Here is a 288,358-nt window from a genome sequence, read left to right as displayed (position 1 = left end):
ATTCTATGGTTATGGATAACAAATAATGATTGGAAACCGGGTTGCAAGACATACTAGTGAAACTTCACAGTAAGTAAAAGTATCTGTTCTTTCAAAATGTCTCATTCTACTAAGTCTTTGCTTGTACAAACAAAATAAATAATGCTGTAATTTTTTGGTTTATTCCTGAGTAATGTTGCCTTGGAATTTTTTTATTTTTTAATTTTTAGATTTTAGAAGTAGCTGTGTTCATTGTATCCCTCACCCTTTAGCACAGTAGTTACATATACTCAACCCTATTACCCCATTTCATACCAATTCCCCCTAAATTCCGGTAGCATATTTAGTCTCTTTTTCAAGGTAGGCCTTCATTCTGTTTAAGAACATCTGCACCCTGGCCTGGACAACAAGATATCACCCAGGCAAAGCAACCTTCAAACCCAGAACTTTGGAAAGCCTCCAAGGCCGAGGAAGATGAAGATGAGGAAGAGGGGATCCCAAAACTCCCCCAGACTCAATTCCCAAGGGGCAGATCGGGGGGTGGAATGGGGCAAAGGCCGGGGGGGTGGGTGAACAGGGATTGGATGGACATCATTATAAAAATTGTAACACCTGGGTCAGGGGGTGCGTGCGTGTTTTGTATTCTCAGAGCCTGAGAGGCTTCGTTAAAACCTTCCCTAATCTTACCTCCTACTTAAATTGCCCTGGAGCTTTTTTCTCCCTAAATCTTTTAGGCAACAGTAAGAATAAATAATGCATGTCTGTGTTTCCTATGATTTCACTAGATGCCTAGATTTTGTTTCTCTCTTGGTAATTTTTAAAAAATTCCACGATATTAAAAAATTTTATCTTCCCTTTGCTCAGCATGAAATGATTTCGGAGCTCCAGCTTTCATTTGTGTAAAAAAAAAAAAAAGAGAGAAGGGTTGGAGTTTTGGTTTTTAAGGTAGTAGAGCACATGAGATTTAAGACTATAATTTTTACTAATTTCATTATTTTTGTCTCAATAAGATGTACTTACTGAATACTTTTTAGATGGCATTTTTCTAGGTCAATTTAACAGGTATGTTCTTCTCTTAGTCTCAAAACTTGTTCCTGATAAGGAGACAAAACATTTCTGATGATTGTTTTCCCTGTGTTTATTAACATACTAATCTAAAATTCCAAAATACCTTTATTGTCTCTCAACAGAATGAGCAATTCTGTTCAGCTAATGGCAAAGAAAGAGAGATTTCCTTCACCTGAATCTCTTTATCTTGCCAATTACCCTTAAGTACCAGATTTGCTTGCTAATAATTACAGGAGTACAGTTCCATGAAGCGGGCTGCTGTTATGGCTCTTTTAGCTAAACAGACTTTATTTTATTATGAAGGGGAAAAAAAAATCACAAAATCATAAAGCATAAAAAAATTTCTAACCTTAGGCTGGGATTTACATCTTACCTACAAAACACCTTTAATGTATATGCTCCTGTTTACAGCATTCAACACATGTTGAGTTTGTGACTGTCCCTCTCTGTGTTTCAATTTAGTGGTTAGAGATGTAATCTAGACAATCTCTCAGATGGTTCATAAGATGGGTAGATAGACCAACTACATTAGGATGACTAGCTCTGCAATATTGCCTTTTTTTTCTGTGTATACATGCGAAGTCTTTCTTATATTCCTTCATGGCATGCAAATGAGATGAAAAATATGAAATAAAAAGTAGCATTAAAGATCTGATGATGTCAGATTTCACAGACTTGGTGAACACAATATTGCAAATCTTTCATCCTTGATCCATCCACATTCTAATTAGTGAAGGATTAGAATATTCTTTGAGCTGACAAGATACATACTTTTTTTTTGTAGTTCAATATTCAGATATGCCAAAAGAGAGACACTGGTTGAATATTTCTTCTTGGACTGTCTTTTTATCCTGTATATCTGTAACTTTAATATCAAAATCTGGAAGATGCATAAGGGGTTTGGTGTTTGGTTTTGGCTTTTGGTTTTGTCTATATTCGAAAATTTCTTAGGAGTATGTAGCACTAAAGCCCACTTCCATGAGAAATGAGTTTAACTTAGAGTTTAAGAATGATCTGAACCTAAAGCAATAGGAATTATTCTTACAATAAAAAATGACAGTGCTAAAGTTGCCTTTTAAGACCCCATTTCAATAAACCAGTGCAATTTGCCTGTAGGAACTAGATCTTCATTAAGTCAGCTTACTCCCTGGTAGTTCTGGATTAGAGTGTTCTTTAATAATTATAATTCCCTATTATTTCTTAAGTATGTTTAAGTCCTAAGAAGATTTCCAAATACAGTTATAATTTTATCTGAAAAATGAAAGCCAAAGCTCTTGTTGACAAGTAGAACTCTTTCCTACTCCCTTCAAAACATCAATATTTCTAATCTCTGTGTCCAAATGTCCCATAGCAGGCCCTGGTTTGGAGGGCTAGATGGAATGCTGAGGCCATCCAGCAGTTTATAAATGAACATTTAATGTATAATAGTGTTTGCTTTTATCTTGAATTTCTGGAATTTCCTATGCCTCCAATTGGAAGCACTTCAATCCCCTAGTGAACTAATACAGTTTGTAAATGCAGAGAGATTGTCACCATCTATATACAGTGAAGGAGACAATGTTGAGTGTTAAGTTATGTTGAAAATAAACTTGCACAATGGGAACTTCTTGTATCTATTTGTAACATTCCACTCTTTCACAGTAAAGGAACTGATAAAATCCATAGCAATCCTGTGCTTCAGGATTCTCAGCTGTTTCTCGATATAGACAATTTTATTATCAGCCCTAAAATAGAAAAAGTCTTTAATTATGCCCCTGTAAGAAACAGCTTTTGTATGCCTCTGACCTGTTGTACATCATTTCATTAGAGCAGTCATGGTTCTGTCTGTAATAACTTTGTGCTCCGAATGATTCTATCCTCCTGTAAGAACAGTATCTGCACTCCTCAGATGAAGTGCACAGCCTGTGTCAGTTCATCTTTCAGCACTCTTCTTATTCTTGTATAGATGCCTTGAACTTGTCATCATTAGTGAAATAAATCCACATTCTTTGGCTCTTAACTGAAGTTTTGAGAAGGAATTTCTACTCCTGTGCCTTTGAAAAACTTCCTAGCTAGCTGCATGGTTTTGGTATTATCGAGGTTTTCTGTATTCCTGAATTCCAGTTCATGACTTCCATTGATATATTTAGTTAGTTTGTACCTTCCACCTTTTTTTTAGAAATTAATTCAGTGTCTGGCAATGTCAGGATGAATTTTTCTGTTGTATTCATTAGGCACTTCACTGGGACCTTTCTAACATTCATGGTGTAAGCAGTCTGCCATGGCATTTTGTGTCAGTGTAGTACTCTCAGAGTGTTTGACTATTTTCTTCTAAGTCCTCCAGATTAAAGGAAAAGCATGGATAAAGCATAGCTAGAGTTTAAAAGGTATTCAATCATGTTTTCCTCCTTTTAGTATGGGTAAGTAGTTTGTATGACAACGAAATATATCCACCAAAGAAACTAAGAGTCTAAGGCTTAGAATCCTTGTTTGCATCTGTGTATGCAGTTCAAAAGGGAGGGAATGTGTCAAGTTAGGGAATGGGTCATGGCACAATTTATATATATATTATACATATATATAATATATATATATTATATCCGTATAGCTAATTGTTCTTTTTCCATCTGTGTATGCAGTTCAAAAGGGAGGGAATGTGTCAAGTTAGGGAATGGGTCATGGCACAATTTATATATATATTATACATATATATAATATATATATATTATATCCGTATAGCTAATTGTTCTTTTTCCTGTACCCTACGCTATCCCCAAACCGTTCTCAGATGTTGTCTGAGAGAATGTTCTTTGGCATGAAAAAAGTTGCCAGGAAACTTTCTGGTAAATAAACAATGTGAAGAGTTGTATATTCTGTCCATAGTACCAGCTTTTAGGCAAAGAAGGTAAATTAATTAAATCATAGAATATCCTGAATTGGAAGGAACATACAAGGATTATTGAGTCCAAATCCAGGCCCAGCACAGGACAGCCACAAGGATCACAGGATTGTGGTAAATGACATCCAGAACCAACATGCATCCTCATATGAGGCATTGGAGAATTTAGAAGTTCTAAAGGATTGTCAAGAAATCTTGGGTTTTGAGGAGCCATTGATTTGTAGAACTTGTACAGATTTTTATAAGAACGTGTATTTTGCCCATTTAGAAACCAGAAAGTGAAGTTATATCCTGAGGTTATACATCTGTTTTTGACAGAACAAACTAGTCCTTTATTGTAAAACAAACAGTAGAGGTTTGTTTCCTGGCTTATATGTAATACTAAAGCAGTTAGACTTCTTGCTGGAACAGGGGAGTCTTACAGTCAATAAACTTTTCCATCCTCTTAGGATTGAAATCCACAGGAATATGCCCAGGTTCTCAGACAATGACAACATGAGTGGGTGAATAACATCACCCACTGAATCACAGAATCATAGAACAACTTACGGCATTAGGGACCTCCAGCAGTCATACGGTCGAATCCCTTGCTCAGAGCAGTTCTACTTAGACCAGGTTGCTAAGGGCTGTATTCAGAACATCTCTGAGGATGGAGACAACCTCTCTGAGTGATCTTTTCCTATATTTAACAGAAAACCAAGTTTTCTAATACCTAATCAAAATTTTTTATGTTCCTGACTTATCCTTGACTCTCTTTCTGTGGCTGTGCATTTGCAAGAGTCTGTCTCTGCCGCCTTCATAGCTTTTATCCTCTACTTGTGTAGTTGAAGAAAGCAGTAAGGTCTTCCTGTAACCTTATTTTCTTGAGGCTGAACAGGTTCAGTCTTCTCAGCCTCTCCTCCTCAGTTATGGTCAGCCTATTGGCTGTCTTAATGCCCTCTCTGGATTTGCTCCTGTGTTAGTATCTTTCTTGTACTGAGGAGCCTCACACCAGACACAGTATTCCAGATATGTTCTCACAACTATTGGACAGTTGATAAAGACATGAACTTTAGTCTGTGTTCAGGTGTGAAGATTCCATTTCAGAAGGCCCAATATTTAGAGACTTTACAAATCAGTGGGATTTTCTCTCCTATGAAGCGTGAATTTCTACAAACTTACATCTGAGAGTCACCATTATCACATCTGTTTTATTTCCTGAGAATCAGAAGAGTAACGTTGTTAGATGGCTTTAATCTGTTTTTTTAGTATCTCTGAGGCACACCTAGAAACTGGTTGCCTCTGTCTTAATCTTGGAAGATGGAGAAGAGGCTGCCTTCTCATTTGTAAAATGATTGAAAATATAGATCAGCTAGGATAATGATTCTAACATTTAAGGATTCTGATGTGTCAGAAATAGATGCACTTTTAAGTATTCTTGAAATAATCTGTGACCTGCCTTACACAATAAAAACATGACCAAATCCACTTTGAATGGTTATGAAGATGTACATAGAGTTGTTGTGAAGAGTTTGACCCTGTATCATACTTTAGTCTTGTTACTGATTGCTACTCTGTCAGTTTGGGGAAAATTGTCTAAAGTAATTGTTTTCTTATCTATTTGATAGACTTAAAGAATATTTACTGCGTTATTTGAGAGGTCAGAATCAGTCAGTCTAGAAATAATATTAAATAAGTCACTTATTTACACCTTTTCCTTTTAAATAAAAACTGCAGATACTACCACTTCCAATGAACAGTAACTTCTCTATATTCCAAGATCTGTCTATATTTCATCTTTTTGTAAGTGACAGGGACAATTCAGACAGGATTTAACCATGTTGGAATTTTCTTAGTCTACTAGTGTGTAAATATGGCAATGCACTTTCTGAGCCCTTTCTAATAATGAATGGTGTGAAACAAGGCTGCGTTCTTGCACCAACCCTATTCACAGTCTTTATCAGCATGATGCTCCAAAGGGCCATGGCAGACCTCGATGATCAGGATGGTATCTACATTCGATACCGTACTGATGGAAGCCTTTTCAACCTAAGGTGATTGAAGGCCCACACTAAGACCTTAAACCATCTTGTCCGGGAGCTGCTTTATGCTGATGACGCCGCCCTTGTCGCCCATACAGAAGCAGCTCTGCAGCGTTTAACATCCTGCTTTGCAGAGGCTGCTGAGCTCTTTGGGCTGGAAGTCAGCTTAAAGAAGACAGAAGTTCTCTATCAACCTGCACCTCAGGAAGCCTTCCATCATCCCCATATCACCATTGACCAGTCAGAGCTCAAATCAGTCCAGCAGTTTAACTACCTAGGCAGCCTCATCTCCTCAGATGGTAAGATTGACAGAGAGATAGACAACAGGTTAGCAAAGGCATATAGTGCCTTTGGAAAGCTTCATAAAAGAGTTTAGCGAAATAAACACTTGAAGAAAAGTACAAAGTTCAGTGTTTACAGAGCCATAGTGCTGTCTACTCTCTTATATGGATCTGAATCATGGGTCATCTACCCCCACCACCTCTGACTCCCAGAACGCTTCCATCAACGCTGTCTCCCTACAATCCTAAACATTCACTGGTCAGATTATGTGACTAATACATCTGTTCTAGAACAAGCAGCAGTCACAAGTATTGAGGCCAAGTATTGAGCTGCTGAGAACACAGCTGTGTTGGGCAGGACACATCTTCATGATGAAGGACCACCGCCTCCCTAAGATCCTGCTTTGTGGTGAACTTACCACTGGCTGCCGCAAGAGAGGAGCCCCAAAGAGAAGATACAAGGACTCCCTGAAACAACATCTCAGCCTTGGCCATATTGATCATCATAACCGGTTTACTCTGGCCTCCAATCGGGAGGCCTGGAGACACACCATCTATAACGCTGCGGATGCTTTTGAGAAAGCACGCAGGATCACTCTCGAGGAGAAAAGACAACGCAGAAAGAATCGTGCTTTGCAGAATATACCACCTAAGGAGTCTTTCTGCTGTGCCTTTTGCAACCAGATGTGCATATCTCGTATTGGCCTTTTTAGCCACCAATGCGCTTGCAACAAATGTGGGTAGAGCCCTCCCCAAATCTTCGTTCGCGAAGCCTAGCTGTGATGATGAGTGTGTAAATGAAAAAAATGTTCACTTCTGTACTGTGACTCAAACAATCTGGCTGTAGCTACTTACTCCTCTGAGTTTGCCATGATACAGAAACGAACTGTGTTGACGAGTCCTGGATCCCAGTGTTACATATGTCAGACTTTTACATTTGCTTTTTAAATAAATCAAATGATAAAACACAAAAAGCTTCCATGCGCCCTTCCTTTTCAGTCTGTCAGCAAATAAAGATGGGTGAACTTCTCATTTCAGAAAGGCAGCCTTTTGAAGATGTTTAAAAAAGAAATTGGGAGGCTAGGATCAAAGGAGCCCAGAACCTGTTCTGCGTAGTCAATGAGTATCATTCTTGCACATCTGGGTCAGTTCAGAGTGTTTTTTTAGAGGCAGAAAATCTCCCTAAAGGCAATGAGACCTCTCGACGTACTACATTCTCTTGAATTTATGATGTGACTTCAATGTTATATCGAAGTTAATCGGTAGTGACCTTAAACATACACAGTCTTAGACAAAAACTATGCTAAGCTAAGTTAAGGTCACAAGATGTAGCTATAATTTGGAGTAATAAAGATATCCAAAGGGCATGCAGAACAAATACAAGTAAAAAGGCTGTGTAAGAAACCTAAATGAGTCTGATGAACACACACAAGAGAGACATTCAAGCCTCCTCCTGGCCTTATATTATAATCTTTAGTGATGCCATGTGGCAATAATTTGATTTCTTTCATGGCAGCCCAAATATAATTAAACTCTTTTAAGGAAACATGTTTCCTTTAGTGGTTCCATCCAGCAGACCTGAATCACCCAAAATCACCCAGAGTTTTTTCCCCGCAGTGCTTCATTGCCAATGAACACTAAATCTTCTCGTTACCTTCTTGCTAAATAAAAAATAACTTTTGACAGTTTTATATTTTCATGATGGAAAGAAACAAACAATATAATCAGCAAATCAGTATGCCCATATAAAGCACACAAAACAAACAGCATTGCATTTTCCTGTGGCCATTGTTGAATATGAAACCTCCATCATTTGGGACCTTCTTCACCTGACCAGAAGAGAGACACTGTAGAATGTTCTGAAGGTCCCTAGTCACTGTGCTGGGCCAACAAATGCGTCTATCCCATGTCTGACAGCCACTGCCAAACAATGGACCTACCCACCCTCCTGTTACATTTAAACCAAGCACATCCAGACTCTCTCTTCATTTTGGACAAAATTAATTTTGATTTGCCCTTGCTCACAGTGTTAAATATCAGTTGATTCTTTGGGCAAGCAGAAAATCTCTCTGATAAATCACTGAACTTTGCTGAGGCTCAAGAAGCACCTGGGTTCACTTTGGTTCAATTATTTAGGTATCACAGCCCCCAGATTTTCCAAATTGATATATTATACCAAATTATAGTACATTTATAAAGTAGATGTAAAAGAAGTCAGTGTTTCTTGCCACATTCCCAGGTCAAATACTTCAAACCAGGAATTTCAGCTGAGTGTTCAAACTTCTGAGATTTGTGGCATTGACTTTGATGGGAAATTGTGTTACAACTGCAGGATTTTTTTCCCTATAGCTGATAGTTCTCCAGAAAAAGGAAAAGTTTTGTAATCACGTAGAAATCAAGCTACATTTCTTACTTTGTACATTTTCTCCTTCACGAACTCTTCAGAGGGTATCTACTTCTCTGGCATTACTTTTTAGAACTATAAAAATGCAAATCCTCTGTGCAAGTCTATTATTTTGCTATTCTAGTCCCAGATCTATCTCCCTCCCCCAAACTCTGCTTTTTACAGCTCTGTAAAACGTGCCTTGTCTTTTTAACCTTAAACAGCAGAGGGCAACCTGAGAATGACTATCCTAACTGTTCCTACATCTTGAGATGATGAAAATCCAGCAGTTTAAAGGTTGCTACAAACTACTGGGACATTAAATACATGTCAAATAATTACAATATTCAATATTGACTGTGAATATGCCAAACTTGTTATATATCTCAAGGCAAACTGAAATTTAGTTCTAAGTCAGTTGACTACGTGGTCTCAACAAAAGAGCTACATTATGCTCAGCATTAGTTTGTCATTTGCAGAACAAAATTTTCAAACTGGTGGAAGAACTGTGTAAAAGGGATGGGGAAATGGCACCATGGAAAGAACATAACCTTACTCAAATATCCTAAAATTAAAAAAGGATAAACCAGTATAATTAATAAAACTATTATAGATTTTTATAGACCTTTACTTACCATGGCTTATAATTCTCTGTTTACCTCTATGGACTTGTGTAAAAATCCTGTATTTCTTTCTACTGTAAAGTTCTTGAAATAATGTACTCAGCTTAGGGGAATTGCACAACCTTTGTCTAAACTTACTGGAAAATATTACTATGCTATGTTAAATTTAGTGGAAGAGGTAAGAACATAATTTAGAGACAGTGAGACACCAGAAGACATGAAACAAGAGCCCAAGAGAAAAGAACCTATGTGATATTAAATATCATGAGTGTTTGACAGCAGTGATTGCCTTGTTGCTCTTAGCCTGATCCAAATACTGCAGCAACTTTATTTAAGAGCCATCCTTTAGATCTTGGAAATCATCTTCCTGTTGCCATATAATATCTTATTTACATTCAACTGTGTTTCACTGCACTTCTTTAAACAAAAGTTCAACTTTTCAAACATGTTACAACATTATGTGCAAAGAATATTTGCTGCTATTTTTTCCCTGAGGGCCCTGCATGCCTTCCTCCCAAGCTTCTCTGAGGTTTCACAGGACTCATCCCTTAATCCTACCTTTATTTTCCCCTTCCGTGGATATTTGCAAGCACAACTCCAGCTGTCAGATGATGCCAGTGACTCACAGGTTGAGTCCTCCACTCCAAGTTAAATTCAAATTCTTTTCCAGTATTCTCAGTGCTACTTAATACCAGGGCAAGGTCAGAATGCCCAGAACAATTTCTAATCATTCCCCTTCAGTTTTCTTTATTTTATTTGCATGGTATCACTGCTGTCCTTCCTGCACCTGATGCCTATAAGATGGGGATTGTATGAACCTCAACCTTCTTTCTAGAGCTTCAGGTTCCACCTCTGGGAAGAATCTTTCCTTTTCATTCAGGTAGAAACAAATCTTAAGTTTTAACTCTCACAGCTTTGGAACATTTAATTTACATCAATGGAAGATGGTGTTGTTATGCAGAACTTGGTCCCTAATACTTTTCATACCTTCATATTGCAGAGCTTCCCCCTTCTTCTGGCAACAAAAGACAAACTGCCTGTCTTCTATTGCAGGGAACTTTCTTGCAATCCTTACTGTCTCTTCAGTGATGCTGAGCTTGTGAATGCATGTCTGTTCTGCCAGTGTCTCCCCTCATCAACTCATTGTTACATTTTTTTCAGCCAAGGATTTTTATGCCATTTGCTCTAAATATTAGAAGCTAATAAAAATTTTGGAGGAAGTATTAAACCTTAAACTTCATATTGTAACCCTATTTTTTCCCATTTTTTTCCAAAGCATGAGCTTTGGTAAGACAAAATTAATTTTGATCAGAACTGGCTTCTTCATAAAAATAAAGGCACTATGCCTAGGTAATCTATTCTGAGTGAGGATCTGGTAGAACATGATCAAGAGCAGGATGAAGCCCCTCCATTTCTTTGCCTTGCTTTAGAAGCTGAGCATTTACAGTTTCAAGGGATCTGTATCTCCCAAGCATTGCCATTCAACTAGACTCACAAACCAAGCTCCATTTTTTTCCATGGAGAAACTGGAATTCTGGGATTCACTCTGCATCAGAATTGCCCTACATTTTGGTTCTTTGCTGCGTTGCATTCCCTCTCTCTGCATATTTCTGAAAACATTATAACTGTTTATGTGTAACTGTCTCTGTTTCTCTGGGAAAACATTTAAGAACATACTAACTTTCAACCAGTTCTGAATTATTACATGGTCATGCAACAAACAAGACAGTAAAGGGAAGGAAAAAGTGATGAACTCACTAGATGCGCTTACTGACCTGGCTAGTCTCACTGAACTCAGTATCATAGCCCTTTTTTTTTTCTTCCTTTTATTCTCCTTTTCTGTATGTTCATGTTTCTTTATTGTTGTCTTGCAGACTGCTAAGGCTTCATGATAAGGATAGTGTGAGATTCTGGGGGCACATTCGGGTGACTAAAAGCAAATAATGATAATTTATATTCATTTTTTCATAGAACAAAAAAAGAGTCTCTAAAATACGAAATCTGAATGTATTTTAGAGGTCTAGTTCTTGGTTTGTTTTCTTTTTTATCCAGTGGTATGAGATACTGGACAGACATCACTTTTCATAAAAGTCTACTAAATGTTTGCATTTTTTAGATGTCCTTCTTAATATAATATTGGCAATTTTTGTGAAAATATTGGCAAGGCTTCCATTGGCACAAGTGTTAAAACAATATTACTAAGACAGAAAGCAAAACTTAGTGAGGGATTAACATGAGAGATTAAAATAACTTTTTGCTTCCATTTGTTGAAGGTGCAGTCATTATGACCACCAAGAATTTTTCCACTCACTTTAAAACTGTGTTTAAAATGAGCTATTCCAGAGCTTTTGGCATAGAGCTACAAAGCATCATGGATTTTGAATTGCTGTAAACCAGCAAAACTGATCTGACCACAGCTAATCTGTCGTTGTGTCACTGTGTATATTCTTGTGGTGGCTCTGGCACTCTTGTCTATATCGTGTACCACTGTCACCGGTTTTCTGATGGAAGTTACTAGCTAGTGTGTTCAGTTGACTTTGGTACAACTTGTCTGACTTCAACCTGTCTCACCTGCTGTCAGATGCAGATGCAGGTCTCGTTTCTACACATGTAAACACTTTTTGTTCTCAGCTGCTGAGCTGCATGTCTTAGTGTGACTGTCTTGAACTGCCATCCACTGTGGTGTGAAGAAGCACCACACTGCGTAATAACTGTTTGCAAAATCAGTTTCTGCTCCTTACTTCTAACCCCAGTGTCAACAGGGATCTGACAGGCTGTGTTTTTCCCCAGAAAACACAGTTTCTCCATCTATCTTGCCTTGAATATTCACGAGGGCTGCACCGGCTGCCCTGAGAACCATGACAGATTTTGGTGGTGCCTCGCTAGTTTGTGATTGAGCTGGATCCCAGGGCTTCTCAAACCGCGCAGTTCTGCTTGCACTGAAGTTACGTCCTTTCCTTCTAAAACTCCTGTCTTCAGGCTTAGTATTTGTAACCCTGCAGTTATTAAGTAGCTATTTTGAAATTAAGTCTCATTATTCTATAAGATGTGTTTTGAAAGAAATGGTCAAAGTATTTTCAGTACATGTTTTTTGTTTTACAGGCATTTAAGAGTGGACATTTTCAAAAGCAGTGACTGTAGCCTTATGTCAGACAGACAAAGCTATTGTTAAAGAGAGACTTGGGTGGATGATGAATTGCACCCTTATTCAGAATGACCATATTTTGGCCAGTTGAAGAAAAGTTTATTTATTTTTATAGGACAGGAAAAACACAAAGATTTTTAATGAAAGTCTGTGTGGAGTCTTAATTCACTGGCAGCTTCTTATAAATATTTAGTTTTCTAAGAATATTACAATATAAAAATTTAATAAAATACAATAATAGAAACAGACTAATGCCAAAACTGGAGTTGAATAACTTCTTTCTGAACTTCTAGTAGTTTAGAATATATTAAAGATACTGTTTCCTTCTATATTTATACATTCATATAGTAAAATGCTCAAATAGGGTTTTTTCTTAGTATACATATATATATATAAATGTGTTCAGGACCCACATGCAATGTGGGTGGGCATAATGTCTTATTGCTTGCTACTTGAAAATGTGCCTTGCTTGCAGCTTGGGAGGCTAGACTCCTATGGACTCAAAGGACAATTTGGGTGTTATGCTTATTTAGTCCCATGTCTTTTACTAGGTAGAACTATTTATCAGAGTGTATTGTGCATCCACTTGTTCAATAGAAGCTGAGCTAACAACACTGATTTATGGTGTTGGGTCAAACCTGGCTGCAGAGAGAGGGGCAAGTGGTGAGTGTAGAGCAATCAATACCAACCAGCCAGATGAACACAAGGCAATAAGAGTGGAAGTGAACCATAAAGCAACCCTTTGTACCATCAGCTTGCAATGACAGAAGAGAAGTTGGTATGTTGTAGCACACATTTACGGTGATGAAGAGAAAGTCTATAAGTACATTTCTTTGTGCTTACTATGTCTCCTGTTTTGTAGCTTTTCCAGAGTTAAAGATTTCAGTTTGTATGTTGGCTATGGACTATGAGAGGCAATCACATTTCACTCGATCTAAGCCTCAAGGTGTTGAAACACTTTCATATACTGCACTTTTGTTGGACCCAGGTGTGTGCTGTACACCTTCTCTGCCCCCATACACCCTTTTTTCTGTAACAAAAATCTCAGGTTGCTCATTGGAAAGAAGATGCAATTTGCTCTGACCAGATCCTTGGTACAAATGTTTAAGAATCCACACCCTTATCTGACTGTTTTCTAGTCCAGCCATACTTTTCATAACTTTAACTAGTCACAGTCCACATAGAGGCAACAGCTTACCTTTACTAACTACTGGAGGATCAGTGATACTCACCCCACCACAGTATTCACAAAAAACTTTGGATGGTCCTTCACCAAGAACTGTTATTCATGGTATGGAAGTCTGTCAACAGATAATAGTCCAATCCAGCATATATATTCTGCATGCATGAATGACTATTTATGATATCCACTACCCATCTCAGGATCTTTGGTTATATTTCATGGGATGTGTTTGGAACTGAAAAATTTATTAGATCAGTGCATTGCTTAACCCTGCTTTTTTCAGGTCCTTGGAGTTCTACAGGTTTCATTACTTCTGAGAGCTTTGCTGTGAACAAATAGACAGTAGGATGATTCTCTAGTTAAAGTGTACACATCTCCACTGAAAATTTTTCATGTGGTGTGCCAAATAAAATAATAATAAAATAGGTTAAACTCCATTGGACTAGATAAGAATGTATGCTCTGCACTCTTCTCTTACTTCCACATAGCAGAGTAACATCAACACATTGCTGTGTGTTGTCAAAATTATGTACAAAATTGGGCAAATGCCTGATTTGTGCATGTGTGTCATCTGGCTCCATACATGTTGCAAACACTCCTCCAGCTTAAGAAACCAGCTGTATAAGTGACCTCTTCTCTGGAGAACAAAACACTGCAGGTCTAACTTGCCTACCTCAGTGGCACTGATGAAGTCTTCACACTGGCATCAATGCATTCACCGGCAGGAAAATGGGGATGTTGAACAAGAGAAAACATTAACAATGTCAGTGGAACCATCTTGCACTTCCCCACTTGCCTGAAACAGTGGGGAGCATTTCTGATGATTTCAAAGGGTATGGAAACAGAACTGCAGTGGCTTATAATCTTCAATTTAGCAAAATAAATTTAAATAGAAGCCAGATCTGATATCTCTGTATATGAAACACGGTAAAACCATGAGACACTAAAGTCAGAGTGTGATCAAATTCTGTTAGAAAGAAAATGATATTGATTTCATTGTCTCTGAATGAAGTTTTTCTACCCAATCATTTTCATAGTCTATGTAATGTGAAATCGTGGAAGAATAGAAACAATTCTTTTAATTAGCAGTGTTCCTACTGATCAGCTCCAGATGATGGTGATGACGATGATGATTATTATTTTTACAAATTTTTTTTTTTTATTTTAGCTAGCTGGATTTCTTGCATTACACTTTGAGATAAAAGCTGTAAACGTATCGCTGTACATAATAAGGACATAATTTCAGGTTGAAGTGGCACAGTGGGCTCTGTGCTGGTCTTTGATGTCTGGAGAGTTGAACTCACATTCTGCCTTTGATCTCAAGTGAAAATAAGTTTGGTGAGTCTCATTTTAGCCTCTTCTCCACAGTGTAAGTGCTCCCACAGTTCAGTACAATTGGCATTCTCTGTGTAAGAGAGGCCCTGGGCATGTGGTGTTGTGGGGTCAGTGCTGACACTTGCTGGCAAAGCTGAATGGGGGTGCTTGCATAACAGCTTGTGTGATGCCTGGTTTATATTTAGTGCTGCAGTACAAAATACATTTCCATTGTTAATACAAAACAATCCAGTTCCAAAGCAGCTTGCAAATAGACATCTTAGTTCATCCGTATATAATATTTTATTATATTATCTTATTTAAAAAATTTCTTTCTCTTCACTTAACATGCAGATTTTTAAATGCATGCTTGAAACCTCTCTATCATATGCTCCATCTAACAGTAACCCTCTGATAAACCCTCAAAGCCTGCCAAGACCACACACACTCCATAGTTCTACCTAAAAACAAATGCAGTGAATCATGATTAATTCTGAAAATTCAGTAATTTTTTAAGCTTTGCTTTTACCTCATTTTTTTCCCCAATAAATTTTTCACAAGTCCTGCACTGCCACAGTCTAGTTTCTAAAATTAGGTATTCTTCAGCTGGTCACTGAAGATGTGGTACATATCCAAGCAGTATCTCCCCAGATTTAGGAATGGAGAATCTTATTTTATTGTTCATCTTTATAACAGCACCTGGTATAATTTGACCTCTTTTTAGGAGCTATTGTGGTACATAATACAAAAACAAATATTTAACAATTAGATATCTAAGTGCAATACAGCACAGTTAAAAAGTAGCAATACCTTGAGACTCTCATTGTAGAGCTTACTTGGCAATGCAGAAACTTAAATACGGGGAGGAGTTTTGTGTGTGCATATTTCACAGTTCATCTTGCTATTAACTGTGATCCAAAAGAATTTGAGAAAATGAAAGTAAAAAAACAATAACGAAGACCTGCACCCCCTTATTTATTGCTTATCAGGCCAAAATCCATCTTGATTCCAAATTGCGATTGGTCTGTATGACTTCCCTCTCATAAAAGAAAGTCTGTGTGTCACTATTACCTCTGTAACACTTTTATTGTTCAAAAAAACATGGAATGTGGAATACTTCATCATGTGATGTGAAATTAAGTCATTAACCACAACTCCCAACTGTGTCTCCTCCAATGAACTGCTGAGATTCTTGTGATGCCATTTTCTCTTTTTAAAAAAAAAACAACAACTGAGTAAGTAGATAAAAATGAGGAACTTCCAGAAAAAAACTGAAGTTCATCTTCGCCAGTTTCCTATTTTTAATACTTGCTTGGTAGTGGATGCTTACTCAGGTTAAGAACTGGGGAGATAGGATGATGACTATGTTCAGGCAACCAGCAGCTGGAGACTTCCTGAGCTAGAGATCATGTGGGTCATGTTGGTCATGTTGGTCACACTGGTAGGTACTTAAAGACTCTTCTTGAGCTCTGCCTGAACTCATGGCTCGCAGCTTCATGCTCATGAGCCACTTTGAAGGAGAAAATATTGAATGCTTTTTGTAACTTTGATGATATTGTTTCTGCTATGGACTCAACAGGATTCCAAGAACAGGGAAATGGTGTTTTACTAACCTCACAAAGTCAGGAAGATGCTCCCAGCTAGCTTTCTCAGGACCATGATACCAGAACATTGGTGTCTGATACCTTTTTCTCCCATTCTCACTAGGGATTTCTTACTTTTGTTGATACTTAGATACTCACTGAAGAACATCCAATGATACTTCCAAACTCACCCATCCCTCACATTACTTGAGCTTTTCTTTTAGGGGGGTGGCACCTAAGTTTTTCATCTCTCAGGTTTCAGGTGGCACCACAGCTGCTCCTCCCAAGGACAGATGAAATGCAAACGAAAATCAGCAATTTTATTAATGATATTCAATGAATTTTAACCCAAACTTGTGCTATTGGGAACAGTGTATTTGCCACTTGTGGCTAAAAAATTATTTCTATGCATGTAGTAAAGCAGAGACCTGGCAGAAAGCAGGAAAAGAAACAGCCATGCCTCATCCCTTTGTCTTTAACACACAAGCAGCAGGTCAAACGAAGACAGAAATCTGAGGGATTAACTCTGTCAATAACAGTTTCTGTAAAACTCTTTCCAGGCAAGAACTTTTCCATTCATTGTAAACAATGTTGAGGAAACCGCACTCATTTCCTAAGGAAAAAGATGTGCAAACATTCACCTTTTACACTTACTAATGTATACATAACTTTCAGCCAAAAGGCTATTTATATTCATAAAAGGTTTTTTTAAAATTAATCATAAAACCAGGTATCATGCTAATTTTGTAACACATGATTAGAGCTATGTAAATGTTTAAGTAATTTAATTAAATCTATTAGACCTTTCCACATCATGTATCTATCTATTAGCAGTTAATTATAAAACACTGCTTTTATAATGTCATTAAAATTAATTTCAAGGAGTTATTCTCGTAGAACAGGGAGGACATCCATCAAGGTTGAAAAGTTAATCAGCTGTTTGGTGTATTTTATGACAGGAAGGATAGTCCTTTTAGAAATACAGGTAGTCTCTTTCTCTGGATATCTAGAACAGGAAAAGTATCAACAATACTCACCAAACCAACACTTGGGCTCCAAATAATTGCTTATGCTTCAAACGAGTTCAAACTTTTATGATCTTTGCTGTGTAGACATGCCTGAAGTCTGTACACATTGTGGTTGACATGGAGTTTCTGGATCCTGTTATTTATTTCTTTCTGAGCAACTAAAGCTTCACTTGTCCACATAGAGGAGTGTGAGACAGTTTGATAGATCCTTTGACTCTCATGAGCTACTGGCTTTATGAATCCCAGTGTGAGCACCAGGAAGTATGGCTGAGCCTTCTCTTCCTGTCAGTTTTTGGGAAGCGCAACAGATCTGTTGAACCCGAACCCTCTGCAGGACACCACATGGTTGGACTATCACAAAGGGGTGACTAGCCCATGGAAAGATGTAAGGTGTTACTGGTGGGTATGGGTAAACACAGGAAAGTTTTATCCATCATGCCAAATCATACAGAAACCAGCTGTTTTGGTGTATATGAAGCTGTACTAGTGTTACACTACATTTTGGAGCTAAGAAGCTCCAATCAGAAGATGGACATATTTATTTGTGGCACTATCAGATCTATTCAGCTTCTAAACCAGAGCTGTCTCATCTGATGGACTGTTTGCATCAGTCTTGGAACATGAGGAGACCTGAGGGCTATGGTTAGTCCTCAATTCCCTGCTTGTGCTTCACAGAAGATAACAGGCTGGTAATAGGATATGAGTGAGAGGTTTGGGAACAGTTAATTTATTTATCAGTTGCATCTCTTTTAAAACTGAACAAGTTTGTTTTTGTTTTTGTTTTTGTTTTAAATAAATTTGTGAATTTGGCCCACTTTAAAATTTACCTGAATGCCTTCTGTCTTGAGGTTTATAGCTATGGAGTTGACATCCCATCATATTGATGAGTGCTGATACTTCTAGACTGTCTGAATTCAGCAAGGAGGATTATGGTGCCAGGGAAGAAAAGACTAGGAAACAAAGGAGAACCTGTTAGCCTGCTGGAAGGAGATTCTGCTAGTCCTCTTTGGGGATATCCATGCTGCTTTTTAAATAACTTGTTTGTGGTAAGAGTGATTTCGTTAAAGATAATATATAAAGCAATTTCTCATAAGCAGTGAGTCTACTGAGACATGGAGATACGGGAACTAGCCAAATAAACATTAAGGAAGAAGCACTAGCTAGACAAAGCTGAGAGATAGTGTAGGGGACAGATGACCTGGTAGCTTTAGTGTTGATATAAACTAACAAAAGTCACTTCCCTGCTCTGTCAAATATTTCCTGTGTGACCACATGCAAACTGCCGAAGCCAGGTATTACAAGGAGATTATGGTTTACAGCTTAACCTTAGGTAAACACAGTCTGTCTGCGAATTTCACAAGAAATTAGATACCTAATTAGGAACAGTTGTCTAAATACCTTTGTGAACATTGCCTCCAGCATATTTGTGCTCTACTGCTGAATGTATTCTACTCTTCTCAGAGGTATTATAGGAATGAAGACCTTAAACAGTAGGCTGATGGGGAAACATGTTTTGGGCACACCTGTCTCAAGATGAAATGATGTACTAGATGTGTTTATTTTTCTCTGTGGACTATAATGTCAGAATGTAGATGTCCTTCTTCCATGTCTATAGAACATGTGCCAATATTAGGGCACATAAATCCTGTTTTACCTGGTTAAATAACTCCTAGAGGTTAGTATTATAATAATACTTTCTGAAAATAGGTAGTGAATAAAATGGCATATACCCACTGAAACAACCTCTGTGGAGTCCATAAATATAGCTCAAGAAAGTCACACAAAAGCTTGTAGAACACCCATATTTTAATAGGATTTCCTCCTCTCTTTTTGTTTGAGCATTAACCCTGAGTGAATGCAATTATTTCAGGAGAATCCTACCTGTCTTTTTTGCTTTTTTTCTGTCATCTTAATTTGGATCCTTTTCATTGCCTGTCCTTGCAAGCAGTGGGTGGCAAAATGCACGGGCTACATCTCAATCCAAGTGATGCTGTGACTGAGCTGGCTCTTTACTCCATTCTTTTGTCAGCTTCTTATGTGCGATTGGTCTTATTTTCTATATGCTGTACCCTAACTTTATTTATAAAGTGCACGCAGTTCTCTTCATGATGAGCCTGACAAGCGAAATTAAGATGGGAATATGTGGCTGTGCTAAGGCTGTTATTAGAACATTTGTGTTGCCAGAGTATAATCTTGTTCAAATTTAATACTCAGCAGACCTATCTCTGACAGACTCATTTTTACTAGTGTTTTAGGTTGGTTTGCACAGTTGTGCATCAGACTGGGTCATAGTTCATTGAGGCAGATGTACACAAAGCTTTCAGGAAAAAAATCACTCATTTTCTATGAAGCCAGAGCAATGGAATAAACACTATTTAAAATAAAACAATATTTAAAAATATTTTTTGTATCTACATGTTTTTAAGCTACCTGGTGGACATACACTCTTCCATTACTCATGGGTAATTGCGCTCTGACAGGCACATATCTAGGTTGTGTGCGTTCATCTATATGAAAAATGGTAGATTTAATTTGCACACTTCCTGTTTCTCACTTCAAAGGGCCACTTATAAATTTCCTAGAACAGTGAACTCCTTGTTAGCTGATAGCCAGGCTTGTAAATTCAGCCTGTGCTTCGGTAATGAAAGTAAGCTTTGCCTTGTCCACATTGTTGGGTTCTATATTTCAGATTGCCAATAATTCCTTGGAGTTGCATCAAATACAGAAGATCTGTTAGTGGCTCTGACATTAGAATTACCTACACCTCCAGGGCTTACAGACTTATGTCTGCTAAAAATAAGCATATGGAAAGGCCTAATTCAGAAAGGGAAAAGATTTGATGGGAAATTAGATGCTGCTTAAGTCCAAACCATAATGACACTTCTAAATTAACAGTTTATTTGGTAGTTTGAGCTCAAAATCCTAGAGCCTCAAGGTGTTTTGACTACCCCAAGAATGGTTTATCTTTCTATATTTTGTTCTGAACATTACAGTATAATAAATATTAAGATTTGGATACCAAAGCCATTGCTTAGGCATGTTTGTGCTAATGGTTGGAGTGTATCAAATTTGTCTCATTCATATAACTTAAAATGTCATTTGGGACAGTCAGTTGACCATTCTCTGCTGGTTCTAAGAAATGACCAGCTACAGTAACATCTTGAAATTTTCACATTCTTACATGTAAGACTGAGCATGGAGTCAGTCAACTGCTAAAAGATTTTGGAGAGCAGTAAAATTGAAGATGAGAAAGGTATGGAAAGGCAAGGATAAAGACTGAACTTGCTTAAATAAAAGGTACAAAGAATTGTACATTAGTACAACCAAAGTTATCATCCAGTTTTTCTACATTTTATAACCACAGTATAGCATAAATTTCAGATAAGCATTAACTAACATTAAGGTACTCTACAAATCAACTTGATCACTTAGCATCAGGGGCAAAAGTAAAATATCTGCATTGTAATGATTCCTTCTTATTTTTTAGCCATGTTTGTGTTTTCTTTTTATGAAGTAAGTCCTTCTGCTGCTAGACAAAAAAAGAAAGAAGTGTACCTTATACTGAGAACCAGGACATATTGACAAAAAACTCAGGTCTATGAGGCATAAACAGTTATGAGAGAATTCATACCTTCTTTTTCCTTGTAAACCTTTGTGGTAAGAGAGGATCTTTGTAGGAACCAGAGGAATTTTACAAAAAACAGACACTTCTATTTCCTGGTGTCCCACTCTTAAACATGCCAAGAGGTTTTAAAAACATGTATATATTCTTTGCTTAAAATAACACTGTTTATTTCACCCTGACAAAAACGTGCCAACTGTTTTATCCTCTAAAAAGATTAGTGAAATCTGTAAGTTAGAATCAATAGAGAGATGTGCAGCAACTTGCTTAGGTGAAATAGTGTGTAGTTTTCCTTTTATTTTCTTCTTCTCTCCCCACTTTTTCTCTCCTGATACATTGTAGTAACATCATATACACATACATACAAAATACGTGTACATGTATATGTTCTCGTATATATGCACACTGAAATGAGGACCAGGGCTCATACGTCCTGTAAGGCCTGTGTACAGGTCATAAATCAACTTATTATGGGGCTTTCTCCTTCAATGTTATGAAATGGAGCCAAAAGATTTTTAACATAATACGATGTGACTTAAGCCAAACATGAAAAAGCATAAAAAGAATGTTCAGCTGGGAGAGAATTCACGAGGACCAAACAGGAAGTGCTTTCATAAATCTGCTTGCATATGTTATGATGAAGGTAGCCAATTAAAGGTCTGTTGAAGTGTAAGAAGGCAATATTTTGCACATGTAAACATGGCATAGCTTCATTGTTAAATTATGATATTAAGGGGAAGAAGTAAACAGTACCAAAAATAAACATATACCAGAGATGATGAATGCTGTCACAGTTGGCTAGACAACACAATAATGCATGTCTGCTGACCTCTACCATGAAGTGTATGGTGCTTGCTTCAGTCAGCTGAAGGAAGCTGGAAGAGTTCATGAAGGCTCTGCAATAAGCAGAGTGAGAGGAAGAGCAGTAGCAGTGAGGTGGTAAGTGTGAGCATAACAAGGCACCCTTTCCTGCAATACCAAAACCATTCACCTCAAAGAAGGGACCATGATAGATAAGCACTTTAAACCTTCAATGAAAAAAAAAGAAGCTTAAAGAACTGAAATGATTTCCTCAAGTCTGACAGTAAATCAAGTGGGACAATCTGGAACTCCTTACTGCTAAACTTACATTTATACTTCTCAAAAATAGTACAGAAAACACCTGGAAACTTACATTTAAAGTGACTCCAAAACTCAGGTTATTCAATGAATTACTTGCATGTTATGTTTGAAGTTAGACGTATAAAATTGGTTCATAAAGTGATTAATTCTTTCCTTCTTTGCATTTATTCACCTTCAAACACAGATAATATTTTCATCGACTTTCAGAGAAAAATTTCTAATATGTAGAAAGCAGATTAAAATATATATTCAGTAAGAGCAGTAGATAGAAAATACTGTGTTGTGAAATGTTGAAAATTTCTTGGCAAATAATCTGAATAGGCAAATAGCTGTAGAATATTTTCCAGAAATGCTTTTTCATGGTGTGAAATACAAAAAGTTTCTGAAATCTATTTATTAATCTATTTATTTTACTGAAGAGTTTATGACTTGAAGGAAAATGACAGTAATGAAAAATAACAAGTCTGTTTAGAGACAACAGTGAGTGGAAGATCATGGTGCTTAAGGAGGAAAGACTGTCTTTAGATCAGTGCCCTCTCTTGCCTTTTGAGTATCAACATCCATTCTGAAACTCTCTGTAAGGTGCAGAAGGATCTTTCTGCATCTTTTTTACCTGCTGTAGTATGTGCAGCCTGCTTTTGTCTGCTGTCACAGTGCAGACAGAGGAGGAACAGTAGCTGGAGTGGGGTACGTACCCGTGTAGTGAAATGTGTTAGAGCCACCACTGCTTCAGGCCATCCTGGCTACCAGGCTGCTGTTTCAAGACATAATGGAGAATTTTAGAAATGCTTGTAGGGAAAGACATCTAACTGACAAAGTAATGATAATGAAGAATAGTGATAGGACAAGGGACAATGACTTTAAACAGAAAGGGAGTAGATTTAGTTTGGATACTAGGAGAAATTCTTTGCTGTGAAGGAGGTGAGGCACAGGAACAGGTTGCCCAGACAAGTCGTGGATGCCACATCCCTGGAAGTGTTCAAGGCCATGTTGGATGGAGCTTTGAGCCACCTGGTCTGATGGAAACGTCACTGTCCATGGCAGGGGAGTTAGAACTAGATGATCTTTAGGGTCCCTTCCAACCCAAACCATTCTATGATTTTATGATAAGAACAGGGGCAGCAACTTACATGAAATCTTTTAAGAGTACATTGAAAGGTTAGGTCCAAAAATGGGTTGTTATAACAACTAGAAGTTTAAGAATATTTGACTGACTTGAATTGCGTAGATTATATTTTGCCTATCAGACTCTTAATGTTTACTTTAGGCTAAAAAAAAGCATTAAATAGATTGCCATTGTTTAGTGATTGAGAGTTTACTGATTGCAATAAATTAAAAACACTGGTTTTAGGATAAACATACATAGCATGCCTCATTTATGGGTGGAAGTCTACAACATTTTAAAATGGCTTCATTCACACTTAAAGAGAAGCTGCAAAATTATTTCTAAGTATCTGGTTTAAAAGGCAAATAGTGTCTTTTTATGAGTGTGCTTATGTTAAGTCCTCACAGCTTATTTTCTCAGTTCTCAAGGTAGATCTGTCTGCAGAGTAAATGAAAGGATAGTTCTGTAAAAAGACAAAAGAGCATTTATGAATTTTTATGTTTCAAAGTAGTATCTGTAATGGATGCTGGCAGCTTTTTGGGGTTGTGTGCAATAGGAACAGGATTCATTTACAAAATAAGAAGACCTTGTGATGGATTTGGTCAACATTTCTTCAAGTCATAGTCTTTCCAGTGTTCTAAGTTTAGTTGTGGTAATACAGATTTTTAAAAAGTCATATTTACCACAGCAAAATGGAGGAGAGTACAAATAATCAATACGATGCCCCTTCTGGCTCTAGAACAGAAGTTTTAGAAATGAGTAAAAATATACTCCCTGTCTACTCTACTTCCGTGTTCAACACTCCTATCTACATTCTCACACATGTTATCAATCACTCCACATCCATCTTAATAGAGTCAAACTTCACTCTCTTGCCTTTCAGCACCATGCATACTCTACATATTCCTGTAGGTCATCAACTTTCCTAACTATCTTGCAACTTAAACCTTCAGCTGAAATCCACTTAATTGAACAATGGCCCTAACAACCAAAACCAGGTACAATCTGTTAATGTCTTTCTCTTTTTAGTAGAAAACAATAAATGATGTCAGGGTAGCACGTATTTTTTGTAATGATCTGCAGATACAATGCCTTCCCAGGTACAGAGGAGCTTTTTAACAGTAGTTTTCTTACCCCCTTCTTCAATATGTCTGAACAGATTTAAATATAACATTGTTCCTGAAATATTTCAGAAACCTAAGGCCTCTTGTGTGTAAACTGCTCTTCCTTTTGTTGCATTGTTCACATCATGCCATTACAAGGAACACTGACAGATGCCATACTTGAAGGCAAACATTTTTAAAAAGAGATTTGAGAGAGACAGAACAACTGAAAATTTACTTTTTTTTTGTTTGTTTTTAATTGTGAGTTACCATCTGAATATCCCCATGATCCTGTAAATCCTCTGCTGTTTAGGCTACAGGAGGAAATGCATCCTCTAGAGCTTCTTTTTTGATACTATTCCTTGGATGAACTATTCCAGACAGACTTGGTTTCAGATGAGGGAAGCCTCCTTTAAACAAATAGTATCAGATGTGAGATGTGCAGGCACCAGCTTGATCCCAAGATCTTACTTGTTGTAATCCCAAGATTCCACTTGTCTCAAAAATAAAACCTAAGATTCAGAACAATTTCTTTGCCTTATAAATGCAGGAGCTGTCTGTCACACCTTTCATAGGCTGTTTGGGCCACCCAGATGAAACAGTCACAAATCAAACTGGAACTCCCATCATGCTGTTAAACACTCCCCAAAGATAAGAGCAACAGGCCTGTAACATCGATTATCTCACCAGTAAAAGACAGCAATGAGGTTTCACAGTATCTTGTTCTTCTGACAGTTTGTGTTAAAATAAAGCAGATTACAGGACAAAGAAGTTCAAATGTTAAAGAACAGTCAAATCTGCGTGGCTGTTGTTCATAAAACCAGAAGTGTATATGTGACCACAGAAAACTCAAACTGAACTGGTTTTAAGACTGGCAAATGACATGGCAAATGGATTTAGCTTTGGTGATGGGCTTCTGCTTCAGTAGTAGGGAAATCACTGAACTGTTTTAGGGGAGACTTGGGCTACACGTGAATTTGTTTTGTGTTCCTATGATTGCCTTTGGAAAATAGAAAATACTCTTTCGCCTGAGTTAGAAGTACTTCTCCCAGCCCTTTTCTTTGGAATGTTGTAAGTTAAATCAATCAATTTAATTTGCTTTAGGGCCAAGAAGAAATGTCAAGAAAAGAGCTTAAACGGGTGGGTGAACTAGCACAAGTTGCTCATCCTTTAATTTAGGTCAAGGATGGGATTCTTAAGTCTCTAATACACCTGAAAAATCCTTCCTGCATCACCTCCAAAAAGGATCCATTTAGCCTTTATCCCTGCCATCTACCTACTTCTCTTGCTATGCATCACAACCAGTGTTCCAGAAGTATCCTTCAGCTTTATTTAAAAGCATTTAATGACAGAAAGAACACCAAAGTAAGGGAATACTCTGTGGGTTTACTTTTTTGTTTTTTTCCCCCATCATATATAGTGCATACATTGACATATGTGCTGAGAACTGACGTATTCACTGTGTTGGTAGTAATAGACCACATTGTTATCGTAGGACAGGATGAGTAAATTTCAGATCATTTGACAGTAATATTACTAAACTCACTGCTTTGAGTATGCATTTACACACACAATGGTATCAATGTTATTTTTCATTTCCTGTGAAAATCAGCCAATAAAATAGTGCATATTGCTACTTTTATACTATGTTTTACGTCTTTATTTCAGTACCAATATTGCTATTCAGTAGTAACACAAGTAACCAACAGTAACCAAGCTGTAGTGTACAGCAGGGGTAGTAAGAGCTAATACTGGGTATGAAAGAATTAATAAATTTACCAGAAAGAAAAATAGGTAAGAGGCTAATAATTTCCTTTCTGTTTTTTCCAAATGAGCATGAACTCATGATGAAGAAAGATTAGAAATTCAGTATTTCCTGTTCTATTTTAGTTTTCTTTAACAAAAAACAAAGTCCAAACAAATGAAGAAGCAATTTCTAGCATTTATCACGAGTATTTTCAATGTGGCTAGGATTCAAAAAACAGAAAGCAAATAAAAAGAAACTAGATATTTTCATTAGAGAAAGGATTCTCGACTGGGAATTTTTTGAATACTCAACATTGCTAGTGATTCTTCAGAATAGTAATTGACACCAAAACACTCCTTTTAACTGCAATTTGAAGAATTTATTGTATGTGACCTAATGCCTAAATTGCAAGGTTCTGCGATACCTGGAATAGTTTTTTTCTGTCTTCAGTTTATTAGGGTAAAAGGTCCTTTGTGTGATAATATCATATAATGAGTTAATCTATTAATAAAATAATAACAGTTATGCCAAATGGAATGTGACGTTTCTTAGAAACACTGTTCGTTCTTTGCGTTTTCTTCATTAACGTTTGAAAGATTTTAATCTCAACTAGTTATTTGTTGTCAGTCGTGACTGTGGCTTGAAGTGACAACTTTAGCTGGTCCCTACCCTCATTCAGTCTTTTCTAACTGGTGCGCTTTCCCTTTCCACTCTTGTGTAGCACCAGTAACATTTCTTTTAAAAGAAGACAACTTGACACTGCAGATCTGGCGAGAGGCCTGCTGCACAGCCTCTCTATGCATTTGTTCTCACTTGTCAGAATGATTTTTACCATCCACATTCAAAGTCTGCAAACTACATGGCCTCCCATGTCACAGGTTGGTGTTCCCAGGCATGATTATAAGAATCATACATAAAGAACAACCTTCCCTAGTTTTTATTAAATAGTATGATAGCAGCACAATCCTACTTCTTTTTTTTTTTTTTCCCTGGGGAGGATTTCATAAGCTTCCTATCAGTGTTTCTAAGTCTGTATAACACTAGACAGCCGTGTGTCTCTCCACTTTCAATGTGATTTTGAAGGCAGGCTCTGGAAAGTTGATAACATGTTTCACGACCTTCGTGTCTGGAAGCAGTTTCACTTGATTGAAGTCATACAAGTTCAGCTAAGTTGGAGTGTGTTGTAAATATTTATCTGGCAGTCTGACATATAAAGTTGTTCTGAAATTACAAAGTACATTCCTGTCTTTCATGTATTATTGCCACTTTTTTCAATACACTTGTGAGTGATATTATTTAGAGAACCTTCTATAAGTGACTTATCATTGCTTGTTAAAGTTCTCACACTCTGTTGTACGGTCATTTTTTTAGGATGATAGCTCTTGAGTTGTATTACTTCACTATCTTTTAAAACATAAATGTGTGATTACTCCAGAAGTACAACAAGAATTTATGCAATGAGGTAATCATGGCTGGCATATTTAATTTTAAAATCTGGGTTTGTGGCATTTATTTCCACGTAGGGATCCAGATGTTTTCTATCACTGGTAAATGTATGGTGATGACAACTTCCTAATCATTAGGTCATTTGTCATTACCTGTCAAATAATTATACATAAAGTAATGCTTCTGGGTAGAAATTCTTTCCCAGAATAAGAATTAATTACACTCCAACTTCTGTATTTCCTTGGTTTTGTTCACTTATATTCTAAAATGTATTTTGTGCTCTACAAGGTAATGCATCTGAAATGTACATTTTCTTCTTACAGAGGTATAGGACAGGTTCAATAATGTTAGGATGAACAGCTTTAAGATGGACAGTGCACTGCTGCTGAGCTCTCGTTTGGAGTCCTTTCAAGTCCAAACATGGTTTTGTTGCTGAGCATATTTTGCAAGGCTTCTTAGTGGGCTTAAATATGAGCTGTTTCTCTGAGTTTGTGAAGAGCTTTCATGGGAAGGGGAAAGGAACTGAGGTGACAAATCAGCTATTTTTAGCAAACATTTCTAATTTATACCTGTTTCAGTTGAAACAAGGAGTGATAAACTGAAATAGCTGCAGAACAGCTTCCCTAACATCTGGTTTTCCCAGACTAGAAGCCGCTACAGTCCCTCAAAACTCCTCATTCCAAAAGCCTTGTCACTGAGAGCTATTAGGATTTGCTTACTGACTGTGACATGCAGTTCCCCTGAATGTTATAATGGGATAGTTTACCCTTTTATTAATTGTCAGGAGCAAAAACTTGGCTTACATATATAGGAAAAGTTTTGGTTTATAATACAGGGATAAGGTTTGTTCTAGTTTGATGTTGTGGGTTTTTTTTTTTATTAAATTATTTAAATGACATAAAAGGCAGTAATTATTCTTAGAAGCCTGCCTCAGGCTGAATTGAAAACATTGCTTCTTTTTCAATCCTGGCTGGTAGCAAAATAAAAACTCTGGAAACATTAGGCTAGAGTACTAACATGTGAAATACCCCTCACTAGCTTCAAAACATTAAATTTGGTCATTAAGGCAGATGCACACTCAAGATGCACAAGGAAAAATATTGTTACTAATTTGCAAAAAAGTCTGGATCAAACAATAATTCTGTGTAACTAGAGCATAAATTCTCACACTACATGTTAAATCTAGTTTAAATGTGGTCAAATATATCTGAAAATTTAAAACTTTTGTTCCTGAAGAAAACATACAAGTAGTTGTGTGGTAACTCTGTGTGCAGAAAAATGAGGACTTTCTTATGATCCTTTGTTTTTTTGGCTGAGAGGGAGCTGAATAGCTGCAGAAATAAACTAGTTTGTTAACAATTATTCTGACCAACCAAAGAGAAGATTGCTTTCTCCAGCTTGCAATAGTTGGTCAGAGACATGACTGATCCCAAAACCTACAGAAACTATGAAAAAAATAGTGGAGGGAAAAAGAGTTAAATTCTTTTCCTGTTCTATTAAACAAAAGCAAAATAGGCAGAGATAGTATAATGCTATTCAATATTCTAGACTGATCTATAATAGTGTAATTTGATGTTTTATACTCTATACCACAGGGTTTGAATGGATCCATAGCATGCAAAAATTACCCCTTAAAGACACCACCTACTGATACATACGTAAATAGATAAGTTTTGACCATTTACAAGAGATTGCCTTTGAGAAAATACAAATTTCAATAAAGAATCTGGTGTCTCCCTAGCTGACTGTAGCCTTTGGAAATTTACAAGAAAATAATTTTGATTTTAAAAATATTTAATTATAACTATTTCTGCATTTAATTTCTGCATTTAGTTTCTAAAATGAAAATTGCTGCTTTTCCAATGTTTGCAATTCTTTTAAATTTTTATTTATTTGTTTGTTTATTTTTATTTTGGACCTGAGTTCAGTAGAGCATTTGAATCTTTATAAAAGCAGGTCTTCAGCAATATTACTGCTAAAAACCTTAAATTCTTAAACAGAGAACGATATGTGCAATTTTCTGCTGCTATGGCTTTATAAAAACTTGTGCACTGTCAGGCTGGTAACTCACTGATGTACTGATGTCTGATTCTGCAAAGGGAATCCCTACTGCGACATGTTTCTCCATCCAGGGTTTTTTTTCCTTCTGTTGGGCAAAACATACTTAATAACTTATTTGCACTGGAAGAAACTGTGTGTGTGTGTGTGTGTGTGTGTGTGTGTGTGTGTGTGTGCGCTATTTGATCCAAATCACCAGTATGACCCAGCTAAACATGTGGTCTCATATGAGTAAGAGCTGAAAATTTATCCTCCAACATATATCTTACAGGAATTCAACAAGATATTGATTCAGTATGTTGTGGTAGTTTCGCTTTCCATGAAGGTATCTCTCAATGACCTGAATATAATCACATTAGCAAGACCACAAAATGCTTAAAGTGGAATGAATCATATTGACTTTATACCCAACAGAGATATGATACAGCCAAAGGTATGTGTAAGAAAGACTTCTCAGAAAGTAATTAAATATTAAAACTGAAAAATTTAAAACTAGGAGCTTGGTGTTTTGTTATACAAATACACTGTCAGAGTATTTGTATATGGGGTTGTTTGGGTAGTTATTAAACCTCTCTGTGCTTTTGCACACCTTTCGTTACTAAGTTAGACTGAGGCTTTTTTTCTTACTGTGTTTATGAAGTATTTTTCAACTCTCAAGAGGGAAAAATGAGCATTGCAAGTATAAATTTAAAAGGTTATTACTGTATTTATGTAATGATACCAATTTATTTCAATCAATGAAAAGCTTTACAGGGTAGCAATGTATTTTTTTTTAGCTGAGCTAGTAGATACAGTATGAGAGGCAGAGTATGCTTGTTACTGTGGTTCATATCTATTTCACTGAAAATATCTGATCCTGTTTTTTGTCAAATGATAATTATGGAAAAGATAGAGCCAGTTTAATCCAAATGGTTGGTTTCTGTGTTCCAAAACCTAAGCTTTTCACACAGTGGTGGGGAAGACCAATGCAATAGATGGCTTTGTTGGTGGCTGTTTTGCCACCACTACAGTATTCACAGTATCCCAGTTCAATCACTTTGAAGGGTAACACAGAAGGTACGTCCAAAAATATACACTTTGTTTGCACGAGGATGTATTGACACTACTATGAAATTATTTTATTTACTTCAAGTAGTCATTGAAGTACAAATATTTTTCTAGGTAGAGTAAGATTTATGTGTGATTCTTTACAGGATGTGATTCTTTTAACAGTAAAAATCTTTGTTTCAGTCACTTAGGTCTCTGCACTTTGTCTGGTGCTAAGATCTCAAGACTTTGGGATCTTCTTTGATGTAAGGGCAATCCTTCCTGAATTACTCTCCTACGAAAATTAGGTAATGCTCTGGTTTATATGTGTATTTTATTGTTTAAAGCAAAATTTTATAATTTTTGCTCCTGCTAGTCTCATAGTTAAGTAATTATACTGCTAAACCTCAGGTTACAGAAATCACTTAAGCAAAAGCATTGGGTTGAGTGCTCAAGAAAGAACCAAGTCAATGTTTTATCTACATTTCACGTGTGATAAATACTTGGATACCTGTCTCTCTATTCCAAGAGAGTTTGAGTTCTTGTAAGATTACAGACATATAGAAATACATGTTTTCTTAATGTGTGCTTCTCCTCTTTTGCTGTTTTCTATTCCTGCTTTTACTCTTGTAGTTATTACATTAGCATGCCATGGTTTAACACTCTTGTCACACATCAGTGATGGTGATGTATACCATTCCTGTTATGTGCAGCAGAGAATTGCTTTATTCTTAAAGGGGAAAAGAAAGGAGAAAAGAAGAAAGAAACAAACTCAATAATTTATTAAGTTTAAATGGAAAAACATCTTTACATCTTTACATTAGTTACAGGAGAGGTCAAAACTTACCTCAGAGGTTGGGCCACTGTTTTTAAATGTGCGATCTAGTGATTCCTTACAGCAGTAGTACTCTGTCAACTACAGGCTCCACTTGCCCCGAGCAAACTTCTTTCATCTTGCACAATGAATTCAGCCAGCATTAAATACAGCAATGTGTTTATATTGCTAAAATAAAAAACTTCCTGATATAAAATGTTCTTCAGAGAGATTTAGTAAAATTAATTTTACACCTTTAAGATTTTATGTAAATTCAGTAATATTTTGTTCATGTCTCTGGTCCTCAGCACTAGAGGGTTAGGTACTAAATTAAGAGGGACTCTATGGTTCTCTTCAGTTCTCTTAGCTCTTTCAAAACATATTCCACCTTAAAATCAAGTCTTGTTACAATTTGAAATGTCACAGAACTGAGATTTGAAGCAATGTAGGTATGGGACTTAATTTCAATAGAAGAAAATATAATGGGCCTCTGTATTTTCTGAGAACCAGTCCCTGCTGGATCTTGGCAGCACTAAAGATATCCATCACTACTAACTATGCTTGTCTAGAAGCAACACACTGATCTGCCTATTTTAGAAGCCCTGATTTAAACATTTCCACTTCATCACCACATATGAGTCTCCATACATGAAGTCACACGTACTCCCAGAGATGCACTTTGTAATCTCATTAGCGCTGCAAGCTGATGGAGGTGGACACGGCTGTGTGCCTCTCTGTGAGCATCTCTGGGGGGCTGGCCTGAGCAGGTTTTGCCAGACACAAGGAATGTTGTTGGGAACTTCACAATTATTACCCCAAAAAATTACAGACTCTGGCTGTCACCCAAAATACAGCAATTTACTTCTGATGACTAATGTTCTGGTAGCAAACTGCACATAATCTATTTTGATTTACTGTGATTATGGTATGCCTCCTCCAATGGCTTTTTCCTCGTTCTCAAGGAGCTTACAGGTATGCTTCTCCCTAGACCTCAGAGGTGCAGCTGTGAGCTGGAGAGACATATGCATGTGATTAATCAGTGGATGATGAGAAATCAGTACCCTGCTTTCATTATTTTATGGTGATTAAAATTTCCTAGTTATTCAGGCAAAGAATTACTTTGAGGTGTGTGGAAATTTAACATCTGGATAGCAATGGGGATAGCTGAGTGCGGATGAGGTTTTCTAGGGGAAATTTTTGCTTAAGTCTTCTTTGCACAGAAAATGAAAATTGGGGCTATCATTTACAACAATAGTGGGCTGTGGGATCAGACTTTGTCACAATGGTTGGTTCTATTGGTTCAACCAAAAATAACTTTGAGGAATAAAAGAATTAAAATGTTAACTTACCCAGAGAAAGAAAAATAGTCTGCTGTTTCTACAAACAGCCTTTCACTGTCTCTCTGCAGTTGTCTCAGCAATACTCAATAGGATAAGTAATAGGTTTTAGTTTCTATTAATGACTAGATGAAAATATATGCAGAAGTATCCTCTGAAATAGAGGGCTGATTGATTTTAATTTGCTTTACAAACAGAGATGAATTATGTGTTACTGCACAGCTTCTGAAGGATGTAATGAGGCTCCTTACAGATATTTAGAGTTATCTGACAAACACGAGATGCATAAAGAATTTTTTCTTTTGAATTATTTAAAGCTGGAGATGAAGATCTAGGTGCTAAATTCTTCTTGTCTATAAGAATTATATCTGTAATGATCTATGTGTTTTAGTGCTAGTGTGACTGGGATATTTGAACAAGAATAAAAATATGGGTTCCTTTGTGTGAGATACATGTTTTTTCGTTTTCAGCTTGTGTCTTTACATATACACTTAGAGGTATGAATGAATGGGACTTGGAGCCTGACATGAAGTAAGGAAGATATATAGCACCAGCTAAACCCGCAATTAGCAGTGTTTATTGTTTCTGTCTACTGCTTCTCTCCTATAATAAGATAGGTAATGGTTGGGTGAAATGCGTGGACATGATTAACCTGTTTTCAGCTAGAGAGTAATAAGATTGCTGGAATTTAGCAAATGTTACTTCAAATGGTTGTTATGTTTTATTTCTTAAAGTTAACCGTCTTTCGGAAATAAATATATGATACACTGTGACACTCCATCTGTGAATCTGTCTGTGTCTGGAGTCTTTCCCAGGACCTCCTTGAGAGAAGATTTTTTTATGTCAGGGGATTCTTTCTCATTACATAGCTTTAAATATTGGAAGCATATTCACCAAATGTCTATATGTCATGATATCCCATCGCTATTATCTAAGAGATGGTTTAGTAAAAATTGGGCTCATTTCTTTCCATCAAATCAAGCTATAAGCAACAGTTAATGAAAATTAAGTCTTGAGAGGTCTCAGGAGCATATGATTTTCTAATTAGATTGATGTTTAGATAAATTTAATACTGAAGTGGCCAAGCATTTTTATGGGTAGGAGGAAGATGGGAGGGGCTACATAACTGCTGCACCAAAGTTTGGAGCTTACTTCTCTCCCTTGATCTCTTACTGGAGCAGTGGAACCTCTTTAACCCACACTGGTGACAGAGCAATTTGTATGACCATATTTTTCATTATTTAGAAAATATTGCAGACTAAAAACCTCCCAAGATTGCTGCATTACAGAAACAGCGTTGAACTGAAACGAAGGACCAAGATCTGCAGAGCAGTAAGAGCAGGAAAAAAGGGGAACGCTGATGCTTTTTGCCTAGTAAGAAAAACAAGGTGCAGGCATAAAAGATGGCACAGTACAAGATGTCATCTCCACACAGCCCAGTTCTATCACGGCAGTAGACTCTGCATTGCTGTAAATAATAATCTAGACCTGGCATGAGAATCTTCTACAAACATACAAGGATATTTTAATAATTCTGCACTCCCTGATCTGTGAGCAAGGTTGCACTGATCTCTCTCCTTGTGGATCAGAGTTTGTTGCAGTCTGATATAGTTTTACTGTCTTGTTCAAAGTATTACAGAATCTGCATTTTCTTCCCATGAACATCTGAAATACCTGTTCAATTGTTGCATGCACAAAAATCACCAGTGCATGGTATCTATGTAAGCAGCTTCTATACCACAGGGAATCTGGAGACTGGAGGAGGCACAGCAACATTTCTGCACTGCTGTTAAACACTATTTTTAGATATCTTTAGTGTTTTAAACTCTGCATTTAGACCCCCATCATACTTGAGTTATTCCTGCTCTTTAAAAAAAAGTTCTGTAGACTGGACCATCTTGGAAGGGTTTAACCTGTTAAACGTGTCTGGCTTACGGGAAATTACGGCAAGGCATGCTTTAGAGCGTGAAAAATGTCTTCAGAGGTGGAAATAAATGCTCCAAGGGGAAAAGAGTGTCACTAGGCTGTAAAGGAGTCATCACTCTTTTTCAGACTTTCTAAGGGACTCTGGAAAACAAGCTATTGTTTCTAGACTGCTGCACTCAGAATCGGCACAATTTGCAGCAGAGTTTATGGCACCAGAGAGGCAAGGAGGGCTTCCTTCAAACCATGACACCAGGTTTAAACGATTCTTCTCATGACTTTGATGTAGTAAATAAATGAAAAAATGTACATCTTTATGAGCACAAGAAAGAAAGAATGAAATAAAAAGCACTCCAACTTTATAGGCATAAAGGGAAAAAGAGGTATTGGGAGCTGGTGCAGCTCACCAACCTTACCTTCAAAGTCATGATCGTTACTCTAGTGACCACATGCCTAGAGTTCAGTGTTTCTGCTACAGGTGAGCATGCAGTCAGCTCTGAGAATATGTTTCCCAAAGATCCTCACACTCTAAGGCAATTTATGCAAGCCAGCATTTCAGGTATAATTTAAAAAAATATAATAATAGAGCAGGCTACTTTAAGTCAAAATTGTTTTGCAAACTCAGAACCTGTACTGTAGTTGAACTTTATCTCATGAGGTCTGCAGGTGGAAAATATTTTCCTAAATGTGTGTAAAAATCAAAACTTGGTTAAGTGCTTCAAATGAAAGACTATTTTAATTTTCTAAAAAAGTCACTTTCATACTTATTTCCATTGAAGTTTTCTGAATATTATTACATATTTTATTAAAATATTAGAATAGTTATCTAAATGTTAAACCTCAAATTTCTAGAAAAGTGATTTCCCAATAATGCAAGACTTTTCTTTTAAAAATGTTCAGTTTAAAATGAAATATATATTTTTTCTATTCTTAAAATAAAACCAACACTAATTAGATTTTTTCCCTATTTAATTTCTATTTTTTAACAAGGAGATTGAGTAATCCAAGAAGTCAGTCAGATCATAAAGCTATTGGACTGAAAATGCCATTACGTACTTCAAACTCATAACTGCATCTCCAGCTATCTGAATTTTAAAGAAACATAATTAATTCTTCGCATATGCTGAAGAATGGGATTTGTACTTTTCTAATCAGGGTAGGCAGGAAATATTTCTGAGGACAGATGGGATGTCAGACCTTGGTAGTTTGCATTTTCTGTCTGTAGCTGCACCTGTATAGAAATTTCATGACAGATGCTTAATGCTCATATGGAAAAAAAAAATCTTCACAATTAACTACGTGAGAAGTTTTCAATTAACATGCACAATGTTCCTGTGAAGGCCTTCAGTTTATAAAATATTATTGTTAATTTAGAGTGTGTTCTCAATGATTTGGCTAATATATCCAGTGTTTCAGAGTTGGTTCCTTTCACTCTCATTCAATCTGCTTCTTATGTGCTTCTTTCTAAAGGTGCTTTGCAAATATAACAATAAATCCCAAAGCAATGATATATATTAAACTGGCATCTTGGTAAGCAGACATATGTTTGAAATACACTGTAAATTGAAATAGAAGGCATATTTATTTCTACAAAGACTATCTCTCTTTTGTTATGAGACTGCCAAAGAAAACACATTCTCACAGTGTCAGAAATGTAAAAAGGCAGGAAAATCCATTGCTAGGGGGTTTGACATTTGCTTCTATTTGAATTTGAAATGAAAACTAAAAATTACAAAGGTCTCTGTGGCAAAAAGATTCCATTATGAATTAAATTTCAGAATAACTACAATATTTAGTTTAAGAAACTGTAAATTAAAGTTGGAATTTCTGTAAAATTCAAATTTTTGTAATTTTGAAATATTTTATTTTAATATTTTGTGGTTTTATTTTTATGTTATTTTTATTACACAGTCACATTGTGATTTTATATTAGCTTTTATTTAAAATTTATTTTCCTAATTATACCAATTTTTTCAGCTTTTTGAATCTTACTGTAAGAACAACTACTTCTGACACAGAGCTTATGTTTTTTTTCTCTTCAGAGTGCCTTTTGTTTAGAGGTTTCACAGAAGGCTCTAGAACTTTTAACTAGAAAATTAGATGAGTCTTCACAGTTTAAATAGACATCTGTTTTTAATATCTGCATGGCAGTTTGGTTGCATTTTGCTGCAGTAATAAAACAGCTGCTACTCTAACTTGTATTGAAGGAGGACCTTACTTTCTAAGTACTTCTTTCCTTATTTGATGTTAAAATGGAGCGGTTTTACATGTTGATTCAAGGTGTCAAAATTTATTACAACAGATGAGATATTTCAAAGTAGAAATTAAAATGGAACATTTAAAATATTGTTCAGAGTTTCTATTTAGACTTTTCAAGATACATTTTAAAATGTAAAAAAATAAATGTATGGGGGCTGTGATTTAGAAACTGTTGAAACCCACAGGCACTTGTTCCTGGAGCAGTATGAACTATATTAAGGGCTATGAACTGTGAAGGCCCAGCTGTGTTGGGGAGCTGGGGTTTCTGTGGAGCCCAGTTTCCCAAGGTGGTGGTTTATGATTCCTCAATGTCAGGCAGCCCAGCTGGTTCAGGAGCTGGGGCAATTGCAGGGAAGGCCTATAAGCTGTCACAAAACAGGGTTTCTCTCCTTTCCAGCGGTCAGATAATGAAAGAGATTTATTCCTACAGCACATGTCGTTCTTCCAACAATTCAGTATTTTTTCATGGGAAGATGCTGCATTCCCTAACCAGCTCTCCTAGGGAGGTAGCTGTCTAATCTCTCTGTAACACGCAACAAACCCGTTTCTCTAATCACTGAAGTGTAAAGCTCACTTGTAACGTCTATTGTTCATGCTATGATTTAATGTGCCTCTCCGTTTGCGGCTCATTGCTGTGGACCATCACTAAGACTCAAGTTCACACCACTGGTTATCCCACATCACAACAAGACTGATTCTAAAAAAAAAAAAAAAAGCATTCCTGTTTAAACCAGGTTTCTAAATTATTTTCTCCAGAGTGAAGCTATATTGTTATTCCTTTGTAAAAAATTAGAATATTTGCTGTGCGACATAGTCTAAGTTTTTGGCTTGCAGAAATCATAATAACTCTGTGGTGCTCACTGAATAAAGATTTCTGATAAGCAATGTAAAATATCTACTTTTCAACTGAAATTTAATAACAAGCTTCAATACCTTGCTCTCAAACTCCAGTGAGTTCAACTGTTTCCTTTAAGATGCAGATCAGTTACAGTTCTGACTTTCAGAGTTCAGTTCTTTAGGTCAGGAGTACACTATTCTAAATCTGGAGATCACTTTGGGTTCTCACTGTCAACTGACATTTCAATTGTCACATAGATATTAACATGAACTTCAGTTTCAGTATACTTAGTTTTAGAACTTAGCATTAACTTTTCCTAAATATAGCTATTGTGGTTTCCACCTCTCAGAAAAATTGGTATTATAATATAAGACAGCATTAATAGGTAGCCAAAAGGCTAGTCTTTGTAGGCAAAAGACATTGCTGGTTCTATCACTACATTTGCAAATAACAAACTACTGATTATCAGTGTGGCAACAAAAATAATAAAAAATGAATTACCCAAAGCCTCATATTGCTGATTTCTTGGTGCCCCAATTCTTCAAAACAAGAAAGTTCTTTAAGGTGTGACTAGGATGACAGTCTCCCAAAACATAACCTTCTTAGGAGAAAATAAATGGTAGACCCTAAAAATTTGGAGGAGGAGGATAGAATAACTTAATTGACGAGAATGACTGCCTATAAAAGAAGTTTTACTCGTAAATTACCTTTAACGAGAGGCTGAGAGAGCAATGAAATCACAAAAGAATATCTACATTAAAATCTTCATTGTTGTGGCACTTCAGGGAAATGTACAACATACTTTCTTCACAGCAGTCAGCCAGTTCTCCAGGGAATCGTATATAATGCAGCAGAACTCAGCTAAGACAAGAGAAAAGTAATATAATTTCATTAAAAATTAGTGAATGAGTCAGGTTATGTCCCCATAAATAAAGATACTCTTTAAAACGTCACATATGTACATAGGAATAGAAAAAAATCACTGTACGTATTATTTATAGAGTGTCACACTAGTACTGTGAAGCTGACCTGAACTTGTCTGGGGACTACCTTGTACTGGACAGTGGGTCAAAATATTGTGATATCCTGTGAACTATCAATAGTGTTTTAAACCTTCTGTGTTTGAAGATCTGCCCCTTTTCAGTTGGAGAGGTCTGGCAGGCACTGCTGGTTTGCTTCAGATGCAAAACATTGACAATTTTCGTGACAGCGTTGAACTATTACCCTATACTGGGCTGGACCCAGTATTCACTCCTGGGGTACAATTACTTGTGTAAACTAGACTTTGTGCTACTCATCATCTTCTTCTGAGCATGGACAGTTTCCAGTCCACCTCACTCTCTCCCCATCCTGTCCATTCTTCTCTATGAGCCTGTTGTTCTTCTTCTTCCTCTTCTTGATGATATGAGTAATGCTTGTTTCCCTCCAGTCCTCAGGTGCCTCTACTCATGACTGAAGATTATTGAGTGGCCTTACAATATGCCAGCTCCCTCATTACTTGTGAATGTATCCCATCAGAGTCCCATCTGCTTAAGTATTCCCTGTCCTGATCCTCTTCTGCCATGGGTACCTTTTCCTTGCTCCAGGCTTTTCCTTACCAGATTCAATTCCATTTGGGCTTTGGTTCTTCTCATTCCTGCATGCTCAGACAGCGTGTCTACATTCTTCCCAAGCACTGTATTCCTCACAAAACCTGTATTTATGTTGCTAAATGCATAACAGTGAGACAGACAAATGAACTGCCAGCTATCTGTAGATCTTCTTGTCTTGCTTCTACATACTGCCCAGTCACTAATTGTGACTAATTTTCTCTGAGACAAAGCCTAGGCATGGTTTTATGGATAAAGCATGAGCCCAGGACCGTCTCCAACAGGCAGCATGGTCAAGATTGCAGCAGATGTTGAATTTTACCTGTATTTTCTTGTTTATTCTAACAGCTTCTTGATCTAAAATACACTCATATACCATCCCATCTTACCCGTTGGCATTAATATACACTTGCAATATTGTGCTATGAAACCCCTCACACTGTAATAAGCTTCAACATTGCATTTTGAATGAAAAAAACAAGTAAAACATAACAACACTTGCTATGCAGAAACAACACAGGGTTGAGAAGAGACATAGGGGCAAGTGCTAGGAGATGTGGATGTGGGAGGTCTGTGCTACTTGGCCTCAAATCTGGAAAAAAAAAAAATCGTAGATTGGAGGTATTTAACTGTGTAAGTGTAGCCTAACAGATCTCAGGTCCTTTTATGACATATTTTGGTGAGCAGACAAGACTGAAAAGAAATTCCTTCTGTAAAAAGACATAGATTGCCTGACAAGTCATTTTCCATTTGGTCTTCACACCTTCTTGCCTCAAGGGTCTGTAAACCCCTCAGTTTTTCTACTGTCAGAACATTTTACAAGATCGTCTTCTATTTAGTTGGTCAGAAAACCATTTTTGCTTATGTTAGGCAGTGTACAGTATTACTCTGATGAAGACCATATGGAAAGGTAGGTTATATTTCATTAAATTTATTCTGATGTAATCTGGAATTGTGGTAGATGTATTTACCATTAATGTTACATAAAAATATCTCTGTTCTGTTTTAACCAACCATTCAAAAGATGTCTAATGGCATTGAAATCTCCCAAAGACCGTAATGAATTATTTGATATATTTGGAGATATTTTGGCATATCTTGCCAATAAAAGAGTTGTATCAGGTAGAGATTTCATTTTTTATCATGAATAACTTCTTTGAAGGTTGGCAATGTAAAAATATTGTTGTGAATTTCTCCCCTTTTTTTTTTCTTTCTATGTGTCACATAAAAGATGTTTCTTCTTCCCTAAAGAAAAGCTCCCAGCCCTGAACACACAGCACTAGGTCAGAGAATAGACCTCAGTTCTACACATCTCATCTTCCTATTTTAACAGCTAGTAGAGTCAAATCTCAGTGTCCCCCGCTGCTTCTGATAACGGCACGTGTCAAAAGCTCCATGAAGAAGACTGAGCACCAGTTGTCAGTTGAGCACCAATTATGTACATTAATGCACATAATTAAGAAGTACATTATGACTGATATTGCTGACTGCATTTACTAGTAATCAATAGAAGGAAGGAAATTATGAGGTTACATCAGCTGATGGACTCTGACTTCCCTGCTTTTGGATGGTCAGTATGCCAAAAGTCATTTCCCACTGGTCAGGCTGAACCCAGGAAATAGTGAAAGAATATTGACCAGAAAAAGGATTTCCTTTGAATATCTGGTAAAAAAAATTGCTTCTGCCTTCTATTGAAGAAATACAACTGTCATTCATAAAAATGGTGCAAAGCCCTAGAGCTCTGCTTGACTCCTTGCTGACACTGGACAAACAGGTAACATCAGTTCCCAGAAATGTCTTTTTTCCTCTCCAGCTGGCTGGGAAAATTATTTCCCTTCTCTCTGATGAGACTTTTACCTCAGTAGTCTGCAGTTTTTCCTTACTCTCTTAAAAACAAACTTAAACTTTACTGTCACAAAAGTGACACAAAATGTGGCTTTCTATCTTCTGTCTGGTTCTGGTCACTGAACAAAAATGAACTTCGTACAGATGCCCATCATGGTAAATCACTTCCTCTTCAAGTCTTCTTTCTGATCTTGAAGATCTTGAAGGCAATTATCAAACAGGACAGGATTTGGCTTGGCCAATTCTACAACCACCCAAAAAATATCAAGTTAAAGTGGAGGATGAGTTATTTACCAAAGAAAACAGTGTCAAAGTGAGGCTCTGAAGACATGAAGTGGGTGTGAAGTCCATCTATTCTGGCTAACAATTTTCCTTTTCTAGACACCTTCTCCAGTATAAGTAACCTTAAAAAATAATTTCGTTTCCAGACTTCTTACCATCACTTTATTTTTTTACTATTTCCCAACTCAAATCTTATTTGAAGAGACTTTTGCTTCCCAAAGGAGGAGGTATTAAAGTCTTTTAGAAGTTCACTAATATCTGCATTATTGTAATTGGTTTTATGGAGAGGTGAACAAATGCTGAGATAAATGAAAGTAGAAAGTATTTGGTAGAAATAAATACAAGTGTAGATGAGAGGGATTTTGGTAAGCCAGGCACAGGGCTGCAAAAATTTCAGAGATAGATAAAGCAATGAAATAAATGAAATCAGTGCTATTGCAGTTGGATTTCAATGTTGATAAATATATAACAATACTATAAGGAAAAACTGAAGTACTTTACAAGAGTCTAAAATTAACAGCACCAGAAATGTTTAGTGAATCTGATGTCACTGCAGATATGTCAGTGAGGACCTATGTTCAAGAGAGTTGCATAGGAATCAGATAAAAGATAACCTAACTCACTAGGGTTTGCAAGAACTGGAAAATTTTAAAAAATATTATTACCATTACACAATTCATTGATGTGTTTGTTTGGGATGCTTTATGCAAAATTGGCCATCCTATCTTTAAAGCAAAAATAGATGATGCAGAACAGAGAGCGAACCAGAATTGCATGATGAAATGATCAAACCGATGACTATAAAAATGTTTATATTAAGAGGATTTCAAAGGCTATTTTGCTTATCATAGAAGACAGCCTGCCATAGCACTAGAGAAAAGAATCTAAAGAATGAAACAGAAACTGTAGCTTCTGTTCTCTTAGCTCTTAAAAATGTGAAGCGTAAAGAAATTGAAATGTAAGGAATTTAAAATTCATGAAAGGTAATACTTTCCCTACATAGTGCATTGCAAAATTTTCTATCATATGATGCCCCCTCAGAGGAAAAGAGAAAGATGAGAGAAGAAAATAGGACATTTGAATTAGAATGATTCATTGGCTTCGAAGTAACAGCTTCAGAATAGGTAATAAACATTGTATCTCAGTGGTTATGGTGGTTTCTTCTACTAGACTCATGTTTACTCATATGTTTTCTTATAATATTAATGTGAAGTGTCTGAGATGGTCATTATTGGAAATATAGCTGTTATAATGTTGAAATGTCTATCTTGTATATCCTTGATTGGATATCAACAAATAATTATTGCTACAGATGTCAGAAAGAAATAAAAATAAGACCTTGCTTTGACACTGATGATGGATCAAATGTTCCTGAATACAAATCCATCTGCTAGATGCATCTTAATGATGATGCAGTTGAAAAAGAAAAGTGGAGAAATTTGACATAGTAATTTAATTTGATTGTTTGGTAAAGTATTCATAATCTTACCACTTTTTTATATTTTATACATCAATTTTATCCTGCCTTAAATAAGATGGTAGATACAGTGGGATGTCTTCATACATCTCCTAGCACAATAATTGATTCTGATTGTCAAAATATAAACAAGCATAGTGAATTACTTTAGTTCTTCTTGGAGAACTGCACATATCTGAATAACAATATTGACTTTGTCTCATGTTATTGCATGTTCAAAGCAAACTTGAACTTCATCTATTATGAATACTATGATCAGATAAGGAATCTCCCCAGGTCCCTCAGCCATATCTGCAGATCCCATTGAGAGGGCAAGAAGAAAAATACTGCTAAACTATTTCTCACTGTTTAATAAAACTGTGATCCAAATCTACTCATGTAGGTTTCCAGGGGATACAAAGCTGCCAAATCTTTTTACTTAAGTAAATGATTCTGAAATGGTAGGTCTGTAAATAATCAAAGAGATGCTATATTCTTGTCAGTCACCCTCAGTGAAACAATCAGGGCATTTTAATTACTACACATAACATTTCTGTAACAGCAAATCCCCTCATCCCTGCCTGCTCAGAGTTCTTTTCAGAGCAGTTCAAATGAAAAATGAGATTTCCTACAGTACTTTATTTTAAAGAAATAAGGGGCATCAATGCAATAAACCCTTTATGCTGCATTCCAGATGTGTAGCATTTAAGATACAATGGGATTATGTAAAGCAATTAAGGGAATTTGATCAAGAGACCAGACAAACAAAACATTCAGTGGCAATGACTTGATAATGTCCTCCTCCCTCCAAGTCCTGTGAAATTCCTTCCCTTATAGGAGCCAGGATAGCTGTCTCAGAAATGCAGTGCTAAGAAGCCCAAAACCTTTCTTGCTCGGGATAAGAGAGCTCCTCTAGAATTTTGGGGGAGAGTTGGGGTGTGTTTGCTCCAGAATTAAAGAAAAAAAAAAAGAAGGATAAAAAGAAAAAAACCACCTATATCCAGGAAATATTTTGAAGAAAACTAAGAAGCATCGCTTAGTGTTTATATGCAAGAAGTTGTTTCAATGTTCATCCTGTTACGACAGGAAAAGAACCTGCATCTAATTAGTGAAAATACCTTATCTTGTTTCTCAGTGCAGTGTTTAAATTTTTAATTTCTTAGTTTGCTGAACTTTTCTTAGAATACAAGAGATGATGTGAGCATAGAGAATAGAGTTTCTTGAAGTTCTTCTATATTTTGGTCAAAAGTGAACTGACAAATAAAATTTAGTCTTTGCACAAAAACATATTTCCACTTAATGTTTATAAAAATGACCAGTATGCCATCGGGGCCAAATTCCATTTGAATTGCTCAGACCATTAACTTTTTTGAAGTCACTTGAACAAACAGTGTAGGTAAGGTAGCCGGGGTTTGTTGTCTTTATTAGCTCAATGATGTCGTCAATTATGACTTTGAAGAAGAGAGAGAACATAGCTATTTTAAACTCCCATGAGTAGATATAAAAACCATTATTTATTGTTGGAGACGCTAATGACTTTTCATGGGCCAATTAATCTTCTTTATGGAAGGATAACACTAAAGTCAAACTACTCACAAGACCTATCCATAATGTAATTCCTTAAGACCATTCAAAATGGTTCTTAAGAACTGAGGAGACAGTTTGAAATCAGCAAAGCACAATACAGTAAAAAATGTTTTAGGTGTTTGAAAAAAAAACATGATACATAACAAGTTATTTCTTATGACAGAAATTGGTCTATTAAAATGGATGACAAACTGAACACTGTGTAAGTTTAGGAGACTACAAAAGGAATTGAACAAGTCTCATTCCTGGATGAAGACTGTGTCTTTCATTCAGGAAACTAGCAGGTTGTTTTTTTTTCAGGAAATGTAAGGTTTCATCTGGATGGCTGTGCCCAGCTACATGCCATACTTCTAGGAAGGTCAACAAGAATGAATTGAGAGGAGAGAAGCAAGCATGAAAAGAAGTTTTGAAATAATGAACTGATAGAGAAGTTTGAAAGAGTTGAGTTTGTTTAATCTAGGAAACAAAACATTTAGGGAGGGGAACAGGAGCAACTTCCAGTACGTCACAAGAACTGGGCAAATAGAAATAGATATTCAATTCTAGTAAAGGAGATTTAGAATAAAATACTGTGTGATCTTTTATTGGAGGGTTGCAGAATCAGGTCATGAAAACACCTATTGAGAATGGTATAGGTATTTGTGAGTTTTTCCAAGTCACAGGGTGATAGATACTTTTTAATGTCTTCTCTTTTTACTTTATAATTTACAATGACACTATATAATAAAAACTACTATTGATACTGTGTTATATGTTAGAACGTGCGGAAAAACACGAAATTTAAATTTTAAAACTCAAACCACTGCACATTTCTGCAATGCAAGTAAGTGTTTGGGGTTTTGTTCTTTTCTATCTCATTTAAATGTTTAAGTGGAAAAATTTAATCACTTGCCTACTGATTGTTGTTATGTAAATGAAAATGAATTTTGCTTTCAACTGGTATAGGTGCACTCTTTTTGAGTTCATATTTTTCATAATTTCTTCAACTGTATTTTTGAATATCTGTTTTTCAACTTTACTGAGAGTAATGAAAGCTATATGATCTAATATATTTATCCAAGAGTCTTTAGAAGCTTCATTTTCATAGCTCTATAGTAAGGGAAAGCCTACAAATCTTTCAGTTTTCCCAAGAAGGTATGCAAACATAGGTCATCTAGAAGTTGTAAAACCAGCTGTTTGATTGAATATATAATCATATAATGGTTTGGTTGGAAGGGGTCTTAAAGATCATCTAGTAATCTTCCGAACTTATGTTTGTTGAATTCACTTACTGTAAATATTTTATACGTATTTATCATCATCCATAATTGTTATAGGGTGTTGTATCCCAAACATCTTAAAGGTATGTGAAGCTGACAATATATTCTATGTTAATCATGTCTTTTGATAATCTTCTGCGTGATTCTGTTTTGAATCTTTTTAGTGTTTTTATTTCTGAATGAAAGTTTAAAGGAGATGTAACATTCTGCTGAAAATGGATGTTTACTGTCTGTGTAGGAAGATTTGGAATACTGAGAGCTGCAAGCTGGTCTATTACCTTCGGCAAAAAGCTCAGTCTTTTAGTATAAAATTCCTTCTTTTAATTTCAGTGTTACAATGTTTTATATTAATTAATAATTTTAAAAAGAGAATGCAAGTGTTTTTCATTTCATAGTAAGAATATTTTTTTTACAATTTCTATTTCTTGAGAATAATTATCACATTTGTTTAGTTGGATTAATTTTGATTTATTATAAAATTCTGAAAATGTAGGGATTTGTGTTTGGGAGTGTTTGAACGATACTAATGAAAATTAATTTTGATTTTTGCTCACAGTTAAGTTTTCTATATTGTGATAAAACTGATTCTTCATACTTTGAAATAATCAGTCTCTTTGTTAGTGTGTAGCTGATAGTTGACCTTAGTAAATTTTTGCGTTTGCTAAACACTAATGCAACTCTGCTGTAGGAGAAATTAATCGCCACCAGAGGAATAATACTGCATTGTGAGAGGAAAATGAGCTTTACAGCTGAAAGTTCCTCCTGTGACTGGGGTGGGAACATGGAAGAACACAAAGTCTCATGAATCGCTGCATTCAGGTGGGGAACATGGAAGCAGCACAGACACAACTATGCAAAAGGCAGTGTCTCTTCACAACAGTCTCTCCACTGACTCCACATCCAGTATTGCAGTGAGTTTTTAGTGGCTTTAGTTTTTCAAAACTAGTAGCTGACTAAGACCCTATTTAAAATAGGGATTGAACATTCGCATGCGACTCAACAATACATTTGTATTCTCCTTGTATACTTCAACTGTAAAATGCAGGGGACTACATGAAAGCTGCAGAACATTTGGGCAAAGGAGCACGGCTGTGTAATGAGCTCCCCAAGGAAAACCAGACTCATTCATGCAGCAAGAGCTCATTGAGAGAATTTTTGCATTAGGAAAATGTTTTCATAGCTATCAGTGACCAGGAAGAGGAGGGAAAAAGACTAAAAACAGATGGCTAAATCTCAGATCCTAGAATTGATGGTGTTCTACCACATATAACATCACATTTAGTACTAGTGAAGTTCTACCTCCATAGTATGAAAATCTCTTTCTATATATCCCTGTACTTCCGCACCACAGAAAGCAGAGTAGCAATGAAGTTCAGTGTAAAGGACCAGAAAACAGGATGTATTTTCATTTGTGACAATGAAAACTAACATGTTGTTTATAATTTTGTCTTTATTTGCTGATTTATTTTCACTTTGTTTTCACCAGTCAATTTTTAAGTTAACACAACTTTTCAGAGTCAATTTCAGTATTAAAACCAGGGTTTTTACAGGGAAATTGTCTGCTAAATGATGGACATTTTATTAGAAATAGAGCAATATTAGTATCAGCAGAGGCGATTCGTAATTAGCTAGCAGTGATCCCTGGATAGATCAACACTGAGAAAAGCAATGATATGTACTTTAGTTATTGATTCTCTTCCATTTCCAGTAAGAATTTAAAATTCCATCATGGACTTAAAGACAGGGAGGACTTTAAATTGTTAGGAAAAATTATTTAAATAAAAGTGCCAAATTTTTGAATGTTTGTTGGAAGCTTCTTTGGCCTGTTCCATTTTGAGAAATCGCAGTGGTAATGTTGCAACTACAGGTATTGTCCTGGGACTCTTGATTGTGGCAGTGAATCTGATGAGAAACTTGTTTAAACATGTCTTAAAATGGCTCTTTGTGGTCCCTGTGCAAACACGTGTTTCTTCTTCCCAGCACCCCCCCCACAGCAACTGTTATCTCCCATGCAGCAATGTCCTGGGAAAGGTGTCCTGAGGTGTCCCATTGGTCCTTTGTTAAACCCCTTCCTATTGGCTGTTGACCCCTTACCTGATGGTTTCTTTTGTGTGACCCTGAACTCGTGATTGGTTCCCCTTTGACCCTCCTAAAAGCCTTATAAACCCCTTCCCAACAATAAACTCTCTCTTGCCTCCTCTCCACGCCCGGTGTGCCGTCTCTGTGCCTGCCATGGAGCCACGTGGGTGGTGGGGGGAGGGGAGGGCACCTCTCCCCTCCAGGCTCAGGGCCTGAAAAACCCTGTGTATGGAGTTCCCCTTCCCCGTCCCACAAGACGTCGGAAATGGTTCTTCAGACGGAGAAGGAACTAGAGCTGGGCTCCCTCACGTCGAGGATGGGGAAAGGGAAACCCATACTTGATTAAGCCAGAAACAGTTTGTCTTTGTTTCTCTGGCTCTTCAGCTTCTAATCCCAAATAGAAATGAAGAGAGGCAACATAAGTCTTTTTCAGTTCAGCTGTGTGAGGACACTAGAGTCAGATCTGTCCTTTGTCTTCAGTTGTCACCTGTTTTCACCTTTCTGGGACATAGAAAGGATTTCTTTTGTGGTAAGCTTATGGCCGCTGAAGTGGGTAAAAAAAAGCTCTTTAAAAGGCAATGAACTGTTGCTATTTTAGACAGGTCCCAACTAGGATCCCTTTCTCTCTTTCTTTTGACAGTGCTTGCATTGTCTGTCATATCAATAAAGGCTGTTCGAATCAATCTGAACTGTTGCCAAGGAAAGCTGTTGCAAAATAATGTGAAGACTCCACGAGGACAAGCCTAAACAAGCTGCTTCCCAAAGTGGACTAGGCTGAACTGCACAAAGGAGTTCTTGTGAGGAGCAAGATTTTCCATGTTCTTTAATTCCCAGCTATTTCCCTGAAGTCTGCCTGGTTGGCCTGCCCTCACTGCTTTCACTATCACAGGGCTGAATCATCCCTGTCTGTATCTGACCGTCTCTCATAGCTACCCTGACAACCTTTGCAGATGTATGTAAAGATGTGTCTCTATTCCAGTCAAATATAAAAACATTAATGGATTCTGCCCACCATTACTAAGCTGCCCTGAGAATTTTAAGGTGAATTGCTAAAATAACTCCTTGAGATATCCTTCAAATGTACATGTACATTGAGCAATAGTTAATTAGGCTTATTCTTCCAATGGCTGTAATTTGCCCACAGAGCTCCAAATTACTGTGGTGTAAAACTGATCTCACAGAGTTCCTCTTAGATTTTCTAATAATTCACTGAAAGACTACAATTTTTATGTGACAACTGACAAACTTTTTTGCATTCCTGGATTGTTCAAGTAGGAGAGAAAAACCATTTTTAGCAACTACATCTTTGAGGCCCAACTGGCTGGAAAGAAACTTGGCAGAAAAGGACCTCAGTGACCTGGTGGACATCAATGGTGGATAGCTACCAATGTGCCATTACAGCAAAGAAGGTTAAAGGTATCCTGAGCTGCATAACGAGAAATGTTTTCAGCAGGTTGAGGGAGGTGAATTTTTCCTTCAGCACTACTAAGACCACATCTGGAGTCCTGTGTCCTGTTCTATGATCCCCAGGACAAGAGAGACATGAAGCCACTGGAGACAGCCCAGTGAAGTGCCACAAGGATGGTTAAGGGTCTGGAACTTCTATGAGGAAAGGCAGAGAGAGCTGGGACTGTTCTGTCTGGAGCAGAGAAAGCTCTGGGGACATCCCATTGATGTCTGCAAATACCTGAAGGGAAAGCATAAAGAAAACGGAACAAGGATGTTTTCAGTGGTGCACAGTGACAGAACCAGAGGCAATGGGCACATGCTGAGGTACAAGATTTTCTGAAAATTCTGAAAATTTCAGAAAATTCCTCTGAAAATCAGGAAACACTTTCTACTGTGAAGGTGACTGAGCACTGACACAAGTTGCCCAGAAACCAGTGGAATCTTCCTCCTTGGAGATATTCAAAAGCTGTCTGGATATTATCCCTGGTAACTTTATCTAGATGTACCAGCTTGAAACCTAGAGGTGTTGCACCAGATGACCACCAGAGTTTCCTTCCAACCTCAACCATTCTGTTAATCTGTTATACATATGAGGACTGTCACTTGGAATGGAGTTATGTAGGTTTATATAGGTCATGATGCAGAGCTTGAGCTTCATTTAGAGAAGTAGAATTTAGTGTTTTGAGTATCTTGAGTATTGCCAATGTGGTTTATATATATATATATATATGACTAGATACCTTATAAAATTTTATTTGAACCAATAATGTGATAAGAACCTTTTCTTCACACAGTTTGTTACAATTCCTTTCTGAAAAATATGAGCTAGATACCTCAAAAGGGAACAAAATGAAATTTATAGTTGTTGGCTTAGCTTTTAATGATTGAAATGATTTGGGCTCAGTTTAGTTTTAGAAGGTTCAGATTTACTCGGAAACTCACTCTATGGCCTGTCCATGCTTCACAGCATATGAAAACGATAACAAACCATATGGTAGAACTTTATTTTATAACTATTGTTGACCTTTCTTTCAACTCCCAATGTTTGCTGCAGGACAATTCCACCACTCTTCATCAAGAGAGCAAGAACTGCAAATTGGACCTGCATGCTGCACTACGGACATTTCACCTTAGCGTGTATAAACTATTTACTGTGTGTTTATGTAGAGATTATAGAAGCTCTGTGATATAGACCATTCACACGTTATGAGCAGATTCCGATGTGTTTCAACCCCAGTAGTTACTCAGTAGAAACAATCTCACTGAAATCAGTGGGATTGCTCTTGGAGTGGTTGTGACTCAAGATGAGGAAAGGCATTGGGAGCTGACCTTGTGTTTTTCACACTGATGCTAATAATTATATTTACAGATTCTTTTGCTTATTTTTTGGAATTGATAGTGATCTCAGTAAAACGACAACTGCAGTATAGTACACAAGTACTGTAAGTACTACAACTAAAGCAAAGGTCATTTTCTTCCTGACACTGTCCTTCTACTACCTCCTGCACAGAGTTAGTGGCTCCTATTTATTTCCGTGGAAAAAATGCCATCATTTTAACAGAAACAGATAATGCTTTGCGGGATCAAAATCTTAGGCAATTCACAGCTATATATATTGTACTTAGTTGAAAGTTTTAACAATAATCACATAATTTCATTTCCCCTCTATATCAGCATCTTAGAAAATTATTTTTCTTCCTTTCAAATTAAATTCTGAACAAAGCAGTTAATGCTTTAATACATCAGAACTATTTAATGCTGTGTCTTTCTTTCTGAATATTTATTTCCTTAACCCTTTTGCTGAAAAGTGATTACTATTGACACCTACAACTACAGAATATCTATGATGTGCTCTCACTCTTCATAGGGATTTGAAGAAGCATATAACCTGGAGGGCTTCCCACTCTAAAGCATGCTCATTTATCATTCTGCTGTCTTACTCAGACAGAGATTTTGCACATTATCCAATTTAAACATCCATTTAGAAGCAATCTAAGTTTTATTCCTTACATCAGTACAGAAACTGTGGTTAACTCCAGTAAGATGGCTGAAACTAAGAAAGAATATTCAGCGTAAGAGAGGCAAAAATTTAACTAGATACCACTGTCGAAATTACCATAGCAAATTTCAAACACAAATTTCCTGCTTTTTGTTGCCACGACACAAAGTTTTGTTGTAATGTGTTAAGGATGTCAATTTTGCCTTTTCATGTGGTTTTGGGAATTCAAAACAAAATGAAAGACTAAGGTTATTTTGCAATTTTAATTTGCCAATAAGAATAACAATTTGGCAAACAATTGTATTATAAAATGAATAATAGTCATATTAGGACAAATTCCACATTACAGTTCTGACCAATGTTGTTTTGCCATAAAATTAGGAAAAATACTGCACTTCAGTGTCTAACTAACATTTTGTCTCTTGCTGTAACTAAACTTTGATGGGAAAGTAACATGTTGTTCTCATCGAGGAAAAGCGCAATATTGTCAAGGTCATACTGAATTTTTTGTAGGAATAGAGCTAGAATGACTATTAAATATGGTGTGTCTTTAAAACACATAACTCTCTTGAAAGGATGTGTTTTATTCTGGTATATAACTTTATGGTAACTATTATAGAGACATTAAGTATCAAGGTACCTTTTGTATCAGTTTGGGACTTTTTGTTTCTCTGATTTTTTTTGGGGGGGTGGGTGGGGATTGGACTTTAGTGATTAATGTTTTACCATTTAATATGCTGAATAACACGGTCAGAAAAGTTGTTGGCAAAAAGACTAAAGACACTTTTAGGCGTCATTTATGAATCTTGGCATTCTGACCTCAACAGGTCTAGACAACACAGTTTTAAATTTCATTCAGTAACTCAAATTCTCCATATATCCAAAATCTGGATTTCATAGAACTTTTCATAATTATTTTTTTAATGAAAAAGAATTTGTGAGAATTTTTTAACTGATTCTTTTTTATTATTATTATATTCTGTATTTTAAAGCTGACACTCCCCCTCAGCCCCTGCTCCCCACACCCAATTACTGGAAGAGTGCTTCAGACTTATTTTGTTTCCTCAGTTTAGTCTGTTTTCAGTTACTGAAGTTCTCTCTAGAGAAACCTGAAATTTTCAGAAGGTTTCTGTTCCACTGAGACAAGCCTGCAATAACTTACATCCATGCTCAAACATGCACACTATGAGGCACTACATTTATGAATCACATTGATTTTGAAGGCACTAATCCTAACACACAGAGCTCAGAACGAGTGCAGCTCTCTGCAGGACTGTGATCACAACAGTTCTCCATAGTGATTTCCTATTCATTATGTGTCTTATATTTGTTTATGAGAAATTTATACCAGTGTTGATTATTGAGAAAATGTAAACTGTTATATGCCATCCCATCTTCCACAAGCATTTCTAGTTAAGGGCAAAGACATAGCAAACAGAAACAGATGTGTCCACACAATAAGAGATAGTGCCATAAATAGGAATTCAAAATATTGGTGGAGCAACTCTGAATTCCTCTTGCTCTTTTCTGAAATATCCATAGCAGATACTTGAAGAGTGATCATCTCAGCTCTTTTTTTGAAAGATAGATATAATGTTTAAACAATAGTCTGTGTTGCAAAGATTTATGTTTTTCTTGGTCATTAGTGTAGTGCAAGATGATAGAAATTGGGTATTGAAAATGAAGCAGTTTAGGCCCTTTATTAGGATTTTATTGTCCTACTTTCAGATGCAAAAACATTTTTAATGGGTGCCTCATTTACCTAGTCTATGAGTATATATAGACACAGATGGCTTTATATTTGAAAAGTGATCAAAAATTTGTTCAAAGCATAAAAAGTACTGATAAGTGTGACATAACTGGTAAAACCACAATTATAAGTCTCTATGGACAATAAAACAATAAAACACATAAAAATGCATATATGTGTATACTTTTTTAAATTTTGTGTTTATAAATAACACATTATGTTAAGGAAAATAGAATAACTTGGCAAATTTTGCTATTTTACAGAACCTGTGTTTTATAATGTTCAGGAGTTTTAACACACTGAATATTAGTTTTCTGGTTTTTTTGTTGTTGGTTTTTTGTTTTCTTTTCTTTTTCTTCTTTTTTTTTAAATATGCAGTCATTAACACGAAAAAAAATTACATATACATACACAGAGCAAGACTAGAGCAGCTTCACCTTAAGGGTATACTAGAGTTTCCACAGTTGTATGAATTGTATATGTTAATGACATTTTTAGACAGGGTTATACATTAAGTAATAGTGAACTGTATCTCTTCAGAGTTAAGTGGAATTTAATCACACAACCTCTGCATTTTGGGGGAGTTGAGCAATTAAATTCTATGAAGCTCTGAAAATTTAGGGTTAGAAGGGTCTGGCAAACATAAAAATAAGGAAATTCATAATGATGGGTGACCCCCAAAGACTTGGAATTTGGGTAAGCCATGAACAAGTGTCTAAAAGTTCAGATGTTTATCTGAATCTCTGGAGCCTACACAGTTGGGCTACAAGGCTTGCAGGAGAATGATTACTATTAAGATTTCTAGCACTTCTGCTTCTGGTCATAGGTGAATATAAACCCTAAAAAAGCTTTGTTTCTTGGTATATTCTTTTTATTTTCTTCTGGAAATGTGATTTGAAGGGAATGCATTTTACAGTAATAGTAATTTTTCTAATTTAATCAGTCATTTCTCATGTAAAACTGCAGAAAGCAGACTTTAATGTATAATCTAAAGTCATTAATAAATCTGAGGAAAATGAGAAATAGCATAAAATTAGTACAATGTGTTCTGTCTTGCCAAAGAGCAGGCTTCAGGGTATCACACTGAATGGGGACTTTGGTTGAGCTCTTGAAGGACTAACTTGTTAAATATTTCAGATATTGACCTGATCACAGTGTGTAGAAGTTTTGTAGTGAAAATTGCTCATGTCACAGAACTGACATTACTAGTTTGATATAGAATGAAAGGAGAAAATTTCTCTGTGATATGAAGTAACAGGTTAAGAGGAATATATATCCACAAATCCAATGGGCTATTTGAACTAAAGGACAATGCAGAAACAGCGAAAAATTAGTATATGGATATATACAGGAAGGAAATGAGAGGGGAGTTCTTAATGTTAGAACAACAAAATCTTGTAACAATGATCCTGCAGAAACAGTGGAGGCAAGAAATATAACTGCTTTCAAGATGGAGCTACAATAAATATTATAGGGAATTATGAACTGCAATAGCTTGTGATTACAAACAGGAATCAATGACCCAGAAAATGGAGGTTTTCTCAACTTTTCAAAAGTATTCCTGTCAATTTATATAATATACTCATATGTTTTAATATTTGAAAAATGTTCCTAGAGTTTGATGTAGTGGAGAGTTGGAAGTGGACAATTAGGCAAATAATTTAAACACATTGACTTTGTCTCCCTGATGTTTGTCATAACAAGGAAAGAAAATACTACCGACATCAGCTGTAATATATCATTGTACCGAAAATTCATTAATAATTAAATAAAACAGAAATATAATCTGCCTCATCTTACATGTCCTCTGCTTTTCTCATTTGACAATTGCTAAAACTTTTCAAATGTCTTGTAGGACTTGATTTGTCTCCTCAGAGGCCCAGGCCTAGGAAATGCAGATATAATCTAAGAGAACATTTAAACTCAATTTTCAAAACATGATTTAATCCCCAGAAACTACACTGAATCTGGAATGAAGCCTCTGCATTTAGGCGTATATGTTAATCAGAACTATACATTTATATGGTATGGGGCAATTTAGGTTGTGATCTTTTTTTTGTTCAAACTTTGACTTGCAAAATTTAGAACATTAAGGTAGAATAAAGTACTTGGCAAATTTTAAAACAATATCCAAAGTAAGGCACTTCAGAAACATAGCAAAATTTAAGAAGTTAGGAGGAGAAAGAGAGAGAGAGAGAGAGAGAGAAAGGAAAAAGGAGAGGGAAAGGTTCATAGTCACCACCTTTGGACCCCACAATGAGACTTGAATGTTGCAATTTTGATGTCTGTTGGCCAAAGTGATGGTTGCAGCCTTGTCAAAGTGTTGGTTGAAGTCTGGATCTGTTGGGGGTGGGGGGAAGCCCACAGAACACGAAGTCCTTTGGGTTAATCTACACTCAGATGAGGTGGGAATGCCTAGGTACCTCCCCTGGGATGGGGAGTTTTACACTGGATGACGTAATACTTTGGATCATGGGAAATTTTGAGAGTCTTTGATGGTTTATGACACCTTCTAAGATGTTACAGCTGCCTCTTACATCAATCATAAGTCAATTATCGCCCATGAGCAAGGATGAATACCTTCAGGCTACATGTGAATGTCCCAGTACTTTCCCAGAGGGCAATTTTCACAATTCAGTCACTTTTGTAAGGACTTTGACACTATCTGACCTCACAGGATTTCCCTTCTCCCTCATCCTGTTCAACACCCGGCTTGCAGCCTCCAGTGGTGTGCGTGCATCCCTTCTGCACCTGGGTGGTTACTCTGTGCAACATCAGCAAAGAACCCTGATTGTTTGAACCATTAACCATTAATAGTCCAGTCTCTCACAACTACTCCGAGGAATGGAAAATAAGATGGAAAATGTGTTATTGAAGTAGAAATTTTATGTTACAAGAACCAAATTGGAATATTTTCCTGATTATCTGCACAATACAGTTTTTTGACATAGTTCAAGCATCTGATCTAACAGGTTTTATGTTAAAATATAAATTAGTTTTATGCAACAGTTACATTGCTGACACACATAACATTACCTAGACTTTGACTACATCCCTCCCTACAAGAAGTGAATGTAGTTAAAGTTGTATTTGAAATAATGTTTAAAACTGAAAAGTATTATTTTGTGGAGAATTATAGGGTAATATTTATTTAACATTTTTAATTGCATAAACAGCTATTCATGAACAGATGAATATTGAAAATAGTAGTAACTTTCATTAGAGGCAAAATAATACCTAACTTTTAATACATCATTTCTGATAGAAAGTAAATGTCATTTTATCACAAATGCATGTTAAAGTTTTCAAAAGTATGTAACATAATTTAGAGTCACTAAGACTAATGATTGGCAGTCTTAACTAAGAATATCAGTTATAAGCTAGATGTCAAGACAAAGATACTGCTTAGAGGAATACTTTGATTTATTATTTTTTTAGATGGTCATTTATTATTGCTGTTATTGTAATTGGTGTTAGTCTCTTTCTCGATTTTTAACATCTGTGGCAGAAATACCATTATTTTTCATCTCAGTTAGGAATGGCTGATTGTAGATTCAAATCTCACCTTGTAGATTTGAATATTTGTTTTAAATGTTTTTAAAATTTGTTTAAAATTGCTTTCATTTTTTTCAGCAACAAATAGCACAATTAAAAAAAAGGCATGTGTCTCCTTTTACTCTTTTTATCTCTGTATGCAGCCTTATCTATATGATTTACAAATGGTAGGAAGGCTGAGTATTGTGATTTTATCTGAAAACTGTACTAGTATTAGAAAACTCAAAAGAAAAACCAGCTTGCTCTCATCAGAGTCTTAAGGGTCACCAGCAACCAGATGAACCTTACAAACACAAACTCTTTACCTTCACGTACCTCTGGAATAATTTTTGCATTTCATTTGTGAATAACCTGTACAAGAGACTGTGGAATGCAGCTTTTGTGGTTGACAGAACCCAAGTGAATAGGGTTCATTTTTGAGGATGTCAGAAATCTGCCTTATCCGCTTGGACTGTACATTCTGGAAGATGAGAAAACAGAATCTCTTGGCAATCTTTTGTTGTATTTGTGCCAGACATACCATATTTACATTAAGTTGATGTTTATGTGTCCTTGTACAGGAAAACTCCTTCTTTTGTATTATAGCATTTGGTCTCAGACAACAATCAGGAGAGGTTTAAATACATGATTAAATAATGCATTTTTGCATTAATTCAAAATTAATTCACATTGAATCAATGGCATAACTTGCTGCTTGCAAGTTATTACATCTTAACATAGAGTCTTTACAATTTTGTGGCCTTAAGTATTTTATATAGTTTTAGTGGTTCTATGTATCAAAATATTTCAATTTTACGAGGAAAACAGCAACAAAACCAAAATTCTGCTCAGAAACATCATGAAAAAGTACTTTTATGTGCTAATGAATATCTTATGTATCAGCAAGTTGTATGAAATTAATCTCAAATGATCAAGATGATCAAATACAATGTTTTATTCAGACTTTTCCCTTATAAACTGAAACAGAATGAATTAAAAGACAAGTGTTCTCTACCCCATTGGATGTTTATATTGTTAATTTTGTCTGCATTCAGCATTTGAATTTAAACAAAATTCTTTCAATGTTTAGTGAAAAAATAAGAATTTAGATTATGTGCTTTTTCATCAGATGTACAATTTTTATTATCTCTTTAATTCTGTTTGAAAAAAACAGTGTACTCCAGACTTCAGAAATATTTCTATCAAATACTATCAAAAGTGATGTAATTTAACAAAATATTTCAGTTTTGGCAAAACCCCCATATTTTAGAAAAGCACATTTTGTCATGTTTGCTCATCAGCTCTGCTATTGAAAAACATCTGTTTAAAAATAATTTCTTCAAATCATATCTTTCCAAAGTTTTTTTTTTCCAGTTTTATGTGCTCTGCCCTTCCATTTGCAACTAGAATGATGTAGAAATAAATAGCTTGCATTACAAAGAAGGCCCTTGTTGCGGTATATCAGTCTTGGAGCAGGAAGTACCAGAATTATTGTGAGATAGACGATTCTTGAGATTGCCAGCTTGGTTTTGCAGGCCCAAGGGGGATCTCATTGTTTAGATAAACCATTTAGGGTTAGTCCAAAACCAGTCTTAGGTCACTTAAGAGTTCAGGAAAAAACTTTTGTTACATGAGCAATTATTGTTGTACTCCTGCAATCTTATCTTCCACACAGAGATTTAGCCAAACTTCTCAAAGGTTTAAAATAAAAAATTCTAATGATAAAATTTGTACCATGGCTCTACACAGTCTCTACTCTAGAGTTACTGTCCCCGTTTATAAACCTTGCGAGTCTACAGGACAGGAAGGGGCTACAACTTGCTGGGATATGACAGATAAACAAACTCAGTCATTACAAAAGCCTAGCTGTTAATTTGCTTTCAGACATATCTGTACAACGCCTGATATATCCTCTTATTTATGCAGATACTTATTTTTTCTGCTGCTGGCTTTAGGGCAATGTGGCTGACCCTTTAAGGCAGAAAGTGGGCATCAGTGAAATGCACTTTCTTTATCTTTTGGGAAGCACAGAGGGAAGATTAGGAAATACCTCTGGAATGGCTTATATTTTGATCAGGTGCATTTGCAGACACATCTCTTATCCCTCCCTAAAATTACAGAAGGATTTACAAGTCTTACTGTGGAAGTGGTGTCAAAGACATCTCTAAGTCAAGAAAGACATTCTTCAGAGTTTCAATCCATCTGTTGAGAGCTTTCTTGGCAGGCAGCTCTCATCACAACAAGGTGTTCAAAGAGAGGGATTTGCTCTGAACTGGCAAGTTGTAATGATGTTTCACAGGCATCAAATGCATTGTACTTAAGTGACTTGGGATTTAAATGAAACTACATTGCCCTTCCATGTAACAGTCAAATTTAGGGAATATGCTGTTGAAATACATCAATACAAATGTCCACAGAAGACACTTTTGTGCATAACAGTGAATATAATAAATTTTTAATGAACTCAAGCTTATTAAAGAACATCTAATTTTAACCTACCTGTTTGTTTTATTTTATTATGAAGAATTAGTTTCATTATGTCAAGTTATTCATGGTTAGAAAATGTAAATAACAGCTTCTTCTGCTGCTCTTAGTGCTCCTTAGTGCTATGTAATGGTGAAGTGTCAGAACTAGAATTGGATTAGTCAGGGATATATTCACCCCAGTGCTTTCTTGTGGTGGTGGGTATTGAAGGGGAAATGTCTGCGAGATTTATAATGGGAATTGTAACAGTGATCCACATCATCAGAGAATAATCCAAAATGCAGGAATCCTGCTGTCATATGATCCTGACTTTTGACAGAGGTGGAAAAAAAAGGTTAGATCTGGGTAAAACTACTTCCCTTGTAGTTTCAGCAGATGATTTAGTCTTAAACCTTCACAGTCCTCTATTCTGAAAGAATTATTGAGATGAAAAAGTAAAGGATACTCAAAAGTTATACTAGTCAGGAGTCACCATGAATAATGTATATCTTCAATGAGTCAGAATTGTCCAGGTTTGATATTATCCTTAGGTTATTGCAATTAGTTCCCAGGACAGAATAGAGAGCACACATGCTCTCAAAGGGCACTGCCATTCCTAGCACAGTGGTGAGGGTATTTGCACTGATGGCAAGGAAATGGGGTTGGCCTGCCAGCAGAAAATAGATCCAGATTTTGATGAGGACTACAAAAAAGTGGCATTAATTGAAGGCAAACAGCAGTAACAGATGCTTTGAATTATTGCTGCTGCTCCCTAGACTTTTCAAGATATGTTTGTATAATTCAGGAGCACTGTATTTTACCACCCACACCTATTGCATATGTTCAGAGATATTTGCTTCAGCAGTGAACTATATACGTGGTGAATTTTGCTGACATAGCTCATCCCACTGACTTCGTGGCTGTTTTTCACTAGTGTAACATACAGCAGGAATAATTTTGTCATACACTTGATGGTCTAGAGGTATAAGGAAATAAAAAATGATGTTGGGAGTATGCTAGCTGGAAACATAGTTTAATTTTCAGACCCACTTTGTTCCTTGATCTATTAAGTTCGACATATACACTGAAGTTCTGCAGAGATAGGGTAGGATTCATAGAAATTTTGAAAATCTCAAGGATTATATCATTTAGGTGATTTTCAGAATTTTTCTGAGAGGGAAATATTTTCCAGAAATTTTAGAAATGCTTTTGATATTTTAACATCTAGAGCTGACTTAAACAGCTTATTGATTAACTATGGATTAAAGAAGTAGATTTTTAATTGAACTAGTTAAAACGTCACATGTAATTATTTTTATTCTCAGTTCAAAACACTTTTTAATAGTGCTTCTCAGTTATAGTTATGTGTTTCATTTGAATTTATTTAGGTTGTATTTTGACTAACATTTTATGGCTGGAACACATCAGAATTTATTCTTTACAGATGAAAATCATGGAGGTAGTCCAATTACTCAAAGGTACATTTTCATATAATTTACATAATAAAATTTCTTATCTCACCCCTCTCAAAACAGTCCTTTCCCCTCTGCTGGCATGCCATGACAAAGTGTTCATCAAAGTAAAAATGTTTTACAGTAAAATACCATGTCTGGTTCCAATGAACCAAAAACCCAAATCCCTGTACAGAGATGAGGCTGTGTCTCTTCTTTTTAGCTTAATTGTTGATGGAAAGGTCTTGGGAAGGATGAATTAATCAGAAAATCTCTAGGAAAACTTTTTTTTTCATTAAAAAAAGCTATGCTATTGAATCCAAAACACATTGAAGAATGTATTAGTTTAAAAAATTTCAATACGGATAGATCTTTAGGTCCAGCTTTTTTTTCTGGAAACATTAAAGTTTAAAAATACTAATTTATGTACTAAGTCACTGTTTGCCAACGTGTCTGACAGGCTTTGTTTTTACATAAGTCCAAAGCAAAAACATATTTCATGGGCTTGAAGTTTATCATAAAAGGCTTAATATTCTGTCCATCTGTGAAGGAAAGCTTACTTTATGAGTATATGCAAAGAGGATTGGATCAAAATTCCTTATCTCTTTCTTGAAAATACTGGAATTCCTCACTTTTTGAGTAAATATTTTATTAGTGGTGAAGAAACAAATAAAGGCTTGGACCTATCTTAGGAGAATAATTGTTCAGATGGGTGACAAATGACATGAAGAGTAGGAGCGTAGTTCAAAACCCACAGCTACTCTGTTGTTGAAGAACACTGATACATTTTTCTCTACATTTCCCCTAAAAACTGTACAGCCAATATAAGCTTTCTCTTATAGTTACAGTTCTGCAATATGTACCGTAATTATACATTGCTATAATATGCACTGTAATTATAGTGCTATGGTAAATCCCTCTCTTTTGCATAACATGTAAGGAGTTTTTTTATAGCTTTTTGAATTTCTATGCTGATTACCCAACTAGGTTTCAATTTTTTTCTTTGTAAACTGCAGTATATCAATATTTTAAGACTACAGGTATGCTTCTGTACTGAGAGGTACATTCCAGTTAACAGTTTTTCACATCCTTGAGAAAATTGTAAAAGTTATGGTATTTTGCTTTTCTGCTCCTTTTCCAGTAAAATTCCTTGATATATTCCATCGTAGGTCATTACTCTTTTCCATAGCTCCCTGTCTTGGTTCAGCATCATTTTTAATAGTTTTAATCTGAATTTAGGGGGTTTACACTTATTTTCTTTCCAAGCAGTCTGTTTACTTAAGGAAGGGGAGAAGTAGAATCCTGTTTTTAGCTTTAAAAATGAAAAGAAACCTACAAGTCCAGTGGAGGTCTAAAGTCACACAAACTAAGTTACAAAGAACTTTCTCCCAGTTGGGGAATCTGTTTTCTCCATTCTTAATTTTCACCACACCTGTAAGCTGACATCTTGGTACTATTACAAGACACAGTATCTATCTATCAATCACTGTTTGCTTTTGTTAATTAAGAGCAGATGGCAAGTGCTAAAAAAAAAAATATGTGGCTGTTGATGAAGTGGAAAGAAAAACATCCCATCTTGAACGAGTTACGTACTTCATGTACACACAAATGTATGGACTAGAGCTTTTGGAAAATGCCCAGTTTTATTTACTAAGAGTTAATGAAATTGCTGTGTTTACAGAACATTTGTCTTTGTGTAGAAAAAGGCAAAAAAATATGTCATTTGTGGTTGAAAATGAAAAGACTTCATTAAGTCAACTGAAAATATTTTGCTTTTGGTTAAACCTGAATTGGTCTCTGTAAGGTGAATCAGCCCAGGTTAACACACAGGAATCCACCTGTACCAAGTCAGGCTTCCTGGTCAAATAAGACCTATCACATTCTCTGTTTGCTCTGCTGACTGTAGCATGCAAGTCAGGGATTTGTGGTGCATTTGATTAATAATGTCTGACCTTTCAGATATTAGGGAATTTTCTGCAATAATTTTCAGATGACCTTGGACACAATCAGTATAAAATATTCAAATTGCATCTTTCTTCGCTTTGGTCAAAACTCTGGATCAGGAGTTCCTTCAACTGCAGTGGCATTGCTTCTACAAGCAAGGATGCATGTTCCCGATTGCTTTGGACATGACATGTTTTGTTTTCATATAAAATGAACACCCTTCCGCACTAGGAGTCAAGTTAGAGTCATCCCTGCTCAAAGCAGGAATCTGCATTGACATCCAAAGCTACGCAAAATTACTTTGCTCAAACTAGACTCACAACCACCCGGATCAAACATTATCTTAACTTTCAGATCATGTTTGCCTTCTTTTCTGCTCCTTGGAATGCCTTTGGAAGCAACTGGAAATTCTGGTTTTCAGTTGGAATCAGTTGAGTCATCCACATTTTAAAAAGCCTACTCTCAAGAGAGTTTCTCCAAATTTTGGAGTTAAAAGTAATTCAGATTGTTTGCATGAAAGATTAGAAATTAACTAAAACCTTTAGCTGATTCTCTTACTTGAATACAAAACCTAAAAACATATTAACATATATTATGCAAATGTTACTGAACAATATCAACTTAGTTTTTGATAGTTTTTTTCGAGAAGGTGTTTTCACATTTTTGTGTACTGTACTCTTTTGTTATCCTCATTTAAAAATAAAAGTTTATAACGATAATCTATCCTATAGGAAGCCAGAAGACTTTTCTAGGAATGTCATTATAGTATTTTTAAACCACAACTAATTTAATCTTGAAAAGAAAAGATCATGAAGACTAAGGAATACAGGATAGAATTTCATCAAAAGGAGGGAAGGTAGGAAGAACAGTCTCTTTGCCTCATCTTATTTCATACTATTTCTGAGTGAAATTTAAAAAAGTATGTTGGTATCATTTAAACTGCTTTAAAGGGATGAGAAAATGTCTTAAATGAACATGTCATGCATTAGACGGTCTTAACATTGTCATCACATTTTAAATATGACTGGTAAACCTGGGACACTGCAATAATTTCTTTTATCTTCTGCCTAATGCAGAAAACATACATGAACATATACTTAAAAAAATACAGAACTCACTCTCCTTTGGGAGTAGCATCTCCTACTGGAAATGTCAGCCACCTAGAAAAATTCAGATATCTCATTCACATAAATTGTTATCCCTACTATAGTTCTTATAAGGTTAAAAGTAAAATAAAATCAAAAAAATCCATCAGTTTGTCTTTCTCTAAGCAGTTACTTTGAGCACAGAGGAAATGCAGATGATTCTGCTTGCTGCCCAGCTGTGAAGTGGCAGTTCCAGTCTGATTTGCTAATTCAAAACCAAAGGGTCCAAGTGCCCATTTTGTTTCTCTTTTGCACACTCACATAGGCATAGCACATATACTTTATTCATCTGTTTGTTACTTGTCTTTTTAAAAGAAATAAATCACCAGATTGAAAAATTTCTCTTCTTCTCTTAGTGTGGGAAAACTGAAAAAACCCTTGCAAAATATTTTTGAAATGCTGGCACCATGGATATAAGCCAGAATAGGCAGCTGGGCTTTATTTTTGCTTTGAAGGGCCCAAAGATGTGTACAGACTCTTGCACTCCCTCTTTCTCATGCATGCACTGAGTCCCATGGAGGTCTGGGCAGCACCTGAATTGTCTTGCTGACCCTTACCCCCAGTCCCCAGACTGTTCTTCTGAGTAACGCTTTGACTATAGCACTTGATATTGATTACTTTCCAAAGAGGGAGTGGGAGTATAGCCGAATTTTGAAGCAAGCTTTTTTCCTTCCAAATCTTGATGTACAGATACCAGAGAACTTTCTGGGAAAAAGTACATCAGCTCTGATAGCAAGTGCTCAAGATGAGGTTGGAATTTTCCCCTGTGCAAGTTGGTCCTGCATCCAGGCATCACAGTTCAGAGCCTGTGTCTGAAGCCACCACATATATACAGGCAAACAACAGGAACATTGGGATCAGCAGCTCTTTGTTTTTCTCCCTGATACTGTTGCAAATTTCCAGGGATTCTTCCCAATGGAAAGTGAAAAGTGAAATCTCAGAGTGCTGTGGGATGAGGAAAGTGCTTCCTACCATATTGCAGGCTGAGGTCTTCATGTTGCTTCTTAAAGCATATCTAAGGAACTGTATACTTTGAGGCTTGGGTTTGGAGTCATGAATTTAGTGTTGCAGGCAACCAGTGGCTCAGATTTTCTCCAGATATTTGGTGATTGTGTGTGTGTAAAAATGGATCATAGTAACAGAATGTTAAATAGTAATTTTAAAAACATTTAGTATAACCAATAAGTAGAAAGTACTTAAGGACAAAGTTGTTTTATTTCCCATGCAATATGTATTTTCCATGTGAATATATGATATGAGACGAATGTTCTATTATGTGTGCAAAACTCAAAGCTTGCCTCTGAGTCAAAAAAAGTTCTTTAAGATATCCTACGTCTACAAGGGGAAAAAAATCTAGTTTTCTTTCAACATGAATTTCATGCTTCAGTGCATACTTTATGGGAATACATACTCAACATTTCTTATCCAAATTTCCCAAATCCGCAACTGAACAGGAATGAAAAAAGTATCTATAACACAAATGTTAATTAGATTTTGTTCACATGAAAGGTAATCAGTTAAAAAGCTACTGTTTTCCAGTTTCTTAAAACCTGTGTGTTATGGTGCTTGTGAAGAACACTTTTTTTGTTATAAAACCCCTGTAAACTGAAATCACTCAGGGTCATCAGGGAACAAAAGTTTCTGCACATAATGTGATTTCACACTGCATTAATCCATGTACAACACATTTTTCCTTAGGAATTGCTCTTCTGCATATGCTTGTTCACTTCTACTTTCAAAAGACTATCAGGAAGACTTGTCTTCAATCTCCTATAGAGGCACAAAGGGTAAGGAATTGGATTATTAACTTTAGGCTGTCATATAGCACCCTTGCAGGCTTATTGGCAAAAAAAATGTATGGTTAAAAAAGTGGTATGGTCTCTTATCTCCAAGATAAAGCTCAAAATTTTAAGGCTGGGCCATATAGACATGACCTGAGATTGACAACTTTGAGAATTATCTCTTATAAGGAAGAAAAAAGGAACATATTTTTATCACTTTTGTAGAAACATGAAACTGTGGATTGATGTGAAAACCTCAGGCACTGGGGAAGAATATATGAAAATCTGCTTCTTATTATGAATATATGTTAAACTGAGCACTAATTTTATTTCAGAGGTGACAGTTTTTTATTCTACTTGCAGGAAAAATTTATGTGGGATTTATTGCAAATTTATCCTGAATTTTACTCTTCATATATATTGCTTTCAACAAACCAAGCATATAAAAATGAACAGTAATTTCTGGAAGTGTAAGGTGTTGTTTTCTATTAGGTGTTCTTTTTACACTGTTAGATCACTTTTTTACTCCTTTTATTACTGTACTTAACCGAAAACTTCTTTTGCTATGGAAAACACCATTTCTTCAGTCATTTGGTTGAAAGATGCATCTGTGTAAGACTGTTTCGTTAAGGCCCATGACTCTGAGTAGTACATAACTCTGTAAGATTGACTGAAGAAAATGAACTGAGATGCCAGCTCCTAATTTCTCTCTACAGTTGAGAGTAGATGTTTTCAGAAATAAATTCTTCATAGCAGAGTTGTTTCATAATAGACAAATGTACATTGGATGACTGAAATGTGGCTCAGAGACCACAAGTCTATCAGACACTTGGGCTCTTGAAATGGTAAGCAAACACCTCAGCCTCCTGGGGTTCAGTGCTAGGTGGGCTCGGCTCAAATCCTCTTCCTGATTTCACTGCACAGTGGGAGCTGCTGTGGGAGACATTGGCTGTGATCCTTGTCAGCAGCACAGAGGTACCTGCCAAATTCACAACATTGTTCACTTCACTGGGCTGCAGGCAACTGTATGCTTTTTATCAGGCTAACATGTACACCCTGCTGGTGGTGACACTTAATGTCTTCAGTGCTTTAGAAGTTTTGTGTAGTTTGCAATGCACATGGCTTTTTAGGAGAGGAGATCTTCGATTATTTTCCACTGCCCATGAACCAAGGCATACCCACACTCCTGTTTATAATTATGCCTTTAGTAAGACCTGTTCGCTTCTGGCAACATATACCTATGCAGGAGTACATTTTGCTGACTGTAGGCTGTGCAGTTTTTAATAGCAAATGTGAACCCTTTGTGCCAGGATATTCCATGGCTCACATTATACTAACATTTGTCAAATACTTCTGGATTTACTGTGAATTAAATACTATTCCTGGTGGAAGGTATTTCACATACGTATGACACTTCAGAGTGATTTATCTGTACAGGAGAGAGTGGGAGGCTTGGAATTGGAGAGATATTCAATATGTAACATCTTTATTAGCATTAGATATGACAAGCAAGTTTCTAGCTGTAGCTGCACACATTTTATCAGAATTTTGGGAAGCCATCTTCATGGTGGATAATACTGCTGTGTACGAGACTGAATGTGGTGGCACAATAATGGCCCTTCATTTAATTTGAACATCAAGAAGCAGATGAGCTCTTGTTTCAGGAAAAAGGAGCTGAAATAACAGGAGCCACTTGGAAGATACAAGCCATATTGCTGGATTAGAGCTTGTCAGTGAGTATTGAAAAGGATCTCCAGAAGGTGCAAGAGAAAAGCAGAGGTTGCTCAACCAGGACACAGAATGTCTCCAGGAGCCAGGCTGGGCCTCTTCAGGCTCAGGAGGAAGGAGAATAAAATAAGGAGCAGATGAAGTATGGCTTCAGGATCCTTCCTTTCCTCCCTCTCTCCCTCCCTCTCTTCCTCCCTCCTTTCCAAAATGAGGTTGTTGACAAAAAATAAAAGAATGCAATATTACTCATTTTTAGGCTGCAAATAAGTGTTTATTATTTTTTCCCTTTTAGGTTCTCAAATGTGTTTTCTTTGTCATTGGTAAGACAAACAAAGTTAAATCTATTTAAATTCATTCTCCACTGATCCATCAGTCATTTTAGTTCTGTTTTGAGTTCATTCCAATCCTATCTGTGCCTCGATTTCGTGTGTCTACATGTACGTGCATGTTCACAGGTGGAAACCAGCATATCAAGAAGACCAGTCCTGACTTCTTTCCTTGGGTTAGGACAAGCACCTGAGAGTATGGGCCTGAAAACAAGACTGACTAGACCAGCACATGGTTTTAGTAAACTTTACAAGACATGTCTAGAGAAGAAAAACCTGAAGTATCACATTACTGCAGCTCTCAGCACTTAATTTCTCTGTACTATTTTGATTCATCTGTTCCAGACACCTTTGCCTGAAATTCAACTCTTTCTACTATATATATCCCAGGCACTTTATTTCTAACACTTGAAATACATGTTGTTCAGGATATTAAAAATAAATATTATTTTAGAAATCGTAAAGATTTCCAATATCTCATTGCAAACCTCAGTCATTTGTGACTATGTACAGTTTGGATGATTGATTATACTTGTCTTGCAGTTTTGTGTGTTTGATTCAAGGTAGCCTTGGCTGCATGGAACAGTCTATAAGGAAGGATTTTGTCCAGACACATTCTGCTGTGTAAGTCACAGCTTTTCAAGAGTTGAGACCAAGAGGACAATTACAGTATTTTCTGGCCTAGAAATACCGATGTCCTTTCCTTGTGGAGAGAGGTGCAGGGAGAGGGGAGGGAAGAAGCAGCCCTAAGTGGGAATTCACAGTGAGGTTTCCAGGGCTGGACTGAAGTCAAAGCAGAAGTGGCTGTGGCTGGTGATGCAATGGAGCCAAGATCCATGAGCTGGCAGTTATCCCATTTGCTACACCCAGCTCCTGCAGAGATGTTACCATTATTTCCAAAACACTATAGCCAAAGTTAATGATCTCTGAGTTATGATGTAGTGACAGGCTGAGGCATCTACAATTCTTGTGTTCTTAGGACAGACATTGGGTGTATGTTTCAAGTTCTTTGCAATGTGATTGATTGCATGATGACAGCATGCACAAAATGTGTTGCTTTCATTGCAGTTCTTTGCAAAAGTTTAGAAAAATCTGAAGACAAGAAAGTGAGAAAAGAGAAGAGCATGTGAGAAGTGTAGTATAACTCAGTAGTGTATTTGTTCAGGCATATTCATTTTAGTAGTATCTGAATCAAATTCTGGTTTTACCAGAAAGATAGAAATTCAAAATAGTCTTTTATGTTTTTAACAGATTGAGATGCACTCGACAGAAGTGCCCATTTTGAAAACACAAGACCTCATTATCTTCATTCAAGGAAGTATTTAATACTTCAATACAAAAAAGTACCCTGGAGGATAGGAAGGAAAGGAGAATGAAACATATTGGAAAAACTTCTGCTTTGGGTTTAAGTCAGACCTAGAGTAGAAATTGGCTGAGACAGTTACCCAGTTGCTGCCACTTAGAGCTGCCACAGCAAAGTGTATTACACTGACTGCCAGGACAATGAATGAATCCCTGCAAGCAAACAGTGCCAATGTAGGCATCTAAAATCAGTTCAGCACTTCAGAGACAGTCTGTGTTAAGAACACATGCTTTCATGAAAGAAGATAATGATGGGAGACAATGGCCATTTAAGGGCTTGCAACTCTCTGTGTACCTTTAAATATGTGGAGTCCTGTCTAACATATCTTTGTAGGAATTAGTTAAAATTGCAGTGAAGACTGTTTCACATTTCTGTTCTTCTTCTAGATTGGAATCAAACTTGTCTAATAAAATTAAAACAATAGAATTTTACATTGGATAAAGAATATATGACAAGAATAACATAATAGTAATAAAAATAGTAGATTCATGCTGCATGCAAATCTGTCTAGAGGACAAACACTGTTTTTCAGCAAGTTTCAAGGTTTGAAAATTTGACTGCATTTTGGGAAAAATACCAAATCTTCTGAAAACTTTACAAAATAAACTGATGAAGAAATATTGGGTTTTGAGTCAAAACCAAAAATGGTTTTATATGAGAGGGTTCTTTTCACTTCACTGTGTGTTTGTACTTGCTTCTTTCTCTTGTAATCTAGAGTAGATATTTTTCTGTCTGAGTCAGACTAAGAACTTGAACGTGCATCTTTGACATCACAACATCGGAACCAATGTAATGTAAGGATTGATTTTGCTCTTTCTCCTGTTTGCTGGCTGGAATAGTCAGAAAGCCTTGGAAGTTCAAAAATGTTGTTGAAACAGATACATTTCTGGAAGACATCTGCTTCAACAAAATTTCACTGCTTCAAAAACATTTGTTCAGCTTTAATCATTGTCTCTTTTTCTTCTTCTGTTACTATGGCTATCTGTCATTTTTTAGGAGATCTAAAGGAATTAGTTATTCAAATGTCATTACAATGCAGTGGTAGCTAATTGTCTAATTCCTGCAGAGTTTAAAATACATCAGACATTCTTTCTTTATCAACAGAGTTTTTAGAATGGTCTCCAACTTATTGTTTCCTACTATTTGCCTACATATTTATCATGTGTATATGCATGTCGTAATCATACTATTATTGAATTATTATGCACATAAAGAATTAGTTGATAGAGCCTAATTCCTTCAGGAAAAGCTGTGCTCAGAGAAAGAAAGGCTTGATTTCAAACTGTGCCTTATATTTTCACCTATTCCTGATGATTATGGTTCTTCATTCTTTATATATGACACTTATTGCTATAACCACTAACTATATAGAACAGAACACAACAGAACTGAATAGAGCAGAACAGAACAGCATAGCAGAAACTAGACTAGATTAGACTAGACTAGGCTAGTTCAGTTAGAAGGACCTAGAATTATCATCTAATCCAACTGCATGACCAATTCAGGACTGACCAAAAGTTTAAACACATTCGTAAGGGCATTGTTCAAATGCCTCTAACACACTGACAGGCTTGGGACATCAAACATCTCTCTAGAAAGCCTGTTCCAGTGTTTGACCACCCTCTTGGTAGAGAAATATTTCCTAATGTCAAGTTTGAACTTCCCTTGATGCAGTTCTGAACCATTTCCACATGTCCTGTCACCGGATCCCAGGGAGAAGAGATCGGCACCTGCTTCTTACCTCCCTAAGTGAGGTATGTTGCAAAGAAGATTACCTTTATCAGAAATATTACAGAAAACTATTTTCTGAAACAGAGGATGTTGACATCACAGGAGGAAAAGAGTAGTAAAATATAAAAGAATAATCTGAGGAAAGAAAGACCATTTCTGAGAGATGGGATCCGAAAGTTAAGGTCCCCTACTCACCTCCCCATGTGTTCAAAGTCTTTGAAAGGACTGGACTTTATTAGGATTGGTTTAGTGTCTTCTCATAACATCTTCTGTTAGATTTCTTACAGAGACTTTAACTGAAAAAATCACAAGGTTAAAATGGAGGTGACTCTGTCAGGGTAGGTTTTCCTTTTTTCTGGGGTAAAAGTGCAGAGGGACATGTCATTCCCGAATTTGGTTGGCATTTCACTCTCAACAAAAGTCAAACGTGTGAAAACAATTAGGCATTTCAGAAAACAAAATTCAAATGACCATGGAAGACTAAAGAATAGTATTTGAAAGCCAGTGACAAAGACTTTAACTTGGCCTGTTAAATAGGAGGAGCACAGGACAAGACTCTCATCCAAGGGCAACAGGTCAAGATTGACTTTGGTCTTTGGGCCATTTGGTGGCTTTCTTCAGTATAAGAAAGAGCTGTATTTGTCCAGAGAGAGGTTTATGTTGAAATGAAATTTGAAAGAAAACCTTTGCTTTGGGTAAGTTACTTGAAAACAAATGGCTTAGGTCTTTGTAAGGCTTCTTTATGGAAACGTTCACATGGCTTTCCTTACATACAGTTAGAGTCACATAATATGTCATGACATAACTCTGTAGCTGTACCTCTGCTTCTGAAAGGTCCCCAATATGCTAAGCATGATGTACAGTGTGACCTCTGAACTCACAGTTTTGCATAAAAATAGCTTAGAGAGAACTACGAGAAGCATAATGAATTGTCATGTATGTGAGGTTGTGACCAGTATTTTTTGAAGTCCTAGTGGGAGTTATTTTTCAGATGGGAGTAGCTGTATGGTTTTGTCCCCACAGAGTTGGAAAAAATAACTTTTCTTCCCTTTATTGATATTAGTGGTATCACAAGAGTTGTCAACATTAAGGTTAAAATTTTGTTTCCTTTATAAATCTTGTTTGTAGAGGTTTTCACATCTGGCTTATTTCAAATTACATCGAGCTTCAAGAAATTTGGTGTCTAAACTGTCAACATGAGTGTGATTTTTTTTTAAAGTAAAAATGTTTAAATCCATTAAAATATTAGAGCTATGGAGTGGGAAAGTATAGCATGTGTTCCCATGGGATCAATGAGAGTTTTGCCTTTGACTTCAGTGGAAACAGGAAGAGGGCTATAACACGTAATCAGTCTCAGAATTCCCCAGCACAATCCAGTACTTCAAACTTTAAAAGAGGATCCTGAGGTGTGTATGTGATGTATCTTTTCCCTTTGCCAACCTTTTAACAGGATTTTTGTGGTGTTTTAACCTATATTCACATCTGGTTACAGGGTCAATACACCTCTACTGAAAGAAAGCCTTACTCTCAGAGCAATGGCAAACAAGCCACACATAAATCTCTAGTGCCCTCAGTGTGAAAGTCTGGTATCTTGTTTCGAGTCCCCTGAAATGTGAAATCACAGAGCAAGAGTAACTGGAGATGGAAAGTTGAGTATTAGGTCGCATGTTACTCTCCCCTGCCAGTCTAAAATTGTTCCCTGTAGTTTGCAATCTAGTCATAAATGACCTGAGTATTAAGGGGCATCTCTCTCTTTTCTCAGGAGTATATACCAGTTTAACAGACCTTGCTTTAGGAAACATATCCAGATAGCCACTAGATACTCCCAGAACTCAGTCTAAGGGTAACCTCTTTGACCACACAAAATAATCACGTCGACTTTGACTCCCCACTCTTTCAGTTCTTGCAGATGATGAGGTCTGTTACTTCCCGCCTCCTTCTGTTATTACTTTCCATAGCTATTCACATAGGGATCTTTTCATAGTGCCTTATATCCTTGACTTAATTTTATTTTGATCGTGAAGTTATTTTATTTTGATTCCACTGTATTTTTGGCAACTGTAGATAGAACAGGTATTTCAAAATGTGTGTGTGCGCTGCAGATCATGGTACAGCAGAAATATCCACAGCCACTCTTTCTGAAATTGGTAACATTTCACAGTCCAAAAGTAGCTGTCTTCTGTTCTCTATTTTTTCTTGCACAAATGCTGTCTATAAAATTTACTATCCAAAAATATACCTGGCAGCTGAAATAACATTCAGCTTTTCCCGTATTTGGGAATGTTGCATTATATCATTTCAGGCTATATCATGCAGTATCTGATATATGCTACCTGAAATAACGCAGCTCAAACAACAACAAAAAAAATCAGGAATTTGTGCTGCCTTTCATCTTCAGTATAAGAGAGTCTCAACTGATTATAGGATAAAATGATTTATCAGAAACGTGGTTTTGAGTAAGGTTGTTGCGCATGACAGTTGGTCTTGATAATAAATCACATACCCATGATGTACATCCCAGCTCATGCATTTACACACTGTGACACATCCAACACTTTATCTAGGAGTCAGTGAAGACTGGTAACAAAACATAATGTGGTAAAGTGAACAATCCAGATTGATGTAATGCAAGGGAACTTTTTTGGATATTTCCTGTATTATAGAATAGAGTATTTCAGTTGGAAGTGACTTACAATTATCATCTAGTGCAACTCCCTGACCAATTAAGGGTTGACACAAAGTTAAGGCATGTTAGTAAGGGCATTATCCAAATACTTCTTAAACACTGACATCCTTGAGGCATCGACCTCTCGAGGAAGGCCGTTCCATTTTTTGAGCACCCTCTCAGTAAGAAATGCTTCCTAATTTCCAGTCTGAAGTGCCTCTGTTGCAACTTCTAACCATTCCCATGAGTCCTGACAGGTTACGAGGGAGAAGAAATCAACAATAAATCAGAGAGAGCTGGGTGAAACCATGGCCCCATCCTGATCAGTGAAATTTCTCCCTTGATGACAAGGAAATCAGGATTTTAAAATTTCATTACTGAACTTGTATTTAGTCATTATTGGGAAAGATCAAAATAGATCCAAGGCACATAAACTTATTTACATTAAAGACAATGGCTAAACTCAAACTGATTATAAAGGAACAGTTTCCAACAATTCCCTCAAAAGCAATACAGAAAACATGCAATTTCTTGGTCCATGCAATATGAAATCATTCAGACTTGTTTACAGTTTTTCTCATTCCTATTGGATTGATTGGCAGGTCAGAGATTACCCTATGAACATCTTTATTTCCACAGCTCTCGTCCAAACTTATTTGTTCTTTCAGCCCTCAGCATTCCACGCCTGTCACCAGTAAAGAGAGTAAAGGAATATTAAATTAAAATGGGAGCTATGCTTTATCATCTTTGCCTCTGTCATAAAGAGGTCTGATCTGGCACCTCTGGAAGCCTCCTTTTTTTATGTTGTGAAAGCTGAAGTGGTCCACATAACACACAGCCAAATTCTCAGTCTTTTAGTTACTTTTAAAGTAAGTTTTAACAGGACTGTCAAGCGCTGCATGCAGTATGTCAGTTCACACTGTGGAGTAAAATTGACAAAGAGCACTTTATGTACCTTCAGAGCAAGTATATCTTTACCAACACTTTTGAGTTATTTTAGGTTTGTAAGCTGCAAGTATCTCCCGCTCTCAGATTTGATAACAGTCAAACCAAGACTAGAGATGAGTAGCACCTGGCAATTAATAATCTGGCCAGTCTGCAGTCTTTAATAAGCAGAATGATAAAAGTTTAAATTGTCCTGACTCTGGCAACCCCTTCTACAAATACTGAGAAGTATTTGTTTCACAGCCACAGTTAGGCTTGCTTCCCTCCTTATTTCCATGTAAACATCTATTAGAAACATGTGAAAAATCAGAGAAGGGCTATTCCTGAGATGAAATACATAAAAGTAAAGAATTCTTTGTGCCAGTTGCCAAAATTGAAAATCCTCTCATAATTTTGTGAAAGTAAATGACTTTCAGAATACTTTAATTGATCCTTTCAACATTGCTTTCCTCTCATCATGTTCTGGAACAGCAAAGCCCCTGCATATGCTGTGGTTAGCTTTTAAGAACCAGTCACTGAAATAAAAGTGAAATGAGAAAAGGGGCATTTTAAGAATTTTCTAGCTTTTCTTCTAATGTTTCCATTTAATAACATCTGCTACTCACAAATCATGAAAGAAACCTCTAACAGCCTATAATACCAATACATGTTAGAAACCAAGAGTCTTTCACCTCTTGCAGGTAGGCAAATATTTTCATCTGAAAGTAATAAAAGCGGAATATCAATCTCTTCCTTCCCATTTACCAGTGTAGTCTGCCCTCAGTGTTCCTGTCACCAGGGACTGCCAGGTGGCCCACCCTGACTGTGGTGACACTGACCTGCAGTCAGCACCACGTCTACGCTCAGTCTGCTGCACTTCATGTACCAAACCTAATCTGCGCTCGCCTTGCTGTGCCAACAGCATGCAGACAAGCAGCTGGTGCCAGGACTGGTCCTCTTGCATTGGGTGCTGGGCTGAGACTTCTCCTCAATTGCTTTCCACAGTGAATAAAAAAATAAAAAGTGCCCTTTTTTGAAAGCAGCACATAGGAAAGTTCTGCTCATTTCGCTAACCAACATGGTGATTTCAGCAGATCTTTATATATATATTTATAAATATATATATATATATATAAATAAAGCCGAACAATAAGAGAGTTGTCAATTTTAGAGCCTACTATAACCTTACAGAGACCCTAATAATATATTAAAGAATACATTAAGATGTAGACAGCCAGGACTGTGTATCATCTCAAAAATACTATTAGACTTTGGCACAGAAAAAAGGTTTAAGAGAGGTTATAAAACAAGGGAAATTGTGTCCATGACCATCAAGTTATGACAAATTGTGACTGATTAAAGAAAAGATTAATAGGTGTTACTATGCATGAATATAGACAAGATTATAATAATGACTTGACTTTCCATTGTAGCCTCCTGGATAATTTTCCTGAGATCTTTTTTTCACCAAAGCACTGATTTTCTCATTCATTTCATTCAGATTTGATACATAAATTCAGGAGGAACATTATTGAAAGTTCTGTGACAAATATAGCAGCAGTAGATAAACCAGTTCCAGTGTCGTGTGTAGGCAGGTTGTGTGGCAGCAGCTCAAGCACCGCTGTTTTCCAGCATGGTTTGCACTCCTGGACTGATGTGTGGGCTTACCCCATCTTGGGTGCAAAACTGCCAGAGTGCAGCATGGGCCAGGCACTCCCTGGGGGCCAGGGACTGTAGGGATCTGCAGTGATGGCAGGGCAGAGTCTGGCAGTCTGAGACTGTCCCAGCCGCTGGCAGAAGCAGCATAGCCAGGGGGCATGGGAACAACCTGACCATCAGGCATCTCTCTGGGGACATGGGCAGGCAAAATCTGGGACAGAACATCAGCCCACAGTTACAGGTCAGTGTAAAAGCCTTGTGTTTGTCTGTCTTGAACTTCATATAATTTCTGTTCATCTAGTCCTCAAGTTCTCAATAAGTGTGAATTGAAGCTCTATTGATTGACATGTCATTCTGTTCCCTTACTTTAATTAAGTCCACAACATCGATGAGGATGTACTTTGACTCCTCATCCCAATGGTGAAGATACTGAACAACTTTAGCGTAGGCATCAGCTGCTGGAATAAGGAGGAGGGGGTGCTCCTGACCAGCCACAAAGTGGATGTTAAGATTGCTGTCTTCTGAGCCCAATAGCTTCACACACTTTTCAGCACCTCCAACACTGTATCCATCCAGTCCCTAACTCCTCAACTTCCAAATGAGAAAGTTACAGGAGATGGTGTCAAAGGCCATATTAAAGTTATGGTACATCCATATACATATAATGACTTTATGCTTTCCCTCTGTTTTCATATATGGTCATTTTATCACAGAAGGTTATCAAGCTGATCAAACATTATTTATACCTGATGGATGCACAATGACTGGTCCTAACCACTTTGTCTCCATGTTGACATTAAATTAGTAGGGTCTTGTTCCACTATCTTTCCAGGAACAGAGACAAAGCTGACAGACACATTCATCCCGAGTTCACTCTATGGTCTTAAGACAGACATTAGTCTTTTCCCAGATAGTAGTAATTTTTCTGCGCATCATAAATTTCACTGTTGATTCAAAACAGACTTAAAATTGCATCAGCCAACTCATTCAGTATCTGGATGAATCCAACTCATTTTAGGCTGACTGTATCTGCACCATATGACATTACTAGTAAAACTTTTGAGTCTCAGAGATTGGTATCAGCCAGGCCAGAGCACTGTGTAGAGTTTCATTTTGAATGGAGATACCTGTATTCATCATTTGGAGGCACATTTGGACTTTGCTGCCTTTTATTTAAAGGTCACTGAGGCCACTGGACCTTTTTTTTAACTCTTGCAATGGAATTCTGTTCTGACAGTAGTTTTGTTTCAGTATTTCCACTATGATTTTTCTTATTCTTTACTACTTGTCTATATGTTTTCCTTCCCCTGAAATTTCATTTGTTGAAATGAAGTCTCTAGAATAGTAGAGATTTTTGTACTGTAAGATATGTCTTTATTTAGACCCAGTAGCCTTGGAAATAACAAAACTCTGCAAGATCAGTTTTCAGAAGGGCATGAAGTTCCCATTGCTAGGATCCACAAATGTTAATTTATTCTAAGATATTAAGATTCCTAAGCATGATGATCAACTTCATGTTTTTATTAGCAATCTGATTGGCCAAGGTCCATACTAAAAGCTCTGACTTCTTGTAATAGTTGTTTTATCAATTACACACAAAGGGTTTCATTAAAGAGAAACTAGTTGATTTTATTGAAATTCTGTTTTCAGTAAAGTTCTAGTCTTTCAAAAGTGTTCCTGAAGATTATTCTTCTGGTTTTTACAGGGAGATAACTGCTGTTTCTTTGCTCTAATAGTAGCATGAGGCACAAAAGAATGTCTGAAAAGTGTTTATTCAGCAAGAAAAATGAAAAAGATCAAAGGTTATCCTTGTTCTCATGCCATGAATAAATTTAAATGAATGCTTGCAGAAACCTTTAGCCAAAATACTTGTGAAATACTCTGTTGATGGAAAAATAATTGATTTTTTATATCTTATGCAACTTTTTTTTCTTTGAGACTGAAATCTCAGTCCTATTCTACCTACATTCCTATAACACAATTCCCCTCTTTAATCTGCAAGTGTTAGCAAATCATGTGCTGAGGTTTTCAATTCCACAGGAATACATATAATACTATGTGATATGATGCCAAAGGACATTGTAATACTGAAAATATTGGATGCAGAGATGAGGCCTTCACAGGTTTTGGAGACAGAGTGGATTGACTTGGTTTCATTGACCATGGGGCCATACACTGCTGGGTGATATGAGCTGTAACCTTGCAACTTCCTATCTTAGCAGCCAAGACTATAATAATATAGAAGTGCTCTAAAAGTTTTAAATTTAATTTTCAAATAAGTATTCTTTCTGTGCTAGCTGCACAAGAAATTTCTCTACTAGTAAAATAAAGGTGGTCAACGTGTGGACTTAGGCAGAGGTGTGGGGTTGTTTATGCTGTTTAGATGTTGGCAATTGGTAACTTGCCTGGCCCTGGGTCTGATAACACCCTCTCAAAAAACCCTTGACTTTGACCTCTAAGACAGGTCAAAGACTATTCCAGGGAGGAAATTTGGATGCAATCACTTTGTTTTAAGGGGTAAGAGAGTTTGGCTGTAAATACATAAACTCCCATGTGAAATGGCTTGGGGTGTTAGCTGATTGTCTTTACTAGCATATGATCTTTCTTAACCATTTTATTCAAAATAGGTTTAATGGAAAAATCTCCACCATGAAGATATTCCTAGTTAGAGCTCTCACTGATGTCCATACTAAAGGTCACTGGCACAATACAGCACCTCCATAACATGCCAGTCACTGCTGCTGAGAACACATTCGCGTACTCCGCTTATCTCACAAAGTTATGAACATATGACTAACAAGTCTCCTAGATGCAACTTGTCTGCAGCCCAACTCAACCAGACATGCTCCTTAGCTGTCCTTACCGGTAGAGTTTATCAGCAAGTAGCAAAAGTTTGGTATTTGTAATATTCAAGAACAATGGACTGACTGTACTTTCGAGACTGAACCATTTTTCATTATTGCCAACTTGATGAAAGGCTGCAATAGTCCAACATGTCTTATCACGTATCACAGCCATTGATAGGATCAAATTGCCCTCTAGATGAGGGTGATTAGCTACCTGATGCTAAGAGAGCAACTCAAACTTTCAGGATTACATTGGGATTTCTTACGAATTAGAAGTGATTTTTTTATGTGTGGATAGGAGCAAATCATCAGTGGAAGTGAATGTGCTTAACTTGATGAGGCTGTGTCAAATTACACTAGCAAAGATTATGGCACCAGGATAGGCAGAATAATATGGCAAACTCCACAGTTACAATTTGTTTGTTTTAAAGAGGAAAACATTTTGTATTTGGTAGGGATCATTTATAGTTTAGGACATTATTAAATTTTAACAGCAATGTTTTTCATTGTGACAAGCAGAGATAATTAGAACTATCTTAAATACTGAGCTTGAAATGTCTTCTTGTTTTCCTTCTATGGGAAAAAAATATCCTTTTAGAAGAGGAGTAGATAAACAGCTCTAATCCTTTAGAGGGAAATAGAATGAAATAACCTTGTAAATAAATTAGTTAGATAATCTTTTAGAGCTTAATGGGAATATGGAAGCAACTATTATTCTTACAAGCCAAGTAATGTAAAACATATGACTTCCCTAATTAAAAACATAGAGCAGTAGAGCTATGACTAAAAAAATTCAAGATGGAAAACTCAGAAATTATTTTTGTGGAACTTTAGATGAAAGCACTGTGTTAACTCACATAAAAAGAGTTCTACAAATAATAAAATGTAACATATAATAAAAATAATGTTATAAGACCATTATAAATGCTTCAATTCATTATTTATAAATACCAAATTATAAAATATAAAACTGTGATTTTTATTTGATTTTGTAAATAGAGTTTGCAGTTTCTTAAGCACTACTGCTTTATCCCATTTTTGTCTCTATTATTTTTAAGCCAAAGTATTTCTTGTGCTTTGAAAACTAAGCAGGCCACCAGTGTGGTCTGTGAGCCTACAGAGAATCTCTATTTGAAAAAAAAAGCACAGTAGATAATCTATTATCTACTAGAGGCAGAATTGCATTGTCAATTCACTAGACCTCAAAACTGCCTAAGAATACAAGAATAACCACATCAGTTCTCACTAAAGCTCCATCTAGGCCAGTATTCTGCCACCAGCAATGTTCATAAGTGGACATCAGGGAAAAAGAAGATACATGCAAGCATAAATACTTCACACTAAAATTTTTCAGCCTCTTCCTACTTCACATTAAGAGAGTTTTTTGGCTTGTATATTTAGTTTATTTCTACATTAACTGTTTTGCTTCACCATGGAGCAGTCAAAGCTATACTTCGAGTAAGCATATTTAAAACACATATGTCTATTTGATACTTCTGACTACGAATCTTCTGCATAAGTTTGCCTGCTAAATTCCTGTCATGTAGCATCAGCTACAGCAAACTTGTCAGTATCCTCGAGTAGTGTGATCCATAAATAAGTCACTCTTGAAACTCAGATTGTTCTTTGAGAATGGAAGTGGATAAGATAATATGATAATAATATGATAAAAGTGATATTATTTCCAAATTTTATTTATTTCTATGCTGTTGCATATCTCATTACACAGTAATATAATTGTAATCATAATTATATAATATCATATCTCCCCTTGGTTGCTTGTGCATTACAGTTGTGGTGAAGAAGATAGGACTTTCAAAGTCATGATAAGAAATATCATCCCCAAGAGATTAAAAAAAAATACAGAATCTGTTACTGTGTTTTTTTGTAATTTTACTTTTCAGGGTATTTCACAGAATAAAACTGAATAAAAACCTGATTGATAATCTCAGGGAGGGGGAGAAAAATATGCTGACATTAGAGCACTTCAGATCTAGAAGAATGTTATACAACTTAATTTTTATCATAAACTCCCTATTAACCTGCCCCTCTTGTTCTTTATATTTCATTTCCATGAGCTGAAGTATTGTTACACTCAAAGGCGGTGCATGAGGGTAAAGGTGGGTTATGGATTGCACGAGTCTGCAGAACTAACAACATGCCTTAGGAGAATTTAAGTATAAGATTCAAAACATCTCTTTAAGGCACTCAGCCTGCAAGAAACAGCAAATTTTATGGCTAGGCAACAGGAAATACTGAACAGCTCCCAAACTCTGTTAAAACCTTTTCATTTGTGATCCAGAACCCAGAATCCCTCTAATGAGCATAAGCCCTTGACAGAAGAAGAATGGAAGAGTTTTTGGGGAGAACTTGGAAGGGATGGTGACTTGAAGCCAAGGTGGAGTCTTGTCCTCACTCTCCTGACTCTCCTTGATCTGAGTTGTGCAGATCCAAGCTGACTGCCTGGAACAGGCTCCATAGTCACTACTGCAGAACAACACACAGATGGAGGAGTGGCCTCTTGTTTAGCCCCTACAGGCTGGATTTGCCCTGTGGGCTGTAACTAATGCCCTACAAGTATCAATCAAGAGTGTTCTTGCCAGGATTTTGTCAGTAATGGAGGGCAGAGTCGCCGCAAGAGAGGAGCCCCGAAGAGAAGATACAAGGACTCCCTGAAACAACATCTCAGCCTTGGCCATATTGATCAACATCACTGGTCTACTTGGCCTCCAGTCGGGAGGTCTGGAGACACACCATCTATAACACTGCTGTTTCCTTTGAGAATGCACGCAGAATCACTCTTGAGGAGAAAAGACAACACAGAAAGAATCGTGTCTTGGTGAATATACCATCTAAGGAGTCTTTCTGCTGTGTCTTTTGCAATCGGACATGTCTGTCTTGTATTGGCCTCATAAGTCACCAGCGTGCTTGTAACAAACGTGGATAGAGCCTTCCTAAATCTTCGTTCGCAAAGCCTAGCCATGATGACAAATAGGTATCAATACCAACTCCTAAATGAAATTAAAAGAGATGAGTAGTAACAAAACTATGGAATCCATGGACAGGAATGGTCAGTTATTTCAAATTGATTGGACAGCAATATAAAATACAGATGCTTTTTTATTTATATTGCTAAAGCTGTCTTAAACATTTACAAACTATTTTTACTATTTTTCTCAGACACTGAACTGTCATTTTCACCAGAGCTTGGTAAGATGATAAATTAAAATTAAATTCTACAGAAAGGCCATTTGCTGAATTCTAGAATATATCAGGATTGAAAAGGAATTTTCAAAAAGTGTTTCTCATCCGACTGAATCTGAAGTAATGTCATGAAGCAGATTTCATCTGGGTATTGACTACAAGGAAACATGAGAGTGAAATAAATTATAGATTTGTTGATTTTCATCTGGACTAGCTCATTTACCTAAAGTGGAGCTAGATATAATTAGATAGGTCTAAGGAAAAAGCTGGTTAAAAAAAGGAGGCATCTTTCATGAGAAAGTGCTGACAGCAGAGTTTTTTCCATGAATGCTGGGAAAATTTTACTTTGTATGAGTTTTCTAACCTTGATTAACAAAAATGCTGGCCCAGCCTCTTCAAATATTCCTAGATGCTACTCTATGTTTTTGCTGTCAAAACTCTTCAGGATGATAAAAGGAAGAGGAGGCAGGCATTCACCTTCTTTCACCCCAGTTCAGACAGAAGTATTATTAAGACAGTAAAACTGTGCTTAGCAATGAACTGCACAACTGCACACTTTGTTGAAGGCAACAATAATGAAGAATAAGAGAGGCATTCTTAACACTGACCAGATCTTTGCTCTTTTTTCTTCTTCCTCTTGTCCCACCTTCTACCCACAGTAGTAACCTATTTTCCACTGAAATGTTGCCCTTTATTGAAACTAGAAGCGGCTCTAAAGGGTGGAGAAAGTCTGATATGGTCTGGTTTTCTCAGTCATATATAGTAAAGACATTTAAACAAATATTTTAAATTTTAGTTCATATTAAAAATTTCAGCTAGACTCTTGGCATATTTCTATACAAAAATTATACTCAGTTCCTTCTTTGACTTATGCAGAAATATTCCAGATTTACACTCAGCAGATATGAAAAGAGAATCTGGCAGAGTATGTCAACACATCAGGGAAAAGAAACATCTGGATCCAAAGCTGATCTATAAGATCTTTTTCACAGTGCCCAAGAAAGCAAGGAAACACTAGTAGCAGACACCCCCCTGCCTGCCAACATTCTGCAAAAAATGATGGAGTATTTGTTTCTCAGTAAAAAAGATTATGCAGTGGCTATAGTGCAAAGTATATGTTTTGTTATCTAAATATACATTTTCGCATTTTTAAAAAAAAGGAGCATGTGAAAACTGGGATGCTTTATCTTGCAGAGGAACAGATTGCTGTTTTGCCTGACTGCAAACTTAACATTACAAATTACAATAAAAGCATATTCATTATCACTTGATTAATGTACATAAAAACGAGAGCACCCATACTTTGTTGTAGGCATTTCTTACAACTTCTGAGCTAGAAGCAACCATGGATATGGCTGCATAACTTCATTTTCTGCATTGAAATTTATAACTGCAATAACTTTTCTACCTGTAAGACAAAACAGGAGACCACTTGCAGCTCTCTTTTTGATAAAAGACAGAACGGCAATTTGTCTGGATAAAGTATTCAGACATCTGTAAAATTGGAGGTGACTGAAAATTTTCACTCAATAATTACTAAAAGAACATTGAGTTCTTGAAGATGTTCCTTGCAGAACCGAGTTAGCTGCTATTCAGAGAAGTCAGACTAAAAAAGGAGAGAAATTCGTAGACAAAATGCTGGCAGTAGAATTTTTCCTGAGTGCTGGTGAAATACTTCATACCATGTATGAAATTGCTAACCTTGGTTAGCATTCATGTCAAATACCTGCGTCATATTCTCCTAGGACTTTATGTAGCCAAATCAAATGTTTTCTATCAAATTTGTTTTTAGCAGAAAATTGAATTTTATAAGAAACATTTTCATACTGCAAGTGTCTGCTTCCCATGGAAAACCTGACGTTTTGCCACAACCCCCAAACCAAAACCTTTGTGGACAACTCCCAATACTTTTCAGCTGGTGGCTTTTTAAGTTTTGTCAAAAAGCTGACATTTTCCAGACATGTGGTTTGCTTTCTGTTATGAGACTGAGAATATATTACATTAATTACATTTCATGTTTTTATCATGTCTCATCTTATCTGCCTCTTTTCTAAGAAATAAAATTTTCAGTCTCCCTGCAAGGAAGTTTTTCACAGCCCCAGTCTTAGAAATGTGCACTTCTTCAATCTCTTCATGAGCTGTACAGTGCACCTCATTGGCAAGGTAAACCAGCCAACTGCTGAAAGTTAGAGTAACTTTTCTTTAGCATTCTCCAATGTTGCCTTTTTAAGATTTTATCATCTCAGTTGTCTGTATAATTTCTCTTCCACATTGACAGAGGTAGCTCCTAAATACCTAGGTTCATCTCCTCAATTAACATTAGTTCCATAACCTAAACTTAGTTCAAGTGATTTTTCTTCAGTATGCATTGTTGCACCTGTCAGCACTGAATTGTCATAGATGTCAACATGTGCTCATTCGTAAAGAATTACCAAGACACAAGGAGAGTCAAGATTTGTGCTTGGTCTCAGTTTAATTAACTCCTGCCCCAACATTTTAACATGTGGCTGTATGTATTCAATGCAAAAGTAATTTAGGTTAGTTTTCTTCTCTAAGCTTGGGTTTCTTGCCTGTCTTTCCAGACTGAAGTCTCTTTATCTAAGGATTATACCTGCATAACACTTTCAATATAAAAGAAGCAGTCATAATAAAAGTATATTTTCAGAAATATGGAAAGAAATACATGAAGCAGCAGCAGGAATGGTGCAGAATAAAAAACAAGGTTTTAAGAATGGGCAGCCACAAAAGACTGAATAGTGAATTTTTTTTTCAGAAGCTCTAAATAATGAACAACCATTACTGTATATGTAGTACTTAATCCCTGAATTTAATTGCTATTTATTTATTAATTATTTCTACTTCACAAATAAAACTTATTTAAATCTAGGAATTAAATAAAAAGAAATAACAGAAATGGGTTTTGGATAAAAGAAATAAATTACAAAAATAAGCGTTTTTTGAGGCCAGGAGAGCAAGTAAAGCTCTTGGTAATTCCTCTAATGAACCTGATAATTCTTGCAGTATTATTTAATCAAATACTTAAAATTACAGAGAATAGTTTTAGCATTTTAATTTATACGAAGATAAAAAGAAATCCTATCTTATTTCCACGTATCAAAATGTAAGGTGTTTTGTGATAGTTTTGGTGTTTTAAAGAAGTCGTTCTGTTCTATTGTCAGCACTCATTATTGTTTTTTTTTTAATATTGGGATGTAAAGTTTCACCTTTCAGTTGCAGATTTTGTATGAACAAATTAGGATGAATTGTTGTTGTAATAGAAATATGAATCTTCATTTCTTTTCTTCCTTTCTGTTGCACGGATAATATTTTATCCAGCACCCCTCTGCTGTTCATGACACAACAGTTATGCCAAAGTCTTATTTTCCCTTTTCGACTTCTGAAAGAGAAAGCTCTTTTGGTCCAGTTGTTGTTGAATAAGATTGACCATGGCCATGACTGTGTGCTGATGGCTGGTGTCTGTCAAAAAGAAAAGCTATAAAGCAGAAAGAGTTATCAAAAATATTGGATTCCAGAATGATCTGGATTATTCAATTTTGTGCTAGCAACATTAAGTTTACCAGATTAATTCTAGAATCATACATGTATACTTTCGTATTTAAAGATATAAAATGTGATGACTATCAGAGATGTTGCCAACGTACATTTCAGTTCAATGGAAATTACAGGCTTTTGGGTTAAATTCATAGAATACTGCAACCTTGTGATCAGGATACATCTGTACTGCACATTGCAGCTTGGCCACCATAAGCAATCCAGCTGCTGAAGAGCTGGGCAAATAAGCCTGTGTGGAACACCACACTAACACAGCTATCATGTGTCTGATAATCCGTAACATACTGCAGTGTGAGATGCAATGTTTATGTTCCCTGGCACTGCAGTGTACAGGTTTTAGGCTCCTGCTATCTCTTGGGATATCACAACACACAAATTAGATATAGACTGTCAATAGACCTTATGGGAAGAGATGAGTGCCAGCACTCTGACCAGATAATAAATAACTTAGGCCAGCCAACAGGAAACATTATACATAATCCCTTGGTAAGATTTAGGCATTTTAGCTTTGCTGCAGGGAGATATTTCACTTTATATATGATTCATAGCCATTCCTTCTATTGAGACCCTTTGCTTAAGGAATGAGTGGGGGATCAAGATCAAAGGAGGAGTGTAGTTGTAGCTTACTGTTTCCATATATTATTATTCCATATTTCATATGATAACATTCATGTAACATCAGGAGACTTGACTACAGGTTCATGTTCTCCCTAAACTGATTTTAAGCCACATCACATGCATTATGGGAAAGGGTCTTTATCCTATAGCTAAAAGATACACAGGATGGGAAGGGTCTGTTCGTGCCTTGCCAGGATTTATAAACACTAGCAATGACACTGGGCCCATCTGGTTCAGTAGCAGATGAAAGTTGAAAGTAGATATCCAGATAAGAATTATAAAAATATTTCTCAAAAAACCATCCCAGTTTTCAACTTCTTGCTGCTCAGGACATTTGTGAGCACAGAAGGTATCTATAGAAGCTATTTCTCTTTCAGGGAGTAATTAAGCCCTCATCAGAGAGGGTCAGAAAAAATGCACATATTTTCAGGGCTCTCTTAACCCACATTTCATTTTTCTCAGTAAAGTCAGACTGCAGTGTATGAAAGAGCGAGTTTCTCGTATAGCTGCTAGTGTGAAAGGAATAAGTCCTTGTTCCCTGGGAGCAAATTAATTTGTTTGCTTATCTGTTGAGTAATGGTTTGTTTGATTGCAGTTTGTCAGATTTGTGGTTTGGCTGTAAGTTTGTGTTTGCATAGTCTGTTTGGGACTGTGTGTTTCAAGCAGGAAAAACATCTTGCAGCTTGAGGGGTGAAAAGGCCTTTCTGCTTTTAATCATTGCCAACAGTGTTAACAGTTTGTTAGCTGCCAAAGCTGTGTGACCAATGGTAAGGTTGACTCAGGTAGATGTTTCAGAAGCCCAAGCTGTGAAGAACCAGCAGCAACGAAGGATAACTTGCACTAACGAAGGATAACTTGCACTAAAAGAGCATTACTCTGTCTTAAAGATGAGGGGGAAAGCAAAGGAAGCGAGACTGAAAGCCAGCACAGGAACCAAGAATGTGAATAAAGTTTATATTTTTGCACATAGATTTTAAAAATCAAAAGTCTGTAACTTTGTTTTTTCCCTTGTTTACAAAATTGTCATGGTGTGTATGGGGTCACATAATGGAATAGCCTGTTCACTCCAACAGGCTATTGTGTGTTTTCAGAATGCAAGTGGTTTGCTTGTACAATAGTATGTTTTGGAACACAAATGTGATCCAGTTGAAGACACAACAATACAAGTATCATTTAGGGAGCCCACACAACAATGATTCTGCACCAATAAGAGATCAGTTAGATGCCTGAGGATCACAACATTTAATGCATCCACCCACCCATTTTATGAGCTGTGGGCTGTCAACCTCAGTAGAATGTGATAAATTCTTGGGCAATTTTTTGGGGTAACTCAGCTTCTGTTTGCAAAATCAGTCACCATTTCTGGGATGATTTCACTTGACGGTCTGGCTGAACAAGGCTGCATTTATACCTCTCCTTGCAAGATTAAAGTAACGTCTCAGTCACCTTCCTGGGCAACTGAACACATGCCTCAGTCTTGTTCTGGCAGATGTAGAACCTTCCAGTACCCTTTCCATTGGATATGTGATGGTCATCCATTCTGTGTACACACCAATTCATTCCTGAGTGGACTTTTGGGATGAACTCGCTAGACCCTCTGTGGTTTGGCTCTGAGGAAAAATCACTTCAGAAACTTATTCTAATAAGTGGTATAAAAGATACAATATCAGGTTTGCTTCTGTACACACCCCTTCAGCCTTATACTTGCAAGATTTTTTTTCACGTATCTCCGTGCTCTCAAGTAGCAGCTCAGTTTGATGACACAGAAAGAGCCCCACAGCTGCCTCTCAATAATAAGACACAATGAAACAACGTCATTTTTCCTTTTTTATTTTTTTGTCTCTTTTGTTTTTTCCTACAGTCCCTTTTGTCCTGCGGATTCTACCAGCATAGTTCTTACTACCATCTTTTCAATCCCAGATGAATGGGCTTTTCCATCCCAACCCTGGAGGCTATGGGATTCTAACTTTAGAAATAACAATACAGTTCAGAGTTTGTCAAGGGTAACAGTAGAAAGACTTGAAAACAAAGGATTTTGGAAAACAGATGCTAGAAAAGAACATAAGAGAAACTGTGCAAAATTTAGAGTATAGCTCCAAGGATGACAGAACCAGACAATCCCAGTAGGCATCGCTTGCAGCCTGTTTTTATTCTACTGGGTTTTGATCTTTGGAAGTTAGTAGAAATTAAGTGGACTGTTTGCTTAGGAAAGTTTATGAGGGAAACTGTGTTCATGAAGTAGGTGACTTCAGTACTGAGAGTGTGCGAGGTGTTTGAGTAAGAACCAGATATCAGTAAAGATCTTCCCACACATTGTGCCAGGTCTCTCATAACCTACCACTGCTGTCTTCTGTCTTTTGTCCTGTTCAGAGCTAGTATGCAAGTAGTTGAGTGCAGCTGCAGCTGTCATTTGGCTCTGGCCCAGGACAATAGCAGAAGAGTATGCCTCCTCTGGGACAAACTATGGTTGCTTGAGTACTCTCTTTGCTGCTCCCATACTTTTAATTTCATGGATTACCTGTCCACTTGGCTAAAGATAAGGCTCATGTGCCCAGGCAGCTGACTTTGACTACAGATGCCCAAACTGCTTAAACAGAAAACAAAAATGGTCATTGTACATACCGCAGCCAAATAAGCAACCTTTGCTCTAGGCTATCATAGATGCCAGCTATGTCCTCTGCATCAGCTCTGGTAATGATAGGTTTTGTTCGTGCAACACTGTGTCTGGCTGGTGTCCCAGAGAGAATGGAGGAGGGAAGAGTTTGTAAGTGCTGCACGCTCTCTCCAGACTCTTCCATGACTGTGTCCAGTACATGGAGGACAAAGACTTTGACAGACCCATAATGAATCATGGGGACCATCAGATGCAGATGTTACCTCTGGCAAACAATTCTCTCTGCTTCACGTAACTGCAGGGCTATGCAAATACTTTTTCAACAGCATGCAACCTTCCTATATAGTACAAAATGCTCCAAAATACTGAATGTATTGGGCAGAAAAAAATGTCCTTCATGGAGAAGCCTATTATCCCAGGAAATATCTCGGTATACTACTACCTATCTCAAGTCGAGGTATAGCTGTTTAACTACTAGCACATCAGCTGCAGTGAGAATATTAAGTAATGATAATGATGGGCAGAAGTCCAACCTCTTTTCCCTTTCCAAGTACTCTTTATGAGCTGGAAAATTCATCATTCTTGCTCTTTAGGTACATGTGTATCGACTTTTTAAATTTAATATTGTTTACTATGCAACTCCAATAAAATAAGCCAGAGAAGGCTTTTTACGGAAAGAAAAAGTTACGGAGCTGTGATTCACAACTTGCCAGAGTGAAACAAGTATAGCAAGAAGTCAAAGCCTTCAGATGTGACATACACTAGGTCTTGGAGTGGGAGAGGTTTTTTTGAGAGTGAAGGGTTTAGGTAGCATAAGGCCAGTTCCCAGTCACTGACAAAAGAGCAGGGACAGAATTGCCAGCAACATTAGATGGCTCTATTGGAAAACTGCCTAGGACCAAGCTGCATGCTTAGAAAATGATAAGAAAAAAGAAATTGTTCTCAAAGGCCTTCAAAAATGATCCAGCGTTTGTCCTCAAATGCTCCCTTGTTTCCTCAAAGAGGGCAACAAACAGGAGGCTCAAAATCTCAAACTTCTGCATCTGACTACATTGCATTCAGGCAGTTGCCAAGCTTTTCCTAGTACCTGCAGAACGTCTTCCCATCATTTATGTGGCCATTATTATCCTCAGTCCATATTAACCCTTCTTCAGGGCCTTCAGCTCTAGTCAAAGAGTCTGGTCCTTTTAGTCCTATACCAATAAACAAAACAAAGCTGTAGCCTATCCTATGGCCTTGACCATAGGAGGTTTGGATGGCTAAAATTTTCCCTCCTCTATAGGTGAAAAAGGAAGGCCTCAATTGTGATTCCTGAGCCAGTCCCTGGCCCATGGTATTTTCCAAACCAGTGTGAGAAGTTCAGCCGGCTGAGACCAAATCCATGTAAAGGAGAGTGCTAACTGTTAAACAGCAGGGCAGGACTCTGAAACACTATGGTCCTGTGGGAGGCAAAGTAAACATAATGCACAGCCATAACAGCACTCAGATCCTTTGCACATGCTGGCAAGAGCAGACCTGAGAAGAGTCTCTCTCAAGAGCCCTAGCAGCTGTTTTAGATCTACCTACCTTCATTCTGGCTTGGGATAAACACAGTAGGATCTGGGCTAGTGCAAATGAGGCACACATGGCCTTGATCTGGCTCAAATCCTGCCCCTGTCTTTGTGACAGTAACCATGGTGCTGTAACTAACATTCAATCATGTGGCAGTGGCAAAGTCTGAGGCAGTGGGCCAACACAGAGACGCAATGCATGGCAGATCCACAGCTAGGCCCATGACTATAGATGGAAACCAAAGACAGAGGGAATTAAAAGGCCCTGTTCCTGCATATAAAAGATGCAAGGCTGCTTCCAAGGACAATGACTCTGGGCAAGCAGGCAGAAACGAAGCAAGAAGGGGCTATGAGAGGGCTCCCAGCCCATCTGTAGGAGGTTCACTAGCTGTGGGAGATCTGGCATGGTCACACAGTCCTTACTTAGCATAAAGTTAGCTGGCACAAAGTCATCTCATCAACATTTTTGGAGCACTGTAAACTTACTTCGCTGGCTCAAGTGTAAGTTTATCAGCACTCTGCATCATGTAGTGGGAGTGTTCCTATTCCAGCAGAATCTGGATTTAATCTACAGCCAAACCATAGACATAGCCAGTGAGAGCTGTAACTGAACAAGAAAATGGATATGTGCACTAATGGTAAAAATTGAAAAAAAGAAGTCATTACAACATGGGGGAGCAAACTGGCAAATAGAAGAGAGCAGAGAAATGAAAAGTATCCAAAACACCAAGGGATTATAGGGGCATGATGCTGTACACAGCATATACAGTTCCTATGGATATCAAGTGCAGAGCATACTGTGACAAATGTTTTGCAAATGGCCCAGTGGAAGTTGAAATACACAGCCTTCACAGTAGGAGAGACAAGTAAAAAACACAGCAAATGAGCTTGTAACATGCTCCCTCTGATCTGTAATGTTCATGTATCACACCAATAATTTCCTGCAGGCCAAGGAAACTTCAGTGTTTCTAATTTTATTGGAATTTTCTCCTGCTTTCCTTCAGTGTCGCTTCCTTATTACTGGGTCATACAGCTAAGCAGAGGACCCACTCTGAGAGTCCTTAGCTGCTTTGGAAACTGAATGTTTCCAAAGACATTCTGGACGTGAAAGTGCATGGAAAATTGTCCCATTCCCCAGTTAATAGGTCCAATTTTTCCTGTAGGTAAGAAATATTTTATTGTTATTTGGATGTCTTAGACCACACTGAAATCAAAACAGGTAAAGGCAAGTAGAAATTACCAGTATTCATAACATCCCAGACAGACAATGCAGTTGTCAGTGTTTATAAAGTTTTATGCAAAAAAAACCCCGAACAAAACAAAACAAAACAAAACAAAACAAAACAAACAAACAAACAAAAATCCAGCAAACTATTTAATCTACTCTTATTACATTTATGTCAGAAAGGTCTCTGCTTTATGCAGGTGACTCCTATTTCTGAGAATGTGCCAGTTCCAGCCCTTGGATACCAGTTGCACATCACTTGGAGAGGCAATTTCAGGAGGTTCCCTACAGAAACATCCATCGCATCCTGAATTCAGCCCCACCCTGCAGGATTTATCTTCAGATAATCTCTGACTGCACCATGATTTTTGCTGTGTGGAGAATGTAAATGCTTGCAGACAAACTGCCTTTGAATTCCTACAGGGACTCAGACGAATATTTCACCATAATATTCATTGTGTTCCTTTCTCAGTTATGAGATAGTTTGATTGTGTCTGTCTGCTAAACAGAGCATTGTTTCATCTTCTTGGATTATGAGACTACCTATAATCTGGAAAGTAAAGTGTTCCACATTTTCATTGTGGTAGAACTTCTTGTTTGGTGACTCCCTTCCAGGTTTCAGTGTGAAATGGGCCTTACACTGTAAGGCCCATTCTGTATTAATTTCCATGTTTTAGAAAGGATACATACCATAAACATCTAATTGATGTAAAGGCATGTTAAAAGCTATTGGCTTGAATGGGATATTGGTACTTAGGTAAGATAGATGAAAACAAAGAGTTAGTGACAAAGCACATCATATTACACTTTTTCAGTAAAGAAAGAACAAATAGAAATTCATAATCTTTGCAATCCTTTGGTACTGACTGACCTTCCTTCATATCTTAGACAATTCCTCTACAAGTAGACCAGCTGGCACAAAAAGTTCAGATCATCTGAGAAAAATGAATCTATTAAATTTCTTTGGAAAACATTGACTCAAAGGATTTGTAAGTTGTAGTCTCAAACTTGGTCATGGTGCAGAGGACACAGTTGTATATGGAGAAGGTTTCCACCTTCCAGGTACTGAAAGTGCCGATGACACAAAGTCAATGAGTCTGGAGAAGCATATTGTACAGGAAAAATAACTGAGCTCAAGGACTAGAGTAACTGAATTGCATTAAGATCTATAACACTATGTGCAAAAATCAACACCAATTTAAAAAAAAGTTGAAAATAAAATTTCAATGGGATGACAAATTTTGAATTTATCCTGAAAAAATCAGTTAAAAATCTCTTAAAAAATTAGATACACTCATATAGAAGACTACAGTAGTAATATCAGTGATTCATGTCTAGTTGTTAGATAATAACTAATTTAAGTTTTTAGATTCTTCAAAGCAATATATTTTGTTGTGGCTTTATGTTTTTTATTTTTTTCTAGGATATAATGTTATCTGAAATAGTACTATTTTGGATACTCTAATGAAGACATATTAGATATTAGTGTTATAGTTGTCATGATTTAAAGACATAAGTAAGGCAAAGTTTGGAAAGAGTTGTAATACTTACTGCCAGATCAACCAGCAAAGCTGAAAAAGGCAAGTAAATCTTTAGACAGACTGCTTTTATTCAGTCATAAGAAACATTTGTGTATCTGAAAACCCGTGAATTTTCTATCCTATATAAGTTTGTTTAAGGCATATAGTTGAATGATTGATAAATAAGCCAAAATAAAATACTAAACATAGAATACCAGATAAATTACTGAGTATTTGAAAAGAAAGAGGAAATAATCAAGGTAAAAATAAGGAATACTTGTAGAAACATGGTACTTTCTTCGAGGGGGGGGGTGTTGTACATATGAAATATAAACCTGCAAACAAGCATTTTTAATTGGATTGTTTCATGATATTCCATGTGAAAATATCCATGCTAAGCCACATTGTTGTATAATGTGACTTATGCAAAATGTTTTAAATAATTATTTGAAGACAAAAGTGTTTTGGATTAGGAAAGGGAATCAAGAGTTGTTAAGTTCACTAGAGAAATTTGATTCAGATTTCATTACATAAAACAGTAAAAGGGTAAGACTAGGCACTGGAAAAACATTAATTACTTTTTCCTGTCATAGAAACAGCTATGAAAATCACCTGCTGTTACAGGACTAAATGAGCTAATAGATGAAACTTTTCACAATTATTTTCAATTGTGATGTCAATCCTCAAGAGTACACTGACATTTTCCTGATGAAATTGCCTCACAAACAGTACCAAATTTAATTGAGTTATTGGTATGTTTATTGACACAAGCATCAAATGACTTAGTCTACATGAATTACTGGCTGGTCCAAACATCTCCAACCTATCTGTTTCCCTGAGTGTAAATCAGATACAATTTGTGTCTAACCTCTACAGTGTCAGATAAAAGTGACAGGAGCCATGATGCTTACAATAATATGCAGATGGCAACTGTATGATTGCAGTGGTTTAGTTAGTTTTCAACTCCTGACTACAAAGCCACCTACCTGGGTGCTCCGGCAGGAGTGCAGCAGGCAGGGCAGGCTTGCTGTGCTGCACTGGCTTGTAGGTGACCAGTGTTAACACTTGGGAGACTAACAGTGCCTGCTTGTTCCACCAAATAATTTAAAATCTTGAGTGGGTTTTCTGGGAGGATGGTAGGGATAAGATGAACACCACTCATCACTGTTGGAGAGACTGAGGTGTGCTCTGTAAGCCTGTCCAGTCAACATCACAACTGCTTCCAGACTGGTAAACGCATATAAAAAATATTATCATAATATAACTATTTAATGTTTGTGGCTTAAACTACCTGTAGATGTATGCTGAAGTTAAAACTGGCTGGAACAGCCTTGGGCTCTGACTTTACCTCCAGATAAAGTCAATGATATCTATGTCAATGCTGAGGTGTGAGAAAGAGTGAAAAAAAGCCTCCAATGTCCAGGGCTAAATAAGAGCCATCATCCTTTCCTGTAACTTACTAAATGACCTCATCTCTGGCAGCTCATCCTTTTTGCTTAAGTTACGTGGGGAAGATCTTGGGAAATGTTCCTTAGGAAGAAACTCAGAGGTATCCCTGTACTCAGCTGTTAGAGAACTATGTAGGTGAGCTGCAAATCCACTTATAATACAATTTAAAACCAGTATCATTTACTAATTAGTGAGAAACACCTATCTTCTAATTACTCACTAATTATTATTTGATCCCCAACTTGCTTGGTATTTATTATTCCAAAGACAACGCCCACAAATACACTTTTAAGATAAAAAGAAAAGTTACTACCTAAAAAAGGGTGTATTACCACAGGATAATTAAGGGATTTTTTATTATTATTATTTTGCATCCATACTAGCCAGTACATTAATTTTGAGCATACGCTGACAGTTGAGTTATCTCACTGTAAACTGAAGTTGATGCCTAAAAGTCTTTAGGCATCAAGGTCATACAGGGGAAGGAGAGGCCCTTTGTCTTCAGAATACAGGTAATATATAACTGCTAATATTATGACAGATGTATGCACATGCAGTTGTACATTTATGCATTCATTCCAGTTTGTACACAGAATCAGGGTTCATTGTATTTAATTTCCCTCTGTACTTGAACTTGTCTGAAATCATAAATATGTCCTCAAGCACAATGCAAACTCTATGTACCCCTTCAGCAGAGAAGGGATATTATTTATATATATATATAATTTATATTATATATACCATTTATATTATTTATAATATATAGGTGTTATTTAAACATTTTCAAATAGATTCTTTTTTAACAGAAATATTGCTAGCTAGTGTGTTTTCCTAATGTGTTGCAAGGTAATGGAAAATTAGTTCATTCTAAAGACTTCATAATAGCTACTTTTCTGCTGGGAAATTAGTTCTTTGTTCCTTTGACTTTCCTAAAAGAAATGGAGGCACAAAGCCATAGACAATAACCAAATTTCTAAACATTTTCAATTTCTAAGCTTTACATTACCATAAAGCCATTTGATCCATCTATATTTCAAACACTTATAATTAGAGAGATTTATATATACATCTGGCACTATGACAGAATTGTAACTAGCCTCTTTTGAATCCCACTGCCCAGACCCTATCACATCTGACACTGCACTGGTGAGGTAGAGGGCTAGAGAATGCTATTAGTGAACCATACTCCAGAGACAGATAGCTATAAATGGTACTTAGTATCAGAGTTAAGAAAATACTTGTGTTATGTATTTAACAGATTTCTTGGGATTGTGTGGAAAGGAAAGATATACATCTGTTGCAGAAAGAAGACATTAAATAAGGTTTTCCATTAGGAAAGGTCTATTCTGTGTGTATAGTTCCCACACTGTGTGTCAGAACAGAGTTTGAAACAGGGTAGAAATATTTTTGCATTATAACAATGCAAAATATATAAAGGTTATCTGAGTTTACTAGAGTTCTAAACTCATAAAATTATACTTTTAATTTTATGTATCATAGCTGCAGGCCCCCTGGTGGTCTAGTGGTTAGGATGCGGCGCTCTCACCGCTGCGGCCCGGGTTCGATTCCCGGTCAGGGAAACTGCCCCGGGCAGATGGAGCTCGTCAGCCCTGTAAGGCCATCCATCTAAGAGAAGGTCACTCTAAACAAACCTACGTCCTGAGGACCTCGCTGCCACCGTCCAAGCTCGCTCGGCCCCGGCAGATGAACCTCAGGATTAAAGGGTGGGCTCAGTTCAGTGCACACTGTGTCTCACCTAAAAAACCCATTGCGCAGGCTCGAAGGGTAAAGACCTTTCCCAAATCTTTGCTCGCGAAGACTGGCCATACATCATAGCTGCAGTCAAAAATGTTAGGAATCAGTCCTCCCTGAATCTTGAGGTGCACCTGTGTGTTTCCTGAACTGCACTTGGGCAGGGGAGAACAGGTGGTGGTCAGCCTGTGGCCTTGGTACACCTGCTAAAGTATGCATTTTTGTTCTTTCTGCTGAAGAGGACAGCCAACTAAAAAAAAAAATTTTTTTTTTTCCCAAAAAAAGATGACTATGTCAGACTGCAGTGATTTTTCTGTTTTCTTGATGTTCTTTTGAAAGACTGAAGGAAGATGCATGGGAGTGACCAGTAAAGAACTGAATTGAAGAGAAGCCTAGAAGGGCTGAAGAAGGAAATATCCAAGACTGGTTGATATGAGACAATTGGAACAAGGTGTTGTATTTTATACTTCAAATCTCTGTGTGATGGTGATCAGTTAAAATTCTGACACTGATTGAAGCAGGTATTTATTAGCTTCTGTGCTTTTGAGTACTTACTGAACAATAACTGATGTTGCAATAAATTATCTAAGACAAATGAGGTCTTCAGCTTATACTAAAGATTCATCCAAATGAAGGGTCCAAAAATTGTACAAATGCAGATGGTGAGTGGAGAAAACACTGCTTTGTTCTGGGGACAAAAGCAGTATTGCAGGCAAAAAGGGTTTTCTCTAACAAATGCTTTGTTCTCATCCACTTGATCTTGATAGTTTTTGGCTGCTGTCAGCAGAGAAAGGTAGCTGTAAAATTGCATTACAAAAATTCTGAAGATGTTGCACTCCACATAACTTTTACTATGGAAAAAACCCAAATTTTAAAGGGTAGGATGAATGGGCTGTCAGTCTGAAATCACAAGGAAAGCTAAATTTAAAAGTTGGACATAGTTGTGCAAGACAGTATTATGCCAAATACTGTAATATTAGCACTGAAAGGAGAGCCACAGGCAGCAGAGGGTAAGCTGGTAAACTTCAGCTTTATGATAGAGAACTTATCCCCACTAAGGGAGTTTGTGAACTAAATTCATAGGGGAACAACCGACTGGAAAGGATTCAATTTGTAATTGGACCAGAGGAAAAAGTATCCATTATAGGATTAGAGAGAGGTCATGCTATGCTGTTGCTTTGCTGGTTCTCTCACTCTTCTGCTCTGGGTCCATCTTAGAATATCCTCAGAGGCTGGGGAACATTGCAGGGATGGAGAACTGTGCTGTTCTCTCATGTAGGATGGTTCTTTACCTGGGGTTGAGGCTAAATGAAGAGGATAGGATTTGGGGGGGGTGGGGGGGTGGAAATAGCACTTCCTAAATGTCTGTTGCTCTGCACATGTGAGTACTGATTCAAGATATCTCTGAATGTGAGCTGTTTATCTCTGAATGTGAGCTGCCTTCTTAGAGTCTGTAGGGAATGAGAACGTACAAGCATGCATATAAAGAGGGGTAATGTGCACTTTGACAATTATCACACTGTAGGGCTTTTCTGTCTTTGTTGTCATATAATCTAACACAAGTAAATATATAAACAGCAGATACTGCTTGTGATTACCTTTCCTAGTTTACCAGCAATTGAATAGTGCAAGGCTTCTCTTCCTGGTAAATCTACATTGGATTTGAAGTTGCTTGTGGTGTCCAGCCGGTGAGAAGTCTTCTCTTTATTCATGCTGATACAGTACTTCTGGTCCTTAAAAAAGCATTCCTATCTGAAACTGCTGCATAGACAAATTTTTCTATTCAGTACAGCCTCCCAAATACTCCTCTCTGGAGTACTGAAGTAACACCTGATTTGAGAAGGACACAAATTGAAACTGTGAATTTCTATGAACAAGTTAAAAATAAACTTAAAATTACTTCAAACTTGTCATGACCTATCTTTGTTTTAAGACCAAAAGCCTTTAAGCAAAGTATGGCCATTCCATGGTGTGCGTATAGCTATTATGTCCTGCTGAAGTTCCTGCTATGGTTTATGTCTGCTATTAGCTGCACAGTAACAGCAAAGTTTGTTTCTGAAAATATGTATGTTACCTATTCTAAATATTTCTACTGGGTTTATTAGAGAGTTTATTGTTTTCTTCTAATAAGGAACAATTATAAATGAAGAAAAAGCCTCTTGATTATTTACTTTCTTGAGGCTCCGGCAGAAAAGGTATAGGGAACCTCATCGCTGCTATTATTGTAGAATGGCCACAAGATCATAATAATGTGTCACGAGAAAACGTTTTCAGTGAGATATTAGGCAGAGGTCTGGTACATTTCTAAACTATATGTCAGACCTTGAAAGTTTTCAATTGATTTGTCTCCCGGTTTAGTAAAGTGAAAATCTCTGTGGTAAAGGGTTATCACAAATATACCAAGGCTGTGTAACTCAGAGGAGCAATACTCATACTGAGCACTTATATGCAGACCTCAAAGAGCTTTTAATCACTAAATGCTTAACCAATTTGCAGCAGATATCTTAGCTAACAATTACAGCCTTCCTTTAACTCCAAAGTATTTGTGGGCAGACTGTAATTCTCTCAAACAGTTCAATCACTCAAAGCTTTAACAGAAGTATCTCTTTAAGGAATACTTTCAACTGCTACATATCACTCCTTAAAAATAATTCACACATCAATTTCTGCATGTACTTTGATATAAAATAATCTAGTAAGCATTTAGAACTTATTGTGTTATTTAAAAATGGAATGTATGTGCATGATAATATAACCTTATTGGAAAATCTGTTTATTATACACTGTGCTGTTCACTAAAATAATGTGTTGTTAATTGAGTAGAAAAAGTTAAAATTTTAATGCAATTATTTGAGATAATGCTATAGGTCTTTGAAATTATGTATTAAGATGTTATTGCTACTGCTCTTGTTAGCAACGGAAAGTGAGATATATCTTCATTGACTGTATATACATTATATCTACAACAATTTGAACAAATTAAAATACTAAAATAAATTTTTCTTTATGTGAATAAAATGCATCTGTCCTCAGGGTATTAAACACTAGTTCTGCAATTCCAACAGCAGGAGTGTCCCTCTTTTACCAAAAGCCTCAATAAAGACAGAAAACAAGAGAAACCTGAACTGTTGGATTCCAATGGAACTACACAAATAAAAAACAGTATTTGCTGGTGTTTCCAAAATGAAGGAATCTAAATGCCTAAAACTGGCTGCTATCTCATTTAGGATGTACCATCTATAATGTGTTATTGGGTCAATTGAGGAGAGCAGGAGGTGGGGATGGGGGACAAAGGGTTCTGAAGGACCATTTGGGATTTAAATCTTCACTGAAGGCTACTTTTTAAATGCATGTGAAAGGCGTACCCTGTCTCCTGAGCGAGGTGTTATAAAAAGAGTTGCAAATCACAGAAACCACAAGCAACAAGCTATGCCTTCTCAGAGATGCAAAGCCAAAGCACTTATATCTATACCTTCATTATACATAGGTGTTTAACTATATGCATAAAATACTATTATATATCTTATCCTATTTTATTTATATACATGTTTGTATAAGTATGTGTATATTTTTATATATATTTGTGTGCATAAATGACAGACAGACATTTATATAGAGAGATATATATAAACAGATTGTTTATTAGTAACTTCTCAGACAAAATCTGTTTGAAAGAATGTATTTGAGAAGACAGTTTTGATGTTTCATTTTGGATATTTTAAAAAATACATATGGTACTTTCTTCCCTTCCTTTCAAATAAAGAAATTTCTGTGCTGATTGAGGTGATCCCTTCTACCTTCGTAACAGAGAAACAAAAAACCAAAGTAACTACAGTCACATGCAAATAATCAAAACTTTTTCCTGAGTAATTCAAGCATTCATTATACAAAATGTCACTGATTTAAACATAAATGTGGCAGTTAAAGCAAAATTATCACTGAATTTTTTTTGTTCAATAGTTTCTCAGGAGTACTCTATAAGTTAATAGACCTATCTCATAATAGTCTATTTGTCTGTGGTCTTCTGTCAGAGTGCTGCATGTAAACATTATAACTGTTAGAAAAGTACATGAAAACCAGAAATTTACAATTTAAATCTTCAAATACTGAACAACTTCTTTCATTTAAAAAAAAGAAACCCCAAAACCAAAAACTCCCCCAATTTTATAGAGGTTAGGTACTCATAATTCCATTTTCCTATAAATATTCTTCATATAGCACCATTAGAGATTCAATTTTTTAAGTATCTTAGTATGTTAAACATGTTGCCCATATTTAATGTAGTCTGGCCATCACAAATATATAAATAGGTAGATTGAATGTGAAATCAAAGTAGTAAATACAGATATTGGTGATTTTCAAGGCTTACAGTTCATGAGAAGAAAGATTTTTAAAACCTCTCCATAATTTCGTTTGGTTACACACAAAACTACCATGAAGGAATCAGTTCTTGCTTCTATGTGTAATAGAGCTATTTGACACAATGTAAACATGGTAATATTGAGGATTCATAAGACCTTATAAAAATTAGGTGGAATTGAACAAGTATTTAATAAATAATTCCTTGTCTCCTTTGCACTTTTTCTCTCTGCATTTCAGATTTATGTTTTTTGTTTGGTTGGTTTTTTAATAGCTTCCATTATTACTTGAACTTCTAAAAAGTAGATTTGTTCATGTTTCTCACATATGGAGGACTGTACTGTTTTAGACTGCAAGATGTAAACAGAAATTTAAATTATAATTATCTTCTATTTCTGCTTTTTAGACTCTCTATATGCTGATTTTATCACTAAAGTTGAGTAAATGCACTGCTGCAGCCTCACCTTGAGTACTGTGTGCAGTTTTGGGAACCACAGTATAAAAAAAGCATTAAGCTGTTGGAGAGCATCCAAAGGAGGACCACGAGGATGGTGAAGGGTCTGGAGCGGTGAGTGAGGTCACTTGGTCTGTTCAGCCTGGAGAAGAGGAGATTGAGGGGAGACCTCATTGCGATCTTCAATATCCTCAAGAGGGGAAGCAGAGGGGCAGGTACCAATCTCTTCACTCTGGTGGCCAGTGACAGGACTTGAAAAAATGGCATGAGGCTGAGTCAGGGGAGCTTTAGGCTGGATATCAGGAAAATGTTTTTCACCTAAAGGATATTTGAGCACTGGAATAGGCTTCCCACGGTCACAGCACCAAGACTGTCTGAGTTCAAGAAGTGTTTGGAAAATACTCTCGCGCATCTGGTGTGATTCTTGGGGTGATCTGTGCAGGGTCAGGAGTTGGACTCGATGATCCTGATGGGTCCCTTCCAACTCAGCCTATTCTATGAGAAATGCACAGAACTAAGTGTCAGAAGTACTGTCGCCTACACTGTAGAAGTAGAATTTCATGCTTCTTTATGAGTCCTTCACACAAGCAAATTGTTGTTTACTTGCTCTTCTAAATTAGCATGAAAAATTTGAAAGCACATATTATGCAAGTGGACCTTTCATGGGTCATAGGTCCTGTTTCCCTACACTATTAAGAAACAGTTATTTTGGAACTTGGAATGCTTTGTATAGAAAATCATACTGGCATAGGCTGGTTCACAATCATACCCTTCAGTCACACACTTTCCTTCTTGCTCTACTTGTGTTTGTAAAGTTTTTGGTGGTGCAAATTTACATTGGCACTAGCACCATTGCTTACTCTAGCATTTCAGCTAGTATTAAAGCTACCAGGTCATAACTATCTAAATATAATTCACCCTGTTTCTACTTTTGCTCTCAGTGACTATTTTTGTTTCATTTTGCACCTGGTATGAAATATAAACCATTGCAGTTAAAGGATTTTTGGATCTTTATGCAAGTTACAAGAATAAAGTCACAGAGGAATCCTGTACAAATGTGCATGAATGCTGCCATTCTAAAACTGTAAGGATGTTAAGAGTTCTCTGCTGTTGCTCAACAACTTTCAGCCAGTCTGAAGGAATCAGTCTGTTTAGCCCAGTTGCTCTTGTTCGCAAACATCCTGCACCTCGTGTCTCTTTATTTGTGACTTGTGTAGGCTTATGGTGTTGCAGAACTGGAGCTTCAGAGCTTTCTTTCTTTCTTTAGGAAGAAGATGACTGCTTGTGTTTGTCACACACCACACACACAGTAATGTGGGCTCTGAGTTTTGAGCACGCTAAAATGCTAATGTCGCTACATAGAGTTTAAGATTACATATAGGTCAGCCTTTTGTGTAAAGGGGAGAATGACATTTCTCCAAGGACAGATAATATTATTTATAACAGATTTCTTGTACTTTTCAGTGATGGTATCAATTATTTACAGCTGACAGAAACAAGAAGTAGAGTTGTTCTGATAAGGGGCTGAGGCTTGGGTTCAAGCCTGGATTCTTTTACCAAGGCTGCAGTAGAGAATGTTCTAAGACTGTGCAGCCAGTGAGTTACTGAAAAATCAGCATAAATATTTTTAGGTAAAAATGTAGTTCCATGGCAAATTTTTCATTAACATAAATGACTTCAAGATTTCCCCCCTACTGTGAGGCTGATTTATCATTTGTACAGGGCATTTTTAACAAAAAAGCCTTTGCTAATGCCAGAAATATGATATTGCCTGGACTGAGAAGCTTAATTTTATTTCTATTTATGAAGAATATGTCTGTTAAGACAACCTGTAATGGTGAAATCGCATTCTGGTATAATGATTATGTTGATATTTTAGAATATTTTCTGCTTTGAACATTGTGGCAGGAACAGTAGCTCAAATACTTTTAACAATGAAATATGCAGTAGTATGAAAATAATTGAAGTTGGAAACCTTACTTTTACAGAATTTCACAAATCATAGAATGGGTTGAGAGAAAGGGACCTTAAAGGTCTTCTAGATCCAACCCCCCTTCCCCATGCAATGACACCTTCCACTAGACCAGGTTGCTCAAAGCCCCATCCAGGCTGGTCTTAAACACTTTCAGCTTTGGGGCACCCACAGCTTCTCTGGGCATCTTGTTCCAGTGTAATCAGCTCAATCAATGGTATTTCTTAGCTGACAGTTACATATAGAAAACATCAATAAGCTGGGAGCCAACATTTAAGTTTCACTGGCAACCTGAATATAAATCTCTATTCGTTTTTTAACTTTGGTTAGAAAATGACAGCAAATTTGGAAAAATATCTAGAAAAAAAAAAAAAGGATCAATTTCTTATGTAGTCTGTGGGTCAATATAAGGATATATTTTTACTAGTGATCTACTAGTAGTAGCTATTCAGGAATTGGCCTCATGAACCCTAGGAATACATTCAGTGCATTTACTTAAGGGAGGGGTAAGCACAGGACAGGACCTCTGCCTTCTCGCCCCGTGCCCAAGCTGCCCTGCGCCCCGCGTTCTACTCTTTTGCTATTGCAGCTGCATTTACAGCCGGCGGTCGCGGTTAGCCGGACTACAAAAACTGTGGATTCTGTGGAAGCATCTCAAAACACCGTCAACTAAAAAAAAATTGGTTTAAAACTTCGGGGTTTTGCCACACCAGTGATGTAAATTTCCCGCTCGCTGGCCTCTAACTTGCCCGGGTCCTCGTTCACCGCTCGCACGGACGGGAACAGATCCCTTTTTCCTTTTCCTTTCCGCCCTTGGGAGCGGCGGGCGCTGTCCGGCAGGGGGCGCTCGCGCCCCGCGCGCTGCCCGGGCGGGGCCGTTCGGGAGCGGATCTGCCCCGAGCCGGGCTGGGAACGACTCGCCCGGCGGGAAGGGATGGGGGGAGGAATTGATTGGGGTTTTTTTTTTTTGGTTGGTTGGTTTGGGTTTTTTTTTTTTTTGGGGAGGGGGGGGGAGTTTTTTTGTTTGTTTGTTTGTTTTTTAAGATAATGTTTTTGTGCTTCTTCATGTTTTAGGTTCCACCTGTCTTCTTAGGTCCTGCACTTTAGCAGTCATATACTTCATAGGACCTCATTCTGGTGGAGTGAAGGGTGAATGATAAGGCAAAAAGATTGTGAAAGGCTGATGAGAAGAAGTTTAAACACTCAGGGTGCTGCAGAAACAGAGAGAATGGGGTAATCTAAACATTTTAATGGAAAATAATAACTATGCTGATGTTCTGCTTCCTTCATATTTTATTAATACAGTGATTGCCTTGCTTTAGAGCACTTAGTATCACTTCTGCTCTGTGTTACATTTGGTTATGGTCCCATAAGTGTTCAGGAGTTTTCCTATGCTTTTGCAAAAGAAAAAATTCTCACTTTTCATGGATAGTATGTAAACAGCATGGCACAAAGCAGCTTTAAAAACATATATTTTTGATAGTGCCTGCTGCAGAAATTTTGGTTCGTCTTCTTGTTTTGACCTAGTCCTAGTGAAATCATGGAACTATGATATGATTTTTTTCCTCTCATGAACAGCACAAGGTGAAACAAGTGGCACCTGTTATGTCCTCATGCTTATACCTGGCACATTGACAAGCCCCAACAAAACAATAAATAGTATATATAATTTATTTCAAAAAGCATGAAAAACAGTTTGTTGGCAACATACTAATGACATTACAAGTTCCCCAGCATTGCTCAGTCCCTGTAGACCTCTCTGCCTGTTTCTACTGTACTAGACAAAGCCTGACACCCTTCCTGTTTTCTACAACAGTGAGTGTCTTAAGATGTACAGCCTTGCTTTGCATGTCCAACTACCTTAACGTGTATTTTAGGAAGGGTGAGTTTATACTTCCTTATTGCCTATGGCAATAGAGTGATAGTTCCATATTTATCAAAGCATTTATTTAAAAATACCGGATGAGCAATCGAGAACTTGCAGAAGCAGATTAACTAAGGGTGGAGAAAGCAGAGCCACATCAGATGTCACTGCGTGTTGCACTTCATCCCTTAAGGGTCATCTATCAAAGAGTCCCGACTGTGTTTGGTCTTGTTATGTTACTGATGGTTTTTTCGGTCCCCAATTCTAACATGCACATATGGTTGAGAGGACTTGTGTCACTGCACAAGCCCCCAGCATTTCCAGCCAAGTGGGGTGGTCCCAGTCACTTATAAAGTGTCATGTGGGGTAGGGAATGAAGGCAACTGGAGTTCACAGCACTTCAGACTTGGATGTGCATGAAGCAAGGGGTCTCGAAAAAGCTGTGTACAGGACATTTCTTTTATACACTTCAGAATCTAAGGAGCAATATTATATTGTGCAACAAAATTCCGCAGAGCTTGGCTTGCTTGGATGTGTTTTACATTCTTGAAAGCTGTACTTAGAATTTTGATAGTTAAACTTGTGATTGTTTTGCCACTTGTTTTAAAATAATGCTTTTCTATATAAAACATATTATTGTCCAGATGGTACTTTTTATAAAGTAAAATAACAGTGTTTTAAAAACTACTACAAATCACTGGCTGAATAAATGACATTAAATAAACACCTAGGTTTTTTTTACTGTTTATACAAGAGATGTAAAGTACTTTACTAACAGTAATACTTGTATACAGGCCTACCTACTCTTCTACTTTCTATATTTCTTCTCTATCTCCTGCTCTCCTGTTCCAGCAGTTACAGCTCAAATTTACTCAGTGCCACAAACCTGGCTCTTGCTCTGTGACCTACCTGGGCATGTCTGGCTGATAACTGTTCAGGGGGCATCCGCTGAGCACAGTCTCCAAACAGGACAGGGACACTGGTCCTTTTAGAAGGAAGAATGTAAATTTTCACAAGCCTTGTCCCACCCAATCTTCAACATTACACCAAGATTATCCTCACCTGATCCAAAGGATGGGGTTTGGTTGTTTCATAGGATACATGCAGAGAAAGTTGCAGTTAGAAAATACTTTATCTCCACATTCTGATTTAGATGGTTACATCAAAGATGCTAAAAACAAAATAGTGGTTTTTACACTTTTTTTCCCCTATGAACTGTACAACATCTCAGTGGCAGATCAGGGGATAAAGCCCTAAACTACCAAGAGTAATCCCTTCCCAGGTCATAAGCCCAACACTTCCCAAGAGCCAAGGTTAATATTTATCTATGCCCTGTGGCAATAATTTCAAAGGTGTTGATCTTGGGGATTAATTACTGCTTTAAACAGGCAGTTAACAGTTTAAACAACATTTTTTATTGGCATACAGAAGTTAAATGTCTAGTAAGTGTGCTGATGGGTTTATGATGATCAAAGTGAATTTAGAGTCTGTCTTTGAGTTACATGCAATTAGAGGCACTGGGTTATTTGAATACCCTGGATTAATGTATGTGATATGTACAGTAGCTGCTGTACACAGAGAAGAAAATGTTCTTTTTTTTTTAAATATTGTACTTCAGACCATTTTCTGTCATATTTATATTCAGAAATAAAGCTCTCAGGCTACTGGTTCTCCAGTGACCTGGTGCCTGAGCACACGTGCTCCTGAGGACACAGTCCAGCCTCCGGTACTAATTTTTCAGTGCTGGTTTTCCAAGGGATACAGCAGCAGAAGTACTACCAGGCTGTCACAGGTCCTACATTGCACTGTGTTTATTGAATTGGCTGCAAATATCATTACACCTATAAACATATTGTTTGGATTCAATACAGTTGCTACAGCATTTATATGACCACTGGCATTAGGGGAAACCAAACATATTTGTAATTCCATTTATTATCTCCATTTTTATGGATTATTGATTAGGCATTTTGAAATGTATAGTGTGATTAGAAGCCTGAGACCTACATTTGGCTGCTTGCTATAGATGCAAATCTCAAACAGTGTGGCTATCCCTGCTCTCTGTAAGGAACCACAACCTGGCAGCATCCTCTGAAATGGGTTTTGCACACAACTTTGGGCATCTATGCCAGAGCAGGTGGTACAAAAGTGCTGGAGGGAATCTTTGAGGGGAAGGTAATATGCCTTTTCTGTGACTGCAGCGTGACATGGAGACGACTGAGTTATGGGGCTAGTTAGAGCTATGTGGTACAATGCCTGAGCCTCAATACTAGGCATACCCTAGTCCCCAGGACATGGATTCATATCTCTATTTTCCAACTCTGTTGGAAAAGGCAGGCCAATTAATCAGAGCCAACTTGTGATAAATGTTTTCTCCCACATAAAATTATGACAGCTTCATGTCTAATTATAGGATGAGTGCCTTCTATATTTCATCCAAGAAGTGGACGTGTCAATATAGTGAGGCTATTTATCACAGTGCAGCTGGCATGCCTTGCTGGTGTGATTCTGCAGGAAGCTGCTCCCAAACCATAGCTAGCCTCTTGCATCACTGCTATTTATTTGTGTTGTCTGGCTTCTGGTTTCCCAATTAAAAATTATATGTACAGTTGGGAAGAAGCTGATTGGTCTCTTAAAATAATTTTGAGCAGTTGACTGAGGTTTCTAATTAGTTAATGATGAATTTTGGTATTATGGGGATGCTGCCAGAATGGTGCACAGAAAGCCAAGTCTCTGCCTCATATACACATAAGGAATGTGAAACCAGAAGCTGTTTGCAAAAATAAATAATAGGAGTGGGGAGAAAAGTACACTATAAAATATAAGAGATATTTTATTTATAAACCACCTTCTTAAATAAGAAATACTTGCAATTCTTAATTCCAGACTGTCTCTCTGTGCTTCTCCCTTTCAATGACTACACTGCTGTTTACTTACCTCTGATACCTCAGGTTCCCTGTAGCTTATTCCTGCCGGCTTATTCCTGCCTTTTTCTCTGCTATATCTGTCACCTGGAACCTAACTCTTAGCTGCTGGGAATGATTTAATTAACAGACTGAGAGTAAGGAAGCTGCCATGGCCGTAGGGACTGCAAAGTTTCAGATAGACCAATATACCAGTCTTGCTATCAAAGTATCAATTCGTATTTGACTTGATTCCTTAAAATGCATGTTGTAATATGGATATATAATCTATTAATAATGTTGGAGAAAGAACTTGAAATTCTGACTCTTTAAGAGAAAACAAGTAAGATTTTAAGGACTTTTCGGCAAAAATTGAGCTTGTTAGACCTATGATACGTTCACATAGTAATGGCGAGCTTGTATTTCCTGTAGTTTGAATTTAAATGCAAATTTATGTTGTTTTTCACGAGGTTCTAGAAGAACATTGCCAATGTTTTTGCTTGTTTCCCCATTTACTGCATTTTGTTTAAGTGTTTCCATTCAGCTGGAATTCTGTACCTTCCAAGACAGGTTGCCTATGCTATTAATCTTGGTATTGTCAATGTCAAAAATATCTATATGCTTCACGTTCTGCTCTCTGCTTCCTTTCTTACTATTTATCCTTTCCAGAACAAGCACCGGCAAGGTGATCCGAATGCTGGAAGACTGGGCTGCTTGTGTTGTGTAATATCATTACTGTTGGCTTCTCCTGCTCCTGCTAGAGTTGAACTCTAGCCAAAAACTTAAACTAAGTTGGATGAACAGTGAGAGAACACATGGAATTGAGTGTTCCCATTCATGAAAACACAACAAGAGTGTGAATACAGAAAGCTGAAATATTGATGTTACTCACTCTTAGGACTCAGTTTCTCATTTGGAATGAAACACATTTCGGTAATATCATTGCATTTGTCACATACTCCTTTTAGCCAGACATCTAAAATGATTAAACTGTGGTTTTGAAATAGAACTCAAACATGAATAGCAATCCAAACTATTAATCCCATGTTTTCCCAGTTTACAGCTACATCAAAAATAGGTATTTCACCCACATAATTAAGTATTAGCTTATTGAAGGATGGGTTTCATCCCTCTTTTGACTGAAAGCAGAAGGTATGTTATGATTGGTCTAGAAAAGTGATAATACAAGATTTTTCACAGAAACTTGTAAAATGAAGATTTGGTATACATTCTCTCCTTTTTCTCCTTTGCCTCTTGGTGTATAGGTTATACCTCTTCGAGACTGTTTTTTCTAGTCCCTTTAATTTGCAGTTTTATTTTTCAAAAGACATTGATCAGAGATCCACAGACACTCAAGGGAAAAATTTGATGTTCATAACTTCTATCACAGTATTATGTCTAATAAAGTTTATTTCCCATGTATTATTTTATCTAAGCCTATTCTAGGGAAAAATTTTGCTAGGCAAATAAGTCTTATTTAGAAAAAGTATCTACTTTTCAAGAAGCAAAGCTATATTCTTTCTATGTATATTTTAGCCATATACTTGAGTTCTTGTAAAACATAAATACTGAGAACTGACCTGGATTTACATCCTTTTCTATGTGGAGAAAATGAAGGAGAATGTTTTATATTTTAATTTTCAATTATATCATAGATCAGCAAAGACTGTCTTTCGCAGTCATTGGTTTAGAGTGTCATTCAGGTTGATGGGGAGTCTGCCTGACGTGACTCAACCAGGAGAAGAAACATGTCTTGCAATTCTTGCCTTGCTATGAATATATATGCTCAAAAAGACAAAAGTCTGATTCTTGCCTCTTTTCATATTAGGCAGTAGAAGGATTTATATCTGGGGCTCACCTACAAATGCTCTGACCATCCTTGGCAGGGGCATCACTTCCCTCTTTGCTGCTCCTGAATTGATTGTCTGAACTACAGAGAGGTCTATGAGGAAAAGACTTTCTGATAGGACAGAAAGACTGAGCTCGCTGGAGCATCGCGCCTCGGAAGGATGGATAGGTCTTATATTTCTTCTATGGATATTGTAAGGGATTTTGTCACTGATATTTTGTCCTCTGTGTCTCTAACAATTATGTATCTAGTGCTCCTATGAACAAGGCTTTTTAAGCACCTGATTCAAGATATTTGTTTCCTTTAGGGAAGAAGGCTGTAATCTTGCATGACTTATGGGTTAAGACTCCAAAGGAAAGATGTTAACTTGCCACTCCATAGAGTCTGAAGAAAGGTCTTTTTTTTATTGCTAAGTATTCAACTTTTACCAGTATTTGGAATAATCTTTTTTATTCACACTTGACTAGGGGACTGCAAATATTCCTTTCATAGGTAAATCACACTGTTGTGGTTCCTGCCTTTGTGACCTCAGGAACAGATGTACACATAGCATTGTATTTGGAGATATATGTTAAATTAAGTCGGAAACTGAAGGTAACGTGCCAATAGGTTGTTGTTTCTCTCCTGCATTTTTCCCCGGTGAACATTAAGACCCAGAGATAATCCGTAGAATGATTAAACCATTCAAACAAAAATCGCTGCTATAAATAATTTCCACAAAATTTCACTTTCAATGTAATTTGGAAAAGAAGGCACATTCACATGATAGGGCTGAAATGCTTGTAGCTGTATGATCTTTCTTTTAAAATCAGGCAGTTGTCTGGTTTCGTCTAGGATTTACAGCACAAGATCACTGTTGGTCTTCTCATCAGGTATTTTAGATTAGGACATCTGTTTTTTATCATCATGCCCACTGTGTTCCATTACTGTGTATCTCTCCTGTTTGATAGGGTTGGAGATTGGTTTTTGAAAATAAATCAAGTTAAGGACAAAAATTACTCTAGACAGATAACAAGAAGATGCTGGGGGTATCCCCTCCTTCCCTAGGGAATGGGAGCAAATTTAATGGAATTAATCTACATGCTTTGTCTCTACATGTGTAAGCTCAAAGATTTGTTATGAATATAAGAAAAACCTTGATTTTCCCACAGCACAAAAAAAAGTTTTCAAAAAACACCTCACTCTCTCAGCTGCCAACATATTTGGAAAAAATACGATAAAGCCTCTGTGTGAGACAAAATTTAGACACATACAGCACAACAAGGAGCTCAGATGTTTCTGTGATAAACCACCATGTTCTTCTAAGAGCTGCTGCTTTAGCAGCTTCTACAAGCTCTGTTAATGCTCCCAGCTGTTTACTTGTTCTCAGGTGTGAAATCAAATGCTGAGAGGGTTGGGCTGGGCTGTGGCGTGACTGAGTATTCATCACTGTGTTCTTTTCAAGGAAGGATCTGGCAAGCGACACCATGTAGGTCATACCTTAAATATGCGCATGTGAATATAAAAACTTCAGTCCTGAGGAGTAATTTATATGAAATGACTATTTGCTTATTCCCAGGAGAGTAAGAAAAGAAAGCATACAGGTAGTAGGAGAAAGTGTTATTGCATGGTAAGTAAGTCTTCCCCTTCATCTGCTCTCAATACCATCTGGATTCTGTAGGGTCAGTCAATATCTTTCATCCTGCTCTGGTCTGAGCAGCATGATTAAATGGGACCATTTCCACTAAAATAACTTAGAAGCCTTAGCACATAACCAGTCAGAGGTTAAGTGATCTTAAGTCAGGACTTAAGATCCATTTTATTCTCTAGAATTTATATATATAGAATGAAGTTCTTTGGAATATGCCTGATTAAGATTATTTTGTATTCTAATATAGCATTGGTTTACCTATAGAGGAAAGCTTGTTTCTTCTACCTATGGTCAGGAGCCATTCTTCAGTGACTTCCCTTATAAACGGAGGAAACTGAGTTGGAATAACTCCAGGTACAGTGTGTGACATGATGCAACATTGTTGCAACTCATCTGCAACAATAACACACATTGCAGCAGAAACGTAAAGAAGCAGAAAGAGATTTTGGTTTCCTAGAATTTATATTTGAACTCTAAGCACGCATATGATTCTGTAACAAAAGCCACTAAAATACATTAATGTGAGATATGTAGGAACCAATATCATGTGAATGTAACCTTTATCTGGATGTTGAATTTCCACTTATTTTACCTTGTAGGATTGATTACATAGTGAGCTACAGTATTTTGTATAGCTACTAAATAAAGAATGAGTACGAGACTTTTCATGGTCTGGGAAGGAAACCTCTAGATCCATCCCTACACTGTTACACAGAAGAAAAAGTTCAGGGAATACAAAACTAGTCACTGTGATGGAGGAAGTGGTCTTAGGAAAATAAAGAACCTTTTAAACACATCTATGCCCCGATTTGCGGTTGAGCCACTGTGCAATCCTGGGCAAATCACTTAGATTTTATCTGTAGTATATAAAGTAAGATGCTGCAGAAATACCAAAAGTGACTTTGACTGAACTGTGAGAACTACTTTTTTTTCCTCACCTCACTGAAATTTTAAGGTTGTGAAAAGCTGGAACATGTCGCATAGATCATGTGGTACTTGGATAATAAACTGTACATTTGTCAAATTGGGTAAAAGATGTCAAGCCATTGAAACTCTTGGGTAAGTTTGTTTGTTTGTTTGATTGGTTTGTTTTTGAAAAAGAAGAAAGCCAAATACCTTAATAGGATTAGGGAATTTTAGTAAATAAAAACTCTTATTATTTCTGAACCCGTTTTCCTTAGGTAAAATGGAATTTCTTATAAAATTGCACTGTGGAATTAAGTGGAATAATCCTTAGATCTGGAAATAAGATTTTTTCTGTATTGGTTGTTGCACTTCTGCCTGTGTATGCAAGGGTACCATAAGGGTCTCAGGGAGGAGTGTAAACTGAACCTAGCCCGGTTGGTTCAGTGTGCTTATCAAAATGACTTTGCTGTGCATTTGGGGAAACAGCAAGCTGACCTTGTTGGTCCCTGTGTTAGGTTTGGGAATGTCTGTGATTCTAGTTAGGGACCCTGGTGACTAGCTCTGACTCTTGAGTTGTCAAGAACAACCCCAGAGCTTGCTGAGTTTTTAGGTAGCCAACAGAGCTGGTGCCATTTCAGCAGTCACTCAAAGCCTTGAAAATATTGGAAAATGCATTCCATCACAATTCATGATGGCATTTCTGTGCCTCCCTGTGGGCTTGAAAGGCTGCAAATTCAGAATAACAGACTGGCTCTTGGGCTTCTACCAGGCTTCTGTCATCCGTTTCTTGCCTCTGCGTGAGACTCTATGAGTTTGGGAACACAAGATGTCTCAGATGTGCTACTCCTACAACACAGATATGAACATTACAGGGGTGAGGGGACTTGGTTCTTTTTAGTAAGGAAGAGTTTAGTGCAGTGTGTTGGTGGGAGATGCTCTGACTGCTGCATGGCTGTACCACATCTCCCTCCCTGCTGTGCCACCTGACCATTATGTTTTGCCTGTGATCCATTAGTTTGGGGCCTGGGGTTGGGGGGCTGGCTTTGAGAGGCAGGTGCTGTGGTAGGGAACTAAGCTGGAGACAAATGAGCAAATGCCAAAGATGCCTGACAACTCGATGCTTCTTGAAGGTCTTAAGGGCTGATACCCTTCAGGAAGAAGGGGACGGAAGGGATGGGATAAGTCACCTCAAACTGGGGAAAGGGACCATGTAATAGCAACAAAGTGAGCCAGCTCTTCTGTGAAGTTTTTTCTCATCTGAAAAACATCAATTGTAAGTTTGCAATCTCACTTTTCCTTATTTGCATGTGAATAAATCTGTTGCTTAAATACTCTGCAGAAAATGAATGAGGCATTTGTGTGTGTACTCATATTTGAAAATATGAACTAAAAATCTAGGAAGCCTTTGTACACCAACCTTTGCTATCCCCCATTTAAGTTTCTCTGAGGCCCTTTCATAAAGTACTCTTTTTACTTATAAGAAAAGCATGTATTCTTGCCATGTTTGTGCTCTGGTATTTGTGCTTTGCCTCAGAGGGAATAGCTGTTTTTGTGCTAACCCTTCAGCTCAGTGTCTGATCCTACAATTTTCTTCTCTTTTCATCTCTGATCTTAGATGAGCAAATATCTTGCAAATACTTTCACAATAATTGCAAAGACAGTGTAATAAACCACAGAACTAGTTCTGGTGATGGTGGTGAGTTATGGGAAGTGTTGTATGCAAGCAAGAAAGCAAACTGCAAGAAGTTGGTTTTCAGAAGCAGAAAAAGTAAAAACAGAGTACTAAGGTGGACTGAACAGTTCAGAGGTGGAAGGATATTCTTATTTTGGTCAAAGCAACACTAGCATTGATGTTTTGCTTTTTGCTTTGTATTCTTTCCTTTTTTCTCTCTCTCTCTAGAATATATAAACATTTTAGAGCAAGATAAGAATCTCTCATTTCTCTATTTTATTGTAGGGCATATTACTTATTGGTTCAAATGCAGTAGTTTCTTTCCAGATGCAAGATGAAAAACCTCTACTCCCAGTTATGAGCCGGAATAGGTTCCCTTGGAGCAGGTCGGATGCCTGGGTGAAATATTCCAGGCAGTTCTTTTACAATGACATTGTAGTTGTGATACAGGTGGCAATTGTATTAGTACTGAGAGTGCTTGCACTCAGAAATTTTGCAGGTAGGTTTCTTTGAGGGTAAAAACCTTGCAGATTGTTTTTTTAGTGATGCACTATTGCTATTTAGAAGACTACTTACTTCCATGGGAAAAAGATGTGCAAAGTTCTCTGCATTAGTGTTGGCTGATATTTATGGAACAACAACAAATACTAGTACAGGAACTCAGATCCAAATTCCTCTAAATTTCATGAATATTCTAATCCTGTTTATAATCTCTGCATTTTTTATTTGTCTCTAACAAATACCAAAGGCATTATTTAAGTATAAGATAGCTTCTTAAGCAGTTAGGACAATCTTTTTCTGAGGAAGTTGCCCCAGAGAAAGTTACCACATATAATGAGGGGTGCCTTTTAGCCCATACAGACTTGCAAATTGGAAGAAGTGTTATGCATGTGATAACTACGCAGGAGTACAGAAGACAATCTAGACTAGTTCAGCTGCCATCCCTCACTGTTTTTTAATTAGTTACCTTAGTTTAGACACCATAATCAGAAAATTATTATCTTTCTAACTGCCTTTTCCCATTACTATTTGGCAGCCCTAAATTCAATTTATGCTGTAAAAAAATTCTCTGGAAACTCTTTTAAAGAAACACATTTATCTTAGAAAAGTAGCTAAAGCATGTGAGGGTTAAATGTAACTTTTTTTCCCTTAAGTGTCATTTGCCTGATTTAGAATTCTTTAATAGATACAGAGCAGTGCAGAACTGAAAGTATTTTTAATTTCAGTGCTTTGTATATTTACAGAGGGATTACAACAAACTTCTACACTTTATCTACATTTTAATAGGTCAGTGTGAACATATGAAGAGTATTAAGGTGGACTGCCTTACTTATTAAACTTACGTGAATTCGTCAAAAGCCCTCAGCAGTTGTATGCAGTAGGGGCTGGAAAGACATGCATGATTGAGGTCATGCATCCAGCCGGTTTGTAAGATGATCCCTCTGTACTGAGCCATCAGCCATCCTTAGCATAGGGGCGCACTCATACACGCATTCCTGTCAAGTCATCTTGTGAAAGGCTGCTTGCTTCCAGCTTGGCTTGAAAGTGCAACCTTAATAAAACTCACTGAAGCCTGAGAGAAAATAGCAGTTCTGCAGCAGATAGTGTAGGGGAAAGAGACTGGGATATGCATATGCAGCTGCCTAAAGCAGGCTACATGCTGGACTGTAACAGAGAGGAAACAATAAATCTTAACTACTATGCAATAAATATTCCCAATTTTAACTAAGGAAGCTATCCTCACAGTGAAATTAAAAAAAACTAACAGTTTATCCAAGCCTGATTTTTAAAGTGCACTGCTCCAGTCCTTTTTCCAAAGACTTTAAGGGAAATTAAGAACAATTTTAAACAAAGAGGAAGAAAAAGTTTTTCTTAAAGCGGGAAAAGAAAGTAATAATAACATGTCAGTTTTCCTTTCCTTTGCTTTCCTGGCAGCGATTCTTGCTCATATAGGCTGTAATAACCAGCGTCGGGGTCCAGAAGCCAGTGGGAGAAGATTTAACCGGATTCAGCATGGGCAGTGCACCTATACTTTCATCCTGCCAGAACAGGACGGGAACTGTCGTGAAAGCACGACAGACCAGTACAACACAAATGCTCTTCAGAGAGATGCTCCTCACGTGGAACAGGATTTCTCTTCCCAGAAACTGCAACATCTGGAACATGTGATGGAAAATTACACTCAGTGGCTGCAAAAAGTAAGTGTTTCTTTTTTTCATTTCTCACTAAATGATTTTTTGGGGGCATGTTTATGCTGCTAAAAGTTTTCATTAGTTTCTATGAAAACAGAGGTAATAAGGACTGACCTAGTTCATGGCTGTGTAGGAGAGAAATGTTCCAGCCAGAGTGCACCCCTCTTAGTGACATTGCTCTTGGGAGCAGAATTTTCTTCACTTTACTGAAAGATGCAACTTTAAAAAAACTTTTTCTCAAGAGGTTATGCATGTGAGCCAAAGAACACAAAAATCCTCCAGAGACTCTACTGACAGAATTTACTAAGTATTCTTATAAGCTCTACTTATAGTTCACAGATTCAGATCAGATGTCATGCAGGATACCTGCTACTCTGACAGCAAAAGGGAGCATTTTTAAAAAATCAGCATTTAAGGGCACTGGATTAAGAATATAATTGCTCCTTCATAAATAACTCCTGTAATACCATTCTACCCAGCTAATTGCTAAAAAGAAAGAAGAATGTATATAGGCATTCTCACTTCAAAACATCACAGTAAACCTTTTTAACTGTGTAGATTACAGTGGTCTTGAAACAGCCTGTTTCAATTTGTGTGTGTATATGTGCATTATTTCCAAAAAGGGGAAAATGGGTTACAAGGTGTTGCAGTACCTTAGTAGAAGTAATTATTTTTAAGAACTTGTGCAATAGCTCTAAACCTCTAATGAACTTTTCAGTGTTTTATGTGTGCAGTGGAGTTTGAGTCTGAAAAGACTTAAATATGTGAATAATTTCACTCATATGAGCAGCCCCACTCAGCTTAACAGGATTACTCACTTGTGTAAGACTACATACCTTGCAGGATCTTGTCCATGCCTTGATAATGAAAATGCTTTGGGATAGCTGACCAGTAAAACTAAATAAACAAACAGTCCATGTGTAGTTATCTGTGATATTTCCATTCATGTGCTGCCATTTTGACCTGGCAAAACTTAGAAAATTGCACCACTGAGTGATGCAACTAGTTGTGTGATATGGCATAAGAAAATTGCTGTATGTACCCATTTGAGAGACATATGATTTAACTCCAAAACAAGTTCATATTAAGAAGGAATATCAATAAAACTCTGATGAAGACTCTACTAGGTGGGCTGAAACTTCATATTAGCACAGTTACTGTTACCTATCTCATTTACAAGTTTTGTTTCATCCTGACAGTGTACAAGACAGAAATATGTTAAAAAGCACATACAGTCACCCCAATTCCCCTAACTCTACAAAAATCTTTACAGAGGATTTCTTGATTACTTGGTAAATTAATTGTGCTCTTGAATATCTGGATTTAGCAAGAGAGAGAAGATTCTGTGCAGTAAGCATATGACTATAAAAGAAAATATAACCAAGCATTTAATTTTTAGACTACTTCCCTCTTTTTTTGTAATATTTTGGTCTGCTTTGGGGAGTATAAGGCTGGAAATGAGGGGATGTCTTCTTTAGAAGAAAACATTTCTTAAGAAATTATTTTACTGTGCTTTGAGAGGCTGAGACAAGCACTAAAGAGAAGAAAGATGTTTTCTGTGTTTATGCACACATGATTTTACTTGAGCAAATTGCCTGCTGAATCATGCTTCTAAGATTTTACTTATTCTGTGTTTGTCCACTAGAGACTGAACTAAGATCACTGTTTCACTGTGAACTGAACATGAGGAAATATGAGTCTCTGGAGTGTGAATGTCTGAGGGTTAGTCCTTTCACACTTTGGAGGGAAGTGATTAAACAGGTAGGAAGCCCAGTGAAAGGGGTTTATATTTGAGGACTGTTTTCTCCTGCAATGATTGTAAAACTGGCTACAGGAAGAACTATCCCCCTCCTTCTTTCCCTCCCAGCCCCCAACCCTCTGCTCCCAGGGGTTTGCATAAAACTGGGTTTGTGCACGTATCCCCATGTGTCAGTTTTCCTTGGAATGAAAGGACCTGTTTCTCTGTGTGATGGAGTATGGCTCACTCTGAACAAATGAGGCTGATGCAGATCCTTTATAGCATCTCTGAATACTGAATTTGCTTTGTTGCTGTTGCCATTACAAAGCATCTCAGCCATAACTCATTTCCTTTCAAAACATACATAATGCCTAAGTGTAATGAATATATTATGTAGATATCTCGCATCTCATTTTCATACTCTGCATTTATTTTTCCCCCTAAATTAGCTACACTAAACAGCTACAATGCACCTGCTGTGAATGAAGTAAAGAATATTTAATGGTTATAGGTCTAGGACTTGAATAGTTATAATCAGAAATAAAGTTTAAGAATTTGAGATATAATCTAAGTTACACAAAGGAAATATGTTTATTACTTCAGGTAGTAAATTTCAATAAAACTTCCATAACTTTCAATAAAACTGTATGTAGACAATGTTTGGCAAAGTAAATTATTTTGAATTGTTATCCTGTGATATTAGAAAAATATTTATTACGAAAGTTTGTAAGAATCATGGTTTGATTAAATCTCTAGTATTTTAATTTAATTTTTTTCCCTTCCATATCTAAACTCTCAGATTTCTAGAAGGAAAACAAATATTTCTTTGTAAAACAGGCAATATTTTTTTTATGCTTAAAACCAAATTGCTTCTTTGATGACCTACAAGCTTGACTGTAGATAAAAGTACCCTTGCTTGGGGTGCCAATTATAGGCAATTAAAGCCCAGCCTTGTCCATTAGTATTTGCATATCTATAGTCAGTGTGACTGGGGTTGGTTGAGAAACCAGGGACATGGCAAAATGCTCTGTGCAGAAACTACGCGGAAGAAGATGACTTGGTAAACATTTTTAGAGATTTTCCTAGAACTGTTTATTTTAATACCGGATAACTTTCCCCATTGTTTAAGCTTGGGTTTCATTTCTGCAATGTGTTTATACTGTTAGTTCAAAACAAACAGTTCATCACGTATTCTTTCTTGCAGTAACTGACTGGCACATGTGACCCTGTTTGGTATTCAGTTGCAGTGTCTAAGTATTGCCAAAGAGGAGTTACATGAAATGTTATCATCATGTCTTGCTTAGGAGCTTGCTTTTGGCTTGCTGAACTTACAGTATCAATGGGACATAACGTACATTCCAGATAGCTGTATAGATGAGTGTTTCATATACTTATCCTGCACTCCAAATGGTATTAATAATTGTTATTACACTAATAAGTGAGTTTTACACGATCCAATCTTTCTTTTTTTCCTGATTGTTACCTAAGCAGAATACATAAAAATTTAAAATTAATGCTTAATGATAGTATAGTATAAAAAGTTAACTCAGACATCCAAGTTTGAGCTGAAAGTGAACCACAATCATTCCGATCAGTCAGTATTCAAACTTAGACATATTTTTTTTCTTTGCAAATATCGATGGCACCACTACACTTAAACCAAAAATAAAAGAAGTTTCCTTTCCCTTTAAAGTGCCTGTTCTGCCACCAGCTGCAACAGAACAAGCATAGAATTACAATCTGGATTCAGTCATTAAAGAAAGAAATTAAGAACATTTTTTCTGGGATATCTACAACCATTTGATAGTTTACTTTAAAGTTTATTCTTATGATGGTTTTGATAAATTAAGTGTCTATGCCATTCTCTGTGACCTTTACTGAATTCCTTATTTTGCAGCAGTAACAATGCAAATGCTCACTTATTTTTAAACATGTAAGGAATCTAGGTTTTGAGGGGGCCAGTCATTATATAGAAGAAAGTGGCTTTTGGAAAGACTGGTGTCTGTCATTGAGTGCTGTGGCTCCACTGAAAGTCTGCCCCTTTCTTCTGTCTTTACCAGCAGGACTTATGTCCCGTTTTCTGCAATGAAATATGCTTACATGTGTGGAGTGGCTGGATTTTACCTTGGATTTTATATGGTTTGTTGAAGATGGGAAAATTCCTTACCTGCTACTCTTGCTGTGAAGCTGAGTGAAAAGTTCCATTTTATTTATGATTATGTTTCGCTGGGCATTTTGCAATATAACATGTGACCTTAAAGTCCACATAATATTCAGATGTTAAATGCAACTGGGAGATCCATGATGAACTTTGGTTAATTCTTACAATAAAAGCAGGTCATCAGATTTGGAATCTGCTATTCTGCTTCTATGAACATTACTAACATGGCTGTGTAAAGACTGGCTTCCTGGTAAATCTTTCCTCTTTCAAGGTAGACCAGAGCTAAAAGGAAACAGTGAGAAAATTTATTCCAAAACTGGGCACTAGTCTTCTATTTGGCATCCAGCTTGAACCTGTATTTATTTTCTAGACACAGAGGTTATGTTTACTACTCTAGGTGCTTCTTTTTGCTTGGGAGTCAATGAATTCTCATATCCAAAGTAGAGTCTCACCCTAGTGACATTTGAAGTGTAGTTCCCACAAACATGTTGTATAACAAAGGGTGAAATTCAAATTAGTGGGATTTCCTATATAATGTGTTCTATTCAATGGGTAAGTATATATATAAAAGAAAAATTTAAGGAGCAAATATAACTTCACAGAAACAAACCGATTCAAAGAAAATACATGTTTGAGTGTAAAACCAAAATTGCTTATTTACTCCCAAAAATCTCTTGGCCAATAATATGCCTGCATATTAAAACTTCATTAATAAAATTGCTGAAGTCCTTGGGATATTCTGATGTACCCTCAAGAAAGAGGTGAGACTTCAAATGTGGAAATATCTGAAAGCTTTATATTATTGGGGGATAACCTATTTGGCAATTTTTTTATGAAGCAGAAGACTCAGAGAAGTAGAGTGAAGGACGGTTTCACATGTTGCTACATTTGGCAGCAAATTACTAAAAAAAAAATATTTCCCATGTTTGGACAGAAGACTTTATCATAATGTTCAGGAGGTCCTGAATGTGTTTATTTTCAGTGATGACAGCCACAATTAGGAACTTTCTGGTAACAATAAAATATTACATTTATTAGTCATCAGAACTGTTCAACCAACATGCCCAGTGGGAGATCTCACTTGGAGCACTGAGAGCTTTTCTAAATGAAACTGATATACAGTAAAATGGCATGTCATTTTGAGGGTGCTGAGAACTCATAGCTCCCATTCCCTTCTGTGGTTTGGAAGCAAGCTACAGTGCTGTGTGCCCTGGAACAAAAAAAACCAAAAAAAACCAAAACAAACAAAAAAACAACAAAAAAACCAGCCAGTGTGGGAAAAGAAAGAGGGTTGGATATGTTAGGCCTGCATTAGCCCTCTCAAACTTATAATCATAAGATCATTAAGGTTAGAAAAGACCTCCAAGATTACTGAATTCCAACCTTTGACCAAGCATCACTGTGTCAACTAAATCATAGCAGTAAGTGCTACATTCAGTTGTTTCTTCAACACCTCCACAGACGGTGAATCCACCAGACCCCTGGGCATCCTGTTCCAGTGATTAACCACCCTTTCAGTGAAGAAATTTTTCCTGATGCCCAACCTGAACTTCCCATAGCACAGCTTTAGGTCATTTCCTCTTGTCTTTTCTCTAGTTTCTTCAGAGAATAGACCAACCCACTCTTGCTGCAACCTCCTTTCAGGTAACTGTAGAGAGTGACAAGGTCCCTCCTCAGCCTCCTTTTCTCCAGACTAAACATCCCCAGCTCCTTCAGCAGCTCCTTATACAACTTACACTTTAGATCTTTCACCGGCTCCGTTGCCCTCCTCTGGACCTGCTGCAGCACCTCAATGTCTTTCTGGTATTGAAGGGCCCAAAACTGAACACAGGATTCAAGGTGTGTCCAGTACAGAGGGACAATCACTTCCCTAATTCTGCTGGCCACACTGTTTCTAACACAGGCCAGGATGCCATTGGCCTTCTTGGCTACCTGGGCACACTGCTGGCTCGTGTTCAACTGTCCATTGACCAGCACCCCCAGGGCCTTTTTCGCTGGGCCACTTTCCAGATACTCTACCCCAAGCCTGTAGCACTGCATGAGGTTGTTGTGATCCAAATGCAGGAGCCGGCACTTGGCCTTGTTGAACCTCATACTGTTGGCCTCAGGATTCAGCCTGTCCAGATCCCTCTGCAGAGCCTTCCTACCCTCCAGCAGATCAACACTCCTGCCCAACTTTGTGTTGTCTGTGAACTTACTGATGGTGCACTTGTTCCCCTTGTCCAGATCATTGGTAAAGATATTAAACAGGCCTGGCTCCAGTACTGAGCCTTGGGGAACCTCTCTAGTGACCAGATGCCAATTGGATGCAGCACCATTCACCACCACTGTCTGGGCCCAGCCATCCAGACAGTTTTTAACCCAGCAAAGAATGCACCTGTCTCAGCCATGATCTGCCAACTTCTTCAGGAGAATGCTGTGGCCAAAACCCAGTGTTACACAAGATAGTTTTTTTTTGCTATGGGAAATCTCTTAGTGCTGCACGGTGAGACAGTAGCAAGCCCAGAGTTCAGCCACCTGAACTGCCTTGTAGAAGTGTAGAAGTCCCTGCTTCTCTTCATTGTCCCCAGGGAAATCCTGAGCAGCTCACATCCTGATTTAGATGCTTCAGTTAAGTGGGATGGATTTAAGCTTTACTTCTCTTCATGTCTGTAGCACAGACTTCACTTGTGACTGCAAGGAAATTGTAAAGTATTCCTTTTTTCCCTTTCTTAACATAGATGTAGCACTACTACTCAATTTCACAAAGCTGTTGGGAGGCTTAATATGTTATTTTTTGTGTTGCTTTTAGAGTTTTTCTGGTGGAAGGTATTTTGTGCTCTTAACAGTTTATGTATTATAATAATGTTTTCAATATGTACAAAAAACAATGGGAAATTAAAAAATCTTTTGGAAAGAAAATTGCTTTTAATATATATATATTGCACTTAATATAAAATAAGCAGATAAATACAATTAATATGCATCTATAATGCTAAGAATTATCTTAGCATTTGGGTTGGGTAAAGGATTATATGTGTCCTGCTCACATTAAGAATGGTCCTCATACTTGCAGTGTTCCTAAAACCCATCCAACAGCTTCTGCTTCAACCTGTATTCATCTAGAATGAAAAGGAGTGTGTCTTAGTCTTGTATGGATTCTCATGAAGACCAGTGAGGTATATCTAGTTTTTCAGAGCCATCATTACGAACATTTTGAATAAACCTGTTGTTATCAAAATTGGGCTCATTCATATTGCAAGCACAACCTGAAAGGCGAAGATACGGTTTGCTTGTATTCATCTCTATTTACAGTTCAGCTTAGTTCAGTCTTCTACTCTGTATCTGCAATAAGCTGCAAACAAGGAAGAGCTAGTAAATGAGGACCTTCTAGAACCAGTATCAGCATTTAACTGTGCTGTGAAGTCATCTTTAACACCAGCAGCTCAAGTATCTTGAATAAACAGCCCTGGTGTAAAAGTCTTCCCAGTAGCAGAAGAATTTCCTCTCTTGTTAAGAGGTTGAAGTTTGATCAGGAAAAGGAAATTGAAATAGTTTCATATTTCATAGGAAGAGTTCTTTTTCTTATGAAACAAGCTGTACTTTAACACAAGGTTATTCTTGTGTAACCACATGTGCATATTTTAGACAGTGTTATGAAACACCACAGTGGTGAATATTTGATTGGAAGGATAACTTAAAAATGCCATAAGTTGTTGCACATTTGCACTACATTCTCATTAATGTTTCTGCGCAAATATCAAGATTCACTTTTCATTGCCTCAGTCAGGAACCAGATTAACCTAAAACAGCATAAGTCACCCTCCAACTGGAATAAGAATTCTAACCAGTTTAATTATCCATGTTTAAAACTGATGTGAATCAAACTAGTGCACTAAACAAGACCTAGCAGTGAGGCTACAGTTGACATTGAACAAGCATATGGTACAGATGGTCAAAGCAAGACAGGTACAGGGTCAGCTGGAAAGGTGCCCAAGTTGCACTATAAAAAAAGTTTGCTTTTAGGCTTAAAACAAAGCAACCAACCAAAAAAATGATTTAAGAAAATGTTATAATCCCTCAGAGGAAGTCATATGGAAAATCAGTATTCTAGGCCATGGAGCTACATGATTGAAAGAAATTTCTTATACTCACTTGACTAACTTCTAGGAGCAGAAATTTAAAAAAAAAATCAACCAGTAATAAAAGGGTAATAGTAAGAGAACTATGCTAATTTCATGGTGGAACAGGTTGTCTTTAGCAAAGGTACTTTAAAGATCTGTTATATGGTAATACAAGGTCAGTCATGATGTGTTACTATTCCTTTCTTAAAGAGGAGAGAAGGAGGCTGAAAATCCATGTAAAATCTTGAAGCTGGAAAATCTGTATAGAAGATCCATGGCTAAAAAGCAGTTGATGAAAAATTCTCTAACAAATCTGTAGAATTCCTCTGCCTTTGACACCTCACTCTGGTGCATGTATGTGCACACATATGTGCATGCACATTTCGATCTTCGGAGTTTTGGCATTAAGGTACATGGAAATGTGTTTCTAAGTGTTATGTCTTAAATCCATTCTCATGTTTTATACCAAGGTACCAGCTGCCAATCTGTTATTCTCCTCAAACTGACCTGTTGGCTCAAAAAAACCTAGAAAAGTTGGTAGCAAGATGAAACCTTGTGTATTGTACATGCATTAACTCTCAGTGAACCATTCCCTATCCTGTGTTGCTGATAAATTATAAGTGCACATTTGCTTGTGTTCTTTCCAGAATGTATCTGAAGCAAGAATTTTCATATATTCTGAAAAAAATATGAGAGCTTTGTACTTCCCATCCCAGGCATGTTTCTGTCCTTACATGTGCATATGTTGCAAGACAAACCTGATTGTACTTTGTGCATGCATGCCATCTGCTTCTTTAATAGGACTTTGCATAACTATATAGTTATATTTTTCATAATTTCTTCAGGGAATTTTTGTTTGTTGGAGTAAATTCTTGCCATTTGTCATGTTTTCTGTAGTTGTCTTTTTGCAAATAAGATACAGGGCATTCCTTCTGCAATAGGAATGTATGGAACCAACCAAAATCCACTTGTTCCAGTTATCAGAATTCCCTTCTGATTCTACTCTGCCTGAGAATTTGGGTCCTGGTATTCTTTCTCCTCCCTTTGTACCAAGGAGGCAAATAGGCTTGAGAGATTCATTTAGAGATAGGATAAGCTCTGAGCATCCCTACCAGGAAGAAATTAAGGCAAGAGTAGAGAACTGTGGGAGAAAATTGGGAGTATGACCTTAGAAGGTAATTTGTCTCTTTTTACCAGCATGGCTTCTTTCACACTAGAACAGAGATAATCAGATTGATGTTAATCAATTTTTAATCTAAAACCTACTGCTGCTGCAGGCTGAGATGTCATTTATAGACTGATTATGTCTTCTTTCATATCTAAACTTCCCTTAAAAGCTTTCTGTATGCAAGAAGGTTTTCTTGAAAGATACTATTTAAGCTACAAAACTTTAGTATTAGGCATAACATTGTTTAGCAGATCAGACTTTTAGTTTTCTCATCTGTGGTCCACACCAACCTAGAACTGCAAAGGGAACTTGCAGGGTTTCAAAGAGAAAAGCACTGGTGGCATTTGAGTGCCCACTGTTATAAATATTACAGCAAACATTCAGTCATTATCAAAGATTCTTCATGATTCAAAGTGGAGTTTTTACATCCTGACTGTAGATTTAAAACATCTGATTCTCAATGTGTAAATTTACTATTTTGACATCTATTTTAATATTTCAAATTTAATATACTCCAAATCTACAGAACATATTTTAAATACTCACAAAATCAAAGGAGCAGTCCTAGTACAATCTCAAGAGATACTTTTACATTTATCTTCAGGGTTGTGGTGGACTTGCCTACATTTTGGATCATATTATTTATTAATGTTTTAAAATTGTCAACCTATGTTTATAAAAGTGTATTTTTCTTTCTAATCTCTTGCCTGCAAAAATGGTCTTGCACAATGGAGATTTAAGAAAAAAATAACATAGTTGTTAAATTATATTTTGGGGTTTGTTTTGTTTGTTTGATTTTTTATTTTGTTTGGTTTTGGTTTTTGGGAGTTTTGGTTGGTTGGTTGGGTGGTTTTTTTGTTTTTTGGGTTTTTGTCTAGGCAATGTATTGAAAGAAGTTTTGAATTTGGATTAAACCACTTATGGTTCTATTTAAATGTGTAGATTTTTCATTTTCTTGTGTTCACCTTTGAATAGCTTTATCGATAATTATCTTCTGGGAGTTTTGCAGAAAGGAGAATTGTATTATATAAATATTTTTTTTAAAACTCTCCCATCAGCTCAGTGTGTGGGTAACACTAAGGGTGAATAATAGGGCCATTTACATGCCTTTCTATTTTCACTTCTGAGCCATCCATTTGTGTCCCAAAAAGACAAGGGTCTTCAGATAATTATCTCACTATCAGTACCAGAGCACTAGTTCTCCTAACTCTGTTCTTTTAATTGAAAAACCTGTACAGAAGCTACACGGTATGTCTGAAATCTCAGAGAAACACTTCATATACAACATATTTCTCTGAAGTCTCCTCCAATATCAAAGAACTCAAGGAATACTATTACAGCCTTTGAAAGCTGACCATTCACATGCAGATAAAAGCATCTGAATTGAGGATTTCGGATCACTGCTTTTATATTTAGGTATATTTATTTGTGTCATAGTTAAATATTTACCCTCCACAGTTTTAATTCATCAGGAAATTCCTGTGACCTTCTAGGCCGCATCAGCAAGTCTACGCAATAATGGGAAGTCCCCAAATCATGATGCCCTTGGTGCTGTGCCTGGAATTTTGAGGATTTGCTTGGAGGGAAATTGCTCAAAGAGATGACCTAATCTCTTCCTGAATGAACTATTCCCCTTTGTTCCTTGGCTAAAACTTCATACTTCGCTCTGCGTGTGATTTACCATAGTAGAGATAAATGGTCAAGGGCCACCTATCTTTCCTGCGTCACTTCTATCCTGTTAATGGGAAAGGCCATCAATGCTCTGCTAGAAAGTTTTCTGTGTTACTATTTTTGTGTGGAGGAGATATGGACTGCAAATTTCTTTATCACTTTAGCCTGTTAACTACAGAGGTGATGATTAAGGTTGTTTCTCTTCACATTTTTCTTGAATGATCCAGTTTGATCTCTTGGCTTTTCCAAGAATTCTGGCTGATGCAATAAATATCCTTTTGTATATTCCTCTGACATTGTTGACCTCCATGACATGGCACAGCTCAACCATTAGGGCCTCTGCCTTCATGTCAGTGAAGAACTATTAGAAGAACTATTTGTACCTATTATAGTCCCAAAGTTTTATGCGGGGAAGCATAAGGAAGACAACTGTATTTGCAGAGGCAGACAAAACAAAATGAGTTTACCAAGCACCACAGAGTTATCATTAAAGGTGACCATTAAAGGATGATTAGAGCAGAATTAATTGAATAATCATTGGTAAAAGATAAAATTTTATGGTTTGATCTGCTTGATGACCTGTTTTGTCAGTCACTGCACAAAGATGTAATATGTGGCTCTGCAACCGAGAAGCATCATGTTGAATGCATGGTTTCAAATCCTTTTAGATGAGTTTTGCTGAGAAAGCTGGCTTTGTTTCATACTTTCTGACATACTGACTTCCCTGAAACCAGAGTGTTGAGTTTCTTCATCTCCCCACACTGGCAAAATGCTTGCACCTCATTACATTCTTACGAACACTGGTTTAGAGACACAGTGTAATGCTTGGGTAAATTATGTCAAATATCTGTGATGAGTCTGTAGACTGGATGTACTGTAAGTGCAGTAAGAATATATGTAACTTTTTCCAGGTTTTTTTTAGGATTTTGGACTCTCTTTTATAGTTATGGGACATGACTCCCAAGGAAACTGAAGATGGGTTTGTAACTACAGACTATTGCCTCTTGGAAAGGATTAGCTCAGAGAAAGTGTAAGGGACCTGGAGAAAGACTGGAAAGGCTAAATATAAGGTGGAAGGTGGGAGTGGTTCTTCAGAGCAAGGAGTCTTTCAGTTTGATGTTGATAAAAGATTAGCTTTAAAACTCTGACAGGAAGGGTAAAGGTTGATGTAATCCATAAATTTGAAACTGCCTAAGGTACCAACATGGCACTAAAATATACACAATAAGATACCTTGTTCTGAGGTGACAGAAAAGTCTGAAAAATTACTTTGGGATACAGCACTGTTCAGTAAAATGCTCTGAAACAATTTAGCTGTAAAGTGTTTACTGGTGTGCGGCCATCCAAAGATCATAATACTGTGTATTTCAGTAGTATTGCAGTTCGATGAAGAAAAAACTCATCATAGGCGAGGAAACTTTTATTTAAAATAAGACTTTTTTTTTAAAGAACAGAAAATTTATTTTTTTTTAAATTAAGACAAATATAGGAGTGAATCAAAGAAGGTGCTCAGCAGCATGTTTTAATGAAGAAATTGGGAGTTCTCTAAATTCTGCTGGCTATCAAAGTAACTGAAATGCTGAGTGGAACTAGAATGCCATGTACAGCAGTGCAGGTGGTGACCAACATGTCACTCACTCACCAGGAATGTGCTTGCAGCTGTCAATGATAACCTCAAAAGTAGTGTTTATGTTTGCTGCTTATGACCATTAAGTGAAGAAACAATTTACTAGCAACAAACAAGCACCATGGAGAGTCAGTGATGAGCTAGAGGTCAGGAATACTAGAACAGAATTTGCCCAAACTTGCCAACTTTAAATTTGCAAGATCTGAGAACTTGACCCCAAATGTGCGAGGTGCTCTGTTTTGAGTTGATGGCATTCTGAATTTTCCAGGAAGTAAGCTTTACAATAAATTGTTTTTATTTCACCACTGGAGTGTTAGCACAAGGACATAGCTACTTTTCGGTAGACTTCAACAGGAGAAATGAGCTGGAATTCCTCTGTTACTCTAAACAAACATATGTATATTTTATTCTTTTGGAGAAATGGATGAGAAAAAGAAGTCCTGAGACTTCCTATAGAGAACAATGTCACAAAAAATTCAAAGCATCAAAAGAAAAGAAAAGACAAAAAAAAGGTGAATTCTTTGCACATTTTATCTGGAAAATTAGATATGTTTTTTTTGCCAATCCCTGATAACCACTATGACACATGCTGTACTAGCAACTATACAGTGAGGGAACAATTTCTGTATTTAACTGTTTATTCAAGGTATTTGTATATTGAGTTTCAAAGTGAAATGGATATATGAACATTAAAAATATTATAAAATTAAACACAGACTGAAAAAAAGAATTTGTCTGGAATTCAGATTCTTAAAGCTAGGAATATTGATTGTATTTCTTTAATACTGAACCAGTAATTAAAAAAAACCAGCATTTGTTATCTCCTGCCTTAATGCCTCCCACAGAAAACCTGAATTATAAACCCCAAAAATGAAAAAAAAAAAGGGGAACAAATTTCCTTGACCTAAGGTTTAGCACTCCTGCACATCTTGGAAACATCTAGTAATTTGACCACTGATCCCCCGGGGTATTTCCTAGAAGCAGAATTGAGCAAGACTGAAAACATTTCTGTTGAACTGTTATGGGCAAGAAGATAAGACATGAATTCTTGATGCATAAAATATGTACCAAATGTGACATCCTTTTCCATGTACATTTTTAAAGACTACTTCATCATTTTTATTAATTATTTTGCAACCAAAATCGTGCAGAGCTCCTGACCAAATTTCCTACAGAACTCCTGACCAAAATTCTAGTCCTTGGTCACTAGAATTAGTCCTGCTTTTTTGTTTGTTTGTTTCTCTAGCCTGTAACTCTCCATGATGGAAGACTGAAAACGTGTTTTAAAGTAAATTTCCCATTTTTGTTATGCTTAAGTTTCAAGATGACATCTTAGTGTTAGTTATATCAGTGTGGTTTTGAATGCTGCCATGTTTCCACTTCCATGGTAAAATCCTTCAGAAAGGCCATTAGCAAGCTGCAGCAAGATTATTTTTAAAATACTACTCATAATGCAATACAAGCTTTATATTGTGAGACAGTTTCACATCCTAAGTCAGTGTTGTTCCTTGTTTTTTCCATCAGAGTGGATATTGTTTTGGGGTTTGCTTCTCTTAGGCTCAGCTTGGTATTGCTGTTACATGTTCCAGGTGCTGTTATCATGAGCCCTTACCAAAAAACACAACTAGAAACATCAGTAATTTCCTATAGGAATATGAACCCAAAGGAGGTTTTCAACACATTCCACAAACTCAAACTGTTATCATTAAATAGTCCTGAGAGGATTAGAAACTAAAAAAAAAGTCTCTTGACTCTCACCTGGAGTGTAATGTTAATGAATTTTTGTGGAGTTTGGCCCAATGCTGCTCGCAGTGAATCAGTGGGAAAAAACTAAGCTCAGTTTCTCTTCAGGGAAGAGCATTTCCCAGCCTCAGGCCCAGCCAGCTGAAGCTGACCCCTTCTTCCCTCCTTCCCCTGTCGCTTTCAGAAGTCGCAGAAATTCCAAGTCTACCTTTTGATACCGGCTCTCTGGGTTCACCTACATTAAAATGTTTCTACCCTAGCATGAAGAGATTTCTTAACAGTAAGAGACAGACAGACCTCAACTCTGTCCAGGCAAACTTATTTGGCAGAACAGAAAATTCCCAGATGGTCAGGAGGAATTTTAAAGGGCTGGAGTGTTTTGTTGCAAAACGCTAGCCTGGCACCCAGAGAGACTGAAATCTGTTATTTATAGCAAAGGAGAGGCAGAAAACAGATGGTGTGCTTCCTCACAATGTGCTCTACAATTGCCGCATTGTGTCAGCATGAATTTGTGAGGTACCACATCAAGAACTGAAATGACAGTACGGCCTTACGCCCAGCCAGTCCTTTCCTCCACATGCCTAGAAAGATACCAACTAGAACTGTGTGCAGCGGTGATTTTAAAATACAAAAAAAAAAGAAGAAAAACCCCAAAACCCCCAAAAAATCCCAACCATTTTTAGAAAGCCCTGGAACAAAAGTATAAGTCAGAAATCATGTCACTGGCATCTGTGGAACAATGCCAGTGTCAATCTGCTGCAGCTTAAAGAAGAAGACTCAAACCCAGCCTGTGAGAAGAGACAAACTCAGATTTTTTTGTTTATTAGCCGATAGGATTCTGTGTACAATTTTAATTGTGCTCACAGCCTTCTCCCAGCACTCCCCGGGCCTTACAGGGGAACATGCATCTCAGGAGAACAATTTTATAGACACATTTTCAGTATTTTCATTTTTTTTTGTGTTAAAAAGAACATAATTGTAACAGCCTATTATTTTTTTTCACTATTCCTCTTTCCAGTCCCTTAAAACACTGAAGAAGAACTGAGATACTTGTTAAAACAGAAACACTTAAGCTAATCAGGCAGGTTATCTTAACTTAAAACTAGTCTTGGATTCTATCTGACATCTATTTTTCAGTGGACATTTGAGTTGGATTTTGTGTTTCTTTTGCTGAAGCCAGTCAGGAAATATTTTTGGGAGTTTCTTTGAAATGTTTTAAAATAGAAAAATCTTTTTTTGTTGACATTTTCTGAAGTGAATTTATACATTTACATGAGCTCTTTTTGTGGTAGAACTGCTATGTAGATGGAACCCTGTTAGAGACCTTTGAATCCAAGGGCTTGAGACCTCAGGTAAAAGTAACCTCATGGCAGAGAGCAATCAAATAACAAACCAAAATGCTGTGATTCTTAGCCAAAAAGGTTAGAATTCTTAGTTAAATAAAGTAATCTATTTATATATTTATTTATAAATTATTCTTCCTTTAAAAAAAATAGGTTTTTTATGAAATGAAAGAAATGTCATTGGAAAACATTTTTCTGCTGATAAAATCAGCAGATTGATTTTTTTTCCTTTAGCATGAACTAAATTAGCCAACTAAAAGATATTTTTCTTAATTAAACCAAAAACCAGGGCATTGGAAGAAAAGTTACAAATAGTTCTCTTTGAACTCAGATGCCTCTAGTTCAGTGGGGACAGTTTGCATGATCTTTTCTACATCAACAACATTCCACATGCATATTCTTTCTATCTTTTTCAAGAAAAAAAGGAACTGTAGAAGCAACTGTTTCCAGATAAACAGGAGGACACCAATACAGTGCATCCCTTTTCTTGTTAGAAAACGTACTTGTTAGAAAATGTAAGAAATGTACTGTGCCTGTACACCAATATTACACTTAGGCTTCTCCTTCCTATCCCAAGACAATACCTGAACTTAATTCTACTTTCACTCAAGTCAGCCCTAAGACAGTCATTTTGTAGAAGTCTGCTGATTTTATCAATTGGACACAAGATAATATTTCATTGTTTTGTTCAGTGATAAACTAGAAATGCATATTTGGATGTTAGAATCAAAATGGTTTGGGTTGGAAGGGACCTTAGGGACCTAGGCCATCTAGTTCCAACCCCACAGCCATGGGCAGGAACACCTTCCACTAGAACAGGTTGCTCAAAGCCCCATCCAGGCTGGCCTTGAACACTGCCAGGGATGGAGTAGCTACAACTTCTCTGGACAGAGATGTTCTGAAAACCAGGAGCTTTTTTTCCTGAACTTGATGGAGCCTGCATGTCTTGGTTGATAGTTATGTGTCACCCCTCTGGTATCTTATGACAACGATGCCTTTTAATATTGTATGCCAGTCATCAATCCCATGTGCATTTTACTTTTGTGTTTCTACACTGCAGCATATTAAGGAAAAAATTGTACTGCGAAGGTCATTGGATAAAATTTACAAAAATTATAAGGGCTGCTTGAGTGTCCCTCCCCATAAATGATCTCTCTGCTTGAATTTTTAACCTGTTCATATTTTTCAGCTTCTGCTATCTTTGCTAACAACTGAGGAAATTAATGTCTGTGATTCTTTTGTTTATTAAAGCTGTAGTTCCCAAACAAAATTTGACCGTTATTGGCGTTTTTTGGGATATATTTTGTGTATGGAACAAAGTAGTTTGCCCAGTTCTTAAATCCAGAAGTTATTCTACAGTATTACTACATGGAAGCCAGTTATGAAGGTTTTCAATATTTCTTTTAATTACAGAGCATATATAAAAAGATCAGAAGTAAATCACTTGTCTTTCACAATTCATAACAGATGGATAATGTACATTACATACAACATGTAGTGGACCAGGAACACCTCTGTTTTTAGTAGAAGTGAAATACAATAGCAATAAACACTTAGAGGCTATTTAGCTTGGAGCAAAGTTTACAAATTTACTGACAAACTTGAAAAGAAAATGTTATAGTGATTATGTTTCAGATTACAGACAACAGTTTACTTGCATCTCCTGATATAAGTAAATCACCTAGGTATAGAAATCCTAGCTATTGTGATGTCAAAGGACAGAACTTAAGTAATTTCAGTGCAGTCAAGACTGCATATCTAACTCTGCTTGTTAAATTTCTGGCCCTATGAAAGAAGTAGTGTCCATGCCATAAGTTCCATGCATATAGCTCTTATAGCTCTCTTTAATAGTGACAGAGGCTCCATGCTTGCTCTACAGTCTTGCATTCATTTTTTAAGGAATGGCAACAATTGATATACTTCTATAACCTTTTGTGTTCAGGATCTTGAAACATTTTACAAACATCAGTGAATAAAGCTTCATAGCACTCAGAAGGCTTGGAAATGGTGTTAATTTGGTTCTCATTATCCAGTGGAAAACCCGAGTTATACAAGGTACAAGCTGATGTACCTTTAGGCACTTCAGAAATCTAAGTACAGTCAACAATAGCACCAAGACCTGAGGCACCTTCAGTTTTTATATGATAGCTATCAAAATACTTCACACTAATACAGATAGGTAATTATCCAACTGCCTCTCAGGCTACTCATCTCACTGCTGTCCAAGAAACTTAATTTTTATGGACTAATTTCATGGCTGGTGCAAATTGTCACTGCTCAGCCTAGGTTAGTGGAATGGTGTTGGTTTAAATCAGCTAGGCATCTGGATGCTCATGCTTGCATTAAAACCTCAGTCTTAATGCATCTTGGTGCCTCCTTGATGAATCTGACCACTTCATGGGAATGAAAACTAAACTGGTCAGAACTCCTGCACACACCCATGCTATTTCCTTTTCTCACTTTCTAAAATGGCCACTTTCTGTATTTCTGAAGGGACCAACCCTGGTCACACAACCTGATGTGCAGAGAGACAGCGTTGTGGTGCAGCAGCTAATCTTCAGCACCACCCATGCATGGAAACACAGAACCATTTAACACCTACTTCTGTTTGTCAAATGACTGTTCCCCACATCTGGAAAAGTGAACCAGCAGAGAAGACCAACATGGCTCAACAGAGAGATTTTTCTGGAAACAAGGAAGAAAAGGAGATATTTTGACCTTTGGAAGAAGAGACAGGCCACTCAGAAGGGCTACAAGGATGCCATGAGGTTCTGCAGGGAGAAAATTAGCAGGGTAGAAGTCCAACCAGAACTTAATCTGGTTACTGCTGTAAAAGACAATAAAATATTTCTATTAATACAACCATTATTGGATGTGGAGGAAAAATAGTGACAAAGGGTGAGGAAAAGGCTGAGGTACTTAAACACTTACTTTGCCTCAGTCTTTAGTAGTAAGACCAGTTCTTGGGAAGTGGTTAAGTCTCCATCTCTGGAGGTACTTCAAAAATGTAGACGTGGTTCTTAGGGACATGGTTAGTATTGGACTTGGCAGTACTGGGTTAGTGATTGAACTTGACCATCTTAAAGGTCTTTTCCAACCTAAATGATACCATGATTCTATTACTATGAATAAAAGAGATGAGTTTATTGTAAAATGTTTACAAAATATGAACATTTTCAAAGGGATTTGTCTCCACACAGAGTTTTGGACTAAATTTCTCACCACTCTTCTTGTGTTGTTGGTGCGTATTTTTTATCACAGGCAAAGTATGATTCACTGCAGAACTATGCAAATGAATAACTATGAAAATATGGATATTTAATTGATTTTTTTAATGAGTGAATCTGATGTTGCCACATATTTGCCTAAACTCACATTGTGTGAATTTTCAGATACTTCAAGGAAAGCAGTGCATTTTATAGATTGCTATTATGTGCATATTTCCAAATTTAACACATTTACTATTCTGTGTACAATTTTAGCTGACTCTTCATATGTGCCCATATGTCTTCATTGAAGATTTTAGAAAAGCTGTGTTCATATAAATATTTAGAATAACATACTTGGGCTTGATTTACAATTTTTTCAAATGTCTTCTAGTTTAGAAGTTCTCGCTTGTTAGGTCAAGTCACTGTTATCTATGTTACATAGCATGTAAAGGAATGAACTATTAAAATACATAAGCACAAGCAAATTTGGCAAAAATGCAAGGAACATCAGCAGTGAAGACACTGCTGAACTGCTGAGTAGAAAACACACCAAGTTTTTGGTAGGAAGAAGGAATGATAAGAAAATTCAAGGAACAGTGTTATTATATCTGAAAAATTGTAAATTACTTTTCAACTAAAGGCAAATGATAAGGTCTATTATCAATACCTCAAATACTCCTTGCAACGGAAAGAGCAGCTTTTGTGTGGATTTGTGGGATTATCTATATTTTTATATCCTTCTTTATGTTATCAGGGCTATGGAATGTTAATACTAATTTGATTTTCATAGTTTTCAGTCGGTGACATAAGATATTCTCTCTTTCTTATTACACTTGCTGGAATATCCACTGCCTTTCCTTCTGTTTCTGTTTATGTTGACTGTAGATTAGTACAGCATCTCTGAGTTAAACAAAATGTAACTAGAGGTAGAACATCATATGTATCTGCACACATAATTTTGAACATATGGTTCCAAGCATATTCTTGACTTAAATTGTCACTAACTTGAACACATGTTTGTGTTTAATTTTTTTTTGTACTTTTATGTCTTGCATTTGTTACCCAAGAGATTCATAGCCAGCTGCAAGGCCCCTTCTTTGGGCAACACCCTAAAGGACTTAAAAGAAGGCAGCCAGAAAACTCCACTAATTAAAGCATCCAAAAATAATTAAGTTCCCTGGTACAAAGGACTGTGATGAGAAGTGAATGTGGGAGTGGTACATACAGGTTGAATTAGCAATCGCTACTAGCATGGGAGATTTTGAAAGTTACTACAGATCAGCTTTCATCTGGAGGTAGTCTTAACTTCTCATGATGCCACCTTTTCTTTCAGATACTTACCATGCTAGGAAGAGGAGAAAAATTTATATTTACTCTTATTTCAATGTATGATCCAAAGAAAATCTGACAGCCTTTAGTATCCCTTTGGCACAAGAGAACTTTTTACATGTATACAATCTTTTTCACCTTCCAGTTATGATCCAGAAATATCTAAATTGAGTTAGTTGAGCATATTTTCTTGAAGAATACAATGCAAAAAGGATTATGTCCCATCAAGGAATTCATAATTGCTGTGAAAGAAGGATGTTGAATGAAACTGAAAACATCTGAAATTTTGAAAGACCTAATACATATTATAATAATTTTATCACATTTTCTTTATTATTTACTGTCACAGAATCTATTTATACCGACTTCAGAAATAACATTAGTTGACTGCATTCCAAATGTAAAAGAAAATGTCTCTTCAGCGCAAGATGGTTTGGTTGAATGTTAGTATGATGTCAAAGTAATTAGAAATAATACAACAGAGTATACTGTTTAACTATCCTTTTAGAAAATAGGTATTTTTTTTTGCTAGTGATAGTGAAAATTGAAACACAACACTTCTGATGTAAGCAGTGACACTTTACATGTATTCACCTTACTAATACTAATCTCTGTTGCTTTGAGGGCAAAGTATAGCTCTTGGTAACAAATTTTACTTTAACATAGTTTTCTTGTCATTGAATACTATTCTCAAACTATCAGATTTGGTGGAATTAATAGAGTGATTTAAATCTTGAACTTCCTATGCTGCATATCAAGAGGTTATATAACAGTAAGAAATGAACACTCACTGAGACTAAACACCCCTGCTGAATATCCTGAAAATTGGAAGATGAATAGGAAACTAAACTTTAAAGATGGGAGAGGAGGTCATTTAATAGAGAAAAATCTTGCTTTGCTTTTTTTTCTTTGCTTTTTTAATTTTTTTTTCTAAGTAAAATAAGGTGGTCACTTTTAGTTTGTTGTCAGTTTAGTACTCTGTAGTTTCAGTCATCACAGTAGCATTTTCTGCACTTGTTTATATAATCTGAGAGTAGATGTCCAGAATTGTACACTCCTGTTTCTGCTTTTTCTTTTTTTTTTTTCACAAACTTCAACCAGTAAAGATGACATTTGGTGGCAGGAACTTCCATTTCTAGATGCTAAATAAGCATCTTCCTCCACAATCTCTATATAAAAATATTTAAGAAACAGTTCAGCAAGTTTATTTATTTGTACTGCCATATAGGGATTACCTTTAATTTTCAACCTTTTCATCACCACCCACTTGCCTTGTTTCTTTCTTCCTTGTTCTCTTTTAATTTATTATAAATTGACATTTTATGATCTATTCATGTGTCTCTGTTATTTATGGTGTAATTTTATTTCCTCATTAATATGTTTTCCTTTAGTCACTTGTTTTAGGTAACTTTCCATTTCTTACTCTAATATTCAGGTAGTTTCAGGAATTTTCAAAGATTTTAAAATCAGGTTCCAGTTTTAACAAGAATTATTATCCATAGTTATCTGTGAAAGGATATGCAATCCTGGCTCAGAAACAGCCAGTCTGATGAGCTGGCTTTGTGCCACGGGTCTTGGATTCCCTGAGATCCCAGGGTGCAGGGGAACTGGAGTGCCTAGAAGAAAAAGCTGACCCAGAAACCTTGGCACTTGAATGTTATGGCTCCCATGAGCACTGAAACTCCTGGCTTTATGGCTGTCCAGGATAAAATTCAGCCAAGAGCTTGCTAACCTTGGAGGACCTGGGAGTCTGGACCTTTGCAGCTGGCAATCCCAGGACTTTCTGTGTCACAGGTCCCTGGGAATCTATTCAGTGGCTCTTTGCAGGACTGGGATCTGGAGATGTCTTTGTGTTGGACTACACAGGAATCTGGTAGCAGAAGTGAAAACTCCTGCCTAGAAAGTAGGTTTCCATTGCAATTTTTGTATTTGAACTCCTTTCATGAAACACTCTTACAACAATAGTTTCAAATTCTTAAAAGGGGAAACACTTTTGGAGCAGTGTTAAGCTTGTTAGCTTGAAGGGCCTCTGTTAGTGTTTTGGTCTCAGAAACACTGATATGTGGAAGAAGAATATTTGAGATACCTTAGAATGGCTCCAGAATTGATTGCAAGTCTTGCTCCAGATTTGACATAGAGAGAAAGGTGTGTCCTTGATAATTGATGACTTTGAGGTTATTTCACATAAGGGTATATGCAGATGTGTGTATAGCACGTGTTTATGTTGGAAATCCATAATGATCATAACTCCTCCTCCCTTAAAATCAGATAGAGTTTGGCAACAGATTTCAGTTAAAATAAATTAGATGTTCATTCAGAAATAAACAAATTCTTTTGATATGTTGAGCTTATATCTTTTCATAATGATTAAGAGGCTTGTTGCTTTTAAAAACTGGAAGGGGGTTTGTGTAATTTAGGGACCTAAACTAAAATGAAAAAATCCAGAAAATGAATTCCAAAAAAAGAAGGACAAGGTTGTTCAGGTTCCAGTAATGTGGATATTTGCTGGTTTTTTTTTTTTATATTTTTCCCCTAAAGGACTGAAATACATCTTTAGTATCTGGCTACAGATGCACTTTGGATTACCAGAACTTTGTGTGGGTGAAAGTCACTTTTAGTGACAAGATCAGAGTTCAAGATCACTTTGGATTAGCCTCCAAAAATTAAGTAATTACTGTACCTTAATATTTCAATGCTTATTGGTTAAAAACTCTGTTAACTTCTTTGTTATAAAAAATCTGGGCTAAGGAGCCCAAGGGAAAACAGTTTGTTTTTAAGATTTCCAGTACTTTTTGCTGAGGAGCCACAAACCCTGTGAAACAGTCTTTCTCTCAGACTTTGTTGTTGTTTTACCAGGCTCAGAATTTTCTAAACTATCCAGTGTATGATCTAAGATGAGAGGAAAAAAAGGCTCAATATTGTCCTACTGAGTCCTGTCTGTTTGGAGGCTCGGGTCTTCTGATTAGCCAGACTGATTGCTTTTCTAAACCTGCATGCCCTGATTTCCTATTGCTGTGCTAGCACACAGAGGTCTCCCAGCAAGTTATGGCACTGCCATCCATTATTTAGGAAGAAAGTCAGTCATCATCCCACTCTGCTGCTTGCTCTCCCAATCCTGAATTGAGAGAGATGCCACAGCCTTGATCTCTGAGGTTGTCTTCTGTGAAGTAGGGAGAGCTCCTGTAGAGGAACTCAGTGTGACCAGAGGCCCCTGATCTTAAAAGCATCAACTGCTGCAGTGGGACAGGGCTCTGATAGACCCTTTGTCTGACTATGTCAGTTAACCCTCGCTAGCTGAACTAATTCTTTTAGGACAGTGCAGTGAAAAAAAGTCTTTGAAACAAAGGTTTAGAATTCCAAATTTTGTCTTCAGGTGTGCGTCATGGTCTAGGAAGGGTATTCTCCAATTTAGTACTCCCACTAAAACCATGTGCCACTCACCCTTCCTGCCCTCCTCCATCCCCTGTGCTCCGCTGGAGGGGGGAGTTGGAGATATAAAGGTCAAAAATCACAGGTTGGGATAAGAACAATTTACTGGAAACAGCAATGAGATAAGAAAATGAACAGTAACAGCAACAGTACTAACTACAAGTGTACAAGAAAAGGAATGATTTGCACAGAAACCCCCCTGACAATAAACAACACTAGAAGGCTCCCTCTGCCATGATTACCTGCCCTGACTGGAATCCCTTCTCCCCTTCCCCCTGCCCCTGGTAATGACATGAGACAGTGTAGGATAACCTCTCTGTCCTAGCCATGCCCTCTCCCAGCTACTGCAAAAATTAACCCTGTCCTTGGTGGAATCAGGACAGCATATTATTAAAATTCAATGAGCAGGGAAACAGTTAAAAATGTTGAAATTCAAAACCCCTACCTGATACTTTAGAACAAAGGTAGAGGGGGGAAAAAAAGAGTGATGGGGTTGAATTTCTATTGTAAACTTTTTTAGCTGTCAAAACAAGCAATACAGTCCATTTTGGAACACTAAGAATAGAGATATATATGCTGCTCAATAGAAACCTTCAGAACTGAATGTCACAGGATGCAATTAATAAGATGGATATGAAAAGGAAATGTCAAAATAATATTTTTTTGCAAGAGAGAAGATATTATAAATAGCCAAATGAAGTGTCTTGGATAAAAGAGAAATTATTACATTTGTTACATTTTTTTCCTCAGTCAAGATTCTGTTCAGAAACATTAAAGTTTAATGTTAAGAATATGCTTAAGACTCATTGCAGTCATCTTTTAAACAAAAGTGCCTATGGACATTGGTTGTTAGCTTTAAAATCACTCATGATTGTAGGACATCTTAAACTATGGATTAACCTAAAGGGTATATTTAGCAAAAGCAACAACTAAACCTACAGTGATTGTAGTGGACCCAGGATTGCATGCAAGAGTAAAAGGAAGGACCAGTGATATTATTAAGTTCCTCTTCCTTTTAAACTGTTACTTAATGTTCTTACTGGGTTTCTCTTTAATAGGGAACGACATTCTTCTAATTAAGAAAAAAATATTACTAAATGGATGTAACATCATATATCTCACATTTTACTAGTCAAAACCATCTACTAACTTTGTAATCTTTCTAAAGATTTAAAAAAACCTATTTAAGAACCTTACTCAGTCTGAGTTCTATGTTGATATAAAGTGTGAGGTAGAAGATGACCAAATGCTCTCCTGCTGAGAAGGTACTTGTGGTCTCATACTACATGTTAGAGTGTTGTATTCATTGGGCCAATTAATACAGGTCAAAAAGGTGTTAACAAGGCTTTGGCATATAATGGAATAGATAAAGCTTAATCTCAGCTTTTTCAGAATATTTCTATATGTCTGATTTGAAAAGAATATATTTAGTCTCCTAATACCAAGGCACATCTTTTCAACTCATGATTTCAACTATGTAAACACCACAAAGGAGTGAAACATATTTCTGTATTGTACTCTTTCCTGATAAACAATAAGTACTGTGTTTAAAATGCTAGAACACAAGCTCAGACTCTGAATTCAAGCATTATTCTCAAGGTTATGTCCTTATTCCTTTGTTGCTTATGATGCAGCTGCCTAAGTGTCTTATTAGATATGAATCTAAATTAGTAGTGTGCTTCATGTTTAAGTAGTTAATTGGGCAGTTAGAGAAGAAAAAACAAATCCTGAGTGTAAAACAAAAAAGGAAATGATAGTCAGCATCAACTAAAGACTTGAAAAATTATTAATGGTATCACTTTTGTAATACATTTTGTAAAACTGTTGATTTGGTCTTCCTTATAAAAATATTATTTTATTCAGTTCATATCTCACTTCTGTCTATTTTATAGAACATAATCAGAAAAAGTTATACAAACAAAATAACAATCCAAATATTCCTCAGAGTTTACTTTGTGCTGAATGTCTACCTTAATAGATGTCAAACTATGAGATTATCATTAAATGGATTTTAGAAAAGTTTACAATTTCAGAGAACCTGGCTAGGAATTCTTCACATTATTGACAAAGTTTGTGTTCTGCTTTCTGTCAGTTGAAATAAACAGCTAGAAAAAATATGTTTCTCTGCAGCTGTTTTCTGCATTATGTTAAGAAACATTACATGGTGAGCATTAATTTGAGGGGATTCCTTTATAAACTTTGGTCTGTAAGTCACCAAAGTCTGACAGTTAAATCTTTTTTTTTTATTCTGATAATATTAGTAAAAAAGAATTCTCCATAAACTTTAATTTTTATATCATGCTGATTCAAATGGCAATTGAGATTATTTAATACATATGACACATAAGCAACTAAGTCAGATAAGGACATGAGTAACTATGAACAGATATGATTGCTAAGGAAAATAAACTCGGGGGTTGGGGAAAGCTGTTTGTGCGGTGGTATATAAATGAACAGCAATAATAAGCTTATGGGTTTTTTAGAATTACATAGATGAAATAGAGGAAAAATCTCACAGTGAAATACTAAAACTTGCATACATTTTAAGAAGATTGTCTTTACTGTATTATGTGTTTTGAAATTGAAAAATACCCACTAATATTTCATTATTTTTGGGTCCAAATATTTGTTCATATGAAGTCTGGTTTTGATATATGTATGAACGTATGTAAGCATTCATGCATGTGTTTATATATGTGTATGTCTTCTGTGTTTCAATCCATTGTCTGTACAGATGAAAATTTAAAGCACTCGTTATAATTACTATAGATATATTCATGTAAAGTTAAAAGGAAATAAATAAATAAATAAAAGTATATTACCTTTCAACTTCACAGTTATGAGATGCACAAGTGACTACACCACTTTGGACTACCCCCCTGAGTGAGTTGTTAACTATCTAATCTTTTTCTACTGTGGATACAATCCTGCCTTTCTCTTCTAGGCAAAGTTTCTACTGAAATCGGGAGTTTAGTCTGAGCAAGAGTTTAGGTTTAAGCTTCTTATTGAGAAACAGCTGTCCATATTCCCCATTTCAAAAAAAGTCTGTGTTTTGACAGAATTATATTCTGATTCTATTTTTTTAAACTTACACTTAAAAAGCATTTATGAGCACATGATTTAGAATTAATATTGGGAAGCTCAGAACAGATGTGGTTTTACAATAAGGTAGCTGGAGAAACGCTTCTCATCTACTGATGCTCAGGGTTATATTGAATTTGCTTCCTGGAACAGGAATGTGGGGCAGTGCAATGGCTTTCATATGTTTACAAATGGGGCATGAAAAGCATCACCGTTCAGCATTGTTTGGGTAAATTAGACTCACAGGTTGTATACTCAGCATGTATTTTTCCTGTCATGAGAGAGGATAAGCTCATCAGGTCCATTAGGTCAGAGGTTGAATAAGAAAGGCAAGAGACCATGCAAGAGTTCCCACCACTATGCCCGACTTGTAAATAAATAGAAGACTTCAGTCTCCACCACTATCAAGTCTTCTCTTTTCACAAACACTTAATTCAGCAGCACAAATAGTCTTTCTTTTTTTTTTCCTTAGAAGATAAAAAGACACCTACAGATCTTATTCTGTTTGCCTGGGCCTGTCTGCCTTTCTTTACCATTTGTGATGATTGATTGCTTCTGTGTTTCATCAATTAAAAATGTTTTAGAGTACAAAGTCTTTAGCATGTTTAATAGAGTCTGGTTAAGTAAACATCCTCCACCAAAGCAGCACAAGTAGAGCTTAAAATAAATATTGCTACCGTGCCAAGTTCATAATTGCTTGCACATTTAGCACTTTACCATATCCTAAGCATAGACATAAAAAAAACCCCACCACCAAACAGCTTTGTCTACTTACTGTAGTTGTCATGAAACTGTAGCCATTTAAATACTGCAGGGTACTCACATTTTTTAAATATTTGATTTTCTAGTTTATATCAACTACAGAGTCTGTTTCAAAGAACCAAAAGCTGAGCCTGAAGATGAGCAGTGATCAGGTTTAGCCATCAAACTAACGGTGTAAGTGCTTTTATACTAATTTCTTTCTTCCAACTGGATAAATTTTGAAGGATACAGCATGAACGGATCCCATGCATCTGTCCCTCCTTTATTGGAAAGGCAGACTTTAACCTGTTATTTTCATTGCAAGATAGATAAAATCTATTATAGTTAGGTGAAAGATACCTGTTACACCCAGGAAAACTGACCTTAACAACTGGGCTATGCAGACTAATTTATGCACTAAAATCAATGTAAATTGAAAAATGAAAATATTTGTACTAGAAAATATATAAATTGTAAAATTTACATAAATTTTTCCAAATTTAAGACATTTTGAACTGCTCAGATAATGTATAAAATCCTTATGGTATATTTGTATCAAAACAAATACATGGGAAATGTATCTGGCTTGATTTCTTTTTTTTTTTTTAATTATTATTTTTATTTCTTCTCTTTTTTCTGTTGATTTCTTTTCCGTAAAAGATATCAATAATAAGCTTTGAAACATAAGGAAACAAGATATAGAGCTGATAAGTGGTAATTAATACAATGTTAGAAAAAAACAGTGTGTAGAATATCAAGAATTACAGATTCTGTTTTCAGTAACTGCTGACTCTAAGAAAGAGTGCTGGTCAAGATTCTGAAAAGCCACTAATGTTTTGTTTGTATCTGCTGCTGCTATGATTAATTCAGGCATGTTAAGGAGGACAGGTTAACAGGCATCTCAAGGAGAACAGGTTTTCAGAGCAGAGATACTCAGCTTTTCCAGATAATCAAGCCTTAAACAGGTGAGATATGATCAGACAAACTTTGCATGAGCCTCTACAGGAAGCCAAGGTAAATCTGCTACTGATGATGGAGTGAATCTTACATACGTAGTCTTGAAATATGGTCTGTAGATCATATCCTCTATAATTTAACTTTTATACGGTGTGTGTTTGACAAGATGGATTATATTTTATGCATCCATGGTATCTTGTTAAATTGTATTATGTCCAAAACTCCAGGTTTGTCTACTGCTAAATCTTGAGGAAATTTGGACTTGGAAGTAGGCATATATAAATGAAATAGTTGTGGTGACATGTTTCTGGAATATCTGCCAGGATACTCCAACATTTATCTTTCATCTTTCAACTTTTTTTTCCCTAAAAATTTCTCACATACTGTCTTTATCACTACTGAAAACTTCATTTTCAATCTCATTCTCTCGAATGAGGATAAAGTTTTTTATACAATTGCTGAGAAATGTGGTAGAGAGAGTGAGAGGAAGTTCTGAAGAAAAGACAGTTTAAGAGCTCCCCTTTAAATTTAGGTTCGGCTTAAACTCCAGTTTTTCTGTCTACAGCCTGTTGTACCTTCCATGTCTCTCTCATTTTCCTCCACCACTTCTCTGGGCCTGTTAATTTTGAGCATGTTCATATGCTTAATAAATGCTTTACACAGGAATTGAAAACACAAGATAGCTTTATGTGTGTGATTGACGAATCCAGTATTAAAAATACAGCTTATTGTAAGAATTTCTACTAATTATATTTGTACCATGTCTACCAAATTGTTGGCAAGCAGAGTATTCTTGTTTGAATTCCAAACAATAAGATTGCAATATTAGGAAATTTATTGAGCACACAATAACCATTCACTAAACTTAAAACTAGGTCAGGAAAAGTTTTCATACTTCATGAGCTTTGGTTAAAATAGTGTCACAATACTTCCAGGGAATTCTTACAATTCATATTGCATAAGCAAAAGGAAGTTCTGCATTTTTAAGAAAAAATGAACATTTTAATTGACTTTTTTCAATTATAAACCACCTTAAATGTCACGATTTCATAGCTGTGCAATGATATAATGCATTTGCTTGAGGAAACATAGCACTACAACTATCCCAAAAATGAGCATCCCAGCATGTTATGCTATTCATCCAAAAGAGAAACTGAAGCATTAAAGAGAAAGGAAACTTACAAATAGGTTTGCATCACTTAACAGTTCAGTTAATCAACTTTGATAAAAGATTGAAAAGTATATTTGATTACATACCATTTATGGTTCAAGAACATGAGGATTACTATCTGATCAAGAAGGGGAGATTTTTGAAGGACATATTATCCTTCTGTGAAGGGGGTGTATTGAAAGTGTTTTGTTTTATTTTTAAGAAGGACCCTGGGGAAGAAGACTTATCCAAGTTAAGATATCAATCTCTCAGTCTGGATATTTACCTGACAGGGATCCAAGTACTGATTTTAAGGACTCTTTCATTCTCACTCTGTATTTTTTTTTTGTTTGTTTGTTTAGTATTCCTTTTATCTTTTGTCTCCTCTCACTCCAGAGCATATGTGAGTATATGTTGTAGAACATTAAATAGGCACCTAGAGATGTATTAGAAACTTGCCATAATCTATTTCTCTAAAATGGAGCATGTGGTTAAACTGTAGAAGCAGAAAAAATTTAGATTATGACATTGAAGACATCTCAGGAGAAATGGAAATCTTGAATTTAAAGGTAGATTAGCATAAGAGTTTCAATTACTGTTACATTGTCTTTTCTCTACTACCATGGATCTGCTTGAAGACCACTGCTCTAGTCTGTCAATGACCTTCTTGTGCTGGAGAACCTGAGATGCAGGGCTCCAGATATGATCTTGTGAGTTCCAAATAGTTCAGGGCCATTTGCAGTAAAGTGCCAAGCAGGGAGAGAGCCTCTCAGCATGCAGACTGTGGTCCTTTAGTGGGCTTGTGGTGTGGCTGGCCCTCACTGCTACAAGGACACCCTCTCACATAGCTCCACAGCGATCCCTAGGGCCTCCTCTGCATAAGGACTCCTCAGCCAGTTGACCCCCACTCTGCACTAATGCACTGGGCTGTCCCCTCAGGGTGGATGAGTTTGTACCCACCAATGTCGAACTTTGTTAGCTTGCTGTCAGCCCATTTCACTGACCTGCTGGGGTCACTTTGAAACAGCAACCCTGACCTCTCGCACATCAGCTGCTCCCTGCAGTTTGGGGTAGTCTGAATATTGGTTAACTGAAGTGTTTGAATGTTGGGCGTTACACACTTTGCAAATATTCAGCTTTTGGAAATAGTAGGCTGCACACCAACTGTCTACAACAGGCCACTGATACTATTTTGCTTCATTCGAACTGTTATGTGAGGTTTGATAAAGTGCTTGGTCATAATCCCCCAGGTGTTATGTCACTTCAGTCCCTAATTCTGAAAATCCAACATTTCTTCTTGAAACAAAATCCAAACTCAGTACTATTTTGTTTGCGTGTCCAAAGATCTAATGCATTAAAATCATGGAACTGAGTAAAAATGAAGACTATTTTTATTTTTGTCTAAGAAGTCAAACTGCCAGTAGTCAGGCAATATGGGGAGACAGGAATGCAACTTTCAAAAGATGTCAGGCCAGAGCCTGTGTGTCCTACCATCTGAGATCTTCCTCAGTATCAGGATGCTTTTCAGGTACAAAATGTGACAGATTATGATGAAGCAGAGTGTGGCAGATCTGCCTTAAAAAACCCTTTCACAACTTATGTAATTGAGTTAATGGCTGAAGGGTACTTACAGATTTGTTTTAACTTTCCACAGACAATTGCACACGTACAGTTGCAACTGTATTGTATCTTTATTAGGGATTTATTCTGTGGTGAAGGAAATATTCAGAACTTTTAATGAATTTTACATAAAAAAGCTAATATGAAATTAAATGTCCACACAGAAATGAATTCTATATTTATTTAATCTTCTCTATTGGCAGAAAAAATGATCCTTTCTGTCCTTTCCAGATGACTTTGTGTTACAATGAATGACCCAACTTTTTCAATGAGTTTATAAAGTTCCATTTTTCTGCCTATCTAAATGCCACGATGCCATACATTCTTCTCTTAGAAGGAATAGAATTGTCCTCCTGACACCCTTGCTCAGAAAGGATAGCATTGTTTTCTCTGCGGGAGGGAATAATAGATTAAGTGACTTTCTCAAGGACACAGGAAATCTGTGGTAAAGCAGAAAAAGGAATCCCAGTATCATGAAACTCTAGACATCACTGTTAATCAGCAGACCACCAAAGCTCAGGCCTCAGGCACAGTCTGCTGAGGAGAAAAAAAGTCAAGATAAATGTTTCAAATTGAAACTGGTGGGATTTCCCATCCCTTCCTTTATTCCCCAGCAGAGCTGTGGGGGAACTTACAAATTGGCTGATGACAAAAACAAATGCTCTGAAAGACACAATCAGGGGTGCCGCAGGGAATGGTCTTGTGTGGGCAGGGACAGCAAGGAGAGGACTTTGTGGACAGCCCTGCACACTGTGCCAGCTTTCACGTGTGTTGTCAGCACAGTTGCTGTGCCAGTAAGGGAAGAACGCATGAAAAAAAAGCAGTTGCAAACCCCTCTAATTGCACTTGCACTTGACATTAGCAGACCCCAGTAGGGGAGACAAAGACAAAAAATGAACCTAAAAGTCTAAGACAGCTTTTTTTTGATAGCCTGCAGGGCGTGTGGTTGTGGAGTGTGAGGCACAGAAGTCACCGGGGCTGTCTTTTGTGGTTTCCAGCAGTGACAAGTGCGGTAGTCACAGAGTCACTGGAGTGCAGCACTGAGCAGGGCCTGTAGCTGCAAACTGCACCTCCCACTCCCCTCACCACAACTGGATGGTTGGGTAGGACAGAAAAACCTCTAGTTATCTTGGTTAGTACCTTTAAGGTGGAGACAAAAATGTAAAGACTGTTCAGACCCACTAAGTTATCACAGGAAAAGTGAGAAATAGCAACAGGGTGTCCACAGGTATTTTTACCGGGCAAGGTCAGTCCATTTCACACTTTTACGATGACTAGTTATGTAATTAATGCTTAGCTTTAAAATCTGTGAAACTTAATGTATATTCATAATTATCACAGCAGCTAATTTGTTACCATTAATATGAATGTTGGATAAGCTTAAAATAAGCATTGGAGGTTGTGTGGGGTTATTTTGGTCGGGGTTTTATGGTTAGTCTTTTTTTATTTATTTAATGGTGCAATAAATGGCTGAAATCAAATTGTCAGAAAGCTTGAGGGGAAGGAATAGTAAGTTCACTCTTCATAACATACTAGGAAATCTTAGCACTGATTAAATGGAGAGTTCTTTTATTTCACGATGTTGCTTCATAATTAATGAAAAAGAATTTATGTGCGGAGTGCTGCTTGATTTAGTCTAAGTGTAAAATTATTTTTTGTTTATCCTTATCTTTCCCCCAGAAAGCCTAATTTCTTGGAATTACCATATTATAGAAAAATATTTCCTTTCATGTAGAATCAAAATTAAAATTAGTCACTCATATTTGGAGTGAAAAAAATGTATGGAAATGCTACCTTCACTTACTAGAGAACATGAAGAAAAAATCTAAAATTAAAACAAAACACTGAAAGTTGACTCATATGTTTTCTTTTTAGGTAGGAATTTATGTTTCAATGACATTTGTAAATGTGTAAATAGCTGAGTTTACCAGAGAATACAAAAGAAGCCACTGAAGTATCCTTTTTTCTTGCATATGTGAAATTTTCTAATGCCAAATTTGGCAAACACTTTAAAATTTCACAAGCCACAATGTACTAATTCACATTACAGTATCTCTGTCCCTAGAAAGTTTTCTTTCATAGTATCTCCAGGACAACACTGTGGCAAGCTTTTAATGTGGATTTTGGGAAAAGTTAGAACAAGAATTGGAAAAATCTGCCCTGTAGTTCCTCATTAGTGCTCTAGTTTCTTTCCTGGAAGACTTGTCCCCTATATATGCAGTGTCATGCTGGAATTCCTTTGTCTAACTAATGTTTTAGTGCAAGAACATTTCCAGATGGACCCTGATAAGCATTTCTCATCCCCATTCCCATTCCCACACACCCTGCTTTTCTCCCATTTTGTTTTCTTTGAAAATAAACTTCCAAAATGGAGATTCTGATTCAGCAGGAAAATCAGTGGTTAAATTGGAGATACACTTTGGAAAGAGAGGATTATACCCATGTGGATATATTTTAGGGTGAAATTCAATAGTATTATAAGAAAGACAGATAAATTAGAGAACACTGGAACACTTAAATTGCATTTTGTCAATATTTTTACTCCCTTACTAGGAAATGTATTAGACTAATCCAAACATCAACAAGCTAAATAATATGCTCCATTTCCCATAGAAAATACTTGATGAAATCACAGTGAGAGAGATGGTCGAAAGGCTTACTGAAATTTGTCTCACTCATATAACACTGTCACCTGACAAATGCTAAATAACTTTTGTGAAGTGCAATTGCTAAAATGTAACAGAATAAAATCCCCCAAGTTACACATTTTAGTTTCAGTCACAAGAGACAATATGAAGTGACAGATTTAGCTATACTTTAGTGCTTAGATGTGGTAGGCAAAAGCCAAGGGGAAAAAATGCTTTGGTCTCAACATGGGTCAATACCTTGAAGAAAAATTTTGGCATCTGATTCCAGATCAAATTTCATAGCTGGATCTTTCCTTTGGTCCTTTAAGCCATACACATAGGGATAGAAGACCTCAAATTCCGTGGCTTTATTTGAATTTTTAAACTTGGCATTATTTCTGACAGTCACCAGTACCAGATGTTCCTGAAGACATTCTTATTTGTTTTTAACTCTGTTGATAGGAGCCATTTGGTTTCCAAATATCTCATCTAAAGAATGACTGTAATGTATATTTAATAATTAACTGGTAATGAGCTGGGCTGAGCAATTTTATAATTGAGTAAGCATTTATAAATCCATTCTTTTCTTTCTCTTACCTAACAGGATTTTAAACTTTCAAGATTTGCAAACCACAGTGTGTTCCAATGTATGATGATCCTTGTGTACTGCTATAAAGCAAACTTACTTTTCTTTGACACTTTTGACCAGTTCCTTAGACAAAGACTGTGAACCAAAAAATCAACTGAATATACCTTAAAAATACTGCCATAAGTATATTCTGAACCAAATGTATATTCAGTGCAGATAAAATGGCAGACAAATATTTTGAAAGACAAAAATGGATCATAGAGAAAAAGAATCAAGTTATGCTTTGTCTAAGTTTCCTCTGTGTTCATTTATATTTTGATGAATTTCACTCATTTTATCAGTAATAAAATAAGCTGCTTCTATTAACAAATGTTCCTGTTCAAACAAAATAATGGAAGTTTGTGGACTTTCTCATGCAAATCTTAAGAAGGCACTCTGATCATAATTTTCCCTCAGTTGATTACAAGAACTTTTTTGCCTTTGATGATAATTCATAGGGATTTTGGCCAGTACATCTCACTGTTAAGAATCACTGATGATTTATGATTTATAGTTGAATGTCAGCACCAACTTTGAAAACATGAATGTTCTTTCCTTCAGAATTGCTCTGAAAATCCCTTGAGGAGAACTGTCTGGCCCTTCCATTTCCAGTCTGAGCAGGAAGTTCAGGGGAACGAAAAAGCTAGAATAATACCAGAATATTTGTGCAAAGTTAAAGCTGAATCTGGAGTGAAATCAAGTGTACGCTTTCTTCTTTTTCTTTTTTAATTAGGCATGTAATGCTTATCAGCAGATGATTTTATCCTAGTGCTTTGGTCACATCTTAGGGTTGCCACAAAGACCTCCTCTGTAATGAGAACATGACTCTTAAGATATTCGGTCTTTATGGTTTGCACAGCACAGAAATGTCACGTGGATTTATTGTACCCTGAGAAGACCACTGAGAAACTGGGCTTGGGAGACACAGGCAGCGTCTGAACTCCCGAGTGTGCTAGAGTAGACACCCAAGCCATAGCACATACACTGATCCCTGTCAGGTTCTCTTTCTTCTGTGCCCATCCTGACCTCAGGTCCCCAATCCCTGCTGCTTTTAAAGTCAGGGTGGAGAGTACAACTTTTGGTAGCTATGAAATACAGAGGCAAGAAAGGCACTTTGTATGCCACAATTATTTTTAAGCACCATACTGCCCATATGTACCAAATATGACCAATAGATATATAAAGAAAAATAAAAACAGTGAAACTACTAAGGTACGTAGCATCCCTCTTTTGTCTCTACAGCAGTAAATATCTAACAGTACTGAGGTGTTTATTTTATTTTATTTTTATTTTAAAAAGCCTTTCCATTGGCTTCTGGCTGACCTCAGATTTAATTTTATAAATAAATATTTTGTGTTTTGGAACTTCAGTCTTAAGAAAGGACAAAACAACTCAATCTTCAGTGTTGTCTTTGAATCATGTAGGTTTGCAGATTTCTAAAGCTGTTTTACCTGCCTCAGCAGGAAGGAAAACAGGGAGGATGAGTGATTCAACCCCATAAAGCTGAACTTCAGGGGTACACAATTTACCAGCTCTCTACCATAGGAAGAAGGAAATGTATGGAGTTAAATCAGGGTAGCCTTAACTTGTGAGCAAAACAATAAAACAGTGGCACATGAGTAATTTCTCAGTGTCACATGTCTCTTTGCAAAGCTGGCTCTGAGAAGAGCTCTGCAAGGGGCTCATTGAAATTCTGCAGTCACAGTCCACAAACAGAGCAGGACACACAGTGAATAAAGATCTTTACAAACAGGGAGTTTCAGGGAAAAACCAGATTGCTTTGTTATAATATGATGGTTCAGTCCTGAAAACTCTACTTTGGTAGTACTCCTATGGGCTTCAATAGCATGATGGAGTCCTTGGGACTGTCTAAAGAACAATCAGCTCTGCAGACTCATCAAAACCTCCTACCAGTCCAAATAGAGAATATGTATTCACTCCTCCTTCACCCTGTTGTCTCACTATGGTTAAGCATGCATATTGCTCTCTTTTTTTTTATTGAAAATACGAAAGGACATGTAGGCTGGTATTGCATTACATTATTTGCAATTTTTCAATAAAGAAATAGGATAGGATTTTTTTGTTCACAACTGAACAGTAGAATGCTAAATTTTTCAAAAGCTAACAGATTTAAGACCTGAGAGGAACAGTTAGCCAGAACTCTTTCATAGTATAAACAGCTTCTGTACAAACCCATAGTCTGCATCTGAGCTGGACCATATTTTCTAGAAGGAATATAAGATGAAATCTTGATCCTGCCTTCTCACAGACAAAAAATAGCTGGCAGGAAGTGGAGAATTAAGTTCTGCAAATTTTTAGTTTGCTTTGGTTTAATTCAGGGCAAAATCTACCCTTAATTACAGTTTCTGAACATGAAATGTGCGCAATAAAATGTGAAATGCTCTACAACACTCCTCTTTAAAAAAATAATATTTCCTTACTGCTAACATAAAACAGTTGCTCCAGAAAGTCCAATGCTGTCCTCCCTTCTAATGTCCTCCTTTCTCAGGCACCAACCCCCTTCATTAGTTTCATCTGGATTTTATCTGAGTAAAGAACAGCAGTATCTGCTCCCGTGGACTGCAGATGAAATAAATTCAACAGGATAACTCATTAAGAAAACAAGTCAAAAGGGATTTTTCTGTTTGTAGTGTGAGAGATGTTGACAGCAGCTAACCTTACCAGCAAGCCTGTTGCTTCTATGTAAACCTGTTCTCTTTCAGTTTTTTGGGACATGTTGCCAAAGAATTTTGGCAAAGTCTATATTTGCCACTGCTGATCTCTTTTAATGAGGTTTGTGGGTCATTTGAAAGCTGCAAAGGAAAGTGAGACTTCGCTTTTTGTGTTTTGCCAATTTCATTATGCTTTGGCTGGTAGTGAAGGGTCATTTCCAAAAGCCTAATAGACATTTTTATTAGGTTTCTACAGGGGTACTACTTTTTTTTTCCTGGCAGATTTCCATATTCTCTGTGACTAATGCAACCTCTATTGGTTTTTGACAAGAAGAAAAATAGAATATTTTTTTCATTCACCAAGGAGAGAAGCTGTCAGCTACCAGAAGAATAAAGATTTCAGTGTTTACCTTTCCACTCAGCCCAATGACTACATAGAGACAACACGGATTTTTAATGGCTAGAATGAAAGAATATGCAAAATGGCGTGAATGGACTGAAAAAGTAAACAATTTGCATATTTCTTCTTGTTAGTTCACCTTTTCTTCAGTGGAAGATTTCTTCACTATGGAAACAAGTAAAGGTCAGTTTAAGATGGCTATTAGCATTTCAGCCAAACAGTCACCTTTTGGCTATTAATTGGAAGGTTGCTGTGTCATGTGGATGCAAATGCCAAAATGATCCAGAGTGCCTAGAGTGCCTGGATATTTATTGCTGTCGGGATTGACTTTATGCATGTACATAGACAGAATCACCAGTGGAACCAAAAGGACCTTTTGGCTGAGCACAGAATGAGGGATGGTGCTGCTGGGAGCCAGTCATCTGCTCAATGCCTGGCCTTAGGAACTGGTTTGGATGTCAGAGAGATGTATTTGAGTCAGAAACCTCAGCTCCTTATCCCAGGGTAGCTCTGCCAGGACACTTTGTCCCTTCCACAGAAAGGGAAAGGGAGGATTTTCACAGAAGGAAATAGTGAAAGGGGCAACAGTGAATGGGGTGACATTAGAAAGGTAGCCTGTCACTAGTGGGGTTTCACAGGGCTCAATCTTGGGCCCTGTGCTCTTTGACGTCTTCATAAATGATTTGGACACAGGACTGGAAGAGATACTGAGCAAGTTTGCAAATGACGCAAAATTCAGAGGAGTTGTTGACTCCCTTGAAGGCAGGGAGGCCCTGAAGAGAGACCTCAACAAATTAGACGGCTGGGCAATCACCAACCATGTGAAGTTCAAGAAGAAGTGCAGGATTTGGCACTTGGGATGGGGCAAACCTGGATGTGTGTGCAGACTGGGCAATGAGATGTTGGAAAGCAGTGCCATGGAAAGGGACCGGGGGGTCCTGGTCGATGGCAAGTTGAATCTTAGTCAGCAGTGCCCTGACAGCCTGGAGGGACAACTGTGTCCTGGGGGAAATCAGGCAAAACATCACCAACCAGTTGAGGGAGGGGATTGTCCTGCTCTGCTCTGCACTGGGGCAGCCTCACCTTGAATATGGAGTGCAGTTTTGGGCACCACAATATAGGAAAGATATTAAGCTATTAGAGTGTCCAAAGGAGGGCAACAAATATGATGAAGGGCCTTGAGGGGAGGTCATATGAGGAGTGGCTGGGGTCATTTGTTCTGCTCATCCTGGAGGAGACTGAGGGGAGACCTCATTGCAGTCTACAACTTTCCTGTGACGGGAAGACGCTGATCTCTTCTCTGTGGTTACCTGAGGGAATAGCCTGAAGTTGTATCAGAGGAGGTTTAGGTTGGATATTAGAAAAAGATTCTTCACCCAGAGGGTGGTTGGGCACTGGAACAGGCTGCCCAGGGAAGTGATCACAGCACCACGCCTGCCGAAATTCAAGAAGTGTTTGAATGATACTCTCAGGCACATGGTGTGACTCTTCGAGATGGTCTTGTGCAGAGCTAAGGGTTGGATTATATGATGCTTGTATTTCCCTTCCAACTTAAAATATTCTGTGATTCTGTGATTTGGAATCCTGGGATCCTTATTTACACTTTCGGTTTTTGTCTCGAGCAGAATTTCTTGTTTTTCCATGTGATTCTCATATCCATCCTCAAACTACCACCCACTTTGGCAAGAGCATATGCAATGATCCTACTCTGCAGGGTTCTCCTTGTATGACTTGCCACTCAGCTGAACTAGCTGGGAAATACATTTTACTTTTCTTGAAATGAATAGTATTTTTGCCGTGTGTGTTCTTAAGGGACCATATACATTATTCAGGAGATAAAACAGGGCAGGGAGAGTGTGATATCTATCCTTTGTTTACATTCCAGTGAGAGTAGAGTTATTGAAAAGATTTTACCCTAGCAATTGCTTCATAGGCATGAAAAGCGAAGGGTCAGAAGGCTTTCCCTTTCCTTCTAATTGTTTCCCTAGCATGGTAGCACAAGTGAACCATTTATGTTCCTCCCAAGCATCTGTAGTGTAGCCCATCCATTTTCTTCTTGTTTGCATGGATTGTTACTTGAGAGGATTGCATGGCACATGCTAACTCATGCCACTGCAGACACGTTTGGGAACTCCTGTGAGGTGGTGGCTTCTGTTCCTCCTACCAGTCTCTGCAGTGATGCATGCCCACCACTCAAAGGTCAGTTCAACAGAAAGCAGAACTTTTCATCAGTTATCTTCATTTCCAGACAAGTTTTTCTCAGTGAACATTTCTACAATTCTCAAAGATGTTCTACTCTCTCCTCCAACTGGGAGGTTAGAGGAGAGCGCTACTTGTGCTCACTACCCCTTCAACATTTTTCTGAGGTATGTTTTGTAATATTGTTCCAATATGGATTATTGTACCAAGTTTGTACCATTATTATTATTATTATTATTTGTACCATTATCTTGACCACTTATCAGGAAGTGTCTTCTCCTTCCAGCCCCAGGATGTCATAACTGTTACGTAGGGGCACATCGGTGGCAAGGGGGAGATTCTTCCTTCTGTTCTGAGCAGACATGGGAGTCTTGTCTCCCTTGTGAGTCAGCCAAGCCTGTCAGCTCAGGGTTGGATGCTAACTTAACTTCTGTGTCCAAGACCTTAGGGTAGGGCTCTTACTTTGCCTCTGTCAGTGTATACATAATGCCATGCATCAGTCTCCTGCTTGTATTCCCAGATAGTACATGCCTGGAGAACTCTTCACCAGATTTCTATGTACCAATCCTCCTTCAGACACAGCTCCATGAGCAAATTGGGAAGTTTGCCTGAGCAAACTCTGAAAGGCTCAGCCGGCCACGCGTGAGTTCTGCCCCCAGAACTGCTGCCCTGCACCACTGAGCCCCCCCAACTCACCGTGAAGTAGTGCTGTGTGTTCCTCAGGCACTGAAAGAGTAAAGTTGGGGCATATTTAAAGTTTCCAAGGGTCAAAACACATAGACATAGCTGGTGGTTCTTACATGTATATGTATTTAAAATTCCTATATATATTCTCATATATGCTTAACATATGCTGAGCTTCAGAAAGCTCATAATTTAATAACAAAACCTTGTTATACCACCTTTCATTTAAAGGCCTCTAGAATATGTCTTGATTTGTCATAGTTAATCATGTTTTTTTCTCAGTGTCAGAGATTAATGTGCACTTTTAAATGCTCAATTTAACCACTTTTAAAGAGATAGATGTTACTGAATTTATCACTTTAGCTCAATGGATTAGACAAAATAGGTCTGTAAATTAATTTCTCTAATTTTTCATACATATTTATCCAACACTAGTGTGTAAATTATTATGAAACCAGTGCTGAATTAAAATGAAAGATATTTCATGGAACATTTTCTTAATGTTGAGATTGTTATAACATCTAATATATTACAGAAGCATAGTTAAAATTTTCTTAAATGAATTGACTTATTCAATTTAGAAACTCTCTGTGTTTCTCTCATGGTGTTTAACACTCTAGGAGTTCCCGTATACTGTGCATGTGAGAAGCAAAACTCACTCAAGCATCATGGCCTGGGGGGATTAGAAATGTATCGGTTTGTTTCCTCTGCTTCAAATTTCCAGAAAAGAACCACACAAATTTGAGGGTGGTTGGTTCCACAAAGACATTTATGCACTCTCTCTAATACCAGCACAGAATCCTAGTGTCTTTCAAAAATGTATAAATAATCCCACTTACCTATGGAAGGTTTACATTAAAAACCCAGCTTTGTCTGCATCAGTGAAGGATTTTATGCTACCTTCAAGTGTATATCTGAGAGGTATCGTTCTGCATCCAGAATATTCAGTGGCTAAGCCCTCTAATTTTATCCCACAGAAATGGAATTATTTCAGTTTGTGAATGAAAAAAAAAACAAATCAAATTTTAAATTAATGAAACTCCCAAAATTAAAAGTCAGTTTTCTGCATCATTGTCTGTGGAAGTGACTTATTAAATGTAATGCTGTGATATTGCTCTGGGAGTGTTTTTCTGCTAATGAGAATGAAAACCACATCCAGACTAAAGTCTTTTGCAGTATATGAGTCAGAGAAAGAAACAGTTCTCAGGATCATCACTGTAGATCTGATGACTTTCTAATGCCAGAGGTTTAAGTGATTATGTTTTTAACAGTCTTGACATGTGGCCCCTGCTTCTGAACTGTGATGTGCTCAGTACAGTACAGTAGTATCTCTCTTTTCTGAATGACAGATTTTACTGTGATTCAGGCACTATCAGAGTTACAACACTGGGCTGTGAGCTCAAAAGTGCTCTAATTTTGATATGAAATTCCTCCCATCTAAGTAAGCAAACAAAAATAATTTTCTGGTGCAAAAAGCAGAGATGTATCTGCTTCAAGAACCTCCAGTCCTTTCATCGCTGTAATATCTAAGTGTCTCTGGACCACTGGCACAACATCTAATTAATTTTAATTACTGGTTTGTGTTCTTTACAGACTAAATCTAAATGTTTCAGAAAATACAAGGAGCAAGACATAGACAGAGCTGAATTAAAAAATGGCTTACAGATGATATTACTTGCCAGCCTTCAGAAGTTGGAAAAATGTCATTTCTTTGAGTCAAAATATACTCCATTGGTTTTAGAACATTTTTATGAATGACTCAAAACTGTAGTTTGAGCTTTTTATGAGAACTGATAACCCATTTAAAAATCTCTTTTTGCTTTCTAGATCTATTGAGTTTTTCAGAGCTTGTTCTGTAACAATGATTACTTTTGCAGACTTGTTTTGCTAGATACTTACTTCATTGTCCCTGGTTGTTAGAAAAGTATGGCTAGTTTAAACAAAAGAGCTGAATAAAAAAAACTATTGGGAACACTTAGAGCTCAGGATTTACTTTATTCAAAAGTAAACGTGCGTTAATCCCCCTTTTTTCCAAAGAAAACTAAGGCATGAGGATGTCAAATGAAGATAGTGGCACAGTAAGATCTAGACCACAGGAGTTTCTAATTTGTACTGTGTCTATTCAGTTTGGCACTATAAAATGGACATTTCCATCATGCCTGTTTATCTCAGAAAATCACATGTTATTTTTCAGTTTCCTTTCAAAGATCAGCGTGTCATGCAGCGATTGCTATTGGCACGGGCAGCCCCATGTCGAAGTTAACACCACAGGATCACATTTTCTAGCAGCTTAAATTAGAAGCTAGTTAAAATCACATCTATTTAAAATGAGAAAAAGGGTTGCAAAGCAAGCCAAAAGTAAGCTGCAATTACCTCAGCTGTGTTAGTATTTGATGGGACATCCAGAATAGGAAAAGGAACCGTGCTATGTCTACTGCTCACCTCCAGACACTTGAGCTGCATGGGTATTTGAGGAGTGAAGAAACTTTACACAAGCAGTGAAGAGAGGGGGAATCTGTGAACAGTAACACAGATCAGAAATACTGTGAGTTAGCCTTTACAGACACCAGTGTGGGCTGCCTCAGACAGGTGGTGTGAATGATATCTAGATCTGTGCTTTGCAGAAAGCCTGTCACATCTGTCACATATTCTTTTGACCTTAAGGTTCAAGCATATATACCAATATCCTACTGCATGCTAATAACTTGAGACTGGCTCATGAAGCTGATATATCATCTATTATTCTTTGAATACAATAGAGGAAATACTGCAGAGATTGAGAATTTAAAAGGTGTCCCACTTTCCTTGTTTATACACTCTCCATACCGCCTAAAGAGATTTCTGTTATCCAGTTACCTTAAAAAAATACTTACTTTAAGTCAGCTTAAGGTGACAGTTAAATAAAGTTATTGTGTTAAAAATAGAAAACTCAATTATTTGCAGTAATTGTATCTATTACTTATCAGAAGTTTTACTTGCAGTCAAAAGCTATAAAGCCAGCATCTTTCACCTGGTACCATGTATTGTAGTCCTATTTTTTGAGCCTGAGAAAAGTGTTGAGAATCTCACCCATAGCGTCACCAGGTAATTTGGCAAACACCAATTATTTTTGCTGAAAATCAATGCTTATAGAATATAGCTTATATTTCAAAGTGCTATAACTGCCTTCAGTCCTTAGTTGTGAAGACCTTGGCTGTGAGGACATGCTTTCTCTCTGAAAACACTTAGAATACTTTCCAGTTAAGCAATAACAATTTTCAAATTCTGTGGTTAGCAGTTTTATAGTGTGAAGTTTTAACCATTTGTACATTGTAAAATTAAGTAGAACACATTTGCTTTGTATTTGACAAATAGAAGAAATGTAGGAATAAGCTGGGAAGAAGTATTGGGTTTTTTGCTTTCCGATTCTAGAAAGGGAAGGCATGAGGGTGTCAGGCTGTAACTGTCCATTAAGCCACTCACAGTCTTTAAAGTGGAAATTCTCTACCAGCAGTCTTACATGCAAGTTCACTATCTAAACACGTGGATATTTCAACTCATTACATGACCACTTCAAAAAGGACAAACCACAGCGTATGAAAACATGCCACGGGCCACACCACAGGCTGTACTCTGGTCTGCCCTTAGGATCCACACAATTTCCTTTTCATGTATTTCCATAGCAGGCTGGGCCTCTTCAGTTGAGTGTAAATGAGATAAAGCCTTTTTTTCAGTCACATTTCTCACTGGATACATGCAGATAAACATCTGGCACTGGTTTGTGGCACACAGGTATCCCTGACTGAAAAGAGACCATTGACAGAATGAGAAAATAATGACACATTAAGAGCGCTGGCTTCTCTGCTTTCCCTTACTGCAAAATTTCAGCTCATTTTTTTGTGCTGTGACTTCCCCTTGCTCTCCTGTCTGCAGAACTCTGGTCAGAATCAGCACCTTCCTTATGTAGCTCTGCAAATGTCTCCCACAGCAGCATTACCAGTTACTGGGTAAATACAGTGCCTTTTCATTTGTCCCTGGTTCCCATAGGGACAAACAAACAAAAGAAAGTACTTTTTCTCATAATGCATAATACAATTATGGAACTCTGCCACAGGATGTTGTGGAGGCCAAAAATAGAAATGTTTTTTAAATAATGTTAGATAAGTGCATGAGGGTTGGGTCGAGCAGTGAATATAAAGTACAATTGTCTACATAAAAACTTACCTCAGGAGGGTCCTAAGCTGTGGATATCTTGGAGAATATATTGTCCTAGGCATGTACGATTGACCATTGTCAGAAACAAGATTCTGAATGAGATAAAGCTTTGTCATAAGTCTGTATAGGAATTTTATGTCTCTTTATTCTTGATATTTTTAATTTCTTAAGAAAATGCTTTTATTATTGCCAGTGTTAAAGTCTCTCAGTATGTTTCTTATCTTCTCCTTTAACCTACAAACTTATTTCCCAAAACAATGAACCAATAGAAAATGTTACTAAAATGTCAACTTCTTTCATAAAATTTTTCTCAGATTTCCACAGTGGATTTTTTTAGTCTAACAGAAGATGGAAGTCATCTTGCTGAACTAGTTTCTCATCCTATGTAACAAGACTATAGTTTGCAAAACAGTTTCACCAAAATAAATGCTCCATTGCTCTTTGGGGAAAATCAATGCTTTTTAAAAATTGCTACATATTGAACTGGTTTATGCTTACACCACTGCATTCCAACAAGAATTTATAGGAACTGATCTGGGACCTGTTTGCACAGACTGCCCAGAGAAGGTTGTCCATAGTGCAACTGGCTAAAGACTTATGAATATGAACTATTGTTAAACTGTAGATCATTATCCAGAACCAATCAACTCGACTATCTCCATCTGAGTTAGATTGTTGAGGATAAGACTTGAAATTTAAAAAAAAAAATAGGATTTAGGTTGAACATTGAAGTTATATATTTTTAAAATTTCTTCTTCGTCAGTTTCTTGCTTTCAAAGGCCATATTTTTCCCTGTGAAATAAACTACCCCTCTTGATTTTGGAAATCTTAATAACTGCTTGTAAAGTAAGCTGGAATTAAGTAATACAAATCCAAATGATTGTGATGGAAGCAGAATAAGGCCTGTAGTTTCATTCTTCTGTTGTGTTTGAATCTTTGTCTTTTCCAACCCTCCAAATTTAAGGACTGTACATTAGCCTCTTTCCATACAAATATAGTATTCCCTCTAACATCACTAGAAATTGTGCATGTGACCTGTGGATGTCAACTATGTAATTTCAACTGGCAGTAATGGTATTTGCACAGTAGAGCTGTATTCACAGATGGGAGAATAGTTCCTTTGTTAAGTACTTAATTCAGCTAGAAAACATCTAATCCGAATCGCCCCCAGGAGGCAGATAGTCAAGACTATATACTCTGTGACCATGCATTTCAGTAAAAGCTTCTCAACTTAAAGTCATTCTTTCATTAAATACAATCTGTCTCAATTTCACAGCATTAAAGTAAGCTGGTTTTGAAGAAAATAAGTTGTGGTTTTGCTAAGACAGGGACAGGAGATTTTTGTGTAAAAAGATAACGATGTGCTGAAAGATGGTGCTGAATGCTTTTGCTTAAACATGTAGATATAGGATACATAATTAGTCAGACAGCCACAGAGGAAAGCAAAGCTTTAAACGGAGTGTGAGAAGGAAAGAAAATTCTGTAATGTAAATAAGGGATTGCAAACTATGCAGGACTACTTTCTTCAGAGAGATTGCAAAATAATACTATAGTAATCAATGAGGTTGGACATATTTTTCGTGCAAATCTCCATAATCCTGTCAACTGTCATCATCACTTGTTAAAAAAATGTCCTGGCAGCCAACAGCAGAGGAGAAACAACCTACACATCATCTTATCAATGTTTACCCCCTCTTTCAAATAAATAGTTGCTGAAAATATCTTGAATGTCTTGTGTTGAACCACACTACTTCAATCCAAAATCTGCCAATGTCACATTCATTAAAGTGTTTGAGCTGCTGTGGAGTCCACTGCAGGTAAAACCTGGAAGTGATGAGTAAGTATATGTGCAGTCACAGCCTGAGGGCAGGATTGTAAATGCTGCTAAGTCTCCTAAAATTCTAAATACCAGCTAAGTACCACCTAAAAGGCTAAATACAGCTAAAAGGCTGTACAGAGTAAGCATTGTACAGCATCTCTTATCCTTTAAACTCCTGTGGAACCTTAAATTTTGGTGAGGGAAGAAAGAAATTTACTGTATATGGGATCATGTTGTCATAAAGGTGGTACATGCTTTGTATACAGTTTAGTCTGGCACTAATTCTATGTGCATTTGGCAATATTTGGCTGAAAAGTACTCTTTTTTTGGTTTTAGGTTGGCTGAACTAATAGTAGTTAGGATTTCAACAATCATCTCTAAACCCATTAATCATATAATGGCTCCTACCATGGTCCACTGGGAAGTATTAGTGAAGTGAAAGTATTAATGCCATTAATACAGAATTGTATTAGCATCCAGAGTAAAGGAAATAATAAACTACAGTAGTTATATTGTACCCTCAACTTGTAAACTGGAAGGAATATCTTTTTGAGTGGGCTACTTCTGATAAATTTATTAGAGTCACACATACTGTTTCCTTGTTGAGAAAAGCAAAAAGAACAAAATTCTACCCTTTATAAATACAGTAAAACAGAGTTTAGAGCTCCTTGTCCACATCCCCCATGGCACTAAGGTATATAATGAACCATCTATGAGACATATAAAATAAAAAATTCCTTAAAGCTAACAATATTTTTCTGTTTTCCCAGAGTATAAAACTGAAGAGATAAATTATGCCAAATAACACAGAATGTAATTATTTTTAGCTCTGATTCATCAGGAGATTTACAGACAGATTAGTGGTCACCAAAGAAGTATTTGCATCTGTTGTTTATGTTATGACATCTGAGATCAAAGTAAGGCTTTAAACTTTAACTTTCTGTTTTCCAAGTGGATAATGAAACTGGAAAAAAAGCTGGAGATGTGAAGAGGGAAAAGTTATGGAGTATTAAAAACACTGAGGATGATTCTGAAACAAAGGGGATGTGTGGGATATAGCCCAGAGGTTGGATCCAGCAACCTTCTCAACACTCTGCTCTGTGAATCATCCCAGTGATTGTGGAAACACTCTGTGTTTAAAATGAGGCCTGTGTTGCCCTCAGGCTTTGCTGAATGTCCAGCCCTTTGCAGCACAGTGTCCAGTGTGCTTTATTCTGTGTAGCCATGGTGATAAAACATTTCTGTGGCTGAAGCTAACAAAGTTAGTACTGAGTTGCAGTGGCAGACACAAGTCCAGTGAAAACCCAGCAGTGGAAACTAAGCCAAAGTAGACTTCTTTCTAAGCTATGATTTTTAAAGTCAGTATAATTCCGTGACAAGCTGATTTTAAGTAAGTAGAGGGTTCTTTGAAGAGATAGTTGATGTGGATTTCTACAGTCAAAAAAAGGACTATTAACTACCTTTAAGAGAGTAGATCACCAACAGGAAGAAAACTACTACCACAACAAAAATCCTGCTTGAGCCATTGTCTTTAATGAGGTTACAATTAGACCTTTTATGCAGGTAACTAAGAAGGAAAAAGAAGAAAGACTCCTGTGGTTTAATTGCGTGACTCAGCAAGTTATTAATGGTCAGGAGATCCCATCATAATCATCTCATTTGTAAAATACAGCACAGGTCAGCACAGTCAAAGGCATTTCCATTTACTAGATTCCAGAGAGCTTTGATGAAATAGTTTACTGGCTTCAGTTCAGTTCATATGCCCTGATCCTGTACTGAGATCTCCATGAGAGGTGAGTGTATAAAAAATGCTCACAATTTGAACCACTATAATAATGTACCAGTACACTCATATATGCACATGATATTATCTATACATGTATGCAAAGGCTGGCACTGAGAAGTCTTGCCTCTTATTCAAAGAACAGAAATAATAAATTATATCAATTTGTCTCTTTGTCTGCAAGTTGAGTGGATATGGTAAGTGTTGGGCTTACGTGTAGACTGATGTTATCATCTTGGCTTTATTTATGGTCCTTCTTGGGCACAGTTAAATGAGTAAAAATTGAACAGAGACAAAATGTCATTAACTATGAGAACCAAAGGAAATTACTAGAAATACCTGCTTTCTCTCAGCACTCATTTACATACTATGGTTGGTATTACTTGGAAAGAGTGTAAATAAGGTAAAAAAGGGCTAAAGAGAAGGTTGACTTTAAGTTGGCATTATCTTATAAAAATATTTCAAGTCAGTGTGTGGATGTAAATTATTATAGAATGTTCTATTCCCTTAACTGAACATCACATTCAATCCGGATGAAAATATTTGGATTATTTATTTATGTTGGAAAAACTGTATGAATTTAAATTTAATTTAATGAGCTAACTAACTTGCCCTTTAATGGTATGAAAGTTTCACTAAATTTAAGAAGTAAATGCAGTTTTAAATAAAATCAGGACACTTGAAATATCTAATTTAATCTGATTTTGAATGTTAATATAAAAACAATGAGGTGCAGTTGTCATGTTTTGTCAGCCATTCTGATGTTTTGTTACATGTTCTTTTTTTTTAAGTAAAATAAACTATTTCTAGCAGAAAGACTGACCTGCACTTTGAATTTCGATGTATTTCTCTCACACAATTTTCTGGTCAGAAGCCATACTGTTTTATTTTTAAATAACCCATAACTTTTAAATAATTTGAAATCATCCAAGTAAGGGACAATAAACAGTGTCGTTTTTTGTTCATATCTTATTTTACATAAAACTAATATGTAAGGATGTTTACAGCAATTAAAGGCACTACATTTATTATTAAGCAATCATAATTAAATAATTAATCCTTCCAGTACCTGAAGGGGGCCTACAAGGAAGTCGGAGGGGCTCTTCATCGGGAACTGTAGTGATAGGATGAGGAGGAATGGCTTTAAATTGGATGAGGGCAGGATTAGATTGGATATTAGGAAGAAATTCTTTACTGTGAGAGTGGTGAGGCACTGGAACTGTCCTGAGAAGCTGTGGACACCCCATCCCTGGAATTCTTCAAGGCCAGGTTGGATTGGTCTCTAAGCAACCTGGTCTAGTGCGAAGTGCTTCTGCCCATGGCAGGGGGGTTGGAACTATATGATCTTTAAGGTACCTTCCAACCCAAAACATTCTACGATTCTGTGATTTGCTATTAAGCAATCATTTTGCTGAGTGATTATCAAAGGGCATTTATTCACAGTATCCTAGGAATTACAGATTGAATAAGACTATCTGATCATCATTTTCCTTCATTGAAAGCTCAGCATTATTTCCTGAAGTATATCCATCCAATTCCTAGTCCACCAGAGTTAATTATATACTGTATATTACATTTTTAGCATTCATCTCACTCTTCTCAATAGGAGCTTTACAGTTCATGTGTGAGTAGAAGAGTATAAAAGAAATAAAATTTCTTTAAGTATAAAAGAAATAAAATTAAATACCAATCTGATTAACTTTTCAGGCCTCAGAAAGCCAGTTTATATTAAAAATCCTTCTTACAACTCTGGCTTTGTGAACCATGTGCTAAAAAATGGGGATTATGAAGATCTATTGCACTAAAGGATTCAAACATTCTTCTTTGTGCTGGTTCAGCTGATCTACAGTGTAGCTGATCTACAGTGTGCCAAGACACTCCACCTTTCTTAAACATGGCAATGAAACACATCCACCATGGAATTGTTCTTCATATTTGTGACTGGTCACTTCAATCTTTTAAACTTAATCTTTTAAATTTAATCTTAGTTTGTCTGAAGTATCTTGTCAGTAAGAGGGCAATGAAGCTGGCATCATGTTTGAATGATGCACAGAAGAGTTCCATTCACATTTATGGGAATATTTGTTTACTAACCAACACAAAACAGCACTGGAGTAAGAAACAATTGGTAGGAAACCTTCTTTCTATCAACAATTATTTGAAATATAAGTAGAGCTTTGTGATTTTGATTGTTCACACAGAGCTACCTTCAGAAATGGGATATTAACATATTATTTAAAAAAGGAAATTAGAGCTGCCATATGAAGGAAAATTACTGAGACAGCCCATGTTTTAGCTTATTATTTCACAAATGTATCAGAGACTTCTTGTCAGACAAACTAGCAGCATTGTGGAAAGTTCACGGAAGCCAGGAGGCCATACGTTCAAACATCACCTGTATTTTAGACACTTTTTGTATTTCAATGTGTTTTATAGTCGTGACTATTAATCAGAGACTCACACTCTTAATTTTAGCAGCAGATGAGTTATTAGTTTTAAATTCTGTTTTAATCGATAAATTCACTCACCCATCTGTTGGACACAATCTTTTCTGGCAGGATGGGAACAGAAGCTACTTCTTATATATTACAGAATTTACTACCACATATATGAGTACACTGTCACCACCAGGAAAGTGGGGAATAGCTTAAACTTTGTTTTGAACTGTCTCAGGAATAATCAACTCCAACCACCAGTGATCCAGAGTCCCTCTCCCTTCTGCATAACATAAATAGAAGCAGAATTATGAATGCATTGCACTCATGTAGGGCTAAATGAATCCCTGATCTGCACTGAATTTCTGGGAGATGAGATGAGAAAAAAGCTAGGCTACTTTTCTCTTACATTATTGTAATGTCCAAAAATAAATCTGTGGGGAATTTTGGTAATACAGTTAGAGGGATTTCTTTATTTCTCATAAAAATCTGCTTTTGCTCATGGAGGTGGTTCAGCAGTGAAAAGCTGTGCAACCATCTCAGGTAAAGGGGTACCTTGCAGTAACAGAGACTAACACAGGTGTTAACAAGAATGTGAAGGAGAGGAGGAAAAAATCACATTTTCTAAACACTCAGCCGTAAGTTTGGATAAGGAAAGCTCATCTAGAGCAGAGTTTTGTAGTACATTTGAGTTTTTTGGGTTTTGTTTCTTTTTTTTTTTTTGGTAAGTAGAAGATATCCTACCTGGTAAAGTCATTCAGATCAGCCAAGTTATTGCAGTGTTCCAGCTGACCCTCTAGTCCTACATGACACAGGTTTGTGGATCACGAAGAAGATGCTTTCATGCCATGACCTTCTCCCATGTGGCAGCAGTTGACTGCAGGTCTGCTTGAAATGGCCCCTTCTTTGGGGTGTCGTGAATGCAGAGATCTTGCTGCTGCCCAGCTGTGAAAGATCTGCTCTTGAACTGCAGAGAAGCAAAAAGATAAGCTTCAAACAAACCCCCAACACCTGACCTTTCAGGAAGTTCAGTTCTCAACTGGAACTCTGCAGCTTTTGCTCATTTTACATAATCCTTCCTGTATTCTTCTTTTTAAAGAAAACATCTTTGTGGTGGCCTTGCAGTCCGCTTGCAAAGAAAGGAATGAAATCCTGCTATCCTGCTTTTTTGTCATCACACTGACAACATGAACAGCGCCACTACTTTCACTGTTATCGCACAGAAATCCATTAAACATTCTACACATTTACATCCCTTCTTCCCTTTTCCCTGCTGGGAATTTGTGGTAGTATGGTAATTTATTTCAAGTGGAACAGAAGCATTTGTGTTTTAGCTTTCTTTTCATGTCTAGAAGTTAGCAGTTTAGTCCAAATGTAGTAATGGTTAATAATCCCTATGTGCACACTTGCACTAATGTTAGCAGCAGACTCTTCACAAGAAAATAATCTTGAATAGCAGGTTAATAGGTTTACAGTAAAGGAACAAACCCCAATGTTTTGTTTTAGAGCAGATTAGAATTGTAAACAGCTAATTAAAAATAAAATAATAGCATTTCTTGTTGGCTTTGGGAAGACATTTTTACCTGCTTTGGAGCTGAAAGTCGAAAAGTTAAGTCTCAGGAGTGAAATCCTAGCCAAATTCTGGGTAACTGCAAAACCTTAATTGACTTTAACATATCTGGATTCTAGACTTCATCTAAACTTCCTGTGTCATCCCAGTAGGGATTCATATGGGTTTTTTCCCCAAAAAAGAAAACTTTATGTGTCCTAAGCCCATATTATTTGACCTCATGGAAATGAAAACACAGCATTACCTGAATGGAGTGAATTTGATACAGATGAGACAGGGGTGTATTGGGGAATTAGGAGTTTTCTGGCCTGTTACCCCCCACCCTGGCCTGCTAGTTGTATGGCTCAGTCAGCTCTATCACTATTGTCCCCCACACACAAGCTTTATCAGATCAAACCTTCAGGTGTGGCCCAGAGTTAACCTGTTTCCATCAGTTTCAATACCAGGGATGGAAAACCTGTGTCCTGAAAAAGCGAACACCTGTCCCATAACATTTATTCTTGAATTTTTTATGACTTACATTTTCTGTGCTCTGTGCGCAGGGCTTTGCAGGTGAGAGTGAGGCTCAAATGTACTCAGCAGTAACCGATAGAGTTTCCTTGGGTCCTCTGGGAGCAACAGAAATGAGCATGACAGAGTCACAGTCACAGCATTCCTTTAGTGCCTGACAGGATTTTTAATTTTTCCAGTACTGAAGAAACTGCTGTGCTGTAATGTTTTGACTACAGGACATGAATGTTATTGCCAGATAATGGGCAGAAGGTATTACTATTAACATGATTGCGACCTACATCTCAGTGAAACAGCTGCCAAACTTTCCTTAGGATTCATGAACACTTTGTTCTTTACTATTATAGTACAAAGTGTAATAGATATGAGCATTATGGATGTCAGTTCTTCTTTTGATCAAATAGCTGTAGTCGTGAGAAATGTTATCCTAATTCCTATATATTCTGCACATGTGGTTAAACTAATGACCTGAAAGTCTTCATTTATGTACAGCAACTACAAAGTCAGTAGAACAGATATTTTTCTTTATCCACAAGGGAGAAGAACAGAACCACATGGCTATCATTATGAAAATGAGATTGAACTAAAATCCTGAATCTGAATACTTGAAAGTTTAGGAATATCTGTATTTGATTTCGAGCCCTGGTCATCTCTGGTTCTGAAGAGTTACAGCATGTTTTAAAGGCCTGGGATATTTTCATTTTATTTAATAGTCCTGTTATTCCGATATGTTGGTTTGTTCAATGTATTTTTTATTACGTTGTAAATGCTTCTGAGTTATTACAAAACCACCCTTCTGAATGTGGTTTTACTTGGCAAGAAAACGTTAGTCTTATTGTCATGCATGACCTACTTGGGATTTATTGTAAAATTAGAAGTATCGTAGAAGGAAGAACAAGAGAGCAAAACCAGTGATAAATGCTAAGAATTCATATAAGATCTGAGTGAAGGACAGACTTGGTATAACTGGTGTGTCTCATCTTGGACTCATTGCTCTGTGTTTTCACTACATTAATCATGCCAGAAGGGCTGTCACTTCATTTTTGTGAACTCTGAAGGTCCATCAGGGCAGGGGCCTGTACATGTTCTTGGCTTATGAATCGGAAATGACTGTGATCATTATCACTTTGGGCACAGGGACACTGTGTGAAAATTTGCAAACAAAAGTAGCAACTTAATCAGTGACAGAGTGAGTGTGACAGCCACCCTGTCGCTTCCCTGGGAATGTGGGAGCAGCCACGGGTACCAGTACGCCTGGGATCACCAGAAATAAATTCATATTTAGATTGTCCAAAGGACACATCAAAGACATCTGAACAATTTCTTGCTATTACAAAATAATTAAAAGCATTTCACTTTACTATTAGTATAATGTTTTGAATTTGCATTGAGCAAGCATGAGTCTTAAACCATTCATATCTAATTGTTTTTAAACTGGATTTTAACCCAGTATAACATTTGCAAATATGTGCCTAGTGGCTTCTGTTTTCCCTTCTAAACCCAGATATATTTTCAAATTGCAAGATAAAAATTACCCATCGCTTTGTCTGCCAATCCATTTCTAATATATGCCCCTCTTCCTCTATCATGTGATACGTCTGTTGTTTTGCACGTGTACTTATGGACATACATAGTAGTTGTTCATCTATGAATTTATTTGTGCTATCTTTGTTAAGACCACCAATAGGAACTGTGCATTAGCCATAGAAAGAGAGACTACTGACAGTGAGTTAGCAGACATGAAATTGAAGACTGAAAGCTTCCCTACTTTAGCTCATGATTTCATGACTTACAAAGGAATGCCTTATAATAACAGTGACTTCCAGGAAGAGCTGGGATTATGATAAACTGAAGTAGGAGGGAATAGTCTTGCCAGGTCCTAGAAAAAAAAAAACAACAAAAAAAAACCAGGAAAAAATATTGCTGCTAAAGTAGGGCTTTAGGACGAAGACTCTTCCATCATTCCTTTTCATTTGTCTTATCTTTACAGTGACTTAAGTGAGGAATACCTCCAGAAGATTTAAGTTTTCAGATTTTCCCTAAATTTAAACATCTTTAGAATGTTTTTTTTTCCTACAGAATTAAAATAAGAGATTTTCAGTCCAATTTTCTTGTCATTACTGCTGAGTTTGTGCTCAGTGCTAAATGCATAACAGCCAGATTCTGCTACTCGTCATTGCAACTCCAGTATTTATGCTTATTCCTTTAGCAATTAATGGAAAGGATAATACTTATTCCCAGTATATGAGTACTCTAGAGAAACATGCAGTTCTACATTTCTTACTCAGCAATTGTGGCATGCAAGAAGTAAACTCATGGCAAGGAATCGATCCCCATAATCATAACCTGAATCTCCCTCCAACAACTGGGGATGAAACAGACTGTATCAGAACACGTTTACTTAAAGGATAGGTGATTGCTCCCTTTCAAAGTCTCCAGAGGAATGTAATGAAGAGAGGGACCAGAACTGTCTTTATATGCTTTGGTTGCTCTCATATTTCCTATAAAAAAAAGGTTTTATCTTCCTATACAATTATTAAAGCCATAAAAGGATATGTATCTTGAACTGTGGTGGTGGTAGTGGATCAAGAGTTGGACTTGATGATCTCAGAGGTCTTTTCCAACCCATCTGATCCTATGATTCTATGCCATTTCGGATAAACCAAGGCACTTCTTTCTTATTAAGTTTCATAGTCTTTTCTGCAGGCTTATTTGAGTACCTGATATTTCACTATATGGTTTAGTGAACTTCAGTTCTTTCCCCTGCTGCTTGCAAAACAGAGTTTTATAATCTATTTGGGGGAATTAGCTCATCCTTATTTTGTATATGCATACATGTATGTGCATATGTAAATAGTTGTACATGTGTACTGAATATGTGACGGTTTCAATCTGAGAATTTTATGCATTTTTATAATTTTAATAGTGTTTGGAAGGGAGTATTTGGCAAGACATTTATTTATGTGTTTTAATAGACTGTTTGACATGAATTAATCAGATCCATTAGCAAAGGAAGAAACCAATTTTCTGAGGGCTGCTACTCATATTTTGGCAGGACCATCTCCCCAGTATGTAGAGTTACACATTCATTATAATGCTGAGAATTAAAGGTATATCTGGAGGCACTTAGAGATTAATGTGTATACATAGAATTTCACAGAAAGGGAAGAAAAGGTGTTAGGGTTTGTACTAGCAGTTAACATTTTTATAGTGCTGTGGGAAACTGAAGTTCTTAGTTTACTACTACAGATATTCTTGGAAATATAATTTATTTGTGCCTTAAAATTATAAAGTGATTCCAGCAGAAATGTATTAATATAATTTTTTTAATGTCTATATTAAGACTAAGGTAAACACTGTCACATATCCAGAACATCTATCATTAAAGTACTTGTGCTTAGATTATTGTAGTAAAAGTTAAGAATCATAAATATAGCCAAACTTTATAGGACATAAATGAACATTGCTGCCTGCCTACATTATAATCCATAATTTAAGACAGTTATTATGTATAAACTCATGTAAGTCTATTCACATAAATACTGTGTGTGAGAATATATAAACCCTTGTCTAGATATTAATTCCTCATAGACTAAAGTAGTTCAACAGATTTCAGATTTCTGCCTTCCTGGGTTCTTCAGGGGAATGGATTTTATAGCACATAGAGACTTTGCTCTTTGCTATATTAGGTACTAGTGGACAAGAACAGCTTTCTTTAACATAAGCTGGAATCATGTTGTTGTAGCCAAATGCTGAACACAAGACATAAAGCATAACAAAATAATATTTGTCATTTTTAGGCAAGGGAGAGGAGGAGAAAAGGACTGGGATCTTGATTAAAATATTAGCATTCTGTATACTGTAAATAGAATTCTTTTAAACATTTTTCCCTAAATAGGATGTGTTGAGGTGAGGGATCTCATCTGCTTACAAATACCTTGTCTGCTCAGCTGCTTTAACTTGTCAAGGGCTTCACTGAGAGTTAGTAGGTAGAAGGATGCTCTACCCTAGAGCAGACCATGAACCACACTGTCCATGCAGATATATTCTGTTTCTATTTTTTCTTGTGTTCTGAAGTAAAGTTAGCTGCATAAACACTAACTATGGACACAAGAATTACCATTCCTGCACTGCATATGTTTTTTGAACAAGGTAGAACCCTGGTTCAGTACTTACCAGGTGCCAGTGAAACATCATAAGCATCACAGACAGGGAGTACATAATAGGATTTACATTTCTAGTAACAATGAAACTTGAGGAAACTTTCATTATTCCCTGACACCTAGGAAAAGACATGACATCACTTTCAGTTCTTCCCATGACTAGATTATTTATGATAGAAGCACACACACGTAGGATGTGAATACATAGTGCACAGGTCATGAGTTCCAATGAGTGTTTTAAGATTTGTGGGATGCCTGGAGTAAATGCTTTGTGGATCTCTCTGGGATCAGGGCAAAAATTAGTAGTTGCCTGGAACAGTGGGGAAGTTGTTTTATGGCTCAGGGGATGGCCTTGAATTCCTTTAGACCCATATGTACTGAAATTGCAGTATTTTCAGTGTTTTCAGTGAATCTAAACTTCCAATTTATGCTTTCAGAAAAGATTCCAAGTTAAGACTGTAGAGTATTGGCAGTCAACACCATAATATAATGTCCTGGGTCTTCAGATGACCTTGAGACTTTGAATTAGGCATTAATAAAAGGCAGAAGGGTAATTTCCTACAACGTACACAGGAAAGATAGACAAATGGTAATAAAAAGGAATTTGTGAATTCTTCATCAGGGAGATCATAAAATAGAGAACCTAAGAGCTGAAGGTAGAGCACATGACAATGAATAAAGAGATTCACCTTCTGTGATATATATATATATATATAAAATATAAAGAGAAACTTGTGCAAAGAATAGAACATAATGCCACTGAGTGTTAATTTCACAACCTTTCTTGGAAAAGTGTTTCCATGCAAAGAATACCAAAATTCTGCTCATATGTCATAGTGATGAGTGTAAGAAACAAAGAAGAATTAAAATAGACTAAGTAATAAAATGTTAAATCATTATACTACCTACTATAATACATATAGTTTCCAAACTATACTAGAACTTCCCGGGTTCACTGAAAGTTTAGATATAAGCTGGCAGACCAATATAGCAACCAGAACTATTTATGCTGTTTAAGATTACATTTTTCAAGAACTATATGTAATGTAGTGAGGAGATATTTCAGTGGAACTAATTCTGATTATTACTCATACATGCACTCTGTAGGAATGAGCCAAAAGTGTCTAGATATTCTTCTATACAGAATTTGTTCAAAAATCAGTGATTCTGAAAAGTCATCCTCACCAAAAATATCTTTGCCAAAGAAAATTTGTTAGTTCCACACTTTAATAAGAAATTATTGTTTAAAAAATCCCCACAGATGTTAATTTGTTTAGGGTAATAGCACAGATGTAACATTTTCTATAATTATATCTTCCCCTTAAGTATATATTGGAGATGGTTTATGTTTTCAGTCAACTGTATAATAGAATTTAGTTTATAGAATTAAGTGGTTTAGAAAGTTACATCCAGAAAGAAAATATGATTCACACTGTAATAAAATTTGCAAATGTTAACAATAAACTGAATAATTCTTTGAACCAGAAATACTGCTAATCGGTAGAAAATGAGAACATATTGTTATGATTTACTCATTATAAGTATCTTCCTTATGGGACCGTTTAATCACGTTTGATGTGATTCTCTGTTATGCTGCTTATTGACTTTATTAAGCCCTAAGGTTGAAAAACTGAGAGAGATCTAATATTCATGCAAAAGTAATTGAAATTTACACAAATATTTTTATGCTTTTGTAATAACTGTAATTAATTACATTCGAAATGACAAATGAATTTCATTTGTATAGATTTTGTACATTTCACATCTAGAAGTGTCGAAGTTTTTAGAATGATGTAAAACTTCAAAAACAAATTGGAAAGGTTTCTTGCCACATACTTCATGAGGAACTGAAACTCAACCTTCTTGCTCCCATCTTACTCACTTTTGAATATTATGCTATTGGGCAAAACTAACTTGGGAAGGCTTTTAATATCTTGAAACAAAGAACTATGTGTTGCCTGTATCTTGTTTTGACTGGTGTAGCAAGGATTATTTCTATTCATAATAAAGTACAGTAAGTAATAAAAAAATATTTTTGCTTCCAGTTTCCTAAGGTTCCAGTGGGATGCCATACATCATACTCTTCCACTGTTATTATCTGTTATTGCCTATTATATTTTATGTATTTTACTGCATAACATAACATGGAACGGAGATGCGAAGCCACCACTAACACAAGCTTGGATATCCACAAATTGATTGATTTTCAGATATTGTAGTTTCTAAAGTAGCCTAATAAAATTTATTTGAGTTCAAGAAATTGCTGCCAATTTACAATTGTGCATCTGGTTCATGCAGTAATTTCTCACATGGTTCTGCAGACTGCCTCCCTAAGGAGGTACATTCATACATTCATAAGTTTCCTCAGTGAATTTCCTCATTTTGCTGATTTGGTCTATCCAGAACAATTTGTTTTATTAGTATCATTATGTGTGGTTTGGTGGTTTGTGGGTTTTTTTGGTAGCTTTTTTTTTTTTAATTTTTGTGGTTTTAATTCAGGAGACTCCTCTTTTTTATTAACTTTCTTCTAAAATTTTCATTAGGAGATGAGTTTTCTAACCTTTACTCAGTTAAAAGAAGATTTGACTATAGAGTTTGATTCCAAATATTCAACCCATGAACTTAGGTCTGAAGAAAAGTGATAAAAAATTCTGAGAAAAACGAAAAAAATGCAATTAAAAAGAACTGTAAAATACTATATAATTGGCCTGATCTTTACCTAAAGTATTCTTTACTCATCATCCACAGCAATGGAATTTTCACAGTTTGCCCAAAGAAGAATCCCTATCAGTATTTTATTACCTGTACTGTTAGAAAACTTTTCACCTAATATGTAAAAATAAACTTCACTTACTGAAGCTTCATGGATGTGGAAGACAGGTTATTCAATTTCACTTTGCAGTTTTAAGTCTTTCTAGTAAGTTATTTTCTTGCTAGTCTTCTTAGTAAGCTAAACATTTCTAAATCTTTCAGTTTTCTAGGTTTATGACCACTCTTTGTCTTCCTTACACTTTCCCAAGTAATGTACCTCTTTCTTGAATTGCAACATTCAGAATTGGAAACAAAACTGCTACAGACACTATATTGGTGCTGAATACAGCAGAAAGATTACCTCATGTGCTTTGGAATAATTTCTTACATCTGTTATCCTTGATTTCTTCTGACAAAATCTGAAGAGGTAAACCTTTTTGGTTTCTTGGAGGGGGGAGAGGTGTTTTCTTTAATTATTTTAACTAGCTGGAAGATTCTTCTACATTCATAGCACACTTTTATTTCATTGACGGTTGCTATAAAACCAAGCTCAACCATCATAAGAACAAGTGTCATTAGTATATTGGAAGTCAACTGAATTGTTAATCTCAGTATCAGTGAGCTGGGGCTGAATCAGTGTTTGGCTGTTGCGTGCGGCCAGTGCAGCTGTGGTTTCACTGGTCACAGTGAAATTGCATCTATTTAATTATGCTTTTCCAGACAGTAAACATACAAAATGCCAAAGATTCAGACCTTCAAGGATTCAAGGATTTAAGGAAAAGTATCTTTGATGTGTTTGGAACATTTGGTTTGGAAAAAACAATCCAACGTTTTAGTTCAGAAATGCATATCTTTGTTTCAGCATGACGTGGTTCGGGAAGACATACACACTCTGCAAGTCGTTGTTTGTTTCTCTGTCAGGAACAGAATCTGGAAAACCACAGTATTGTTATTTAGGGTTAAGATATAAAGACATCTAAGTAAGAAATCAAAATGGTGACCTGCAATATTACAGAAACCTATAAAATGAAAAAGCAAGTACAGAATAATTATTGAATAATAATTCATAAAGTATTATGAAAATAATTACTATTATGAATGCACAAATGAAAAGCTAACAGGCTTATTTTCTTGCTGACTTAAGGCTAGAAGTCTGGGTATATTGAATTATTAAAAAAACGAACAAAAGAAAATACATAGTTTCTATAGCCAGTTTTCCTCAAATATGTTTGTTTGACTACATATACAGTTGCTGGATTACTTTTCTGGTTTCTCTTAGAATTGAAACCCAGAAATATATTTCATAACCAACATATTTCATAACTAGGATATTTCATAACCAAAGATTTATTTGTGAAAGGCTCATATACCACATATCCCAACATGCCTTTCTGTGAGTCCAGTTTGTGTCACAGTCACTTAAAGTTTACACTTTAACTTAACAGGGCTGATTTCATAACTTCATACTGAAATTACCAGTATACCTCCTGTATCATCTTAATGTAGGTAGTCAGGTAAGGTTGTTTCAAATGTGGTGCAGATGAGTGTTTTAACATTTATGCATTATCCATTACCTTTATGTGCCATCCATGTTGATTTTCCCTGATTCACAATGATCATATACAGTCAGATATAGTGGAAAGATAAATTCTGCTTGTTCTCTGCTCATTGGATCTGCAATACGAGAAGGCTGCATCATTGTAAATTTTTATTTTATCAACCTTTCTCATTGACAAATAGTTTGTAGAATATGTTATATTTTTAAATAAATGCAATGATGGCTTTTTCAATACACAAATAAAATCTCTTTTCTCAGTGATAAAGTCCTTCCTAACCCCTTTTTGCTTCTACAAACATCAAAGAAATTCCGTGGTACTCTATGTGTTATTCCCAATAGGGCTGTTTCATTTATAAAATACAAATTACATCAAATGTCAATTTTATATCTCACTCCCCAGGGCAGTTTGTCAGCGTGGAGAGGTATGACCCTCCCTTGAACAGAAAAACAAAGAAAGAGGAATTGAACTTTCACTGGTTGTGTTGTGATATGGCATTACTAGTATATATTCATGTATGCAAAGCAAGACTACACAAAAATGCTCCTACAAAATAACACTGATCATTGTCCTGCCAAAATTTGGAATGATGTGCAGCCTATGGTAGGAGAGGGAGAACAGTCTGTTGTTACTTTAACTTACATTCTTGTTCTAGGGGACTGGATGAAAACTTCACATCATCTGGATATCACAGCAGTTCTTAACAACCTGGGACCAACATCATTTGATCAAAGTAAAAGAAAAAGCTCATATTTTATTTATCAGCCATCTGCCACAGGCCCTTATCATTTACTTAGACCCTAAGTTACAGTTTCCATTTTAATAGTTCTATTAGTGTTTGGGTGGTTTCTATGAAGATTATTCAATAAACATTGTCCATAAAAAGCTAGATACTTTTAATGTATAATCCTCTGGAATGTTTATTAACCAATAACACTGAAACTTCTGACAGTTTTATTTCTGAGACTGTTATAATGTTCTTATGTATCCCACTGGTAATTCAACATTACCCAAAACTCCCATGCAATGTAATGAGTCTTACTGAAAGCAGATGCAGCCAAATTAATAACAAGGATGTCAATGTACTATCGAAAGCCCTATAGTGGGAGTGGTGAGATGGGGGAAAATAAATGTAGAAAAGCATTCTGTTTTGCTTTTGTAAAAAGAAAAGTAACTGAAATAAGTAGATACAGTAATATAAGGATTTGAAAATCCAAATGTGAAAAGTAGATTCACTGAAAAGAGTATTTTTCATGCATTATAAATTTAATGTTTAATTCAGAGTGTCTGAACAAACTGAATTTAATTTACTTATAGGATGAAGGGGTCTTAAAAATGGCTTAAACTCCTAAATGTTCTTGAATTTACCTCTGTGAGTAGGTTTCTGCTTGTCACATTTTCTTTGAGACCACCCTGCAAGGATCCTTTTTTCACCTGTTAAATAGATGCTATTGCTCTTAACTAACCACAAAGAAAACTCACTTCAGTACACTTAATATAATACCTGCAAAGAAGGGAAAGCTTCAGAAGAAACTCTGTGCTTGGTCATAATGAACCTGGTAAATGTTGGCTTCCTGCAACAAAAATAATAGATGAAATCTTGGCCTATTGAACTCAATGGGAATTTTGCCATTATTTTACCAGGGCCAGTATTGCAACCAATAAATCTACTGAGCAAACTAAAAAAAGTGGGTGAATGAAGCAAGGGGAATTAATGTCACAGCACCTCTACATGATTTTAGCCCTTGTTCAACCCTTCTTTGCCTGAATGAATAACTCTTGATACTCCAGAGATGTGCTCACAGAAACTATTGTGGCCATATACTGAACACCAAATATTTACAAAAGCATTTAACAAGTAATTCTGAAACAGGAAAGTCAGTTTTGTTGTTATAATGAGTCAGTCTCAGATTCAACCTGAGACTGTTTTAGGGGTGAATAACCAAGGGTGATTGCCCAAGACTGGATACCATGAGGACTGTGTCAGATTGCAATAATTAAATGAAGGGGTTATCCAGTATGCCTCAATCTATGCCTTGTTCTTGCTAGTCAAAACTGCTGTAGCTCCACACAATTGCAATTAGATTTTTCTATTGTAATCCTTTCTGTAATGTGAGCAAAGTAATAGATAAAAAAAAAATACTTAGAAATATAAATGTCCTATATGTGGTTTTTTTTATTGATAACGTAAAATATCTAATTTCTGATTTCTGATATGTAGTAAATGTAGTTACCACAGTTTTGCATGGGTTATCACAGGCGTTCATTACACACATGCACAACGTGTCCCATGTACAGCAAGACAGTTTCAGAAAGCTGTAGACTAACAAATCAAGCAAGGAACAGCCATATCACAGACATGCTATGTTCCTATCTGAAAGCAAAAGACATTGGATGTGAGGAAATATGTATGTTGGTAACTCATCAGGAGCAGTACCATGACTGGAGAGCCCTGTTTCTTTAGGAAGTGAAATCTGTGGGAGAAATTCAAACTTCTTGTTCAGATGTTCCAGAATCAACTTCCATATTCTGGACCTGGATATGGTAAAGGACAACAAGCCAGTTTCTGGGGCTCATTCATAGGGCTTATTTACATTCGAGGGATAAAAAAATTAAAATCATTACTGATTAGAAAACAAGAAGCAAAGGGTGTCTAAAAATGCATTATCTTATAAGAAAGAGATATACAGGCAAAATACTTCTGAATATAGTTTAGTATGGTATAGAAATGCTATAGATATGTAAAATCTCCCTTGAAATAGCTAAATATCTATAACACTTTTCTCACAGTTATTAGTTAAATCAAAGCACTAAAGTTACACTGAGAGTGGAAAATGGTGACATCCATTAAGACACTACTTTGGAACAGACAGTTTTCCTTGGCTGTTAAATCCCATTTAAATATTTATCAGAGTATTTGAAAATAAATTTTACCAACCTCTTAAAACACTCTGCAGGTTTCCATCTCATATCGGTTACCTGACAATTCAATCAAATTTTTTTGTTGTCTGGAATTGTAGGACATCCACTTTAGTTTTGACCATCATGGATATTGCTTCTTCAAACTGGAGTAAACAAACAAATAGACAAATAAAACATTAACAACTGTCTTATGCAGAAAATATTTTACATTGTGGCAGTGTTCTTGCTTTGTAAAAGTGTTTACAAAACTAGTAGGTGCCCAAAAATGATTAAACTTGTAATAAATATTTTGTGAGCTCAGCTGAAGTTGCTCATTAGAACATCTAAAAATAGTGACCCCTAGGCACAGGTATGCCTATAGATAAGATGAAAGCAGCCCTTCTTATTAATCACACTGTGTATCTGACTCCTGGTCCTTTTTACAGTCTTTAAATCAACTCCATCTGGTTCTTACTATTTGTGCAGCTTATCTTTCACAGTAAAATACACTTACTGCTACAGAAGCAGGCCCAATGTGATTAAATGTGTTAGGCAAAACAGTGGTTGCTGAAGTCTGGAATCATGGCTGGGCTTCATGAACGAAGATTTGGGAAAGGTCTCTACCCACGTTTGTTACAAGCACGCTGGTGGCTAAAAAGGCCAAAACGAGAGAGGCACGTCCGATTGCAAAAGGCACAGCAGAAAGACTCCTTAGGTGGTAAATTCTGCAGGACATGGTTCTTTCTGTGTTGTCTTTTCTCCTCGAGAGTGATCCTGCGTGCTTTCTCAAAGGCATCAGCAGCGTTATAGATGGTGTGTCTCCAGACCTCCCAGTTGGAGGCCAGAGTAGACCAGTGATGTTGATCAATATGGCCAAGGCTGAGATGTTGTATCTCCTCTTTGAGGCTCCTCTCTTGCGGCAGCCGGTGGCAAGTCAAGATCTTAAGGAGGCGGTGGTCCTTCATCCTTGAGACGTGCCCTGCCCAGCACAGCTGTGTTCTCAGCAACATGGCCTCAATACTTGTGACTGCTGCTTGCTCTAGAACAGATGTATTGGTCACATAATCTGACCAGTGGATGTTTAGGATTGTATGGAGACAGCACTGATGGAAGCGTTCTAGGAGTCAGAGGTGGTGGCGGTAGATGACCCATGATTCAGATCCATATAAGAGAGTAGACAGCACAATGGCTCTGTAAACACTGATCTTGGTACTTTTCTTCAGGTGTTTATTTCGCCAAACTCTTTTATGAAGCTTTCCGAAGGCACTATATGCCTTTGTTAACCTGTTGTCTACCTCTCTGTCAATCTTACCATCTGAGGAGATGAGGCTGCCTAGGTAATTAAACTGCTGGACTGATTTGAGCACTGATTTGCCAGTGGTGATATGGGGATGATGGAAGACTTCCTGAGGTGCCGGTTGATAGAGAACTTCTGTTTTCTTTAAGTTGACTTCCAGCCCAAAGAGCTCAGCAGCGTCTGCAAAGCAGGATGTTAAACGCTGCAGTTACTTCTGTGTGAGTGACAAGGGCAGCATCATCAGCATAAAGCAGCTCCCGGACAAGGTGATTTAAGGTCTTAGTGTGGGCCTTCAGTTGCCTTAGGTTGAAAAGGCTTCCATCAGTACGGTATCGAATGTAGATACCATCTTCATCATCGAGGTCTGCCATGGTCCTTTGGAGCATCATGCTGAAAAAGACTGTGAATAGGGTTGGTGCAAGAACGTAGCCTTGTTTCACACCACTGGTAATTAGAAAGGGCTCAGAAAGTCCATTGCCATATCTGACTTGGCCGTGTTGATCCTCATGGAGTGAGATGATCATTTGAAGGAACTTGGGGGGACAACCTAAGCGTTCCAAAATCTGCCATAGACCTCTCCTGCTCACAGTATCGAAAGCCTTGGTGAGATCAACAAAGGTTACATAGAGACCTTTGTTCTGTTCCCTACACTTCTCTTGCAGTTGTCTGAGAACAAATACCATGTCTGTGGTGCTCCTGTTGGCTCTGAAACCACACTGGCTTTCAGGTAGAATTCCTTCTGCTATAGTGGGTATTAGTCTGTTCAAGAGTATTCTTGCCAGGATTTTGCCAGCAATGGAGAGCAGAGTAATACCATGGTAATTTGAACAGTCTGATTTATCTCCTTTCTTCTTATACAAAGTGATAATGACTGCATCTCGAAGGTCTGATGGTAGTTCGCCTAGTTCCCAACAGCGCACCATAAACTCGTGAAATTTAGCATGGAGTGCAAGGCCCCCATGTTTCCAGACTTCAGATGGAATTCCATCAACCCCAGCTGCTTTGCCAATTTTCACCTGCTGTATGGCCTTGAGGGTCTCTCCTAAAGTGGGGGCAGTATCCAATTCATACTTCACTGGTTGTTGTGTGATGTGTGAAGGCTTTACTCACTTTTGCAAAGCCCTGTATCGACATCTTCTGGAATCAGCTAACCACAAAAAACCATGTTAGGCAACCAAATGAAACTGAGGACCAAATCTTCACTGGGTGTAAACTGGCTGGAGTCCAGCTGATTTCAGTGGGAGGTATTGAAAATGATATTCTGGGCCACCTTTCTTTATGTTAATACTTTTTGGAGCACCATCAAGCCAGAACAATGCTTGTGTAAGAAACAATCTCATCTTCCTGTATACTAGCTCTGAGTTTATGGTCTGCTGTGACAGGGCAAGAACCCCTTCAGCTAGAAGGCAACAATCCTGCCTATGTTAACTAAAACAAACCGTAACAAAAAGTGCCCCTCTCTGGGATACTCAGTTTATTTAGAGGGTCCTAGTTCAGATTCCGTTCAACAGACTGCCAACACAAGCCAAATATCAAGACAACAAAAGCAAAGGAGCAAACCAGCTTTCTATAATTTTTCTATATTTCTTTTATTGCCATGACAGTGTCTCCATTCCTTTACAGTTAAACTAAGCTGTGTTCATTGCTGAGTTTGTGAAAATCTTTGTGATGATCTTACCAAATAAAAATCATGTTGCTGAATGACTGTGAGACAGGCACAACAAACTGGGAGAGGTAGGATATGGTAGAATCTCTTCTAGGAAGGACTTACATGTAAGTTATGATGTACAAGTAGGGTTTGGTGTTTCCCTGTGGTGTGCTTTGCTCTTTTAGGGGTTCATTTTGGAGCTGCCGTGACATGTCCATGACAAATGCTCACAGCAACCTTAACACAGATGGAGTCAGACATGGTGTGCTCCAGCTCATGCCAGCAGGCCATGATACTTGGAAAAACATTGAGACTCTGGGACTGAAAGGAGTATAGTCAGGTCCCTATCCCAAAAGTCATAGGGTCAAATGAAACTTGAGCTCTCTTTGAAAATACTAGAATTTCTACTTTTGACAAGAATGCCAGCTATGCATTCTGACATCCCCAGAATGCCTAAACAGGTGAAAATACTACAGTTAAAACCTTTTCTCTTTTGCAGCTTGAGAACTACATTGTGGAAAACATGAAATCAGAGATGGTGCAGCTGCAGCAGAATGCTGTGCAGAATCACACTGCCACCATGCTTGAGATAGGTACCAGCCTCCTCAGCCAGACAGCAGAGCAGACAAGAAAACTTACGGATGTTGAAACCCAGGTATGTTCCCAGAGTGGTTTTGTAAAAGCCGTTAATTACAGAGAAGGTTTCCCATCCTCTTTCCTTTCTAATGCATCACCATACAAAACATTTCAACACAGGACTCCAAGAAACATTACACACTCTGTTTCTTGGTAGCAACAGCAGTGATGATTGACCCTTGTTATGTGGTTTTCTTTTGATTTCATTTGGTTAGTGATATTTAGCTCTGTGTGCATAAGACTGTCCAGGAAACTAAATCACCATTAGACTTTCAATAAACAGGGCAACTACCAACTGTGAATGATACAAGCGTCAAGCTAAATAATGACCTTCAGGCTAAACAGAGCCTTTGATCTTCATTGTTGTTTGTCTCTTTACTATTCCAAGAGGGTTTGTTTATTTTCTGCAAGTTGTTTCCAGCCATTTGAAATGTAGAGTATGTTTGCAGCTTTTAAACTGTGGAGAGGGACAAGCATCAGCTTCTTTATAAAACACTGTGTATTTTTTATTACTGTAAAATTGTATAACATCACACGAATTTAAAGAATCATTTCCATATAATTCCTAGCACTAAAATCACTGTTGTGATTGAAGTTATGCATATCATTGTCAAAACACTGAGTACAGTTTAACTCTGGGCCTATTGCAAAGATAGGTACTTTTTGCTTTTTGAATGCTTTTATCGCTTTAAGGTGCATATTTTTTGTCCTTATTTTTGTTGACTTCCTAATGATTTTTGTAGCATATAGTGTGTTACCAGCTGCACTGCTTTCACTGTTCATTTAGAATAGGGGAATTAAAGTATTGCAATTGTTTGTTTGTTCTTCTAGCATATGTTCTTCTTGAAAGATTGTATTTTCTGTTTTAATGTCCTTACTTATCTTTATATCATTACCAATTTTTAATGCATTCACATTAAAGTACACTGAGAAATAACAGTAATTATGAAAAACAGACACACGTCTTACAAATGTTCCCTGCACCTCTTCTGCTACATCTTGAATAATAGATCAATATTCATTTATAAGCACTGCACTGTGATCTCAAATTACCACAGTTCCTTAAACATACTATATTGATTATGAAAGCAAGAAAGGTGATACTACTAACTGTAGTATCATATATTCAGTAAAGGAAGCATAGGAACTCTTCTTATATCCAGAAAGGACTCCGTAGGTGTGAGTGTTGAGTACTCATTCATGGTTTCCCCCTTTAAGCAGGTAAGAGACAAAATGTACATTGCCTCTGTCTCACTTTTCCTTTGAGGGTTCACTTCAAGGTAGAGTTATCACTGACAACTGCATGGAGGAGTGGATCATTTCCTCCTTTTATCCCTATTGATGGAGAATTTAAAGGATGTTCAAGATACCAGCTTGTGGCTCTTCCTTCTTGCAGTACTTGCACTGACTTTCAGCTCAGTGGTGGCATATTCTATCTCCCTTGTTTCAGCAGCATTAGAAAGTCCCTGTAGTCCCTGGCTCTATCATCAATCAGAAAAGAGTGGTGCAGGTGGCACAAGAAAGCGAAAAATTACTGCTCTTGAAGTGATGGAGGCAGCCAGCTGCATGGCTGAGTGACCAAGGTCTGTAGCTATTACGAGAAAGGCATGTCACGTTCTCATGGTTGTAATAAGCAGTGTTCATGCCAGAGCAAGGAGCAGTCTGAAGGACTAAAGATAGAACCTCCATCTCCTTATTTCTCAGTAAGCCCTCTCAATCCCTGATCCATCTAAAAACCCACAGATTCCCTTCAGGCTTTCTTCTCTTCCTGAAGCTCTACTGACATTTTGTAGGCTGCTCCACAGTGATATCTTCTTTGGAAATCTGTTTATTCTTTCTGGGCTTCTTATCCCTTAACAATCTTCATAATACATTTTCAATTTCTACCAGGTCCTTCTGTGATGTGTCTTGGCACTTCCAGGATTGTACCCATCTTGAAAAACATAACAGCTCAATACTGATGATTTTCAAATTTTTCAATCTCTGTACCCTTGAGAAAGGACAACTCATGTTGCTCTGTGTCAATGATTTCAAACAAAAATAAGGCACTGAACTGAGCTTGAGAGCCATTCTCATTGCTTTATGTTGTGTAACAAATTCCTGCCAGGAATGCTATGGGGTCCTCAGCAAAGGAAAGACGTGGACCTCTTGGAGTGGGTCCAGAGGAGGGCCGTGAAGATGATGAGAGGACTGGAGCATCTCTCCTATGAAGACAGACTGAGAGAGTTGGGATTGTTCAGCCTGGAGAAGACAAAGCTCTAGGGAGATCTTACTGCAGACTTTCAGTGCTTTAAGGGACCTCCAAGAAAGATGGGGACAAATTATTTAACAGGAGCTGTTGTGACAGAACAAGGGTTTTAAACTGAAGGATGGTGGATTTAGATTAAAGAAAGAAGGTTTTTACTGTGAGGGTGATGAAATACTGGAACAGGTTGCCCAGAGAGCTGGTAGGTACTCCGTCCCTGGAAACATTCAAGGTCACATTGAATGGGGTCTGAGAAACCTGATCTAGTTGATGTCCTTGCTTATTCTAGAGGGATTGGACTGGATGACCTTTAAAGTCCTTTTCAACTCAAACTATTCTACTATTCTATGAATCTATGCATGAGAAAATGTTATTTAAAACCCTATGATGATTAATATCCTTCCAAGAAAGGTCTGATAGATTCCTTTAAAGAGACATAATTTTTCAGAAGTGATTGCATCTCAGGTGTTGTGTGCACACACATCCAGAAAAACTATTTACACACTCCTTCAGACTCTATGTATTGAATGACAATAACCAAAGAAAAATCAACTAACATTACTTAATATTATTGCTTTCACTCTTCAAAACATTCTGCTATTTCTGCTTTTGAACTATTTTTGTTAGAATCTATTCTCTTTCATATAGTTAAGTCTTCTTTTGGTCTGATATACTTTTTGAAACTTGTGCTGCTGATACAGACCACCACTAAAGTGAAAGAGAATTGTATAAAGCAATGTTTAGGATCACAGTGTTCATCTTAAAAGTCTGTGCAAGAGTACAAGTAGTGATCACATATGCAGAAAGCAGACTTCTGCCAACTCTGCAAAAGAGAGAACTCAGGGGAAAGCTAAAGTAGGAGCTCTATTTACAAAACAGCAGAGGCAACACTGACTTCAGTCCAAGTACTCCTGCACTTTTCTGGTTTAAGCATGCTTTGTAGGAATGCATGTTTGAGGCAAGTCTCTTGTTCTTTCCATTGAAATGAAGCTTATTTGGCAGTCACCTTGCCTTTTTCTGCTGGTCTAGTATTATTCTACAGTAAACAGGTTGCCAGAAGATCAGCTGGTATATATCAGTGTAGCTTGATTGAGTTCATTTGCACCAGCTGAGCAGCTGAGGTTAAAAAAGGATTTAGAAACACTTTTTGGAAATCATTGAATCAGAATGAAATGGTTGTATTATGCTGCTATGACAAAACAACAAGGACAATATAAACATTAGTGTTTTTAATTTATCTCTAAGGTGCTAAATCAAACATCCAGACTTGAAATTCAGCTACTGGAAAATTCACTGTCAACGTACAAGCTAGAAAAACAACTGCTACAACAGACACATGAAATCCTAAAAATTCACGAGAAAAACAGGTAAGAATGAATCTCTTACACTCCTTCTCTGTTCATCACAAGGTAGTCTGTGCATATTTTCTTCTAAGCAACTGATGGAATGAAAGAAGCAAATATGGTAAGTGGAAAGCAGATGTAATGTTTAGGAAATGGCTAAAAGACCTAAGGTGTGTGAACTTACACTATGTTAGTTCCTGTATGATAAATGTAAGCAGATTTTTACCACTTTTCATGTTCACTGTAAGTTCACATCTTAGTTTGCTTCATGACAACTGGGTCGTATGACCACAGTTCCTACTACCAAAAAGGATAGGGATCACTTTTATGAGCACTTTCAAGTAGAAAAATATTAATAAAAAATGATGAGATTTTGAACTATCTTAAAGTGCATAAGAAACAGAAAATATTCAGTAGTTCATCTCTAATTTTAATGCATACAAATATATGACATGTAGAAGGATCTCTCTCTCCTTTTGGACTCAATTATATATAGAATACTTGGAGCCATGCTCCATTTAAGGAATAAGTTAATGGTAAACATTTGGGGTTTATGTTGAAGCTGATGAAAAAACTGTTTAGCAGCACAACTTTTTTAAGCAGAAAAGTGAGAGTCAAGAAACAGTTCAATGTTCCCTTTTTGTGGCACCTGAAGTCACTGGACTTGGCAATTCAGTATGTCAGAGAGTGTGTGTGGTGGGTTGACCCTGTCTGGCTGCCAGACGCCCACCCAGCCACTCTCTCACTGCCCCTCATCATCATAATGGGGAGAAAATATGATGAAAAAGCTTGTGGTCAAGATAAAGACAGGGAGATCACTCATCAGTTACTGTCATGAGTAAAACAGCCTTATTTACTGCCAATTAATAACAGCATAGGATGGTGAGAAACAGAAACAAAACCAAAAAGACCTTTCACCCCTACCTCCCCTTTTTCCCAGGGTTAGCTTTACTCCTGACTCTTCTCTCCCCCCCAAGCCATGCAGGGGAATGAGGAATGGGGTTGTGGACAGTGCACAACTCTTTGCCTCCCCTTCTTTCTCATGCTCTTTCTCCAGCATGGTTCTTTCGCACAGGCTGCAGATAAGACTGCTCCATGTGGGCTCTCCACAGGCTGCAGCCTACTTTTGGACATCACCTGCTCCAGCATGGGGTCCTCTGTGGAAAAAATCTGCTCGACCGTGGTCTCTGCCACAGGCCATAGGGTTCTATCTGCTCCAGTGCCTCCTTCCCTCTTCTTCTCTGATCTTGGTGCCTGCAGCACTGTTTCTCTCACTTTTCCCCTCATTCCTCACACTGTATCCTGTGGTGGGTCGGTTGGAGCTGGCTGGAACCACCTGTGCCCTATATGAGGCAGCCCCAGCGTTTCCTCACAGAGGCTGCCTCACAGCCCCTGCTGCCAGCACCTGGGCATTGGCACCCAGTACAGTGGGAAAAGCCATTCCCCTTCCTGACTGCCCTTTGAGAGATCCACTGTACTGCAGCCTCTGTAATGGACAGGTGCGAGCAGGGAGGACACAGAGTGCTTTCACTCCACAGCCTCACTCTCGGCCTCTCGGTTCCCTTCTAGAAAGAACAACTGTGAGGTCAGTCTGACTAGGACTGTGGTTTCTATTTCCACTGTCTACATTGACAATGACATAAGGTAAACAGCTTTAAACATGTGGCAGATACTGAAGCATCTGATACAAGTTTTAGAGGACTGTTTCAATTGAGATCAAATGGTTTGTCAAAAAGCGCAGTGTGACGCTGGTGCTGCTGGACAGGAGTCAGCAACTGAGGCAGAAAAACCTTGCCCAGGGCTATACATGAGGCAGACTGACACCAAGGTGGGCAAGGAGCTACAGAGTAAAGAAGGCAAAATCCAGGTAATTGTGAAAAATAGAAAATATTGTTACAAAGAAATATATTTGTTAAATGTGTCTAGTAGCAAAGCAATTACTATTGCAAGTGATTATGAAAATCAATTTAATGTGTTTAATCTAACAACTGTTTATAATCAGTAATTCCAACAAATATTATTCTGGACAATTTGGATTACGCTGAAAACTTTTGAACTCCACAGATGTCCCTTAATCAATCGGAAATGTCAGTAAATTAGCACAGGATTAACTTTGCCTTCGGCCATCTCAAAACTAAGTAATCACCTAAAATATTTATTTGGGCTCTCCCTGTAGTCCACAGAGAGAGTGGGTATGGGCAGGAGGCAGTTCATTCTACATATTTTACAAATCTATATCAAATTGGGATCAATCCAAGCATTAGTTAAGTATATAAATACTTGCACTTTTATCTGCTGCAATCTGGTTAGCAACAAGATTTTGTTGGCTGCTCAAGAGACTGAATTTTGTATAGTTAATAATTTGAATTTATTTATTTACCTTAGTAATGTATCAGAGTGTAAAGCCTTCATGTCAGTAAACAAATAAGGTTTACTTGAGTTGACCTTTGACTTGACTGACATTATGATGAAATGGTCCGTGAAAAGTCAGAGGAAAAGGAGGACTATTTTAAAAAGCACACCTTACTGTTTCTCTCAGAGGTGCGGGTATATGTGGAAAAATGGAAAAGCATGTGGAATTTCATCTTGCAATGAAGCAAGAATCTGGCATGCACTGTGTAGGTTCTTTAATACTCTCCTTGGGAGTGATAAAATTAGGGAGAGGGCAGTGTTATGATTACACTAAAATATAGATCATCAGCTCTTGTATCATCATCTACTCCTAACAAAGAACTGTGTAGTCTTGGCCTTGTAGGTCCTCATCTTGAAATCAGTCATTTGTGTGTCAGGTTCACTGTAGGACAAATCTTGGTGACCTCAGCAGATACTAGGTTTGTGGACATGCCAATGATTTTATCTTGTTTAATTTTAAACAGTATTTACAGATTACCCATCAGGCTGTGTTTAGTAGCTATTTGCAGTTAAATTTTCTTCATCCCTCTCCATATCACTTTCACATCAATAAAAGAGAGAAAACCCCTTTTATTCATGTTACTCACATGGACTGCAAGCTTTTTTGGAAAGGGCCTTTCTTTTGCAGCAGATTTATACTGCAGTGGGAACTAGTGTAGGAACTATTGTCATTGCAAGAATGATTGAAACAGGTGGTGTAATGTGAGCTGATAATTTCTTTCTCTGTGCTAAAATTCCTCTATATAAAATAAAAATAATCTTAGTCACTTTCTAAGAACTAGATTTTGAATGAAAGTAATACAAACTCTTATAGTAACAATAACTCATTGGTGAGGTACTATAATAACTTGTATATTATCTTTAAATAAAACGAACATTGCTTATCAACAAGGGACCAGTGCATGTTCTTTAGACTAGAAACATGTCTATTCTTGGCCTTTCTCTTTATTTCCTGTCTCTACTAGGAAGAAGGGCCAATTTTTTTTCTTTTTATCCACTGAAGTGAAAGATTTTCCATGGCATAAGTAGTCACATTTGCCCTAGAATCATGTTTCTATTGAGTGCTCTCATGCCATAAATAATTTAGTTTTGTGGGTTCCCACCCACTATAATGTAAATGGTGGTTTCTTCCATTGCCATTTTTTTCTCCCACAAGAGCTTTCTAAATGTTATTTTGATTTATTCTTGAAAGACTTCCCTGCTTATGTGGGTTATGAGCTCCATTTTTTTCCCCAGAGTGTACCAGCTGCATTTAACTTAGTGTACCGTTTTTTTCAATATGCAAGTGTAAAATACCCTTTTTGTTTACTGAAACGAAACAAATGAGGAAAAGTATAATGGAATTCTGGATTACTTTACTTTTCCGGTTACTTCATTTGCCTTGAGAAATATGGGGACACATATTTTCATATTTCCTTAAACTGTTCAAACAATATCAGACCACCAAAGTAAGTACGAGTGATCAACACCTAACAATACAGGGAAAATTTCCCTTATCTAAAAGGAAGTACAAAGAAACTGTCTCAATGAGAGAATAATGTTCTTGCACTCAAAAAAACCCACTGAAGTCCTCTACCTGTTTGTCTTCCCATACATACACAGTAAAAGACATCTACATATTTATGACCAAATAATTTTTTTCTAGTATGACATTTATTTGTTTATTTACTTGAATAGCTCAACAAAGTATATGTTTTATCTGTATAGAGGAGCCCCGAAGAAAAGATACAAGGACTCCCTGAAACAACTTCTCAACCTTGGCCATATTGATCACCACAACTGGTCTACTCTGGCCTCCAATCGGGAGGCCTGGAGACACACCATCTATAACGCAGCTGTCTCCTTTGAGAACACACGCAGGATCACTCTCGAGGAAAAAAGGCAATGCAGAAAGAACCGTGTATTGCAGAATACACCATCTAAGGAGTCTTTCTGCTGTGCCTTTTGCAATCGGATTTGTCTGTCACGTATTGGCCTCATAAGCCACCAGCGTGCCTGTAGCAATTGTGGATAGAGCCTTCCCAAATCTTCGTTTGCGAAGCCCAGCCATGATGATGATGATGATGATATTTAATAAATCTTGAATTTTTAAAAATTATTTTAATGAGAAAGATGTCCATCTCTAAGATCTGGTCTATATCCTGTTCTCACATGTCTAAACTGAGGCCTCTGAAAACAAAGATTAAAAAAATCTCTTGAACTCCTGTGGTCTGGAACGGATTAGTGAGTAAACTACCTACCTTATATGGCAAATTGTCTAAAACGGACTTTCCTTCCTCCCTGGACAGCTACCAGAGTGCTTCCTATATGTTCTACTTCATCACCTTTCAAAATGACAACAGCTTTCACTGGAAGTCATTCTTAGACTTCTGTTTGGTGTTCTACCCTCTCCAGCATTATTAGAGGGCTTTTTCTGAATCAGCTGGACAGAGCACAGTTGCACCAGGCATTCCACTGGCTTATACACTAACGAAGTCAACACATCATTTGTATGGTTGAAAATAGATTCCTTGCCCTACCAAAATCACTATATTAGACATTGAGACACAGTTATTTTTTAGGATAATTAAATTTATCTGGGTTTGGGGTGTGCATGTGCATGTTTGTTTTTAGTTTAATTGTCTTCTAGATAATGACTCCAAAGAGTCATTGTCCAATGGACAATATTGGTATTTACTCATGTTAACAATATTTTTTTCTACACAATTTCATTCTGTTCCCCAAAAGAGTGATTTATTTCCCTAGACTGAAGGCTGCAAATATAAAACCCACATATATATGCATGTCTTTATACATATATATAATGTATATTTATATGATGCTTCTAGTGGTTTATTTTTATTGTTTTGTAGTTCCCATAACAGTTTTATCTGTCTAGATCAGTAATATTTTCAACCATATGTAAATTTCAAGCATATTGGAAACATATAGGAATTTCAGATGTGTAGGAAAGGCATACTTACTGCAAGAAAGAATGATAAAATTTTATGGAAAATGCTATAAAAGAATGTTTCAGTCAGCCTTTACAGATTTTTGGATTCATTGATATAGAGACAGCCTTCTTTTTTTTTATTTTAATATTTTATGCTAGCAATAGTCATTAATGAAAGCTAGGAGAAATAGTTTCATTTTAACTCTGTTTTCATAATGCTTCTTTAAAAATTGAGAAAATATCTTTAACAAGTACTCAGCAAAGTTATTTCTTCGTGGCAGTTGTCTATTAGTTGTCTGATCTCATAAAAAGAGACAACATAGTGGTCTTGCAACTATTAAAAAGAATAGCTAAGTATCTTTGTAATAACTTTCAATCTTCCAAGATTTTTTTTCTGAGATCCTAGAACTTCTTTTTTTATTATTTTTATTTAAATGAGCTATAGCAAGTATTAATGTAACAATACCAATGAAAAATTCTGGCCACGTTGGAGACAAAAGCCATAAGAGCAGCTTTTCTCACGCTGTTTAAGGATTTCTTCCTTTTGGAATAGACCAGTTCAGAAATCCCTGATCTATGTGAAGACTTTGCTTTTGTTCATTTGGAGCTTTGATAAAAGGTTTCTCATTGATTCCTAGTGAAACAAAATAAATATTTTGGACTTCTTCCAGGAATACAGGGAGTGGTCCTATCCTCAGGACTTACTCTTATCTGATACAGATTTATGAATATAGAAAACTCATTGCATCAATGCATATGCATTCCTGAAAACAGCTTAGTTTTGCAGTTTATAATAACAGGACTTTTAATCTACATAGCAAGTTGTAAAGGAACCAAATGCTGTGACACTTCCATCTTTCCACCACATGTTGACACACCACTCAGAAATGTTAGGATGTACTATTACTAGAGCTGTAAAACATCTGCTTGCTGTCTGTCTGTGTAGATGCCAAACTGTGAAGCTCTAAACATTGTCAGCTTCTTCCTTCTTGCTCAACATGGCCAGTGCTGCTGCAAATAAGACTGTCATCACCATGGGTTCATTTACTGTGGTCTTAGGAAGGCCACAGTGGGAAACAAATAATCCAATACATAAATTGTGGCTGTCAAAGGCTCTTTCTTTCACATGAAATCATTCAGTTATGGAAATCATTTCGTTGTGGACATGCAAATAGAATATTGTGGAATTAAGGAAAAACATTGTACTGTACTATGGTATGGACAAAAATAAAGGGAACTTTTTTGTCTTTTCTTACTACTTAACTCTAAAGCTATATTCTAGCTTCCAGAATGGTATATTCCCTTACATTGATAATATAAAACATTTCAGTGGACTGTAAGCTGTCAGACTGGGATGTGGCCCCACCTAGCACCCATTCTATTACAGACTGTGTCCAGGACCCACTTTGTTCCTATGCCAAGTACATTGACATAACTAATCTATCAGAAAAGTTAAAATCTAGAGTAATAATGAGGATTTCAATAATTTCTGTAAAAAAAAGTGGAAAAAAGTGGATAGAACTGATAAATATCAAATAGAACATTTTTTCGAGCAATACTTTTTGACTAAAACCAAATCCATCTGAACATTTTTGTCCACTTCTTCCTAACTAAACTACATCTCACCTTCTGCATAACAAAACTCCAAAACTTTCACATATATATTCTCAAAAATATCTGTGTGAATCTAGAGCATGGTGTTTAATGTTAGAGTTCAAGTGATGAAAAAAATCAGCCACAGGTCTGATTAAGTGTTAAAATAATTTATAGTCTTTGGCTTCAAAATTCATACTTTGTTTCAGATTGTAACTTTCTACCATCTCATTTCAGTTCACCAAATCTTGTATGCTTTTGTTACTAATTAATGAGCCTTTTAAAATGAGATATCATGTTCCCCTTTGTGTTTGGGACCCCATGATAAATCCCCTTCCCATCTTTTTTTTTTGCTCCCTTTACCCAGATGCTTCTGATTTTCACAGAACTAGATATGTTGATATTACAAAGTATGTTTTCTTCAGTATCTTTGTAAGTCCCACATTTATAAAGTTTCAGAAAAAAAAAAAGATTTGCTACTTGGTTTCTTTTTTTTTTTTTTCAACGAACAAACAAACAAACAAAGTTTGATCTCACTCTAGCTTGTACAGCAAATCCAGGGTCTGAATTTAATCTTTGCATTGGTATAATCTGTAATAGCTCATATCAAGGCTCTGTGATATCGAGTAGAAACAACTCCATATGGATTTTATTACATTCTTCAGTTAGGTTAAATGACCTGAAATTATGCAGGCATTTTGCCACTGATCTATTATCCAGAAGTAAAAACAAAGGTGGAGGGAGAGTGCAAATAAATAAAACCTAAGACTGACTTGAACAGGAAGCAGTTTGTTGGCAAGTTTGTAACCACCAGTTGGTTTGTGGGCATGAGAAACATCTCTTTTTGTGTATACAGTAGAATCCCTAAAGAGAAAGTAGAAGAGAGATTGAATTACTTTCTTTATCTAATATTAATAAATTCTTTCTGCTAAACTCCCACCACAGCATCAAAGCACTGTCATGAAAAAACTTCTTGTTCACTGTTGACGGATATTAGCTGTCCTTTATGTCTACAACACCTCTATTCTTTTAGATATATTTCAATATGTCTTTGATCTTTGTAAATTGTACACTTCGGCACAGGACAGAGAGGGTAGTAGAAAAAGAATATTAATCCTGAGAAAGTGTTTCTATACATGTGTAAAATTATTTATAAAAATTGATGTAAGCATGTTGCATAGTGTGATGCCCAACAGTTTTCTGTCTGAGGAGCCTTTTGTGGAATAAGAAAACATCACTGGGGAGTGTGGTGGAATATGTATGTAGACACAAGGAAAACAAGGGAATCTTACATTAAAATGCAAAGTTTTTGTTTACCTTTTGGGAAAACAGTACTATTCTTAATGAGAAAGAAGCTACCACTCATCGGAGTGCAATTCTTATCCCAGCATCACAGACCACATCAAATGGTACTTTTATTATGGGTTCCATATCTCTTGATGGCCCTCCATAACTGCCAATGCTTATCTTTCATTCAGTGGCAAGGCCCTTCACAAGCTCTTTCTCAGTTTGCCCCTGATTTTTGTCTCGTATCATATTGACCCATCCATATTGCTCTTCAATGCCCTGCTCTTCTCCCTCCTCTGCCTGCCTTAGGCTTTTCTGCCTAAGGTTTTATGTACAAATATGTGGGTCACTTCCAACTCAACATATTCTGTGATTCTGTGTTACTGGCCTTATGCTCATGTACTTAGACAAGAGTAACACCTACATATGCAGTTCCATGCACTTTAAGCAGTACAGTATGCAAACATCACAAAACGGAATCTTAGATATCAATCATATCTGGCTACTTGACAGAGAAAATCGGTGGGCTGAATTACTAGATGTGACATTTTTAGAATTATTGAGTTAAGTAGTGAATTATACCATTAAAAAAAAAAAGTTCTGTTTTTTGTATTCTTAACTATTTTGGCTTGAAATAATATCTACTAATTGTTTGATTTCATTTTAGCCTTCTTGAGCACAGAATTTTGGAAATGGAAGAAAGGCACAAAGAGGAGCTGGCCACTTTGAAGGAGGAAAAAGAGAACCTACAAAGCTTAGTCACACGACAGAGTTACATAATCCAGGAACTAGAGAAGCAGTTAAACAAGGCAACAAGCAATAACAGCATCCTACAGAAACAGCAGCTTGAATTGATGGATACAGTTCACACTCTGATCACCCTCTGCTCCAAGGAAGGAGGTAAGAATATATCATTAAAAAACATTAGAAGTACTAGGAAATTTCCTCTGAAGTAAGTCCTGAATTTTTGGTAAGGCAGAACTTAATGAACTTATTCCAAGAAAGAAAAAGACATTATAGTTGAGGACAAGAGAGCTGATATGAACACACAAATCAAATAGATTTTAGACATTGCTGAGGCTGACCCTTGTACTAACAACCATATTTGATTTTTTTAATTTAGTGTCAATGCGTTATTATACCTCGACCATAGCTAGGCCATAATTCCATCGACTTCACATTAGCCATATTGTTTTGTTGCTCTGAGTATCTGTCTCCTTCTGTTGGGAGTAATACAACCAATTGTGGGTGTTGATTTTACAGATGCCTATTCCTCATTTACTCTAGTCTTCCCATACAATGAATGGAGAGAACATGATAGAAAACAAAGTAACTCAGAATTTTTTACATATATGTGGATTATAATGTTGATGACCTTGGATTTAGGCACTTATGGTGCTGTCGGTAGACATCCAAAAGACGAATGTCTTCACTTGAATGAAGATTTTATTTATAATAAGGGATAATTTTTCTTTCCTCTGCCTTGCTGTGTTTTGTTTGCGTATCAAGCACACTCCAAACTGTTGCCCAAAACTGGCACTTAAAAGAAATCTCTCAGACTCAGTTTGTGAGTTTAGAAGTCATACGTTATTTATTCTGTGAACCAAGTATACTGGTAATAATTTTGCCAAAGTCCACACCATGACATTTCAGTACAGTTTACATGTTTGCATTCTGTGATTATTCATTTGTGTTTCTTGCCATCCTGTTACATATTCATGACAATTCCCAACACTTATTAGCATATATATGTATCCTTATAAGGCCTCTGAGGGACTTCACTGAGGGTCTTTGGGGGTCCTTTCTGTCTGGAGACCCTAAAGTTCTGAGTGACTGCTTTATGAACTCCTTTAAGACAATGCACCTGGTTGTGTAATACTGATTCTTTGTTTGCTTGGCTGCTTAAGTTCCTTTCTTTATTGTCTGATTTCTTTAAATTGAGGCACAGTAATTTTCTATGGGACATTCTATTGCAAGCACTACTGGTACTATTTCTGTTACATCTCAAAACTCAAAAGAATAAAGATAGAAATAACATCCTTTGAGAGAAAGTGTTGACAAAGACTCTAGGACAATTCTCTTCAAGTATGCCTTTCTTAGTAAACAGTTTTCTTATAGCAACAGAGACAGAAATTCAGGTAGAATTTCAGTTTTCATATGCCAAAGACATTGCAGAGTGTCTTGGGAAAGACGTTCCTTTCGTCAGAACTGTTCAAGGGAGACGGGTGAACGGAGACCACTGTAAAGAATGGAAATGTTACACTGGGAAGAATAAATTAATAACTCTGAAAAACAAGGCAAAGGAATACAGAAATGACAATACAAAAACCCTTCTGAGAAAGGGTACAGAATAAACTTATAGAGAAACTGTAGATGTGTGAGTTGTGATAGTCATTCACTGAGTGTGGAAACATGGATGAGGGAGGTCTATGAGAAGTTAAGTACCAGCAGTCCAAAGAGTTCAGTATATTTGATCATTGTAATTCCAAGTGCCATAAATTATCTAAAAACCAAAAAAACCCACAAAAAAACCCATCAAACAATCACACCATCCCATCTATCGAAAATTTGTCACCTCTGTCATTATTCAAAGCTCTGTCTAAGAGGAGGAAGAAGGTACTAGATGATTCAAACTATTCAACTCAAGGCACTGTGGGTTTTCTCTCTGCTATATATTCCCATGCAACTTGTGTGGCTTAAATCTAAACTGCTCAAGTGATGAGGATTACATCTCTTCCTTTGGAAGTGTTGCATGCTTGGGTTCATGTTGATAGACTACTTTTAAAAAAACCCCAATTTTTCTCCTCTCATGTTCATTCTAAACGTTCCCTTCTGCTCATTTTGTTATATTGTTCCCTAGCATTTTGAATTAAATAACATGTTTCATAGTAGACTGTTCTCATATCAGTAGAGAAACATTGTGATGCAATGCAAACCCTTCATTATGTTTTATGCTTTTTTGGCAAAGAAACCTGGCAGGGCTGTGTCCCAAGTGTTCTAATAAAGCTCAGGAGTATTTTAAAATCAGTATCGAAATGAAAGATATGTTATTCTCATACAGAGATATACTGCAAGTTCTTTTTAAGGTTAAAAAGATTTGGAAATTTGGAATTTGATTCAAAGAAAAAAACAACAAACAAACCAACATTTTCCCTAAACTTCATTTCCTCAGCTGCTTCTTATAAAAACTGTGAATGAGGAATACAGAAGTGGATGTTTTAGATTGAGCTCCTGGGTACTAATTCAGTACCTGAAAATCTGAGTTTTCAACAGTCTTTTTAACTTCTGAGGAACTGTGGAGCAAAGGATGCTTAGCACAGTTATACGCCTAAATATAAATTAAAAGCCTAACTAAGACCCTTGATTTTGGACTCCATTACCTTTTGTGTATTATGTTCAGAATTTTCCTTGGATACCTTTTTTATTTAAAGAGAATAATTTAAAGAGAAATAATTGCAGAAACGTTTCCACTTATTGTCTGATTAAATCTAGCTGACCAACATTTTTTCATAGATACATTCACAGCTGAAAAAGGAGTCAGATAGCTGAAGTTAAAATAATAATATTATCCTGGAACACAACACAATTCTAATGGAGACTAAATACAAAAGGATTTGGTTATGCCAAAAATTAAAGCCAACTTCAGTCTGTGCAAATATATGTTGAAGATGATTTCCATCTCCATATGCATGCTGGGAAATAACACTGGAGATACTCTTCTAAATTCACACCAAAATATGAAACTTAGATAGTCTAACACAAGTCTTGAAGTGTGCACTAATGTTCAAAATAAAAAACTTTCTGTGAGCACTGGTGTTTCTTGGAAGAGGGAGAATAACAAAATGTGACACATTGGCACCCCTTCTTTCTTATACTTCATAAAATCTCAGTCATCTAATTTCATAAGTGATACAGTAGAAATGGAAATGGACCAGAAAAGAATAGGACAATGGACAAATTAGAGACCTGGAACAATTTCTATATGAGGAGAGAGAGCTGTAACATACAGAACTATTAGAGAGGAGAGACATGTGGGATGCTGTCATGGAAGTGTACAAGATAACTAATGGTAGGGAGAAAAGGAACAGTCAGTAACATTAAGAGATATTTTCCATTGATAAAAGTCATTTGGGTGCAGGTTACTAGATATCCTCAAGATCGATAAAGATTTTTTAATTATTAGAAAGCTGCAGAGCTACAAAAGGATGGGTCCCCTTAAGAACTTTGGGTTTTTAACTAGGGACAGTCATCTTTGAAAGGAAGCACAACTTAAGTGAGGTATGAAGTCTAGAAGGCCAGATTGTCAAAGATAAGTGACTTTAAGTACATTTATTGGATTTTCAACCATAAAATAAAAATGTAAGTAAATATATTTTATATTACATGTATGTCTATATATTTAAAAAAAAGATTAGCCATATCAAGAAAGCTAAAATTCTCTCCCAAGATAAGTCACAGACAGGAAAATTATTTTATTCTTCTCATAAATCATAGTGTTCTGGATTTTCCAAATTGTGAAACTGAAAAAAGTAATAATACAGCTAAACAAATTAGTTTGAAAACAATTTGGTGATAACCATTGCTTTTTGATTACAAAACATGAGATACATTTCCTCCAGTAATGACATAATCATATCAAAAGACTTATTTTTAGATTGATTTGAATAATTTGGGAAACTATCACAGGTTTGCCTGCTAGGAGCCTGCGAATAATAGAACTGATTAGTGTAGAGAAACAGGGCTGAACAGAAACTGCTATTGTGTAGTTTAACACTCTAAGGAGCTTTGCTAACATAGTCCCTAGAACTGGATAACAACCCTAAGAAGTCTGCTTTAATGTTTCCACTGTGGCTAAGCAAATATTAGGAGAATTTCTGAAGGATACAAAGGCAAATGAGAAAGTGAAAAAAAACCAAACAAAAAAAAAACAAAAACCAACCAAAACCAAAAAACCAAACACTACCAAAAAAAAAAATAAATAAAATAAAAGCCATACAAAGGATAAATTTTTAAAATATAGATGAACCTAAACAGAAAATCCAGATTCCATTTTCAGTGTCAGTTTTGGTACGAACCAGTTTTGGGATGGGGGCCACCTGTAAAACTTGGAATTGTTTGTGAGTTCAGTTTCCAAAATACCACCCACCTCTCTCCCAGTGTGAGCAATTCTGATTCTAGAATTTCAGTTGCATGAAATCCTTAAAATAGACACTGTAATAGGTCACAAAGCCTTCAAAGAGTCAAATAAATGCAGAATGCTCTGGGAACTCACATGTCTCTGCCTTGGCCTGTGTCTGTGACTAAATAGACTTGTCAGATTGGCTGTGCATATTTTAGGCAGGGGCAACAACCTCAGCAGCAGCTGCTGATAAATTTCTATAGCAGAATTTCTAAACAAAACTTACAAATGAAATGGTTGTTCAGTATAGCGAATATTAAAAATAACTTTTTAAAGATGAAGTAATCTCCAAATTGCAATGTAGATGAATGCATGAAACTTATACTTTCCCCAACAAAAGATGAAGAAACAGAATGGTTGATGTGAAGGTCTAATTAATCACCATAGAGGTGTTGCATGATTATAGTTTCCACGCCTATAGAAGTCCTTCACTTGTAACAGGTAAGAGTTGGATAGAAATCACATTATTCTTGGCAAAGATCATAAAAGATTTTGTGATTATTGTTTTCTTTAAACTGTTCATTCCTCATATACTTTGAATATTATTAGTCTTAGAATTGATAAAGCACACTGCTGTCACTGTCAAACAGTACATCTGTAACACAGTAAATAGTTTAGTAATGGACTTTTTAAGCTTCCACATCAGATAAATTACTTATGAAAAGGATACCTAGTGCTGAGTAGAGAGTCACATGAATATTACTAAAAAAACCCTCAATGGCAGAACAAACCATACACTACAAATTATGTTAAGCAATAGGTAATATCATCAAAGGTATGTATGCAAGTCCAAACCAAGCAGTTTGGAAAGTATATTGGTCCAGTAAGAAATTATGCTTCAAGCCAAATATCACAAAAGGTGCCCAGTCAAAAGTCATGTACATTGTCTTTTTATTCCACTATAAGAAAATGGATTGAGTTTCTATTGTGTTAATATTGATTTGCATAACTTGTGATGATTGCCCGAGTACTCCTACCCACGGAACAAGGGAATGTAAAGTTCAGTGGGAAAGTATATTTAACCATAAACTTATTTTCCTTTTCCACTTCTTTATTTTGTTTTTGTCTGTCAGACTGCATAATAATACACCTTGTTAAAACGTTTGGCCAAAACTTATATGCTTCAGAAAACTAATGGAACAGTAGAGAAAGTTTTGTTATGAATGTCTGGTTTCATGACCTCCTAGTAAAGGAGAAATGAAGCATTATCTTCCTTTTGAATGCTGACAAGAAACTGAGCTTAATTCTCAAAATGATACATGTATATGCTAAGATTTTACCTCCCCTGAAGTGCCTATTGAGTTCATGAAGTAAATAACATGGTTAGTGGGCCTGGCATTTCAGAAAAAGTACAAATCTCCTGGTTTATGAGTAGGACAAGCAAATATGTTTAAAAGTTTATTTGAATGGAATTCATGCTTTTGAAAGGCGTAGCAATTAATGTATCCACAAAAAATTAAACAATAAGTAGTTTATTCCCCTTCTTGGACTGAAGTTATTTTGATGTTAAAGTTTATGCTGAAGTGAAAAGAGTGAGAATAGAATGGCAACTTCAAAGAAATGACCTGAAGGTTACAGGCATGGGGGAAGCTCAATTGACAGAAGCAGAATTACCCCAGCAGTGATGCTGCCCTACTTCATTAGACCGACTTCAAAGACACCTTTTATAATACAAATTGTATTTAAAAAACAAAATAAAACAAAACAAACATAAAAAAGAAATCCTTGTGGGAATACAGGACAGAAAAATGGAAGGGTAGTTTTAAATCTTAATATTCAGACTGTGTCCAATGAGACAAATTTTCTATCATATATTGATTCAGCCGTATATTGGAATACAATAATGAGGATATTTAAATCCAATAGATTTTAGACAGCGGTGTAGAAGAGCAAGGTTGTATGACACAGGTCTTGATAATTTTTTTTCTGTTCATGGAAAGAATAATATTCGTACTCATCTGAGACATATTCTGAGGTGACAGCGTGTTTCATCTGGGACCATTTCCCTAACAATACCTTTTAATTTCTTAAGTGCACGCCTCCTCTTTATACCTCATCCTTGACGTTATTAAGGTTATTTTCAACATGATGAGACATAATTGGTGAGGTAGAAACCCAGAGTACATCATATCAGTCACTTCTTTATTTTTCTTCTGAAGCATAGAATCAAACAAAATAAGATTTTGCTAGAGGTACAAAAGTTTCTTACCAACTTTGGTTGAAAGCTTTAGGTTTGATGTGGGTCAGGATTATACTTGAAACAGGGTTTTAAGAAAAGAGAGCAAGAATGAAGTGACTCCTAATTTTTTCTTATACCAGAAATTACATTTTTGTTACCAGTATTTTATAACATACTGCAATGTAATAACAAAGCATGATGTTTTTCATCTATTATTTTTTTATTTTTTTCTTAATTAAGAAAGAATCAGAAAAAAACAGACTTGATAAAGTGAGAGTGACAACACCAGAGCTTTAAACAAAACCCTGCCTAATGCACTGAAGTCATCTGGTGTTCCACACTTATTATTTTCAGTCATGAAGTCCTACTTTGATCCCCAAGGATGTCAAAGCAGATAGTTTCAACTAAGGTTGACAGTATGTGTTCAAGAATACAGAAAACATCCATTTGCTCAGTGTCTCTCTACTTCTTCCTACTTTCGAGATTTTATGAACATGAAGTTTCATTTTTATTAAGATATACTAAAGCAGTAACAGAAATACCTTTAGCTTAAAAAGAAATCAGAAAATCACTATCAGAAAGCATCCATCCATAAAGCTCACTATTATAAAGATGCATTCCATCATACGATCTGCTATTATTTATATTTTGGAAGCTGTGGAAAAATTGAATCGTTATTTTGTACTCATTGTCATGGAAGAGAGGTCCCCTTATCATTACTGTAGCTCGATTCTACTGAGGAAAGTGACCCACTGAACTGGAAAGTACTGCAGAGCTGCAGTCAGGGGCCAGGCTGACTTCATACAGTTGTATGGATGTTCAGTTAAACATACACATCAGCACCAGCTTTATTGTGAGTTACTTGGTTTTTTCTGTTCAGGTACTATAGATTTCTTGATTCTCCTGGAGGCTGTTTGTATTGATATGCATTTTTCAGAGAAGCTCAGAAAGCTCAAGTAGGAGGTTTTTTTGGGGTCAGTCTTACCTGACTCACCTAACATTTTCAGTGTAGTTTTAGAGTTCAGGTCAGGACTTCCTTTAAAGTCAAAACCGTCACTTTTGTAAAGTGAATTGTTTTACAATGAGGTGACTTATCCATCTGCAAATACCCTTTTTCTTCATATTATCTACTAAATAGTAATAATATTAGTGCTGATATTTATATGATCAACATATATGTTGGGACAGATTAATTTTAATTTTGTTTTTTTCTAACACTGAAAAAATAATATTAATTCCAAATCATCACGATTTAAAAATAGAAGTATTTTCATACCCTGATTGGGCAAGAATACCTTAATTTCAAAGCTATGTTTTATAATGAAATGCAACAAATTATATTAGGTAGTATCAAACTAGGCTGCAGTTTAACAGTTTCAATACTGAAATAAGTCAATTTGAATGTGCAGCATCTGAAATTTATGTCAGTGGAAAATATCTAAATTTTTCAAAACAGAATTTGTAGATTCTGATATTTTTTCCCTATTAACTTGTTGATGATCACAGCAGGAGGTCAATATTTATTCATACTGAAAAACGTAATATTTTAAGTATATATTGTCACATTTAAATTCTTGATTGTTGATATTACAATCAATTACCTACAGTATGGGTCAGTGCCAAATCCCTCTTCACCCTGCTTTCTGAAATTAGTATTCTTCACTCACACCAAAGATATTACAGAGAATATCAGCATATATAAACCTACTAACAACACTCTTGATGTCACCCAAACGGCTTATTAGTGAAAAATTCCTTTGTATGCATAACATCCTTCAGCTGGAAACATTAAATGCACATTAGGGTGCCTGTGTGGAAAAATATAAATCAATTAAAGAAATATGGACACTAGAAATATTAAACAAAGCCAGCAACTTAATCTCCTTGTAGCAGTTAGTGAAAGACATCTTTAGTTCTCCTCTCAGTGAATGGGTAGTTACTCACAAAATTGCTGTCTCAAGCAGAAACTCCTAAGGAACTGTATTGCAGCTGGATAATTAAGTGTCTTTATCTCTTTGTAAATGGGCCATAAGGCATTCTATTTTAGCTCACTAATGAGGACCACTTTATGGTGTTCCTAAGTGATGTCTTTCAAATGCACAGTGATTCCAAGTATTATTGTTCTTACCAGTCACTAAGGCTGGATTTATTGGGAACCAAACTTGATAACCGTTGATAATTTATTAGGTATTAAATAATTATGCCCTGGAGAGGGTGAAAGCTCACTATCTTAGCATCATTTTCCAAGACGGAGTTAATTCCTGCAGCACTACAGGAGGGAAATTCTGCTTTAAATGATTTATTTAATAAGTAGTTGGATAGCTTGAGTGCTCTTGTTATGCAATTGTTTACCTTTCTTACTGCAGACTCTTAGAGGGTGTGTGGGAGGGCAAAGTAATGTTCTATTAACTGCTAAAACGTTTCTATAAATGTTAACGTGAGACATCTAATTGGCTATAACTTTTCTCTTTCCTCCTCATGTTAAAATATTGATCTGAAATTCTTGTATGGAATGAACCATAGTGTTCCTAACAAATCTGATACTGGACTAGGTCATAGGCTGAGTAGAATCACTGTAGCCCTACTAATTGCATTTGAGAGTGGCCTGGTAGTTATGCTGGATACTTAAGCAAGATTTGCACACCTCTTTGGGCCTCCCATGTGCAGTGAGTAGCCATTAAGGGTCAGGGGTTGAGGGCAAAGGGACTATTTTTGCTTTTGTCATTTCTCCTTGAAACAATATCCTTCCACTTCGCCATTCAGTCCAGGAGTTGTAGGGTCACAGGGCAAATCAAGATCATTGAGCTTCTCTAGCAGAATGATAAACTTGCATAACAAACAAAGAAACAAAACAACAACAAAACAACTAAGCAACCAAACAAAACTCCCAAGCTTTCCTCCCCGCTTCCCCCCTTTACCAAACCCAAATGCTTTCTGCCAGATCTCCTATTAACTGATGCATTCTGTGCCTATGGAACCAGTCTACAGCCAACAGATAAAGCAAGAACAGCACCACTCCTGCAAGTGACACTGTCATTGCACTGTGTCTGGGGTTAAGACTGAGTGCTCCCTTAGACATCAAAAATGTTCATGTATACATATATATATATACTTATACTGTCATAGTCTGAACATCTAAATGAAGGCCAGTATTTTCCATTTTCCATTCTAATCATTCAGCAAATGAATGTGCCTGAGGAAGGAATTTTAAAGTTTTATTTTCTCCTATCTTTTAAAATACCAATGTATGTTCAAGGTAAGCTCCCAAGGAAATCTTAAGTGAAAGACATGGGAGATGTTACTCGCTTATTAATGGTCAAAAGAAAAATAGCATTTTATAAATTGTTAACAGAACAGACAGGAAATCAGAAAAACATTTGTATCACATAACTCATGATGTACTCAAACACTGTATAAATTATTGGAACACACATCTCAAAAAAAAAAGCTACAAATACAGATGATTGAATATATGAAATAACATTAATTAAGGATATGAGGGATACTTCAGGCAGTATAGATGATAATAGACGGACAAAGCAGTAGAAACTGTAGGTGTTGCTTACTTTCATATAAGAATGAAGGGTCACCAGTTGAAACACTGGTTAAAAGCTAGCAGTAGGAGATTGTCCACCACATGGCATGTGTATGGAGTTCCTTGGAATGGGACACTGAATGACTAAAATTAATGTGGCTTCAAAAACGCAACTGGAAAAATTAATGGAAGAAAACTTTTTCTAAACCTACTGAATATGCAGATATTACATCTGGCAGAGGAAGTGCTTATGCTGTAAATTCCTGGATATGCTTTCCTGCATTTATGCTGTTCTCCAGTCATCTGCCTTGGACATCTGTTCCTACTGAAGAATCTTTTTTGGGCCAGGTGTTAGTCAAACTCTTGCAAAATCTTAGAGCCCTCCCGAGGAGGGAAAGGCCAAAAGGAAAAGAAAATAATGATAAAATAAGTAATTATGAGGGCATAAGAATAAAAAAATCAGATTAGGTTAAAAGATCAAGTCCTGTGAGGAAGCCCCATGGCTTCTATGGTCCTGATGCTGGAGATGGGACACTGGAGGGGCTGGAGCAGCAGTTTATCCTGGTATAGCTACTCTCATTACTTTATCTGGGAACAATGGGGGCCTTGACAATACAGTTTTATAAACTAGAATCTGAACATTTATAATCTATAAACTTGATTATGGAACAATAATTCCCAGAAGAGAAATATTTTATTCCGGTATATCAAAATGAACTTTTCCAATTTGCTATTGACCGACTCTTTTTGTCATATTCAGAGCAATCTCAAAATGCAATTTTAGTTTGAAAAGCATTTTGGTGAATACATACTCTGTTGGAAGGAAAATGCATGTCCAAACCCCAGTTCTAAACTTACTCTCTAATAAAGAAATGTGAGTACACAACCATGCACAACAACATATCTGAGAAGATTGGTAGACTCCAAGACATATAGAAGCAACTTTCCTATTAATATCCCTCCTTTTTTTTTTCTTTTTTGCTAAAGATGATATTCAGACTTTATGGAGATGAAAATAAAACATAGCATTAGTACAGGAGTAAATAAAGTTGACATTAGAGAAAGTTTTGAATTCGGTGGTGGTAGCTTGTCTTTACAATTATTTAGATTTGGGTAGTAAATGCATATAAGTTCACATTCAAAAATCTTGCTTCACTAGCTAGATGTTAAAAGTTCCTGATGTTTTATCAATAATAAGTAACTTCGATTTTTTTTTTAATTTCATACATATCAGTGGATTGTAATTTTTAAATTATTTTTCACATTGGTTATATTGAGTGATTGTGGTAGCTTTAATAATCCAGAAATATGTTTTGGAGAGGGAAAACAGATAGTATGTAATGTGTACTTGAATCCAGAAAACCGAATCCAGAAAACGTGCTTTCAAGTCCTTTTTGGAAGGCACAAATGTGCTCTTATACTGCTGTCATTTCAGTTTGTAGGCATCACTGTAGTTATCTGGAGAGTATAGCTGACTTGAAATCAACCCTCAGGTTTCTGCCATTCCCTGTAATTTCTGTGACATTTGCAGCATAACAGTGTTGTCACGGAGTTGTCTTGTTGGAGGGAATAGTTGGGTGTCACAGTCAGCTATTAGTTTGTAGTTTAATATTTGTTCTCAAGAGGACGTTGGTATATACAAGACTAGGACACTGAAAAAACAGACTATACCTCTGGCTGTAAGTCAGCAAAAACTGTAAGTCTGCATATCTTTCCTCCTTAAAACAAAAATAATCTTCACCCGTAATCTGTCAGATCTGTTTGTGCTTCCTGATGCTAAATCTGGGAACACATATACATGTTTGGGCAGTGTTCCAGGCCTCTTCACTGGGCGTATTTGACTGACATCCTTTCGATAACATTAGCAAACTGTTCTGGATTTGATTCTTCAAAAACCAGGCGCTGTTTGCAATCATAACTGAAATTTTGCTGGTGCACAGCAGCTGCACCCAAATGGCTGGGAAAGAGGTCAGAGACACAGGGTCTCCTACAGAAATGTAGGATTCCCCAGCATGTGTCTGGAACCATGACAAGATCAAGGCAAAATTTATTTGCAGTCTGGATCTAGACAGACACTGCCATTTGGTAGTCCTTGAATGACCCTGTCCTGGAATGTTAGAGCTGTAGGTAAAAACCATCAATCTACAATCTTCTCCTTTTTGATTTTTTATAAGTCATTCAACTCAGGACATAAATTTTTACCTCATATGCTTTTGATAGAGCAGCTAAAATTTTATTCAATTATATTTGCCAACAAGATATGGAGAAAGACTTTTCCTTTCTTGCCTCAAAAGCATGAAGAATTTTTTTAAGTGCCTTTTGGTATGTATAGTGATTATTAAATTCTATGAGAAAACTATATTTATGTAAATAAAACATTAAAACAATTAAGATATAATAATTCACTAAGACACTAAAGAAAGCTCTGCATATCTGTCCAAATAAGTCACTATCACACAGAAAAACCAACAACTGCCTTTCATTTGCTGGCAGGATCACTAAAGGACATAATACTCTGGTGATTAACTCAATCTCAACTGATTTCAGAAACATGGAAGTTCAGATCACAAATAATTTAGTAAATATGAAGGTGATTTTTTGATTCAGTCAACATCAAGAACTGCAGTTTAATATTCTTTATTACTTACAGACAAACTATGTTATTCATTCACCAGATATCTGATGGAGACTTGAAAAGCAATGAGATAACCACTGAACTTTCTCAAAAACAACCAGAAATCTCAATTTAAAAAAAATCAAGTCTATTATTTTATTTTTTTTTTTTAGTTGAGATCAGATTAGATAATTTTCATACACCTAGGAAAAAAGATAGATATTGTATGTTTTCTATTTTTACTTCTAGAAGAGAACATTAGATTACTAAATATTTCAGAAGCCATTTATTCTTAGCAGTCAACTTGTATTTTTTTAAACCTTGGTAGAAAAGCAAACATCATTTGTGATACGTTAGGAACTAGTAAACTAATTCACTATTGACTTGATTTTACAATTCATAGCAGATATAGTCTCACCCTACACAGAGGCACACGTAGCTAACAACCAGCTAAATTTGCCTGTCTCTTGATGTGGGAAAAGGCCTTATACATCTGAGCTCTCTCACTTGCAAGAACAGGTAAGCCTTTTTCAGAGGCTACAACCTGAGGTGCTGACCCCGGCTTTCTACTGGAAGTTAATGCCCTGTAAGCAGGTGTGGCAGAACAGCTGCTCAGCCCTGGCAGTTCACAGCCTGTGGGTCAGCAGAGACCTCATTGATTTGGCCCCCTGTGCATCCATGGGACCTGAGCAGTTACGGATGGTACTTGCTGTGCTGCATGGACTCCAGTCATCATCCAGGGCACTAAGGAAAAGAAAAAGCTGAAAGGCTGATAACTGAAAGAACCAATTCACATTAAGTGGAGTAACGCAGGTAGTGTAGCCCAAGGAGAAAGTTATTGGGCTAAAAATTGACCAGAAGTCTTTTGGAAATGCAATGAAAAAAAATTATTTTTCTTGTTAATTTTCCTTCTCTTCAAGAAAACAGGACTTTCCACATAGACTTCATTGCTTCAAAGGACCATGACTTCATCATCAGTTAAGTCATTCAGGAAAGACAGTAAAAAAAGCTCTCAAGGGCTTTGAATTTTGGCTAAGCATTCAGGTTTAAAAATGATAATATTATTTTGTTTGACATAGACTTATCTTTTTCTTTAGGTACATAGAACTCTGGCATAAGCATTGTATTTGAAAACAGTTAAATTAACATTAGAAATTTGTGTAAAGTCAATTAAGATCTTGAAGCTGATAAAGAAAGGTAATGGCTACGTATTTTGTTTTAGAACTTTATTTGAACTTTCTTACTTTTTCAGAAATTTACTTACACATCTACCATATGTGAGCCAATACATCATTCAGGGACTTCAGTTAATGTATAAAGGATTCAAGGTCTATGTAATGTTGTAGAAAAAACAGTCTGGAGCTATAGTAGGTAAAAGTGGTTTGGAAATTGTATGGAATATTAAGTTAGAAAAACAACAGCAAACCTTAGAGAAAACATTTTTTATCCTAAAAGAACATTACCAGAAACATTCCTGAGTATTAATTTTCTGACAACTTTGGGCTGTTCCTGCAAATTACAGTGTGATGTATTAAACTTTGTGCTGGTCATGCTTAATAAACTGTGTCACAATCTGTAATAGTGCAGCTCCTTGTGAAGGAGCTGGTCTTTTCTTCCACTGGGAGCACCAACTCCTGAGAGAGGGATGAGAGGCACCCAAGGAAAACCATCTTCTGGCTACAGTGGTTCCCGAATAAAACCGCTGGTGTAAAAACAACAGGTATTGTGTTGCTTAAATTTTAGGAAATTACATATCTGCTCTCTGTGATCTCAGCTACTTCAGCTGTCTGATACTAAGAGGAAGGATGGGAAGAACTGGGCGTATCTAAGATATTTATCTGTCATTTTCACCTTTGTCTCTTACACAAACACCACTTTTATTGTGATTTTTTCAGTCTTTAAGTAGGAGGAAATAATTTATTTCTAAGGATGGTTCCTAGAGATCCATCTCTTTAGAAAGCTATTTTCAGAGCTATTTGCTCTGATATTAAAATCTTACCTTGTTTGAAATTTTAATAATATGAACTTTAGAACATACTCATGATTTCTTTTGTCTAACTTTCAGTTAAAAACAAGCCAAATTCAAGTTTCCTTGATTGACTCTTAGGTAGTTATTTCCAAGTGGTTTTCAATGTGTGTATAACAGTTAAATAGAGGTAAGATAATCTCTCTACATACAGCTAATAAAATATAAGTACTTTAAGACTGAAGGAAATGAATGCTGCCTCTGCACAACTAAATATATTCTTTAGACAAGAGAGACTAATGTCTGCAGTTGAAACAACAGCATTAGAGAAATTCAGGCCAGGAAGAGTGGATCTATTCTAAAGCCCTCTGAAATCAATGAGGGGCTTTGCTTTAACTCCTCTAGGCTTTGGCTCCAGCCCCAAGTAATTATTCAGGTTGGACTTTGGCCACTGATACTAACACCATCTGCTTACAGAAAGTACCATGAAGTCTATAATTAACACAAATCGCAAAGACCTCAGTTCTATGTCTTATCTAAAAAATGGCACCTTTGAGAGTGCATTGTTGATGTCCATTGCTGAGGACCTCATTCCCTGCCGTCTCACAGGGAAAAGAGTCATCTACTGTGTTGCCAGCACTGCCTTTTCAAAATATGGCCAAGTTTCAGAGCCGTTGATTTTCTAGTTGAAGTTCATATGCGAATATATGAACGAAGTTTTATTTGTATTGATGGTCTTGAATAAAAATAATAAATATGCAAAAAATAAAAGGAAAGGGAGAAGTAAGGGATTTTTGTTTGCTAAAATAAAATTTGAAAGAACAATATAATACTCATAAAAGGCAAAGAATAATGTAATTTGTGTGTAAAATGTCTACCTAGAGAAAAATACAGTCTTACTATCAGGATTGGATTTCTCACTATTTTCTATTTTCACCTTTTCACAGAATGACTGAGGCAAAGCGTTTAACCTTACTTTTCCTCAGTTTCCCCACCTGTGAAATTATATTAATGCTAATTGATCTGGCAGGAATTTACCATCCTAAAATACTGCTTTGAGGTATTCAAAGGGAAGAGAGTACATCAAACTGCAAACCCTTGGCCTTATTGCATACCACCTGGCCTGGATAGTAGCACTTGCTGTGCAGGGCCATTGCTTTGTTGCACATCAGTGTCATTAAACACCACTTTTGCAGCACAGGCCGCTTCACTGAGAGTGAATAAGGTGTAGTCCTTTTTTCACCTATAATTCACACTTTCAAGCCAAAAGTGAAAAAGATGTGTCTGTCACCAGACGATGAGTGTGTCTGGAGGACTTAAATCTTATTTTAAGGATTAATGAAGTGCTGGCCTGAACCCTGCCCAGTGCTTAAAGACATGTTTAACTTTAAGAATCTGAGCAGACTGATGGACTTCCTTGGGAATACTGATGTGCTTAAAGTATGTGTTCGGAATGAAATCATACCCTTCAGCATTGTGTGGGGTCATGCGACTTTTGTTTGTGAAAGTGAAGGAATGCTCTCGGATTTTACTCCTACAGGGAATCTTCTGGTTGTTCAAGACTGGGATCCTTGACATTTTACACTCCTGATTTCTCAGCCCAGACTCATATGTGCGGTCTGCCTACAATATACAGGATCTGGATCTACACTGATGTTCTACCATTATCTGTTTTCCTGTGCTGAGCCAAAAATGAATTCTATAAATCTTGACTTTAAACATCTGACTTAAGTAGCAGTGTTTTTTCTTTTTTTCCACTAACTATATCTATCAACTTTTACGTACATAGGTATGAAAATATATTATTCTCTTCCAAAAAATAAGTTTAGGTGAGTAGCTGCCTTGCCACAACCTCCTACGCTGCTAAAAGGCATTACTTCGTGAAGGGTACAAGCTCTCTCCTTGCGGGGTCTGCATCGTCTTAGGTGTGTGTCAGATCACAACACTGAACAAGTTTTCCACCTCCATGTGCCACCTGTGGGACATTCTTTGTCAACTTCTCACATACAGCTTGAGTCAGAGGCAGCACCTGCAGGGGCACAGACCTTTGCACTCGGAACTGACTGTGTTCACCTCTCAGTAGATACGATTCTCTGTTTAACTATTTACATCATGACTTACTTCTGGTGCCTACTCTGCTACCAAAAGTTTCTTGCTAGTTCTTTACTAAAATTTACCAAATACACAAACTTTGTAAGGACCACAATACAATTATTACTGTGGAGAGAAAGAATACAGTGTGCAAAAGTGGACTTCCTAGGTACAGAAATGCTTAAGACTGTTGTTGTAACTTATATTATCATGTTTTATGTTTTGCAGTTTTACTAAAGAATGCAAAAAAGGAAGAAGAAAAGCCTTTCAGAGACTGTGCAGATGTATACCAATCTGGTTTTAACAAAACTGGGGTCTACACTATTTATATTAACAATGTGTCAGATCCTAAAAAGGTAAAGACTTGGTTTATTTTCTTCTTTGTTAATATCATATTGCTCTGGACTTAAAAGAGCATTTAAAGACTTTATTGAAGTTCTCATTCTGCAAAGTATTGTATTGGTATAAATAACTTGGGTTATATTCAATCTTTAAAAAAAATACAATAGACTGAGAAAATTATTAACTGTATTATTCCAGACATTCTTCTTTCCTGCTGACAGAGAATTCTTCCTAAGTTCCAACATATACTCGTAGCTGACTCGCTTCCTCCCACTTGGCAAGCTCAGTTGAATCGGGCTATGACTGCAAATAAATCTGCGATAAAATTGAGAAGACAATTTGTAAAGTGTGATAATGAGGAAGCTGATGGGAGGGGATTATCTGGTAGCACAGGGAAAGAAATAGCAGAATGAATAGTTTTTAAAGATAAGGATTTACAAAAATCCTGCTTCTGTTGTAGGGAACAGAGAAGAGTGTTTTTGTCTGTAAAGAGCACAATGTACTGAGTGTTAGCACTGCTTGAAATGATGAAGCATTTATAATCCCATTCTTCTCCAAAAAGAGCCTTGGGAGGGTTTTTTCAAGGAAAGTTAAACACCAGTTTGTAAAGGAGACCAGTTTTTTGGAAGGCTTTTGTTGCTACGGTACCTGAGTCAGTTGAAGTCCGGAACATGAGAGGATAACCTAAGCCTAAGTTATCCATAGAGGAAGGCTGGCTGTCCCTCTGACAGGGTACTATTGGGAGCAGCCACCAAGGCTAAGGGCTGATTACCTGGGAGACTGAAATACAGTGGTGTCCATAAAGTGGACCAAAGAGGAGAGAGGGAACCACTTCTACCTGGTGAATTTATTCTTACTGCAGTAAAACGTTGACCCTGCAAACAGAAAAAGACTGTAACAAATATTTCCAATGTTATTGTTTATAGTAAGTTTATGATCATATTAAGATACGTAAAACTTGTTTCTAAACTGAATTTGGTATTATTGGAGGCCTTTGGAAACCTGTAAATGTCAAGATATTATAGTTTACCAAGGAAGGTGGGAGAGTTCTATGGGCCAAGATCAATATAATTCTGGTGAATATGAATGGAAAAATAATTGACAGGACATAAAATACAGAGATCCTTTTAAGTGTTACTGAGCAGGATAAGAAAAAAAAAGCAATTATGCAGAATCTGTTCCACTCAGAAAAGAGAGGTAACACCTATGCCCAAATTGCATATACCAATTGGCAGTAGCTTTTCCTAGCCTTACTGAAGTTCGTATACCATGCTCAGAAGCTGGATTGCAATTAAAACCAGTGGTTATCTGAAAGCACTGTGACACCGATGCTTCTGGTATATTTACCTTAAACCCACTTCACTGTCAATATAAGGACAGTGACACGATAGGAACCACCCTGTGTTTACCCTATATCCCTGTTTACAGACACCGCTATCAATCAATGCAGATAACATAACTCAGCTGATATAATTGCATTATGTTTTCCTGGATGGTTCCTGTTTTAGCAAGAAAATGTGGGAGTGTGTGTCTCTGCGCATTGAGGGCATTTCTGCTACCACCTGTTTCTGTCTTGCCCTACTGATAACACAGCAAGAGCTGATCCCAGGCATGTTCATGTTAGTCAAGTGAGAAGTGTGATTGCTTTAACAGATGTTTTTTTCAGACATTAAGGTCATTTTAACATTCTCCAAGGTAGTGCTGTGCAGATAGCTGAACTAACTCTGGTTGAGATAGCTTCAAAATTGTATCAACTCAGCACTGTGCCAGGACTAATTAGCCCAGAGGTAGCACCGTGCAGACACAGTTAGATTGCTCTAATATCCTGATAGGTACTCCATGGAGACGTACTTGCTTGTTTAAAGCCAGATTAGTTATCTGGATTACCACAATGCAATGCACAAACCTGACATGTCTTAAGAGGCCTAATATATTGTTACCTTCTGTAATACTCACAGCCACCAGCAACTAACTCATTCAAAGTAATTTTATACATCAGGTCACAAAAATATACTTTCATTTCATTTTATATTTCCTAAGGGATGCTTTCTAGAATCCTCATATTCAGTAGAAAATACCCTTGTCATATATAAAAACGTTACTGTCAGTTCCAGTGTTTTGTTGATTTTACATTCATATATTCATAGAAAACTATCCTTAATGCGTACAGCTCCCTACCATTTACATATCTCATTTTTATATGCTTAAAAATTTAGACTACAATTATTGTTTCATGTTCCTAGACTCAACAGTTCATTAATTTAGTTCATTAGTCTTCCAACCCTGCATCAAAAATTAGTGATTAATTTCTGTTTAAAAGAATCTTAATAATATTTCATTTTTTTGATATGGAAAGAGAAAAAGATAGAACTAACTATTAAACTAATTAGTTTGTTTACTTTGATGTGTGTATGTGCAATGTCTGATAATGTGGACAAATGATTGTCCCTGAGCAATAGTGAAAGAAGAGTCCTCTCAGTCCCCTGCAAAGATGGGGTCAGCTATAGGGGAAGCAGAAGCTTATGATAAGCAAAGGAGCAGTGGGAGTGAGGTTACCACCATTTTGAAGTGGAAGGAATCATGTCACTTTTGGGAGCAGAAGCAGGGCAGGGGTGATGCTCTGACTGTACATGGAACCTCCACATCTCCCCTTCGATCAATGTATTGACTCTCCCACTGTCTCCTCTAATGCTCTCACAAGCATGACTTTTACCAACTTCTGGGTGCATTGCACTGAAAATGTTATCAATTGCTAGTGAGGTCTATATATTCTGAGTCTTTATGACTCTGCAAAAGCAACAACCACTGTTGCCATGAATGCGGCCTTCGACTCCTCCCCCTCTACTTTCTGCTTGTGGACTTCCTACCAAGTTGGTGTCAGTGGTCCCTCTGAGCATACCTGAAAGAATTTTAACCCATTAAAAGTATGCTAGCCCCTTATGCTGTGGAAACTGGCATTCTGGCATGGTTACCATCAGACTCAGTTTTTGTGTAACAGAAATGCATTCCCTGAATCTCAAATGGCTGGTCTTGAGATTGTTGCTCCATGACAACAATGTAGACATGTAATGCCTTAGTGTGCATTTACTTAAAATGAAATTTGTGGTAATTCTCTGCCTTCTGTTTACTCTGTTTAAAATTGAGCTTATCTCTGAATGATTATTATAAAGTTTTTAATAATTTAGTTCGTAAAGCTAATATAAGTAGAAAAAATCATATATTTGCCTTTTAGGACTTTGAGAAATTTTGCCCATGCATTTAAGGAAGGGCAAGAGTGCAATATTTTGGATGGTCTTTCAATCTGAATCAGGTTATTTTATTAATTATAAACTCAGATTCTAGATATACATGCAAATTCAAAGTCACTTTTCTTTATCCTTTTCTTTTCTAATAGAAGGTTAAGTATTGGAACATGTTAAATGGTGTTTAAATGGCTGAGTGCCTTGACCTTGTCTGGGACAGACAAGTCTATAGCTATGCACAGTGAACATCTATAATCAGCTTGGAACTCCTGTTAATACAGCAGGTGTTTCTGTCTACCACTGTGGAAAGTGCCAGACCACACAGTGATAGTGAAAAATGTGCTCCTGGCAAACCTTTCTTTCACTGTGTAGTTTTCACTTTCAATTTGATATATTATTCAGAAAACATCAAAGTCTTTTTATAGGTATTTTATTATATTTTAGTACGAAACCCCATAATTTATGTGCACCTTTAAAATGAATAGTCTTAATACAGTTGAGGATTTAATGCTTTAAAAATTGGCAGTGGATTCATGGGAGCTTGCAGTGGCTTATAAATATAGTAAATCCATAATTTAGAAATTCTCACTGTAAATCAAACTTAAGAAATTAAATTCTGTAGATAAATGTTTTGACTCACAGTGTCTTCCCTGAAGAAGGAATAGGGCTACAATGTTTGTCTAGAAAATTGTGGGGTTTCTTGTGGTTACCCTAAGTTAAATACATGTTTGGACTGTTCAGTGTTCTATTTCCTTCCTGTACCTTCACAAGGACTTCATTTGGCATGCCTGGTGCAAATTAAAACAAAAGCCCTTATTAGTAGGAGATATTTGAATGATTTTTCCTGAGGGTAGAATATGGTTCTCTAGTCAACTGCAAGATAAATTGACATTTAACTGAATTGGATAGGTACCTCGAATTTGTGTAGATCTTAACTTCTGAACTTGTCTTGAGCCTGTTTCTGTCTATGTTCTCTGTCAGTTGTAAGGCATCTTAATCTGAGATCAACTGTCCCATTTTGGGACACTGCCTGGAACTGTAGGTAATATTACAATTCAAACCAAACCAAAATAACCTCATCTGTGCTACATTCCAGACTCCTTGGATGAGTGTTTTCTATAGGAATTCTGAAGATTCTTTCTTAGACCAAATGACACTCTGCTAAAAGCTATAGAAAACATTATTAACTGAAAGAATTACTCATTTGTTAAGAGGAAGAGAGTGGTTTCAGGGGCACTGCAGAGAAAATAGAAAAGGAACATGGAGTTAATGGGAAAGGGAAAGCTGAAGATGTAGAGGGGAATGATGGGGAAATGTTTTTGGGTAATGTGCTGAAAGGACAGGGTTCCATCATAAGCTTGTTTTATTGGTTGTTTGGGGGGGTTCAATTAATTAATTAATTTATTTATTTATTTACTGCATAGGTCTTTTGCAATATGGAAATTGCAGGAGGAGGATGGACAGTTATACAACATCGAGAAGATGGGAGTGTGGATTTTCAGAAAAGCTGGAAAGAATACAAAATGGTAAGGTGAAAAATGTGCAATAGCTGTACAGTTCATACAATGTCAGATTTCAAATACTACTTCCTATTGTCTTAGGTAGATAGTTCTGCTTATAGTGATGTGGTGTGGTCCTGCAGTTTTTATGAGCTACCTTTTTTCATGTCTGTTACTTTTGAAAATGCTTTTTACTCAATTAGTGGAGTGTTATTTCCCATGACTTAGAGTTTCTTTGAGATCAGAAACTGAGATATAAAAGATGAGGTGAGGCCAGAATGCAGCCATCTGTCTCTCTGAAGTTTTGACTTGCTGTGACGTTAAGTGGTAATAGACATGTGACGATGTTTCTGATGTTTGGATGTTTTCAGCTAAGGGGAACTCCTTCAGAACTTGGAGTACCTCAGACAGGAATGAAAATTCTTACTGGGGTTTATCCCAAGTCATACAGCCAATCAATTTCATGTACTGGAAATGTTGATACTTCAAATAGGATTATGAGAAAATAAATAAGTTACCAAATTAAATATGACATGACTTCAAGCAGTCTGTTTTCCTTTTGCCAACTCAGAAAAATTTTACTGCAATCTAAATAACTGCTCATTTTTTTCATTTACTGCCTGTTCATACTTTCTGATGGAGCTCCTTTCTCTGAGTCCCTGAGGACTGGCTTGGACTGCAATGACATTCCTAGTGAAATTTTCAGTACTGTGTTATCAGCGTTGCAGAGAAATGTATTTTTTCTACAGTTTTCAAAAAGCACTAAGTGAAGAGAGCATTTTAAATGTTTTAAAAAAAAAGCAAGTTCAATTCAGTAAAAATTTCTGCAGGAAAAAGTTCTGTTACAGAACTTACAATTTCAGAAATAAACCTAATATATTATTGAAGCTAAATCTAATTTTTGATTTTATGGATGCTTTTAAAATATTTTTTATTACATGAAGATATAAATTATAAAAAATAATAATTTGGATCAGACACTGCTCCTATGGGTAGCTAGAGGATATAATCTGTTTCATAGTATATGTCAACTAAAAGTAATGTTAAAATGACAACAAGATATTTTTTAATAGAATTACCAAATTGGAAACTTTTTTTAGAATTCATAATGTAGAAAATGTAAAAACTGTTTTACTTGATTTTGGTGCAGAATCAAATAAAATATAAACCATCAATTTATTTTGAGGGAAACAAAATTTGAAGATCCTACCAATTTTAGTTATGAGGAAATTAGAATTTGTATGTGCAACCTAAGTAATTTGCTACATAAGGATTTTCAATTTATACATATCACAGTAATTGAGATTTTCTGATTTTATCTCTTGTGCTTTTTCTTAGAAGTTATATAAATACAGCCCTTCTTTGTAAGTTATCCCACGTGGTCTTTTTCATATATATCCTTTCATGTAGTCAAAGATTTTCCTCTAATTTTCCTCTACAATAGTGTGAGCCTGTTCAGAATTAGATTATATTGGTTTTGTCTAGTTCAAGCAGTCTGAACTAATTTAGCTTCTCTTTAGGAATGATATAATATTCTAAGACATCATTTGCTTTTATCAAATAAAAAGAATCTATTTTGGACTTTTATTGATATCTTATGCAATAAGCATGAAAGAAGATAAGATTTAGACTTGCTCTACTTCTATGAACCATTTACCCAAGTAACTGTCTTAGGCCCCTTCAGTAGTTATCATGTAAAACCAAATATTGAATATTGAGTGATAGAAGCTGATGGATGTTCTCTATATTACTGGGATATGTGACAGTGTTTGAGCTTCAAGGCAGTAACACCACTGATTTAATTCCTTGATTGTTCAGAAAAGGTGCGTGGTGTCTATTGGACCACATCCCATCTCCTTCCTGGTGTTTCTTCCAATGGAAAGTGGTTTGTGTGGTGGGGGATACAATAGTACTTGATCTTACTTGTAGTGGTTGAACTTAATATGCATTCTCTCAGTCTGTACTTCAGATGCAGCTTTCTAGATTTGTTAAGATCTTCTCTTTGTGTTCATATCTAATAATTTCATCCTAATATAATAACAGTAATAATATGTCTCTGGGGCTGCTTTTATTTTCAGTGCATTTAGTTCTTATTGGAAAAGAAACTGGAAAATTGTTGAATTTTTTAAGTTAAAGAAAGTACTGATTGCCAGCTTCTGAGCTGGACAGGATTCCAGGTTACCAGTCAGCTCTACCGCTGGAGCCCTCACAATTTGTTGACTGTTCCAGTTTCAGAAGGCTGTTCAGATATGCTCTGACTCTAAGATGAGATCCTTACTTGGAAAGGGTGCACATGGAATAATCTCTGCAAGGATGAGTGACAGCAGTGCTGGATTACAAGAATCACCTGAAAACAAGGTGGTCATTGTCTTTGATGCAGTTTCATGCTGGTACTTTCAGCTTACATGGAAGTACTTCGATTCCTATTTCAGACACCAACACAAGAAATAGGTTAAGTCAGAGATAAAGTAGCCATAAATCTTTTGAAAGGAGGAAGTATACAACTTCATCCATCCATAAATTGCTACAAAGTCAGTGCTATTACAGCAATAGTGGTACTAATTTTTCCTCCTTGATCTTTTGGTTCTATTTCCACTGGCATTCAATCTCCACTCTGGAAAACAAAGTTACACTTTCCTCAGTATCTAAACCAATAGGTAATAAATACAAAAGCTTTTCTGCAGATTTACTGTTATGCATGATTGGTTATGCCACCTTCTTGTTTAGGGGTATATGTGCTTACCAGTATTCTTCAGTTTTGTTCTTAGTCTTTCACTGTGCAGTGTATTTTGCACCTTTGAACTCATTTCTGACTATGAAATCTCTTGAGCCATTTCAGCTTTGTACATTCAGTAGTAATCGGAATAAATTCAGAGGAAACCGCTTAAGTTCATCCTCCCATCCTTTTCTTATCAGTACCTACTACATCTGCCCCATTTTGCAATGAATTTTCTGTTATACTGTTTGTTGCTTATTGGAAAAAAATTGAAGTGAAACAATGAATAATTTCTGTAACAGCAGGTAAGATCACACTGAGGCAAACTTCAACCCTGAAGCAAGTTTCAACCATTTTTCATATATCCTTGCATGAGGAGGGAATATAAAACACTATTAAGAGTTTTGATCTCTAGAGGAGAATATAATTTAAAAAACTATTGCTTGCCATCTGCAAATCTAAAACCATTTTAGAAGGGGGGTTTTCCACGAGCTTACTTTCTAAGACATGGTTTCTGGCACTTATTAGGCAGTCATTAGCAATAATGAAATCCAAGCAAATTGTTAGTTCATGTGCTAACTTGGCTATCAAATCTTCTTGATAATTTTCCAGTTTTCAGTTCTTGGATGAATGTACCTTTCCCAGTGACTGTCTCCATTTTTGCCAAATTGGGTGATGGAGTATTAGATTCCCTATTCTCTAGCCTTTTAGCGTGTCTAGTTTAATAATTCCCATGAAATTCACAGTATTTTTTCCACACTTGATAGCTCAACATTCACTATCAGCTTCTTAGGGGGGCTTCTTAGGGGTCAAGTCTATTGGGGGCTTCCTCAGACCTTTAAAATTACTTTCTTGCTTTCTGTCATCGGATAAAAACTCTCAATAGGTATTTGAAATTGCATGCCTTGGCCAGCTCACAACAATCCTTCTTCTAGCCTTTTTTTTTTCCTGCATGTCAGTATTTAATTGTACTACCTGTCTTAATTGCTATAGTATTGCTATTTTCCTTTCACTGATGAAGGAAAGCTATCGCTTTTTTATTATTATTCATAATGTCATGAGCTAGATTAGGATCACTTGTACATAGTAGACTTTGAGCTGAATTTCTAAGTTTTATGGCAACAATCTCCTACCTTTCTGATCAGCAGTTGTTTTTTCATTTGATTTCTTTGAGGCAAGAATGATATTCAGTGGCAAATTCCACATTCTTTTAATTTCATGTTCCTGATTAACATCTGAATCCAACAACAGTTCAGCGCTTAAAACAAGTCTGCTACCAACTTGTTTCAGAAGTCATCAATAGCATTCATGTGTACCTGAAGAGCACAAAATCCAGAAGAGCTACAAAACCACTTCCATTTCTGGTGAGGTTTCTTCTTTTTCTATTCTCCTTAAAGCTGTTTTGTCAAATTGATGGCTATCTCCATAGTACCAATGCTCTTCTATAGCTTAAATTCTTCACAGACTGAGAGCCAGACCACAGAGGTACTCACCAGAACTTTCTGAGGAAGTATTTCTGGATGCAATTCTCGTGGGTATTTATATCACGTTATCTGCAACAATCTGACTTTCCTTTGACCCTCAGTAAATTTTAGCTAGTATGTCAAGTTTTGACATCTGTGTCTTCTGCTTACTTAAAAGACAGCTGAAAACCTCTTTGAACTGTTTGACATATTTCCTACAGTTCACTTCTCTGAGTAAGCTCTAGTTTGGACATAGGTCCCACTCATTTTCTGGAAGACCTTCTTGTTTGTGATAGTCAGGCTGTTGGTGACCACATGCTTTCATCCCACTAGTCCTTGCAAGTCCTACATACCTGAATTATACATAATAAGAGCTACCATTCCAACAAAGATTTTATTTCTTAACGCCATTGTTCAGTTAATTCCAAAAATTTCCAGATGTTATATTTAATTTTTGTTTGCAAAGTGTTCAACTTCTGTTTTAGAATGTGACCTCCTAATTCTTTTTACTCCATCTCTTGTAAGCCTTATTTTATTTTCTCTTGTGAAAGTTTCAGGTCCATTTTTCAGTTTTGTTATCATTCTTACTGCCCACCTTTCTTACCTTTAAACTCTGCCAGGTTTTTTGTTCCTAATTGCTTCAGTAGCAATACTAAGTTGTATATTTTTCTCATTCAAGATAGGTCTTCACCATTTTGTGAAGTTAATATTGTGTTTGACTTGAACAAAGAGACAAAATCTTGAGCTGTTGTACTGTTCCTTCTTAGAGCATTAATTGATGATGGATATTTCTCTGTTGTAGTTTTACCCATTTAAAAATGGTGTTCAGGTTCTTTTTTTCTCCCCAAATACTTGAAGAATCAAACAACTACAGACAGAGCTCCAACCTCTTTCAGTCGTTAGATTATGATGTTTATCACTTTCTTTTTGAAGGGGGAGGATGACTGCATAAAAATGCACAAGGCACATTTTAGAATTTTCTTTGTAAGCTTCTTGATTCTGGTTCCACTATTTTACTGCAAAATAACTTCAGATGTGGGTGGGTTTCTTTAAACAAAAATTACATAAACCATATGACTTGGCTGAGGAGAATGTTCTTGACAGAAAAAAATAAATTTGTTCATAATTTGGAAGCTCATGTTGTGGAAGCAATATCTTCCATAATTCTCAGTTTTGTTAAAGCTAAATATTCTGAATTATTTTTTAATCCCTTTCTGTATTATAACTCTTTAAAGTATGTTATGCATTGTTATGGCCACAAAATCTTCACACTTCTTGCATTGACAGCCACTGACAGCCATATTCCTGTGTTCTTTAAATGGGAACTCAAATAGTATCAAATAGTATCAAACAGGTGCTAAAGGTGGTAGTACCAATCTTTCTGCCACTATTCCACATTAAAAGCATTTGTGAAAAGTTCGTTTTTTGGATCTTTATTTATGTCAAACTTTTTCCTCAAAACTAAAGAAAAGAGATTGCTGGGAGATAAAAAGTATATTCCACTGCAAGCATATGATGCAGCTCCCTGGGTTCACAGGATATCAAGCATTGAAATAGCCACTGGAACTAGCTTCATCTAACTAGTGTTAGGGAGATTTAAGAAGACGCTGCTGTTGTTCACAGGAATTAAAACACTCATCAGCTTTTCAGTTAATGATTTATAATTTTGACAGGAATTTAAAATTAGGAAACTTTTATCATCATGTGAAAAATAATAGAATCTAGAATCATAGAATCAACCAGGTTGGAAGGGACCTCTGAGATCATCAAGTCCAACCCTTGATCTAACACCGTTATGGTTACTAAACCATGGCACCAAGTGCCTCATCCAGTCTCATCTTAAAAACCTCCAGAGATGGAGAATCCACCGCCTCCCTGGGCAGTCCATTCCAATACCTGATTACCCTCTCTGTAAAGAATTTCTTCCTAATATCTAACCTAAACCTCCCCTGGCACAGCTTAAAACCATGCCCTCTTGTCTTACTGATAGCCTAGGAGAAGAGACCGACCCCTACCTGGCTAAAACCTCCTTTCAGGTAGTTGTAGACAGTGATGCCTGAGCCTCCTCTTCTCCAGGCTAAACAACCCCATCTCCCTCAGCCTCTCCTCATAGGACTTGTGCTCGAGTCCCTTCACCAGCCTTGTTGCTCTTCTCTGGACCTGTTCCAGCACCTCAATATCCTTCCTGAGCTGAGGGGCCCAGAACTGGACACAGTACTCGAGGTGTGGCCTCACCAGCGCTGAGTAAAGGGGCAGAATCACTTCCCTGGTCCTGCTGGCCACACTGTTCCTGATCCAGGACAGGATGTCATTGGCCTTCTTGGCCACCTGGGCACACTGCTGGCTCATGTTCAACTTCCTGTCAATCTAAACTCCCAGGTCCCTTTCTGCCTGGCTGCTCTCCAGCCACTCTGTCCCCAGCCTGTATTGCTGCAGGGGGTTGTTGTGGCCAAAGTGGAGGACCTGGCACTTGGCCTTGTTGAACCTCATCCCACTGGAATCAGACCATCTCTCCAGCTTGTCCAGGTCCCTCTGCAGAGCCCTCCTGCCTTCCAGCTGATTGACACTTCCCCCCAACTTAGTGTCATCTGCAAATTTGCTGATGGTGGACTCAATCCCCTCATCTAAATCATTGATAAAGATATTAAACAGAACTGGGCCCAACACCGATTCCTGGGGGACACCACTAGTGACCGGTCGCCAACTGGATGCAGCCCCGTTCACCACCATTCTCTGGGCCCGGCCCTCCAACCAGTTCCTAACCCAGCAGAGAGTGTCCCTGTCCAAGCCATGGGCTGCAGCTTTTTCAGGAGTATGCTGTGGGAGATGATGTCAAAGGCTTTGCTGAAGACCAGGTAGACACATCCACAGCCTTCCCCTCATCCACCAGGCAGGTCACCTGATCATAAAAAGAGATCAGGTTGGTCAGACAGGACCTACCCTTCCTAAACCCATGCTGGCTGGGTCTGATGCCTTTTCCATCCTCTAGGTGCTGTATGATTGCACTGAGGATGATCTGCTCCATAACTTTACCAGGCACTGAGGTCAGGCTGATGGGTCTGTAGTTTCCCGGGTCCTCCTTCTGGTCCTTTTTGTGGATAGGCGTGACATTTGCCAACTTCCAATCGTCTGGGACCTCCCCAGTGAGCCAGGACTGTTGGTAGATGATGGAGAGCAGCTTGGTGAGCTCTTCCACCAGCTCCCTCATCACCCTTGGGTGGATCACATCTGGTCCCATAGACTTGTGGGATCCAAGTGGCTCAACAGGTCACTAACTGTTTCCTCCTGGATTATAGGGGGGCTATTCAGATTGTAATCTCTTTCTAAAAAATTGTACACACGTATACTAGACAGAGATTCCTTGCTACCAACAGGCCAGTAGTGGTTTTATGACAGTAAGAGGTTTCTTCCATTGATTTTGGAATGAGCTATATTCTAGTAATTTAGTTTTAGGTCACAAACAGTAACAGAAAGAAATAAAGGCAAAGTAACAAAATATTACACTTAATGTACATATGGTCAGATATGTAAACCTTAAAGTATTATTGTTGATTGATCTTACATGGACATAAATTTTCACTTTCACTGTTATTAGTCCCGAATTTTTTGGCTATGAAGGATCACTCCAAGTGCAAACATATGCAGCTGCTCTTCATAGATAGCTAATTATACTTTTATAATAAGAACTCGTGTCTTCCTTCTAATGAGAGCTTTAGTGTTTGACTGGTTTGCACAGGAGCCATCCAGTGGATGGGGATCCTTCTCTTATGCGATTCATTCCTTCTTTCTCAACTACTAGGTCATACCTGTATTAGCACATTGAACAGGGCCATGGCCTGTGTGTGTGAACAGTTTTGTGACACAAGATCCTCATCACTAAATTTTAGTGGAGTTTTGGTATTACCCAAATTACATCCACATATAATGCCCAACCAGTGATGGGAAATGGGCCATTCCAAATGGCAGTTGGCACAGGACTGCTTTGGTTTTAGACCTGTTAGCATAGGAGTTTTTCTTGTTTGCTTTCTTATGCTTAGCAGAGCAGTAAAGGTTGTTCAGGGCACTCTTCACAGCTTCTTCTTCCCCTTGTGGCTTAGTGAAACACTTGTCAGGGAAAGGATTATTGGTTCAAAGAACTTGGGGAGACATTTTGAAGATAACCTGGAAATAGGAAAGGAACACAAAAAGTTTTCTGGAAGGAGGAGACCTTTCCTAAAATTATCAGTACTACATCCATGCATCTAGCTAGTAGCTGAAGATGAATCTCATAATTTCTTCAGCAGGAACAGCTTCATGTTTTTTCCCTGCAAGTAATGTGAAGTAGTCTGTAAAGTGCCTTGCAATATCAGCATGGTCCCTCTTGCAAAAGTGAAGGATTTGAAAATAGGATTGATTTGTGAGAAAGGCAAAAACTAGAGAATGCATGTCCTTGGAAAAGACAGAAGTTACATTGTTTCTGTAGTGTAAGCAAACCAGTCAGGCTGGGAATGGTGGTGGTGTTGAATTAATGTGTTGACCGAATAACTTATTAGAGTGAGTTATGAGTTCAAGGAGATAAAAACCCCACACTTAAGACATGTATAATTCTATAACATATAATAACAAATACATTTCTTATTATAGTATGCTTCAAAATTGTAACTTTTTTACATCTGAAAAAAATCGTTTACTTCAAGGGACTAGGGTAAATGATATGGAAGTAATTTGTTTCTTTCACACATTTACCAAGTTATTTGGATATAAGGAAATGATTTTTGCTGAGTGGAATGTGTATTAAGATATTATGTGAGTAACGCCTTTCAATAGAGACCCACCCCTTCATGATAAAGAATGGCATGTCATGCTAGTTTAATAAACAGGCACTTCTGACTGAAACTGTTACTCAGATAATTGTCACTTTCATCAGTTCTATAAAAATAGTCAGCATGTTCTCTGCTTCTCCTGAGATCTAAATCCAGGATGTCCAGTAGAGATAGGCATGATATTGAGGTGGTGAGAAACTATATTCAATTTTATGAAAATATCCTCATGAAACTCTTCTGGTCCTGACCAAGGCTTAATCTACAGTGTGCATTTCAACAAAATGATCTAAGGGAGCAAGAATGAAACAATATTTTGTTCAGAGAGGGTTGGATCACTAGACTGGGCACCAGAGATGTTACTACACAAGGAGGCATCTTTTTCATTTTGGAGAATACATTTGGATGTAAAATTAAACAAAATTTTTTGTTGGAGCACAGTTGTGTTTTAAATGTGTTACACTCAGCACAGCCTTTCCCATGCAAGTATTACTGATTAACATCAGTTTCAAGTGTTGTGTTGACACATGGCTATATACTTGTGCCTACTTTGCCACCAATGCTTCAATTTAACACCATTAATTTTATGCTGATAAGACTTTTGTAGTCTTTCAAAGACTGTTACATAGTAAGTTTTGTGTAATGATATCAAGATTTAGCCTAGTTATACTAACAGCCTGTAGAGCAGCAGAGCACCATGAGAAAGATTAATGTCATTAAAGAATCTTTCTAACCAAAAGATGAAAACACTCTTTTAGAAGAGCCAGGTGAGATTCTGTGAGGTTGTTTTTAAAATTTGTGACTTGAAAATTTAGTAGAATTGTAGCAGAGTTCTTCCCAAATGAGAGTTGTGTGCTCTCATCATGTAAGAGCATCCTCCACAGGGAGGAGCATCTCCTGTTTGATCTGCTCCATTTGGAACTCGTTGGAGCAACTCTTCACTTTGGGGCTCATGTTGAATTAGAACTGTAACTTTTTGACTCTGACGTCAGTCATCTTCTATTCTTGTTCAAGTGTTTAGCGTAGCAGCTAAACCAAAGCAAAAGATTCAAGGGCAACCCATAAATTTGATGCTTGTTCTATTTAGACAGATTATGGGACTTAAATTCAAGTCACTGCTCAAACTCACATACAGGCTCTTGATCTTTCCTTCAGGACCTGTGCGCTTAGTCATGCTCATCTCTGCTATCTGAGATTAATCAGTGTATTGGGAAAAGAGAATTAAGTCCTACCTCTCCAAAGTATTTCTTTTTGCATGAAATGAAACAAAAATACTACTTTTTATTTCATTTTAAATTTTTAACCCTAAGACATACCATTTATTTCTTTGCAAATACCAAAAGAGTTATCTTAAGCTTAAATAATTTTAAGCTCAAAATTTTTCTTTCTTAGATGATATGGAAAAAATTAGTTTCCTTTTCTTTAAAATATATCTATCTCCCTGGCATGCTCTTATTAGGAGCCACACTAAGTGTCTGTACATTCCTAGAATCCACTTGTCCTAGAGTGAGAAAGATTGTCTCAATAAGAAAGTCTCCTATTTTCAGATGTACTAGTTGTTTTACATGTAGGATATGTATGGAGAAAACTGAGCTCTTTTGGGCTCATTGCCTAACCAGAGGTAACCTTTGTGCAAGGTTTGCACTTCAAACATGCTTTCTGTCACTGTGATTCTTCTTCACCAGGAATTTTGCTGCTACTGATACTGTGTGTGTTTGAGAAGGAAAAAGTAAAAAGTGAACATAATTTCTGTATGTCTACTAATATATTTGGTCTAGAATGAAGTGCAACAGCCTGAATTGATGCAGGTTATGAACAAAGTTTTGAGGCACTTTTCAAACTTGGGATAATTAGACAGACATCTAGCTCTTCATTTAAACTGACGATAGCTTAGTTTTTGTTTTAGTCTTTTCAGAAGGTAGCTCTGGCTTCAATCTAAACATTTTTTTAAAACTTGTCAACAAACATTTGTTAGCATTTTCCAGTAAAAAAAAAACCTGAATATTTAGCATTTTTTTCCCATACTCTTTTAAGTTAACATTATTTAACACATTTGTCGTCTGAGGAAATTGAAATAATTTCTATAGACCACATCTTTATTTCGAATAACAATGAATAATTCAGTGTGAAGGAAATGAAATTATAGAAGTATACAAAAATGTATACAAACCTTTTCTAGAAATTGTCTTAAAGAAAATCCATTCTACATTCTCAGCTAAGGCAAAGGGAACTGAATATTCTTTATGGCTTCTGGAAAGTCATTGTTACTGTAAAACACTGAATTATTATCTGCTTTATTCAGTGAATTGTCTGACAGAAGATGAACCCATAGGATATATTGACTGTGTCTGGTTTCAATTTTGTTTTGTCTATAAAAAGTCAAAGTTTCCTGTGAGCTTTATCAGACAAAATAAATAAAGTAAGAGAGATAATTGTTTAATGAATCTGGAGCAGCATGATTCAAGCAGAATACTCTTACAGATTTTGCCAAAGCTAATAAAATTCTTTTGTACCTTGCTTATTATTTTTGAATAAGAATCAACTTTGTAAATTCTTAAGAGCATTGAATTCTGTTTCTTTGTTTTTCATGACTACTTTAGAAGTTTTGATTCTGGTAATCACCATGCAATTGGAAATGACCTGATGTAGAACTCAGATGTCATCTAGAGTAAATATTGTACAATCATGTCTTTTTGTCCTTGATTCCTGGTTTGAAGTACTCTAATCCATACAAAAGGATAACAAATTACGTTTATATATTTTATTTTTTTTTTTTTCACAAAAGTTGGGCACTATGTCAGAATTTACAGAATCTACTATATATTTATAAAGAACCAGAAAACACCTTTGCTTCATTGTAGCACATAAGTAGTTTTAAAATTGTCAGTAAGGTTCTATATTATGGGGTTTTTTTCCTCTGAAAATAAATGTTATCATATCTACAAGAACAACCTACTCTAAATATAGTACAAAACATCACCTTATTATTCTTCAATGAAAAAACCTGGGGGAAAAAAATTACTAATTGTTGATGATTTTTATATCTCGTTTCAGATCAACATTTGCCAAAATATGATCTTAATGCAATTTTCAGCAGGAAAAATATAAATGTTTTCTGTTTATGAAGAATAATATGAAGCATTATAATAATCCATATTAGGTCAGCACGAAGATTTGTGTATTCTATTTGTGACTAGTAGTGGACACTTAAGACAGCATATTACTATAATGCAAGCATATTTCCCTGCTGTATTGTCCTAGCTTCCATAGAGTGCTATTGAGGAAAATGAAGGAGAATTCTGAGAACTTCTGGAAATTTCTGACCTTTCCCTATTACATTAAAATATTATTACATTAAACACTCTTTTGGGAACTTAAAGCCTCTGATTTTCTGATCATCCCAAAATATTATGCAAACTTCTAGGGAAAAGCAAAATCAAGTATTTTTGGAAAAAAATCTAAAGTTTAAAGAATTAATCTCTCTATTTGGAAACATATAATGAACAAAATATAGAAAGATAATGGCAAAATAGTGTCTCTTAGTAATTTGAAATACAATTTTGGAACAGTGCTTACAACCCACTGGGTTTCAGAGGGACTTAAAATATAGTTAATAGCAAACACATTCATGAAATACAGATGTTCCTTTTCCTAGTGGATTGATAGCTGAGGCTAACTTGGATCACCTCATGTACTTCCTCGAGTTTAGGCACAAAACTTTAACACAAATAATTTTGGAAGTATTTACTATAATGATATGTATGCAAAAACCAATAAGTGTGTTGACAGTGTATATGTGTACTGGGAAGTAAACACATTTAATGACAGCTTTGGGTCTGCAATAGGTGACTTCTAATGTTAAATTTTAAGATTTAACTCTGTGCCCTCAGGCATTCTCAAAACCAAACTTCTTGTCCAAAGAAGATGACAAGCATGGTCTTAGGCAAGGCTGTGGGCATCTTATCACTTGGGACCCCACGAATTTGAGCAGAAGTATAAACTTAAGTGGTATAGTATAAACTAAAATGCTTGGATTTCATTACTGAATTTTAATTAATGAATGATTACTGAATTCTCTCATGAACAGCAGAATTAATGATGTCTGCTTTTCTGTGGATTTTTGTCCTGTGTCCCACATGGAACTTTCATTCTTATTACTAATAGTCTCCTGAATCCCTATTATTTTCTAAGATTCTCTGTGGCAGAAGCTAAAGTTCCCCTTTTATGTCCCTGAAATCTCTCCCAGATGTCTAAGGATCCTCTGAGGCAATACATGCTCAGCATCTGCTCTTGGCCAGCTGCTCTGCATATCCTTATAGGCAATTGGAATAGGCAACTGCTGAGCTTCTGCTTCAGCCTTTCTCCCATCACAGACACCAGTTCTACTGAAACCTTGTTGAAGTTCAGGTTTGTGTGATTTTTAACCCAACCTCAAAAGTGTTCAAAAAGTATTGCACAAAAAAGTTTTCTGGTTGAGTGTGCTGGTTTAAAGGTAAACCAGCAGGGGAAATGAACTCAACTCAAAAGAGAGACCACAAGTCAGAATAACAATTTAATAAAACAATACAACAAGTATGATTATACAGACAAACAACCGGCTTCAATCCACAAAAACCCAAATATACAACCCAGCACCCTGGGGCATGAACAACGCGGTGTTCCCCGGGCCCCCCCTGAGTCCAAAGTAAAGGGAGAGTGGAAAAACCTGCTGGTGGGAGAGCTGTTGCAGTCTGGTCAAAATGGTGATTGCAGTCCAGTCGAGGGTGGTGGTCTCAGTCTGGCCGAGAGCGGTGAGCTCCAGTCCTCCTCTGGATCCCACGAATGGTAAAAAGGTTCCAAAACTCCAAGTTTATATATTCTCCAGTTCAGGCAGGAATGCTCAGTCCTTCCCTCAGAGCAGGGAATCCCATAAAAGGGTATGAGGACAGGAACATCTACAGGCCTCTACTGCTAACAATTTCTGGGAAATGGCATGGAAGGCTATAGAATACACAGTTTTGGGTTACACCCATAACATGATGAACTGGTCTCAGCTGTCCTAACTAGGACACTGAGTAAAAGAAGAAAATATTTTGTGTTTGAAGATAAAATTCTACAATGTACTTTGAAAGCTAAAGATCTTGAAGGTGAATCAGAAGAACCAAGCACAACCACTTTCTTTGGCACCCTCTGTGTTAGAAATGGAAATGCAAAATTAAATCATTTTTTTTGAGGGGGGTTGGCTAATATTTCGTCATTCTGTTCTGCAAACAAAAGCTTACATATCTCATCAAAGTATTAGTGTTCTTGTAGTAGAGACAATCTAAATAAGATATAAAAAAGGAGAGCTCTGTTGTTATTAAGTCAGCCAAAGTATCTGGAAAAAGCCAGCACGCATGCAAGTCTTTCTTCAACTCTGAAATATAGGCAGTAAACTGCAGACTAAATACAGGTTGGAAACAGTTGAGTTTGGCATAATAAAATTATACCCGAAGAAATTGTTGCCAGCTCTGTGCTTACAGAAATGTACTGCTTCTCTCTGGTTTAGATCTATGAAAGATTTGAGTGCCTGTTTGTTTGTTTATTTCTTTCCAGCCATATTAGGTGTTTAATAAAGTACATTACTTCTCCTTAGGAACATTCCTTTCTTCAGAGCTATGTTTTATATCCCACTTACTTCCTTGGTTGCATTTCTAATCTGAGTTTCGGTATTGTAGCCCCTTACAGTAAGATTCATTTTTTCATAACTAATGTGATGGCTTTCCTCAGAATTTTTAATATTCCTTTGTATATTCCTTCTGTTCTGTATTGCTGAAGCTTCATTTCCTCAGGTCAGGAGAGCAAGCCACCTAGTGATAGATTTTCATCTTAGTATAATAACAGGTGTGAAAAGGGAGATGGAAGCGTAAATACGAAGAATAAAAATTGTTATTTCAGAATAATTATATATGGTGTCTGGAGTTTCTATAGAATACATATGGGAACACATAATGTTAAAAAAGCCACATGTATTACATTCTAAATAGGCTGTAATCCAAATAAGATAAGACATATATAATTCAACAAAGCCACAGTTCAAAGGGGAGTCTCTTCAGCTTTCCAGCACTGGGAAAAAGGGAGAGATAATTTCCTGAAAATCTTCCTTTAAAGAAAGACAGCTGATGATGATGATGATGATAATTATATATCTTTTGTGAATAAAACCCATGTAGACTGCAAAGAAACTCACTTTGACTGATATATAAACAACTGTGTTACACTTCTACATTCTGCATTTTAGAGAAACAAACTTCCCATTAGGTAGTCAATGCAGAGCATGTTTTGCCTTCCTCTGAAACAAGTGGCAGTGACCAGTGGTAACAGAAGATGTCAGAGACAAACCACTGACTCCTGTGGTATGACACTGCCAAAGATGCTAGAACAGGAGACACCATGTGTAGTCACAGGGTAGAGAGACAAGGCAAGAAGATGGAAAGAATCAAAGGAACAGATAGAAAATGGTGATAACTATAGAAGGGTACGTCAGCTGTAGGCAGGGTTTACACAGGTGAGGAATCAGCTCTTGTATTTTAAGAACAATGTGTGAAGCCAAATATGATTGCGACTGCCATCAAAGCGGTAGGTGAGAGATAACAGAAGCATCATAATGGGAAAGCTTGAGGAGCAGGAACTCACACTGCAAGATGGATGTGTTCAAAGCAAGATATCTCCAGTATTACCTACAGCCAGTATTTACAGAGACTTATGTAGAAAATAGTCTTCTTGAGAAAGGGGATATAATGAAATAACATAAAGGAAAAAGCCAACTAATAGTATCCTCCCATATTTCAGTTTGAGACTTCTCTGAGACTTGCCACAGATTACTGAATTTCAGTTCTTGCAGATTAAACACACTTTGTCCATAGGCATCACTTGATGGTCTTTGAGCCAAAAAGCAGAGATGCTTATTCAAAACATAAACTAATGTAGTCAGTGTAGCCAAAAGGGGCATGTCTTAGCCTCTAGTATCAGTGAGTCACCAAATATTGTTATTAGCTTAGGTAGGGCAGTGAAAAAAAATGACTCCTGAGTAAAGTACTTTCTAACACAATTCCCTGGAGGAATAACAACAATAACAAAAATCCCTCCATTATTTATTTTTTGGTCCAATCAAACTTCTAAGCTTCTAAATTTTTTAAATTAAATTTCTTTAGAAGTTTGAAGCTAATATACCTATGCATTGCCTGAGTATTGACTGTGCTACCACATGGCCTCTGGGGAGGCAGGATTTCATCCTCAGTGGACCCAACGAATCAGATCTGGAGCCAGAGCAATGTAATTATGAAAAAAGAGAGAGAGGATTCTACTTTCAATGCTTTCATCCCATGTTAGGAGTGACTGAAACAGTATATAGAGAAGACCAATGTCTTGCCAATGTGTCTCACAGCCACATTTCTCCTTATCTAACTTTTAGTCCCAAGGAAATCTCTTTACTTTAACCCTTTTAAAAATATGTATTTTCTGGAAATAATCCAATCTTTCTTTTAATTTGATCGGGAAATTTCCACAAGGTCTTCTAAAATGCTCCTAGAATATCATTGTAAGCAAATCAGAAGATTTCTCATTCCATTTTTCCTATCTTAAGAAATATGAATAAGAACAGTCATGTTGGACTAGTTCTTCACAAGTAAAGATTATGGTTTAAAATAATTTCTACTGTTTAAAGAGAAAGAAAAGGAAAATGAGAAATGGAGCTAGGAGTTCTCAGGCATGAACTAATACTTTATGATGAAAAATAATTCTAATATGTAGTAAATAAATTAATAACATTAAATAAATCTTTAATCTTAAAGTAGTAAAATATTCACTGCAATTTAAACAACTTAAAACCTGGAAAATGCACAAAAACATAGGTCTAGGAATACATTTTGAAAATTGATTATACTTTTTCTTTCATTATTATTTTTCCATGTTTGAAAATTATATAGTTTGCCTATCTGGAAATAAGATCATCTGACTATATGAAATGTGAAGAGAGTTAAGTACCTTAAATATTCTGCTGCTGTTTATTTTTCATTTTTAGAAAATAGAGTTACAATATCCTCTCCTGTGCTTTAGGATAGTGTATAGGAACAGGCACTGACCTGTCCAGCAGATCTTATATACAGAAGGGAATTTTAAACTACAAACTTCCCTCTGTTAGTTGTGGCAGATACTTGACAGGAAAGGTATTGTCCATTCTCCTTTAAAGATTAAGACATGAGCTATCACCTACAGTTAGCTTGAATTTGGTGTATAATCTATGCTAATATAAACTCTTTTGTAATGTATAGAAGTCTGTTTTGATTTCATTGTCTTAATGATAACTAGATTTGACACGATATTAAATGTATTATAGAATATAATTATGTCCAATATTCAAACTGAAGGATGTGCAAATACAGCACCATACTAATAATATCATGTAACTGGAAAATGATTTTCAACTGATAACTTCAACTGCCCTCTCAAATATCAGTTGAACTCCATGACATTCCTACATCTTACATATTAGTAGAGTCATTTTAGAGACAGTCTAACTGGAGCACAGAAAGCTATGACCGGTAATTAGAATATGTAGGTAAAACATACTGGTGGTTTTATTATTGTATAAAGGTTCTACCAATTACAATAATTACATCTAGTTATTTTGCCAACTTTTCTTCTAGGGTTTTGGTAGCCCATCAGGTGAACATTGGCTGGGAAATGAATTTATCTTTGCAATAACAAGTCAGAGGCAATATTCTCTAAGAATTGAATTAATGGACTGGGAAGGAAACCGAGCATACTCACAGTATGACAGATTTCACATAGGAAATGAAAAACAGAATTACAGGTAAGAATCTGTTGAAATTTTTTTGACTCTGCTGAGTGATAAATATTGTTCATTGTTCACTTGTTAAATACGAGAGAGGACACTAATATGATACTGATTTTCATCAAAAGTGAGTAGAGGGTAAAAATAAAATAGAAATAAGTTTTCTCAGTGATGGAAGGATAGAATAAACCTAACATATCTGAGAACAGGGGATCATGTTGGCTGGTAGAACTGCTAAAACTTGTATAACTTTTACCATCAGAACTGAAAACTGATTGAATAGCAAAATATTTGTATTCTGCATTACAATATAAAGGATTTCTACCTCAGAAGCATTAAACTGAAACAATGGACATGGGAATAAAAGACCAAAAATGCTGTTAAACCATCTGATATTTGTAGACTAAAAATTCAGTGTAAATGAAGAGGAAAACCAGAATACTGGATCTTATTGTGAGGGAATAATATACAAAACTTTTTTCAATAATATTTTCTCCCCTATTTTGTTTAAAGATAAATATGTAGGAAACTTAAATCAGCTTATTTAAAAAAAAAAAAAAAAAAAAAAAAAAAGAAGAAACCTGAAGATACAAGAAGTGTGGACGATCTAAGTAACTGATTTATTTTTTTTTTAATCATTGTTTCATCTGAAGAGATAGTACAATGCTGGAAAAAGAGAATGAAACCCATAAATATATCCCAAATTATTTATTACTGCACATCTAGTTAGCATAAGACTTAGGAGAGAAACAAATATATTGTAAACACAAACATTCAAGTCATAGCATGTGGAACTACATTGGTATTCAGATCTTTAAATTCAAGTAACATGATTCTCAGAAATGCTGATTGCCTCCCTTCCCCCAAGGCCCCAGAGAACTGGAAGTGAGAGCAATTTGCTCTTTCTGCTGACAGGGCTCTGCCCAGGTGGGACACAAAGCAGTGCCCCTCTGGGGTTTCTCACGGCACAGTACTGCATGCTGTAAAAGTGCAAAAGCTACATTTAGAAGCAATCAGTAAGAGTTTAGCTCCTACATAAAGAAAGGAGTATCCATTATTACAAGAATGCGTCCTATGACATAAAAACTCTTTATTTTGCTTGCCAGCATCACTATCTGTGATAGAAGCAGCTCCAGAAGGCTGGCTGAATAAAAACCTGATTATTGAGTCCTAAACAGCTGGCCACCCTTCAGAGAATGCTGTTTTCCCTTTATCTGAGGAGCTGCCATGAAGGATTTAAATGATTCCTCTGAAGTTGAAAACCACAGTTCCCAAACTCCTGCTCTCAGTGCCTTTCCTTCACAGTTGTTGGGTGTTTGCCATGTTTGCTTTCAGTGCCTCAAACACAGAACTACATACCTTTTCAAAACTTTAGTTGGTGTTATTTGAAATAATTCTGCCAAACAAATTAGGTGCTTTCCTATTTTGGAAGCTCTTAGGATTTTCTTATAATGAATCACATTAAATGTTGTTTCTGTTAGCAAAAATAAGTAATTGTAGGCTGGCTAAACTCACATTAGTTTCAAATAATGTAAGCTCATCAAGTAATAATAACCAGTAAAGAGACAAGTTTCTAAGCTGGTCTGGACAGGGGATTAAGGAGATCTGAAATGGAGAAAGGACACTGAAATAAAAGGAAAAGCTCAAGAAGTGTACATTTGGAAGACGTGAAAAAACATAAGGTTCCAGGTCTCATATTTGAATACAGTACATTTAAAAAAAAATACCATGAAGTGATAAAATTTGCTTGAGAAAATATGGAAAATCATTTTCATACTGTTTTTCCAAAATCTAGCCCCAATCTTACACAAAGTTTGATTCAGTCTGGATAACCCCCAGTTGGTGATTTCAGAAGGGTTCTGTTTTTTCTCTGAACTGTTTGTATTCTCTTTACTACTTTTTATTAGCCTACAGAATCTATGATTAAAAAGAGTAATGCTGAACATATGTAAGTTCAAATTTACTTGGTTTTCTTTCTAAATGAGACAGCTCTAAAAGGTTTGCTGGGAATACAAAATAAAATCTATTTATCCCAGATGATGACTGGGAAAAAGGTTGAGATGAGAAGGTGGATCATCATGGCTAGGCTTCGCGAATGAAGGTTTGGGAAGGGCTTTACCCACATTTGCTATAAGTGCGCTGGTGGCTAAAAAGGCCAATATGAGATAGACAAGTCTGGTTGCAAAAGACACAGCAGAAGGACTCCTTAGGTAGTATTGGCAAGACATGATTCTTTCTGTGTTGTCTTTTCTCCTTGAGAGTGATCCTGTGTGTGTTCTCAAAGGAAGCAGCAGCGTTATAGATGGTATAGATGGTATATAGATGGTATGCCTTCAGACCTCCCTGATGGTACCCCTTCAGGCCGGTCTGAGGCCAGAGTAGACCAGTTATGATGATCAATATGGCCAAGGCTGAGATGTTGTTTCAGGGAGTCCTTGTATCTCCTCTTCAGGGCTCCTCTCTTGCAGCAGCCAGTGGCAAATTCACCATAGAGGGTGAATCTTAGGGAGGCAGTGGTCTTTCATCCTTGAGACGTGTCTTGCCCAAACAACTGTGTTCTCAGCAACATGACCTCGATACTCGTAGCTGCTGCTTGTTCTAGAACAGACATAATCTGACCAGTGGATGTTTAGGATTGTATGGAGACAGCATTGATGGAAGCGTTCTAGGAGAGGCAGGTGGTGATGGTAGATGACCCATGATTCGGACCCGTATAAAAGAATAGACAGCACTATGGCTCTGTAAACACTGATCTTGGTACTTTTCTTCAAGTGTTTATTTCTCCAAGCTCTTTTATGGAGTTTTCCGAAAGCTCTATATGCCTTTGCTAACCTGTTGGTTGTCTCTCTGTCAATCTTACTGTCCGAGGAGATGAGGCTGCCTAGGTAACTAAGCTGCTGGACTGATTTGAGCACTGATTTGCCAATGGTGATATGGGGATGATGGAAGACTTCCTGAGGTGCAGGTTGATAGAAGACCTCTGTTTTCTTTAAGCTGACTTCCAGCCCCAAAAGATCAGCAGCGTCTGCAAAGCAGGATGTTAAACGCTGCAGAGCTACTTCTGTGTGGGTGACGAAAGCGGTGTCATCAGCATAGATCAGCTCCCAGACAAGATCATTTAAGGTCTTAGTGTGGGCCTTCAGTCACCTCAGGTTGAATAGGCCTCCATCAATACGATATCAAATGTAAATACCATCTTCATCATTGAGGTCTGCTGTGGCCCTTTGGAGCATCATGCTGAAAAAGATTGTGAATAGGGTTGGTGTGAGAACGCAGCCTTGTTTCACACCATTAGATATTAGAAAGGGCTCAGAAAGTGCATTGCCATATCTGACTTGGCTATGCTGATCCTCATGGAGTGAGATGATCATTTTAAGGAACTTGGGGGGACATCCTAAACATTCCAAAATCTGCCATAGACCTTTTCTGCTCAAAGTATCAAAAGCCTTGGTGAGATCAACAAAGGTTACATAGAGACCTTTATTCTGTTCCCTACACTTCTCTTGCAGTTGTCTGAGAACAAATACAATGTCTGTGGTATTCCTGTTGGCTCTGAAACCACATTGGCTTTCAGGTAGAATTCCTTCTTCTATAGCGGGTATTAGTCTTTTTAAGAGTATTCTTGCCAGGATTTTGCCAGCAATGGAGAACAGAGTAATACCATGGTAATTTGAACAGTCTGATTTAGTACCTTTCTTCTTATACAAAGTGATTATGACTGCATCACAAAGGTCTGATGGTAGTTCACCTGGTTCCCAACTACAAATCACACCATCATCATCATGGCTAGGCTTCGCGAACGAAGATTTGGGAAGGGCTCTACCCATGTTTGTTGCAAGCCTGTTGGTGGCTAAAAAGGCCAATATGAGATAGGCATGTCCGGTTGCAAAAGGCACAGCAGAAAGACTCCTTAGATGGTATATTCTGCAAGGCACGATTCTTTCTGCATTGTCTTTTCTCCTCAAGGGTGATCCTGTGTGCGTTCTCAAAAGCATCAGCAGCGTTATAGATGGTGTGTCTCCAGACCTCCCAATTGGAGACCAGAGTAGACCAGTTATGATGGTCAATATGGCCAAGGCTGAGATGTTGTTTCAGGGAGTCCTTGTATCTTCTCTTTGGGGCTCCTCTATTGTGGCAGCCGGTGGCAAATTCACCATAAAGCAAGATCTTAGGGAGGCAGTGGTCTTTCATCCTTGAGACGTGCCCTGCCCAATGCAGCTGTGTTCTCAACGTGCCCTGCCCAACGCAGCTGTGTTCTCACAAACCACACCACAAACTTGTGAAATTTAGCATGGAGTGCTTGGCCCCTATGCTTCCAGACTTCAGATTGAATTCCGTCAACCCCAGCTGCCTTGCCAATTTTCACCTGCTGTATGGCCTTAAGAGTTTCTCCCAAAGTGGGGGCAATATCCAATTCATTCTTCACCAGTTGTTGTGAGATGGACTGAATTGCTGAGTCTTGAACTGCAAGGCTAGTACTGAAAAGAGTCTGAAAGTGTTCAGACCATTGATTCAGACTGGAGGTTTTATCTGTCAGAAGCGTTTGACCATCAGCGCTGAGCAGAGGGCTTTGTACCTGGTATGTAGGCCCGTATGCTGTTTTCAAGGCCTCATAGAATCACTGAAGCAGTAAATGCATGAAGATAAATGACAACTGAACAGGAAAATAAATGTTACACCACATGTGAAAGCTTCAATAACAGTATCTAAATTATTTTTTTTCTTTTAGAACATCCTTAGTTTTCCTATCTTCACAGGATGATTACACAGAGGCTGTCTGTAAATATGATGAAAATATCTCTGTCAGCTTCTTTGCAGTCTTACACTGTGACAAGTAAAATCTACATAGAGTAAGAAGAGTCAGATCTTGCAGATCTCCCATTTAGTGAAGTGTTTCTTAATTTAATTAAGAATTATTCATACAACTATAAAAATGTGAGTTGAAAGAGAATCCTAGAAGACACACAACCTGTCGTCTTTTCTTGTGTAGACTCTGTCTAGACCACTCTTGATAGTCTGTTGAGATTGTTTGATGTTTTCAGGAGCTATACAGCTATGACACACTGATGCTCTGACCTGTGTCCTCAGATCCTCCAGAATTAAACAGGAGGAGTAACTGTGTGTTGGGATTTCAGGCACCACAGTTCATAATCCTACATATTAGTTAATGAAAACAGATATACTGATGTTGAATTTTCAATATTAGTAATTTCAGCTTGCACACACATCTGGTTTTGCTACTCATGATACAAGAGAAACATTTCCAAACAAAGAATGGGATGGAGAATGGTGGAATTACAATTTTTAATTGGCTGAGCTTTTCGTATCTCAGAACCCTTAGGGAGGTTTAATAGATACCTTCTTATAACAAAATATTCTGGTATTTAGTAATTTTTTTTTAGAAAAGCTTTCTATTGCTGCAATGACTCACTAACTTTGGTCCTATCTATAGAGAAATATAATTAAATTATGAGACTGTGCTGCTCAGCTGAGCAAGACTTTGTGACTGCTGCAGATATAGGTGAAATCTGATGATGGACAGAGAACATCCTAGCTTGAACATCGTCTGTGAGTGAATCATGGACTTAAGGTGGTGGCTGAGCTTTGATAGTTCAAATTAAGGAGAACAGACTTTATATTGGAACAAGAATAAGAAAGTGATTACAAAATTTAATGAGAAAGTGAAAGAGAGCATAGATACATTATTAGCAGAACACTCAAGAGACAAGTTGACAGGAGAAAAATAGTCATGTAGAGAAGAATCAGGCAAGAAGTTAATGAAATTTGTTGCAAACAGGGGAGATAGTAATTGAAATTATTCAAATCATATCAAGCTATTGTCATGATCTTATGGTTTCTACAAATCTATGTAGCACAGTTTCCAAGCTCTCCCAAATGCTGTTGCTCTTCAGGCTTTGCTTTGGAAAACCAAATCAGTTGTTTAATGTAAACTAACAGTTGTTAAATTTTATGGGATCTGGTAGCAGAGAGTGTTTAGTTCACTGAGTATAGTATTGGACTTTAAGCTCTTGTTTGATTAAAGTTTGTATATTTAATTTCAGTAATAGTAATATTTCTCTATTTTTTCTTAGGCAAATTAGGTAGTCTGATATTAGAAGCCTTGATGTAATGTTAATCTTTGATTTTTTTTTTAAGGTAGAGGCTATTGAGTTATTTGATCACCATTAGGTGAACTAATGATGGAATTTATCGCAAAAAATTCTCACATATTTCTGTAAGGTAGAAAAAAATATATTTGTCTGTTCAGTCTTTAAATTGTACTAATGAAAATGCTGTAATAGTAAGTATTATTTGTGGGTACAACTTTTAAAAACTGGTTAATTAAAAAACATATTCCACATGGTATTACTATTTCAGAAGCAGGACATAAACAGGCCATTGTCACTTCCTCAACGTACAAAATGTCATTTTTACATATTGGTGTGGTTCTTTATTAAGCAGGCTTTTCAGTGATGTATTTGCTGCAAATAACATTTTCTTCTTGTGTCACTTAAGTTTTTTAGATAAAACAGGGAATCATCTTGACTTGTTTTTTGAGCCATCTGCTTTGCTTCTTCTGTGTTATTTCTAGCACAGTAAACCTTCAAAGGGTCTACTCTCAAATGGGGAAGAAAAAGTACCCTGGGGAACATGTAGAAAATATGTAGCAAAGGAAAAATAACAAACACAGATCCTCTTGAGACCCAGTCCTCTGCCCAGACTCCAGTATTTTTCCCGCCAAATATGAAAATTACAGAATAATTCAAAAAATAGACATGGTGCAAAAATTTAAGCCCATAGTAATTAACTTTTCTTTGGAAGCTAGAAATTCAATTTGGAAGTCTATTTCAGAGGAAATATCTATGCAAAATCCTATTCACAGACAGAATGGTATCTGCAATATGCATTCTTTCTATGATTTGAAAATATATTTCATGTATTTCATAACAATGGTATAAAATGGATAATATGAAAGAAAAGATTTAATATCTCTATGTATATATAAGTACCTGGCTGAAACAATTTTATTTTATTTAACAACGCTGTCAGCCCAGTAATATTCCATGAAGTCTAATTATTAGAAGTGCAGGGATTCAATTCAATGCCCGTTAACCAGTGGTCTTTCTGGAATGAGGCCAGTGTTGCTATATTATATTAGTGACTAAAACTCACTGGCAGTCCATGCACTATCTCCAAATGTAAGCAGAAATGAAATATAATGATTCCTCCAACTGAAAGTTGATGTAAATGTACTTACAGAATTTATGAATAAAAAAAATTTCTCTTAATCCACATAAATCCCTATATATACTATCCCTCCACAGCTAATCATTTCCCACCTCTAACTACATAAATTTCATTTATGGTTCAATATACAATAGCTGTGACTATGCTGAAGCAGGAAGTTTTCTTCTTCTTTGTTATGGGATATAATGAGAATGCAGTGAGACATGCTGGCTACACTGTAGTAGAGCTGAAGTCTTAAGAAGAGGATCCAGGGGCTCCTGAGGTAATAGGAACCAAGAAACACCAGTGAAATACCTCAGAAGAATTAAGGGTTATTCTTCTAAGAAGGTAACACAGCTGACAGCCCAGCTGAAGTGCCTTTACACCAATACCCACAGCATGGCCAACACACAGGAGGAGTTGGAAGCCGCCTTGCTGCTAGAAAGCTAAGAACTAGTTGCCATTACTGAAACTGGTTGGGATGAATGCCCTGACTAGAGTGTGGCTATCAGTGACAACAGGCTGTCCAGAAGGGACTGGTAAGGAAGGAGAGGTAGAGGCATTTCCCTCTACATCAGTAAATGGATAGACTGTGAAGAATTGTTTCTGAAGAACAGCCACAAGCAGGTTGAAAGCTTATGGGTAAGAATCAGAGAATAAGGCAACAAAGGGAACTTTATGGTCGGTGTCTACAGGCCACTGTAGGAGCCTAATGATGAAGCCTTTTTGCTTCAGCTATGGGAGGCCACACACTTGCAGGATCTTGGCTTGCTGGGGAACTTCTGTCACCACAATATCTGCTGAAAAATTATCACAGCAAGCTGTAGACAATTCAGGAGAGTCCTGGAGTGCACTGAGGATAACTTCTTAACCCAGATAATAGATGGCCTTACCAGAATGGATGCAATACTGGATCTGATGGACACCAACTCAAGTGAGCTGATCAGTGACATCAAGATTGGAAGCAACCTGCACTACAGTGGTCATAGAATCACAGAATGGTAGAATGGTTTCAGTTGAAAGGGACCTTAAAGATCATCTAGTTCTAACTCTCCTGCCATGGGCAGAGACACCTGCCACTAGACAAGGTTGCTCATGCACTGGTGGAGTTCACAGTCCTGAGGGATATGGATCAGGCAAAGAGTAACGTTGGAACCCTGAATTTTAGGAAAGCAAAATTCCAGCTGGTCAACAAATTAGCCAATAGGATCCCCCTGGGAAACTCTCCTTAGGGACAAGGGAACAGAACAGAATTTGTATATCTTTAAGGACACTTTCCATAGAGGTCAAGAGTTAGCAATCCCCACGTGCAAGAAATCATGAAAGGAAGGCTAAAGAGCATCATAGCTGAGTCAAACCTGTTGATCAAATTAAAGGCTGAGAAGAAAATACACAGACAGAGGAAGCAGGGCCAGGTATCCTGGAAAAAGTGTAGGGACACTGCCTGGTTATGTAGGGATGAATTCAGGAAGGCCAAGGTGCAACTGGAGCTGAACTTGGCAAATGCAAATAATAATAAGGACTTCTAAAGGTATGTCAGCCAGAAAGAGAAGGTCAAAGAAAGTGTACCCTCCTTGATGAGCAAGACTGACAAAGAGCTAACAACTGACAAGGAGAACACTGAGATACTCGGCAAATTTTTTTCCTCAGTCTTCACTGACAATGTCTGTTCCCACAACTTTCCAGTGAATGGCCCACAAGATGGAGAGTGGAGAAGTAAAGTCCTTCCCACTGTAAGAGAAGATCAGGTTTGTGACCATCTGAAGAGCCTGAACATACATAAGTCTATGAGATCTGATGAGATGAGGGTCATGAGGGAATTGGATGAAGTAGTTGCCAAGCCACTCTGTGGTATTGAAAAGTCATGGCAGTCAGGTGAAGTTCTTGGTCAAAGAACTTTCCCTTGGACAAAGGGAAATATTTTATCCTTTTTTAAAAAGGGTAGAAAGAAGAACTCTGGGAACTACTGGCCTGCCAGCCTCACCTCTGTTCCTGGGAAGATCATGGAACAGATCCTTGTAGAAGCTATGCTAAGGAACATGGAAAACAAGAATTTGAATCAAGACAGCCAGCACGGCACCAAAGGCAAATCTTGCCTGACCAACCCAGTGGCCTTCCATGATGGAGTGACTCCATCAGTGGACAAGGGAAGGGCTACAGATGTCCCATTTAGATTTCTGTCAGGTCTTTGACATGGACCCCCCCAACACCGTTCTCTCTAAATTTGAGAGAGATGTATTCAATGGGTAGACTGTTCCATGGATGAGGAACTGATTGGATTGTCACATCCAATAGGAAATGGTCCCTTGAGGGTACACAATGGACCAGAACTGTTTAACATCTTGGCTAATTACACACACAGTGGGATAAAGTGTACCCTTAGCAAGTTTGCAGACAACAGCAAGTTGAGTGGCGAAAATGGCACACCTGAAGGATGGAATACCATCCAGAGGGACCTGAACAAGCTCGAGGAGTGGGTCCATGGGAATCGCATGACGTTCAATATGACCAAGTGAAAGGTGCTGCACCTGGGTTGGGACAACCCCTGGTATCTATACAGGTTGGAGGATGAACAGATCAAGAGCAACCCTGGTGAGAAGGACTTGGGGGTTCTGGTGGATGAGTGGCTGGACATGGCAATGTGAGCTTGCAGCCCAGAAAGTCAACTGTGTTCTAGGCTTCATCAAAAACAGTGTGGGCAGCCAATTGAGGAAGGTAATTCTGCCCCTCTACTCTGTTTTTGTGAGACCCCACCTGCAGTAGTGCATCCAGCTAGTGGATCCTCAGCACAGGAAAGACATAGACCTGTTGGAGTAAGTCCAGAAGAAGGCCATCAAGAAGATCACAGGGCTGAAATCCCTCTCCTATGAAGGCAGACTGAAGGAGTTGGGATTGTTCAGCCTGGAGAAGAGAAGGCTCCAGAGACACCTTAGAAAAGCTTTTCAGTACTTAAGAAAAACAAGGACAGTTTTTAGTAGGCCATGTTGTCACAGGACAAGAGACATTGGTTTTAAACTAAAAGAGAGTAGATTTAGGCTAGATATAAGGACAAATTTTTTTACTATGAGGGTGGTGAAATACCAGAGGAAAATGGTGGTAGATGCCACATCCCTGGAAACATTTGAGATCAGGTGGAACAGGGCTCTGAGCAACCTTATCTAGTTGATGATGTCCCTATTCACTATGAGGGGCTTGGACTAGATGACCTTTAAAGATCCCTTCTAATACAAACTTCTATGGTGCTATGATTCTATGATTTTATTATATTATGATACTGAATATTGTAAAGGATTCATATATGCAAGGTCAGACCAGAAAAAACTGCAATTTATCAGAAAATATCTGTTTAAAAATGTTTTATTTTAGTCACAAATAATGCTGAACTCCTTAACTTATCAGTATCTAAGGTATGGAGGGAAATTAACAGAGGTGTTCCATAAACACTGGGAAATTCTTTACTTCAGATTTCAGGAAAGTACTCATATACAAGCTTTACAAGATGTATACTGTTGTTCGTATAGCAACCTTGTTTTCAAAGAGGAAAGTAAAGCCTCTAGTGTAGGTCATACTCAAGATTTATCTGATGTAATAATGGCCTAACCATTTTTGTGTATCTACTTATTCATCAATATTATCTATTTTCATTATCAGATCTTTCAAGCTATCTCCAAATTGGTGATGTCTTCAGTCTTGGTTTTCTTTATCCTTTTCCCTCAACTGGTTAATTTTCAATTATCTTCTCCAAATTGATATATTTCCTTCATCAAAACTGGATAATTCTTCTCCATATATTCAGTTTCATGTGCTGGCAAAAACCACCCTGCAGCAGTTTTTTTAGGCTATTGCTAATAAATTTTCAATAGTTAAATTTGATCGTGCTTTTATGTTTCTAGAAAATTTTCTTTCCTTTGGCATTTTAGGGCTTTTCAACCACATATCTGGAGAGAAGCTTGTTTTCCAATGTTTTCCACTAGAGTTATCACTACGGAACATAGTGGGCATGTCATTATCTCCTCCTCCAGACTCCTAGATTCATTTTTTAAGAAAAGCAAAATATATGAGCAAGAACAAAAGTATCTTAATTTCCCATAAAACTTATCTACAATAAAATAAACATCAACTCAAACTACTGATTACTTGAGGCAACGAAAAAGATATTTTGTAATAATTTTCTAGTCTTAAGCATCAACCTGGATTTAATGAATTGAAGTGATTAATCACAAGGCAGACTTGTTTTCCTACAGGTAGGTAAGATAAAGATTTTCACTGCTAACATTAAAGCTGTTGAACCCTAGGAACAGACTGCAGGACCCTATCTGAGACACTCGATTCTCTGTGCATGCCTGGAGAGATAAGTGCCTTAGACAGAAGCCAAATCAGGCAACACGCAAAACAGAGAGCTGCCCAGAGTTAACCATTAGGAAATTCTGAAAATAGCAAGGCATCCATTTATATCCACTGACAATTCACAGCTCACAGCCTGGAGGTAGGAGACAATGTCTTGTCTTGGAAAAGAAATGAAAGGCCCTGGGTTAATGCATTCATTTGCCAGAGGGTATCCAGACCACAGTTGTTACTTCCCAGGAGAAAGCAGCAGTCCATGCTGCAGAGAAACAGTCTGGTCATGAAACTCTGACAGTTACTGTGACAGGAAGAATTCACTGTTCAGTGAATGAGTAGGTACCAGGTCACTTGTCAATGAGGTGGGAGAGTGATTTCTCCATGTCTCATTTTGAATTAAATAGGTTTTTATTAAATTATATGTTATGAACCCGTGAGTTCTTTTCTGCTACAGGCTTACGTTTGTTGCAGCAGGACACATATTGCTGATTATGGCATTGTTGTGAAGGAAGTTTTGTGGTTTTAAACCTTTCTGTTGCTGAGTCAGTAAAACCCACAGCTCCTGCATGGTAGGTAGTCACTCAGATTGATAAATTGTTACATGAAAAGTGAAGAGTATCAGCTGCTAGTAGCTCACTCATTTACTACCTAGTGAGGATTTCTACAGAAAAAAAAATTAGTAGATTTATGTGGGAATAATATAATGCCAAACAAGAACAAGGTAGTGAAATCCTTTGCGGAGGGCTACTGCGCAGGCACATAAGTCTGAGAGAACTCTTTAATGTATGTAAGTATTGGCAGAAAAGTTGTCAATAGAAACGTGGTAGTGATCTTACTTTTTACATATTATAGCTCAGTGGAAATTTCACCAGCTGTGCCCCAGCTAACAGGGGGAGACAGAGCTTGATGTGGTGCCTAAGAGAAAGCTGCACAGACTTTAATAAGGTGTTGGCCAATTTTGCATTCTCCAATTTAAAATGACTACTCTCATCTTGTTTTTATTATCTTTAATCTATATTATTGGTCTTCCTGCACAGTGTTGCTCTCTTTTCAACCTCTGTTGCTTTATGCTACCTCTATATTTGCATTAAGAATGCCAAAGAAGTATTTTTAAGAAATTTATATGATCCTGTTGTGAAGGAACTTCACTGTCCCAAGGTAAGAGCTCCCACTTTTACCGGCTCTCCTTACCCAGAAGAGCTATGTTTCTTTAAATTCTGTCAAAGCATTTACAAAGAGCTTAAACCTACTGATGTTTGTATTAGTGTAGAATTTAGCATAGAATCCAGTAATATTGTTTCTTCCTCTCCACTGGGCTTTGACATGAAAGAGTTCCTGAATAAAAAGATCTTATGAAGCTAAGACACTTCTGGATATTTTCCATGTACGAGGAATTTTTTTTTTGTCAAAACTATTATGTGTAGAATATTCAGACATATCCAAGAACTTATGGCATTAAATTCAGACTATTTATCACAGGGACATAAGTTATGTGATATTTACCTTAACTTCTAATAAAAAAATAACATAATAACTAAGTTTTAATGTTTAATGTTACAATAATTTTCTTGTAACTTTTTCACTCTTTAAATTCACTTAATTCTTGTATAACATAAGTGTTAAAACTCTGAAACTTGTAATAATTATCAGAATGTAGGTTAGCATAGTGAAAATCTGTGTACAAAGTGTAAGGCATATGTGTAAGGATATCAGATAGATACAGCATCACAGTGTGAACAATTAGAGTTTCATTAATGTTTGCTAATCAATGATATGCTTACAATTTAGGATTGCAGTATAATGCATCTGTAAGTTTAAGGATGCAAACTGAAATGTTAAGGCAAAAGTAAAATGCAGAACGAGATAAAAAAAGTCTCAGTAAAATTCTCGATTAGAAAATATTTCTGCATTGGAATAGTTTCTTTGATCAGATTCCCTGATTGCACCATTCCCCTTGCTATTATCTGTGAAACTTGGAAAGCAGAGTACATTTTCGGGATCCAAATTCAGGTCCAGCTCAAAATACTTCACTTGGACATTATTCTTGTCATAACCTTGATCAAACCCGAAGAAACTGACACTTTCAAATGTCAGTCCAGAAAAGGTTGAAATTTGGATACAAAGAATAAGATGTGTCTCTGATTTCACTCAGAAAAGTTATATTCTTCCTGTGAATGACCAAGAGCTTCATCAGAGTGAACTTGACCACTAAGTGTTTACAAGATTATGATGAATTTATTTAGCATTAGTGACAATATTTCCAGAATTAAAAAAAAAAAAATAAAAAATAATAATAATAATAAAAAAAAGTTCTGCTTGGAAAGTTTCCAGAAATGTCCACAATTTTCACCATTAGCCAAAAATCAAAACTTAAATACTCCACAATGCAGAAGTATGGGACTGGTAGGCTGCTTTTACAGTTTCTAACACAGAGATGTGTGCTGTCTGTGCCCCTTTAGCTATTGACTCTCTGCCCACCCTCTGAGCTAAACAGAAGCTGGGTAGACCTGTCAATGTGGCATCGAGCCCAAGCATCCTGTCCTTGAGTAGGTTCAGTGTCACACTTATTGCGACAGTACAGCTTCCAGCCAGGATGGAGTGTGGGCAGAATGAGCTCATGTCTGCTCAGAGAACTGACAGAGCAAGCTTTCATCTGCCTGAAAAACACATGCAGAAATTCTTAGAGTGACCCTTATTTAATCTAGTATGTACATGGTTAAAAGTCTCTGAAGTCTGTTACCAACATCCCCGACAACCAACCCCAAGGCTTTTTTCACCTCCTTTTATCATTAACAACTCTCTTGGCAGGGTTTCTAGAGCCTGATCCTGAGAATACTTTTTGCACTGATTCACTATATTTTCAGGATAATACCAGCAAAGTGGTGTGGTATTTTCTGTAAGTTTACTTCTTTCATGAGTCAAAAAGTAAAGCGTACCTGTGGGGTAGAGAATTTGGCAAAGGGATCATCCCAGATGTTTCCATAGTCATTCATTGCATCAATCTTTAAGAATTTCTTGTTGTTTTGGTTTTGTGTTTTGTTTTTATTTGGTTTTTTCCCTATTAAATGGAAACATACTTGATTTTGCTCTGTCTCTCTTTAATCTCAATGAAGAGTGATATTATTCATTATTTGGTTCACAGCAGCAACGCATTAGATGAGTTAGACCGTAAAGTAGAAATATACACCATGTCTAAGAAGCTACTAATTTACATAGACCTACAAACACTTAACAACTTTGAACATGAGAGCACAGAATTGTTGCAATATCCACTGCAGTGTAGTATTTATTGTTTGGTTGGTCTGCAAGTTCTGCAAGAAGGAGGTACTCAAGAACAATGGAAGCCTAATTAGAAAAAAAAAAAACCACAAGTGCCTGGTACCATACAGAGTTTGATCTCCAGTTTTCTGTTCCATCAGATCTCAGAGGCTGAAGTGTTTTCAATTTTAAATCAGTACTGGAACTTCTCACCACACTTGACCTAAGTGCATGTGCACTGTTTGTGTTTTGTTTCCTTTTATTCAGTATTATTATTCAGTTGCACTGAAGTAAAACCTCTTTGCACCAATCTCAATGCCATTTGAACCAAAGAAGTCATTATTGTGAATCACAGGTCTTGTGAGGTCATGACCTGGGTTTTAGGGGGAAAAAAAGCATGTAAAACATGCTGATCCCTGTTAGCCTGGTCAGTGTGGCACCAGCAAAGAACTTGGATCATAAATGGGTGACAGTCAGTGAACCTTTCACTCATATATGACTGTTTATTGGCCACAAATGACGCCAAGGGAGTTGAAATATGTTTTAACAGTCTGTTTATATTTTTCTACCAAGGTCTTAGTGCCACATAACTCATTTTGGCATTTTTTAAACTTAATTTTGCATTAAGAAAACCAAGCAAACACTGAAGCCAATATTTATTTTTCAAATAGCTATAAACATTTCACAGAAACTCTCTGTGCATCAGTCACTTATAAAATTTGTTACCTTTTCCTAGATACTTGCCCTTATAATGAAAGCTTAACCTTTGTGTGATAATGGAGATAAAGGGCAGAGGATGAATGTAGCATGTTGTGCAATACAGCCACTAATGACTAAAGGGATCAAGCCAGACCTGTTGCATATTATTCAGGCTGAAGGTGGGACACGCTTGCATATATAAATACTTTTGTTCTACATCCTGTTTTCAATATCATAAACCTTTGATCAAAAAAACTAATATTGCTGGTGCAAATGATACTATATGAATAGGAGAAGCCTTGGCTTTTTCTTCCCCACCTATTTCTTCTCTTTCCCCTCCTCTATTTTTTTAATTTTTTTAAACATACTTAGGCCCTGGTTCAGCAATGTACTTAGGCAATTTTTTTAATTTAAGCACATAAGAAGTATTTTGTTGAGGCAGGGCCACCAGAGCTCTCACCGAAGGTCAAATCACTCTTGTTTCATTATGACTGCACACCCTCTAAGATGACATCAAACTGTAAAAATAAATTAAAAATATTAGGTTCAGAAAGAGGTCATAACAATTACATTGTCATTAATACTACCTTATATGGTTTCTAATTTGGAATTTATTGCATTTCCTGTCATCTCCACAAAGTGATTCATCAAGATCCCTTGCTGTTTACTGATGTCATGAGTGTGAGTACACAGCCACCAGAAAAAGCCCTTTAATCTAATTAGTAGAAATTCATAATGTGAATTGGCTTACTCATCAGGATTGAACAGATTCCAACATAGGTAAGTGAATGAAAATCCTGATTAATGTGTTGCTTTGAAAATAATATCCCCCAAAACATCCCTGTATTTTCCTCTGGGAGGAAGCACACATCTCTTGACATGAATCCCAACATAAATCTTGAAAATCTCATGCAGAACCCAAAATATTTATTTTAATGTGTTATTCATTAAGCTATTTCTTTAAATTGTAGTCTGTTGGCAGCTGCAAACTCATTCCATTCCATCCACATTATAGCAATGCTGTAGTATGATTTGATAGGGTCATTATGTCATTAACACTGGAAAAAATACAAAACCAGAATCTGCAAATGCCCAAAGGAGCACAATTGTAAAAGAAGATTACACTTCTAGCAAGGAATAAAGTATAAATAATCAAGTCAAATTGATGAAATATTAATTGCAAGCTATTTCCACTTTTATCAATAATGATTCATTTCCTTACGTTCAAACTCTTCGCAAGGAGAAAAAAAAAAAAACCAAACCAACAAAACCCCCATAGATTGTTACAGCATGTCCAATAAATGGCAATGAAGCTGCTGAAGGGTCTCGAGCACAGGTTTCATGGGGAGTGGCTGAGGCAGCTGAAGTTGTTTATCCTGCAGAAAAGGAGGCTCAAGGGAGACCTTGTCACTCTCTACAACTACTTGAAAGGAGGATGTAGCCAGGTGGGGATTGGTCTCTTCTCCCAGATAACAAGTGACAAGATGAAATGGCCACAAGCTGCAGGGAGTTTTAGATTGGATATTATGAATAATTTCTTCATGGAAAGGGTTGTCAAGCCTTGGAACTGGCTGCCCAGGGAACTGGTTGAGTCATCATCCCTGCAGGTATTTAAAAAATGTGTAGATGTGGTGCTTAGGAACATAGTTTAGTGGTAGACCTGGCAATGCTAGGTTAATTATTGAACTCAATGATCTTAAAAGTCTTTTCCAAGCTAAACTTTTCTATAATTCTATGATATTTGAAAGATATCTTACACAGTTTCAATTAACTATTGTGCCAGTGGAAACATGAGGAAAAATGTTATTCAATCTAGATATTCTGTTCAATTTAGTATTTAGATAATTCCTTAATGGTGATTACATGTTACACCACATTCAGCATTCAATTTGATAAAAACAAAGTTCAGTGCTGCTATTTCAAGCCAGGGATTCTTTCAGGCAGTGTGCCTCTCATTGCTGTTTTAGACAACAGCCTTAGATTCTACACACAACTTCAAGCAATACAAGCCTGTGTGAAGCAGTCATGATTCTTGTACAGAATGACAGCTTCTTACTTTCACTGTGTAGAAGTGTAAGTATTTCCATAAAGTGAATCACAAGAACTGACTCCTTATAGGAGATAATTCAATGTCAGTGACATTTTGGTTATTTTAAAGACATTGTCTCATTTTGGTTTACTCAAAATCTTTGAGATCTAAAGACATCATCTCAGTGCTGGTACCTATTTTTTCTCTTACTTTTCTGCTCCTCACTTATCTGATTCTTACCACTTGCTGTCATAGAAAATATTTTATGTCACTATATACAAGTCTTGATCTGTTTCTCCTGCCAGGCAGGAGTGCTTAAAGTTCAGTTATCTCACTGCCTGATCTGTGACCCGAGAGGTTATCATGACCATGGAACTTTAGGGAAATAGTCTAATATTAAGGAGGGGACAATATCAATTAAACTAGCACATCAGTTTCTTCTCTAAAATGTACTTTGAGTCCTTGGGATAGTGACTTGTTTCAGGTAGACTTCAGTTCTCTGCAGAGCTGTATAAACATTTGACTGAACCTCCACAATTAAGAAAACCTTGAGGGTCCAGTATCCAGATGAAATGAAAAACTATGTCAACTCTGAAAGTTATTTCTATTGATTATTTCTTAAAAAAATAAAATATGATAAAATAAGATAAACCTAAAACCTATGGAACCTCAAGAACTAGATACGTACATATACACATATTCTGTTGTATCTCTGTAAATGGAAAAGAAATAACACCTTTAAATATCATCACAGGTTTATTCTTCTAATTGAAAAGAGTAACATGAAACATATTGAAGTTTTAATTAATGTAATTCAACAATAAATATAGACTTGTGATACTTAACCTTCTTAGAGCACAACTATAAATAATTTCAGTCATAATTCCAGCATACTCTTTACAAAGAAATAAAAAAGCAACCAAACACTGCACAAGAAACCCAAATCAAACCCCTGACATTTCTCCCCCCAAAACACATTGACTATATACCCTTTAGACACAGTAATTTCCAAATACCAACTTATATCAGTAAGATTTATATAAAGTTTTAACTAAAGTCTGTCTATGATATTTCTAACTTTTACTTATGATTAATTACTTTAAATTAAGCAAACCATGTGATAAATATTTCACTGTGGCTTGTAAATGGTATTTTTCAATGACACTGCACGGTAACAAGAATCCAGTATCTCTACAGTAGCCATCAGGATAGAAGTCAGCACAAACAGCATGCTGATACATGAAGTTTTCCATTTCCATTTTATCTAAAACAGTTAATTAGGATAATGTATAACTTATGTGGATGACAGTGGGTAATTAATATCATCCTCAGTACAATTAAAGCATGGATTTATGAAATCCACTATTACAATACATCTGCATGGATTTCAGCAAACTATATTTATGAGATTTTTGGAGCTTCCAAGTATATTTTCAAGAAGTATTAAGTTAAATTTTACTGGAGTTGTGTGGGTCTCTTTTACTGGATTTTTGAAGAAGATTAATCAATTTAAAGATAAATCAAATTTCCAACCAGTGTTCACTGAACTTTTTCACTAGCTTCAATGTCTGTAAAACAGATCCTTAAATAAAGATATACAAGCATCACAAGATTCAGCAATTCCGTAAGATAAGCAACAGAAGGTCTGATTACTTGTATAAGTCTTAAAAACTTTTAAAGTATGAGTTTCTCTGGAGAGTCCTTGTAGTTCTGTGCTGAAAAATCCCTTAAGAATCAATTTTGGCATTTCTGCTGTTGGCTTCAGCCAAATCCAGGAAGTGTATTTGAGTAGAGAGAAAAATACTTTTTCATTTTAGGTTACATTTTAAGTTAACCAAATTTCTCTAACCTTGTCTTTGTCTGTGTGCTGGTAAAAGTTCAGATAAGTTCTAATTTTGTATTTTATTTTTTAAGAAGCTCATCCATCTTCAATGATATCAAAACAATTTGCATTATCACTTAGGATATGCTCAGTGTTTATATGTCTGTCTAAAACATTGATCATCTCTAGTTATTTCAAGTTTGAAATTAAGTCAGCCCCTATACTTTCTAAATTAACATATTATACTTTATAGAGCAATGAATTAGGACAAAAATAGTAGTTTCTGTAGCAACAGGAAATCTCAGCATTTCAGATTTCCATGACAAAAAACATTGGTGGGTAATTTTGTTTTAATAAGTATTGTGTTGAAAAATAGTTTAAACAGAAAATGGTAGTAGCAGATTAATGTATCTGTTCTGTGCTGTGTTTGGTGACAGATTAGAGTAGAGGGAATTATTTCTGTTCAACACATCATTGTGATAGTAGCCTTAAATATGTTTCTGTCCCTGTTAGCAGTAAAATCCAGTTTTACCGTATGTTTCCTCTCCATCACCACGATGTTACTGACATCAGCTGCAAACCTAGCAGCTCGCGCTGCCACAGTGACTGTTTCTGTGGCTTCTGTAGCATGTATTTCAAGTAGTAGAAGCATATGTTTGCTTGTGCACTGTCCAGAATAAACATATTTTTAAATATTTTTTGTAAACTGTGACAAAGAACCATTTGTCTGCATACAGCACGATGACAGGCCGTTTGCCTTATGGCAGGAAAAATTCCTCTGATAGTAAATTCTGATGTCTTTTAATTATCCTTACTCAGTATTTACCTCTTCCCAATGAGTACAGTGCCTTAGTCAATTATTAATCTAATTTAACATAGAAAAAGCAAATTTGTTGTTCTCTTTATATAAACACATTCAGTACAACATCGAGGTTCACTAGACTATTGTATAGCTTGCTGTAATGTGTAGATATGTTTTTTATTCATGGCTTGTTTTTTGCTTGTTTCCTGTCCAAAAATAAACATATTTTTCTCCTTTGACCTGTCAGGTGTACAGTTCAAATGCGAGCTAAAATTAACATGAGCTCTTAGAGAAAAAACATGTTTTTCTGTTAACAATGTGCAATCCCAGGGAAAGATCTCTCTACTATATAGCATTTGTTGTCCCATAGACAGGCTGCACTGAAACCATTCTAAAGGAAAACTGATCATATCAATTTATTGCTGTATTTTATATTAACATTTTATCTTTAGAATTGGAAGATATGTGTTCTTACTCTGGATATATTGAATTAATGTTTTCTTGGCTGGCATGTTTCACTTGTCTCAACGGGAGAATGGGCAAGGAGGTGCAGTAATGTCAGACAATAATTACAGCAGTGAGTCATTGCTACAGAGCAGCAGAGGAGAAATACAGAGGTCATTTTGTCTTACATTTTTGTAAAGGAAATGTGGGAGGATATTATTTTCATGTGCGGGCAGCAAAAATATTAAGAACCAAATTAAAAATCTGTTCAAGTTGTCAGAGCTACTTACTGAATTATTCAGGTTTTCAACAGTTTGCAGAACTACTGTTTGCAGTTAAAAGTCTATTAGGAATACAATAAAGTTAAATAAAGAGCCCATGAATGTACCATGTACACAGTTTCTCAAGTCTAGGCTAAAGACAGGAGTGGGAAAAGTTTTATATGGTTATGGTTTTATGGTGGATATTGATGGTTTTCTCCGGTCAGAAAAGAATTGTAACATTCTTTTTCTTCTTCTCTTTGGTACTGTTACATCACTCATTCATTCAAAGACAGGCAGTGATAAAGGTGGAAACTGTTTCTTGCAACTCAGTTAAATAAGTTAGAAACTGTTCAAAATTTTGTGAGTAGTGGTGACTAAGTTTTTGTCATCTTCCACCATATCTAGTTTCTTCAATTTCTCCAAAGTATTTTCCTTTCTTTTAGAGTTGCTTTTAATTTGCCTCCAAGGATTATTTACCTTATCTGGTGTTACATTCTTGTTTGTTGGTTAATCTTGATTTATGATAAAAAAATTGGGGCTTGATTCAATTTTGTTTGTTTTCATAAGGAGAGTATGCACTGCCCTAATGAAATCTAAATATTTCACCCTCCTATCTCAAAAAAAAAAAAAAAAAAAAAAGGAAACTGTTTCTTGCAACTCAGTTAAATAAGTTAGAAACTGTTCAAAATTTTGTGAGTAGTGGTGACTAAGTTTTTGTCATCTTCCACCATATCTAGTTTCTTCAATTTCTCCAAAGTATTTTCCTTTCTTTTAGAGTTGCTTTTAATTTGCCTCCAAGGATTATTTACCTTATCTGGTGTTACATTCTTGTTTGTTGGTTAATCTTGATTTATGATAAAAAAATTGGGGCTTGATTCAATTTTGTTTGTTTTCATAAGGAGAGTATGCACTGCCCTAATGAAATCTAAATATTTCACCCTCCTATCTCAAAAAAAAAAAAAAAAAAAAAGTTATGTTTAAGAAGAAGTTTTATTTCCTAACAAAGAAAAAAAAGATCCAAATGGGTGCCCAGGCAATCTAGCTGTAATCTGGATGAAAGCAACAACTATGATGCCTTCTACTCTACAATTGAGCGCAGTTCAAACTCACAGGAATCTCCCAGTTCACCACAGATGGCTCATGCTCTATCTCCCACAAGAAGATGGTCTTTCCACTGGTTTTAAAAATTAGCAAGCACAAGGGATGTTTTCCTTTGTCCTTTAGTGGGAGTATTAAATGATGAAAAAGTTGAATACCAGGGTTAGGATTCCCAGTGAGTTATCGCAATATATTTAGTTCCATGTTTAACAGGATTTTGGCATACATTTTAGTTTCAACCTCAGCAACAGCAGTATTTCTCTCGAGTGATTATTTAGATATTTTTCTCCTGTTCACAACACATTATCTATCATGAAGTATTTGGAAGATATCTTTGTTACAGCAGTGCTTTTGTTATTCATGGACAACTGTTACTATTGGGAGACTTCATGTGATTTTGCAATATGTTCAGGAAAAGGCTAATTGGGAAACTTTATAAGGAGTTAATGATATTTAATGCAGACATTATGTTTTATTAATTGATAAAAAAGGTTTTTTAATTCCTAAATAATTAATCAAAGCCTTTTTGAGAAAAAAAAACTTAAAATGAAGCTGCTATCTGTTTTTGAGGGTGTTTTAGGTTCTTTTGTTTTCTTTTGTTTCTTACTTAGTATTATTACAATTAGTGTCTAGAATTAAGAGTATCCTGATGATAATCTCATATTGGGTCCTCCTAAATGGTTGCAGTCCAGTGGGCTTTAGTTACAGAGGGACTTAATCTCCTAAATTTAAATTTCATTATAAATAGAATTATTTGACTAACCCAATAATTCATAAAACTCTCCCAAATTCAGCATCTTTAGGAGTGGGTTTCATTTCAGAAATTGAAATTATCTAAAATTTAGATGTAAGTGTGAACCAGATAGAAGATACAAGTTAAATCCTTCCTCAACCTCAAAATTTTCCAAATTAGAGGACAAAACAGTGGCAGTCACATGAGTTTTAAAAACAAAGATGCCTTTCACAGTCCTAACATGAAGGACAGTCAGTGTGAGTTTATATTTGTCCACACTTATCTGTGTACGTGTATTCCCACACACCAGGTGTAAGTGCTGAACAGTAGTTTAGAAGAAGGGTTAAGATGTAGGTGCCCTCCATTCCTACTGAAGGTAGGAAAATATGGAAACTCAGTGAGGAGAAGATTCAGAAAAGGAAATTCTGGGCATAAGATTCTGATCTGCATGTATCCATTTTATTCCATGACCCTTTCCGTCAAAATTAATAAGCCCTCCTTTGAGAAGGAATCAGAATTTGGGGTTCCATCCTGCCATATGGAATGAGAAGGCAGGAGAGAGGATATTTTAGCCTGCAGAGACAGACAAGAGGGAGGTGGGAATTTGGAGAGATCCTTCTACAGTATTTCCCAAACGCAAGCTTTGGTGTGTCCCTCTCCATTCATCAAGCCGAATCTTTCAAAGCCTACTTCAATATTTCTGTTTCTCTCTATTTAATGCTTAAGAACATTAGGTCATTACTCATGTTTATGAATTCCAGTCATGAAGATCTGTGCTCAGGTTTTTAGTACTATGGCAATGGTGAAATTGGATCTTAACTCATAAGATATTAAAGACTGTGCACACTGGGAGAATTGAGGTGGTTCTCTACATCCCTTAATGATAGTTGTTAATATTTGCAGTAAGCTAGTGTATTTTTTGTTTGTTTACAGACAAAATAAGTAATAGTCACCAACAAAGCTGCATAGGACTTCTTAGCTGTTTCATTAAGGGTCTACTTTAAATAAAGGACTGAGTGATCTCTTCTGACTAACAGAAAAAAAATAGAGAAAAAATAGTTAATATTAAATTGTGTAAGTCTTACAAACATTTCACTAGTTCTAGTAAATAAATAAATAGAAATTCTAAGGAGAGATGTTCTAATTGTAAACATTGCATCAGAAACTATCTCCTACACTTTAATGAGATTTAGCACACAATTTTTTTCACATGGATTTATGATTGCATTTACTTCTTATTCTGTATGTTGCACATTTCATAGCTGCATGTTGCAGAACTATACTTTTTTTTGGTACTTTATTTAGAATTATCCCAGGTTTATCTGTTAAACTCTTTAAACATGGTGTGAAAGCAGTTAAGCTGTACATATTTGAAAGAATTCCGGGTCATCTAATCACTTCAACAGGAAAAATTTCTGCTTTAAGTTTGAAATGGCTTTTCAGGATACCTTGCAGTTATTTATGTGATATTTTTAGATCTATTATTTCCACACACTATACCTTACTTTTATTTCAAGGAACTGCAGATAGTCAAGTTGTGTCATGGAGAAGGAATGGTGAAAAGTAAAACATTCTTAAGAGAGTTTTTCCTCACCATTTGTGAAATCCCAAGCTGCCATTGCTATAATATCACAAGAATAAAATGCAGAGGGTATTTCTAACACCCATACTAGATAAGAGGTAACAGTTAAAATATTTTTTAAAATGTACTGTTTCCTCTTAAGTACATCAACTAAGAAATTTTCTAGTTTCCAAATGAATGCTGTCAGCTGCTCTGTTCCTCATAGTGATTTTAGAATTTCATATAGATGTCATCGGAAGTCCTCAAAACTTAATATACAAATGAGCTATTTCTCTTACTCCTATTTACTCATAATTTACTTGCTATTCTTTATTTGTTGCTTTTTTAATTCCACTGTATAAAGATAAAGTAGACTTGATCTTTTTTATATGAGCATGAATTTACTTTTCCTGCCTATTGTGTAAATCCGAGCAGCCTTTTCCCTTCTTTCTTTGATCTTTAGAATTTCTTGGCTGTGAGCAAGTGGAAAGGCTGGAGATGTAGTCCTGAAAATGGTTTATAAATTTTAATTGGAATAAATCCCTTTTTATTCTAAATTTCCTTTCCTTTATCTCCTTCAAGAAAAATCAAGATGAACTCAACCCCGAATTGCTATCTTTTCTAAGGGAGGAAATTTTGTCCTGGTAGTTATTCACAGTTTCTTTTAAAGGTTCAATTTTATCAATCTGAATCTGAGAATACTAAAAAATTATCTGAGTCCAAGTGATAAGATATCTACTGCTCCTGGGAACTAACAGGCTCATCAATTACTCTAGTGTTATGCAGAACTGCTATCTCAAGCCAGGCTAGTTTGGACCCATATGGCTTGAACTGAAACTCAGAACAAGAAGAACTGATTGCTTCAGGACCAGTTTTGGGGTTTGATTGAGATCTGATTTTGGTGTAAAGTAGTGCCAACTTAGCACTGTCATTTTTTCCTAACTGTTGGCAATGCCAATTTGGGGAGAAAAGCCCAAAGAAATAGAATTACTGTTTCACCCTGTGGTTCATCTGCATGCTGTTCAGTACAATAAGCCTACTAGAGTTCACAGCTGAGCTAAGATAAGCTTTATCCATTTAAGGTCACTGGAGACATACTAGACAAATGGTGTTGAGGGAAAGTCAAAGGTAACTGGCAAGACCTAAATCTGTGATGAGTGGAATGTTTGTAAAATATCAGGGCAAGTAAAGAGCTTGTAAGTAATCCTAATGCCCTACCCCTTTGGGGAAAACATTGAATACCGAATATTGTGTATTTCTTTATTTTTTATGTTTTCTTAGATTGTACAATTTATTTTTTTTAACCGGACTAAGTGGGTTTTATAGTATTCTTGCTAATAAAAAGGTCTGGCTATCCTTGTCTTTCTTATTTAAGTAAACAACATTTGCTTTTTATATGGACTTTATGAGACTTCTGTGAGTGTCAGTGTTGCAGACATAATGAGCTTGTATGACCATTTCAAATCAGATCATAGATATCAAGTAATTTTTCTATCAACACAACCTCAAGGAAGTTTATTTTGTTGTGCAAAAAAATAGGCACAGCTTGCAAAACAAGGCCAAAGTCCAATGGATGAAGATGGGACCAATTCCAGCCTTTCACTTGTATAAAACAAAGAAATTAACATGAGCAAAGAAGGATCTCCGATTAATTTTGTCTAAAACAAGCATCCTTTGATAGAGTAACATGGTCATTACAGGTTAATTTCCACTATGATCGGGTAATGATCTTCCTGGATTCCTGTTCCTAGGTTGCTCCTTGTTAAAATACTAAGAACTTTCACAGTCTTTTATTGAGGCTCACACTTTGCCTTGTCTTTTTTGTGCTATCCAATAGTATTTGACTATGCATGGTATTTGTATTTAATCCAAAAAGTTTTATATGTTTATGTGTGTGTAGTTATCTATATACAAAATTTTCTTTAAGGATTAAGTTCAAAGGTATGTAATCATCAGTCTCAGTCACGTAACATTCAAAATTAAAATCAAATTAAGGTAGGCAGTGCTTTAGAAGGATAGCCCTGACAGTTCTTTCTTCTTAATATATTTTTTTTTTTTTTTTTACTTTAAAATGTTCATGCTTCACATCTACTGTCTTCATTTTTAAAGATGGAGAAAGGACACACAGGAAGAAATTTGTAAAAAATTAAGTGAAGTTTAAGTCAGTCTTCCAAATCTTTGTTTGCGCAGCCTAGCCATGAAAGTCAGCCTGCAAGTGTGAACTCTCTAAGGTGCCAAGTGCTGGTTCTGTGCCTTCATGTTTTGAGAGGACTCAATAACCTCACTGGATATACAGAAAAGGCTTTTCTGTAATGAGTTTCCACAACAAGTTTAATCCAATTGGCTCTGTTTGGATCTTATATCCACCCACAGATGTATACAAGTCAAAAAACCCCCTCAAAACTAAACCAACAAAAAACAGTAGCCATGAACTTGACTAAGGAAAACCATCATATGGTGCCTTTGCCCTCATAAGCAGAATTCCAGTCTCAAAGTTCTGTGAGAAAAATGGGTTTTATTTAAATCTCAGTCTGGGGGAGAGACTCTCCTTCTCATCTCAGAAAAATGTCAATGACTTAACTACAACTGCAGGCTAAAATGGGTTAGGGATATTCTCTACTCCTGCTGTTAATATTCTGACCACTTTGCAATAAAGTATCTGTCTTCCATCTAAACAAATGGATGAACGAAACTTTGGTAAAGGCATTTACGTTTTTATTCATAAAAAGTATTTGGATAAAAATACAACAACAAAGAGGTAGCAACACTCAGTGACTCATAACTGCTCTCCTTGTTCACTGTGTCTGTGGGAGAAGTTGGGAAAGCATTTTCTAGGATAACACTCCAGCTGTAAATCACAGACAGAAGCAGATGTCTCTCCTGCTTTACACATTTAAGTTCTGTTTCTGCTCTCATTACTCCTTATACATTTTGCATGTGATATTTAAAAAATATATTTGCCCCTTTTCAATAACCCTAGAAGAAGCAGAACTGATGCTTCTCAGCTTCTCTTCAGAGAAGTCTATCCCACTGTATACAAAATCTTGGTTACCTCTGGGGCTCATTCATTCCTACCTGTAGGGATTCAGTGAGACAGGTGAGGGGTGTGTCTTCCCCTCTTGTTGCTCCAATGGCTATGGTTTGCTCCTGGGATGTAAGGATTATGGCTTCATATTTCTCCATTGAGATCCTGTCTCTCCCTTCCTCTGTATGAAGCTATTATGGCAGAGGATATCTTCCTCCTCCAGTAATGTTTTATGAAAAAAATCCAAGAACATACTGATCATATATCTGATGTTGGTAGCTATTTACTGGAAATAGGTTTTTTCTGTGAGCATCCATCTCCCAGTGATGTCTGTTTCATGGAGCTGCTTAAGTAGAGGCAAGGGAAACCATAGTTTTTAACCTCCTGTCCCCTTCCCTTCCCTTCCTCTCTCTCTCCTCTCCCTTTCCTCTCACGTTTGGCTGCTGGCATCTGAGCTTGAGCTTCTAGCTCATGGTTGTGGTTTCAACTAGTTGACAAACCTCCTTAAGAAACGGGAAATTTAACATTGCAAATTATGAAGACTTTTGTGGCTTGAACTCTAAGTTATTCTCCATTCATCACTCCGAGACAGCTTTGGCAGAACTGGATTGCTGGTTTGTGCTGTAAATGGTGGAATTAAAAATTCTGAGACTGCTAAAATCCTCTTTCGAGCCCAGGGATTAATAACAGAACTGCTGTTAACTGGGAGTGCTGTTTCTGTGCCACAGTTAAGAGACCAGCTTCTCAAGTACTCAATTATTCTGTCAATGTATTCCAGATCTCTGGGCATTTCTCTTCATTCCTCTGTCTCTCAATCCCTCTCCTTTGCTGCATTTTCTAGTTCAGATTCCTTGAGCTCAATTCTGCTCTGGGACAAGGACAATGTCCTACTACAGATACATAAAGAGTCCTGATTGCCCCCATTTTACACCTGAAACAACAAAGAGATTGAACCAAAACACAAGACATTTCTGAAGGCAAATCTGATGTGGAAAAATATCTGTATCTCTTATTTTTCTTTTTTTACTTTGGTGACACTGATTGTTTTCTCTTGCTGTTTCAGACTTTATTTGAAAGGTCATAGTGGAACTGCTGGAAAACAGAGCAGCCTGATCTTACACGGTGCTGAATTCAGTACAAAAGATGCTGACAATGACAACTGCATGTGTAAATGTGCTCTCATGTTGACTGGAGGTGAGTACCACTCTGAAAATATGTGGTACATTGATAGGAATCAACTGTTTTCCTAAAGCAACCATGGATAAAGTTGTATTAATGGATGTGTAAGTTCTGAGTGAAAATTCCTTTCATTGTTTTTACTTCCACTCTTATCTATGCATATATTGTGGTAGTGCCAATACCTCAAGATTCCTATCAGGAGAGAAGGGATTATTCAGAGATGCAATCGCAATATTTCTGCACTGAAGCTGTTGCAACAATGTCAAGGGGAAAGCATAAGTTAGTGTAATTGTTTAGGCAAGAAAGGAAAAATAAGAGGAAAGAAGCTAAGAGAGAAGGCATTTGCGAGAAGTGGGAGAATGAACCAGAAAAAGAAGAGAAAAAATACAGAGAATTAGATATGAGAAGGCAAAGTTTAAAAACAATCAGCATCTAGGTTTGTAATGTATTATCTATTTCACTTAGGGGTGTGATTCTGTTATTGAAATAATTATAATAATTAAACTTTCTGTGTTATATGAGCATAATACATAAAGACACAGTTAATGTAGTGACTAATTCGCTCATCTGTGAAAGACTAGATCTGCAACCATCTGTTTTAATCTGGAAGATTTAAACTGGTATCGTAGTGAGCTGAGTCAAACTGCAGAAGGAAAGAAATAGTCAAGGTGGAGAAGAGCACAGACAAGGTATACTGGGATAGTTTAAAGCACCAACTCAATCTGACTACCAGCAAATATACTGTATATGACTGATATTTGCTCCCTCCAGAGCAGAGGAGGAATATATGAGATTATCTCCCCATACTGTCACCTAAAGCTTTAACCCAAGAGTGAGAACTTTCTCTGGAAAACTATACTTATTCGTAGTCCCTATATGGGCAAGCTCATTTTTATCTCTAGAATACCACATTGTAGCAGAAAGCTTAAATTGGGATTCTTTGGTTCATTGACTGTATGACCAAGAACGGCCCTTTCTTATCTTCACATCTCTTCTTCTTTGGAGACTCTCAGTGATTTCTAACTTTCCTGGAAAAGATCCTATAGCATGTAAATTTTTCACTCTTTTGGATCTGATTGCTAAACCAGTATTATTTGTGGTTACTGGCACTCTGAATCCAGCTCAGGTCATATTCAGGCATATATGAGCCTCTAAAGCTATCATCTGCTAACAGAAGATGGTTTCCCATCAGTGAGAATTTATGTCAAATGCACAACCTAGCTCTTCGTTCTCTTTTGCTAACTGGAAATGACCCAGTTGGGAAAATCTTTAAGGAGCCAATTTTTCAAATTTCCATAACTTCCTCTAGTGATATCTTATGAAAAGTCATCTGAGAAACTTCTTACCATATACAGGAGATCAGAAAGTACCTTTTTATTTCTATAAAAAAAATAGAAGCTAATCAGATAGTTCTGGAGATGGACATTGGATAAGAGTGTCAACAGTTTATTTTAATTAAAACTGTTGACCTTTCCCTTTAGAATCCATGCTAAATCAAAGTGTGTTATTTCCAGGGCAGTTCAGAGTCTAGTGGGAAGCTCCTGAGTATGAGTTGTGTCTGTGCTGAAGTGCAGACTCATTCGTGTATCTAAGCTGCCTGGAAATACCTCTTCTCCCAGACAGTTAATTCTGGGAGAAGAGTGGTTTGTTTATTTTCCTGCTCTGACTTCTATGGCAGGTCAATGCCCTGCTAAGGTCAGTTTGCTATTGAACAACTGTTCCACAAGATTCACATATATTGCTGCAGCAGTCCTGCAAATCCACCAGAAAACCACATATTGGAATATACTGGTAACAAATGAATAAAGAAGGGGAGAATTATCAAAGGCTGAGGAAACCACAAATATAGAAAATCACTACAGAGTAAAAAGAGATGGAACTAACCTTTGGAGATAGATAAGTCTACTCTTGTGAACAAAACTCTGAATACCGGTCCCTCGGAGTTAGGCTGTACAGTACTGAGTAATTTGTAGTTTTTCAAGAAGAGAAAGACTTTAATCAAGTTAGAGTTCTCCTCACTCTGCTATGCTTTGCTCCTTGAAATGACTTTCTCATTCTTTAAGGAACATCAGAAATTGAATTAAATACCAAAACATTTTTTTGGGAGTATATTTCAGTTTTGTACCAGACAAAGACTAATTAATAGAAGTAGCAATGATAACAGGGTTTTTTTAAGCAAAAAATATCAGACTCTGTTAGTTTTGGCAACATCACAAAGAGCTCTTTAATGATGAATGATATGAAATCTACAGGCAGGTTTCTAGCTATCTTGACAGTTTGGGTGAGCCTGTTATCTCTATGAGGTGAACTGAGTATATTTATGTCAAGAATAAAGACTGAGATAAGCTGAAGCTCAAGACTGTGATATGGTTATAATCAAGGCTGAAAATAAAATGTAAGGAAAACACATATTTCTCTCTGTCATCTTGCTAGTTGTCAGTTTTATTTGGTCTACATCATAACTATTATTCCATCTCCTCCTTTATCTCCCCCTTCTTCCCCAGAATGAGAAATTAAATACTGGGGGAATAATACAGAAGCACCAACAGTGTTTTGTGTGTGTGTCTTTCTTCTCCTTTCAAGAGCCACATTATGCTACTTGAATTTCTCTTAATGTTGATTTTAGGGAATGGCTTCAAAAGTACATGCATGAGCTGGATTCTTAGTCTCTGTAAACTTTCAAGGTATTTAAATGTTTTAGCTGGTTTTTTGTGCCTTTGAAAATTTAAGCTAAGCATACTTGTTTTACTTTAAAGACAAATTACATTTATTCAAATAATTTCTTCAGTGGTTTAATATCTCAGGCCAGTAAACTGAGCACAGGGTTATACATATATATTTATCTGGATATAATTTCAAGCCTTACTTGGAAGACTACCCAGTAAGTTACATACATGGCTTTTTGCAAGAAACCTCTTTAAAAATGCGACTGTCATCAGAATGGAGCAATGAGTGGATGTCCAAAGTGCACCACATAGATTTCCAATACAACACTTAACATTTAACATCTCAGGATCAGATTCATGGACCAAGTTCTTGTCCATCTACTCACCAGTCAGCTGAGCCCCAAACTGTTTGTGCAATTGCTTTCAATCACTGGAAAGTGACTTACAGTAACTTGGCTCACAGGGAAAGAGTTTTAAGGTGGTTTTCCTTGTTTGACATTGGCTGCAGTCTGAGATGTTCACACAGGCATTTACCTTGCTTCAGGTGAGAAGCTAAACTTCTGATCCCGAAAATAGTTTGACAAAAAGACAGGGAGACTTTCTAGATATCTTGCCAGGTTTGAAGCAGCATAGAATTACTGAAATAAATGGTTGGTTTGTTGGGGTTTTTTTATTTTACTGAAAGCAGAGATCCATCCAACTTCAGTCTCCTGTCTCTGAAAGAAGTCAGTACAGACCTAAGAAAAATGCAGATAAATTAAACATCCCTTGAGTATTTTCCCAGTATCTTTTGAATCTCAGGATCTTCCTGAGCCAGAGACTCCCATGTATTTATTAAACCTCAGTGCATTTTCCAATGGATTTCTCATCTATTAAGTCAGACTGGTAGTCTTGACAATCCAATACTCTAAGGAGTACATAGGCCTAGAAATTACTTCCAGAGGTCATTTAGTCCTTTTCTAAGACAGATTCTTCTCTATCTGTTCATTTCCATCTTTCTGTTCGCCTTCAAGATTTCTAGTGATATTCATTCTCATAATAAAATCTGTTACTGAGTCTGTCTACACAATATAAGAAAGCTTTGTATGTCGACTAACTGATTCTATGATAATTTAAATGTTTTCCATCTTGTTCTATCCTCCACCATTGGAAAGCATAGACCATTTCTTTGTATTTCTTTGAAAGGTTTTTGTATTAATTTGAGATTGTTGGCAATCTCTCTTTTGAATTCTGGACTAAACAATCCTAAATCTTTCCTCTTACATTCACTCTTTTGGAGCCTGTCCTGTGGCTCCACAAATAGCTTGAGGTGTCATCCAAAACTTCAGCCAGTCTTCTAGCTGAGAAGTTATCAATGCAAAGTCAAGCAGATCCTTCGTATTATCAACTAAATTCTTTAAAGTATAGAATGTCAGAAACATTGAAATCTTTCCTAAAATAAGTTATGTCTTTTGATCATTGAGGACTATTTCAATGTTTTTGCATTAGAAATTGTTCTTATTGGCTTTGTTGCCAAATGTACTAAATTTTATGGACAAACCCAAGGGCTACAAATAAATATTGGCTTTTCATAGGATCCATTTATCCCGTAAACCCATACAAATGTACCATTCGAACACACTTGGATCTTATTGAAAGACCTGTATTGGTCTTACTGCATTCAGTGATCTTACTGCATTCGGTGTACTCAGGAGGGAGAACAGAGACATATGTGAGGAAAGGGTCTGCCGTCAAACGTGCAGTGTTTAGACACCTATTCTTTTACTACATAAAAGACAACTAAGAACCTCCCATCAAACCTGAATGATCACTACCCTGTTCCCAGGATATACAGTGCACTCATTTCATGTAATTGATGAGCATTAGGTTACTAACAAAGAATTTTACATGCATACATGCTTAATTACAATTTATACAACAAGCCAAAAAAGCATGTTAGCTTTGGCATCCAAAAGCCTTTTTTGTGTTGCTTTTGACAGAGAAGGTTCTATCATGCAAAAGTTATACTTACCGCTTCAGAAAGCCAATATAAGAGAGCAATGCTTCTTTATTAGATAGTTTTTCCAAGAATTTCTAGAAATTATTTCAATATACATTCATATTCATCCAAAGATATAGTACAAGCAGATCAGTGGAGCTCAACTACCTGGTTCAAGAATTCAAAATATATTTATGTAATGAAAAGACCTGACATGTAATTTCACAATGCCCATAGGTAATAGCAACACTAATTAAAGACCAAACCACAAGTGTCCTCAAGGAGCGAGCATACCTTAACTGCTCCAGAAAAACAGCTGTCTACAGTGAGGATTCCTGTTTATTTGTATAGCTGAATTTTCAAACAACTTATCAATGTATATCAATGTATTATCAATGAATAATTGAACTTCTATTTTGTCTGGACAAAATATTTTATAACCTAGGGATTTTTATTGCAAACAGAGATAGTAGTGCTGCTGTTACTACACAAATTATTAGGGGTGGGCTAACCTAAAAAAAAGTGAACTGATCCTCAGTTCAAACAAGCAATTAGTGACTTTGTAATCACAACTTGAAGAAACAACCTCTGTTTCTGAATAAAAACTCTCTTAACTTTCCCACATAAGCCTTCTCTTTACTACTTTATTAGTCACTTTAAAATCTTGTTTCTATTATTATTTCTTATAATGCCCACTTTTCGTGATTCTCATGCCTGATTAAAATATCCTATGGAAATTATTGTCAAAAGTTTTGTTCCAGGTTAAAATCTTACTGCTATTCAGAGAAGACTTTATACTTATTTGGGAAAGGCACTGCCTTGTAGTGAAAAATAAACAGGATTCTTCATGTGAGGAAAATCCTATGAACTCCAGGGAGTAAGCTAACATCTAGTTACTGAGTGTCTTTTCTTGGGTCAAACTGTCACAGCTCTGGAGCTTCTTCATTTGGTGTGTTCTGCAGTGGCAGCGCTGCAGGTATCTCTTTCAGAAACCTGTTTTATGTTCCCTTACTTCCTCATAGCTACCAAGAAAGTCACTGCTTCCATTCCTCTTTCCCTTAATATACAAAGCATCTGAAAAAACATTTCCCGTGCACCCATTCACAGATTTCATAAAATATTCTGGAAGGGACCCACAAGGATCATCAAGTCCAACTCTTAAGTGAATGGCCCATATGGGGATCAAAACCACTACCTTGGTGTTATTAGCACCGTTTTCTAACAACTGAGCATCCTTTCAAAGGTATTGATTTGGTGTTGAGACATGCAGTGGGAAGTCTTGTGATAATATGAGGCCTTATGGGGAAAGAAGACCCATCAGAGGATGCAAGGGAGCATGGAGAGACATAACCATATGGAGAAAAACACCACACCAGAAAACAAAACAAAAACCCCACCTCATTTATAAAAAAAAAGATAGAAAACTTTTAATGTAATATTAGGAAACATCTTTAAAAAATTGATACATTCTCACTAACAAGAACAGTATAGTAGGAAAAAAAATATGCTCATTCAAACACACTTTGAAAGAAGTATTTATTTAGAAGAAATCTGGGATAAGAGATTTGTGCAAGTCCTCACAATGTTTTATAAAATTATGTGTTTCTTCAGCTCATTCAAATTTTTTACACAGATTTTGTAAGGCATCACTAAAACCTTCAAAAAGTCCATTTATGGAGCTATTCCTGTTCCTTTAGGATGAAATGGTAACTAACTCAGCTTGTCATCTCTTCACCCCAACACTGTAAACAGAACCCAGGTGCATCTGGGTTCCAGCTTTGAGGAATGAGGGTTAGGATTTCTCTGTTTAACTTCATCTTAAGTTTCTATAAGATTATACTATGGTTACAGTAAAATATCAGCTGTACAGCTTTGCCTTTCTTTGGTTATTGCCCCCATAAGTATAACATTGCAACCAAAGGGAGGTCAACTGTACCAAAACAGAAGATTGTCAGAATTTATCTGGTATAGATTCTTCCCTAAAGATTTCCTTATGAGGTGCTACTTCTGAAAAGAAGAAAACCCTAAGTATTATCCAAAGTCTAAGGAAATACAAGACTAGAAACATAAATTACATGGATCTGAATAAAAATGATAGATTAAACACTGGACTCGAAGGCTAAACATGGTCAATATCATATCTGTAATAATAAGCCATAGTTTTAAATACCTTCATATAATGCATTCCTTATAGGTAGATAAAAGGCTAACCACTGAGGGAATCAGATGATTCCCTAGGACTGTGCACATTGTCTAAAAGGAGTTTCTCACAGTTTAATTCCATTTCCAGCAGTTAGAGTGGGAAACACACTGAAAATTTAAAATTCTCCATTTGATTCCACAGTGACAGCTGCAGAATTAAGTAGGCACTCATTAGATGATCACTTTGCCACTACCAGCACTGTTTGAAAATGATTTGCCAAGAGTTCCGAGAAGATTACAATGCTGTGATGTGCAGGCTAAAATAACTTTTTTTAAATAAAATGGCATTTAACTACCAAAGTAAAAGTCGCCACCTAGTCTTTATGCTCTTATTTGTCTCTATACATGACACAAATGTTCAGTACAACCATATTACATGGAAAGATGCATAAAACCTGTGCTAAAGATTCAAAAACCCAAAGATCTTACATGAAAAAAAAACCCAAACAGAAGTCTTTCTGACAAATAGAGCTTCTAGCCACTGAGGTAAATACATTTTTGACATTGGGAATATTAGGTCTTTGCAGTCTGGGAATTCATTCTGCCTTTCTCAGTCTAAACTAAGCATCTTCCTTTCACATTACATAGATGCTCTGAAAGGTGTTGGAGAGAAAATTCTATTCCCAACAAGACATCCAGCAAAACTCCCACTACTTTCAGTGGAGTCAGCATGTCACCTAGTTTATCTTTGTCAGTTTGTGTTCTCTAAGCTCGATGTTGCCAAGTTTCACGTTATTTGGAGTTTTTCTTAAAACTCTAGCTCCCATGGCAATCTAAAATTCACCTTAACAAGAAAAGATCTTGGAGAGAGAGACAAGAGAGTTCACTGACTAATTTTGTCTTAAAGCAACAGTTTAAAAAAGATGTGAAGATTCACACTTCTTTTCACCACTGACTCCTTTTTCTCAGCTGGTTAAAGACATACATGCATATTTTCACTGCAGAAGTCTGAAGGTGAGATGCCTTTTTTTGCTTACATTTTGAAACTAAACCAGCACTTCTATCAAGTTTAAATTTTCTACATTCAGTCACACAAATGTTCCAGAGCTGTTACACTTCTTTTTTATCCTAACTTCTAGTTCACTACTCCTTCAGTTATGCCCATGCAACTGTTCACAGGGTCATTTTGTAAACCAGATTGCTGTTTTGCCCTCCCAAAGCAAGGTTCTGAGTTTTTTTCTAAACCTATCTCACTTCACTTTTCAGAACAGTCTTGTATTGTAGCTTCTGGAGCAGTGAACTAGAATCACAAACATCTGGGCAAGACATTTCTTGTCCTGTCTTTCCAGTATAATAAAATATATGCAATTTCACAGAATTCAATGGCTTCATATGTAGGAAGCTGCATCTTGCTGGGAAATAGCAGGTAGGGTAGGGGGGCAGAAAAGGCAGTTAGCAATTTTCTAAACCTACTTTTCTACTGATATAAATCAGTAACAGTTTTAATATATTTTGCCATCAGTGTTAGTCGAGTAGTTAGGAATTTTCGTCTACCTGTAGACACCTAAATAAGGAGTGTTTGGCACTTTTCAAGATCAAGATTAGAAGGCTCACTATTTAATATAGGTTTTCACATTCAAAATCATAAGACTAAGAATTGAATGTCATTGTCCTGTCACAAACTGTACATGTGATGAATATACCTTGATCGAAGTGGGCCACACTCTCACCTAAATGCACGCACACTCAGATAATCAGATATATCATCTACCCCTGCACACTGTTATTCTGACTGTCAGCATCCTACAGTGTTGTAATTATCTTCTTCACTCAGTCCTTCCATTCTTTTGCTGTCTTGTTTATAAATTTATCACAATCTTAAAGAAAGTATCTACCTCTCGCCTTGTACACAATTTTAAATGCTGGTTATCTATTACTACAACATTGTAGTTACTATGACAGGGAAGCATTACTATTCTCACAATCCAGTTACTAAAAAGATCTAACCTGGGAGCAAGAACAACTGAGCAGTTGAACAATCACAGTTAAAGCAACAGAAAAGGACCGTAAATAAAATTAAATCCTGCTTGTATTCAAAATAACCTAGCAATGTGAAATTATGCAAAATAATTTTGAATTATAGTCTTTTTCTGTGGTTTAAATGAAAACTGCAATACTGTCTAAATATGCAAAGCAGTTTATTTGTCTTTGATGTTCTTGCTTTGGCTTCACATACTACATATAAAACTAGAATGAGTTGGGATGTAATTACTTTTGCAATTCTGTAAATACAAGTGTGTGTTCTCCAGCACTGCTGACTACAGAATAGCACAAAAGAGCAAAAAAGGAAAATATGAAAATAGCACACTCACCACACCAGGACTATTTATGAGTTATTTACCAGAATTTGATAATCAACTAAACCTATAAAACAAAAATACTTAGTGCAGTTGCAGTTTAATTTTTGTTAATGGTTTCAGGGTGGTGGTTTGATGCCTGTGGACCCTCCAATCTCAATGGGATGTTCTACACAGCTGGACAAAACCACGGAAAGCTCAATGGCATCAAGTGGCATTACTTCAAAGGCCCCAGCTACTCCTTGCGCTCCACCACCATGATGATTCGGCCCTTGGACTTCTAAAGACATTAAACAGTGGGTCCCAGAACAAGCCAGGATGGCACTGCCCTCAGCAGCAACACTTTACAATCTGAAGGTAAAAGGTGAAGGGCTTCTTGAAAACAACATGTAAGGATGATGCAAAGTCACTTTGTTATTACTTCATAACCTACAAATGCTCCCCAAGAGTCACCCCATGTTTTGATGACTGGGGAAGGGTTGGTTTAGAAGATGGCTGAAATGGTTTTCCAAAGAACTGGATTTGGCTATTCTTCCTAAACTTGGTGCTTTTCAGTGGATGTATTTTTTTTTTTTTATTAAATCAACAACAGCATCAGAATTTGAAGAATTGAAGCAAATCAGCCACGGTCTATTGAGTAGAATGTTATTCAGCAGTGAAATGTCAACATTATACCCACGAAAAAGGATTAGAGAAACACCTTTATTAAAACTCATTGTAAACACTCAAGGTGACCACTCCGAATATTGTTTTTCTTAAATGAACTGAATTTGAATAGCGGATGGATTTATGTTAATCCTAGAGTCAAATTATTTGTGTGAATATTGTTTTTCATTAAATCCTTTAAGGACATGTTTCTCATAAATAAACTGAGTCAAACTTATGAATAACAGTAAGGATAATAAGCATAAATTCTTCAGTTGCTCTGTAGAGGTAAATCAGATAATTGGCATGATCCCTGAGTTAGGATTTATAGTGTGATAACAAAAGTAGCTGTGTTTTGAGGCTTTTCCTTTCTTTCATTAAAAGCAGTCTGAATGTCATGTAGAATAATTAATGGAAGGTTTAAAGAATGTGAAATATTATCTTAAAGAAAATATGGGATTTTGCATGGAATTTTTCCATCAAAAGTACATAGGAAGGCAAATTGTTAGGGTATATGAAAATTGCATAAATGCATAGCTTAAGGCAATGGATTCATTTTACCATATCCTTGCATGTGAGCATTTTATCCTTAATTACTTTACTTTCTTATTACATTTTTGGTGAATATCAGAAGCATGTCAGTTCTACACAATGCTTAGGCTACAAATATAAAAAATATTCATCAGAACTGTATAAAAAATAAAGAATTGTGAACTTGTAAATAGCATGTTTATATTTCCTGCAACAGTCATTTAATTTGTACAGGTAGCCTTGATCCTATGCAAAGGGTGAGAACCCTCAAACAGATATAAATATTAAAAGAATTTCAGATTACTGGTTACAGGTTGCTAACAAGTTATTTTGTTCTATTTAATGCTGCAGAAGTGTGGGATTGGAAAAGACAAAATTCTTTTAATAACAAGCAACAAAGTAGCTGGGTCACCTATGTAAGGATATAAAGACAACTCTATTTACAGTCCTTTGTGATTTAGTCACAGGAATAAAGTCCATTTGGGAAAGCAGCTTGCAGTCATTTAACTTCTGCTAGATATGAAATGAAAAAGTTTACCCCATTCCCATTGAAATCAAAATTAATATTCTCATCAACGAAATTGGGACCAAGTGACATTCAAAATCTGCATGTGATGAGGTATTTGCTTATCAGTTTGTTACTTTGTTTCATTCAATACACTGTTTCCAAAATCAGGCACAACAAAGACCTGATTCTTTTTTAAAAGATGATAATAGCAGAGTAACTGTGCTTTTCTTTGGTTATTTTTTCACCTTTTTTTTTTTTTCCTTTAGTAGTTTATTTCTATGGAATAGAGAAAAAAGAACTTGGATTTTTTTAAGCATCCCTTTTTAAAGATCACAAAGCCCCACAGAGTTCTCCGGGTTTTTTACAATTTGATGTTTGTTTGGTTTCAAATGGGACGTTTTCTTGTGTAGTTGTATATATTTATATATATATTTGAAATAATCTTGACTAAGAGTTAATTTGAAGTTTTCTGCTGAATAAGTTACCAAACTACTCTTCACTCAGCACTTTCTCACAGAGCTGTTTTGTTCCAGTTTCCAGTAGATTTTTTTTTAGTGGTCTTCGTTTATATGCAAAATATGTGGTCTGTCTTCCACCATATTCTCAGAAGATATATTTTTGCAGGTCTCCAAGTTAAGAATGCCATTTTTGCAGATCCTATCATGAAAGACAAAACACATTTAAAATTAAAAGCATGATATTTACTGTTTATTTATCTGGATTTGAAAAAATGTGGATTTTGTTTCCTATCCTTTATAATAAAACATTTTAAAATATGTGGAGTCTGTGATTTGCTTTGCTTCAAGTACAACTTTCTGTTACAGGCTGGTAACACTTTAAAAGCCACCATCACTCTTTGTAAGAAATATTAATAAATTTAGATAAAGCTTAGAAAAGGAGGAACTCTAATTCAAGTTTGTCCAGTGATTATTATTTCTAACCTTTCCAATACATATTTCAGAATTTTTTATTCAATTTCCTTGATAAAATCATGCGACTATGTTTCTTATTTCACTTCAAATCATATAACTCTCTATCAAATTTAAAATAAAAGATTTCTTTAATTCCACAGGCAAAGATACAAACTGAAGTGTGATGTTTTCCTTGCCTTATAAAGTGTTCTTCTATCATCCATTAAATCATGTTGCATGGCAGTGACAAATCACCTGTGATCTCTTACTGAGAAATTCCTCTTGCTCCATTTGTATACCTTTTAACACTATAGTGATCAGTTTTAATATCTCTTAGTAGTTAATTTATTCTCATTTTCTCAGGAATTTTTGCTTAATTAGACTTGTTCGTTCAGAACAACGTGGCTTTTCAAATCAACACTGAAGTTGTAAGGATCTACACACATAAAAGCACATTTTGCTCCTTAAGTTGAATGTATATGTACTGCATGATTTGAAGAGCTGCAATTCATTAAAATGGTCTTTCTGGAGTTGATTTATATTACAAAGTTATATATATACATTATATTAAAATGTTGCTTGCCTTGAAAGATACTAAAATTTCAATGGTCGGTGAAAATAGTTACTATTTACTATTTACCCTTCACAGATAATTTGTTCCTGATTCATAAAACAAGAATATACAAAATTTTTACAAAGCAATAGATGTGTTTTCCATAGGATATAGATCCTTAATTTTTATTCTCTTCTGATGCTGGAGATGTAATTTAAATGTACATTTTTCTAAGTACCCTAACATCCATTACTGTCCTGTTAAGTAGGTAAGTCATCTACATTTATAGTCATCTGTAAAACAGGTTCACAAGACACCATTCTTTAAAAAACTCTTCCAACTATAATAACAACTTTCTCCTCTGCAGACCTGCAGCTCAAACCACAGCTCTGACCATGCCTCAAATAACCTCGTTTGGGATTGGTGCAGTATCCACTTCTCCTTTGTGGAGAAAAAAACTGAAACAGCAACCACAACAAGAGCTTAACTCTCTAGGTAGAATCAAGCACAGTTTGCAACCATTCCGTGCTACAGTTGTGCCAAAAGGCATTCCTATCTACCAGCTTTTACGGGAGCTGGACAGCTTGTAATCCCTGAATACAGCTGCTGCTGCTGCTGTTGCCTGACTCTGACCTCTGGTGTGCACACAGATACGAATACACACACAAATCCATATGTCTGAATAAAACTTGACACAGTCAATCAAAATGACCTCTCCCAAATTTTTTCTAAAGGACCTGTAATCTCAGGTCAAGCAAAAAAAAAAAAAAAAAAAAAAAAAAAACAACCAAAAAGCACCAAAAATGAAATTAATTAAAAATGCAAATGCCAAGGAGCGAGAGCAGGAAGGAGAGAAGACAGGGATATGGAACTGTAATGTGGAGAGGGGAAAGACAGACAGGGAGGAGTTGAAAGGAGGGGATTACCTGTGAGACATAGGAGTTTCATATTTACTGTGCCACAACTGTCACACAGTGTGGGAACTCCCTTCTCCTCTAGGAGTGTCCAAACCCCCTCTTCCTGGCTCTTGCTCATATGAGCAGAAATCTCTGGGTATTATTTGCTTTTGTAAACTTTGAGGAGTTTGGTTTTCTTGGTGCTTTTAAAATTTTTACATGGGGAGAAATTTAATATGGTTCTTTGAAAAGACATGCTTATGGTTATATCAAGTTAGCTGTGGAGCAAGTCTGTAAAAATGGAAAAGTTCCTCTAGAAAATTCTGCATTCTGTTGCGTGAGTTTTAAGTACTGATGATGAAATAGAACCTAAGCCCATCGAAAATCTTGTGAAATTAGAGCCTTCATTCTTCCACTAACTAAAACTTCTATTTTAATCAGACCTTATTGTCCATATAAATGGTCTGTGTAGTTTTCTGAACCAGGGAGTTCAATTAAAGAACACTAAAGAATGGTTATATACTGTAAATATGACCCCCAAATGATATATTAAAGCACATGAAGGCCTAGACACCAGTTCTGTGTTTTGGTAAAGAGAATCTTGAATCCTGAAGTGTTATCATAAATTTCCTTTCTCTCATTATGCTTCTCACCTTTCTCTCACTTTAATAGTGCCCCTGTTCCTCCTTTTAGACTGTTGGCAGTGTTTGCCTTCTGCTGCCTGGAAGTAGTCACGGGAGGCAAGCACCACATTTGACAGAAGGTCTGCAGATATTTTTGTTCACAACAACAGCATCACCTCTGGGAAGAACAAAGTCAGTCCCCCACCAAACCACAGGGAAGAAACTTTTCTTGCCATTTGCTCTGCAAGACCGTGGACAGAAAAACAGGCCCATAAGTACACAGAGGACCTTCTTTCAACTTAAACAGGAAATGGTGCTTTGCCAGGTCAACCCTAAAAAGACCTCAGAAGAGTAACTCATAGGCAGCTTCTCCAGCACAGGAGGAAACAGAGGGGGAAAAAGCTGAAAGGAAAGCAAAAGAAAAATGAAGATTCTTGTTACACTGAAATGGGTTGAGGAAGAGCGAGGAAATGGGTGTTATAGAATAAGACAGCTAAGAATGCAAAGGAATTAGATAAGGAAGCTGAAGGCAAAGTGGGCAAAAGAAGACAGTCAGTCTGACAAAAAGAATATGGAGAAATGACAAAGATGAAAGCATTGGAAAAGAAGTAAAATGAAGAACAATTTGGCAGAGGAATCTGTTAACATATTTATTAGAGGATAATTAGTATCCAATTAATTTTCCAAAGCCTAAAAGAATTAGCATCGCACCTTTACTTTCTGCTTTTATTTATTATTTACAATGTAAAAGAGGTACATTGACATCTGGTAAAATAAAGCAATACTTTAAAAGTAGTCCCTTTTTAGAGGAATTTTTGGTAACATGCAGCTTGAGAAACAGTTCTTGCTTTTAGCATGAGGCACAAATCTGTCAATAGATAAATCAGCATTGGATAACGTTTACTCTTCCACTAAAAGATGTGCATCTCCATCCTTTTGCAGCCCTCTCATGTTTATATTTAGAATCATTTAGAATCTACCTGAAAGGAAATTACACATCTCAGACCTGAACTCATTTAGCTGCATTGTTGAATCACTGGTTTGTTTTCTGCTGAGTAACTCCTGAATATGTTTTACTCTTCTTTTGAAGTAAATTTTTCTTTCCTTTTTTTCCTTTTTTTTTTCTTTTTTTTTTCCTTTCTTTCTTTGATTTAAACACCTCTGGATTTCATCTTTCATCTACCATAGATGATTATTTAATCTCTTTTTGATTGCTTCACATAGCACTGTTTTTTCTGTAAAACCCCCAGACAAAGTTCTCCTGAACTAATGCAGTGGTTCTTGTCGCCACTTTCTGCTCTGCTTTCACATGGAGCATCACACTGCCAGGCACCAACACTGTCCTTTTTGAGGGGTTTCATTCAGTCCATTCAAGAAATCTGGAACTCCTTGCAGTAATATCAGTGCAGGTCCTGAGTCCCACAAATTCTGGCCAATCCATGTGTCCTGACCAGCAGCTGCCAAAATCTTTCTAGCCACAAGTCACATCAGGGCTATCTGTACCAAGTACTGGAGGTGTCATCAAGCCCCCATATTCCTCTCCTACTTATTTCTACTGGAATAGCTCCCTGTCCCAAGAGGGAGAGAAGCATGGCCTAGCAGTTTCTCATGAGGTGATGTCTCTGCTCACCTACCTCTACTGCACACTCTGGAGCAAAGGGGCTGAACTTTTTAGACTGTCTGGTCACAAGACAAAGATGATATAAATACATTTCAATATTTCTTGAGAAGTACAGCCACATTAGCCGAAGGCTTTTCCACTAATTTATTCTGTCTAATAGATTAAAAAATCAATGCTAATTTTGCTACAGGAGCAGGGAGTTGTCTAAACATGTAGGTGGAGTTGTGTCTAGTGTCCCTTTCTTTTAGCATGTTACAAAATCTTTGGTACTCGTTTGGAGTTTTCAAGGCTTTGGGAAAAAATAACAAATATATCGGACTTTGTTTTGCAAAAATAAGTTTATAAGCAAGAGCAGTTTTACTCATAATAGTGTAAAATGCAGAGACAGAATTTATATCTGTAAATGTGACTATGGGTTTATGAACGGAGATTTAAGCAGGAGACAACATCTCTCTTACCGCTTCTTTTGGGTTGTGTGGCTTGTGCAAATTCACTTGACACCAGCAACTCCTGAATCTCCTTTCCAGCCACTGTGAGCTACACCATAGCCTAGAGCCTAGATTAGAAAAACTACCTCAGTTTGATCTAATCTAAAATAGATTAAATGCGAATCAATAGATAATGCCAGAAAATGAAGAGATTTATAAGGTGCCTAATCTGTTCAGGTTGAGATGTTACACATGTCGGTACTCAGAGAGAAAAAAAATCAAAAATGTTTATATTTTCATTGCAAATAGGTATAATATATAAAACATACAGTTTAAGTAGCCATTGGATGTGTGGAGAAAACAATAAAGAACGTTTGTCCAAGAGCAAAGCAAGCTATCCTGACAGCTCACTCGGAGGTGCAGAGAAGCCCTTATTCCCGACGTTTCTGCTGTCTGCTGCCACCTGTGGTTCAAAGGGAAGCTTTTCAAAAGATGAACCCGTCGCCAGAATCAACTAAACATGCAATGACAGATCTAAGAAAAGGACATTGAAGAGACTGATAAAAATGGTCAGGATGTCCAGCATAGATGGTCAAAACGAAATCTGTATTTAGGAACATGCTTTCAGTTTTAAAAGAACCAAACTCCCACTGACTTCAGTTTGTCCAAAATGGATTAAAAATACATTGGTTTTATAGCAGTTTAGACCTTTCCTAGGGAAAATAATTATATTTACAGAGTTAAAAGTTGCTAACAAAACCACAGGTGATGGAGAAAGGGGAACCACACAAAACCACTCTAAAAATTCATGTTGTATTTACTACATTTTGACTACACCAGAGATATGTATATGGAGTACAGATATCAGGAGGCCTAAGGAAGAAGCAAAGAAAAGAAAGCTGTAGTTCAAGATGGGAACTGAACTATTTTTGAAAGAAAGAACACATAAAAGACTTTTCAAGACAAATACTCACCAGTTGTAAATGCAAAAATTCAATTTCTTCTTTGAATCTGACTTTAACCAACTGATGCATAATGGGTTATCCTGACTGTCTTTAATTCCTCTCTCACAGGTTTTATCTGATGGTCCAAGAATCACATTGCAATAGGGTTTTTTACTCATGATTTATTCATATTCAGCAATCCAAAATATACTGTGCCTTTACAAGAGTTCAAGAATTCTTTTTTTTCCCCTTAAGTGCATCTGAGTGATATTTGCCATAGGATGGTCCAAATTAATATCTTCAGAGCAGCCCAAACTGCTAATCCTGTTGCCATACATAAGCTATCTTGTTTCTCTGACCTTTCACTTTCCAGTGTTCGAACCAGAGTTGCACTCAGGTTATGATTTACAGGTCACAAGGCCACAGATAACCCTAGATATTTGCAGGATTCCATGTCATTTCTTACAGAAAACAGAAATAAATCAATATTTAAAAAGCTGGAGAAACCCAGTTGTTTGTGCCCTTTTGTTCACTTTGAGTTTCAAAAGCAGCCAACTTAGCAGTTCCGAACAAATGAAAATGAACGCAGATGAAACAAAACCAGAGGCAATTTGGTTACCCACCGGACACAAGTACGATGGACAAACAACCTTTTTGTGATTTCCCAGGTGGGGCTGTCTCCACAGGTAGGTTTGCATGGTGCCTGTGGTACATCATGGAGGAGCTGGTGCTGTATTATAGAAGCGGTGAAGATTTCAGTCTCAGAGCCTTGGCTGTTAAGAAAGGTAGGCTTGTGGAATAGGTGCCCTGAGAAAAAGCAGTATTTTGATGTCAGTTTAATGGCTGAAAAGTCATTTTTCATGGAAGCTGTTCCCTGGGCCTCTGATTCAGTTCTCATCTACCCTGCACATGACCTGGAAACTGGGATGCCCGTGATGAAAATGGGTCCCTTGTCCTTCCTCCCATCTTCTTTGGGTCAGATGAAGCTCTGTCCATGAAGGAGCTCAGACACCACATCCCACGCTAACACAAACAAGCCTTCTTGGGATTACTATTACATACTTGAAAGGGCCAAATCAGCATTATTATTTCACATGCTTTTGTCTAGATAGACATTTCCACTTACGAGTTAGACAACAAACAGTTTTGCAGATATGGTTCTACACATCAGTTTACTGACTTATAAAAAAACCTTCATGCCAACCAGTTGTGGAGAACCCAGTTTTGTATTTACTGCCAGAGATTTCTTAAATGGGATATTTTCCAGTTGTCTACCCTTTTAAGAGCATATCCAGGAACCAACACTTTCAGAGCATATCACACCTAGTGAATAAGAGAAGATGAATGTCCTACTCCTACTAAAGGCAAGGGAAACTAGATAATAAAGTCAATATAAAGCTTTTCAAACTACTAGCACTTGTGATTGCATGGACAGTCAAACTGCTTCAATTGGGACTGAATTGTCCCCCGTTCATACTTTTTCTTCAGGTTTTAACAATGTGTCTCTTGATGCTTTTTCTCCTAGAATTCTAGGGCAGGTTCAGCATCTATCAAAATGGATCCTGAATTTGTGGCCTTTAATCTGGAACACAATGTAAATAAAAACAAAAGAGGAGTCAGGGAAGGCTAGTTGGCTTTATTTCTTTCTGTAATCACTTTTCCAGAAATAACACTCAATGAGGTTTTTATACAAAATAGCAAGGCAGGAAAAAATGAGGATTTTGGAGTCCATGAGATTCCTGCATCATCAATGACAACGTAGAGAAACTCCATTCATGCTTGCACCTGTCTGACTCCTGCTGGCACCACAAATCATCATATTAAACTGTTATCCAGGAGGGAACATAAGCAGCAACATACCAAGCATGTCAAAACACTGAATGGATTATCAAACATATCTAATTTGTAAGAGAAATCTTTAGTGCTCAGTGACTGAGTTATGAGATTAGTGTCATGGAAGGGATCAACTTGGTATTCCACCAGGAAATACCAGGTTACTCTATGCATCCCAAAGCATTTCTTTCCCATTAATGCTCTGCACATCGTTATCAGAAAAAATGGTTGCACAAAAAGCAGCTCTAATACACAGGCAGCAGAACCCTGCCAAAGTGAAATGCCCTCTTTGGTACTGTAAAATGAGCTTCCCTGAAAAGGGCAAGATTTCGCCTTCCTTCTTCCATAAAAGCCACATCTCTGAGGTAATCTTTTCAACTCTTGCTGATTTTCCTTGTTTGCACTGATCATGTTTAAGCTGAAGCTTCCTTAGGTTGTCTTTCTTTTTTCTTTTTCTTTTTTTTTCCTTCTAGAAAGTGCATGTGGAAATGCTTTAAAACATTAATATGGGAATGTTCCTAAAATGGCTCCATTCATACTGAAACTTTCAGCAGCCATGTTGCAACAGATACTTTTGAAACTTTTTTACTATTCCTTCGTATGATATCTGTGAGGACGAACCAGAAATTTGGCTAGAGAGAGATGTGCAAGACAGGTTTTAGTTTTAGGAAACTGCAGCTGTATTACTGGGGCAGTTAAGTAGGTGCTACTTGAAAACTTGTCAAGGAGCAAGTCATCCTTTTCAGGCTTCATGTATCATGTAGCTAAAAGAAAATAACACAAATCCTCTTATTTCCCTTTTTCAGTTTTCTGTGAGTAGCTAGGGGCTAGGAACATCCTATGTGCACTGCCAAGAGAGTACAGGTTGACAAGGTAGACTGAAAAACCTCTGCTGGAGAAAAAGAAAGAGGAAAAGTTCTCTCTCTAAAAGTTATGTAGTTGTTTGCCAGGGGCTTGGAAAGACTCGTGGGCACTCCAGCATCCAGGGGTACCTGGGAGAGGGCTGAGGAGGGCACCTAAGGAGTTTGGAGACTGTTCTTGCTCAGCTTCAAGAGAAGTCTTCTGTTGTTGGCCAGGGTTTGCTTTGCTCAGGTTAGACTATTGACATACTTCCAAGACCAGGCCCTTTGTGGGGTGATGTCCCGCTCACCAACAGCTGGTGATTAGGGGTGCAAAAACTGTCTCTGCAGAACAGTGAGTGCCTGGGCTATTCTCAGCCAGCAACCTGCATATTCCAGCTCGGCTGGAATACATGACCTACCTGAAAAACTGATGGGTATTTTCTCAAGAACAGTATAAATTCAAGACTTTCTCATATTTCACAGGCTAAGAACTTTGGATCACCACACATTATTTTCCAATGGAAATCTGCTGCTAAGTTTTGCTTCTTTTTAATTTTATTTTAGACTCTTTTATTTTACTTTGTATATCCAGGTGAGAGACAACCACTGCAAAATAAGAACCTGCCACTTCTTGCCAGCATCTAATGTTGCACAGAGTAAAAGAACAGCAGGCTGACGAAATACTGAGAGATTCCCACTGAAGTTTTCTTAGTAACTTGGATAAACAGAGTTGTGGAAGAGGAGAAAAAAATGTAGCAATGAAAAGGGGTAAAAGTATATCTGAGGGTGCAGGCCTCTCAAATGATCCCAGGGCTTCCATCCACTGACTAGAAACAGTGGTAAAAGATGGAGCACAACCTCCACAGAGATGAAGTTAAAAATAGTGGCATGGCATTGATGATGATCAGACAAAGAAAAGAATAAAAAAAAGAACAAAACCAACAACCAACATGTTGTCTGTCTTTCTGATTCTGTCTCGTTCTGTATGAAGTAGAAAAAGTGAAGGAAAAAGGGGGCATGATCACACTCTGAAGTCCTGGATGACTTTGTTGTCTACTCATTACTACAACCCAGTCACTTCATTTGCCCGTGATGGAACTGCCCAGTTTGTGTTTGTTGTCCCCTGTGCTCCCTGCAAAGCTCCTTCTCAAAAAAATGAACTTGAAAGGAGAAACAGTAATTTCAGGAAGTCTCCTAGCACAGCAGGGTTACATCTGTAATATAGAAGGGTTAAGATTAAAAACCAAAGTAGTTTAATTCTATTTTCAGAAATCAGTACCTAATGCAGGATTATCTTTAATGACAGACATCAAGGTGTCAAAGGACTGTGTCAGGTTTCAGACCTTTTCATAGTTTAAATTCCTGTGTTTAATCAAAGGTTAACTGAATCATTGCTGGTAGTGAAGAGTTACTTCAACGCAGCACTGTTGTGGGTGGCCTACAATAAGTAATACCATATTCAGGCAGCAGTCTCTTACATGCAAACGTATTTCCCATGTATGTCTCTGTGTATAGAAAATACTTGTGACAGAATATACAAACTGTGTCTCAGGAGATAATGCAAAATAATTCTAACTCAAATTATTTCTTAACTGCTGAATAACCTTAGCTGAATAACCTTATTTTTTATTCATGACTCTTCAAAAATTGTTTCCACTCAAACTGGATAAAATGAAACAATAGCAATTAGCTTTCTTTAATTCTTGAGTGTCAGAACCCATATAAGCAGAATTCCCTTTCGTTGTGTCAGGCTACATTGTCCTATTTTTTTCTGGGCAGCACATTACTTACAGAAGAAACAGGAATCAAACTTTTGTGAACTGATTGTTTATTGGTTTGGCAATACTCAGTGAATATACAGAAAGTAGGACATAAAATAGAAATTGATTCATACTCTGCAGTTGAAACTTGTATGCTATTTTTTCCATCTCTAGTAACTGGTATTGCAAATAATTTCAGTGAAAAGAATAGTATATCTACAGAATACATAGGTATTTTTTATGTTCATATGGAGCTTTGTACCAAGTTTTGAAAAATATTTCTTCATATCCTTTATTTTCTGCTATGGTAGTTCTTTGTTGCTCAGTTTGCTTGACGTTAACCTCTAGAAAGTTAATAATCTACATTGATTACCTTTCTCCAAAATATTTATTTTGATGAAATTTATATTTTCGTACTTCACAGGACTTGGCCAATTTTATATAAAATTTCTATGATATCATGAAACATATTAGCTTATAAAGGATTGATGACACTTATTCTAGATTTTTTTTTTGTAAAGTTTCTAACTCTAAAAAGGTGAATGATGTCATTAACTGACCTACTTAAAAAAAGTAATTAAAAAATCTTTCCACTACAACCAACTATTAAAAATATGCTGATATATTTTAAAAAACATGGTTTTCTTTCAGATTTGCTATTAAAAAGAAATATTCAGGGAAGGGGGATTTCCTTTCAGAAATATTTGTGGTTTCACTGAAAACCTCAGAATGAAGCGTTTGGGTTTCCAATGTAAGGTCCTCATATTTTGGTATAATGGTAAAAGAATTCTGCTTTCCACCCCTAAATTTCACCAAGGAAATCAACAATTAAATATAAATAAGGAACAATAATTATTAGTTTTCTAAAAATAAAATTGTGGGAAAATTTGTAATTCCTGCCCCTTCCATCTATATTTTAGGTAATATAAGAACATGATTAAGTGTCTGAAAGTGTACTCCTATTTAGTTGTTCTGCAATACAAGCATAGCAACTAGTCCAGCTCTTCTAGAAATGCAATTGCCTCAAGGAAGAAGTGATAAACTGAAAGATAAGCTGAGAAAAGGAAGTATTCCTTGCTGTGACCCAGTGTCATGTACATAATTTAATGGCAAAACTGAGTATTTTTTGATTACATATCTTTTTTTCAGTAACATCCAAGGAAAAAACAGTTTTCCTCAAGTGCCTCCAAAAATAAGACATGACTTGAAAGCAATCAAAATTTATGCAAGCCATAAACTGGAAGCCAATTTCCTACTCTTCATCCTGAAGCTCTCAAAATGACATGGCAAACTATGAGAAGTAGCAGGAATTCTCTTCCACTTGCAGGTGGTGCAAAAAGTCTTTCTTGCTGTATATCTCCTTTTGCTTTTGCATCTGGCTTGATTCCAAACACACCTACAATCAAGCAGCCCACATGGAAATTAATATTTTCATAATTAGGAAAGCACAACATTCACTACAGCCTTTCATTCAATGAAAAACGGAGACCCATTACAAAAAAAAATCTGGGACTCTGTGCTGTCTTGACAGTACACCGAATTTCTCACCATTTTTGGTCAAATATAAGCTCAGCTCTTGAATGGGTCAGTAAAACAGCATGAAATCTGCTGGGCACCGAAAGTTATGTAAATGGACTGCACAGCTAAGCCAGCTTCTCAAGGTGCTGGATACACAAGGACGTTAAGAAAAGGGGAAACCTGCATCTGCTCTGTGTTTATAGACAGGCATAAAATGATTATTGCAAGACTTGTAGATAATATGATCCAATGTGGATACAAACCTCTGGAGTATCCAAGGAATTCATTTTAGTTTTGAGAAGGCTTTGATCTGTCGACATTGACATTTTCTACTCTAAATGACAATTAAGCCATTAGAGCAGTATGACTGAAGCCAAGTTTTCTGTAGATTCCCACCCCACAGCAATAGATGTCAGATTGTAACAAAGGATAATTCACATAACAAAAGAAATAATCCAAATTTTGCTCATCAAAAAAACCCTAATATAAAATCTAATCCAAAAATGACATCTGCAGTTTTAAGCAAAGCAGTGTTATTTGAGTGATTAGATATCATGTTTGACCATAAAGAATTCATGGCCTCTCTGTTCCAAAAGCTGTCTAAACTGTGAATTTATATTAGTGATTTGTCCAATATTTTAGACTGCAGTAGAAGTAATGAAATGTGTCAATAATTTGTTACGTTAGACTCCTTGCCTCAGAAATCTGTTTTCAATTCCATCTGGACTAACATCTACTTCTAACAAGCTTAGCTATTTCAACATATCCAAGGCCAAAAAGACAAGTCTATGCTAAATCGAAAATCTGGGGAACATTTCAGCAACTCAATTGGAAATAAGAATCATTAGAAGTCACAATTTCAGCTCTAAAACTTAGCAAAATAGCTATTGAACATAGGAGTTTACCCCTAGATTTTGTGTTCTCTTCAGGGAGAGTGAGCTTCAGTGAGATTTCGCAATGACTAAGGCCGATGATTATGACAACTTCCACAGCAGCTGCAGCATTCATCTGAAACCTTCACCAAAGCCTTAGGGATAGTGCTGCTCCCATTTGGCACTGCTGGCACACACCAAACCCAGTCTACACCATCAAAAAAGAGAGCAAAAATGTTCCTTGTCTCTCACAGTCACTTGTTTTCCCTTGTAAGACTAAGAGTGATTTAACAGAGATGTCTGGGAGACAATTCATTCAAAGAAGCCCAAAAGTCTGGGAGACAGAGAAAGGATTGATTTTCCTGATGATGTCTTGATAGCAGCCAAAGAAAGAGAATAATCTTCAG

At 36.7% G+C, this 288,358-nt stretch overlaps 1 protein-coding gene across 1 annotated transcript; it reads left to right on the top strand.

Moving 5' to 3' along the window:
• The first annotated feature begins 115,464 nt into the window (after positions 1-115,464).
• Positions 115,465-275,909, top strand: ANGPT1 (angiopoietin 1). The gene is made up of 9 exons (XM_027717682.2): positions 115,465-116,053; positions 183,454-183,609; positions 187,081-187,202; positions 196,070-196,302; positions 213,195-213,322; positions 217,975-218,076; positions 235,694-235,860; positions 264,208-264,338; positions 273,590-275,909. The coding sequence occupies exons 1-9, from the start codon at positions 115,757-115,759 to the stop codon at positions 273,748-273,750; spliced, it is 1,497 nt and encodes a 498-aa protein (XP_027573483.1). The 5' UTR covers positions 115,465-115,756; the 3' UTR covers positions 273,751-275,909.
• Positions 275,910-288,358: the final 12,449 nt, after the last annotated feature.

This window comes from Pipra filicauda, unplaced genomic scaffold (assembly GCF_003945595.2).
Source record: "Pipra filicauda isolate LSUMZ 115617 unplaced genomic scaffold, ASM394559v2 scaffold57_size4234018_pilon, whole genome shotgun sequence".
NCBI lineage: Eukaryota > Metazoa > Chordata > Aves > Passeriformes > Pipridae > Pipra > Pipra filicauda.
Note: the sequence above shows the minus strand (reverse complement) of the source record. Positions and strands in the feature narration are given on the sequence as shown.

What these genes read in the sequence shown, in the direction of transcription:
- ANGPT1 (XM_027717682.2), top strand. Translation starts at nt 115,757, where the DNA reads ATGTCAGTTTTCCTTTCCTTTGCTTTCCTGGCAGCGATTCTTGCTCAT. An exon ending in AAAATTCACGAGAAAAACAG is followed by an intron (nt 187,203 to 196,069) that starts GTAAGAATGAAT and finishes ATTTCATTTTAG; the next exon opens with CCTTCTTGAGCACAGAATTT. An exon ending in CCTCTGCTCCAAGGAAGGAG is followed by an intron (nt 196,303 to 213,194) that starts GTAAGAATATAT and finishes TATGTTTTGCAG; the next exon opens with TTTTACTAAAGAATGCAAAA.